At 38.7% G+C, this 243,793-nt stretch overlaps 9 protein-coding genes, 3 long non-coding RNA genes and 1 other non-coding gene across 24 annotated transcripts; 7 read left to right on the top strand and 6 right to left on the bottom strand.

The window, feature by feature from the left end:
• Positions 1-39,039: 39,039 nt before the first annotated feature.
• Positions 39,040-41,975, top strand: LOC134200292 (uncharacterized). 2 transcript variants are annotated; one of them, XR_009975121.1, is made up of 5 exons: positions 39,040-39,084; positions 39,204-39,525; positions 39,774-39,858; positions 40,344-40,618; positions 41,483-41,975. It is a non-coding gene; the product is annotated as an uncharacterized LOC134200292 (long non-coding RNA). The 2 variants fall into 2 exon arrangements; XR_009975120.1 differs by lacking the exon at positions 39,040-39,084 and having other exon boundaries at positions 39,193-39,525.
• A 31,546-nt stretch (positions 41,976-73,521) lies between these two features.
• On the top strand, positions 73,522-73,641 carry Mir3267b (microRNA mir-3267b). The gene has a single exon (NR_107566.1). It is a non-coding gene; the product is annotated as a microRNA mir-3267b (primary transcript).
• Positions 73,642-79,036: 5,395 nt separating this feature from the next.
• LOC101744352 (SWI/SNF-related matrix-associated actin-dependent regulator of chromatin subfamily B member 1-A) lies at positions 79,037-92,496 on the bottom strand. 2 transcript variants are annotated; one of them, XM_004922688.4, is made up of 8 exons: positions 92,241-92,496; positions 90,982-91,172; positions 90,364-90,526; positions 89,925-90,072; positions 88,996-89,207; positions 87,149-87,325; positions 86,577-86,715; positions 79,037-80,588 (listed from the first exon to the last, which is right to left on the bottom strand). In XM_004922688.4, exons 1-8 carry the CDS (start codon positions 92,319-92,321, stop codon positions 80,497-80,499), a joined length of 1,203 nt encoding a protein of 400 aa, XP_004922745.1. In that variant the 5' UTR covers positions 92,322-92,496; the 3' UTR covers positions 79,037-80,496. The 2 variants fall into 2 exon arrangements, with proteins under 2 accessions (XP_004922745.1, XP_021208461.1); XM_021352786.3 differs by lacking the exon at positions 79,037-80,588 and having other exon boundaries at positions 80,928-86,715; positions 92,241-92,490.
• Positions 92,497-93,742: 1,246 nt separating this feature from the next.
• LOC101744210 (putative tricarboxylate transport protein, mitochondrial) lies at positions 93,743-119,224 on the top strand. The gene is made up of 5 exons (XM_004922687.5): positions 93,743-94,045; positions 101,731-101,857; positions 108,936-109,159; positions 110,812-110,976; positions 112,318-119,224. The coding sequence occupies exons 1-5, from the start codon at positions 93,847-93,849 to the stop codon at positions 112,554-112,556; spliced, it is 954 nt and encodes a 317-aa protein (XP_004922744.1). The 5' UTR covers positions 93,743-93,846; the 3' UTR covers positions 112,557-119,224.
• LOC134200354 (zinc finger BED domain-containing protein 4-like) lies at positions 103,643-106,142 on the bottom strand. The gene is made up of 2 exons (XM_062673113.1): positions 105,574-106,142; positions 103,643-105,454 (listed from the first exon to the last, which is right to left on the bottom strand). The coding sequence occupies exons 1-2, from the start codon at positions 105,803-105,805 to the stop codon at positions 103,764-103,766; spliced, it is 1,923 nt and encodes a 640-aa protein (XP_062529097.1). The 5' UTR covers positions 105,806-106,142; the 3' UTR covers positions 103,643-103,763.
• A 1,507-nt stretch (positions 119,225-120,731) lies between the features above and the next one.
• LOC101744065 (aldo-keto reductase AKR2E4-like) lies at positions 120,732-148,176 on the bottom strand. Of its 2 annotated transcripts, XM_038016341.2 has the most exons (7): positions 147,757-148,158; positions 145,907-146,080; positions 126,358-126,474; positions 125,037-125,204; positions 122,048-122,082; positions 121,813-121,981; positions 120,732-120,968 (listed from the first exon to the last, which is right to left on the bottom strand). In XM_038016341.2, exons 1-7 carry the CDS (start codon positions 147,829-147,831, stop codon positions 120,789-120,791), a joined length of 918 nt encoding a protein of 305 aa, XP_037872269.1. In that variant the 5' UTR covers positions 147,832-148,158; the 3' UTR covers positions 120,732-120,788. The 2 variants fall into 2 exon arrangements, with proteins under 2 accessions (XP_037872269.1, XP_004922743.1); XM_004922686.5 differs by lacking the exon at positions 122,048-122,082 and having other exon boundaries at positions 121,813-122,016; positions 147,757-148,176.
• Positions 135,211-137,041, top strand: LOC134200356 (uncharacterized). Its single transcript, XR_009975241.1, has 2 exons — positions 135,211-135,843; positions 136,251-137,041. It is a non-coding gene; the product is annotated as an uncharacterized LOC134200356 (long non-coding RNA).
• LOC119629678 (uncharacterized) lies at positions 139,649-144,848 on the bottom strand. 3 transcript variants are annotated; one of them, XM_062673119.1, is made up of 2 exons: positions 143,696-144,848; positions 139,649-143,144 (listed from the first exon to the last, which is right to left on the bottom strand). In XM_062673119.1, exon 2 carries the CDS (start codon positions 142,997-142,999, stop codon positions 142,016-142,018), a length of 984 nt encoding a protein of 327 aa, XP_062529103.1. In that variant the 5' UTR covers positions 143,000-143,144; positions 143,696-144,848; the 3' UTR covers positions 139,649-142,015. The 3 variants fall into 3 exon arrangements, with proteins under 3 accessions (XP_062529103.1, XP_037872268.1, XP_037872267.1); XM_038016340.2 differs by having other exon boundaries at positions 139,649-143,191; positions 143,696-144,847; XM_038016339.2 differs by having other exon boundaries at positions 139,649-143,197; positions 143,696-144,846.
• Positions 148,177-152,194: 4,018 nt separating the features above from the next.
• On the top strand, positions 152,195-153,200 carry LOC101743768 (ribonuclease P protein subunit p29). Its single transcript, XM_004922684.5, has one exon. It carries the CDS (start codon positions 152,313-152,315, stop codon positions 152,946-152,948), a length of 636 nt encoding a protein of 211 aa, XP_004922741.1. The 5' UTR covers positions 152,195-152,312; the 3' UTR covers positions 152,949-153,200.
• Positions 153,196-155,182, bottom strand: LOC101743918 (uncharacterized). Its single transcript, XM_021352770.3, has 2 exons — positions 154,353-155,182; positions 153,196-154,263 (listed from the first exon to the last, which is right to left on the bottom strand). The coding sequence occupies exons 1-2, from the start codon at positions 155,035-155,037 to the stop codon at positions 154,226-154,228; spliced, it is 723 nt and encodes a 240-aa protein (XP_021208445.3). The 5' UTR covers positions 155,038-155,182; the 3' UTR covers positions 153,196-154,225.
• Positions 155,183-155,344: 162 nt separating this feature from the next.
• LOC134200359 (uncharacterized) lies at positions 155,345-156,989 on the top strand. The gene is made up of 2 exons (XR_009975244.1): positions 155,345-155,478; positions 156,778-156,989. It is a non-coding gene; the product is annotated as an uncharacterized LOC134200359 (long non-coding RNA).
• Positions 156,990-160,734: 3,745 nt separating this feature from the next.
• Positions 160,735-170,432, top strand: LOC101743625 (WSCD family member AAEL009094). Of its 2 annotated transcripts, none has more exons than XM_012696791.4 (5): positions 160,735-161,313; positions 161,435-161,622; positions 163,634-163,718; positions 164,328-164,497; positions 165,029-170,432. In XM_012696791.4, the coding sequence occupies exons 1-5, from the start codon at positions 161,028-161,030 to the stop codon at positions 165,209-165,211; spliced, it is 912 nt and encodes a 303-aa protein (XP_012552245.1). In that variant the 5' UTR covers positions 160,735-161,027; the 3' UTR covers positions 165,212-170,432. The 2 variants fall into 2 exon arrangements, with proteins under 2 accessions (XP_012552245.1, XP_004922740.1); XM_004922683.4 differs by having other exon boundaries at positions 160,739-161,313; positions 161,447-161,622.
• Positions 169,364-240,350, bottom strand: LOC101740354 (myotubularin-related protein 3). Of its 6 annotated transcripts, none has more exons than XM_038016495.2 (21): positions 240,052-240,350; positions 217,024-217,408; positions 194,417-194,578; positions 190,868-191,043; positions 187,657-187,855; positions 185,329-185,468; positions 184,113-184,343; positions 182,972-183,112; positions 181,580-181,781; positions 180,726-180,902; positions 179,971-180,229; positions 179,086-179,197; positions 178,528-178,624; positions 178,036-178,116; positions 177,501-177,611; positions 176,393-176,657; positions 175,604-175,708; positions 174,605-174,717; positions 173,689-173,802; positions 173,443-173,609; positions 169,364-171,941 (listed from the first exon to the last, which is right to left on the bottom strand). In XM_038016495.2, exons 2-21 carry the CDS (start codon positions 217,168-217,170, stop codon positions 171,845-171,847), a joined length of 3,096 nt encoding a protein of 1,031 aa, XP_037872423.1. In that variant the 5' UTR covers positions 217,171-217,408; positions 240,052-240,350; the 3' UTR covers positions 169,364-171,844. The 6 variants fall into 6 exon arrangements, with proteins under 6 accessions (XP_037872423.1, XP_062529095.1, XP_062529093.1 ...); XM_062673111.1 differs by having other exon boundaries at positions 169,364-171,952; XM_062673109.1 differs by having other exon boundaries at positions 217,024-217,336; positions 240,052-240,305.
• Between the last annotated feature and the right edge of the window lie 3,443 nt (positions 240,351-243,793).

Below are 243,793 nucleotides of genomic sequence, written 5' to 3' on the forward strand. Positions count from 1 at the left end.
TTTTGTGAGTCCGCACGGGTAGGTACCACCCTGCCTATTTCTGCCGTGAAGCCATAATGCGTTTCGGTTTGAAGGGTGGGGCAGCCGTTGTAACTATACTTGAGACCTTAGAACTTATATCTCAAGGTGGGAGGCGCATTTAAGTTGTAGATGTCTATGGGCTGCAGTAACCACTTAACACCAGGCGGGTTGTGAGCTCGTCCACCCATCTAAACAATAAAAAAAATATAGCCGTAATTGAGAACAATGTAACTCAACAAACAAAGGCTTTACGGATGAAACTGATTATTTGAGCATCCATTATCGTGGCTATATTAGTCGAAAAGTAGTCCTGCCTGAAAATTTTGTACTGATTTCTCAATTTGAGTCTCGCATTCACATTGTATTGTCGAAGAGCTGCGGTAGCTACTTTGAGTAAAACAAAAAGAAGCTTTGGGAATGATTATCGTAAATTTTTGCGTAGCTTGGGCAATTCGTTTCGGTCCTTCGCGGTAATGTTTGAATTTTATCGAACGGTAAAACCCTTAATATACATTTAACCTCTATACAATTAATCTTAAAAGAGGTTAATATGATATAAAGACGATATAAATAGAATTTCGAATATTGAAACATAAAAACATTAGAAAGAACATTAGACATATAAAAGGCAGCGGCTTGGCTCTGCCCCTGGCATTGCTGAAGTCCATGGGCGACGGTAACCACTCACCATCAGGTGGGCCGTATGCCCGTCTACCTACAAAGGCAATAAAAAAATAATAATATAAAAGCATTTTTGAAATATCTATACTAATATTATAAAGAGGAAAGATTTGTTTGTTTGTTTGTTTCGAATAGGCTCCGAAACTACTGGACCGATTTGAAAAATTCTTTTTCCTTTAGAAGCCGACATTGTCCCTGATGAACATAGGGTACTTTTTTTTTTTTTGGTTTCATGTGTGTTTTAATGTTTCCGAAGCGAAGCGAGGGCGGGTCGTTAAAATATAAAAAGATATAAAAATCGTGGTGAAGCAATAGGTTTAAATGTTGTTTCTCTTTATAAGAGCAACTCAATTTGTGCTACAGTTTTACTAAGCTAAACTGTATTTTGATATAAATAAAATAATAATAAAAACATTATATACATAATATGCTAATCCATTTCTATAAGCTACTATATTAATTGACCTGGAGTAAGATTACTGGGATACTTTTGATAGAATTACCTTTTTTACAATTCGTGTGCAACATTAATTTTTCCTTCTTTTGACATTTAAGACTAAAACTTTAAATGAACGAATGTAAGTAATTTCTAACCTATTTTTTTGCTGTAGATATGTGTATACGTAACTAGTATTAGTTATAACAATACCACCAACTGGAAATTGATGTCCGACATGACTAATATCGAGAGTTTCCGTTTCCTTCAACTTATGTTATATCCTGAAATATTCATCGTAACACTAATTTAATCCAGAAATATCATTCTAGTAACACTTATAGTTAACTAGCGACCCGCCCTCGCTTCGCTTCGGAAACTTTAATTTATTATTGATTTCTCCACTATTTAATGGATGTTATTATACATAAAACCCTCCAACAATAACAACTACAAAGACATGTAACGCCGCGTTCCGTTTCGCGGGGCAACAGTAGCCAAAGGGATTGTGACTCAGGTCCGTGCCGCGACGACCCACCCCGCGCTACCCGCGCCCGCGCATCTATTGCATCATTCGCACCCCCAATTAGTGCGCGCCAGACTTTGAAGCGGAATACACGCGTCCCCGGTCGATACCGGAACTGACAACCCGAGAGTCTCATGCCAGTCGGGCACCTAACATTAAAGACACAAAAATAAACGTCGCAGCCCTTAACGTACTCACGCTGAAGAATGAAGAAAATCTTATAGAATTAAATGACGACATAAGACAAGTGGCAGGCGTCACGTGGAACAGAGTGGCTCAATAAAGACATGAGTGGAAATGGTTGGAGGAGGCCTTTGTCGATTGGCAAACAGATCTGCAGAAAATAAGAAAAATTCAAATAATAGGCTAGATTAAGGTTTAAATAAAATTCAAGTTTTCTATATATTATATTTAGTCATATAGTTGTAATATGGATCTGAATAAAAGGCTATATTATTATTATTGTTATTATACATAAAAACCTTCCTTTTTTTTATGATTGAAGTATTACTGGTGGCCCGGAGGCCTTTCCAGTTTCACCAGGACAGGTGGGCGAGCAAAGGCTCAGCCAGGAGGGGTGGGATTTGCTAACAGCTACCCGAGCGCCTCCGAAGGAGACCTAACAACTCAAGAGTAGCTGCTTCGCGAATGAATCTACTACCGGATCGGAATCGCGACCCGCTGAGAAGATCCGGCGAGAAACTCAGCGAGCTGATTCATGGGTTAGGTTGCACGGCGAACTCTTTGTCGAGTTCGACGAGTACGGTTACCGAGGTCCCTAAGCCTGCTCCTAGAGCTGAAGGCGTCTAGTGCAAAGGTTATTGGATCTGATGGATCCGTAAGGACGTGTCTAGGGCGTCGACGGTGACTGGCTCCTGCATGATCAGGATTCGGGGAGTAGTCAGCGGCGGCTACGATAAGGCGATTATCATGACGCATAGCCTTATCGAAGTACCGTTCCGACGCTGACTTCATGTATTTCTGTATAGATTCGAGGCCCAGGTCGTCGTGTAGGTCAACGTTCCTCACGAACCACGGAGCTCCGACGGCTAACCTGCAAAAGCGGGATTGTAGAGATTGAAGGGTGTCTATGTGTGTGCGGGCCGCGTGAGCGAACACCACACTCGCGTAAGTCATGAGGGGCCTTATGCAAATTTTGTAAAGTGTCACCTTGTTCCGAAGGGACATTTTACTCCGCTTACAGATCATGGGGTAGAGTCTACCGAGAATAAACGCGGCACGGTCACGGACTGATTTTATATGCGGGCGGAATGTCATCGATGCATCCAGGGTAACGCCCAGGTACTTGACCTTCCCCACCCAGGGTATGGATTGACTACAGAGAGTAATCGGGGATGTGAGATTCCTCCTCCTAATACGCTTGCAGCTGAAAGTAAGTATTGTACTTTTTGACGAAGCATGTTGCTGATAACTCTATTTCTGTAATCTGACGAAGCATGTTGCTGATAACTCTGTTTCGATAATCTGACGAAGTGTTTTGCGTGTAATAATATGTTTAAAAAAAGTGTTATTTCATGATTGCGAAAAATAAAGAGAGAGAGAGAGAGAGGGAGAGAGTATTCTTTATTGTACACCAAAAAACAAATAAACAGTGCGATACATTAAAACAAAAAAGTACAATTGGTGGTCTTATCGCTAAGAGCGATCTCTTTTTTTTTTATTGCCCTTGTAGGCAGACGAGCATACGGCCCACCTGATGGTGAGTGGTTACCGTCGCCCATGGACTTCAGCAATGCCAGGGGCAGAGCCAAGCCGCTGCCTACCGTCTCTTCCAGACAACCATCAGGTGGACAAGAATCATTTGGAAACGAACTACGCTACTACTACTAAAGATCAATTAAAAGGCCAAATAAACATATCCCCAAACAATATACGATCATTCATTTAAAAAACGAGTCTGAGCGGAATCTCGGCGCCGATCGGGTTGAAAAAAGTGCAGATTCGCTGTAATCCTGTCAAGTCGGTCACAAAACATCGAGGGGTCTTTTTTAATCCGGGTACGATCGGGTGACTGATGTCCTCTGTCCCCCGGATTACCCGGGACCGCTGCGTTCGCAGGTTTCGTGTATATGTAACTAAATTGTTTGTAAATGAACTTTTTTTGAGTACATCTTTCAGATGTTTTTCTATTAGAGGGTAAAAGGGCTCACAGCCTGGTATTTGATTACCATTGTCCGTAGATCACCTCATGGATCTACCACTTTAAATATGAGTTTCAAATTGCATTGCATCAAGGTTATCCCATCCTTCAGACAGGAACGCATGAATCACTTCATTTCGGTAGCATTAAGTAGAAGGTTATTTGTTGCCCATTCAAGCTCATATCGCAACAGAATTTAGGCATTTTTTTCTGATTTTAATTTTTAATACATTTTATTCCTTTATCGAAAGGAAAAAAAAATTAAGTAAATACGTGTATTTTAAATAAATAAAAACTGGTACTTGACAGCGGGATTCGAAGACCGACACGGTCTATCGCACGAAATGAGTAAACCGGGCGCCTTATCCTTTAGGCCACAATGACTTCGACGTTTGCATTTACATGAACAACGCAATCCAGATGTTCGAAGATTTATTTGCATTGCAAATTGTAAATGGTAATGACTATAAAGATCTGACCAGCTGTTATCTTTATAAATAAACATTTTCTAAAGTTTTTCATACCCGATCCTGCGGACCGAATGGTAGGCAGTCGACGTCGCCCTAAACACGTCATTTCGAATCCTGTCGCTCAACTAACGGTGCTTTTATCTGATCTGAATCCCATGCGCGACGTTACGCGCATGGGATTCAGATCAAGGTCGCAACGCCGGGCGACCATAGGGCCCTCTCAGCATACCTCCGAAAGGAGAACATAGGTTTCCACACCTATGCTCTTCAGGAGGACCGCGAGCTCCGCGTAGTAATACGCGGAGTCCCTAAGGAGCTAGAAATAGACTACATTAAGGAGGATCTGACCGCTCAGGCCCTCCCGATAGTTAGTGTGCACCGGATGCACAGCGGGCGGGGCAAACAGCCCTATAATATGATACTCGTGGCGTTAGAACCCACCCCGGAGGCCAAAAAGAAGATCGCATGTCTCACGACAATTTGCGGCCTATCCGGGATATCGATCGAAGCCCCCCATAAGCGTGGCACTCCCGGGCAGTGCTACAGGTGCCAACTCTATGGCCACTCGGCGCGTAATTGCCACGCGCGCCCCCGCTGCGTGAAATGCCTCGGCGATCACGCTACGTTAGATTGCGTTAGAGATAGGGAAACCGCGACCGAACCTCCCAGCTGTGTCCTATGCCTTAAGCAAGGGCACCCCGCGAACTACCGTGGATGTCCCAGGGCTCCGCGAAAACGCCCAACCCACCCAGCTCCGCGAACCGTCGGCCCAAAGACTTCGGCACCCTCAGTGCCGAAACCTGCCTTCGTGCCGGCTGCAGTTCCCACGGTTTCAGCGTGGAAAAAGCCGCTGCCGTATACGAAGGCGGGAACGCAAACCGCACCCCCGCCCCCGCTCGCGACACGCCCCGCGCCTCAGCCCCTGCTCGCACCTCGCCCCGCGCCCGCGTTCCGTCCCCCGCAACCCTCTGCCGCCAACGACTTCGCGCTCGTGCGCGACTTCGTCACCGCGGTGAACTTCGACCGTCTGCGATCGTTCGCTGACGCTATCCGTAGGTCGACAACCCCCGAACAGCGGCTCGCGGCCGCGTTCGATCACATGGACGTTTATGAGTCCGTGTCGCGTACGTTATAAAATCTTTACCGGTAATCAATGGCGCAAAAAGGTAGAGAAAAACCGTATTCCCTTACGTTAGCATTCTACAATGCTAACGGACTCGCGCGGCAACGCGATCAAATTTTTGAATTCCTCCGCGACAATCTTGTAGATATTCTATTAGTGCAGGAAACCTGTCTAAAGCCCTCGCGTCGTGACCCGAAAGTCGCGAATTACGTCATGGTTAGGAATGACAGACTCACCGCCTCCAAAGGCGGGACTGCCATTTACTATAGGCGGGCCCTGCACGTTGTCCCTCTCGATACTCCCTCGCTCTCACATATCGAGGCGTCAGTGTGCCGTATCTCGCTGACGGGACACCAGCCGATCGTCATCGCATCCGTTTATCTCCCCCCGGACAAGCCCCTCCTGAGCAGTGACATCGAGTCACTGCTCGGCATGGGAGACTCTGTCATCCTGGCAGGCGATTTAAATTGCCACCACACTAGGTGGAACTGCCATAGTACAAACGTTAACGGTAGGCGTCTCGACGCGTTTATAGACGACCTCACCTTCGAAATAGTCGGTCCCCCAACTCCAACATGTTATCCGTATAACATCGCGCTCCGTCCGAGCACTATAGACCTGGCATTGCTTAGGAACGTAACTCTGCGCTTGCGTTCCATCGAAGCAATGTCAGAGCTCGACTCAGACCACCGACCTGTCGTTATGCAGCTCGGTCGCCCTCACAACCCAGTCACTGTTACGAGGACCATGGTGGATTGGAATAAGCTGGGCACGTGCCTAGCCGACGCCGCTCCGCCAATCCTCCCTTACGGCCCGGATTCGAATCCATCCCCCGAGGACACCGTCGAATCCATAAACATCATTACCGATCACATCTCTTCCGCGATCATTAGATCTTCTAAAGAAGTCGATGTGGAGGACAGCTTCCACCGCATCAGACTGTCCCCCGATCTTAGGAATCTCTTAAGAGTTAGGAACGCGGCAATCCGGGCCTACGATCGTCTTCCCACGCATTCAAACCGGATTCAGATGCGTCGTCTACAACGCGAAGTCCACTCCCGCTTAAGCGACGCGCGTAACGATAATTGGCATAGTTATTTAGAACAACTCGCGCCCTCCCACCAAGCATACTGGCGACTAGCTAGGACTCTCAAATCCGAAACTACCGCTACTATGCCTCCCCTCTTACGCCCTTCAGGCCAACCACCGGCATTCGACGACGATGACAAGGCTGAGCTGCTGGCCGATGCACTGCAAGAGCAATGCACCACCAGCACTCAACACGCGGACCCCGAACACACCGAGTTAGTCGACAGGGAGGTCGAGCGCAGAGCCTCCCTGCCGCCCTCGGACGCGTTACCCCCCATTACCACGGACGAAGTTAGAGACGCGATCCACAACCTCCAACCTAGGAAGGCACCAGGCTCCGACGGCATCCACAACCGCGCGCTAAAATTTTTGCCAGTCCAACTGATAGCAATGTTGGCTACAATTTTAAATGCCGCTATGACGCACTGCATCTTTCCCGCGGTGTGGAAAGAAGCGGACGTTATCGGTATACATAAGCCGGGCAAACCGACAAACGAAACTTCTAGTTACCGTCCGATTAGTCTCCTCTCGACGATAGGAAAAATCTACGAACGGCTCCTTAGGAAACGCCTCTGGGATTTTGTTACCGCGAACAAAATTCTCATAGACGAACAATTCGGATTCCGCTCTAAACACTCGTGCGTACAACAAGTGCACCGCCTCACGGAGCACATTCTGATAGGACTAAATAGGCGTAAACAAATCCCGACCGGCGCCCTCTTCTTCGACATCGCGAAGGCGTTCGACAAAGTCTGGCACAACGGTTTAATTTATAAACTGTACAACATGGGAGTGCCAGACAGACTCGTGCTCATCATACGAGACTTCTTGTCGAACCGTTCGTTTCGTTATCGAGTAGAGGGAACTCGTTCTCGTCCCCGTCAACTGACCGCCGGAGTCCCGCAAGGCTCCGCGCTCTCCCCGTTATTATTTAGTTTGTATATCAATGATATACCCCGGTCTCCGGAGACCCATCTAGCGCTCTTCGCCGATGACACGGCTATCTACTACTCGTGTAGGAAGATGTCGCTGCTTCATCGGCGACTCCAGATCGCAGTAGCCACCATGGGACAGTGGTTCCGGAAGTGGCGAATAGACATCAACCCCACGAAAAGCGCAGCGGTGCTCTTCAAAAGGGGTCGCCCTCCGAACATCACTCCGAGCATCCCACTCCGTAGTAGGCGCGCAAACACCTCCGCCGTTAGTCCCATCACTCTCTTTGGCCAGCCCATACCGTGGGTCTCGAAGGTCAAATATCTAGGCGTCACCCTCGACAGAGGGATGACATTCCGTCCCCATATAAAAACGGTACGCGACCGCGCCGCGTTTATTCTAGGACGACTCTATCCAATGCTTTGTTGTCGAAGCAAGCTGTCCCTCCGTAATAAGGTAACTCTCTACAAAACTTGTATACGCCCCGTCATGACGTATGCAAGCGTAGTGTTCGCTCACGCAGCCCGCACCAACTTGAAATCCCTTCAGGTTATTCAATCACGATTCTGCAGGATAGCCGTCGGAGCGCCTTGGTTCCTTAGGAATGTGGATCTCCACGACGACCTGGAGCTCGACTCTGTTAGTAAGTATCTACAGTCGGCATCGCTGCGCCATTTTGAGAAGGCGGCACGACATGAGAACCCTCTCATCGTAGCCGCTGGAAATTACATACCCGACCCAGTAGACCGAATGGTAAACCGTCGACGTCGCCCAAAGCACGTCATTACGGATCCTCCTGATCCATTAACGGTGCTTTTAGGCACCACAAGCACCGGTCACCGTCCTCGTCGAACCCGTCGCTTGCGACGAAGGGCTCGACGAGCGAACTAACCCATAGACACAGCCCACTGAGTTTCTCGCCGGATCTTCTCAGTGGGTCGCGTTTCCGATCCGGTGGTAGATTCTGCGAAGCACTGCTCTTGCTAGGGTCAGTGTTAGCAACTCTCCGGTTGAGCCCCGCGAGCTCACCTACTAACGTTAGGGTGAAGCTGAAATAGCCTCTCAAGGCTATCAGCATAGGTAGGGAAAAAAAAAAAAAAAAAAAAAAAAAAAAAAAAAACCTCTGAGTTTCTCGCCGGATCTACTCAGTGGGTCGCGTTTCCGATCCGGTGGTAGATTCTGCGAAGCACGGCTCTTGCTAGGTCTAGTGTTAGCATCGTCACCAAGTTAGAGCCCTGTGAGCTCACCCACTCATTCGGTAACGCTGACATAGCCCTCTAAGACTACCTGCATAGGTAGGATGAAAAAAAGAGTTTTCTTTCATTTATACTTGATGGATGAACCAGCTCGCGACCCGTCTATTACTAAATGGTTACCGAAGTAGTTCTTATTAGAAAAGACAACCGTTGAGACATCTATCTATGCTTACTAATATTATAAAGCTGAAGAGTTTGTTTGTTTGAACGCGCCAATCTCAGGAACTACTGGTCCGATTTAACAAAATTCTTTCAGTGTTGGATAGCCCATTTATCGAGGAAGGCTATAGGCTATATAACATCACGCTAAGACCAATTCAAGCGGAGCACTAATAAAGAGTGTTTTGAAATCGGGGATTTTTCCCTTTTCAGAGCTTTGAAAAAAGAATTATCAGAATCGTTTCAATTATTCTCAAGAAATCGGTGAACATACATAGATAAAAAATTATGGTCGAATTGATAACTTCCTCTTTAGAAGTCGGTTAGAAAGCGTGATTTTGGTACCTTAAATAGCTACTTAACATTCTATTATTCAAAAATATTTTCACTTTCTACATAAAATAAAGAGGCGGGTAAAATTTAGCGTTATGCCAAAGTAACTATTCCACGCGGACTAAGTCGCGGGCAAAAGCTAGTCATCTCATAAAGTAGATCTTGGCGTTCATCTTCCGATGTCTATGGATTGTGGCCACTAAACACCAGATGAACCGTAAACTAGTTTGCCTATCTACCTCATTAAAAAAAACCAAACATCCGAAATGAAAAGTAAACAAAACCAATACGTTTAATACAAATCTCGTATCAGAATTCGAAGCCCTCAATGAGTTTGAAATGAAACAAGAATCTTTCACGAGCTTCGTTTCCTCTCAAATTGTATCCAACACTTTAATTAACGCACAAGAACAGTGTGCGACCGAAACGGAAATACGTTTTCCAATAAGCACGAGGGAGACAGGAACTCGCCCGAAGGAGCGTTATTAAGGACGCCACAATGGTACTCAGAGAGACACTGAGGCGTCTGGATTGACAAATAAGTGTAATTGCAAGCGCTCCGAGCATGGGTTGAAATTATGCGGGCGTTTAACTAAATGGGACCATTCTTTTATTAATTGTCTGTTTTTTTTTTTTGTGCTCTAAACCTCGGCAAGGTCACTATTGAACTATACTCTGTATCAGTGGCGTCATCGTCACTGACTGCTAGGCCAGAGTCGTGAGTTCAAATCCTAGTTCGAGCAAACATTCTGGGATTGAGCAAGTTTTTTTCTGCTTTTTGTACGGATACTTCATATCTATAAATTACGATATTTAAATATATGTTAGGGTGCACTTTAAGCTCTTGTTTGCGTAGTAGAAGGAATCCTAGTTTGAGGACACACGGACCTGGTGATGATAGAACAAAAATGAGGTATCACGAGAAGGCTGTCTGATGTGAAACATTGATATTATTTTGTCCAGTTATAGATGCACTAGCCCGCGACTTCGTCCGCGTGGAATAGTTCACAAATAATGCTTTATTTTAGAACAAATTTGGTTAGCATAAAAAACGTTATAGTGAGCCAACCTTAACATATAAACATATGCTGTGGCGGACTTTTTTTTAGATATTTTAAAGGGGAACAATTCTGTCCTACATTATTTTAGCGAAACTTTAACCGTTTCTGCAGCGCACCGAGCGAAAGCTCTCAAAAGGAAAAAAAACTCCGATTTTGAAACATTCGTTATTGGTGCTCCGCTTGTATTAATTTAGCGTGATGTTATTTATACCTATAACCTATAGCCTTCCTCGATAAATGAGCAATCTAACACTAAAATAATTTTTCAAATCGGACCAGTAGTTCCTGAGATTAGCGCGTTCAAACAAACAAACTCGTCAGCTTTATAATATTACTAGCTGTCCCGGCAGACTTCGTAGTGCCTCAATCGATAGATAAAAGACCTAAACTTTTGTATAAAATAAACTTAAAACAAACAAAAGGAATCCGTCCGACGGATGACGCATCAAAGGAAAAGTATAGAAAGGAAAGTATAGATAAATGGATACTTTACGACAGGAAGTTCATGTGGTATAATACAAAATAAAATATTAATATTAAGGAAAAGTCGCAGGCGCATGGCGACGCGTCGCCACACCGTACACACTACTACATATAGACTGTATATCATTAAATATACTATCATACGGCGCGGTGACGCATCGCCACACCGGCAACCGGCTTTACGTGTGGCTCTAGATATAACACATCAAAATGTATTTTTGCTACGTGCGAATTTCTATAAGAAATTCCAAGATAATTTTTTTACATCCCATTTTGCTCCTACCCATTAATATCCGATTGAAATATTAAATTGTTCAGTTAGTATACGTAGTCGGGCACAGTAGAAGCCCGCGGCACTCGAGAACTCCCAAATGACGAGGAGATTGAAGAAATAGTAATACGACGATCGCAAAACGAATTTGCGGGGAAAGTGTTTTGAAGAAACGATACTTGTACTTAATATGATTTTTTTTATTGCTTAGATGGGTGAACGAGCTCACAGCCAACCTGGTGTTAAGTGGTTACCGGCCATAGACATCTACAGCAAAAATGCGCCACCTACCTTGAGATATAAGTTCTAAGGTCTCAAGTATAATTACAACGGCTGCCCCATCCTTCAAACCTAAGCGCATTACTTGCTTCGCGGCAGAAATAGGCAGGATGGTAGACCTACCCAACAGATCCTATCACGTAAAATATCAAATCAAATCACGTTCATTGGTAGTGCTACGTGTTACGTGTAGGTTCTGTTACACGTGCCCCTTAATACCAATACTACATAATATAAATTTTACAACGTATCCCAAAATTTAACGATAATGGTCACCCTGGAAAAAAATAAATAATTGAGATAATTTTTTTTTTTTTTTTGTCGAAAGCTCTGCTATGCAATAACTGCTTTTGCTATAAGAAGGTCGGCATTATCGCAATACAAAAAAGCTTTCAAACCATCTCTGGCGTAAATAGTATTGGCTTCATAAATGTTCACGCGCAGATATCAATTGAATATTTTTAAAAAAACTCCGGATTTACGTATGTATGCGTTTCGGTTTGAAGGGTGGGGCAGCCGTTGTAACTTTACTGACACCTTAGAACTTATATCTCAAGGTGGGTGGCGTATTTACGTTGTAAATGTCTATGGGCTCCAGTAACCACTTAACACCAGGTGGGCTGTGAAACCGTCCACACGTCTAAGCAATAAAAAATAAATAAATAAAAATTAGAGTTCTCGGAAAAGTTTTCATACGTAAATTCCGCATTTTTTACATATCGTCCTCACGAAATATCCTCAGGGGCTCATAAAGCTCTTAGTAAATTCAGTTTCCATCGAGCACAGTTCGGTCGTATCTGTCTCATCAATCTTCCAACAGATTTTTATGTGAATATATTCGCGTTTCTGGAGACATAATGTTGAAGTTTCAATTCTATTGTGACTCACGCACCCAAGGTTTTTTTTCGAGCGGGACTGTACCTCCTAGGTTTCCACGCCTAGGGGACACGCGGGAATGTGGTGGGACTTGACCAACTGCTGATGTTGGGATATCCTTTCAAAAGACATCCCCTGGCCTATTAATATTAATAATATGTATACAATAATATTTATCTTTAAAGTTAATCTAAAATATTTGTTTGTGTTGTTCTTAACATCAGAGATTCGCATTTAAACTGATCAAATTTATTTGAGTTTAGTTTTTTTTTCTCTATGCCCATTATGTTTTGACATTGGCAAAATCAATGCCTAAGACGATAGAGGCATTTAAAAAAAACGCCATATTAATCTAAACAATAACAAATATGTGCTTAACCCAAAAAATGAAAATATGATCACTGGTAATTCTGATCGAGGCCGTGAACACGTGAGTTCGGGGCGCAGCCGTCCGAATTAATTCAAGGACCTTTTGCACATCTCCCTGCAAATTGAACATCTCATAAATAACTTCTCTCCCTAAGCGTAGATTGCGAGACCCGGAATTACTGGCGCCCCAGTTTGAGACGCGGCTAATTCTTTTTTTTCTGACGTATACAACCATACGTCTCCAATGATACTGCAATGTATATATCATTACGTTGGAAAAACTGATCGTAACTTCAATTACATAAAATAATGATTACTAGCACGCTTCTTTTGTAATCAAAAATATCCTTCTACTTATATTTTATTACTAGTTGACTCGGCAGACTTCGTAGTGCCGATAAATAAAAAACCTAAACTTATAAATTAAACTTAAAACAAACAAAAGGAATCCGTCCGACGGAGGACACATCAATGCAAAAACAAAATTGTTATTTTTATTGAATTCAGAGCGTTTTCATATTTATCTACCTTTTAAACCTTCTCTCGACTTCCACGAATAATTCAAGACCAAAATTAGCCAAATCGGTCCAGCCGTTCTCGAGTTTTAGCGAGACTAACAGCAATTCATTTATATATACTTTAAGTATATAATATATAGATGTAATTTTTAATAGATTTTCAACAAGTTCAAGACAAACGATTATTTGGAAACGATCAAGGATCGAAAAATATACAAACAATTTACTACTTTGGCTTAATTTAAACTTAATTTGGCTTAAATAAAGCAGAATGAATGGAATAAAATGAATGCTTATTTCAAAGTTTAATTTGGTTTGCTATTAATGTGTTTCTTTTGTGTTTGTTCGATTTTGCGTAACTACATATAAAGATTAATTTTACTGCAATTCCAATTTGTATTGAAAAAGTAATAAAAATTTTGAGGCTTTTTGTTCCATTCGACTGATAAAGTATCATGTGTCTTCAATATTTATCTATTGTATAATAGCCTAAATTTTATGCTATAGAGGTCTATTAAGTATAGATACAAATAATACATTATTTCCTCGAATATTTCGAGGCTATTAGAAACATACTCACTCCGTTATATCGTGTCATAATGAAATAACTTGACGCATACCTGTAACAAAACAAAAGTATTATTTTTCAACTATAGCACATTAACTATATATTATGTCACCCTATTTTTGGGCCTATTTTATTTCACTGTTGATAAATAAGCATTAGGTAAGTTTAATTTATAAAAAAACAAACAGTAGTCTTTTTTTTTTTTACTATGGCCACATTGCCAGAAAGGATGACGGCAGCTTGGAGAAGCTAATGGTGACTGGCAAGGTGGACGTAAGAAGACCACGAGGTAGAGGTCCGACACGATAGACTGACTAGATCCGCACTATTCTCGACACCACAGTTCATGATGCTCTACACTCAGAGCAAATGGCGTGGAATGATCCGGAATAAGCTCTTGTTGCGAGTAGGTGGTCGCGACCCTCAGTATTGAGGAAACCGAAGCGATATGAGGAAGAAGTCATTAATCATCAATTACATGTTTCCACAAATATACAAAACGACGGTAAGATTAATGTACCAATTTCTTTTGGGATGAAAGGTTCGCGCCTGTATCATATACTCGGGCAAAAGGAGCAAGTTTGCTGCCAAGTATCCGGATGCCACTAGGGAAACTAGTTTACAAGTGCTTTTATAACCGGATCGGAACGCGACCCACTGAGAAGATCCCGCGGATATTTAGCGGGCTGCGGGTATGGTCCAAAAGCTGCGCCGAGTTTGACGAGTGAAAATAAAACAAATTTAAACTGTCAGTTCTAGTAATGCTAAACTTTAAACTCCTACTAAAAAGTATAAATTCTCTAAAAATGATAAACTGTTCAAAAAATTAAAACAACGAACACTTTAAATTTCTCAATTCACTATTTCCGCTTCGCTTCAGGTAATCCGTTCGCTGTTTCGCTTCGAGTAGTTCCGATTACTAACTGACTTCGTGCCATCTCTGCAACGTTTTTATAATCGATACGACATCCTTAGATTTATCGAGTACATTCTGGGTAAACCAAGTAGCTTCGATGTGTGTTTCCGTTATCTGACAATAGATGGCGTTGTACTTCTCTAGCGTTCTCGGCGTTACTAGTTCCTTTGATAATCGTTTCGGATATTCGACGATAACTGGCGTTACTCTTACCGGCGTAGCAGTAGTTCTATAGCTCCTTAGGCTACCAACGATTAGGTAGGGGAAAAAACTTTAATATTCTAATCTTCTCCATCACAAAATGATGTAGGCGGAGTCATAACTCAGGACAGATCCGCTCGTGAAGCGCGAGAACTTTAGCAATCATCGTTCGAGACGAGGCGAGACTTCCGACAATAAATCGTAATAACTTTTAACAAGTTATTCATTGTACAAATAACGACCGCGCCTCGGCCTGGGTAAGTACCGCGTGCTCATCACGCGAAAGGTACTTTTCTTTTATTGCTTGATTGGGTGGACGAGCTCGCAGCCCACCTGGTGTTAAGTGGTTACCGGAGCCCATAGACATCTAGAATATAAATGCTGCCACCTACCTTGAAATATAAGCTCTAAGGTTATAACGGCTGCCCCGCCCTTTAAACCGAAACGCATTACTGCTTCACGACAGAAATAAGCAGGGCGGCTGTACCTACCCGTGCGGACTCACAAGAACCACCAATAATTACGCAAATTATAATTTTGCGGGTCTGATTTTTATTACACGATGTTATTCCTTCACCGTAGATGTAAATCGTGAACGTTTGTTAAGTATGTATTTCATTACAAAAATTAGTACCTGCCGGCGGGATTCGAACACCGATGCATCGCTACATATGCACCGGACGTCTTATCCTTTAGGCCACGACGACACTTTACAGGCTTCATTTTGATTAGTCCACCTTGCTCCACCAAGCTCACGAATACGTTTTCAGTACGTGTTTCCTTATAATAAATAATAGTTTAAAAAAACTAAGAAATACGCTTTATATAAAATTCAACTAAAAAATAGAAAATAAATTTTAATAAATTTAAATTACGCTTGTATAATTAACGCTTTTTTACAATAAAATATATATATTTTTTACACTATTTTCAATTTTATTAAAATTTATTTTCTATCTTTTAGTTGAATTTTATATAAAGCGTGTTTTTTTTTGTTTTTTTAAACTATTATTTATTTTTCATTTTTTAGTTGAATTTCAATGTTTTCAAATATTTTTTTAAATTTTTTTTTAAATATTTAATTGTCATCGATCCTCGGATAAATCTACAAAGTTTGAATGAAATCTGGCCGTTTAAAGTGGGTCAAAATCGCGTCTAAAGGAGTCAGCTACAAACATACAAACACGTGAAGCTAATATAAAGCGTGTAAAAACATTGGCAGTTGATTACAGGATTTGAACGCCGGAAGAATCGCAAAACTCGAGAACACAAGGCATCTTATCATTAAAGCCACGACGACTTCGCAGGGTCACCCCGCGAATTACCGTGGTTGCCCCCGAGCCCCTAAAATAAATCGCCGCGTCGCCCGCCAAAACCGCCTCCGAGCTTCCGGCCCAGACATCAAAGCCTCGGCACCCTCTGCGTCGCAGGCTAAGCCAGCGTTCGTTCCGGCGGCGGTGCCCAGTGTCTCGGCCTGGGCAAAACCGCTGCCGTACACGAACACGGCTACAACTCCCTCCTCCGCGATTCGTCCCGCCCCCGCGACTTGCCCTCCGACCGCGTCCGACAATCTCGCTTTAGCGATCGACTTCTTTCAGTCGATCAACTTTGAGCGCGTTAACGCTTTGGGCGACGCCATTCGCGCTGCCTCCACTGCACAACACTTTATCGCCGTTGTGCAGGAATACGCCGACGTATACGCGTCATTAAATACGTACGTCCTCCCCTCACTCCGCCGGTAATCAATGGCGTATATAAGTAGAATAAAGCCCCTATCCGTAACGATAGGATTTTTTAACGCTTACGGTCTCGCAAATCAACGTGATCAGGTTTCTGACTTTTTGCGTGACCATCAAATTGATATATTTTTAGTGCAGGAGACCCTACTTAAGCCCGCGCGCCGTGACCCTAAAATCGCGAACTATAACATGGTCAGGAACGACAGGCTCTCTGCCCGTGGTGGTGGTACCGTCATTTACTATAGAAGAGCCCTGCATTGCGTCCCGCTCGATCCTCCCGCGCTCGCTAATATCGAAGCATCAGTGTGCCGAATCTCACTGACGGGACACGCGCCGATCGTTATCGCGTCCGTTTATCTTCCACCGGATAAGATCGTTCTAAGCAGTGATATCGAGGCGCTGCTCGGTATGGGGAGCTCTGTCATTCTGGCGGGCGACCTAAATTGTAAACACATCAGGTGGAACTCACACACCACAACCCCGAATGGCAGGCGGCTTGACGCGTTAGTCGATGATCTCGCCTTCGATATCGTCGCTCCGCTAACCCCGACTCACTACCCGCTAAATATCGCGCATCGCCCGGATATACTCGACATAGCGTTATTAAAAAACGTAACTCTGCGCTTACACTCGATCGAAGTAGTTTCAGAGTTAGATTCAGACCACCGTCCCGTCGTTATGAAGCTCGGTCGCGCTCCCGATTCCGTTCCCGTCACGAGGACTGTGGTGGATTGGCACACGCTGGGCATCAGCCTGGCTGAATCTGATCCACCATCGCTTCCGTTTAGTCCGGACTCTATCCCGTCTCCTCAGGATACCGCTGAAGCCATAGACATCGTAACGTCACACATCACCTCGACATTAGATAGGTCATCGAAGCAAGTTGTAGCGGAGGACTTCCTTCACCGCTTCAAATTGCCCGACGATATTAGGGAACTCCTTAGAGCTAAGAACGCCTCGATCCGTGCGTACGATAGGTATCCTACCGCGGAAAATCGTATTCGAATGCGTGCCCTACAACGCGACGTAAAGTCTCGCATCACCGAAGTCCGAGATGCCAGATGGTCTGATTTCTTAGAAGGACTCGCGCCCTCTCAAAGGTCTTACTACCGCTTAGCTCGTACTCTCAAATCGGATACGGTAGTAACTATGCCCCCCCTCGTAGGCCCCTCAGGCCGACTCGCGGCGTTCGATGATGACGAAAAAGCAGAGCTGCTGGCCGATACATTGCAAACCCAGTGCACGCCCAGCACTCAATCCGTGGACCCTGTTCATGTAGAATTAGTAGACAGTGAGGTAGAACGCAGAGCCTCCTTGCCACCCTCTGATGCGTTACCACCCGTCACCCCGATGGAAGTTAAAGACTTGATCAAAGACCTACGTCCTCGCAAGGCTCCCGGTTCCGACGGTATATCCAACCGCGTTATTAAACTTCTACCCGTCCAACTCATCGTGATGTTGGCATCTATTTTCAATGCCGCTATGGCGAACTGTATCTTTCCCGCGGTGTGGAAAGAAGCGGACGTTATCGGCATACATAAACCCGGTAAACCAAAAAATCATCCGACGAGCTACCGCCCGATTAGCCTCCTCATGTCTCTAGGCAAACTGTATGAGCGTCTGCTCTACAAACGCCTCAGAGACTTCGTCTCATCCAAGGGCATTCTTATCGATGAACAATTCGGATTCCGTACAAATCACTCATGCGTTCAACAGGTGCACCGCCTCACGGAGCACATTCTTGTGGGGCTTAATCGACCAAAACCGTTATACACGGGAGCTCTCTTCTTCGACGTCGCAAAAGCGTTCGACAAAGTCTGGCACAATGGTTTGATTTTCAAACTATTCAACATGGGCGTGCCGGATAGTCTCGTGCTCATCATACGGGACTTCTTGTCGAACCGCTCTTTTCGATATCGAGTTGAGGGAACCCGCTCCTCCCCACGACCTCTCACAGCTGGAGTCCCGCAAGGCTCTGTCCTCTCACCCCTCCTATTTAGCTTATTCGTCAACGATATTCCCCGGTCGCCGCCGACCCATTTAGCTTTATTCGCCGACGACACGACTGTTTACTATTCTAGTAGAAATAAGTCCCTAATCGCGAAGAAGCTTCAGAGCGCAGCCCTAGCCCTAGGACAGTGGTTCCGAAAATGGCGCATAGACATCAACCCAGCGAAAAGTACTGCGGTGCTATTTCAGAGGGGAAGCTCCACACGGATTTCCTCCCGGATTAGGAGGAGGAATCTCACACCCCCGATTACTCTCTTTAGACAACCCATACCCTGGGCCAGGAAGGTCAAGTACCTGGGCGTTACCCTGGATGCATCGATGACATTCCGCCCGCATATAAAATCAGTCCGTGACCGTGCCGCGTTTATTCTCGGTAGACTCTACCCCATGATCTGTAAGCGGAGTAAAATGTCCCTTCGGAACAAGGTGACACTTTACAAAACTTGCATAAGGCCCGTCATGACTTACGCGAGTGTGGTGTTCGCTCACGCGGCCCGCACACACATAGACACCCTCCAATCCCTACAATCCCGCTTTTGCAGGTTAGCTGTCGGGGCTCCGTGGTTCGTGAGGAACGTTGACCTACACGACGACCTGGGCCTCGAATCAATTCGGAAATACATTAAGTCAGCGTCGGAACGATACTTCGATAAGGCTATGCGTCATGATAATCGCCTTATCGTTGCCGCCGCTGACTACTCCCCGAATCCTGATCATGCAGGAGCCAGTCACCGTCGACGCCCTAGACACGTCCTTACGGATCCATCAGATCCAATAACCTTTGCATTAGATGCCTTCAGCTCTAATACTAGGGGCAGGCTTAGGGACCCCGGTAACCGTACTCGTCGAACTCGACAAAGAGGTCGACGTGCAACCTAACCCATGCATCAGCCCGCTGAGTTTCTCGCCGGATCTTCTCAGCGGGTCGCGATTCCGATCCGGTAGTAGATTCATTCGCGAAACAATTGCTCTTGAGTTGTTAGGTCTCCTTCGGAGGCGCTCGGGCAGTTGTTAGCAAATCCCACCCCTCTTGGCTGAGCCTTTGCTCGCCCACCTGTCCTGGTGAAACTGGAAAGGCCTTCGGGCCACCAGTAAACTTTCAACCATAAAAAAAAAAAAAAAAAAAAAAAAAAAAAAAAAAAAAAAAAAAAAAAAAAAAAAAAAAAAAAAAAAAAAAAAACGACGACTTCGTATCCCTTAATCTTGATTACTTTTAAATTGGTGTTCATGGACAGCATTGAAAGGGTTACGTGAGGGACGTGGAAAGCTTCGGAAAACTGATTTCCGGAACCTTCAAAATGGAATGCGTGGCTTATTGGCCTCAAATATCGATACGCAAATAAAAAACGCAATAGGCATGACGACAGTAGTCAAGTATCGCCAAAATATTTAATTGATCTAATGAAACAGGATTCAACGATTTTGAAAAATGTATTTATATGTATGTATGTATGTATATTTTCATATTAATGACGAGATTTATGATTTATTTGTTAAAATAAATCTATATTTGTTAAAATAAATCTAAAAAATAAAACAATCAGCCATGATAGCTTAAGCACCAATCAGAGCGAATTACGTCACGCCTTAGTAAACGTCATCTTGTTTCGTTTGAGCTTACGCGCGATCAATGCAATTTTAACAAAAAAACTATTGTTTGTTTTTTTTTTTTTTATTGCCTTTCTCGGCAGACGAGCATACGGCCCACCTGATGGTGAGTGGTTACCGTCGCCCATGGACTTCAGCAATGCCCGGGGCAGAGCCAAGCCGCTACCTACCGCTTAATACTCTCCACAAGCCTCGTTTGAAGAAGGACATGTCATAGCGCTCGGGAAACACCGTGGAGGGGAGCTCATTCCATAGCCGGATGGTACGTGGCAAAAAAGATCTCTGGAAACGCACTGTGGATGACCGCAGTGGCTCCAGGTAGTATGGATGAACTCTACTCCGGTGGCGGGCGGTGCGATGGTAAAAACGAGACGTTGGTATCATCTCGAACAATTCCTCCTTTTTTTTTTTACCTGTCGCTTTTCCTGTCGCTAAAATACATTTTATAATAGTAGTTTACCATTGAAGTCGTCGTGGCCTAAAGGATCCGGTCCATCGTGTAATAAAAATCAAACCCGCAAAATTATAATTTGCGTAATCACTGGTGGTAGGACCTCTTGGGAGTCCACACGGTGTAGGTACGACCACCCCGCCTATTTCCGCCGTGAAGCAGTAATGCGTTTCGGTTCGAAGGGTGGGGTAGCCGTTGTAACTATACTGAGACCTTAGAACTTATATCTCGAGGTGGGTGGCGCATTTACGTTGTAGATGTGTATTGGTTCCAGTATCCACTTAACATCAAGTGGGCTGTGAGCTCGTCCATCCACCTAAGAAAAAAAAAAAAAAATATTGACAACTGAAGTTCCACAAAAGCCATCAGCAAGCTCTCTAAATGGGTTATTTAATCTAATTTACTTTTGATAGATGAGTATCTTGTTAGCAGGAATATTAGTATGTTTTTCTATTAAATCAATTAAGTAATAACATTTTATTTAAGAAATTTTGCTACTGCATCACTGTATTCATTACGAATACATTTAAGAACACACACACACACACACACACACACACACACACACGCGCGCGCGCGCACACGCACACACACACACACGCACACACACATCTCAAAACGTGAACTTCTTTCGTGTTTTGTTTTTGCTGTCAATTAAAAATTTGTTCTGTGTCCTAAAATTGTCACCACGTGTCTAGCCTCTAGGGACGCGGAACTATCTATATATAAGTATATGAAAATGAATTGCTGTTCGTTAGTCTCGCTAAAACTCGAGAACGGCTGGACCGAATTGGCTAATTTTGATCTTGAATTATTCGTGGAAGTCCAGAGAAGGTTTAAAAGGTAGATAGATATGAAAATGCTCGGAATTAAAGAAAAATAACAATTTTGTTCTCCCTTTGATGTGTCCCCCGTCACGGATTCCTTTTGCTTGTTTTAAGTTTATTTTATACAAAAGCTTATGTCTTTTATTTATCGATTGAGGCACTGCGAAGTTTGCCGGGCTGCGAAGTCTGCCGGGCAGCTAGTGCGAAATAAAATATATTAATGATTTTTTTTATTGCTTAGTTGGGTGGACGAGCTCACAGCCCACCTGGTGTTAAGTGGTTACTGGAGCCCATAGACATCCACAACGTAAATGCGCCACCCACCTTGAGATACAGGTTCTAAGGTCTCAAGTATAGTTACATAAATTATATGATATGATAAAAACAAACATATTTTATTTTACACGTCCTCAAGCTACACCGTTCAAATGTAACAGCATCACTTTCCCCAAACGGTTTTCACATTATATAAAAACGGATCGCTTCAGAGTTTTCTCTGTACGCATTTGTCATCGCGTCTGCGAATTGTATTTACAAGAATTCGTGTACTCGCACGAGGGAGGCTAGATTAGGGTTAAGGTATTACCGAAATGCGAAGAGAAGTTTTGTCGGTGAAATATTCGTGGGGACTCTTGGAATGTTTTGATGAATATAATCAACGGGGAAAATGTAAGGTTTTTTTCTTTGCACAGTTTGGTGGACAATCTGAAGAAGTCGTGGCCTAAAGAATAAGACGTCCGGTGCATTCGTATCTAGCGATGCAGCAGTGTTCGAATCCCGCAGGCGGGTACCAATTTTTCTAAGGAAATACGTACTTGACAAAATGCTCACGATGGACTTCCACGGTGAAGGAATAACATCGTGTAATAAAAATCAAACCCACAAAATTATAATTTGCGTTATTACTGGTGGTAGGACCTCTTGTGAGTCCGCACGCCTATTTTTTTTATTGCTCGGAAAGGCAGACATGCATATGGCTCACCTGGTGGTGAGTGGCTACCGTTGCCCATGGACTTCAGCAATGCCAGGGGCAGTGCCAAGCCGCTGCCTACCGTAAACGAAACCCACCTTTGCCCCACCTTTGAAACCGAAACGCTTCTGCTTCACGGCAGAAATAGGCAGGGTAGTGCCTACCCGTGCGGGTTCACTAGACGCCAAATCACCAGTTTTCTTTGCTTCGAGTTTACATCATACTTGTTATAGTCTCCGAGTCATGTCGAGTACGTAAATTGTTGTGTTTGCTAGTGTATACGAACGCTCACGAATGCTCACGATAATGTCGGCTAATACGTGTAAATTTGCTACTTTAATTTAGTATTTAACTTAGTATATAAATTTTGTATATATCGTCTGTTTTGGTAGTCGATGCCTTACTCAAAGTTGTCCGAAAACAAAGTCCCCTAGAAACTAAGCTTTACTAATAATAAATAGAATCATGAATTTAATTTCTTTTTAATTAAAAAACCCTTCAAGGCCACATTACGTGTTAAGCCCCGGTAACTGTACTCGTCGAACTCGATAAAGAGGTCGACGTGTAACCTAACCCATGAATCAGCTCGCTGAGTTTCTCGCCGGATCTTCTCAGCGGGTCGCGATTCCAATAGTAGATTACCGGTAGTAGTAGTAGGTTCCGGTAGTAGATTTATTCGCGAAGCAGTTGCTCTTGAGTTGTTAGGTCTACTTCGCAGGCGCTCGGGCAGCTGTTAGCAAACTCACCCCTTGAATGGTCTATTTATAGAGTCAGTTTTCTTAATATGTTTAAGATGTCATCCGGAGCTTTTCAGGTTTAAATTTGTAATTCTCAGAAAGTTAAACACCCTGTATTTTTTTACGATAAACAGTTCATCTGTAGTCCTCAAAATATAATTATATTTAATTTTGTAGATCCGTTGGTATGTAGAATCACGAAATGGCGCACTGTCGTATGTATTATAAGAGTCACGCCCGGTATTTCCCGGGTCATTTACTATAATAGAAAATGATTTGTGTAAATCTATTTATATAGTAAGCAAAGAACATGAAAAATATTTAAAAAAAAGGCGGCCACAGATAATCGCCACTTGCTGGAGTAAAGAGAAGGGCACGAAATAATCGAAATACGTGACATTAATTCATTTATCAACGTATTACACATCAACACAATACAACATTATTAAATAACATCACAGAAATATAATATCAAATAAGGTTAAGGCTTTTTTTCAATTGCTTAGATGGGATGACGAGCTCACTGTCCACCTGGTGTTAAGTGGTTACTGGAGCCCATAGACATCTACAACGTAAATGCGCCACCCACCTTGAGATATAAGTTGTAAGGTCTCAGTATAGTTACGACGGCTACCCCACCCTTCAAACCGAAACGCATTACTGCTCACGGCAGAAATAGGCAGGGCGGTGGTACCTACCCGCGCGAACCCACAACAGGTCCTACCACCAGTAATTACGCAAATTATAATTTTGCGGGTTTCACTTTAATTACACGATGTTATTCCTTCACCGTGGAAGTCAATCGTGAACATTTGTTGAGTACGTATTTCATTAGAAAAATTGGTACCCGCCTGCGGGATTCGAACACCGGTGCATCGCTTCAACACGAATGCACCGGACGTCTTATCCTTTAGGCCACGACGACTTCAAGGCTGCAGACATTTCGTCTATAACTGTCAGTAGTGCCAGCAATAGCGTTCAAAGAATAACGCCATGCAACTTAATTAACTCCCCAATCAATCTGTCGAGAGGACCCAAAACTCCAAAGGTATCAAATAGTGAAAAATTAAGAACAAAAACTTAAACCATCAAACTTGTGTATAGCACTTGCTTAAACTTAAGAAAAACACTAAGAAAGACATTAATTTTTTTTTATGTCATCAAAGAGCCCATTATTTCCTTTCAAGCAAGAATGTTCTCGAAGTGTCCCCTTCTCGTTTACGAGTTTTGCAACAAGATCGTTACAATGTTAAACTTCCGATCAACCCTCCGAATTGTATATCGGTTTGTTGTTCCGTATCGAATGATAAAACTTCAAAGTGGAACATATTTTGGTTTTACTTTGCGTTGGAAGTAATAGATGATGGTTTGTTTTTGTCTTTTGTTTGCTCGTAGCGAAAGACATAGTTGTTTTTTTAGGAATAAAGGATTACTTTTCGCCCGTAGGCCTTTCCAGTTTCGTTAGAATAGGTGGGCGAGCAAAGGCTCAGCCAGGTGGGGTGGGATTTGCTAACAGCTGCCCGAGCACCTCCGAGGAGATCTAACACCATAAGGGAAGCTGCTTCACGAATGCATCTGGACATAGTTTAATTGAAGCGCTCATTGGCAAGACGCCCGGTGTAGTGTCTCAACGAACGAACTGTGTCACGTCTCTGAATCCTGGAACCTAACGTATATTCGAGAAAAAAATACTTAAAGAAAAACCATCGTGATTTTTTTTTTTATTGCCTAGATGTGTGGACGAGCTCACAGCCCACCTGGTGTTAAGTGGTTACTGGAACCCATAGACATCTACAACGTAAATGCGCCACACATCTTGAGATATAAGTTGCATCGCTATATATACGAATGCACTGAACGTCTTATCCTTTAAGCCACGACGACTTCAAGAATGAATGTGAGTTGAAGAGTGAATCTATAAAATACCATTTTTCTTAATGTATACTCGTAGTAGAAACTATTCAAAGCCCGCACGGGTAGGTGTTGCTTTTCATGATGCCTGTTTTGACTAGCACGAGAATTGATGGCACGTTGCTAACTCTACAGGCGTAGAGCATTCTACGGCGTTGCACCCGGTTTTATTTAATAGGTTTCTACGACTATTTTTAGATTTAATTTTAATGAGTTCCTATAATTAGGGGCCTGTTGTAAACGCCTCGATCACGGGTATACCGAAATTGCTGGTAGATTATTGGGAACAGACAAATCCAACTTCCTTCTAATTCGTTTACTTGTGCCACCACTGAAACTCGATGCCTCACTCCGACAATATACACCCTTCTTCTTCTTCTTATCAGCCCACAGTAGTCCACTGCTAGAGATAGGCCTGCTCCAAACCTTACCACAAAGACCGGTCCTGCGTTGTTTGCATCTAGCGGATCTCTGCGAACCCCAATAGGTCGTCGGCCCATCTTGTGGAAGGTCTATCCGCGCTACGTCTTCCTGTACGCGGTCGCCACTCGCGAACTTTCTGGCCCCAATGACCAGAATAGCGGAGCTGCCGACGACTGGGAGCCGGTTTTTATTTGTGTCAGATATGTTGCGGGGGCTGCCATAATCGCCACGCTTGGCATGCGGGTTGGCGATCGCAGTGTGCTGTTATGATACTCGGAGAACGCTGCTGCCCATCTCTGGATAATCCCTTAGTCGCCTCTTATGACACCCACAGGAGGAGAAGGGGAAGTGTTATTCTTTTTCGAGGCTGACACCACACTGCCAATATACACCCAACAGCATCCAAATATCAGGAACTCGTGAAAGGTTAACACCGTTGTTGGAAGCCTTTAATAAAAGTGTGCGTAATGTAATGAGCCGCGGCCTTTTTATCTCCACTGTCAGTTTAATTAATATATTGTAATATTGTTTAGATAGAATTAGAAATCTATGTCATATAAATTGAAAAGTTATTTGTATTGTGGAGTGAATAAATGTAATTATTATTACTATTATGTGGGTGACCGCGAAAAAAAAAACCACTTCTATATTTTCCGAACAAACATTTTGTTACAGCTATAAACAGTTTGAAAAATCCCAGCTGTCGGAGAGTCTGTTCACACGGCTAATCTTTGAACGACATCCGACGGGTCGGTTTGTGGGCGAAATGTAAAAATCGCCTGATGTATCTCCATCGGACCTGAATACAAAAAACGGCTGGACAGGGCTGGAAGATATTTCGGAATATTCGTAAACGCATATTATAGCTGGATAAAGGGATAGCAGGATATGAAATCCTCTTCAGCGGAAAAAGCACGTTTATCAGTTTTCACCATATCCTACTCCTACCGACCTTGAGAGAGATGGCGCGACATCGTGAGACGCATCAAGTCTGCCCCTTCCAACACTACATGACGATCACGACCACTCTGTCAAGAGTGACACGACTGAGAAGAAGAAGAAGAACCGACCTTCACTTTTCTTAAGGCTTTGGAATGAGCTCCCCTCCACGGTGTTTCTCGAGCGCTATGACTTGTCCTTCTTCGAACGAGGCTTGTGGAGAGTACTCAACGGTAGGCAGCGGCTTGGCTCTGCCTCTGGCATTGCTGAAGTCCATGGTCGTCGGTAACCACTCACCATCAGATGGGCCGTACGCTGGTCTGCTTAAAAGGGCTTTAAAAAACAATAAAAAAAGGTGACAAAGGTCGTCGTGATCAGAATAATTATGTAACTTGTATATTTATAGCTTAACTGATACCCCTAATGCTAAACGCTGCACGCCCCAATAGTACATACCCTTGCGGAATCAAATACTGCTGCAAAGACTCCCGTCACTGCTATAAAAATACGCATTAGGCACAACCCTAATATGAATAACAAACCGAGATCGCAGCTCAGGGTGACAGTCTGTCGTTTTTGCTGAATTTAACTCTTTTCCCATACTGTAGGAAATACTTTAACTGTTGGAAGTATTTATTTTAGTCTCGTTTGGAGGTGTTTGATGTAACTTCCGACACAAAAACTAATTGTCACCTACAATTTGGAGCATTATTAGTCTGGTTTGGAGATGTTCAACGTTATTTGCGGTACAAAAACTAACTGTCACCTACAATTTGAAGCATAATGTTAGTCGGGTTTGGATATTCTCGATGTCATTTCCAATACAAAAACTAACTGTCATCAACGTTTTGGAGTATTATTTTAATCTGCTTTAAAGGTGTTCGCACATACGAAATGGTTTCCGATTCAAAAACTAACAGTCTACAGTAGGTATAGCAGCGTGGGTATGTCGAGGATATACACATGAAAGACGCTAAAAGTATTATAGGATATGGATATGGATATGGTCGACAATCGTCCTTTTCGGGTGAATCTCGTTGATCCACCATCCGTATTTCGTAGGCACAAATGTTTCGAGAAGCCAAAACAATCAGTTATTTTGAGATAACCTATAAAAATGACGTAGTTCGTTTAATGATTTGAAGCTATATTTACTGAACATAATTACGTAGCTGTAGTTATGTGACAAAGGGAAGATCTTCCACGGAGCCGGTAATATTGCTCGGTAGACCGACGGTCCACGAATGTTGTTGTTCGGAATTTGTATATATGCGAGCTTATCTTGAAAATGTCGTAAGCGAGATTCAGGCATTTGTCAAATATTTTATGTTGTATGATGGCTACCGCCACAGTAGCTATTGATAAACAATCAGTTAGAATTGTATTTGCAATAATTTTGTACCAAGTAATGGCGTAAACGACATGGGACCCCACCATGTGTATTTTCCCAAAAAAACCTCATGAGGCCACAACTCTCACCATTGAGGATTATCGATGCAAAGAGGAACAGGAGAATGGCTTACGAAAATTTAATGTCCCAACTAACATTTGTATATTAATGAAATACTTATGAAATGGCTATTTTAGTTTTAAATAAAGATATCTGGGTTTCAGAAACTGCGTCATATAACTTTGTCATTGTAAATACAGATAGAACTGATGTCACGAAGGCCGAGAGAGAAGTGAGAGCGATGGACAAGGTTCCCGTCTGATGACAAACTGCAATTGACGCTAAGACTAACCGTGGGTACTTAGAAATTTAAAGGATACACAAGTACTAAAAATAGATTGCTATCTGCTCCTCCAATCCTAATAGATCAAGAAAGGGACATCTTAAGTATTTATTTATTTATTAAATTGCACCAACAAAGTGATCATCAATACAAAACATTGAACAATTGACAAAGGTTCATGGCAGATGTCACCTCAATTATAGGTGCAATCGACAGTGCATTAACATCAAAAATAAAAAATAAAATACGACCAAGATTTGATTACATTTCATTCATTGCTTAAGATTAATTTATATTTAATTGGGAGATGATCCGCGAAGTATTATATTAAGATTGAATAATTGAACTAACTTAAACATAAAATGGAAAAGCGTAATGAAAAAACCCAATCAGTTTAACATGGATAACGAATGGATACATGTGTAAAGTTGTAAACATACTCATGTAATTGGATAATTTCTCGACTCATCCCGACTGCTTAACTAACGAACTCATTCATACGAGTGCTACTCAATTAATTTCACAGCTAAACTTACCTCATTTACATCAAGCGTAGTCATTAGTGACATGACTTATTACGCACATTTACCCAGTTATATTTGTAGTAATATCACGTTTGTTTTCATAGCTGTTATTCGTAATTTATACTCAAGTAATTAGAGCCGATGTTTACCTACGAGCCCGTACACACATGGTCTCCGTGTATACGGTACCCGTTTTAACGGATACGACAATTATGCTTTGTCCACGCAGGTACCTACCTTATAACGTTCAACGTATCTGTCATTACTGGATACGATGTTCACAAGCAATTTTTTTTATTTTTTTGTTTCTTAGATGATTGGACGAGCTCACAGCCCACCTGGTGTTAAGTGGTTACTGGAGCCCATAGACATCTACAACGTAAATGCGCCACCCACCTTGAGATATAAATTCTAAGGTCTCGAGTATAGTTACAACGGCTGCCCCACCCTTCAATCCGAAACGCATTACTGCTTCACGGCAGAAATGGGCAGGGTAGTGGTACCCATCCGCGCGGACTCACAAGAGGTTCTACCACCAGTAATTACGCAAATTATGATTTTGCGGGTTTCATTTTTATTACACGATGTTATTCCTTCACCGTGGAAGTCAATCGTGAACGTTTGTTGAGTACGTATTTCATTAGAAAAATTGGTACCCGCCTGAGATTCGAACACCGGTACATCGCTCAACACGAATGCACCGGACGTCTTATCCGATAGGCCACGACGACTTCACAAGCAAATTCGTAGTATACCGCCGCTGTTCTACCAGGATGTAATTTGTTTGTCTAGCTACACCGCCCGCCGGTGCCCTCACCCCCGCACAGTTTCTATCCGGTAAAATTTTACGGAAATATGACGGATACGTATTCCGTCCATCCAGTATTCGATGACAAAACGGTATGTCATAATTTACCGGATCGTTTATTTTTTTACTGTACACTGAATTTACTGTACCATATGTGAAGTCGATCGAAATTGAAGGTCGGTAAGAGAGTGTTAACTACGAATGTGGAAGGATATAGAGGAAGAGGTAGACCTAAGAAGAAATGGATAGATTGCGTGAAAGAGACGTTATGGGTAAGAGGGGAGTGAGCGAAGAAATGGTATATGATAGAAGAGCATGGAAAGAGAAAACATGTTGCGCCGACCCCACGTGACTGAGAGAAGAGCAGGAGAATGATGATGATGTGAAGTCGCTCATACAACTCCGTGCTCCATCGATGTGAAAAAAAACGTATCCGACAAAATGGAGACCATGTGTGAACGGGCTCTACCGCATCGTCCACTAATTAAACCACGCAAAGTCTGCGAACAGGGCCCTAAGTGCGAGAGATTAACGAACTCTACGTGAACAAAGACGCCCGCATTCCGTCTTATCTCGTGCCCTTCATAAAACTTAACGCACGGTCAACAAACTTGTTCTAGATTAAGGTGAAAAGGGTTCGAAATGAAACTCAGACTTTACATATTTCGGAACTTGGGTCGTACTGCACAAGCGTTTGTATTTTCGTACGAGCTTAATCAATTTCATGGCCGTGGACGGCCAAGAAGACAAATAAATCTATTCTGGATCAGCTTCGCATCCTAGTCAGGCTCTCAAAAATCTATTACCAGAGGATCATCAGCTACTTTTATTTTATTTTACTGCTTAGATGGGTGGTCACTGGTGCCCCTAGACATCTATAACATAAATGCGCCACCCACCTTGAGATATAAGTTCTAAGGTCTCAAGTATAGTTAGAACGGCTGCCCCACCCTTCAAATCGAAACGCACGAACTCTCAAGAGGTCCTACCAAAAGTGCCTCTCAAGAGGTCCTACCACCAGTAACTCTCAAGAGGTCCTACCACGAAGTCCTACCACCAGTAACTCTCAAGAGGTCCTACCACGAAGTCCTACCACCAGTAACTCTCAAGAGGTCCTACCACATTGCCCGCCGACAGTCAGATAACTTGGACAAAGTGATTGTGACGGGCAAAGTAGAAGGAAAGAGACCCCGCGGCCGATCACCTAGCCGCTGGTGTGATCAAATAACCGCCCTAACTGGGCTACCAGTAGCAACCGCCATTCGAGAAGCTGAGGACCGGGAGAGGTGGAAACAGCTCACGAGACAGGCCACGGTCAAGTTTCAGGGACACGACCTTCAGTAACGAAGAAAGCGACGAAGAAGAAGAAATCAATTTTATAGGATACATTATTTACTATGAAAGATGGAGATGTTAAAAAAAAATAAGTATGCCCGTCTTTCACCGTAAATCCGATTCAAACTCAGCACAATGCTGGTTGCACATAAACAAACATGGCAACATCAAAAGTGACAACAACAATGAAAGAACAACTAATATTAGTTGCTTTATCTCTTTCAGTATTCGAGTGATCGAGCCAAATAACAGACATTGAAGAATAAACATCAAAATAGACTCGGCATATTTAGAGTGGTTCCCCAATACTATTTATATCAATCCTGGAAAACATCATTGGCAAGCTGGACTTTCACAAAATAGGACTTTGTATAAAAGGAGAATATTTAAGTCATCTTAGGTTCGCAGACGACCTAGCACTTCTGTCAGAGACGGCCGGCCAGATGCAATACATGATAGAGACTCTTCACCAAGCCAGTATCAAGGTGGGGCTCGAGATGAACCTTACTAAAACCAAAATAATGACCAACAACAGATGGAAAAATCCTATAAAAATCAATGTAGAGCCACTAGAATATGTAGAGAAATACATATACTTGGGAAAACTGCTAAGTTTTGCCAAAAACAGCGACATACTAGAAATAGAAAGAAGGGTTCAATCGACATGGAATAAATTTTGGAACCTAAAGGAAATTTTCAAAAGTAATATGCCCACAGACATCAAAACAAAAGTTATGAACTCAAGTCTCTTACCATGCCTGACGTATGGGTGCCAGACGTGGAAGTTCTCCTCTAAAGCCACAAATAAAATCAGGACCTGTCAAAGGGGGATGGAGAGGAGTATGCTCAAAATAAGGAAGATGGATAAGGTAACTAAGATAAGAAGAACCACTAACGCGACCGACGCCCTGACTTATGCACTAAAACTAAAATGGAAATGGGCTGGCCATGTCGCGAGATATACAGACCAGAGATGGACTGCGAAAGTTACATCTTGGAGCGGCCCAACGGGCAAGAGAAGTCGAGGGAGACCACTAACCAGATGGGAAGACGATCTTAGACGAACAGCTGGCGCAAACTGGATAGACGTAGCACAGGATAGAGACGCTTGGGCATCTTTGGAGGAGGCCTTTACCCGATCCGGGGTTCTTGCTAACTAAATTTTACTGATTTATTACAAAACTCTTTTACATCCTAAATACTTATACATACATTTATATTTATTATATATTTTTTTAAAACTTTGTAAAGCAAGAAATAAAGGACTTATTATTATTATTATTATTATTTAGAGTGGTGATCGAAAAAACAAACAAACAGAGAAACAGAACGGAAATTTTTTAGACAGTCGACGATTTTAATTTACATCATAGAATCTTGTATTAAAATGAGTGGTTGCCCAGCCGGAAATCTAATTCGATTCCCGGTCAAATTCAATATCTTTGTGATAGATATTTTAGTATTCAAAGTCTGGGTAAACTTCTTTAGGGATAAGACAGATAAACCAGCCTACGGCTCAGCCGTTGTTAAAGTGTGACCGGATTTTTGTTTTTCTTATTGCTTAGATGGGTGGACGAGCTCACAGCCTACTTGGTGTTAATTGGTTACTGGAGCCCATAGACATCTACAACGTAAATGGGCCACCCACTTTGAGATATAAGTTCTAAGGTCTCAAGTATTACAACGTAAGTAGTAGTAAGTAGTAAGTAGTTACAACGGCTGCCCCGCCCTTCAAACCGAAACGCATTACTGCTTCACGGCAGAAATATGCAGGGTGGTCGTACCTACCCGTGCGGACTCACAAAACATCCTACCACCAGTAAATGCGCAAATTAAAATTTTTTCGGGTTTGATTTTAATTACACGATGTTATTCCATCACCGTGGAAGTCAATCGTGAACATTTGTTGAGGACGTATTTCATTAGAAAAATCGGTACCCGCCTGCGGGATTCGAACATCGATGCATCGCTACATGTGCACCGGACGTCTTATCCTTTAGGCCACTACGACTTCAAAATCCGATTGTAATCCGAGACCTTCTTAAAAAATCAGATGAAATACTTTAGAACACTGTAGTTATACGAATCCAAATAATAAAAAAATACTTGCCATGTGAATAACGGAGCGTCGTTTGAGGGCGGCCCAACCGATTTGACTCATAAATTTTTCGTTGTATTGTAGAGAAGACTTTTTTTGGGAAAGCATACGAATTTTCTATCACACATTTAGTGACCGGGATTCAATCTATACTATAATAATCTAAAGCTGAACAGTTTGTTTGTTTGGTAGAACGCGCTAATCTCAGGAACTACTACTGGTTCGATTTGAAAAATTCTTTCAATGCTAAGTAGCCGATTTAAGGTTATTTATTATAAGGCTATATAACATCACAGTAAGGACTTTTTGGCGGGAACGTGAGGAGTGAAATTGTGTGATTAGTTTTATTTTGTCTATTTAGTGTTACTTCAGGTTTAAATGTGTAATAACGGTGGTTTATTAACTGTTTAATATCTGTGAAAGTGCACAAATGTGGGAAAATGAAACAAAGCGCTTTAAGTAATTTCTCGGGATCCTCCAAAAAGTTCAGTGAAAAAATCTCAGTAAATGATTCTGAATGATGATGACAGAAATTCTTCCTTAACATTCTATTATTGAAAAATATTTTCACTTTCTACGTAAATGAAGTCGCGGGTAAAGTTATCCCTAAATAACTGTTCCACGCGAACGAAGTCGCGGGCAAACGCTAGTAAATGATAAATAAATAACTGGGAACAAATCAGGCACGGTCATCCTACCCTAATTTAGGATTCCCTGTGCTATGGATGACATGGTCACTACACAAGGGGGTCGCGGGTTCGAATCCCGCCAAGGGAAGATATTTATATGATAAATATAAATGTCTTTTCCAGGGTTATGGATGTATATTAATTATATGTATGTGTATAATAAAAATCTTACATTTATTTCCGTTATCTGGTACCTGTAACACAAGTTCTTTACGAACTTACCACGGGACCAGTTAACGTGGCGTGATTGTTAGTAAATATTTATATTTATATTTATTTATATATTTATATTATATGGATACCAGAGACTGGCATAGAACCTTATATAAATTTTCTTCAATAAATACATAAATGGATAATAAGCACCCAGACAAAGAGCAAACAAATCTGTTCATCAAACGAATGTATGCCCGATGCGAGAACCGAGCCCACGACCCTCGACGCATCAGTCAAGGGCGCTAGCTACTGCACAACCGAGTCAATCAAATAACTATAAATTTAAATTAAAAAATCAATATAATATTCGCTAACTTTTCACAGAATATAAACTGGTCGACATAAAAAACAGAGTAAATAGTTAAAAAAAAAAAAACATAAAACAATTTGATGAAGTTTCAAAAAACTTTTAACAATTCAATGAATAACTTGTTCGAACGGTCGAGTTTCAACGTAGGACTTTGTTAGTGAAGTTTAATAGTGTTTTGTAGATTTAATTAGTGTTGTCTCTTGATTGGTGAATTAAATGTTCCCCTGAGCAGTGAAATAAACACCAATGTTTACAACAAATACGGCTAAAACCTTCGTAAGGAACAAGTCACGTCCTATCGATGTAGTCAATTCGAAAATAAATGCGAACAAGCCGACAGAAAGACGGAGATAAATTTGAAAACGTGTTTTTTTGATTTTGCTAAAAGCTAATGTTAATTTTTTTCTTTTTGTTGCTTAGATCGGTGGACGAGCTCACAGCCCACCTGGTGTTAAGTGGTTACTGGAGCCCATAGACATCTACAACGTAGACGCGCCACCCACCTTGAGATACAAGTTCTAAGGTCTCAGTATAGTCACAACGGCTGCCCCACCCTTCAAACCGAAACGCATTACTGCTTCACGGCAGAAATAGGCGGGGCGGTGGTCCCTACCCGTGCGGACTCACAAGAGGTCCTACCACCAGTAATTACGCAAATTATAATTTTGCGGGAATGATTTTTATTGCACGATGTTATTCTTTCACCGTGGAAGTCAATCGTGAACATTTGTTGAGTACGTATTTCATTAGAAAAATTGGTACCCGCCAGCGAGATTCGAACACCAGTGCATCGCTCGATACGAATGCACCGGACGTCTTATCCTTTAGGCCACGACGACTTGCTAAAAGCTAATGTATCTGTTAAATGACATGTACTAGGAAAAGTATTTTTTTAAATAACATTTTGATAGAGATAGAGAATGAGCTTACTTATTTAACGGTTATTGGTCACAAACAATTCTTTAAGCTCGAGTCAAATCTCGTTTGAAGAAGGACATGTCATAGCAATCAAGAAACGCTATGGTGGAGAGCTCATTTCGGTGTCGCTAACTCTACTCATAAATGTAGGCAGCGGCTTGGCTCTGCCCCTAGCATTGCTGACGTCCATGAGCGACGGTGACCACTTACCATCAGGTGGGCCGTATGCTCGTCTGCCTGCAACGGCAATAAAAAAATAAAAAAAGACATAATTTTTTTCTTCACTGGATATTGCAATAAAAATTGTTTCTTATAAATTACATATACTACAAAGCAGCATATTTAAATTATATAACACGATAAAAATAAATATAAAGATAAATTACATATCATACTTGAGTTTTATTTGTCGAAATCGATTCAGAAGTAGGACGTTTAAAAGTAATTGACATACTATACTTGCAAAAAAGGTTAAGTTACTATTATAAGCTCGGTAGCGGACCACTGACCACAGCTGCGAATCGCGAGCGTCATTTGGTTACTAGCCATTTCTATAATTGCCGGAATAACCGCTACAGCTGCCGCAATTAGAACAGAGTTCAGAGAACAGATTATATGCTACAGTTCTCGTAGGTCCTCTACGTACATCATGGGAAAGATCTACGATAACCGTAGCATGTCCACGTAATATTCTCGCCCGATTTTCGACAAAGCAGTGGCGTAAATCAGCGGTCTATTGATCCAAATAATCAGATTAGACGAAACCCTGAATGTGTCTCCGCTTCGGATGTCGGTAATATGTACGTATATTTGCGTGATTTTCAGTTATGTAACCATGGCAACACCGAGTTAATTAAATAAATGTGCCTTGAATTTTTATTTAATGAATTTTTATTTTTGTTTCTATAAGCATCTGGTGGATAGAGGCTATGGACATGGGTGATGCCAGCGTCATAGTCGAACCGCGTTATAGAGGGTTTGGTGTATGCCGTATATTTGTATAAAGTATATTATGATAACAAAAAGCCCATTCACGGAGAAAATCATATATTAGACCTTTTCTCTCTTCTTCTGTTTCTCCACCTTATCCCACTAGTTCGGGGCGGCACAGCTAATGTTTCTAATGTATTTAAACTGAAGCCGCGTCCTATCGATGCTTCGGCAAACGTCTAGACTAAACTCGATGAGCCGTAACGAGCAGAAAGTCCAAATTAAAAGTTAGCACCCATAAATCAAGTCAACGATGATCCCGGAAGGGTGCAAGTCACAGCCTCTCGCATAAGGTCCCGATTTATGGACCTTTTCCGAGGGCCGTTAGCAGCCCATTCGCCTGAATATTAAACTACTTTCTGCATCCGAGATGGCCATCAAAAAAGTTAATGGAGATTTTTTCAACTCCCTAATTTTATAATCAGAAGAACTTCTCTCGATTTTGCGCGCTTTAACGCGCTTTTTCTACTTGAGCCTACTGTCGACATAATTAATAACAAAACAAAATAAATCATTGGCTAAGTTCAATGAGCAATAACAAACACGAGTTTAATTTACTGGTTATAGGTTTTTATGGTACAGGAGAAAATCACCTGATCCCCACCCGCCCGGCGGATGGCGTATGTGGGAGTTGAACCTCACTAAAAATTTCTGCCACTCACAGCCGGCGCCTGAACCCCGACCGGGCCGGGCCCAGTTGGCCATTGAGACGGCGGGACAGTGTTAATGCAGAGCATATTGCATCCACCCCGCCGTCCCCCGGACGCCGAACCGGCGTCCGCCGGCGACACGACCACCGGCTCCCTCGGTCGGCGGGCCGAGAGTTCGCCTTGATGGCTCCGCGCTGCACCTTTCCCCAGAACGGTCGGGAGAACGCGGCCTACCATCACTGGTGGTAGGTACCCACATTCTGCCTATTTCTGCCGTAAAGCAGTAATGCATTTAGATTTGAAGGTTAGGGCAGCCATTTAAAAAAAACCTTAGAACTCATGCCTCAAGGTGGGTGGCGGCATTTACGTTGTCGATGTCCATGAGCTCCGGTAATCACTGAAAAACAGGTGGACTTTGAACTCGTCCACCCATATAATCCATAAAAAACCGTAAAAGTAGCTTACATTACGTTTACGAGTCGCGAAAGCCGATAAAAATACTAAAACATAAACTAGAAACAGCCTAGTGAATAGATGAATATGTACAGAATGGAACCACCACTATACCAGAGTTCAAATCTTATAGTAAATATGTTTTTCTTTCTAATTACTTCCATAGTGAAGGAATATACTCGTTCAAGGAAACAAAATTCTTAAAATCATGCCTCAAATTAATGCCTTAGCAACAATAATAGGAAAATAGCACAAGGACAAAATGGCTGATTCTAATGTACCTAAGGAAACAACTTTGAACTCAAACGTCAGTCAAAAGAAAATATTTTTCACTAGCTGACCCGGCAGACTTCGTAGTGCCTCAACCGATAAATAAAAGACCTAAGCTTTTGTATAAAATAAACATAAAACAAACAAAAGGAATCCGTCCGACGGGGGACACATCAAAGGAAAAACAAAATTATAATTTTTATATAATTCCGAGCATTTTCATATTTATCTACCTTTTAAACCTTCTCTGGACTTCCACAAATAATTTAAGACCAAAATTAGCCAAATCAGTCCAGCCGTTCTCGAGTTTTAGCGAGACTAACGAACGGCAATTCATTTTTATATATATAGATAGATTTCAAAGAATAAGTTACCAGAAAATAAAATGAGATAAAAATAACTGAGTCTGTGTCTACTTAGCAATATGATTTTCCATTTAAATAAAAAATGTAATTGAGAAACGGAACAAATCGAATCAACAAACTAAAGTACTAGGCGCTCATAAACGTGAGGCGGCCTCCGTTCAATAACAATTTTTCATTTTCCACAGTCACCCGAGATTGGATGGCAACTGCACTGAGGAAATAGATTATTTGCTATTGATTGAATTGACGGGCTCTTGACGTAAACAAACCACATTTAGAGCCCGACAAGGAATCGGAACTTTAAAAGGTATTGATTATTGAATTATTCAATCAGATTGCTGGCTCTGTGGCGAAGTGGTTACGAAAATAAATTCGCTCGATAGATAGCTTTAATAAGGTTCCGACGTAGATGAAGTTTGAAATTTAATTATTTTAGCATTTGTAGAATTCGATTGGGCTTTTAAGAGCTCGAATCCTCAAAAGTAAGATGTATAATTTTGCCATCGACATAGATATATTTAAATAAATCCAAAATCAGATTTAATTTTTTATGTAAACGACTCTGGAAACTCGAAAAAAATACCGAATGAACTTTAATTAAATAATTAATTAAATTTAAAACAACAAGTATAGTATTTCTATATATTAATATGTGAAGCAAAAACTTTGTATCCCTTTTTAGGAAAATTGCGCGGACGGAGGAGTATAAAATTTTCCACACTTATAGACAACATAGAGAAGAAGTGCACAATGCTAATATTTTTTTTAAATAATGCGTAAAAGATACATTAAATCCATAAAGAAAACATTACACACACTACATACCATGTATTTGACGCACACACGCATACATACTATTTATTGTCAAACTTTTGTTCTTGACGTCTGTTGTCAAATTGAGAATAGATTAAATATTGTTTGTCTTTGTTAATATTTTTTATAGTGTAGTCTTGGCGAAATTTGTGATTATAGAAGTATAAAATACAATCATAATAGTGTACAAACTTACAATTCCAATTAATTATAGTCGAATTTCGACTACTGCGGGACCACTAGTCTATGTAATTTCATATACAACTGTTATTATTAACGTGGCGTGATTGTTAGTAAATATTTATATCTATTATTTATATTATTATCTATTTATTATTTACTATTTACGAACGTTTTTTCCTTCATTGGTAGTTTTTAATTGTAAACTTTACTGTAAAAGTGTAGTAAGCAAACACCGCTACTTATCAATTCTATATTTTAACACCATACAGGTATATAAATTAATGACTGCACCAAATTTCATATAACGTTGGAACATTTTTTTTTTTTTTTTTTTTTTCTTTTTGGACCCAACACCAAGTGTTATTTGCCACTTTCAAAATAAAGGTTAGGAAGCAAAAATCAAATCAGAAAATATAAGTTAGATAAGGTTTAGGCAGGAAAATTGGATTAGGATTAATATAATTAGGAAGAATAAATAATATATATTATAATTATAATTTTAGGTTAAAACTGTTGAGGAATAAGATAATAATTTTATAAATAACTGGGTCTACTGTATGTAATAAATAAGGTACAGATATAGGAAAAGGAATACTAAGTGATGATAAAGAACTATAAAGAAGTGAATGATCAAAAAGGGGACATGAAAGAATAATGTGATTTAAATCGCCAATGTCCGCACCGCATTCACACTTACTGCTATCCAGCACTCCGGTCGTCGCTAGATGTGCCGGACTACACGTGTGGCCTAATCTCATCCGTATCAAACTGGAAGTCTCGTGGCGTTTAAAATTATATTTGTAGAACCATGGTTTGGAAGGAATGGTTGGTTGTACCCTTCGGTAATATTTTGCTTTAACGCCATTATACCACTGTGCACTCCAAGCATTATTCAAATATGTTTTAGGGAGGCTAACTAAATCATGACTATAATTTTTGAAATAATAAATATCACCACAATTGATAGTCTCGTTTGCAATTCTATCAACTATTTCATTTCCTTTAATTCCGCAATGGCTAGGTATCCATACAAATGATACTGTAAGATTTTGATCCATACATTTCATTAACAGGTTTCTACAGTCTAAGAGAATAGGGTAAATCGGTTGAGATTTAAAAGGAAATTTTGCAAGAGCCTGTAAAGCACTCTTTGAATCGGTTAGTATTAAAGTTTTCTTTAGTTTGAATATCAAAATGTATTCTATGGCCTTGTATATTCCAAAACATTCACCAGTGAACACTGATGTTTCAGATGGTAATTTTATCTTTTCAACTATTTTTGATTGCGAATGATAGACTCCTACACCAACACAACCTTGAGGGTGTTTGGAAGCATCTGTATATATATGGTTATAATCATTCCAATCTTGGTCTATTACAAAATTAAAGTTAGTATTTGGTTGGGGTTGATACTTAGAAACACCCATGTCAAGATGAATATCCGGTTTTAAAATCAATGCCATATAGTTTACACAAAATAGAGGGAAAATATGAGAGTGATGAGTTGGAGTTTGAATAGACAAATATTTTCTGTAGCTAATTATTAAACATGGTAACTGTTTATGTTTCCAAAATGAAGAGGATTCTATGAGTTCATTTAAAGTTTTAAGTTTGGTAATAATGTGATTATTTTGAATTTGTAGGGATTTGAAAACGAATTTATCAGATAAATATTGACGTCTCAAATGAAGAGGAGGATCAACACATTCTACCTGTAATGCTGTAACAGGACTAGATTTCATGGCTCCAGTGATAATTCTGAGTGATTTAGACTGTATAGAGTCTAGTTTTTTGAAAGCATTCACATCCCCTGGTTGAAGTAAAAAAGTACCATAATCTAAAACTGATCTTACTATGGCATTATATAAAAGTTTTAAATTGAATGGGTGGGCACCCCACCATACACCGGCAAGAGAACGTAAGATATTCATATTACTCAAACACTTGTTTGTAATGTAATTACAATGTTGAATTCCATTCAATTTTGAATCTAAAATTAAACCTAAAAATTTAACATGACTATTTACAGAAATTAATTCATTCTCATACAATATATTAATTGGAGGAAGAGAACGTTTTCTAGAGAATACAACAATAGAACTTTTGGAGGCAGAAAGGGAAAGTCCATTATTATCTAACCAAGATTTAAGAGTTAGAAATGAATTCCTAAGGGATAAGCAAGCCTTATGTATGTCTTTATTGCAAGTGTACATAAGGAGGTCATCAGCATATTGAAGAATTCTTACTTGATTTCCAAGGGTCTCTTCCAAATCACAAGTGTATATATTGTATAAAATTGGACTTAACACAGATCCTTGAGGGAGAGAGAGAGAGAGAGAGAGAGAGAGAGAGAGAATACACTTTATTGCACACCAAAACACAATATACATTCAAAAAAAAAATTCTCCTCCATAAATTCCTCTCCATAAAGTTCTAGATTGTTGTGAATCTGAGGAGGTAGAGTTTAAAATGATAGTTCGATTTGACATTATAGTAATAATCAAGTTAGCTAGTCTAACAGGAACCCTTATTTTCTGTAATTTGTAAAGGAGTGTAGGAATATGTACATTATCATATGCAGCGAAAATATCCAGAAATCCAGCTACAATAGATTCAGTGTTTGAGAAAGCTACCAAAATATCCACTATAAAGATAGCAAGATTGTCCATTGTGCTTTTACCCCTTCTAAATCCGTTTTGACTGTCACTGAGTAAACTGTTACTTTCCACAAACCATTCTAATCTAATTTTAATTAAATGTTCTAAAATTTTCAACATTACAGATGAGAGAGCTATGGGTCTGTATGACAATACATCTGATGAAGATTTACCCGGTTTGAGAATGGGTAAAATAATTTGTTTTTTCCATGACTCTGGGATAACACATGTAATGAACATAGAATTTATAAGGTTGAGGTAATATGTGAGACTAGAATCACTCAAATGGGCAAAGAAAGAATAAGGAATTTTATCATCACCTGGAGCAGAGTCCTTAAGATTCGAGATTACCCCCTTCAGTTCATTAAATGAGAAAGGTAAATCAAAATCTGAAACTGGATCTGAACATGAGAAAGGAAGGACAGACGGAATAAGAACTAAACATTCTTCTGGAACATAAGGGGGAGCTAATTTATCAAGAAACTTGTCAGCCAGATCATAAGGCAAGTCTTTGACTGTATTTTCTTTATATGCAGATCTAAATCTTCTTATTTGGTTCCATACTTCAGAAGGTGAGATATTAGGACAAATCGAAGCACAAAATTTTTTAAAACCTTCTCTTTTCTTTTTTAATAAGAAATTTCGAGTACTATTGATGCTTTCTGTTAGAATATCAAAATTTTCTGTAATAGTCTCTTCTAAATATAATAATTCGGCTGCCTTTCTCTCCTTTACCGCCTGAGTGCACTCCCGGTCCCACCAAGGAGGAGAAGGAATAAAAATACCAGAAGGGCTTTTAGAAGGGAAAACTTCATCAGCTGTTTCTATAAAAGCAGAAGCTAAAATTTTTGCTTGTGCATCGGAATCTAAGTTATTAATATTTTCACAATTGGCAAGTTTAATATCCAAACGCGATTGAAACGTTTTCCAATCCTCATCTGTTACTTGAGATAGATTGTACTTTATTGTAGACTTATGTTTAGAATGATCCTTAATTACTATGTTATTGTGTGAAAATGAAATAATAATAGGATAGTGGTCACTTCCATAACTTAATTTTAATGTTTCCCAGGTCAAAGACGGCACCAGAGATGGGGAGGAAATAGATATATCAGGAGCACTAACAATTTGATCAGGACCAGTTCTACGAGTTGGATTTCCGGAATTTAAAATACACAAATTCTGTTCATTAACAAAATCAAGAATTATATCTCCAAATTCATTAGATATTGAGCTTCCCCATGTTTGATGGTGAGCATTAAAATCACCCATTATTATGATTGGTCTAGGAAGATTCAAAATAATAGTTATAAACTCTTTGTAAATCTCTACAGAAGGGTGGGGAATATATACACTAACTATACATATATTATTTACAATGACCGCAATAATGGATAAACCAAAACTATGATCAGGTATATCTACAAGTTTAAAGCTAAGAACATTATTTACAAGAAGAGCAACACCACTGTACTCGTCAATACGATCTTCACGGATACAGGTATATCCTTTGATTTTGAAAGGATATATACTTTTCAACCATGTTTCCTGTAAAGAAACTATGATTGGAGAGTGTTTATTTATTAAGTGAATGAGATCAGACTTTTTACTTAGAATACTTCGACAGTTCCACTGAATCATCTTTTTTATTTGTGGAGCCATTGTATGTTTTGTTTAAAATTTGTCTTATGATATCAGCTGCGTTGGACGGTGTAGCGTTATTAGGAGCAAGTAAATTAATAAGAGCAATAATTATTTCAGCCACAGGAGATTCGGAATTTTCATTAAATTTTAAAGCACAGCCATTAGATGGAGATGGAGCATCGTAATCTCTTGTAAGATTTCTATGGGCCCTTTGATCAAAACCTTTATCACCTTTAAAGGGAGATCGAGGTTTCATAAAAACTGTTTTTTTATATGACGATGGACTTTTACTGGCAATTACTGGGCTGGGGGCAATAGATTCATGAAACGTTGAATGATTCTTACGATCCGATGGAATTGAAGAAAGAACATCAGCATACGATTTATACACTGGAGGATGAAGTTTACATGCTTCCAAGTATGACACACAACTGTTCGCCATTGTCTGCTTTATGGCCCTTTGTCTTTCAAATTCTGGACATTTCTTATTTATAGCAAAGTGTAAGCCGTTACAAAGACAACAGGAAACATTTTCCTCCTCTACATTACAAGAATCTCCTGTATGATCTTGACCACATTTAAAACAACGCGGTTTCGATCTACACTGAGCTCTAACATGACCGAATCTACAGCAATTAAAACATTGAACTGTAGGATAAATGTATAAATCAACTGGTAATGATGTAAAACACATATATACTCTTTTAGGTAAAACCTGTCCATCAAATGTTATTACCACGGATTCTGTGTCAATAAAAGTTTTATTATCATTTACAGTGATTTTTCTTCTTAATCTCCTAATTTTTAGGATTTTTCCGCAACCTAACGGAACACTGATATTATTAATTATTTCTTCTTCAGACCATTCTGTAGGAATATTTCTAACGATACCCATGCGAGTAACTTGAAAGGTAGGAATGAATGCTCTATATTTATTCTTCTCTAAAATATCTAAATCCATGAAATTGTTAGCCGCATTAAAATTTTCAAATGTTAGTGATAGCCTGTTTCTACCAATTCTCTTAAGACTGCCATTAACAATATTTTTAATAGAATAATTTTTCAAAAATTTGCCAAAAGAAATTGGGTGCAAAATGGTATTGTCATTAGATGCCTGTATTTGTTTTTGAATATGAATGACGTAAGGGGCAGCATCCGAGTCACAATATTTATGTCTTCCTATAAATCTAGGAGTGACATCATTACTTTCCATTTGAGTCGGATGATTAGGAAATATATTAGTAGACACTGGATCATGAACAGAGCTATTAATCTTTAAGGCTTTATTAGGACCACTTTCCTCACATTGGCACTGGCAGACGGTGTTGCCTTTCGAGTCACACTTGCTCCTTTTCCTATTGCAGTGTCTACAAATTCTGCGAGATGCACGTTTGCGATTTACAGATGTTTGATGTCCGGAGTAATCGGTATCTACAGTAGAATCGTCATGCTCGACAACAACATTATGCGCCACTGCGGGCACTGACGATAAGTCACATTCGTCATTTACTTGTAAAATATTAAAACTATTAGAAGCAAGAGTCTCCCCGGGATCTCCCGGGGGGTCCATTTTACGAAACAAGGTCAAAAATACTTACCCGACGACGAAATTAAATACACTAAATAAAGAAAAATTAAATATATATAAAAATATGTACAAACTTATCCTAATCCAACTATACGATAATTAAAAAAAATGTGTGCGTGTACTAGTGTACACACGTAAGAAGTGAAACTTATTTATGGCCTTATTTTTCGAAAAATGATCTACATGCAACTTTCTAGAAATTGGTTAAATAAAGTTAAATTAGATAAAGTTTAAACAAAAGGATTTTATTATCATAGACATGAATACAAAAAAGTTAAATTAGATAAAGTTTAAACAAAAGGATTTTATTATCATAGACATGAATACAAAACAGATGGCGCGTAACGGAAAAATGTGACGCGTAACCGAAAAATGTGACGGTAAATTTTTTTCCAACGCCGATAAGGAAGTTTCACTTCAAAAATTTTTTAAATAAAAAACACGACCGCCAAATTTTATGCTTCCCGCGCTTTTTTCGGAACATTTTTATGTGTTCTCGAAAAAGCGGCAAAAACAAGAAGAACGCTTCATGACAGGTGATCGTTTGACAGTTGACGTTAAGCTCTATTTCGGCGCGTTCGTTTTAACAGTTACAGCTCATCACAATGCCTTTTTTATATGCCTGGAGTTGAGGTATAGATTCACAGGAGAATGCGCGTCAGGGCTATCTAAGGATCATAACCAGCTCACTCCAACGCTTTCATGCTTAATGATAGTGGATCGTATAGTGGAGAGGGTAGGATGGAACAGACATCATATATTCTTACATTTCATCGCACATCCCACAGTATCTGAAAAAGAAAGTTTTTAACCAGTGCGTCCTACCGGTAATAACTTACAGACTGACGTAATATGTATACAAGGAATTAGATAAAAAAGCCACAATGCAAATGACCTGTACAAAGGGCGATCTTAACACAGATACGAGATGTATTCTAGAAAACAAAAAGTAATCATAGAAGTAGCAAAAGCATGCAGCGTACAAAAAATAAAATATCAAGAAAGACAGATAGACAGATAGAGAGATAGATGCCTTATTTTTAAGATAATATTCGAATAGTTTTTTCGTTTCGTAAATAGCTATCGTAAAACTTCAGCGGGCATTTCTTTCGAATAAAATGTCGCCCAGCCTCGAACGATTTCCGCTCCTCGTGTTTATTGATGTTCACATAAAGTTAGCTCACACGAAAAATCACTTTTTTCGCTTCGAAACAGATAGAATGACTTATTATTAATACTAGATGATGACAGAGCTTTGCTCGGTTTTTTTTTTTGATAACGCCATCTTGTTGTGTCTTTAAAGCGGTTAGTTGCCCTCAATTAAGAAAAATAGTATTATTATTCGCCAATAGATGTCGGGAAGAGTTGATTATTGAAAACACGAATAAAACAACATTTTCTGAAAATAAATCGTAGCTAGATCGATTTATCGCCCCCGAAATCCCCTGTATACTAAATTTTATGAAAATCGTTGGAGCCGTTTCCGAGATTCAGATTATATATTTATATACAAGAATTGCCCGTTTAAAGGTATAAGATCGATAGACGTAGGCCGCGATTCCATCCTTTTTGAAATTTTTTTATTCGGAAATAATGAAATACGATACATTTTCCTGGGACGATGAGATGCTTGTGTCATTGCTTGGTTCATATCATGCCCAATTTTAGAGAAATTCTAACAAAGCAACCGTTAGTTCTACTTTGAAAAGTGGAGCAGATGTAATTCAATACAGTCTTCGATCATCTAATACTATATTTGAAGGTGCCATTCTAGAATTTTGCATTATTTCCCAAGATACGTAGGAGGGAGGTAATACGTATGACATCTGCTGAGGGTGAGTGGGATGTCTACTTATTTCCCATTTCGCAGCGCGAGCACACAAACCTTCACGCCCAATTTAGCGCATTTGATTCTTAAAATGTTTACCGGATTACCCGGCTCGCGTATAATCTTTCATACGTATACTTAAGTGTTTCATCAGAGGATTAAAGGTCTCGGAGGTTACTTATCAGAGCTGAATCTCATTTAAAATAATTTGAAGATTATTCTGGTGGTAGGACCTCTTGTGAGTCCGCACGGGTAGGTACCACCACTCTACCTATTTCTACCGTGAAGAGGTAATGCGTTTCGGTTTGAAGGGTGGGGCAGCCGTTGTAACTATACTGAGACCTTAGAACTTATATCTCAAGGTGGGTGACGCATTCACGTTGTAGATGTCTATGGGCTCCAGTTAACACTTAACACCAGATGGGCTGTGAGCTCGTCCACTCATCTAAGCAATAAAAAAATATATAAGCAATAAACGTCCGGCGAAGAATCAAATCCGGAGCTCACGGTACAGTAGGTCACTAACCACTTGACCCACTCATCCACAAAGCAGTAGGTACATGAAAGTTTATTGTTACATAATTTAAGAACCCGATCTGATATTCAGTGGCTTACTGCGAAAGTAGATTCAAAATGTTCAACATTGGCAAATACTAAAAAATAAAATAAAACTATTAAGTAATTTAAATCAAAATCTCATTTAGTTGATCATGAAAGCTTTACACTTAAATGTTTGGATTTCTTCATTTATGAAATGTAAAAAATATATGTAGATAATATTAATATATGTATATGTTCCACTTTATCGAATAAAGAAATAATGTGTTAGTAAAATTACATACAAAAGACGATCTAGGTTATTAACAAAATAGTTCATTCGCCTATTGGAAGAACAACCAATAACCAAAAAAGGATGTAAACTTAATAATTGTATATATTGTAAATATTGTAATTTTAATAAATAAATAAATATTTACTAACAATCACGGCAAGTTAACTGGTCCCGTGATAAGTTCGTAAAGAACTTGTGTTACAGGTACCAGATAACAGAAATAAAAATAAGATTTTTATTATACATATATTTAATATTTAATATACATCCATAACCATGGAAAAGACATTTATATTTATCATACAAATATCTTCCCTTGGCGGGATTCGAACCCGCGACCCCCTTGTGTAGTGACCATGTCACTTACCACCACTACACCAGACGGCCCTTTTGAATGTATATTGCCTCTTAATTTCTCATCCCTAAAAAATGCCAAAGGAATAAAAGCAAAAAAAATTAAGCAATACCACAGAGCTAGTAATTACCTTGCACATAACACACCATTAGTAAAATATATCTTAGACAAAGACGATAACGTGGATATTCCACAGTGCTTATTAAATTCGACTGAAATACCGTGATCGATAAAATATCACGGGTTCCAAGAATAATCCCTGTTCGAAGCTAATAATCTGGGTTCTCTTTACCGAATTAAATTTCGTTTGAACCCCTACTAATGTACTTGAAGCGTTTCAAGGTTTTAAATTCACGTAAATGATACGGTTTTCGGTCTGACATTTTTCTTTTATTTTTCAGTCTTACAAATTGCTTTTAGGGTTTTATTTAAATAGTAAAGTAGATCCTTACTTTTTACATTTTAACCAGATAAATAATAGGATTTATCATATAGATTTTTTTTATTGCTTAAGTGGGTGGACGAGCTCACAGCCCACCTAGTGTTAAGTGGTTACTGGAGCCCATAGACATCCACAACGTAAATGCGCCACACACCTTGAGATAAAAGTTCTAAGGTCTCAAGTATAGTTACAACGGCTGCCCCACCCTTCAAACCGAAACGCATCACTGCTTCAAGGTAGAAATAGGCAGGGTGGTGGTACCCACCCGCGCGGACTCATAAGAGGTCCTACCACCTGTAAATCAATAGATGCTTCCTTGTACTCGCTGATATTGAAACTAATTTTCCTATAATATATGCTATATAATATTTGATACTCAAAATTCTTCAATACACTGAGTGGCAGCTTGTTAGCAGTCTCCGTCAGACGTTCCTAAGTGATGAAGTATGATGCAGTAGCGTAAGGTAAATTTCGTTTACAAATTATCGGGAAAAACACAGAGCGGTAACAGTTTCGAACTAACACGTTTAAGCACAAGATATTTTATTTCACAGAATAGAGATCACAATCTCATAAACATGTATTTCCTTACGTTTTATCTATTTCCTTGGGCTAGTGTTTGTTCAGAGATACGAATTGAACTATAAAATCCACTTTAGTGTATTTCAAGACGCTCAAACTATTGAATAATTTCTCTCTCTCTTCGATCGGTCCCTCACTGCTGAGGATCGTGACTCCGTCCGATTTCGTCAACCAACTGTCTCCATCGATCCCGCCCTGCAGCCCGGTGGAGTGCGTCGCTGATAGGTATCCCCAGTTCCTCCGCTATTTGGTCCGACCATCGTTTGGGACCTCTACCCCTAGGCCTTTTTCCCTCTATTTTACCGGTCACCACAAGGCGTTCCAAATTGCTGGTATCCCTACGTGCAACATGACCAAAATACCGCAATATTCTTTGTAGGCAGATTGTGGATAGACGTTGAATCTTTTCTATTTTTAACTGCCTGAGAATAGATATGTTGGTGCGGCGGGCCGTCCATGGTATTCGTAGCATACGTCGCCAGCACCACATCTCAAAAGCGTCGATTCTCTGTCTATCTGCGGCTTTGAGTGTCCACGTCTCTGCACTATATAGAGCTATGGAGAAGACAAGGGTGCGGACCAGATGTATTTTAGTTCGGTGGGTAATATTACGGTCTCTCCAGATTTTGCTCAGTTGGGCCAGTTGAATAATTACTTAACAAAAAAATGTGAAAATGCCATTCGTAAAATTTAAGAGATAAAAAAGCTAGAATATTTTCCTGTGCTATGGAAATCAGTAAATCTAGCCGCGAGATACTTTAACTTTAAAATGGGTCCAGATTGAAACTGGTAAGGAAATATCAGTACTTGGAGTTATTAACCAGCAGTGTCTAGACAAACAAAGCGATAATTTAGAAATTGGAGATTTCCAGGGTCCTACTCCAAAACACCTTTTTCCGTAATTTCTTCGCCTTAAACTAGTAAAAAATGTATGTGAAAAAAAAGCTTAATACGTTAAGAAAATTTTCCATCATCCAACCGATCCATAAGTCCCAAGGAAAGCTATAAAAGCTCGGGTTAATGACACGCTCGCGGCTTACGTCGTATTCGCGGTGAGATGGCAACAATTGCGCTACACAGTTTATTCAATCAACTAGCTATTCCAAAGTTAAACGAAACTTTGTTTATTTAGAATCTTTCAATGAAAAATCAACATCTGTTATTGTGATTTAATGTATTTTCTTCTCTATACCAATTAACAAGATATGGCTTCTCAAACACACTCAGCATTTTGAATCTCATAGTAATGTTACGCGTTGGGGTTCGGGATAAATAAAATTTCACCAAAGTACAACTTAAAAACTGTATTCAACACTTAAACACTTTAAAACACTCAACAAACACTTTGAAACTCTCAATTCGCTTGTTCCGCTTCGCTTCAGGTGATCCGTTCGCTGTTTCGCTTCGAGTAGTTCCGATTACTGACTGACTGCGCACCATCCCTACAACGCTTTTATAGCCGATGCCTCATCTCTAGAACCATCGAGAATATTCCACACATCTCTAGTCGTAGTTCCCGCTATCTGACAATAGATGGCATTGTAATTCTCGACCATTCTGGATCCTTCGATATTCGTCCGACTATTCGGCGATAGATGGCGTTACTCTTACTGGCGTAACACTAAAAAACACCCTATTATTTGCTTCTACAGATAACAGAGTCAAAAGAGACAAAGATCCTTAGAATATGCTCAAAACAATATAGAAATTGATGTTCATTGTTTCGCTTGGGATCGATTTGATTATTTGTAATGTTAAAATATTCGTAATGGTCCAAATGAATTTATTTTGGAAAAAAGAATGGAATTGGACTCGACAACATACCATTGTATCAACTAGTACATGCCAAAGTCAACCAACCAAGTCATCTGTTGAGCTACGAATTCAACCAGACGTGTAATTGTTGATTATAATTCTAGTATACAGGAATGAAACTCTCGAACTCAATATATAAGGCGAAATCATGAAAGTAGATCAAGTATTTTAATCGAGGGCCGTAAATTTTGTGACTTTTGCTAACTTCCCTCGCGTAGAACTCACCCTCCGTAATTATCTTGGTATTGTGCAAAATGTGACAATCCCTTATATGCAGCAAAAAGATGTACAACATACAGCTTTGAATAAAATCTTTTTAACTAGTGATTGACACTGTACCTATTTCTACCCCGGATAAGTATCCACCTAAAAACATAGGCATTGGACAATGACATTAAAACATTAATCTCATTAATTCAAGATCGCATTCAAAATGACACTGGTTAGACCAAAGGTCTGAATGCCATCTATAAGCAAGAAACATTTAAATCGACAAGTCTAACGGTACCTGACTTAATGCCGTTTTCGTGGCGAAGAATCGCGAAGGTTTAATTAACTCAATTTTATGACTGATCGTCTCGGGTGAGGTGCGTCGTTCTTTGTGAAAAATGGGAGAAACGTTTGTAGAAAATCAGATTAACCAGGAAATTTAGCTGTCATTAAATAAAGCCTATTACGACTGCTGGAGCGACCACAAAATTATTTGAATCGCACTAACAATATTTTCAAGATGAAAAGTCTTTGACCAGTGTGTGTGTGGCCAAGCATGAAAACTGAGACGTGAGGCGACAACGCGAGCTATGATTATTTTAGGAACTTTGAACCTCCGTTGAAAGGGCTATGTTTGGAATTTCCCTGCGAGGTTGGATCAGGAATAAGGGGACTCGCAGAAGAACCAAGATAACCGACACAGCCCGAAAGATTGCGACGCTGAACTGGCAGTAGGCAGGACATATTACTCGAAGAAAAGGCAACCGCTAAGTCCAAAAATTTCGCGAGTGGTGACAGCGCACCGGAAAACGAAACACGGGTTGGCCTCCCACCGGTGACCAGTGACCTGTTAATGGTAGAAGAAGTCCGGTGAAGACGAGCAGGTCGGGTCTGGTCAATACGGCGAATTTTTGGGAAACCTATGTCCAGCAGTGGACATCTGTTGGGTGACGATAGCAGTGAAACATGATTGAGGTTTACAAGATGAGTGGAGTCAACGCTCTCAAGAGAATCAGTCAATTTACCGTGGTATTGTCGGTACACGAAAAGTGTAGCTATGTGATATCATCCTAAATTAGCACCAGCCGATCTATGTCTTACAATCGACGTTGTTAAAGGCGACTGAAGGATTGAGTACCAGTGTACTACCAGTGTACTATGGTCGCCAACCCGCATTTAGTGTCAGGCGGGCGTATTGTAAGCCCACGTGGACAGTTACACTAGGTGCTTCTACCGCGAAGCCATCGATCGTTCCGATTAGAAGGGAAACTAATCGAAGCGAAGCCATCTAGTGGCCGACGCCCTTGAACATTTTTTGTTGAGTGCTCGAGTTGCATATCTATAACCAATTTATATGTATTATCTATAGACCAGACATCATTGACACGACATGAACTCCTCCCGAAATAAATGTACTAGAAAAAAAAACAGTAAAATAAATTGACTAAAGACGACTAAGAACTGAGGGTCTGTCTTGCTCCCTCAATCTGTTTGGATTAACTAACCCGGCCCGTAAGCCGCGGAGCTGATTGAGGGATTCTCGAAAGGAAAAAAGGATAGGATCTATTTTTGTCAAGTTAACTCTTGAGTCAATACCCGTATGAAGAGAATTAAGTGTTTGGATTAAGTGAAGGGTCATTAGGTTTTATTGCCCAACCCTGAGACCAGCGGTCTGGTACCTGCGTCTCAACACAGCTAAGTAAGCTTGTTCGTCTATTTATCCAGGACACGTTTAGTTATTTTACGTTATGGCATTTAAGTCGTTGGTCTCCAGTGGCCACGTAACACCAGGTGGGCCATAAGCACGTCCACGCACCACAAATAAAATAAAATGTTCTAACTTATATGAGCAGCAAACAAAAAATTAAACAGTACCTCAAATACAGTACCTCTAGAAGTCGTCGTGGCCTAAAGGATAAGACGTCCGGTGCATTCGTATATAGCGATGCAACGGTGTTCGAATCCCGCAGGCGGGTACCAATTTTTCTAATGAAATACGTACTTAACAATTGTTCACGATTGACTTCCACGGTGAAGGAATAACATCGTGTAATAAAAATCAAACCCGCAAATTTATAATTTGCGTAATTACTGGTGGTAGGACCTCTTGTGAGTCCGCACGGGTAGGTACCACCGCCCCGCCTATTTCTGCCATGAAGCAGTAATGCGTTTCGGTTTGAAGGGTGGGGCAGCCGTTGTAACTATACTGAGACCTTAGAACTTATATCTCAAGATGTGTGGCGCATTTACGTTGTAGATGTCTATGGGTTCCAATAACCACTTAACACCAGGTAGGCTGTGAGCTCGTCCACACATCTAGGCAATGAAAAAAAAAACTATTACTATATACTAATGCATTACCCCTAATAGGAAACAATTCCATAACAAAATCGTCCATAAAACATTGACTTTAGTTTTATTTGTATACCGGTTATCGAGTTCTCGGTCTGTCTAGTGTTACGTTCTTACCAGATTTTATAGATGCCGAAACGCTATTGTAGTCAGAAACCCCGAGTAATATGAAGTCGTGAGTGTAAAATATCACATGGATGGTCCTAACCCACAATTCGGACGCAATGAATTGCAAGGTCAAATCAGTAAAACAAAACTCAAAAATTTGTTCCACGGTAAGTATTGTAGATTATATGGAGGGGTGAAAGGCTATTTGTTTTAAGCGATATTTCGCTCAATACGCCACATTTATCATTGTAATGAAATGAATGAAAGGTCCGTTTTGTTTGATATTAACATCAAGAGTTCATTTACATTGTTGATGTCTACAGGCTCCGATAATCACTTAACACCAGGTGGACCGTGAACTCATCCACCTATCTAAGCAATAAAAATAAAAATCTGTAAGCAGTGCGTAGCAATCAATAAACAAAACTGTTAGAAAATAGTGTTACGCCGGTAAGAATAAACCCCATCTACCGCCGAATAGTCGAACGAATATCAAAGGATCTAGTATCATCTAGAACGCTCGAGAAGTACAAAGCCATCTATTGTCAGATATCGGAAACACACAATACTAGATCTTTGTGGAATATTCTCGACGATTCTAGAGATTTCGTCTCGACTAAAACGTTGTAGAGATGGTACGCAGGCAGTTAGTAATCGGAACTATAATACTCGAAGCAAAACAGCGAACGGATCCCCTGAAGCGAAGCGGAAGAAGCGAATTGAGAGTTTTAAAGTATTGATTATAAATTTGTTGATTGTTTTAAGTGTTCTAAGTGTTGAATACAGTTTTAATTTATACTTCGGTGGAATTTTATTTATCCCGAACCCCAGCGCGTAACAATAGTAACATATTTGCAAATACATATTTCTCTTTATAACATTCGCATCGAACGAAATTCTACAAATCAAAAATAAACCAGTCACAGCATCGTATCGAAAATATGTTGCAAAACTCCAACTATAAAGTATTTTTATCGGATAAATTTGATGATATAGCCAAAGGCGACAACTTTTCGCATATATGGTTTCCTGGTATTTCGATAGGGTTTTTTTTCCTACCTATGCTGAGATCCTTGAGATCCTTGAGAGGCTATTTCAGCGTAATCTTATCTAGTAGGTGAGCTCACGGGGCTCAAACCTGACGACGTTGCTAACAAGAACCCTAGCAAGAGCCGTGCTTCATAGAATCTGCCACCGGATCGGAAACGCGACCCACTGAGAACATCCGGCGAGAAACTCAGTGGGCTGCGTCTGTGGGTTAATTTACTCGTCGAGCCCTTCGTCGCAAGCAACGGGTTCGACGTTAACGATGATCGGTGCTTGAGGTACCTAAAAGCACCTTCAATAGGGCGAATACTTGTACATTTATAAGTCGGAGAAACCACAACTATTAACACCATCGTCAGACATCGTAGGGGCGAATAGGGTGATCAAGCTAAAAGAAATATTGAGTACACCAATAACGTTTAGAACAATTTAGAAATCTCCTCTTGACGTTAGCAAACAAAAACGATTGACAGTTCTTAGGACGGAAGCATCGCTATTCAAGAAGGCTGGTTGGTAAGTGTGATGGCGTCTACGCGCCTCCATCGGCTAGGCTTTGTCGTAGCACGAAGTTAGTCGAGTTCCGACGATACTGCAATCGTGCTGCCATCTTTCGCGAATCGTGCTGCGTTTCGTTTAGCTACTAAAATAATGACCGTCTCCGACATATATATTATTTTGTATATACATATATAGGCTGAAGTTACAGTGGGCAGGACACATTGCTCGTAGAACGGATGACCGTCGGGGCCAAAAAGTTCTTGAGTGGCGACCACGTACCGGAAGACGTAGCGTGGGTAGACCTCCCACAAGATAAACCGACGACCTATTGAGGTTCGAACCGGTGGATACAAGCAGTGCAGAGCCGATCTTTGTGGCGAGGCTTGGGGAGGCCTATGTCCAGCAGTGAACGTCTGTGGGGTGATAGAATAGAATAGAAGGTTTGAAGCGAATTTGGGATTGTTAACGTCCATGGAAGCAGGATGACCGCTGACTATAAGTTGGACCGTAGACTAGTCTGTAAAAGGAGTTATGATTATACATACATTAACTCTAAAACAATATTCGTCATCAGATAAAAAGCAACGAAGCTGAACATTAATCAAATATAAATACACAAAAACACAAGGAGTCTGGCAAAATTAACAACGAAACTAAGTAAATTTTCAAGTGATACTAAAATAATATTGACGTTAGCTAATTCGAAAGACATTAAACACAGTTGATCTTCAAATCCAGTTTCAATTTTAATAAATCGAAATTGTTTAAAATCGTCCCACCATTAAATATCGCGCTCGATTTGGCTGAATTTGCAAGCAGTCGCTTTAAAAGCTATTTTTTTAAACTATTGTGGTCACGACACAATCGAAATTCAAAGAATATCGAAACTTCATTTAACCGAATAATGAATACCATTCTTATTACTGAATCAAAGTTAAGAAAACTGGCTAAGCTGGTATCGTACTACGCACAACGTCGGGTTCCGTAGTTGACATTAACACTAACAATACACATTTGAAGTAATATAAAAAAGATGTGGTGTCGTGGGACACCGGATAGAAACGAAGTTCCTTCTTATAAAAATATTAATTTAAAGTTCTATTCGAGGTATAAAACTGGAGGTTTCGCAACAACCCACGGTCGTTCGGTAACGTGCGAACTTATTGTGGTACACTTCATTCACGGTTGTTTGTATAAGAGTCAGTGTATTGCGCAAACGAACGCTCGAGATTGTGGTCAATGAATGATAAAAAATATGTTATTTTTTGTACGTTATTACAAAGTTAAGTCGTACATGTGTGCATTACTAATAAAAATCTTACGTTACGGACATTTTTCCCGGTTAGGGTACCCCTTCACATCGTCCCACAAGGAACTTCGTTCCAAAAAAAAAAATTGGTGCTTTAATACTGACTGGTTATGACATGAAAAAAATCTCCTCTACCAATAACTAGCACTTTTTTTTCAAACTTAATTTTGTTCCCGATTCAAATACTATCTCAGAATTTTCTCCCAGCGACAAAAACTTATGACTTAACAAGTTTTTTAATTTAAAACTCAATTTCTCACAAATTCTAATCGAATAAGCCATTTTCACTATCTGAATCACATTTTTTAAACTTTAGTTTATTTTTGTGCGCGTGAAATTAAATTTTAATATATAGTTTTCATCAGATGACAAACAGCCAGAACTCTCGTATTTTCAATCTAACATTTTATATTGTACTATAGTATTAGAGATTATTAAATCTGAAGTCGTCGTGGCCTAAAGGATAAGATGTCCGTTGCGTTCGCATCTAGCGATGCACCGGTGTTCGAATTCCGCAGGTGGGTACCAATTTTTTAAATGAAATGCGTTCTAGACAAATGTTCACGATTGACTTCCACGGTGAACGAATAACGTCGTGTAATAAAAATCAAACCCGCAAAATTATAGTTTACGTAATTACTGGTGCTAGGATCTCTTGTGAGTCCGCACGGGTAGGTACCACCGCCCCGCCTATTTCTGCCGTGAAGCAGTAATGCGTTTCGGTTTGAAGGGTGGAGCAGCTGTTGTAAATATACTGAGACCTTAGAACTTATATCCCAAGGTGGGTGGCGCATTTAAGTTGTAGATGTCTATGGGCTCCAGTAACCACGTAAAACCAAGTGGGCTGTGAGTTCGTCCAACCATCTATGCAATAAAAAAAATATATAACGGAGTCATTCAAGGTAATTTTCAGTAACTTGAAGAAGTCCAAACAACTCGAAAATTTGCATACGTATCAAGTTCAATTACTTTATCATTTTGGCCTAATATCTTAACAAGGATTTCTATTCATATTGGAATTTAGAAATTGATTTTAAGATGGGGGCGATGAATATGAGTTATACTATAATCTAATTTTCGCTTCGTTTTGAAGCATGCTTTTCTTTCCTTTATTTGGTTCTATCATTTAGCTACGGAACTCCAAGAATCGATTCAACACTGACTTTGGGAGCTCAACTCAGTACTTACAAAACGAGGAGACTCGAAAGGAAATTTAAATTCTTAAAAAGCAAACGTAAAATACACTTTGAGTCTTTACAGTGTAAAACTATTTTCCTTCGCCAAACAATCCAGACGTATAACGACATATCCCCTTTTCTATCTGGACCAAATTAAGTCACTCAAGAACTTTCTGGATCAACCATCAATTATTCAACTTTCCCTCCTCGAGTAAATAAAGAAACGAACGATACAATACAGTTATTTAACTTGAAACTTGACGTAATTGTATCAGGTTTTTTTTTTCTTTTAGAATTCTTCATAAATATTTCTAGTTTGGTACTAATTAGAGTTGGTGCTATCGTCGTCCGGACAGGTCTTAAGAACGAGATATCGTTAGCATCTTTACATTGGATTGGTGAATGAGGTTCTTCTTGCATTAATTGGCTGCCAAAACTAATAGACATGGTAATGCCCACAGTAGTAGTAGACGCCTTTAGCTCTAACACTAGGAGCAAGCTTAGGGACCCCAGTAACCGTACTCATCGAACTCGACAAAGAGGTCGACGTGCAACCTAACCCATGCATCAGCCCGTTGAGTTTCTCGCCAGATCTTCTCAGCGGGTCGCGATTCCGATACGGTAGTAGATTCATTCGCGAAGCAGCTGCTTTTGAGCTGTTAGATCTCCTTCGGAGGCGCTCGGGTAGCTGTTAGCAAATCCCACACCTCCTGGCTGAGTCTTTGCTCGCCCACCTGTCCTGATGAAACTGGAAAGGCCTCCGGGCCACCAGTAATCCTTCAATCATAAAAAAAGTAGTAGTAGTTCTACTTTTCTAACTAGAAAGGCAAAGGTTTCATATCATGCAGCCTACTCGTTTACATTTTTTTTATGAAAAATGATAATATGATGTGAATAGAGTTGCAGTTGATTAATTTGGAACACAAACCAATTGGTATTTTTGGAGGATCCTGAGAAGCTACGTCCAGCGGCTTTGTTTCATTTTCCCGCAGGTAATGCCCTCATTTTGCGACGTTAAATGTCAAGTAAATACTTTTTTTGTGGCACTAGGATGCGACATTTACTTTGTCTACCAATGTGCTATAACTAACGTTCAACTTAAGATGGACGTTGAAACCGTGACAAGAAGCTCGCCAAGAAACAAAACGTATTTAAATTTAATTAAAACTACTTTTACTTTATTATTACTTTTGAAGTCGTCGTGGCCTAACGGATAAGACGTCCGGTTCATTCGTGTTGAGCGGTGCACCGGTGTTCGAATCTCAGGCGGGTACCAATTTTTCTAATGAAATACGTACTCAACAAAGGCTCTCACGGTTGACTTCCACGGTGAAGGAATAACATCGTGTAATAAAAATCAAACCCGCAAAATTATAATTTGCGTAGTTACTGGTGGTAGGACCTCTTGTGAGTCCGCACGGGTAGGTACCACCACCACGCCTATTTCTGCCGTGAAGCAGTAATGCGTTTCGGTTTGAAGGGTAGGGCAGCCGTTGTAACTAAACTTGAGACCTTAGAACTTATATCTCAAGGTGGGTGGCGCATTTACGTTGTGGATGTCTATGGGCTCCAGTAACCACTTAACACCAGGTGGGCTGTGAGCTCGTCCACCCATCTAAGCAATAAAAAAAACGGTTTTATCTTACATTTTTTACTATCATTAAATTATTTCAGACGCTTCAAATACTTTACAGTTTTCTTGGTCACGGACATCTCAAGCGTTATTCGTCGATATCTAAAAATTGTGTTCCAACTACCATAAAATTGTAAAGATAATAAAAAAAACTCAAGATTAAAACCGTTAAAATAATTTTAATTATGCTAAGAACTCGCAAGAACCCTGCACTTAAATTTAATTTCATTAAATCTCATATTAGGTAAGTTTTGCTGACGTCCATGGGCGACAGTAACCACTCCCCATCGGGTGGACCATGTGATCGTCTGCCTTGAAGGATAACAAAAAAATTACATAACTTGAAATATTATATTATTACGCCGGTAAGATTGACGAGCGTCCTAATAGAGATAACGCCCTTTCGATTCCCGTAACTGTTTGGTGAGTCGATCCTAGAGCAATTCTCCGAAGTAATTATGTAACTATAACAAACAATTATGTACTGAGCTCTCGACTCGAAGACTAAGAAATAAGGATAACTCCACATATAACAGTCCAAAGTATATATATATAGTATATAAACATTCGTTGTTTTTTTTTTTGTATCACGGAAAACTTTGCTTCAGCCCATTTGTTTTTGTTATGTCATTACAAATTTAAGCGTGCAGTTTTTGAATGGTCGTGTAGATAATATGCAATGTTGCCTATTGCAATATGACGGATAGGTATGTATATGCGATGTTGATAATAAGCAACATTGCATATTATCTACACTACAGTAGCTTCGTGGTAAATAAATTGATAATAAATAAACAAACTAATAATTAGTAATCTATATACTTATATATAAAAATGAATTGCTGTTCGTTAGTCTCGCTAAAACTCGAGAGCGGCTGGACCGATTTGGCTACTTTTGGTCTTGAATTATTCGTGGAAGTCCAGAGAAGGTTTAAAAGGTGAGAAAATATAGGTATAAAAAAAGCTCGGAATTATATAAAAACAAACAATTTTGTTTTTCCTTTGATATGTTCCCTTGATGTGTCTTTTATTTATCGATTGAGGCACTACAAAGTCTGCCGGGTCAGCTAGTTAATAATAATAAATAAATAATAATAATAAATTAATTAATATAATAATAAATTAATTAATATAATAATAAATAAATGTTTTTGGACGCGTACAAATGAAAACATATGCCGCATATACATGAGGTAAAAAAAATTGGAAAATTTATAGTCGCAATTTAAGTCGACATATTTTAAGCAATGGCTCAGTGTGCTTGTATTGAGCGATGCCATATCACATCTGCATGTAAATTGTAAGGTGGGGTTCAAATAACGCTGGCGGGTTCCACTTTTTCTAAGCAAATAACTTAACCTAGCCTATGTAACTATATCCACAAACAACTACCAAAATGAAGCAATAAAGTTTTTTGATAAATTTATATTCATAAACAAATTTTATTATATATCTAACACCTGGGATCCTCTCGCCGTGAAGATGGATAATCCAAGCAACACAAACAGACAGACCTTAAGATACTATTATTTCGTTCTAGAAAGATTTTTATACAATAGAAAAATACACCGTAATTAACAAAATATTCATATAAATCATATTCTGATATATTCCAATCAAATCTTTGTTCACTGTTACCACGAAAACTGTCAAGTATTTAAAATGTCGGATATACTATAGTGACGGTAAAAAAACGCGAAGTTAAACCGTAAAAGTATTTTTAATTATTACCAATTTAATAGTGTCGAGCGCAATATATTGACCCCTATATATACCACAGCACTAATTCTATCCCAGTGAATAAGACAACAATTATTCAATACATTTGAGACTACAACCTCAAATCTCATGGCGGTATTCGCATTGTAATATCCAAAGCCCCAGCAATTACTAACAACAGATGGTCCTAAAGTCTCTCGTCTCGAGACTCGTCATTAAATCAATTAAATTTGCGAAAGTTATTAGTACAAATTGCCTAAGCACTAGACCAATGATTGTCAATCACTATGCTGCGACACTTTGTGTGCTGCCAAATAATAATTCTGAAAGCTTGTAGTAAAATTTTACAATCGAATTCACAATTAATTTACACACTATTCTATATAGATGAGTGAACGATTTTTATTTCGGTAACTTATCTTTTTCTGTATCTAATTAAAAAAATGTTTAAACATCCACGACAATAAAGTTTGAGAATCACTGTTCAAGACAATAAACAATTACAACAGAGCATCAAAGAGTAAATAATACAATAACACAAAAACCTCATCAAATTTAGTATAACAAAGAATAACGAATTTCAATTGTAGATTCACAGACGGTAGAGCAATCCGTTGTTATAAAAACACTCAACTGTTGACTTGTTCTTTGTGTAAACATGGCGGCTTCTATGTTTGCCTGGTTTTCGAATTCTCAATGATTTCATGCAAAATATACACACATTTGTATGAATTCCTATTCACGTACTTTTCTTTTTCTTTGTAATATTGCTTTGTTACTAACATGTTGTCTCAATAAGATCTCTTTTTGTGATATCTTAATAATGAAATGATTTTCCTTTTTTTTATTCCAGCAGATCTTTCTGGACTATTTTCTTAATTTACAAGTTTTGAATAGGAACTCATGAACCTGTTCACGCAACAAATATTGTTCACTAGCTGACCCGGCAGACTTCGTAGTGCCTCAATCGATAAATAAAAGGTAAATAAAAGATTTATCTACCTTTTAAACCTTCTCTGGACTTCCACAAATAATTCAAGATCAAAATTAGCCAAATCGGTCCAACCGTTCTCGAGTTTTAGCGAGAATAACGAATAGCAATTCATTTTTATATATAACTAGTCAGGTCATAAGTATTGTCACACAGTAAAAACTTTTCTTTTAGAATGCTGGCCACAAAAAAGTTTATTGAATTCGAATTTCGAATTGTTCATGAAAATAAAAATGTATACTTTTAGAATTTTACTCATTTTTAAATATGGAGTGGACGCTTAAAGAAGACCGTGTTGCAGTTATTGCGTTGCAGCGTTGCGGTTACGCGCCAATTCAAATTTTTAACATACTGAAAAATTTTAATATAACCAAAAGACTCGTTTATCGTACCATCAAACGATACAATGAAGACTCTAGTGTAGATGACAGGTCAAGAAGTGGTCGCCCTCGGTCTGTTAGGACTCCAGCAGTGATAAAAACTGTGAAGGCGCGAATTCAAAGAAATCCCAAACGTAAGCAGAAACTGTTGGCCCTTCAGATGGGGTTAAGCAGAACCACGGTGAAAAGGGCGTTAAATGAAAACTTAGGGCTTCGGGCATATCGAAGAAAAACAGGACATCGTTTGAATGCTCGTCTAATGGACCTGATACTGAAGAGATGCCGCGCTTTGTTGAAGCGGTACGCGGGAAAAAAATATCGGGAAATTCTTTTTTCGGATGAAAAAATTTTTACCGTAGAAGAGAGCTACAACAAACAAAATGATAAGGTGTACGCACACAGCAGTGAAGAAGCGAGCAACCGTATTCCGCGTGTCCAACGAGGTCATTTTCCATCCTCGCTCATGGTATGGTTGGGAGTTTCTTATTGGGGCTTAACAGAGGTACATTTTTGTGAGAAAGGTGAAAAAACGAATGCAGTTGTGTATGAAAATACAGTCCTGACGAACCCTGTGGAACCTATTTCTCATACCATGTTCAATAACAGGCACTGGGTATTCCAACAAGATTCGGCGCCAGCTCATAGAGCGAAGAGCACACAAGACTGGCTGGCGGCGCGTGAAATCGACTTCATCCGGCACGAAGACTGGCCCTCCTCCAGTCCAGATTTGAATCCGTTAGATTACAAGATATGGCAACACTTGGAAGAAAAGGCGTGCTCAAAGCCTCATCCCAATTTGGAGTCACTCAAGACATCCTTGATTAAGGCAGCCGCCGATATTGACATGGACCTCGTTCGTGCTGCGATAGACGGCTGGCCGCGCAGATTGAAGGCCTGTATTCAAAATCACGGAGGTCATTTTGAATAAACTTTAGTGTCATAAGAATCTATGTTTTGTTAAGTTCGTTTTGGTATATGAATGGTTACATAATGAATAAACTTGTTTCAATTATTTTACATTAAACATGTGACAGAATTTATGACCTGACTAGGTATATAGATTAGCAAATCCTATCAGTTATCATGCGAAACATTCATATTCTCGTTTTCTTTAATTAAGCAAGCTTTAAGCACTAAAGTCATTTCATTTTTCATTAGCTTAGAAAAGTAGACAAACGTCACGCCATCTGATATTCAGCAGTAACTACCAGAGCCTTGAAACATCAAGATGTTAATTCGACTTCACACTTAAAACTGATTCCTAGCGGTTTTCAATACTTCAAACCACCAAGAATGAACTGGAAACAAAAGACGAATCTGAAATTCTGCAACCGCTGGTAGAGCCTTTTAACATCAAGATAATAATTCAACTTCACATTAAAAACGGTCTCGGAGGGCTCTCAATATTTCGAATGAATGTTAAGGAATGTTAAAGAACACTATTTATCCTTACCATATTAAATAAAAGTATACATATTTGTACAATGTATTATAATATAAAGTAAGTATATGTATGTGTGTGTGTGTGTGTGTATTTGTATGTAACTAGTCAGGTCATAAGTATTGTCACACAGTAAAAACTTTTCTTTTAGAATGCTGGCCACAAAAAAGTTTATTGAATTCGAATTTCGAATTGTTCATGAAAATAAAAATGTATACTTTTAGAATTTTACTCATTTTTAAATATGGAGTGGACGCTTAAAGAAGACCGTGTTGCAGTTATTGCGTTGCATCGTTGCGGTTACGCGCCAATTCAAATTTTTAACATACTGAAAAATTTGAATATAACCAAATGATTCGTTTATCGTACCATCAAACGATACAATGAAGACTCTAGTGTAGACGACAGGTCAAGAAGTGGTCGCCCTCGGTCTGTTAGGACTCCAGCAGTGATAAAAGCTGTGAAGGCGCGAATTCAAAGAAATCCCAAACGTAAGCAGAAACTGTTGGCCCTTCAGATGGGGTTAAGCAGAACCACGGTGAAAAGGGTGTTAAATGAAGACTTAGGGCTTCGGGCATATCGAAGAAAAACAGGACATCGTTTGAATGCTCGTCTAATGGACCTGAGACTGAAGAGATGCCGCGCTTTGTTGAAGCGGTACGCAGGAAAAAAATATCGGGAAATTCTTTTTTCGGATGAAAATTTTTTTACCGTAGAAGAGAGCTACAACAAACAAAATGATAAGGTGTACGCACACAGTAGTGAAGAAGCGAGCAACCGTATTCCGCGTGTCCAACGAGGTCATTTTCCATCCTCGCTCATGGTATGGTTGGGAGTTTCTTATTGGGGCTTAACAGAGGTACATTTTTGTGAGAAAGGTGTAAAAACGAATGCAGTTGTGTATCAAAATACAGTCGTGACGAACCTTGTGGAACCTGTTTCTCATACCATGTTCAATAACAGGCACTGGGTATTCCAATAAGATTCGGCGCCAGCTCATAGAGCGAAGAGCACACAAGACTGGCTGGCGGCGCGTGAAATCGACTTCATCCGGCACGAAGACTGGCCCTCCTCCAGTCCAGATTTGAATCCGTTAGATTACAAGATATGGAAGGACTTGGAGGAAAAGGCGTGCTCAAAGCCTCATCCCAATTTGGAGTCACTCAAGACATCTTTGATTAAGGCAGCCGCCGATATTGACATGGACCTCGTTCGTGCTGCGATAGACGACTGGCCGCGCAGATTGAAGGCCTGTATTCAAAATCACGGAGGTCATTTTGAATAAACTTTAGTGTCATAAGAATCTATGTTTTGTTAAGTTCATTTTGGTATATGAATGGTTACATAATGAATAAACTTGTTTCAATTATTTTACATTAAACATGTGACAGAATTTATGACCTGAATAGGTATATATTATATTGTTTTGTATCTTGTAATATGTATATATTATTATATGTAATGTTTACTGTATGCACTAGGCTTGTGTTCCTAATTCTTCTTTCCTTCTGCGGGCCTACTGGAAGAGATTTCATCATGAAATAAGTAGTGCCCTTGTACTCTGTATGTATCCTTATTGTCGTGTTTCTTCTAACAGCTGTGTGTACAAAATATATTAAATAAATAAATGAGATTGAAATGTAATGAATCTCAATGAACCAACAATGAATTGCACACGAAAGAGTCAGCAAGAGTAGAAATATTACAAATATATTTTCATGTTTAATTTGAAGTCGTCGTGACCGACTAAAATGCCCGATATACTGATATCGAGCAATGCGACTGTTTCCGTGTTCAAATCTCGCAGGTAAATACTAAATTTTTTCTTATTAAAATACGCACTTAACTCATCTTCACGAAAGATTTCCGAAATGAAAGAATAGTATAGACTATGACCGAGCTTTGGTCAGTTCTTTTTTTTGTTGATAAATTATGTTTTTTAGAAATTATATTTAAATACGAATTAATTAGATTATTGAAAACACGAATAAAACAACATTTTCTAAAAATAAATCGTAGCTAGATTTATTTATGGCCTCCGAAATCCCCTGTATACTAAATTTTATAAAAATCGTTGGAACCGTTTCCGAGATTCAGATTATATATATACAAGAATTGCTCGTCTAAAGGTATAAGATATAAGATAAGATAAGGATTAGATAATAAAATTAAACTCGCATTAATTTTAATTTACGTAATTACCATAAAACTAAGACAAACTTCAATTCAGAAGGTAGCTAGCGGCATTCACTTTGATGATGTTTACGAGTAACCACTTCAACTTAGGTGGGCTATAAGATCCTAGACCCGCTTAGGCAATAATAATAAAAAATAAATTAGTATTTTCGCACTTTAATACTACTACTAATTTACACTATAACATAAAATTAAAACCTATAATCTACCGGTCACACAACAGTTATTTCACTAAAGGATTTAAGTGAATTGCCTATTAAAGCCACAGAGTAAGCTCTCAGCATCCCCGAGAGACTCGTCAAAGGCGTTTGATGTCAGTCGATGGTAGAGGCGTGGTTTCATTGCAGCGAATAAAGACTTTAATAAATAAATAAAAATTGGTCTTTTAATTACTTTAAAATTCGTTCATTTTTTTTATTAGTTATAGATAGGCACTTGGTTTAATAGGAATGTTATTATAATAGGAATAGTTACCATACAACAAAAAAAATATAATAATAATAATAATAGGGGTCCAAAGACGTGCGTGACGCACCATCAACTTTTATATAAAGTCGAAATGACTATTAATTAACCTTTCAGTCCAAAGAGGTCCACTGATGAACATAGGCCTTCCCTAATCATCGCCACAACTATCGGTATTGCGCTACTTACATTCAGCGTATCCCCGTGAATCTCAATAGTTCGTCGGTTGATCTTCTGGGTGGTCTACCCACGCTACGTTTTCCGTACGCGGTCGCCACTCGAGAACTTTTCGCCCCAGCGTCTATCTGTTCTACGAGCAAAATGCTCTACCTACATATGACTATTATAACAATTATATTATATACAATGCCCCCCCCCCTTCAAACCGGAATGAGTGAGGGATTTGCGGCAGAATGAGGCAGGATGAGCCCACCGACCGTGATACAAGCTGACAACACCACCAATAACTTGACAAGGCATAACTATCAGAATAAAAACAAATCAGTAGTTTTTCGCGGATAAGCACCGCTGCTAAAAAACCCTAGACTTAAAATTAGCAGAGCGTGTTGCCCAATCAAAATTAATAATATCGCTTCACTGATAGATAGTTAAATTGATGTAATCAAAATTACTTGTACGGTTAAGTCTGGCGTTTATTATTTTCACGGTTTATTATTGTTACAGACATTTTGGATACTTCACAGTTTCGTGGTCTTGAGCGACCGCCTGTTAAAGCGAGATTAAGCCGTAAATTTAGTTTTAACTATACCTGCAAATTGCGAAGACCATAGCAGACCTTCTTTTTTAAAAAGGGGGTAAAAGACCGGGTTCTATCGGACTCCGGTGCCTTTTTATTTATTTATTCCTTAGATGGTCTGACGAGCTCACAACCCACCTGTTGTTAAGTGGTTACTGAAGCCCATAGACATTTACAACCTAAATGCGCCACCCACCTTGAGATATAAGTTGTAAGATCTCAGTATAGTTAAACGGCTGGCCTACCCTTCAAACCGAAACGCATTACTGCTTCACGGCAGAAATAGGCAGGGCGATGGTACCTACCCGTGCGGACTCACAAGAGGTCCTACCACCAGTAAAAAAGAGAAGAGGAAGACCAAGAACCTCCTCTTCTTCCTATTTCTCCTAGGAGACTACGCCTTCAGAAAGGCGCGCGAGAGGTCGCGCGGTGGAAGTCACGCAAGACCCGCCCTCAAGACCATAATTGCCCTTGTCGAAACGACTATAAGTGCTTGACACAGGCCAAACGAAGACACTTCTATACACGTCGTAATAATTGAATTGCGTTTTAATTAGCATTTCGTTGAAGAGTTTTTTATTTAACCTGCGCCCTAACCCCTAACAATATATTTCTACCCCCGCGCAAAACAATGTACTTGTCCATTATTCGGACCCCGTATCCACCTGTCAGATCATGCAAGCCGTAAATAACTTGACGTAAAAGCGTTACGACCCGATAACGCTCATCTCCCTCGCCTCCAATACGTGGAAGCGAGACAGAAAAAAAAACATTATTGTATCCGATTCGTGATTCCGAGACACGAATAAAGGGGAAAATATATTTGACGTGCGCGTCCTGGGAAATTAAGTATTACAAATGTTTATTTAAGGATTTAATATGATGTTGATATAGAATTCGTATCTTTTATTTTAATGAGAGAGATTTCTCGTTGGTCATGTTTCAAATTGACGAATAGCCTTATAGCTTTGTCTTTCTTCTAGCTGTGACAGCAGACACAATCTGACAAGACCTAAAGAGACAAAGAACGGAATGGCCAGGATCAGCCCCACTAACTTTTTTATTTTTTTATTTATGGTCCGCGTAGGCAATAACCATACTACCCACCTGATGGTGAGTAGTTACCGTCGCCCATGGACTTCAGCAATGTCAGGGGCAGAGCCAAATGCTGCCTACCGTTAATTTCATTAATGGCAGGTCTTAGTCCTTATCGGGAACTCATCCTAATTCCACAAGCGAAAAACGACGACGAGGTAGATCCATATGATGACGCTTCAAAACTATATACCCACAATGATATGGAAGGACTTTAAAACAACTGTTTAATTGTTATGAAGGTTTTAACAAAAAACCTGAAGCACATAAACACAGAACATGAATGTTTACTCATCATCAGCCCCGGAAGTCCACCGCTGTGACATAGGCCTCCCCCATGATTTACCACAAGACCCATTGCTGCCCGCCACTAGCGAATATCTACAACCTCCTGAAGTTTGTCGACCCATCTCGTCGGAGACCTAGCCAAGCCGCATTTTCCGGCGCGCGATCGCCACTAGACTACTTTTTGGACCTCACGGCAATCAGTTCACGAACAATATACCGGCCGACAGACACCATGATCCTCCTCCTCTCTCCAGAGAATCTCTTCATTCCTGATAGGATTTGACAGGAAATCACAGATGTTCACTTAAGATATGACGTCAAAGTCTTAGTCGTTTTGTATAATGACTGTACCACGCTTCAAACCGCAATTCGTGACTGCATCACGAAAGATAGGCTGGATGCACTTTCCCTTAAGATCCCACTATAGGCCCTGCCACCACTATTTTGGGCATGTATATATTATATTGTTTAAACACGAAGATATTTCTTCGCCATGATAATAGTCAGTGAACGTCGTATGTAATTTAATTTAGAATAAATAATAATATTAATTTAGAAATATTGGTAATGCTTTTTGGGGTATCAACCCACACTTGGGTCGCTCTATCCACAGAACACAGAGTCCCACACAGAACGTCTTAGCTTATTGGTCACGATGACTTCTTAAACTATTTATTGCACATCTTCGTTATTTGGCACGGCTTCCAAACACCCCGTATATATGGCATAAATTACAGCTATTTAACAATCACCATTTGATAGCTATAACAGTTAGCTACCGCTCAATGGCTCGGATATCAAAATAAATAGTCATTAATCCGAGTCAGGCTCTCAACAATCTGTTACCAGAGGATCCTCAGCTACTTCGGTCATATTGCCCGCCGACAGTCAAATAACTTGGACAAAGTGATTGTGACGGGCAAAGTAGAAGGAAAGAGACTCCGCGGCCGATTACCTAGCCGTTGGTGTGATCAAGTAACCGCTCTAACTGGGTAGCCAGTCGCAACCGCCATTCGAGCAGCTGAGGACCGGATGAGATGGAAACAGCTCACGAGACAGGCAACGGTCGAGTTTCAGGGACACGACCTTCAGCAATGAAGAAAGCGACGAAGAAGAAGAAGAATCCGTTGAACGGACGATTTTAAATAAAATTCAATTTATTGATTGACTTAATTTGTCACTTAAAAGAGAACAAATAAAATAACCAATATCAATTTCAAAACCATATTATATACAAAACATAATTTTCTAGTTCGGTATAACATCTGACATGAACTAATTAAGCTCGACTTTTGATAAAGAAAAATAATTTTCAATTTATTCCTCGTTTAATCAATTCCTCAATAATACTGTCGATATCCTCAACGGTTAATGGCAATAATAAATTATAATTTATTTAAGAGAAGCGCTTTCATCTTACAAAGTTCCACAAAATTTCATTATTAAATCGTCAATGAAGCCGACAAAATGTTCGCGATATGATTTCCTTAGATTTTCACGAGTCGTGGAGGGGGGCCTGGGAATCGCCCGTCCCGATTATACTCTTGTTACTTTCCACTTGTGTCTGACTCAGGTAAACCCTTAATATCGAGTGGCCGCAAGCTCCGTGGCCTATTTAAGTTAATTAAATTGTGTCCAGATAAAATACCTCTGAAATTACTGCGGCAGAGGCTCTGAACGAAACTAAAACAGATTCTTTTTTTTAAGCTATTGCATAGCTTTTATCGCGGGCCTTGAGCGCGGCGACCGAATCATGAAATTCCGTAACGAAAAAACCTAACACCCCTCACTCCGCCTACCATGTAGCTCGCGTTCAACACATTCACACGTTGCGCTTGTGTAATGTTTGTGAATAAGCGCGTGGCGTGACGTCACACTGCATGTGCATCATGAAAAGTCTGCCCATCTCTCTCTCTCGCGGTCTAGCTTATGAGTGTGAAGGGGACAGTTAAGGTTTTGCTTTTATTAATGTTTAATTTAGCGTGGTCTTGTTTTATTATTGTTTTAATATTAAATTATCATTGTCTAATTATAATTGCACAAGTTGATAAAAAATGCTATGCAATAGCTTTACCGCGGCAGTTCCCGAGTGCCACACTTTGTTTTTTTTCTCCATTTGACTACGGAAAGCTAATTCTGCAACTTGCAGCCCCTTATTTACAGAGCTTAACGTAAAAGCTCAGTGACCATCAAAGTCCGACTCCGGATGGAGTTGAATTTTGTTTTGATGTTGTTGCCGCGGAAAATTAATGAGATTCGATGTCAAAGGATTTGCTGCGAGTAAGAGTGTGGTTATATATACATACGTCCGAAGAATAAATACAGGATCTACATTTGCAATTACATATCTTTATTTATTTACGTACATTTTGTAATTGGTATTTTTCGATGTCCAATTATTTAAATCTTCGTTACGCAATTAAAGGTAACTAAAGAGATTCGTGTGTGTGTGATTCGTGTGCTTTCCATGGAAGCTCTAAACTTGTATTTAAGAATAATTATTTAAAATAATTGATTATCCTAAAAACGGTCACGTAATTTTCGAAGGATTACAAGATCGTGGTTCTGGCTTACAGTAAATACACAATTTTTTCCCTCACTGGGTATATCCACATCTATCATCATTCAAGCGTTCTCTATCCACACGCTTTAGCTCTTTTCCAACATCAAAATGTTTTGTAAATGTTAATATTTCGCTATATTTTCTCGTTTTGTCACAAAAACTCCACACAAATGAACTCCCTTGTATTTCAAGCTCTCTTCACAGCACATTGTCCGATATAGACAAAGCAGCTACGAAACATATTGCCGTGGAGCAATGATGCGTCCCAGTTTGAACGTTGAAAAAGCCACTCCACAATACAATTGAGCTTCGATCTTAACATACAGGTATATGACGTCATTGACTTTTATCGCGACCACTTGACTCGCCGGTCATGAAATCTATACTAATATATAAATCTACAGTGGTTTTTACGGATGTTCCGTTATAACTACTGAACCGCGCATCCGATTGACTTGAAACTTGGTATCCATATAGAAAATACATGTACTTAATGGATACGCTAATATTTATATGATTGTTGGACCAGTTGCGGGGGCGTTAATGATGAGAATCTTTGTGGGGGTGAGAAATAATAATGTTAATTTTAAATGCGCTGGGCAGCGAACGGGTACAGCTAGTCGTCTATATAAGTAGTGCAGAGTAAATAATGGTAGGTGCAAATTTACATTAAATTATAAATACATATATAATAACAGTTTATACAGTTTTCAATACATTCATTTATATAATAACTAGCGGACCCGGCCACACGTTGCTGTGGCTGTGGCTTAGGTTTTTGTTTCTAAATAACTCGCGGCCGCCTATGCTAATACCAAAAATTGACAACGTAAGAACAATTGGATTTCACTGTATTGCGTTTACTACGAAATAAATTTCACTTATACTTTAGCCTCAGAAACACGTGGTGCTTATGCCATTAAATTGTAGCTTATGTGAAACGTTGGTATTTTTAGCACAGCGCCATCTATGAGATATTAAAGTCACAGTATAACAATTGTCTGTAAAAACTGATTTAAGGCGCCATCTGTTTTAGACTTATGAAACTTACAATTAATAACAAAAATCAACATAAGAAATCATTTTATTGTTAATTAATAAATATTGCGACCATTCATCGAAATAAAAACCATCCTATCTCTCAAGTTGGATCGAACTGCACATGGTGTGCGAATTTTATTATAATCGGTTAAGTGGTTTAGGAATCCATTGAGGACAAACATTGTGACACGAGATTTATATATATTAAGATATGTATGTATATATAATATACGATTAGAAACCTTCAAATCACACGAATAAAAACGAAAAGTAATTTATATAGAATAGCAATCCCCATCTCGTCTCATGGATGTCGTAAAGGATTCACCGGAGAACACAGTTAGACATAATTAGAGTACGGTTGGCAAGGTACCTACCATCACTATTGAGGAAAAAAACTAGATTAACGAATTGTTATTTTAAAGGATCCCGGTGTGTCTCTTTTACAATCACTTCGTCAGGTATGAGCCCCGTGAGCTCACCTACTAGTTAAGGTTGCGCTGATATAGCCTCTCAAGGCTCTCAGCTAGGTAGGGAAAAAAATTACAATCACACCGCCCGCCACCGTAACAGAGCCCAACTTTATGTGAAACTATCGCGGCTTCCAACAACCGTGAGACTCTGGAATTAGGTGCATGATATTTTCGAGCACCTCTTCAGACCAGGTTTGAAGAGCCTTCAGCGGTTTCGCAGTTCCCCGACAGTGTTGAAGTCCAAGAGCGATGAATTATATTTACTGGGTTATTTCGGGTCTATATGAAAAGAAACTTGGGAGTCTACTCCGAAGTTAACTTGAAACACATTTTTAAAATTAACAATTTACATAACTGACTGGTGGTAGGACCTCTTGTGAGCCCGCACGGGTAGCTACCACCACCCTGCCTGTTTCTGCCGTGAAGCAGTAATGCGTTTCGGTTTGAAGGGCGGAGCAGCCGTTGTAACTATACTGAGACTTTAGAACTTATATCTCAAGGTGGGTGGCGCATTTACGTTGTAGATGTCTATGGGCTCCAGTAATCACTTAAAACCAGGTGTGTCGTGAGCTCGTCCACTCATCTAAGCAATAAATAAAAAATATAAACAATAAACGTCCGACGAAGAATCAAATCCGTAGCTCACGGTACAGTAGGTCACTAACCACTTGACCCACTCATCTACAAAGCAGTAGGTACATGAAAGTTTATTGTTACATAATTTAAGAACCCGATCTGATATTCAGTGGCTTACTGCGAAAGTAGATTCAAAATGTTCAACATTGGCAAATACATCGAAAAGTAAGAAGCTTCTAAGAATACATTGTTTAATAATAAATTCGGTATTGCAAATATGATGATGATATCATTAATGATATTATTTAAAAAAAATGTAGATATATTATAAACAATATTTTTTTCGTGCACTCTCGTCACCATTTTCTTAACTTTATTTTTAGAAACGAAAGATGTACATATATATCACATTTATTTGTTGTTTATTAAAGTGTTCCTATTAAAAATTTGTAAGAAACGGAATCCTTATAATTTCATCCAATCAGTCTGTCCATATGTCGTGGCCTAAAAGATAAGACGTCCGGTACATTCGTATCGAACGATGCGGCTGTGCCGGTGTTCAAATCCCGCAAGCGGGTACCAATTTTTCTAATGAAATACGAACTTAAAAAAATGTTCACGGTTGACTTCCACGGTGAAGGAATAACGTCATTTAATAATTACTGGTGGTAGGGCGTCTTGTGAGCCCGCACGGTTAGGTACCACCACCCTGTCTATTTCTGACATAAATAAGGTTATGGTTTGAAGGAGGCAGCAGTTCAACACATGTCTCAAGGTGGGTGGTGGATTATCGTTTTTAATGCTTATGGTCTACAGTGACCATTGAAAACCAGTTAAGCCATGAGCTCGTCTATTCATTTTGACAGTAAAAATAAAATATTTCACAGTAAATATTCCTGCTCCTTTCAGACTGTGACTGATTGGAGACAAATAGATTGAGGTGCACATGCGCGCTTACATAGAGCATTAAATACGGGCCCACAACGGCAATACGTAGACACCACATTGAGACATGACCTGATCATCCAACACAATAGTACAGCAGCACAGCTTTGTACAGCACAGCTATCCTACCCATCTGGTCTGACACACAAATCCTGCATTGAGATGGTAGAATAGTCCACCATTTCGGACTGGCAATACGCCTTACCCCTAAACCCAGGGAGGAAGGGAAGGCAGACATAATTTGGAAAGGAAAAAGTAATGAAGGATGGAAGGCTAAAATTGAATCAACTTTTGGCTACATGTAGCAAAGATCTCGTACCCATAAAGCCTGATGAAAAGCTCCATAGACTAATTTTAATAGCAATGTAAGCTCCTTTTCCTCGGACTCTGATTAATTGAGTCATCGGATACGTCATAAATATTATATAGAGAAATTTCTAAATAACTCCCATCTGTTCATCGTCCTTTAGATGTGCATTGTAACGCTTAAAGTAAGAAGTTTTAATTTTATTTTAATATATTGCAAATATTTCCATTCTTATATAATAAATATCAATACTTTTTTTTTCTTAAATTGACAACTTACCCTTAAATCGAAATCCGCATTAATGTACAGAATAAGCACATCATAATGTTAATTCGTTCTATTTTATTAACACAGAAAAACAATTACGAAACTCTAAAATAAACAAAATAAGGCATTCACATAAGTTCACATAAGTTTTTCACTGCAAAGTTTTCATGATATTTTTTTTTAAATTATTAGCGAAACACCATTTTTTTTAGCGCTATACGGTCACTATTGATATCGATAATTATGTTTTTTTAAGAATTACAACAACTAATTTGTGTTCAGTTTAAAATTGTTTAATTGAAAATTTGAAAATTCCGTTGGCGGGATCGAGCCTCGAAGCCGCGCGCTCTCCTCCGCTAGTCCCGTACATTTTATCAAACTGAGCGAGATGTGGTAATAGGGACGCGCCTATGCCGATTTTATTGTGCCTATAATGCTAATATCGAAGACAATAAACACTTTTTTCTCATCTACGAACCAACTAAATAGAAAATGTGTTTTATTTAGTCGCGTTTATTGTGTATTTGAAAATCAAATTCACTTTGATTTTCTGTATAAAAGCGGAGATAAATATGTTTTCTAAAATTCTTTTTTTAATTTGTCAAAGAGATTTTTAAACGCGTTTTCGGTCGAATGTCGAATACGAGCTAATAAAATAAAAAACGAAAACAAAATAACTAAATATATTATACATATTTATTATGCGCGCACCCTTTTTTTAAAAATTACGATACATTCAAAACTGAATTTAAAGATTAAACAAAAGAGTTTGATTAAAATTTGTCAAATTTTCAAGCAATCGCTTTTATCCCAAACAACATTATTAATAAGACCCAAAACTCGAACTACGAAATCAAAATAAAATCTACGATAAATTCCATCGATAGAATATTATCGACATTCATCCCATCCGTACAAGGTGGTGAGAGACAGCAGTCACGACAGAGCAACCATTGGCCGAACGCACGCATGCGTATATGATGTTTATCAAAACTTGGATTTTACTTCTGTCTGCGAACCGGCCATAAATCTTTGGTTAGGAGACGAAAAAGGCCCATTTGCTTGAACCAAAACGGTTTGTTAACGAAAACATCGACATAATAACGAACATTAAGCTATGTGCAGTGCAGCTATGAATACGGAATGAAGACTAAGCATCAGAGAGCCTTATTATAAATTGCATTTCCTAGACATGTCTTTTAATTTGTTTTCAACGTGAAGGGATTAATGGAGCCCATAGTCATCACAAATTGAATACTGCCTACGACATGAAACGTGAGGTCTAAATCACAAATTTTAATATATAGCGTAAAGGCTACTGTACCCTTCAAACCGAAACGCATTACTCCGCGGCAGAAATAGGCATGGTAGTGTCAGGCGGTGTCACAAGCCACCCCATTACCAGTAAAACAATTCTGCATCCATTTAAAATTACGATTGATTCGTCAATACAAAACTTCAACCGCTGGGACTACTCTAAAATTACACATTAGTTACTCCAAATAAGTCATTACGGTTCCTGCTGATCCACTCTCAGTGCTTTTAAGCTTTCCAAGCACCGGTCATCATTCTCACAGAGACACAACCTACTGAGTTTTTCGCCGGATCTTCTCAGTCGGTCTCGATTCCGATCCAGTGGTAGATTCAGCGTCTATATTAATATCTGCCCTATTCTATTCTATTCTATTCTCAGGCTAAGCCCTTGGAGCTCGCCTACTAGTTAAATGAAACCGGAATAGCCCCTTGAGGCTGTCGGCGATTGGCTACAATTAAAAGAAGATCATGCTACAAACTAGACATTTAGTTGTTGTTTGAACACCCCAGTTAATGTTTTGATATTATATTTTACTACTAACTATTTCAGCAAATTACATTCCAAATTTTTTTTATCCTTCTTCCTAATCTGAAATGCCTTTTTTTTTTTCAAAAAAATCCCATAATTGGGTGAATTAGCGATTGACCGTTCACATAGGAACTTCGTCACTTTCGGAGCATAAAAATCAATGTATAAAGCTGTTTTTTTTTTCATTTTTACATGAAAAAATACAGTAAGTTACTTCATATTTTGCTCCTGATTTCCTTAAAGCGAAGGCGAGCACTGTTAATTCAACAAAGTAACGCAGTTCAACACATCACATAATCTCGTAATGCTACGTCCAATTTAAACAATGTCAGAAGGTACACATGCGTAGCTTTCAAGGAAAAGCAAATTATTTTAGAGGTAAACGTACTCTTGTCCACTACGGGAGCAGTTTACGTAATCTGTAGCCGTACCTGAATCGCGCTAATGAAATTTACTAAATCAGCTTGTATGCAATACCGTCTTTACCATAAGGGCACACGGGGCCGTGCCCAGGGCCCCCATTCTCAGGGGCCCCCGAAAGACCGACAACTTCTCTCACACGTTTATTCTCAAAACATTTTTGTCGGGCACATTACACTTTTTTCACAAATCAGTAATCAGAAGGTATTTATTTACAAGGCATATACTATGACTATAATAAAAGATTTTGCACAACAGAAATCCCGAAAGAAACCGTTATCGAAATCGTAACCAAAAAAACCAGCAGCATTCTAATATCATTAATGACATATTATATCATACTGTATTTGATTACCTATAATAAATGGTCATACTCAGTGAAAATTTTTTATTATAATTCGCTTTTTTTACTTTCCAAAAGGGCCTCAAATTCTTGTGTGCCCAAGGGCCCCATCCTAGTTTAAGACGTCCCTGCTTGTATGTATTATTATTTATTTGTTTCATAATGGTTGTGTTTTTTTTAAACCTTAGTTTATCAGTCATGCTTTAATACCTTTTATATTGTACAATTTTCCCCTCTTATACATCGTATTACTGCTAATGGTTTGCTGGAAGAAAACTCATGAATGAGTTTAGCTCGCCTTTGTACATAGTATTTAGACATTCTTTTAAATCTGTTTTTATTGTATTTTCTTTTTTGTGTACAATAAGTATAAATAAAATAAATAAAAAGTTAATATAGAATTAATTTTCGACCGTTGTCAAGGATTGCTGCTGTTGAAATAGCTGTTGTTGTCGTCGTCGTTGCCTAAAGGATAAGACGTCCGGTGCATTCGTATATAGCGATGCATCGGTGTTCGAATCCCGCAGGCGGGCACAAATTTTTCTAATGAAATACCTACTTAACAAAATGTTCACGATTGACTTCCACGGTGAAGGAATAAAGTTGAATAAGTGGAATAAAGTTGAATCAAAAAATGAATAACATCGTGTAATAAAAATCAAAACCCGCAAAATTATAATTTGCGTAATTACTGGTGGTAGGACCTCTTGTGAGTCCGCATGGGTAGGTACCACCGCCCCGCCTATTTCTGCCGTGAAGCAATAATGCGTTTCGGTTTGAAGGGTGGGGCAGCCGTTGTAACTATACTGAGATCTTAGAACTTATATCTCAAGGTGGGTGGCGCATTTACGCTGTAGATGTCTACGGGCTCCAGTAACCACTTAACACCAGGTGGGCTGAGAGCTCGTCCACACATCTAAGCAAAAAAATAAAATAAAAAAGTGTCAGGCATCGATTTCTGGCAGGGAAACTGGCAGGAGAGGTCTCTCCATATCATATTAGGGTTCTTAGTGCGAGTTGTTTAACGTTCTCGACAGCGTAAAAGTTAACTCAAATTTGTATGGAGTTGGAACGTTTGCCGCTAGGAGCGCTGTTCCCACTGCATACAAATTTGAGTTAACTTTTACGCTATCGAGAACGTTAAAAACTCGCAGTACTGCGATGGCTCACCGGCAATTACTGGTGGCAGAGCGTATTGTAATACTACACTCTAATAACATACGAGTGCATGCTAAATTCAAACCGAAAAACAGTAGGTACTTCGAGTGTACCACATAAGCAATGTTTTTAAGCGGTTTTATATCCTGAAAATCTGATTTTTATTTCTGTGATCTATACTAATATTATAAAGAGGAAAGATTTGTTTGTTTGTTTGTTTCGAATAGGCTCCGAAACTACTGGACCGATTTGAAAAATTCTTTTTCCATTAGAAGCCGACATTGTCCCTGATGAACATAGGCTACTTTTTTTTTTTTTTTTGGTTTCATGTGTGTTTTAATGTTTCGAAGCGAGGGCGGGTCGCTAGTTATGTTATAAAAGTACTTTACGATTGAACAACAAGAACAATTAATTATTTAATTATAAGTTGAAACATAAAACGGTCCAAATGTTAGTGCAGCTCAAGGCTAGTAATAAGTTTGCCTCCTTGGATACCAACGTAATTCGATTCACCCTGGACCACGAATACAAGACGGCGGTGGTAAACCTTTAAAGAACTGACAACACAACCGGTTATTGTATTTTTTTTTTTTTTTTGAAATGCAGATAATTCTCCTTTAAACCAATAATTGGTTTCCAAAGATCATTATTGAAAATCTACAATACAGTAAATCCTAAAGCTCTTTTTTTAGTGTTTTTTATGTTTTAGCACGTATATGTAGATTTGTGTTACTTAATTGTGGATTGCTTTAATGAAATTTGTCTATTTCTACATCATTACTATAGCAGTACATTAATTGTTAAACATTAAATTCAAAATTCCAGTCGAGGTTTTTTAATTCAATTAATTCATTAAGCATTGACATTAAACACAAACATACATTCAACTCGCGTCACATAGGTACATACAAATCTTCATACAAAATAACCAACGTTGAATATGATTATACGAAATCAAAAATTGACTAGAGGTTGTGAATAAAACACAGATTCGAAGCATCTCTTTATTTAAAAAAAAAATATGTCCCTGTATTAATACAGGGCTACAACACACCACTCACTACTACTAAAATAAAAAGCTAGATTAGAAGCTTCGGATATCCGAAATCAGTATGCACCTAACTAATAAAGACGTTCGCTAAATGCGGACATCGGTGAAATTGAGTTCACAGCGGTAACCAGGTATTGCTTCCATTTCTATGGGGAGGCGCTGGGTGCGGTCGGCATGAGACCTTGGAGAGACCTGGGTTCAGCAGTAGTCCTCTTCCTACTATTTTTTTATTGCTTAGATGTGTGGACGAGCTCACAGTCCACCTAGTGTTAAGTGGTTACTGGAGCCCATAGACATCTACAACGTAAATGCGCCACACACCTTGAAATATAAGTTCTAAGGTCTCAGTGTAGTTACAACGGCTGCCCCACCCTTCAAACCGAAACGCGTTACTGCTTCACGGCAGAAATAGGCGGGGCGGTGGTACCTACCCGCACGGACTAACAAGAGGTCCTACCACCAGTAATAACTACTAACGCGATGATCGCCATTAGTTTTCGAAACAATGGCCTCAACTAGTAGCAGTGTTGAAATTTAACATCCAATCTCAATGTAATCTTGAATTAGCATAGAAACGTCGCCTTTTGAATATACTTCTTATAATGAAGTGAATGTTGTTCAAAACTCTTTTATACGCAGCTTTTTTTTAATTAAATTTATTAGAACAGCAAATAGTTTTGGAATCTGTGACTTGAAACGATGTCTTGAAATACAAGTCCAGAATCGCGATCATCTTCTATATCATTTTTTTATAAAACTACAACATACTACATACCGTGGCCGGCCACCTTCTTACGGTTGAAATCGAGTAAGAATGACAAAATTGGAATGTTTTTTTTTTTTTTTTCTAATTATTAAAGACATTATTTGTGATACAAAAGTTCCGGTAATAAAGCACATTTAGCTTTAGCAGAACTACGTTATTATTTTTCCACTTTAATTTCAATTTTATTTTTCACTTATTAGAAGTCGAAATAGCTTGTAGGACAATGAAATGGATTATTTAATATTTTTAAAGGACCTTACACTCAAAATTAAGGATTTTTTATATTTGTTTTATGAACTAATAACGATTCACTGCAAAAAAAAAACTTGTATTACTGATTGTTTTTTTTTTAATTAAATAAGTATCATTTTCTTCTATAGCTGTTCAATACGTTCCAACATGTTTTAAAAGTACCGAGCAACTAAGCGATCAGTGAGATTCAATTTTCATCGAATTTAAAAAGTAGTCTCTCCCTATGCTGTAATAAAAAATGTTTATCCCTAAATCAAAATTAATGATTAACCTAATAAAATGAATATAATCTTAAAATTTTAGACAAAAGTGAGTTGATTGATTTGACGAGGGGTTTTCATCAGATGGTTACTAGGCCATTTCCTCCATCAATCCTTGAGTTTATATCTTTTTTCTTCGCTTTTCCGGGGTGGACGGGAACAGTGCTTCGTCAGCTCTGATCAGCCGGTTGACTGCGCGACTCAAAGACACATCTGCACCCAAAAAATATTTTATAACTATCTTTATTATGATATAGTTAGATGACTTTCTTTTTTCTAGCATAGGAATACTGAATCTACTTGTAATTAAAGATAAACTTCTAAGTAGTTATTTACTATTAAATTACAATGAAAAGCAATAAGCACTAGTAAAGAAGCTTAAAACTATTTTTTTTTCGTATTAAATTGAACTTAAACTACGATAAAACAGTATTCCTACACTTAAAACTACATAATTGTTTGGTAAGCAGATTGTGTCAATTGAATCACCCAATATAAACCGAGAGTTAATGAGGTTAATACAAAATGAAACAATTTATCAAAAAATAATGATTTAACTTTTCCAAAATATCTTTTTTATTTAGTGATAAAATTAAAACAGTCCACTTACATTATAGATTAAGCATTTGATTGATTAATAAAAATATATAAAATTGCACAAAATTGTCTCTAATTAATATATACGTGAGGTATCAAGGTATAATCAGTCAATTATTTAATTATATCAATAACAATCTATAATAAATATTAACTATTTCATCTGTGTAATATAAATTAACTTAATACTAAAAAATATCTTTTAAACTCTACAATTTTAAATATAAACAAAACGTTTTATTAATAGAACAAAGATGGTTTCAAAAGAATATTACAATTTAATAGAGTCTCTTGACAAAAGTATGTTTGATTTTATGTAGGTTAGTACCAAAATTCAATGGTTTTAACATAAAAATACTACAAAACGATTTACAGACACTGAAACGCCATAAATTTAAAAGCTCATGATCGTGATGAAGACAGGACCTACGTCGCACTAGGGTCATCTTTGGACAGCGTACGGGTCTGTCTACTGTTGATTAAAATTAACACGAAAATAAATGGATTAAATGTGAACGACCCTGAAATTCAGTTCGGACCAAAAAAATATAAATATGATGTTGTCGTGATCTATGGATTTCTAGCTACGAATATATTACTATGTGCTATGAACACACGTTTTATTAAATGTGGTTTCCTTGAAATTCTCAACCTAAGTTATAAATACGAAAATTGTATTTGATAAGGCATACATTATTTTTACCATGTAATGATACATTATTTGAAAATTTCTTTAAAAATTTTAGAAAAATATTGCAGCACCTTGATACTTTTATTTGTATTGGATAGGCTTTGAATACATTTGCAAATACTGTTACACGTCGCATTCTGTGACGAAATGTAATTTTATATTAAGTACCTTTAAGTATGCACATAATAATATATATCTATAATATCTATTACGGCCAGACAAAAAACAAACGAATTCGTCCTGGCCTAGTAGTCAAGAGCCCAATTATTCTGCCATAACCTTACCCTACACACAAAGATAAATTATCCGTTTAGTCAAAAAACAATTAATTGTTCATTGAATTAACCATTAAACTTTTGAAATACTATAATAATAGATAATTATTTAAAAAAATATGTATAATAAGGATCCTTATTTTCAATACGTATTAGTTTATAATATGAACGAGCTGCTATATATTGTATTAAATATTAATATATCTGGGCAGGTAGGAAAGTGAGTTAGATCCCATGTGTATAATTACGTTTTAACGTATATATGCATATGTATTCTCATCGTTATGTTAACTCTGCCAATGCCGGTCTTAAGCCAGGATGAGAAAAGAGGTTTGAGTTGGAGTTCGACCTTTCCAACATAAACCAGTCAACGCCGAATGTCTGGCGGCGCATAATTAATCGGACCCAAATAAGGCTTCAGCGGCCTCCAAGCACTAAATCTCTTCCAAAAGCACTGCCGTGGAAGGATGCGGGACCCATGTGTATTTTCCCAAGAAAACCTCATGAGGCCACAACCCTCAGCATTGAAGATTATCGACGCAAGGAGGAGAATACAAATGTATCCACATACTAACTTAAATTTATAATTTTCTATTTTTCCTTTGTTCACTTTCTACTTTGTGATTTTGATGGTTTAAACTTGTTTAGTTTTTGTTTTAGCTATTTTTTTTAAATATAATTTGTTTGTTTTGCACTTTTGGTATTCCAAATAAATAAATACCCTAGCGCCCTCTAGTAAGCGCGCGATCAAAACGGAATAAGTACAAATGTAACAGGTTCATTCAGAATGCCAAGGCTAGCACCTCCTAACACCGCTGCGCCCACACCCTGTACCATATATCGAGCCGCCTCTAATAATCGATGCTTTCCGAAATAATAATTAAGTACTTTAATAAACAACAGCCTCGGACTTCAGAAGCATAACGTCGGTTGTGCTTCATCAAGACTCATCTTTATACAGATTCGTCGATATTACCTAACGCCCTGCTAGTACGACCATTCGCGTCACACGTAATATGACACTATAGAATTATACTTAGTCTTTTAAATTAATACATATTTATTTTCGGCTTATCTAAGGAGTAGTACTTGAATCCACTTTTTTTCGTCGGCCCCAAGACGTGCGATTTACTTGAAAAGTTTACACACGCGTCAAGGACCGATGACAAAACAATAATTTTATTATTTATATTTTATTATATTATTTTATTATAACTTTACTTTAATATCTTGACCGGTGCCAACAGGGTAAAAAAATGTGGTTTTAATTTGTTAATTCGGTTTGCTGTTTAAGCCGCATTTTTTTAGTCTTTAAACTACATACTTTATCATTGTTTAGTAGCTATTGACGAGCTTAAGTGCTATAAACAAAATTTCGAGGCGATCATAAGAAAATAATGACAATAAAAAAACTCAAAAAAAAATATGTAATAAATAAATGAGTTTGAATCTTAAGGTGTCAATGGTTATGGTCGAATTTCGATCAACGGACGAACGAAACGACTAGATTTTTTAATAAAAATTTTTATAATTACTAGCGCATTCCTCACATTAACATATAAAGTTTTATATAAATCGGTATAATCATATAAATTTATTTTGTGTCAATTGTAATTATTAATTGTGCAATTAATCTAATGGTGTTAATTTGGGCCCACAAATTTTTTATAACTAATATGAGGGTAGGTGGGATAAAAAATATTCATTTACAAATGTAATTGTGAATAAATAGGTTTTAGTTTTTTTTTTAAAACGTCGTTACATTACGTGTTAAGTTTACCTAAATTAAAAAAAATTGTTACTAATATCGTATTGTACTTAAAAATATTGAACAGTTATAATAAAATAAGTAATTTGTACTTAAGATTTAAACAAAGATAGATAAACTATATAAATTTGGGACAAAAAAAACAAAACATTCCCTTAATTTCTTTAGCATTATTTGAGCGAAATATTAATTTCAAAGGCAAGTATTTATTTCTCAATTAACTTTTAACTTTAACTCAATTAACTCCGTTTCTTTTAATCACTTCAATACTTATTCGAATGTTGCCATGATCAAATTTATTAAGTGTAAAATTAATAGCCACCTTCGAAATTTTACTGTTTTTTTTTTAACTTTAGATGGTGAATAAGCAGACTAAAAGAAGAACTAGGGGAAATAGCGGAAAATGCATTAAGATGTCTTGTTAGATATTCCGTTCGGTACTATTCTATCTATTAATAATCGTCAAAAAGTCATAGTCGAGAATCACACCCTGTATGCATATATAATTTTATTCATATTTAATATAATATCCATACTCTTTTCCAATTACGAAGTCCCATTTGACAGAAGTTATTTTTATGTCATTGTGTGCGTGATTTAATTGTATAATGATTTAGATTGATTGTGTATTTTTAAATAATGATTTACCATAATAATATGATCATGAAAAAAAATGATTATTATTTCAATATATGCGAAAGGTGAAGAGTTACGTTCTAAGAAGTGTCAAAAGGGTCACGTTATCTGGGATCCTCCCGATCCACTAATGATGCTTTTAGGTACCTCAAGCACCGGTCATCGTCCTCGTCGAACCCGTCGCTTGCGACGAAGGGCTCGACGAGTAAATTAATTAAATAGGCACAGCCCACTGAGTTTCTCGCCGAATCATCTCAGTGGGTCGCGTTTCCGATCCGGTGGTAAATTCTACGAAGCACGGCTCTTGCTAGGGCCAGTGTTAGCAACGTCGTCAGGTTTGAGCCCCGTGAGCTCATCTACTAGCCCGTCGTCGCTGACATGGTCTCTCTAGACCAGCGGTCGGGGAACCGGGGTAAATTACCCAAAACGGGGTAATATGAAATTATGGGGGGTAAAAATGAAACTTTTGTGAGTAAAAAGTATATTATATTGAAGTGAAACTTCTTTAGAATCGTTGTGATTTCAAATTATTATTCATGAGAGCTATAATATGAAAGATGCTAAAAAGAAGCGATTTCGTTTTTTTTGTTCTTCGCCATGGGGTAATATCAACATACACAAAAAAATTTTGGGGTAATAATTAAAAAAGTTCCCCGACCGCTGCTCTAGACACTCAGTTTAGGTAAGTCAAAAGGGACTTCGTAATTGGAATAGAGTATAAAAATGATGTTCATTTTGTTTGTTCATACTCGAGTCTCGCTGGTGACGTCACAACCTGCGCGTCATCAGCGAGGATCGAGGTAAATTGAGACCGACAGCGCAAAAGGGGCCTAACCCACAATTTGTCATATTCGCGCTTATATATTGTAATTTATTTAAAAGGTAATAAATTTTGATGCAAAACCGGCCTGTCCCTAGTCTCACCCATAGAGAACAGATGGCTTTGTAAACAACCTCATTATCTCCATACTAACTATGATAAGCTAAGGACTAGAGATGAAACGGATAGTGGTTTGGTCGGATACTGGATACCGAATATTCGGCCCTTTTTTTCAAATCAAATGAAATTAAAGCTACAAATCAACTTTCGGAAATATTCGTGCGCGTTCGGGTGTTGTCGCACGTGAGCGGAGATCGCGACGACTCGGTACGACGACGATTCGGTATTCATTCACCACAATTTACCACTTGTTAATTTTGAGTATTAAACAAACTAATTGATAAAACAATCACATTTGACGTGCGATTATAAAAATAAAAGTTGTCCAATAAACTATTTATTGTGGTATTAATTGCCTTTTGTATAGCCATGAGATTTTCTTAAATTTTACTATCCGAAATCCGGCCGGATAGTGATTTACTATCCGGTATCCGGCCATGTTTTCACTATCCGGCCGTTACCGGATATCCGTTTCATCTTTATTTTCCAGGTCTCACATCCAAACATTAAAGCACTTTTGGTAACAAAGCCAACTGGATCCGACGAGTTAGGTAACTTAACTCCCAGACTAGATTTAACTGCGCAAATGTAATGTAGACTAATTAATTTAAATAAACAGTATATCATTTCAGTTTAAACTAAGATATGAATGAGAAATTTAATGTATTTTGAAACAAAAGACAATTAAAAAGCCATGTCCCCTTTGCTTGCTCCCACAGACTACTCACCTCATACTGAGGCGGTGTCTTAAATAATAAAAATACTAGATGATGACAGAGCTTTGCTCGGTTTTTTTTTTTGACAACGCCATCTTAGTGTCTTTAAAGAGGTTAGTTGCCCTCAATTAAAAAAATAGGATTATTATTCGCCAATAGATGTCGGGAAGAGTTGATTATTGAAAACACGAATAAAACAACATTTTCTGAAAATAAATCGTAGCTAGATCGATTTATCGCCCCCGAAATCCCCTGTATACTAAATTTTATGAAAATCGTTGGAGCCGTTTCCGATATTCAGATTATATATATATTAATATACAAGAATTGCTCGTTTAAAGGTATAAGATTACTTAGCTAATGTATTATGTGAAAATCTTAACAACGGGACTTTTTGTGTGAAAAAATAGTGAAAACATGGCCGGATAGGCCGGATACCGGATAGTTACCGGATATCCGTTTCATCTCTACTTAGGATACTTTTGCGCTGACTGCCTCAATTACAAGTCACCGGGATTGCATTTTCCGCTCGTCCCTGGGGCCTGTGCGGCTCCGCGAGTGGTGGTGGCGTTACCAACCGGGCGCGGTGTTGGCGAGCCTCCGCATGCGCCTGGTGTTCCGGTCCTGGTCCCGGATCTTCTTCTCCATCTCCGCGTTGGTGAGGGTCTCGAGGTGCGGGGCCCACTGCTCGGCCTCCGACGGGACGCGGTACGGCGTCTGTGTGACAATTCGAGGATGTTCAAATGACAAATGGTAATCGAACTCCGGGGACTTAATAATAAAAGAGTTGGTTTTTTGGAGTTGGTAAATGCGCCACACACCTTGAGATATAAGTTCTTAGGTCTCTGTATAGGTACAACGGCTGCCCCATCCTTCAAACCGAAACGCATTACTGCTTCACAACAGAATTAGGCAGGGTGGTGGTGCCTACCCATGCGGACTCACAAGAGGTCCTACCACCGGTAAAAATTGTATCATCTCAAACAATTCCTCAGAGCACTCCTCACGGAACATACGGTACAAAATACAGAAGGAGCCGAAGTCCCTCTGCAGATCCAGAGGTTCCAAAGAGTTCCAAGAAGCTGAAGTAGCCTCTCAAGGCTATCAGCATGGGTAGGAAAAAAAAAAGTAGCATGTATGTGGTGCGCACCTCGACCACGGGTAGGGGCGCCTCGCTGAAGGCGTAGGTCCGCTGGTGCCAGCCGAGCTGCCCGCGCACGGAGTACGCGATGCCGGTCACGAACTCCCCGCCGAGGCCCAGCTCCGAGCACAGCTTCATCGCGAACTGCTCCGGGTTGTTCTCCTTCTCGGCCATGTCCCACTCCACCTGGTACACCAGACACACATTCAATACCAAATAGCAAATATCCAGCGTAATCTTTATATATAAAGTGTATATATATATATATATACTAGCTGTACCCGACCGCTTCGCTGGCTATTTAAAATTAACATTATTATTTCTCACCCCCCCAAAGATTCTCATCATTAACGCCCCCAACTGGTGTAGGGAGTCCAACACTCATATAAATATTAGCCTATCCATTAAGTACATGTATTTTCTACATGGATACCAAGTTTCAAGTCAATCGGATGTATGGTTCAGTAGTTATAACGGAACATCCGTAAAAACCACTGTAGATTTATATATTAGTATAGACTTATAGATTTCTTCTATGCGTGTGTATGTCACTGAGCTCCTCCTAAACGGCTGGACCGATTTGAATGTTTTTTTTGTATGCGTTTGGGTGGCACCCTGGATGGTTTAGATTCACAAATCAGCCCGGCAGATGGCGCTACAGGCGGTATCTAGGTTATTTATCTATACTACAACTAAACGGCTGGATCGACTTGAATGAATTTTGCAGGACGTCTGTCGAGTCCGCTAGTCCCTTTATTATATTGAATAATAATTTTTGTATAATATTTAGTGACGGTAAAACCTTTTGATTCCGCGCGGTTAGGTACCACCACCCCGCCTATTTCTGCCGTGAAGCAATAATGCGTTTCGGTTTGAAAAGTGGGATAGTCGTTGTGACTATACTGTGGCCTTAGAACTCATATCTCAAGGTGGGTGGCGACATCTACGTTGTAGATGTTTATGGGCTTCAGTAACCACTTAACACCAGGTGAACTATGAGCTCGTCCAACCATTTGTGCAATAAAAAATAACTTTAAATTTTAAAATTACTAAAAATATTCAAATGTCAAATTCTCATTCGCTTTTCCATGTGAGCAATGATTTATTGTGTTGTGAGTAAACATTCACACTCATTACCAGTGGTTGGAGTAGGTAGATTGATTTTATATACTTGTGTCAAGATATTACAATATGGACATGTCATTTTATCCATAATGGTTTTTTTTTTAATGGAAAAAAAAACATTTTTAAGCCTCATCGGATACAATTTCTTTATTTATGAGATAAAGTAACAAAAAGCCCTGTCTAAATTTTGTCTCATACTGACAAGCGTCATTTCTAAGTCAACAGAAAGGGACAAAATATATTCCAAGGTGTTTTTGTATAAAATAAAATACAGATTTCTTTCACCATTAGCTAAGACTGTGTAGGGATATATACGACAAAGGGAAGATCTTCCACCGAGCAGATGATATTGCTCGGTAGACCGACGGTCCAAATGTTGTTGTTCGGAACTTGTATATATGCGCTTTATCTTGAAAATGTCGTAAGCGAGATTCAGGCATCTGTCAATTATCTTGCGTTGTATGATGGCTACCCGCCACAACTGGTAGCGTAGATTAATATTATTAACGCGTTTTTCACCTCAAACACAGATTCCAGCTAATTTCAAAATTCCGGAACAAATATCACAATAAATATGAAGTTCCGGTATTTTGGAGGCGTATCCATATTATCTTCTACGTTTGACGTCAACGACCTTAAATCAATCTACCTACTCCGACCTCTACTTATTACACATGTCAATTACATCTTCTATATTAATTATTTGAGTTTTCTTTGTAACTTGAACCTACCTGATCTACCAACGAAGTGTTTCCAACGTGTATATTGAGTTTGACGAGGACCCTCTGGTCGGTATGCTCCTCCAGTATGGGGGGAGGCTCGCTCGGGAAGGCATCGATCTGTTGCCGGATCGAGGAGGCCACAGCAGGTATGAAGGTGCTCGTGTTCAACTCTAAATCATCGCACAGCACCTCGGCAAACTGTTCTGGTGTTATTATTGATTCTGGAAAACAATCCTCCAATTTTTTATTTATTCAAAAACTTGTTAATAGGCTGCCTGCAATCCTTGTGAGAAAAAGCCTCAGACACAGCCCACTGAGTTTCTCGCCGGATCTTCTCAGTGGGTCGCGTTTCCGATCTGGTGGTAGATTCTGCGAAGCACACGGCTCTTGCTAGCGTTCGTGTTAACAACGTCATCACGTTTGAGCCCCGTGAGCTCACCTACTAGTTAAGGCAACGCTGATATAGCCTCTCAAGGCTATCAGCTTAGGCAGGAAAAAAAAGTGGGAACATACACATTATGGATATAAAAATTAAGGAGCGTATTCCTAAATTTATGTAAGGGTTGTGCTAAAAGAACAATATAGAATGAAAACGATAAAACATTAAAAATATTTTAACCAAATTTGCAGGGCGCATTGGAACTGTTCTGTGATCCAAGACAGTTGGACAAGGTCCTCCTGATCTTCAACACTTACTGCAGACCAACAATTTTCATTAAGCATGATTAAAGAACTTTATAAAGAATAGTTATAGTTAAAGATATAAGAAAATGTTATTATATATTTTCAATTGACAGTCGATACAATTCACAGTAAATACAGCCAATCTATTTATAATTTGGTAGACAGCAATTACACATTCTATTATTCAAATACTTTCTGAAATCAAAAATTGAGAATAAACAACCAGAATTGGTAACAAATGCAGTTAAACATACCATTTTTATTCCATGTAAATGTATCCCTGAGTTTTTGACCCTCAATCTCCATGTCCAATCGAATCGGTACAAGCACCTGCTTTTGCGAAGCATTCTCCAGCATTGCAGTCATGTCTGTGTCATCGAAACACAGTGGGAATGTTCTCACCTGAAAAGTATTCATTTTATGCTAGTTTTAATAATGATACTTTAGAACTATAGTATATTACATTAATTCCAATGTTCCATTTCAAAATCTGTTATTTATCTTACGATGTGTCTCTGATTTTGAGATATTCTATCTATCTTATCTATCTATCCTGAATCAGAAGCTAAATTAAATGTGTTGTGTTGACCTTAGAGTGTGGCCCCATGTCAAACATGATTAACTAGATAAACCTAGGAGTCAGAACCTGAAGCCCAACTGGACTTTAAGTTTTGACTTTAACATCCATTTTACCTTCTTATTATGCACCCTACTCCTGCTGATTGGAGTAGCCTGGGGTACAGCATCCAAATGAGAAGAGTTTGGCATGACTGGCAGCCATGATGGAGTGTGTGGCTTCTTGCTTTTGCTCTCACGGGGTGTCGCCAACTCTTGGCTGACGGACACTGCTTTGTATCTATAAATTAATTTAAAGCTGTGTCATAGCTGTAAATAGTTTAATGGACAACTGCTGTTTCATATACAATTCATAGTATTTAAGATTTCCTTGATATGCACACAGCAACTGACCAGAACCGATGGAGACTGGCACAGCTGAAACAGAGTCACAATCCTCAGCAATGAGGGAGCGATGAAGAAGAAAGATATGCACACATTTTGTTTTTTTTTTTATTGTCCTTAAAATAAGACAAACATACAATTCTTCTGATGGTAAGTGGTTAATGTCGTTCGTGGACTTCAATAGTGCCAGGTGCTCACCAAAACTTAAAGGTCTAATATTTCGACTGACTACTTCAGGTAGCTTCACTTATCATCAGATGGATTATGAACTCGTTCACCTGTCTATGCTAACACAGCAATTGTCGGTTTTAACCGCTTTCAATAGTTCACAAAATGTTTATAATGACGTACTTATCATCATTCCCTTCAATAATGTCTTCAACTTCTGACGCCTTCAACAGTGAAACTGAACTGGACAGCACATGAGGACCAAGACCGTTGTCAATTAATCGCTTACGTTCTTCATTGGTGAGGGTACGCCGGCACATGCCAGGGTACTTCTTGTAGAGTGACCCACGGAACAAGCGCAGGTAATTCCCGACCTAAGGCAATAGTTAATTTTTTTGCATTTTTAAGCGGGCATAAGACTAATCAAAATACAAAATCTGGAAATCTCAAGTTAAAACTGCTGTTTTCGACACCACAATATAATTTTGCATTGCTTTTAATTAAAACCACTGTTATTGTTTAATCATTTAAATTTTTTGTCATAACAATTTACAGTAGTTAGAACAGTGTTAATATGCCATGAAAAATGATAATGAAATGAATATAATAAATATGAAATTAGACCTTTTTTTATACAATTCAGAAACACTGAAGAAAATACATCATTGCTCATCTAAAAAAATAAGAGCAGAAACAGCATTGGGTGCCACAACTTGTTTTAATTTGCACTGCAAGCAATCACTGTCGTTTACTTATTCAATATAATTCATAATGGCGCTTTAGAAAGTTCTACTGTAGAATAGAAGATTATAGTGAGAAACTTCACATGAACACTGAATTATGCAACTAGATACAGAAAAAAGATAAAAAGTACAGTATGGTATCTTAAGCCAGTAGTTAAAATGGACTGGTAAACTTTCATGATTTGTATCTCTTTAACTAAAATCTTAGGTTTCTTAGCTAATGATGTTATTGTACATGTATATGTATTTGGGATTTTGTTAAATATGGATCTGTTTACTGGATTACTTACTCGATTATTGCTAAGAAAATGAGTTTTAAAGAATTGTCATTAAAGGGCAACATAATTATTACAGCTCAGTTTTGCCTTCTACAGAAATTCCTTAGTTATTTTATCTCCAAAATTTGTATTCCATTTTCATAAGGGTGATATAGACCTATTGTTCTATTTTTTATCTTATACTTTGATGGACAATAAACTATAGTCTGCTTTACAGTAATGGAAACCAAGCCTCATCGAAATAAGAATAATTCTAAAAGGCAAGTTTGTATAATAGACCAGATTGAGGTTAGGAACGATGTTCTTCGACAAAAGAAAGACTAGCTCCGTTAGTGAATGAAATAATTTTTAATAACGTATCTTTAAAATTATGTTTCGAGTAGTTCGATGTATTTTTAATCAAGAAATGTATGGAACTTACCTCTGAGCCAACACAATAAAAGTCTCCTCCTTCTTCGATTTGAAAACTTATCGGCTTATCGCCGTACGTACGTAAGGCCATTTTTGTAGTTGTGTTGTTCCTTTGATAAAATAATTACATTTACTTCAAGAATTGTAATGTTAATTTGGTAAGGGTAAAATTTATAAATCGTTTCTGTGAATATGTATATATGTATCCAATTATTTTTTTAATTTTATGACCTGGTAACGTACACCTTTAAGTCATATATTATTTTGGAAAGCTACTGGACGTAACTTCTTGGGATTCACCCAAAAGTCCACTGAAAAAATCTCAGTGAATGACCATCATTTTACTGAGATTATATTTCATCCCGTCTCATCTTATTTCCTTTAATTTCATCCCAGTTGATCCCTTTAATATATGTCTCAAATATTAATTTAAATTAATTTGAGACATTCTTGACATCTTCATTTCATTTCATTTCATTTCACTCCATATTATCAGTTTTCATAAAAATAAGAATATAAATTATAATAAGATATAAATTAGAATAAGAAGATTAAAATAAGATAATGACTTAAAGGTCTAGGCTACCAAGTCATAAAATAAAAAAACATTTTATTTGATTTTTTTTAAGAGATTTTATGACCTGGTATCTAAGACCTTTAAGTCATGTCTTATTTTACTTTATATTCTTAATTTTATGAAAAATGATAATATGGAGTGAAATGAAATGAAGATGATTAATTTGAGACATTAATCAACTGGGATGAAATTTAATGAAATGAGATGATATGGGATGAAATACAATCGTAGTAAAATGGTGGTCATTTACTGAGATTTTTTCAATGGACTTTTTGGAGGGACCCGAGAAGTTACGTCCAGCAGCTTTGTTTCATTTTCCCACATTTGTGCACTTTCACAGATATTAAACAGTTAATAAACCACCGTTATTACACATTTAAACCTGAAGAAACACTAAATAGACAAAATAAAACAAATCACACAACTTCACTCCTCGCGTTCCCGCCAAAAAGTCCTATTTTAATTGATTTTTTTTTTTTTAAGAGATTTTATGACCTGGTAACTAAGACCTTTAAGTCATGTCTTATTTTACTTTATAGTCTTAATTTTATGAAAAATGATAATATGGAGTGAAATGAAATGAAGATGATTAATTTGAGACATTAATCAACTGGGATGAATTTAATGAAATGAGATGATATGGGATGAAATATAATCGCAGTAAAATGGTGGTCATTTACTGAGATTTTTTCAGTGGACTTTTTGGAGGAACCCGAGAAGTTACGTCCAGCAGCTTTGTTTCATTTTCCCACATTTGTGCACTTTCACAGATATTAAACAGTTAATAAACCACCGTTATTACACATTTAAACCTGAAGAAACACTAAATAGACAAAATAAAACAAATCACACAACTTCACTCCTCGCGTTCCCGCCAAAAAGTAATTTAGTTCATAGACTATACACAAACACATATTGTTAGCATAGAGTATGATTGTATATAACTAATATAACCTAAATTTTTAGTCTGAAATTAAATGTCGTAGGGGAGTGTCGTCGCAGTCGTTGCGAATTTCAAAAGTGCTCGAAAAAAGAGACCATGTCTTCACGGCAAGGAACATTCAAAAACCCATTCTCCAGACCGTGGATGTCGGAGACAGGTGCAGCGGCTGCGGCTGGTGGTTCGGGTTCAGTAGGCTTAAAGGGAGTTGTAGCCGGCGGAATTACAGGAGGCATTGAAATTTGTATTACATTCCCAACAGAATATGTAAAAACACAACTGCAATTGGATGAAAAAGGTAAATAAAGCACGCCACAATTATCCGAACTAAGTTAGTTAACTAATTGGTGTTTTTCAATTCATAAATTCATTCAAATTTTATTTTTGTCTTATGATTTTGTATATACGTCATACGTAATTTTCCTGCTGTAGCGTAAATCTGTAGTTGAATAATTATGAATAAAGGGTTCTTTAGCACAGGAATTCAAGTTGTAACTAATCAACGTCTTTTTTAACCTTAAAATTTAAAACCAAAGGTTTCCATTACAAGTACATTTTACTGTGTAAACAACTGGAAATGGACTTTGTTCTTTTTTCTAATATCTTCAAGGTTATTCTAAATTAGCATTGAATTTCTTCTGCCTTAACTACGATATAGGTATACTACTACTACTTAATCGATTATTATTTATTAGTTACTTAAATACTTAAATCATGTTTTGAAAGGAATATTTTACAAATGAGAAAATAATTGCTTAGATTGAAGTTGCAAAGTATTCAGTATCAAATTAACTAACAAGTTCTATTACCAAAAGTAAAAGTTTTTCCTAATTTTTTCTCTTTTTAAACCAACTTCAAAAAAAAAGAGGTTCTCAATTTGATTGTTTTATAAATGTTATGTCATAACTTTATTCCGAGTGAACCGATTGTCTTATTTGAAAGCTGTATTATGTGGTCACATTTAAATTTTCTCAAGATCTGATCAGCAGTTTTTAAGCTATCCCCAATAATGCATATTTAATTGATTTTGACTATATGAATTATTATTATATCATCATGATATTTTGTTAATGTAAAATGTACAAAAGAAAACTGTCACCATCTTTCAAAAACGAGCATCATATTTGATGATTTTATGGTGGTGCCCCCATTTAATTTGGTGATGTTTTAATGAAGATCTACAGTCAAATACAATCTCTATACTATCTACATACAATCTTTCTCAATATATATACAATCTCTATACAATCACAAATATCTATGGTGATATGATATCTATCTGGTGGATGGGCTATATATCTGCCTACAAAGCAAAAAATATGTTATCACTCTAGCAGAGTAGTTAGTAACTTTTTTACCCCCAAGAGGGTAATTATCATAGGCTCTACAATTAAACATGTTATCACTTTAAAAATTACATTAAAGACTATAATTAATTCTTAAGTAAATAATTCATAATGTGAACGATAATGTTATTATCTTGTATTTGTAAAGCAAGTCATATGTAATATTTGCATAGTAATAAAGTAATAATATACTGATATAAGTGATTGCATTATTTAGGTTGATTTGATTTTAATTGGTCTGATTTGGTTTTCAACTAAAATATGACTTGCTCACAGCAAAGAAACTTTATTTTTAGTTGATGCTGTATGTAGTTTCCAGTAAAATAAAATTATGAATTAAATGCCTTTTAAAATCTATTTTATTTAGTATTTGGTTCAAACATTGGGTTCACTGAATTATGAAATCATCATTTATGAACAAAAAATTCCCCATTCATGTAACATATTAAGCAACTTTATAGTTTTTATAACTCATTTCTAAACTATAAAAAGAGTATTATGGGACTCAAAAATCTCAGTATAAAAACTGTTTTAAGATATTTTAAATTTGAAGGCCAAGCAGCCTAGAACAATAATTGTAAATAAACATGCTTTAATAAAAACCAATTTCAAATAGAAAAAAAGATATTCCAAAACAAATTAATATACACTAAAAACAATAATCATTGAAATGAGTTGGTGTGATATTGAGTTATTCATCTATTTGTCGCGCACATACTTAATGCATATTTATGACTTATATGGTTTTTAAGACTTATATATCATAATCAGAACTGGACTAAATTGAAATGGGACCACACGGGAAGTGTCAGCTTTCTAATAAAAAAATAACTATCAAAATCGATTCACCCAGTCAAAAGTTAAGAGTTTACAAACATAAAAAAAACAGTCGAATTGAGAACCTCCTCCTTTTTTGAAGTCAGTTAAAAAGAATTTTTTTTTTTTAGGATTTTGTAACTCCAACCTAATTTATTATACGACCTAATTTATTATTATATACAATGCCAAAGCAAATGCCATTTGATATGATCAGATTATGGAGACTATAATGAAAATGTTGCTTACCACTTTGCAACCCTTGAACAAAGTCCCAATTTTATTATATAATGCGTGCTGCTTCCTTCAAGCTATCATTCAAGGTTACTTTGCGTTTAAAAAAAAGACAGAATCAAAAGCAAAAGTTCCTCACACTGAACTTGTCAAAGTCATTATATAGATCCTTCATAGTGCCTATTCAAGATGTTGAAAATGTCTATTATATCTTGCTCTCTATTGGATAGTATTAGTAGTGTTCTGTTTGAAGCATGAACAAACATATTTAGCAACATTGTTTGTTTAATGATTACAGTGCGTAAGGACATGATAATAATTTTGACAAGATAACTTCTAAAGATTCCACAGCTTTTAATAATAAAATAGAAAATATGTGCTGTGAATCATGAGGGATTTATTAACGAGAATTACGATCAGTAATTTAATAAAAAATGAAACTTATAATAACGTTGGTCTCTTCGTCGTTCGTAAAATAACTTGGTGGGTGGCGCATTTACGTCGCAGATATCTATGGGCTCCAGTAACTACTTAACACAAGGTGGGCTGTGAGCTCGTCCACTTATCTAAGCCATAAAAATCTTCTAGGGAGCTGAAAACTTGAAGGACGGCTTAAGTCTATTGTTCAAAAGGAGTACACTTTGCAAGTATTTCCTAGGTGAAAAAAAAGAAGAAAAAAGACAAAAACTTTATTTTCTTTAAAAAAAAATTTTTCTTCGTTTTTTTGCTAAATGAGGATGTTCATCTAATAATGTAGCCACATCCGAACAACTTTCATTTTGCATATTAAATTTGACTGTTAAGACGGCAAATAATGTTTTTACAGAACGTTGCGACTTCTCACTGCTCCAGTAATCATTCCCTAGTGAAAATACCCTTTCAATAGCACCATTAGTGCCTGGACAGGATAAGAAAATTTCTATTAAATCTTTTAAATTTTCATGTGGGATTATGTTCTAACTCTAAAATGCCGAAAGATTTCGAAAGATGAAATTATACAAATGAGTACTGTCGGAGTACATGATTTGAAAAGAGTACGGTTTGCAAAAAAAGAGTACAAAACTCAGTAATTGAGTATAGTTGGTCACCTTATTTAAGTTTTTTTTTATTATTGCTCTTGCAATGCCAGGAGCAGAGCCAAGCCGCTGCCTACCGTAAATATACATACGGTAGGCAGTAAGTAAACATACTAAACATTCCCTCCATACTGATAAATAAAAATAATCGACGTAGCTCGGAGATTCGGTTAGTAGAAATAGCAGAGGACTAAGAACCGACGATCGCCGGAGCACACATCCGTGAGTGTAGAATTTACACCGACAGTTCAGAGTTCAGTGGCGTAAATTGGAATAGGCCTATATCTAGCAATAGATGACTGAAATATCTTTTGATATTAGTAACTCACACACATTCTTTCACAGTTCCAAGGACGAAATATTTACTAAACGGACAACGGCCGTCTGGTGTAGTGACATGGTCACTATACAAGGGGGTCGCGGGTTCGAATCCTGCCAAGGGAGGATATTTGTGTGATAAATATAAAATTTCTTTTCCAGGGTTATGGATGTACATTAAATATATGTATGTGTATAATAAAAATCTTACATTTATTTCCGTTATCTGGTACCTCTAACACAAGCTCTTTACGAACTTAGCACGGGACCAGTTAACGTGGCATGATTGTCAGTAAATATTTATTTATTTAACTCCATAGAGCACGTAAACCACGTCCTTAGGATCCATCAGATCCAATAAGCTTTGCATTAGACGCCTTCAACTCTAACTCGACAAAGAGTTCGACGTGCAACCAAACCCATGCATCAGCCCGCTGAGTTTCTCGCCGGATCTTCTCAGCGGGTCGCGATTCCGATCCGGTAATAGATTCATTCGCGAAGCAGCTGCTCTTGAGTTGTTAGGTCTCCTTGAGGAGGCGCTCGGGCACCTGTTAGCAAATCCCACTCCTCCTGGCTGAGCCTATACTCGCCCACGTGTCCTGGCGAAACTGGAAAGGTCTCCGGGCCAGCAGTAATTCTTCGATCATTAAAAAGCACCTAAATATGTCCCGTTCTTTGGCATTAACCAATCTACTTTCAATCACGACACATTGGTTTGTATGAGGTCAAATGATTTGTTTGTCCACTTCTTAGCGTTTCATTTAAAATAAATATATGCTTTCAAGGTTGCGTTTAAATAATGTTAAGGAAACGATTTGTTATATTATATATATGTTATAACGTGACGTGTTAGAAATAAATAGGAAAATATAAAAAATAAACAACTATTATTTACTTTAGTTTGAATCTTACATCTGTTTTTTTATTTATTTTTTTATAGCTTAGATGGTTGGACGAGCTCACAGCCCACCTGGTGTTAAGTGGTTACTGGAGCCCATAGACATCTACGACGTAAATGCGTCACCCACCTTGAGATATAAGTTCTAAGGTCTCAGTATAGTTACAACGGCTGCCCCGCCCTTCAAACCGAAACGCATTACTGCTTCACGGCAGAAATAGGCAGGGTGGTGGTACCTACCCGTGCGAACTCACAAGGGGTCCTACCACCAGTATTATCGTCGGTTCTTGAAGCGCGTACCAATTTTCAAGTTAATCAGATGTCTCAAATTCATTGAGAATGACGTGCAAAGATTACGTTAAGTACAAACATAAATATAATAATATACCAAGCCAACAAAAACGCGTTGAAAATAAATAACCATGCAATGGATTCTCCATCGGCAAGCTTCGTGTTCTATCATCGGATCTCCAAGGTTGCTATTCTCAATTGAAGGAAACATTTCTGTGCGTGTGCAATAGAGAATCTATTTAAATAACTGGATTCTAATTTTGATGCTCTGCATGCTGGCTGTTTTGGCTAGCATTTGATTTCAATAATCATAAGAAGATGAATAGTATTTATTTGTATTTAATCGTATGTAAGTTTATCTTATATTGTATTTATTTTTCACATTTTTTTTTATTGCTTTGATGGGTGGACGAGCTCACAGCCCACCTGGTGTTAAGTGGTTACTGGAGCCCATAGATATCCACAACGTAAATGCGCCACCCACCTTGAGATATAAGTTCTAAGGTCTCAAGTAAGTTACACATGTGTATATAAGTATAATAGCCGGCAATCTTCTTGAGCATTTGTTGACGTAGTGGGGGTAAGTTTGCGCATGGTACACTCACGTGCAAAAACCTTATTTACTCTGCGTCATAATGCAATTTAATTATTAAAATCAACATATGTATTTATTTATATATTTATTAGAACATCAACAAAAAATATAGGTTAATAATTATAATAATTTAATCTTGGGGTAAAATAGATATTCCTTCTATTAAGTCAAAACTAGAGCTGTTGCCAGGTCTTCGTTCATTTGAAGCGAAGCTGGTATTTGTAATTTTTTTTCGTTATCATAATCTTGACCATTATCATCATCACTGTTTTCATCACCCGAGTCGCCATCATCGTGATAAGTCGACATAGGGCTCATCGGTGTAGTTTACGACTCGGTCAGTTCGATCTTCTTTTTTGTCTATAATTAATTATTTTTTGAAGATATTCGATTCGTAGTAATCGAATGTTACTTTTTTCAATTACCAGCTTCCGATTATTTTCTGTTTTTTTTTCCATCTGAAGCCTAGCTCTTTCATAATTCGTCGTAAACTTCATTCCGAGCCATTAAAATGTATATCTTCTTTAAAATTTTCGAAGCCTTTCTACGGTACGGAGTTTCGCTGCTTGTTATGTAGTTATTATGATTACATCTTTTTATTACAGATTGAACGAAACTATCCATTCCGGTAACTTTCTTCTTCCCTGATCTTTTCTTACCCGGAGTCCCAAGCACGATGAGCAAGCCAGAGCCTTTAGCTTCGTTAATAATGCACCTAACAGTACTCACTGATGTTTTTGTTGCTTCCGAAGTCTGTTTTACTTTTTCCATAATATCATTCTTCCCCTGTTTTATAATGAAGCAGTATACGTCGTACACAATTTTTCTACCCTTTCTTTTGAATACTACACCAGTTTGTCGCGGCATAGCGTATTTTTTATAAAAAATCAACAAACACTCAACAAATAGCAATGGCAACAAAGTCAACAAGCAATAATTATAACAAAATATAACTTAACGATTAGTAACGATAGACTTTTCACTGTACGCAAGCGTACTTTTGGGAGCAAGCGGAACGAAGGCGCGGTGCGGGACGCAAGGTTCGACTGATCTACCAATAACGCGCTCGATACGATTTCCCCTGCCGTCGCGCCTCACCCTCACCACCAAAGTGATCTAAAATTCGGTTCTGCGCAGTCAAGGTCATTTGCTCACGATGTTTGCCGGTTACTATATATATTTTTATGTAAGTTTATTCAGATATAGCACCGTCCATGCTAGTTTGCTTATTCCTCTCTGCAAGATTGTCTGGATGAGGCCGCCAATTTATATCACCGTCTATTATTTGTTTTATATGCTTACTCTGTACATGTGGTGTCAAATGAAGAGTTATTAGTATTAAGATGAACAATTACTATGGTTTTTTTCTTTCATTAGCTTACCCTGTAACAATATACATTACGGAATTTTCACTAACATCAAGGCGCGTCCGACTTACTTTAGAATTTGCATATGTACAAGATATGTGATACTTTTAAAATACATACGAGTGTATTCGGGAGTCTAGGGGGCGGGTGAAATTTTTTCAAAGAAATTCGTCCGTAAAAACCACTGTAGATTTTTATACTAGTATAGATAGATAGTAGTATAGTATACTACTATAAATTATTTCCTTATATTTTATGTTAGATCGATTCTCGTTATCGTTTTGTCTTGTTTGATCGTGCGCACATGGCTTATGTTACAAGTCAGATATTTGTTTTACTTGTTGTTACTTATGTGTATCTTTTTAGCTTGTAATGTGTATTGTGTGCCTAATAAATAAATGAATATATATCGCGCACTACCTCGAATGATACACATCTCCAGAGCTCTCATTAGTACTGTATAACCTACCCTTTAAGGTCGGTACCAAATCGGCGATCCCTACCGTGTGAACCCGCATTATATCCTATCGATAACAAATAAAAGTATGTTGTGTGAGTTTAAATGCTGTTTGATTTTCTTATAAGGAAAATACTGTTACTGTGTCAAGTACATTGCACAGAGGCCAAGAGCTTAGGTTTCATTACACCATTTACCAGATATTTTAAAGGGACTATATATACCTAATCGACAATCCCATTCTCACGGATCGTTTGGAACCTCTGGGTCTGTGGAGGAACTTGGGTTCCCTCTGTATTTTGTACCGTATGTTCCATGGGGAGTGCTCTTGAGGAATTGTTTGTGATGATACAATCATGTCGTTTTCACCATCGCACCGCCCGCCACCGGAGTAGAGTTCATCCATACAACCTGGAGCCACTGCGATCATCCACAGTGCGTCACCATCAGGTTTTACGCAAACATTAACTATATACAGTAATCTATACGAAGGCAAATGTTAACTGGGGGCAAGAAGTCCCTTTAGATCGAAAAGCCCGATATCAATTGGCCCTAAAACCTTCATTGTAACTTTAATTTTTTCAGGTGGTACCAGAAAGTATAACGGTATAGCGGACTGCGTCAAGAAGACAGTGAAAGGACATGGTTTCTTCGGGCTCTATAGAGGTCTCAGCGTGTTGCTATACGGATCGATACCAAAATCTGCCGTCAGGCACGTAACTATTTAAATAATAAATTCATTTATTTCATTCTTTACCTTTGCAATTAGGAGATAAGTGTACTAAAATTCCGTTTTGGTACTATGTTTCTTTTTTTGTTCTCCTACCTATGCTGATAGCCTTGAGAGTCTATTTCAGCTTCGCCCTAACGTGAAGATGAACTCACGGGGCTCAAACCGGGAGTGTTCCATCCCATCTTGAGATATAAGTTCTAAGGTCTTAGTATAGCTACAACGGCTGCCCCACCCTTCAAACCGAAACGCATTACTGCTTCTCGGCAGAAATAGGCAGGGTGGTGGCATCTACCCCTGCGGACTCACAACCGTCCCACCACCAGTAATTACGCAAATTATAATTTTGCGGGTTTGATTTTTATTACGCGATGTTATTCCTTCACCGTGTAAGTCAATCGTGAACATTTGTTAAGTAAGTAATTCATTACAAAAATTGGTACCCGCCTGCAGGATTCGAACACCGTTGCATCGCTAGATACGAATGCACCGGACGTCTTATCCTTTAGGCCAGGACGACTTAATATATATATGTATGTGTATTTTAATCATACATATATATGTGTATTTCAATCGATAGCTACACCGCGTGTAATTCGTTTCCAAATAATTGTTATCTACCTGATGGTTGTCTGCAAGAGATCCTTCTTAGCAATAAGATTGCCAATTGTACTTTTTTTTGTATTTAATGTTTCGCTTTGTTTTTTTTTGTGTGCTTTTATAAAGAGTACTCTCCTTTTCTCTCTCTCTTTCTCTCCCTCTCTCTCTCTCTCTCTCAAACCCACACTTTATACATTTATTCAAACAAAACCAGACCGTCAAACAGCTTGAATATAAAAATAAATAAAATACAAATATGAAGGTCGGTTCGGAGTTGTGTCAATGTCATCGCACTAGCTCGTAGTATCTTATCTCGGTGATTGTCGATCACGTATATGAAACGGGACCGCTGATGTAATAATGTAAATGTTTTATTTCGATTGGCCGATATTATTTACTGTGCTATAACTATCGCTTAGTGCGTGAAGAGATAGATCAATCACTCTATTACGCAAAGAACTCTGCTCTGTACAAGTTAGTTTTAAATTAGTTGTAGTTAGTTGTAGATAGTTATAAGGGAAAAAAAAAAAAAAAATTAGCATTAAGGAAGCAGAGGACAGCAGCCGGCGCCGGGGTGACTCCTCCACGGGCACCGAGCCGTCACCAGACCAGCCCATGTTTATGTATATATCATTTTGTCGATGTAGTGCAGCCGTGCACGCTGCGAACAGCGTACCTCCCCCAATTACTCCCTGCATTAGGAGTGGGTGATATAAATCGTATATAGATTCAATATCTATATATCGCAGCAATATCGTTGAATCCGATATCGCCCCGCACGAAATCTATATATCGATATCAGCCGATACACGATATTGCTCGATGTGATGCGCATCGCCATATCGGACCGATTCGTGAATCGAAATCTATATTTCGATATCAGCCGATACACGATATTGCTCGATGTGATGCGCATCGGCATATCGTACCGATTCGTAAATATCAGCAATATTCGTTTGGTTCGTATCAGGGTTGTTGCGGATGCAAAAATTTAGACATCCGCGGATGCAGATGCGGATGCGGATTATTAGAAGTACACATCTGCGGATGCGGATTCGATGCGGATGCGGATTTTGGGATTTTAAAAGGATAATTATTTATTTATTTTTGAAATATCCTTTTAAATTCCCTTATTTTAAACTTCCTATATTTTAAACTGAAAATCAATTTAATTTTAACTTATTATTTATTTAATCATATTATTAGAACAAAATTACACCAGTTTTTAGTTTTACTTATGACACAACAGAATTTTAAGCTTCTAGTTGCATAATAAAAAAATCTTTGTTTAATAATTAAAGTTAAAGATTGGTGAATTATATTTAATAAATAGCAATATTGCAGCCTTCTCAGCTTCCAACCTGTTTCTTAGTGGATTATATATTAACCCAGCTCCACTAAATAGTTGTTCGCTGGGAACACTGGCTGGTGGAGGTGATAAATATCTGCATGCTAATTTGGAGAGAATTTTAAATTCGCAACGGTTAACTTTCCACCAATTAAGTGGATTTTCATCTAAATCTAGTCTTTTTTTGTTACGATAAATAACTAATTCTTTGCGGAGAAGAGCATCGGGGCTACTGTTGTCCGGTTCTCCTTCACCTTCATCTTCGCTCGATGAACCTAACATCATGGCAAGATCGCTTTTTAAGCAAGTCTTCTTACTCATACTGGATGTTCCTGGTTCAGGATCGAGAGAATCTCCCATTCTCATTCTTTTTGTTTTTTCCGCCGGCGACTTAGGAGAATCAGGCACGACAGGATCATTCACCATCTTTATTATTTCATCTTTTATTTTTTCTTCGGTGACTGGTTTGAAAAATTTATGCTTATAGCGAGGATCTAAATATGTGGAAATTGCATATAAGTTGTTATCTTCCAAAGAAGAAAATTTCGCTGAAAATTGTGATTTCAGATTAGAAACTGCCAACCGAATACTATCACTTTCTCGTGGTTTTGTTAAATAGACGTCAAGTTTTTTCAAAAGCATTTGTATGATAGGAATCACAGATGATATGAGTGCTTGAGAGCTGCTCATTTCACGAGTGGCTTCTTCAAACGGTTTCAATACTTCAAGACAGCATTCTATTACTTTCCACTCTTCAGGCAAAATTGATTCAATATTATGATCATTGGCATAAAGACTTAATGCATCTTTTATCTTCATAAAACGCTCAAACATGTAGAACGTGCTGTTCCAGCGCGTCACACAATCCTGGAATACTTTAAGATGTGGTTGATTAAGTCTGTCTTGAATTTTTTCAAGTTGCTTTTGAGCAATGGTGGAATGGTTAAAATGAGAAGTAATTTTCTTACATTTTTGTTTGACGGCTTCTATGCATTCCTGCGATCGTAAACCATGCCGTATAACGATTTGTAACTTATGAACGGTACAATCTAAATCATTTAGCAATGCTAATCGCATCCCTCTTTTCATATTAGAGCCTTCATCTCGTATCATGCAATGCACTTTTTCATTTGAAATATTCCATTCAGCAAGCATTGTGTTAAATTTTTCTGCAATGATATCACCAGTATGACGGTCATCAAAAGTCTCGCATTTTAACACAATTGACGATCGTTCAAAGTTTTCTGATACTCCGTGGCAAGTTAGGCTAAGCAAAGAAACGCCTGAGCTGGGATCTGTCCAAATATCAGTAGTGAACGACTTATAATCATATTTTTCAATTAATTCTTTAACTTTTGCAGCAAGTTTTATGTATAGCTCATTGCACACGAAATCAGTAAAAAAATTTCGTCCCCTAAAATTATACTTCGGTGCTAACTCTTGTATGAGACGACGAAATCCAAGTCCTTCCACAAAGCTAAAAGGTAAATTTTGAAGCGCTATCATTTCGCCAATGAGTTTGTCAATCTTTTTTGAATTAGGGTTGTTAGTATCCCACTTCTTTTCTTTTTGTATTACTTCCTCTAACGAAAGTTGTTTTTTGGCTTGTTGCAACGGAGTCACAATTGTACCTGTAAAAGAATGCAACATAATTTACACAAACCAATTAAATCAATTTATCTAACCGTAACTAAATTTGTAAAACATGATTGTAAATCCGATATTTCGATATTTTCGATAAATTACATACCTGCTTCATCATTTTTTTTCTTCAATTCCTTTTCTTTATTCGCACTTTGGAATAAACAAAATTCCTCCGGGTGTATTGATTTCAAGTGATTTTTCAAAGAAGTAGTAGTGCGTCCCTTCCGCGAGTAACTTTTATTACATATCTTACACTCCGACCTCTCCGGATCATTTTTGTCTATTGTAAAATAAGTCCAGATATTGCTTTTTATTGGTGGCGACATTTCACTTAACATTTATGTCAAAATATTCATTAAACACGCAAAAAACTATGAAGTACACAGTAAAGTTTACTGAGTAAACACTCACTGTAACTATAATTTATTGACAATGAGAAAAAACAAAACAAACAAAACCTGTAGGATCTTGTTACCAATGTGCGCCTTCCTATTCGTCAGTTGCCACTCTGGCTCCGCCCACTTTCTTTACATGTAGTTACTTGTTAATGTGAATCTGCATCCGTAAAACTCCGCATTGATTGATGCGGATGCGAATGCGGATGCAGATGTCTGAATTAATGCGAATAGTCCGCATTTGCGGATGCGGATGCGAATATTCGTAACACCCCTGGTTCGTATCGAATCGGCCAGAGTGAGTGAGCGCACGATAGGGATATCATGTGATGAATGAAACAGAAACAGGTATTATCCATACAATTGTAAACCTTATATTTAAGTCCATATGTCTGTAGATTATTCTTAGCGTATCAGCAGGATACAATTAAGGAAAGAAGTTTCAACTTTCGACCCTAACTTGAATGCAGTATAGCCTATTTGCATCGTTGAATTTAATTTCACGCGGTTTGACCTTGAACTAGAATTTTTGGACAAGTGTTTATAAATACTTAAAAGTTTTTTGTGTTTGATTTTTAAAGTACACATTTTTCTATTTTTAGTTGAATCCAAATAATTGAGTTTATTTCTTGTTGTTTGTATTAAACTTTTGAAATCTACACTCTTTTGGTATATTTTGTAATTTTAAATAAAGACACAAAATACTAAAAACTGAAAATAATGTAGCCAGTCCTAAGCCTGGTAAAATCATGAAGGAAAGTTTTTTTGATATTTTTATTTTCATGTTCTTTTTATTACTTTAAAGATCATATTATAAATTGATATCAGAAAACCAACCGTATAACGTTGACTTAAATCTATATCTACTACGATATTATATCAGCGTATCGTTTCAAATCTCAAATATCATGAATCGAGAAAATCTACTAGCATCCATCAATATATAGATTCAGAAAATATATAGATTCAATATCCGATATTGATCCTCGATATATAGATACGATTCGATACGCAGCAAAACCGATATTACCCACTCCTACCCTGCATCAACTTCACCCCTGCCCTGAGATGGCAGGGAGCGTCTGCCCAGGCAATGGGGTTTGCCCCGAGGCCCGTTCCGTACCCCCGTCAGGGGGTACGACGACCCCTCTTGCTTGCTTGCTTGCTCTGTACAAATTTACGGAAATTCGATTAACGTTTACCCATTATTTTTTTTTGTAAATTATTTTGAAAACTGTAAAGCTTAAGTCTAAATTCTCGGTATGGTAACGAGTACACGATGCTTGCTTTTTAGATTAAACTCGTAAGTGGAATTTTTAAACAACACACTTTACTGATGGTAGGATGTGAGTCCGCACGGTTAGGTATCACAACCCTGTCTATTTCTGCCGTGAAACAGTAATGCATTTCGGTTTGAAGGGTGGGGCAGCCGTTGTACAGTAAAAACTGAGACCTAAGAACTCATATCTCAAAGTAGGTGGCGGCATTTCGTTGTAGACTTTAACCCTCAGACACAGCCCACTGAGTTTCTCGCCGGATCTTCTCAGTGGGTCGCGTTTCCGATCCGGTGGTAGATTCTGCGAAGCACGGCTCTTGCTAGGGTTCGTGTTAGCAACGTCATCAGGTTTGAGCCCCGTGAGCTCACCTACTAGTTAAGGCGACGCCGATATAGCCTATCAAGGCTATCAGCTTAGGTAGGAAAAAAAACAGTAGATATCTATCGGCACTTAACACCAGGTGGGCTGTGAAATCGTCCACTCATCTAAGCAAAAATAACAAAAAATAAGAAAAAAAAACTCAATTATAAGTGTCAAACGATATGTTCAATATGTTCAAACAATACGAATGCACTAAGTATATTATTCACGTAATCATGTCGGTTCTCGTGTCGCCGCTAAGTGGAGCTCTAAATGATAACGATGAGTTCACGTGTCAGGTTGTTGCTGTGCATTTAGATCGCATGTGTACTTATATAAATCACACAATGACGTTTTGAGAGTATTACCCACGTATATGAAAAAAATTGCGGAGATATAGGTGTTTATTTAAAAAAAAAAAAAATTCATTCAGCGTTCGAATATTTTTATTGCTTAGATGGGTGGACGAGCACACGTCCACCTGGTGTTAAGTGGTTATCGGAATCGATTCTCGGTTTCGGTTTGAAGGGTGGGGCAGTCGTTGTGACTATACTGAGACCTTAGAACTCATATCTCAAGTTGGGTGGCGGCATATACGTTGTAGATGTCTATGGGCTCCGGTAACCACTTAACATCAGGTGGGCTGTGAGCTCGTCCACTCATCTATGCAATGAAAAAAATGCAAGCGAGAGCGCGAGAAAAGCGATATAGAGGCACGACCAGCCCAAACGTTATCTTGTGACACGTTTATTTCTATTTTCAGATGACGTCAGAGCTAGCAGTTCAATAGTTCTGCTACTGATGTTATGACGTAAAACTATCGTCCGTAAACCGACTTTACAGACAACCAAAATTGATTAAATTCTTATCTGTTCGGTTTTCTTTTGTGTTCAAAACTGTGAAATAATATAATCACAATGTAAAACACGACATTAAACTGCAAAAATCTTCTCAGTGGGTCGCGTTTCCGACCCGGTGGTAGATTCTGCGAAGCACGGCTCTTGCTAGGGTTCGTGTTAGCAACGTCGTCAGGTTTGAGTCCCGTGAGCTCACCTACTAGTCAAGGTTACGCTGAAATAGCCTCTCAAGGCTATCAGCTTACGTGGGAATAAAAAAAACTGCAAAAGTAGTTTTAAGTATGCTTAGAGACGGCATTGCGTGGAATTCGAAATATTTTAAAGGCGAAAATTTGCAGCCAGAACGCAGAACATTTAGAAAAACGTTCTATAATAATGATGAATGGTTCGCTTAAGAAATCGTACATCCCAATTGTCACAACAATCACAACTGGCACAACAATCAGAACTGGCCGATTAGTATTATTTGCATATTTCAATGATAGACCCGGCTTACCGATTAAATTATTTTAAACATTATTTTACAAATGAAATAAAAAAATAAAAAATCCGGTGCTTATTAAAAATATCCCTTTCTAGATTCGGTGTGTTCGAACAAGCCAAACTGTACATGGTTACCGACAACGGTACCCTGACGACCACCGGTAAGCTGGCCTGCGGGCTGGCTGCCGGAGTGGCCGAGGCGATCTTCGCCGTCACGCCCATGGAGACTGTGAAGGTGAAGTTTATAAACGACATGCGCCTAGAGAAGCCCAGGTTCAAAGGTTTCTTCCACGGCGTCAGGACTATTGTTAGGGAGGAAGGTGAGTTTAATTTAGTTTTAAAGTTACTGATCACTAATAAAAACGATCCAGCGGCTCTCACACTTGGAGCTAAGAAACCTTTTTTTTTGTTTTGCATTGATGAATCTATTCACGGTTACCCGACCAGTGGTTCATTAGTTCGGATTATGTCGGACCCCGGTGCCATTGAAGATAGACTACGCGTTGTGTAATGCGGATTACCCGCAGAATGATTGCCGAATAAACCCCATCGCTGATTTTCTCCGCCGACCCAAAGACCGCCATTGTAGGCAGTCTGTCTGGTCGACGCCACAGATGTTTCTTTTCTTTTTTTTTACTTAGATGGGTGGACGAGCTCACAGCCCACCTGGCGTTAAGTGGTTACTGGAGCCCATAGACATCTACAACGCAAATGCGCCACCCACCTTGAGATATAAGTCCTAAGGTCTCAGTATAGTTACAACGGCTGCCCCACCCTTCAAATCGAAACACATTACTGCTTCACGGCAGAAATAGGCGGGGTGGTGGTACCTACCCGTGCGGACACACAAGAGGTCCTTTTTTTTTCCGTGCGGACACACAAGAAGTCCTAGCACTAGAGCCGGAACAGAACCAGCCTGCAGTTCAAGAACGCGATAAACCACCGCCAATTCACTCATCCACCTACTATTTCCTAGCAAATAAGTACATTGATAACGCAAAAGAATCTGTGGTATGTTTAGTAAAATAAATGGTGCGCATGCAAATTGGTACATGTGAAAGAAGTGAAGTGAAAGTGGAGTATTGTGGTTTTCTTCATTTTTCATCCTTAAATCAAATTTCCCTTGTACTCTGGAATGCTCGTATTTCATCGCTGTGAAGGTTTTGGAGGGAATGTATGGATCTGAATGTTGGGCGACGAAAGTAAAGCATAAAAGAGGAGTACATGCGGCAGAGATGCGAATGTTGAGATGGATGTGTGGAGTGACAAGAATGGACAAGATAAGGAATGAGTATATCAGAGGAAGTGTGAAAATAGACCAGATAATTAACAAATTAAAGATTGAACGGGTGTGACTAGGAGATCGGAGGCATGTGACTAGGAGATGTATGGAAATAGTAGTGCAAGGTAAAGGGGGAGGACGTCGACCGAAGAAGACATGAATAGAGTATGTGAATGACGATATGAGAGAGAGAAAGAAATGGGTGTTGAGACGGCTGATAGAAGAGAAGATAATGGAATAGAAAAATTCGCTTTGCCGACCTCACCTAGTGAGATAAGTTGGAGAAAAAAAAAGACTATAGAATGCTTGTATTATATAATAGAAACTGCAGAGGTATACGACTAAGGGAAGATCTTCCACCGAGCGGGTGATATTGCTCGGAAGACCGGCTGTCCAATTGTTGTTGTTCTGAACTTGTATATATGCGAGCTTATCTTGAAAATGTCGTAAGCGAGATTCAGGCATCTGTCAAATATCTTATGTTGTATAATGGCTACCCGCCACAGAAACGACCTAGCTCGCTTTGTCGTCACCACGGTCGAATGGTTCGCGAGACGCTCTGTCTACTTTCTCACTCTCGCTCTTCGTAAATAGTATCTTTTCTCTCTAGCCGTAACGAATCTGTCGCATACAAAAATACAGATTTTAATGTAACGTTTTAATGCCCAAACGATTCCACTAAAACTCCAGGTGTCGGAGGTGTATACAAGGGTGTCTCGGCGACGATCATGAAGCAGGGCAGCAACCAAGCCATCAGGTTCTTCGTTATGGAGTCTCTGAGGGACTGGTACAAGGGCGGAGACAGAGATAAGCACGTCCCTAAGTACATTGTTGGACTGTTCGGTGGTATAGCTGGTAAGTGGACTGTTGTGTTCGTGAAGTGTCATTCCTCTTAAGACCCCTTGGAATATAACGAGGAGTGAAAAGCTATTATTTTATATTAAGCGACAATATAACGAGCAGTGAAAGGCTATTTAGGATTTGATGACATTTTTGTAACTTTACAGGAGAGCCATTTAAAGTTTAAAATTTGGAAAAAATATCATTATAAAAAAACTGCTTCAGCTATTTGAATGGAGTAGAAAATATCGGATTATTGAGGCTAATACCAAATGAAACGGACCTTTAATTACAAAGATATCAAATAGTCTTTCACCGACTCGATATGTTCCGTTTCATTCAAATTATGAGGTCTCAGCCCAGCCTTTTTTTATTAAATCTGGTAACTACATACCTGATCCTGCGGACCGAATGGTAAACAATCGACGTCGCCCTAAACACGTCATTACGGATCCACCCGATCCATTAACGGTGCTTTTAGGTACCTCAAGCACCGGTCATCGTGCTCGTCGAACCCGTCGCCTACGACGAAGGGCTCGACGAGTAAATTAACCCACAGACACAGCCCACTGGGTTTCTCGCCGCGTTTCCGATCCTGTGGTAGATTTTGCGAAGCACTGCTCTTGCTAAGGCTAGTGTTAGCAATATCATCAGGTTTGAGCTCCGTGACCTCACCTACCCGTTCTGAGAATCTAGTATGAAAAAAATATATCAATAAATATTACTTTCAATTCTTGTTGAAATGTATTCACTGTTTCCTATTAATACCACCTAAAATGCCATAATCATTAAAATGTGCACCAGTTTTATTGTTCACGTCGACCTAAAGAAAATTCAATATGAGGGTAGAAATAAAAAATCTGTGCACATTTTCATCAGACTTTTTGGCGGGAACGCGAGAAGTGAAGTTGTTTTGTTTTGAAGTGTGATTTGTTTTGTTTTGTCTATTTAGTGTTTCTTCGGGTTTAAATGTGTAATAATGGTGGTTTATTAACCGTTTAATATCTGTGAAAGTGCACAAATGTGGGAAAATGAAAAAAAATCGCTGGACGTAACTTCTCGGGATCCACCAAAAAGTCCACTGAAAATATCTTAGTAAATGACCACCATTTTACTGAGATTATATTTCATCATATATCATCATCTCATTTCATTTCATCCCAGTTGATTAATGTCTCAAATTAATCATCTTCATTTCATTTCACTCCATAATATCATTTTTAATAAAAATATGAATATACATTAAAATAAGACATGACTTAAAGGTCTCAGTTATCAGGTCATAAAATCTCTTTAAAAAAATAAAACATTTTCATCACTTAACGAAACTTTGTGTTATTTTTCGATTAACCACAGGAGCTGCCTCGGTGTTCGGTAACACGCCCATAGATGTCGTTAAAACGCGCATGCAAGGCCTGGAGGCGGCCAAGTACAAGAACACCATTGACTGCTTCGTGAAGACCTGGAAGCACGAGGGTCCGCTCGCGTTCTACAAGGGCACCGTGCCGCGCCTCAGCAGGGTCGTGTTCGACGTGGCCATCACCTTCACCATCTACGACAGCATCATGGACGTCTTCAACTACGTGTGGAAGTAGACGTGGTGGTGGCTATCGCGAATTTAACGAGAAAACTGCCGAAATTAACACTAATCATACAGACAATTTTACTGGTGGTAGGACCGGTGAGTCCGCGCGGGTGGGTACCACCGCCCCGCCTGTTTCTGCCGTGAAGCAGTAATGCGTTTCGGTTTGAAGGGTGGGGCAGCCGTTGTAACTATACTGAGACCTTAGAACTTATATCTCAAGCTGTGTAGCGGCATTTACGTTGTAGATGTCTATGGGCATTACTGGTACCTATTTCTACCGCAGCGGGTAGATGACGGTATAATAACTGTAGATTAATTGCTTAAGAAAAAGTCATGAAGTAAAATTTGCAAAAGCAATAAGTTGATACGTGCATCTACAATGCAAAAGTTCAAAATGGGTCATTTGACCCCATTATGGTGTGTTTAGTGTTAATTTCGAATTGGTTCTCTAAATGACAAGCTTAAAGTTGATATTGACCGTGTATTTCGCGAAATAAAAAAAAATATGTAGTTGTAAAAAGTATATATTAGAAATATCATGTGCCCCGAAAAATACGCATAGTATATTTTGTAAACTATAACTTAAGGTATCACGTGTCCTCGTCTAACGCACGCGTCGGAGAGAGACGGAAGATTAATGTGATGACGCGTCTAACAACTTGTCATTGTGCATTGAAGTAAAGAAAGAAACGACTTGACTCGTAGAGCTGTCTCTGTCATCACCCAGTGTTACGTATTTAAAATGTGACGCGTGCGACAGAGACAACACTAGTAATCCGAATGAAAACTATTGGTTCTATTAAGTGCATTCGAATCATTTTTTTCTCAAGTTCTCATAATCTTGTTTTCTTGTGTGTTCGTTTGGGTAATTTTTTTTTGAATGAGCAAAGATATTTCAAAATTTTAACTTAGCTCAGAATCAAGAGACTATACAAGAGAGGTACCACCGTCCCGCCCATTTCTGCCGCGAAGCTGTCACGAAATCCGGCTTAAAATGCGAGACAGAATTTACACTATGAAATCGAGACTTGCTCACGGTGTGGTCTTTGTCATTGTTGTCCATGGGCCGGTACCCACGACAGACCAAACCGACTTTGAGCTCGTCCATTCTACTAGTGGAACAAAAAAAGTGGTTCCTTTTCAAAACATGATTATTTATAATTACATAATCAAAATCACTTTTACGCGTTTTAATCTCGCTTATATTAGCGTCACTACATCATTTCTGACGCTTAGAATACATAATACAGTTTACGTGGTCACTTCATTCACATATGTGACCACGAAAACTGTAAAACTTCCACGAAGAACACAATAAACTCGAAATTTAAACCGTAAAAGTGTTTTTAATTAAGCCTTAAACTATCGCGAGACTCAAAGAAAATCAATTTACTTTTTCATTGTACATTTGGAGAACTGCACTATGAATAACGGCGCTGTCGTCTCATTTAGCTAATTAGTCTTTAAATATTTCTGTGTTACAATGGGCACGTCTGACACCCCGAAACCCGAATGTGATATCGTTTTTAACATTACGATAAATTATTTTTACATAATTGAGTCGTCTATTATCAAAGGCGGCAATCTGTGCATTTGGACAAAAAAAAATTATTGATATGTCAATACAGATTGATTTGAATATAATCGTCTCCTTCAAAGAATACGGTTCAAAACCTGCATTAAATAAAGGTTAATAGTTAACCTGTTATTTATCTAAGATGTCGTTCCGAAGAGTTTTGTGACTGCCAATGGAATACAAAGTCAATAATTCGTTTTTCTGATTTACCAATCATTGTCCAAAAGTCAGATTGCCGGCTTTGATAATAGTCGACTCAATTACAATAACAATATTATTGACAGTCGAAAAAGATATCGAATGTCACTAATACTAATTTCGTAATTATAAAACTTTTGGTCTTATCTGTACATGTGTATAAGTCGGTTGCCGGACTATCGACTCTAAGGCGACGCGTTTAAGGCACATTCTAAAAAAAACAACCTGTAGATATGTGTGACGCGTTGATTCAATATTATTATGCTTCTGCGATTAAAATCTGAGACGATTTTAAGTGATGAATTATGTTAAGACTAAACCTTGCTACTATTGGCATAAGGTTGAAATTTATTTTCTCATTTTGGTGTCTTTACATACATTTTCGAATCAATTTTTCTAAAATAAATTCAATTGTTCTGTGTAACGCTATGAAATGAAATAGAAATGGAAATATTCAATTTTATGAATTGCAAGCGTACTTGCCCAACTTAATGTCTCTAATTTCATGAAATACTATTATTAAAATCACTAAAGTCACTTATGGACTTTACAAACATAAATTGTATATGAGTCGACTATTATCAAAGCCGGCAATCTGACTTTTGGACAATGATTGGTAAATCAGAAAAACGAATTATTGACTTTGTATTCCATTGGCAGTCACAAAACTCTTCGGAACGACATCTTAGATAAATAACAGGTTAACTATTAACCTTTATTTAATGCAGGTTTTGAACCGTATTCTTTTTTTTTTTTTTTTTTTTTTTTTTTTTTTTTTTTTTTTTTTTTTTTTTTTTTTTTTTATGATTGAAAGTTTACTGGTGGCCCGAAGGCCTTTCCAGTTTCACCAGGACAGGTGGGCGAGCAAAGGCTCAGCCAAGAGGGGTGGGATTTGCTAACAACTGCCCGAGCGCCTCCGAAGGAGACCTAACAACTCAAGAGCAATTGTTTCGCGAATGAATCTACTACCGGATCGGAATCGCGACCCGCTGAGAAGATCCGGCGAGAAACTCAGCGGGCTGATGCATGGGTTAGGTTGCACGTCGACCTCTTTGTCGAGTTCGACGAGTACGGTTACCGGGGTCCCTAAGCCTGCCCCTAGTATTAGAGCTGAAGGCATCTAATGCAAAGGTTATTGGATCTGATGGATCCGTAAGGACGTGTCTAGGGCGTCGACGGTGACTGGCTCTTGCATGATCAGGATTCGGGGAGTAGTCAGCGGCGGCAACGATAAGGCGATTATCATGACGCATAGCCTTATCGAAGTATCGTTCCGACGCTGACTTCATGTATTTCCGAATTGATTCGAGGCCCAGGTCGTCGTGTAGGTCAACGTTCCTCACGAACCACGGAGCCCCGACAGCTAACCTGCAAAAGCGGGATTGTAGGGATTGGAGGGTGTCTATGTGTGTGCGGGCCGCGTGAGCGAACACCACACTCGCGTAAGTCATGACGGGCCTTATGCAAGTTTTGTAAAGTGTCACCTTGTTCCGAAGGGACATTTTACTCCGCTTACAGATCATGGGGTAGAGTCTACCGAGAATAAACGCGGCACGGTCACGGACTGATTTTATATGCGGGCGGAATGTCATCGATGCATCCAGGGTAACGCCCAGGTACTTGACCTTCCTGGCCCAGGGTATGGGTTGTCTAAAGAGAGTAATCGGGGGTGTGAGATTCCTCCTCCTAATCCGGGAGGAAATCCGTGTGGAGCTTCCCCTCTGAAATAGCACCGCAGTACTTTTCGCTGGGTTGATGTCTATGCGCCATTTTCGGAACCACTGTCCTAGGGCTAGGGCTGCGCTCTGAAGCTTCTTCGCGATTAGGGACTTATTTCTACTAGAATAGTAAACAGTCGTGTCGTCGGCGAATAAAGCTAAATGGGTCGGCGGCGACCGGGGAATATCGTTGACGAATAAGCTAAATAGGAGGGGTGAGAGGACAGAGCCTTGCGGGACTCCAGCTGTGAGAGGTCGTGGGGAGGAGCGGGTTCCCTCGACTCGATATCGAAAAGAGCGGTTCGACAAGAAGTCCCGTATGATGAGCACGAGACTATCCGGCACGCCCATGTTGAATAGTTTGAAAATCAAACCATTGTGCCAGACTTTGTCGAACGCTTTTGCGACGTCGAAGAAGAGAGCTCCCGTGTATAACGGTTTTGGTCGATTAAGCCCCACAAGAATGTGCTCCGTGAGGCGGTGCACCTGTTGAACGCATGAGTGATTTGTACGGAATCCGAATTGTTCATCGATAAGAATGCCCTTGGATGAGACGAAGTCTCTGAGGCGTTTGTAGAGCAGACGCTCATACAGTTTGCCTAGAGACATGAGGAGGCTAATCGGGCGGTAGCTCGTCGGATGATCGAACCGTATTCTTTGAAGGCGACGATTATATTCAAATCAATCTGTATTGACATATCAATATTTTTTTTTTGTCCAAATGCACAGATTGCCACCTTTGATAATAGACGACTCATATATCTAAAGTGTTCTGATTTTAGAATTTAAAAACAAAAACTAGTCACTTGTGGAAACTTAATATCTAAAAGCTCTTAAAGTGAGAAATGTCAGTGAGAACACTATGTATGTAAAATGAAATTATTTAAATTAGTATTGAGCATTTGCTTGGTGAAAGGACGAAAATCTATATTTCTGTTAAAAATATTCAATCCCTTTGACAAACAGATGCAAAATGTGGAATTAGCGTTTCTATATACAGCGTGTTCTCTTTGGAACATCACTTTGAGTGCACAGAGCTTGCCGCTGTGACGTCACACATCACCAAACAACATTGAACTTATATCTCGAGGTGGGTGGCGCATTTACGTTGTAGATGTCTATGGGCTCCAGTAACCACTTAACACCAGGTGGGCTGTGAGCTCGTCCACCCATCTAAGCAAAAAAAAAAAACTCGTCGCCAAACTTACTACAAAGTAGGTTATGGTTATTTTTATCAATGAAACGTGAACGTTGGAAGCCATATAATTATTTTATTACCATTTATTATGACATGTGATTCGCGCAATCATACGCAAGTAATGAAAAGTGAAATATGAAATATATATTTTTTTTAATTAATTTATTTTTTTGCCGATTGTAAAACAAATCGTTTATTTTTTTTAAAGATATTTTTTAATTTAAATATTTCCGTATTCCGTTTTATATTTTTTAATGTTTTTTTTTTCTTTTTAATATGTGAAGAATTCCAACAGAGATGCTTTTGTTCGTTTTCGCATTTATTTTTTGTTTTTACATCTAATGTCACGCCCTTAAGGAATTGTCGAAAGAAAATGTACTTTAAGGAAACCCCATTTAAAGTCTTTATCGATTTAAAATGTCTATATACATATTTTTTTTACTACTTTTTTCAATAATATTATAGCTATTAATAAACCATAACTGAAGAGTTTTAGACAAAATCAACTACGGCTGTTTCGATTGCCTAAACCTAACTACCGGAAAGGCAATGAGATATATCAATAATACGTACAAAATATTTTTTAAGCTTGCAACATTTATTTTATCTTGCAATGACGTGCAGAACACGTTTTCTTCATAAAAAGCTTTTTTTTAATTAAAGATATTATAATGTCATGTTATGTTGTAAAATATCTTAGTACAGTAACATTTATTTATTTCTTTAACAAAATCAACATGAATTTTGCGAATTCTCTGTCCACCAAACATTAGATTAATTACTAAAGGCATTAAGTTTTCGTTCGTTATAGGTTTTATTTCGCTGTAACTAAATGACGTAGTGGAGAATGTTAATAAAAAAAAAAAACGTTTATGTATTAAAGATATTAATTAAAAACTGTAAAAATAAGGTACCGAAATTCAGAGGTAGGTAGCAAATTTGGCTGTGCCCATAACACCTATAATCAGCTTTGCCTATAAAGAGGCATACGCGTTTTACATTATTCGAGGTTGAGACGATGCTTTTTCACTTTCTTGCGCATTTGTATGACACACGTGAACTCTGACGTCATTGTTTTATATGAGTCATCTATTATCAAAGGTGGCAATCTGTGCATTTGGACAAAAAAATGTTATTGATATGTCAATACAGATTGATTTGAATGTAATCGTCTCCTTCAAAGAATACGGTTCAAAACCTGCATTAAATAAAGGTTAATACTTAACCTGTTATTTATCTAAGATGTCGTTCAGAAGAGTTTTGTGACTGCCAATGGAATACAAAGTCAATAATTCGTTTTTCTGATTTACCAATAATTGTCCAAAAGTCACATTGCCGACTTTGATAATAGTCGACTCATATATACATCGTGGTGTCTGTCGCATGAAATTAAAACACTCATTCGTTTTGTTTTTATTGTTAATTGTATCGTTATATTCTTGATGGGAATTATTAAAATAAGCACGTGTCGCATCACTATTGCATTATATACAATTTTCTCACAATAGAAATTCTGTTTTAGCTAAATTTTTTTCAAACTGTAAACCGTTGTACTATAGTTTGTTATAACACGTTAACTGCCGAAACACTAAAAGCAAAAATAACGTTCACAATTTGTAGTGAACATTACGTGTGACGTCATTTGTGTTCAAACGCTGACACAACCACTGATAGTACAAAAATACATGACGTATGTATTGCTAGCTTAATCTGTCTTATAAAAACTTTTTATCAAATTGTATTTAGTGATTTAAAATAAGAATTTTAATTCAATTAAGATTACTTAAAATGTACAAAGTCGCTTCGGCAGTCAACGTGTTAGTACTGATTATAAAGAAAATATCATTCCACACTCTACGCTTATCCTTTGACAAACAGTTTTATATTTTAACGAATACCTTTTGATGTAATGTTGACATGTTGAATTAATTATTTATTTAATGTTTTATTTTATTTTTTCTTGAATGAAAACAAATCGTTGTGGAAAATGTTTGTTTTATTCCTACCCTCCTCTGGTATTTATAAGTGTAATAATCAACACGTTGGACGCCACATGAAAAATCGAGTATTTTCATTCAGGCTAATGTAACCACGGGTGAGCCTATTTTTTTTATGGTTTTGATGGGTGGACGAAGTCACAGCCCACCTGGTGTTAAATGGTTACTGGAGCCCATAGACATCTACAACGTAAATGCGCCACCCAACTTGAGATATCTAAGATCTCAGTATAGTTACAACGGCTGCCCCACCCTTCAAACCGAAACGCATTACTGCTTCACTGCAGAAATAGGCGGGGTGGTGGTACCTACCCGCGCGGACTCACGTTTGTTGAGTACGTATTTCATTAGAAAAATTGGTACTCGCCTCGGATTCGAACACCGGTGCATCGCTTCAACACGAATGTACTGGACGTCTTATCCTTTAGGCCACGACGACTTCAAAATCTTATACTTATCTTACTGAACCGTTCGGACAATGAGGGTGACCCGTGAGCCGCGTAAGGGTTCCAACGTCAACGCTTCCTACAAGCCGCAGATTATAGCTTTTGAAGAAAACGCGTATAGAAGTGAGCAGCACGTCCTTACGGATTCATTAGATCCAATAACCTTTGCATTAGACGTCTTCAGCTCTAACACTGGGAGCAGACTTAGGAACCGTACTCGTCGAACTCGACAAAGAGGTCGACGTGCAACCCAACCCATGCATCAGCCCGCTGAGTTTCTCGCCGGATCTTCTCAATGGGCAGCAAATCCGATGCGAAGTAGATTCAACGAAGCACTGCTCTTGCTAGGGGGCCAGTATTAGCAATTCTCTCAGGTTGAGCCCATCAGCTCCAGTGTGGTCTAAATTATAACTGTATAAAACTCTAAACATCCCAGTACATTTTTGAAAATTTGATGTATGTTCGTAAACATATTGAGGAGTTTCCTAAAAAGTCGGACATACATAATAGAAATACTAGGAACAAACACAAGCTTGTTGTGCCGATGAGTAGGTTACATAAGATACGAAATTCATTCGGGTGTTTGTCTGTGCGCCTGTACAACAAAATCCCACAAGATGTTCAGAACCTACATATATATAGGTTTAAGAAAACTATTAAAGAACATCTGTGCAATAAAGCTTACTATAAAGTCAATGATTATCTAGAAGTTTGCACAAAGTGGGAATGAGTTGCTCGCTCCGGGCATTTCAATATTGTAGTAATTGTTACGTTATAATACTGATTGTAAAAAATTCATATTTAAAAAAAAATCTAATATTAAAAAATAAATAAATAATAATTTCATATTTAAAAAAAAAAAAAAATAGACATGCCCGCTGAGTTTCTTGCCAATTCTTCTCAGGACGGAGGCTACTTCTAGTGAATTGGCGGTAGTTCTTTTGACGTTCAACAAGTATGTACTTTCATTTATGTTGAATAAAATTTTTTTGATTTGATTTGATTTGATTTGATTTAATATGGGTATGGGGAAAAAAATGAAAACACGATTATTTATAACAACGATATTGTATTAAAACATTTAAATATTAAAATAATTGAATGTTGATTTAAAACGGATAATTCTTCAAATGGGCGAACGCCTTCGAGGGTACGCAGCGGTGGTCGATGTTGTAGCCGTCGACAAGCGCCATCTCGTCATCGGTCAACGTGAAGTCGAATATATCGATGTTCTGTTCGATCCGGGACTTCGTGAACGATTTCGGTAGAACGGGAATGTTGCGTTGGGTCTGGACAAAGGGATCGCGTTACGTTATGAACTATATGCTTAGTGCGAGTTTTTTAACGTTCTCGATAGCGTAAAAGTTAACTCAAGTTTGTATGCAGTTGGAACAGCGCCCCTAGCGGCAAACGTACGCAAACGATCTCATTCGATACAAATATGAGCTAACTTTTACACTATCGAGAACGTAAAAGTTAACTTAATGCAGTTGGAACAGCGCCCCTAGCGGCAAACGTACGCAAAAATCTCATTCCATACAAATATGAGCTAACTTTTACGCTATCGAGAACCTTAAAATACTTGCACTAAGCACACACATGAAGTACCGAATTGCCGCCGCTACCCTTGAAACGTGAGGTCGACTTCACACTCGGACAACGGTTAACCGTTTTGTGGCAGAGACAGATATGACTATGAATTGTAGGTCTGGTTTTATGTCATCATAGGGTTGTTTTATTGTTCCTAGAGTTTAGCCGGCAGTTTTGAACCTAGGCCTTTGCCTTACGCGTCGCTTTATACCATTAGACAGTACGTCTCATCCCATAGACCGTAACGACTTCGCTAGTAGTCCTATGTCAGACAAATGTAGACATCTTCAACGCAATCGCACAACATTCTAAAGTACATCAACGAACAAATTAACAAACCTATATTTTTAAAACCTAAGTAGATTCACGTAAATCGTATTTAATTTTAACAAACATATACATATACTACATGTAATGCAAGACGACCAGTTTGTTACCGGAATGACGATATACACAGAACAGCAGGCGACGGCTGGAGACGGGCCTTGAGAGAGACCTATGTCACACGGTCGACTAAAACAAATGACTATGTCATTCACTCACCAGATACCTAAGGGCGACTTGAGCCCTGGTCTTTCCGTACTTGTCGGCTAGTCCGCCCAGCTTCGGGTCGGTTTTGATGACGTCGAGGCCCGCGAACTCTGGCCGGGCGTCCGAGACCAGACCGAGCGGAGTATACGCTACCGGCACCACCGACCTCTCCTGGCAGAACCTCACCAGTTTGTGCTGAGTTAGTGTTGGGTTGATCTGAGAGAGAAGAGAAAATATACATAATAACCTCACCAGTTTGTGCTGAGTTAGTGTGGGATTTATCTAAAAAAAATTCTTTATTGAACACTAAAACACAATTAACATTAACTGTCAACAGCAACAGGCAGGTAGCAGCCGCTGCCTACTTACTATCTACAACGTAAATTCCACCACCCACCTTGAGATATAAGTTCTATTATCTCAGTATAGTAACTTTATTGATTATTAAAAAAAAAACATAATATTCCTAACCTAAAAGTACATGTTATTATCCATATAGTTACAACTAACTATAACTGAGACCTTTTTTTTTTTTCGTGCCGTTCATTTGCTGAACCTCCTACGAACTCCCGGCGCCTAGGGGGCGCGCGGGGTATGTGGGACTTGACTATCCGCAAGGTGTTAGGAGCAGACCGCGGGCTCAAGGAATTTTAGGCCCCACCCACTAAACGACTCCCCTGCACTCTTACACCCGACGTGCGATCTCCGTCCAGGGTCAGAACCCGGTCAGAGTAGGGGGGCTCCCGCGGTCAACACGCGGTACGGCGGCCCTGCCAGGCCGCCCGGGCGATGCCGCTGGTGTTCTGGGATACCCCGCTGGGCCAGAACCAGCCTGTCGGGTCGGAACGCGATACACCGCTGACCGGGTAGCTCTTCCACAGTATGTTCGGCGACGACAGCGACGACGAAAATGCGAACCGCACGGTAGCGTGCCGCGCAGCCTCGACACCCTCAGGTCGCCCCATGATCATCACCGGGAGGAGACTGCCTCCTCACAGGGGCCGGAGCTGGACGAACGTCCTCCTCCGGCCCCCGGCTCGGCGGCAGCGGCACGGCGCCGAGAGGGAAGAAGAGCTCTCCCTCTCTCGTTCCGCCGCCTCCTTCTGCGAGATGGTGGACTTGCAAAGTCAAGTATCGTCTGCCGTGCAGCGAATCCACGGCGATCGGAAGCGACAACTCCGATCTTATTTTCGCAACGAGGACGCGGCGCTGCAGTACGCGAGCGTGTGATCCGCTGTGTCCTCGTTGCAGCCACTGCAGTGGTGGCACTTCGGCGTCGGCACCCTCCGGGCGACGAGGTGCAGTTAGCGACCGAACAGCTGTGTCCGTGAGCACCTGCGTCGTTCGAAAGGTGAGACGTCCTCGGTCGCGATTCACCCAATCCGGGTGACGACCCGTAGGTGGGGTCCGCCAGGCGGCGAGACCACGCCTCGAGCACGGCACGCCGAGATTGAAGTTTCCGCGCTCGAACTTCCGCCGCGCCGGGACGCGACTCCCCCCTAGAGCGGAGATCGTATCGCCACGCGTAATCCGCAGCGAGCGCCTCCGCTTCCGGGTCCCAGGGAGGCGTCCCGGCGAGCACGCACGCCGCCTCGAACGAGACGATGCATTACCCGCGAACCGACCTGACCGCAATCGCGCGCTGCGGACGTCGCAACGCATACGCCTAACAACTGATACCTAACCTAACCATCAGCGCTATCACCAAATCAACGCAATAAATACCTACAAATTCCAACGACAACAATTACAACAGAATATTACTCTTCAGTTCCGCATAAGCCATATTGTTAGTTCACTAAACAAAACACGCTTTTAATACTTTAAGCGTGCGGTCTTATTTATTCAACGTCTTATAATTATTTCGTTAAAATATTCTCTCTATTGTTAAACTTATCAAACATGTCATTGATACGTGACTCTGACTACGTGTCCGCGAAGGCTTCTAAAGTAATTTAAATACATATGTACCTAATAAACGAAGATGTTTCATTGTTACATTGAATTTCTAACTCATTTGTTCTCCCTTAACAAACTAATAAATCATATGTGGCTTAAAGTAAATGTATAGGTAGATATTTTAATTTTTTTTCTACCTAAGCTGATAGATAGCCTTGAGAGGCTATGCCAGCGTAACCGGGCGAGTAGGTGAGCTCACGGGGCTCAAACCTGATGACGTTGCTAACACAAACCCTAACAAGAGCCGTGCTTCGCAGAATCTACCACCGGATCGGGAACGCGACCCACTGAGAAGATCCGGCGAGAAACTCAGTGGGCTGTGTCTGAGAGTTAATTTACTCGTCGAGCCCTTCGTCGCAAGCGACGGGTTCGATGAGAACGATGACCGGAGATTTTTTTTTTATTGCTTAGATGGGTGGACCAGCTCACAACCCACCTGGTGTTAAGTGGTTACTGGAGCCCATAGACATCTACAACGTAAATGCGCCACCCACCTTGAGATATAAGTTCTAAGGTCTCAATATAGTTACAAAGGCTGCCCCACCCTTCAAACCGAAACGCATTACTGCTTCACGGCAGAAATAGGCAGGGCGGTGGTACCCACCCGCGCGGACTCACAAGAGGTCCTACCACCAATACAGTACTGTGTAGTGTTGTAGCGGCAGGCGGCGGGTTGGGGGGAGTCCCTGGCTTTACTGACGTCCGTGACCCACGGTAACCACTCATTATCAGGCGAGCCGGATACTCAACCGTCCAAAAACACGTTAACTAGACCGTTGCGACTTAGAGCTCACGTTTTTAACATAGAGTGCGGAAATTCCCGTCTATTCTACTGCGATAACGAACTAGCACCACCGTGATCTATGCGATAAAAATACCAAAGCGTTAAGAAGGAAAGTTATATTAAATGAGAGTGACGCGGTGGATAAGTTAAAAAACAAAAAAAAATTTAGCGATATTAATCTATACACATATATAAAAATGAATTGCCGTTCGTTAGTCTCGCTAAAACTCGAGAACGGCTGGACCGATTTGGCTAATTTCGGTCTTGAATTATTTGTGGAAGTCCAGAGAAGGTTTAAAAAGTGAAAATAAATATGAAAATGCTCTGAATTAAATAAAAATAGCAATTTAGTTTTTCCTTTGATGTGTCCCCCGTCGAACGGATTCCTTTTGTTTGTTTTAAGTTTATTTTATACAAAAGTTTAGGTATTTTATTTATCGATTGAGGCACTACGAAGTCTGCCGGGTCGGCTAGTTAAAAATAAATAACTCACTTCGACTTGGTTGACGACTGGTTTAACAGTGGCTTCCTTGAGCAACCTCTCGAGCTGCTCCTCGTTGAAGTTGGAGACTCCTATGGCCTTCGTGAGGCCCAGTGCCAGGACTTCCTCCATGCCCTTCCACGTGTCGAGGTGATCGATCGCCAGATCCTCACCTTTGTCCTATAGTTGATTATTTAGTTTATTACTGTTATATATATATATATAGTTATTACTGGTGGTAGAACCTCTTGTGAGTCCGCACGGGTAGGTACCGCCCCGTCTATTTCTGCCGTGAAGCAGTAATGCGTTTCGGTTTGAAGGGTGGGGCAGCCGTTGTAATTATACTGAGACCTTAGAACTTATATCTCAAGGTGGGTGGTGCATTTACGTTGTAGTTGCCTATGGGCTCCAGTAATCATTTAATACCAGATGGGCTGTGAACTCGTCCACCCATCTAAGCAATAAAAAAGTTACAAAATTATATACATAGTTGTAGTTCGTTATTTATTCTCCTAATAACGGGAAATGTGCATTCAAAAATAAATAACTCAAATACACTGATTTTTATACACACTTATAATATTTTGGTAGTGTACAAGCATTATAATATTAACAGGAACTGAGAAAGAAAATGAATCCAGGCTACAGGCGATACTAATTATACATATTATCTATATATTAATGTGACTTTATGTCACATTGTGTGACTTAATGTGAATTAATGTGAACTAGTACTATATATATAAAACCCAGAACACAATGTGAATATAGCGACACACCTTGACACATGGGGTCGCAGTTTCAATTATGTTATATAAAGACTGACCCCAACCCTTCGAAACCAGAACGCATGAATGCTTCGCGGTAGAAATAGGCAAATTCGTGATATCAACCCGTGTGGTATGACAGTACCGATCCTAGTAAAAGTATGTGTAATACAAATTTCACAATACAATTGAGGCTTCGGACTCATGTGTAAAGGTGTCTATGGCAGCCGATAATCTTTAAGTTTGTCTGTCCATCAAGCATGAACACTTTTTATTTAATACATATCGACGCTTGAAGGCAAACGTGACTAAGCGACAATAACTGCTTTATACATAAATGATAGACAATAACCATATTCGATGCGCAAAAAAAATATATTTCTAGGTCTATTAAAATCATTTCAATCCTACAGCTAGATTCGTTAAAATAGATTTTATTTTCAGGTATTTCAACTTTAAATTAGTCTACTGTAAAGTTCACGCATTGTCGCTTAGTCACGTTTGCCTTTCAAGCGTCGATATATTTTACCAGCTCCCTTGAACCTGATGCTGCAGAGAATACTTACGTTGACAGACACAGGCCAGTGCACCAGATACAAATCGACGTAGTCCAAACGCAGTTTTGCTAAGGACTCCTTCAGTGTCGGCAGGACATCAGACCTCGCGTGCTTATCGTTCCATAACTGAGAAATAATTGTTCAATTAAACACAATACAACAACAAGTTACGCTGTTGTTTATAGGTAATAGCGATGACAATATTAATGTCAGGGCCAAACAGTTGCGTATCGACGCGATTTATTTAATAATAATTTTTAATAAATATGAATTGAAAATAGTCTAAGAATTAATGATTTTATTGTAAAAAAAAGCGTAGGGTGGATGGTATCAGTAGTTATAAATATTTTATGAACAGATATGAGTAGAAGGATTATTTTGATAATATCCTGAAAAGCACCCCACGCTTTTCTACAATAAAATGTTTTTTTTCTTACACTATTTTTAATTCAAATTTATTACAATTTATATTCTATTTTTTAGTTGGATTTTATATAAAAGCGTATTTTGTTAGTTTTTTTAAACTATTATTTATTTTTCATTTTTTAGTTGAATTTAAAAGTTTTTCAATATTGGAACGAAGTTCCTTACGGCAGGCTTGGAGGGGATAGGGATTTTGCTGCGCGACCGAACTGAAAAAAATGTGATAGTAAAACCAAGCGAGTAGTGTATAATACCTTTCTCTTTCTTTTCGTTCTCTCATCCCTTCTCTCTCTATTTTGTAATTATTTCTATTTCTATGTAATTTTATGTTGTCAAACAAAAATAAAGAGACATATTTTGTTATTTTAATTGATAATTTGAATTACGATTTTATTTTTATTTTACGTAATTTATTATTTCCTAAAATACTGAATTTCCTAAATACTTTCCTGTACTTAAATAAAAACTAATCAGCAAAATTTAAGAGAAAAATCAAGAAAACCAACATAAAATTGAGCATGATTTTTTTTTTGCAAATTGTGTCGGTTCTACATTAGCCGAAGGAACTTCGTTCCTACCTGGTGTCCCACGACACCATATCTTTTTTTTTAATACTGAATTGTCATCGGTCCTTAATGAGTATACCTAATTTCGAGTTAATCGGACATTTTGAAGGGGGTCAAAATCACGTTCAAAGATTCCGTTACAAACATATTATATCCGTCTGAAGCTAATAAAAGCGTATTAAAAATATGTTTGATTAAGGGAACAGTGGTAACGCGTTGTAGAAGACAGTCCCTTCCAGAGTCGGATCTCGTCTGAGAATGCTATAGAACTTTGGGGCTTCGAAGGAATCAGGACTTGAATGTTTTAATAGCAATTGCGTTATTGTTCAGCCGCGCATTGCACTCGTATACTTGTATCGAATCACGCGAGTATGCTGGTTTCATATTTTTTATTTTTTTATTGCATAAATGGGTGGACGAGCTCACAGTCCACCTGGTGTTAAGTGGTTACTGGAGCCCATAGACATCTACAACGTAAATGCGCCACCCACCTTGAGATATAAGTTCAAAGGTCTCAGTATGCCGGCTGCCCCACCCTTCAAACCGAAACGCATTACTGCTTCACGGCAGAAATAGGCGGGGAGGTGGTACCTACACGTGCGGACTCACGAGAGGTCCTACCACTAGTAAATATGCCACCAAGATTAATTTTTTTAATTAAATAACTACCTAACATGCTCACGGACGACTTTCACGATCAAAGAATAACCTGGTGTAAGATAAAACGAAACCAGCTGAATTAATATTTGTAAATACCGATTGCGGATTGGATTGTTAATACACCTACTACATAATAATATGTGCCGCCATGTTTTTGCAACGAAGCAACCTTCCTTCCGGTTTGGAGGATCGCAAAATAATCTATATATGTATATAAAAATCAATTGCTGTTCGTTAGTCTCGCTAAAACTCGAGAACGGCTGGACCGATTTGGCTGATTTTGGTCTTGAATTATTTGTGGAAGTCCAGAGAAGGTTTAAAAGGTAGATAAATATGAAAATTTTGTTTTTCCTTTGATGTCCCTCCCGTCATCAGACGGATTCCTTTTGTTTTAAGTTTTTTTTATATAAAAGTTTAGGTCTTTTATTTATCGATTGAGGCACTATGAAGTCTGCCGGGTCAACTAGTTATACTAATGTAAAACTTTGAACTCTTAATACTAACGAAGCAAAGTTTACGTAAAGATGTTTATAGACACCGAAGAGTCACGGAGACACGCCCGGCAACATTGCGTATTTTAATACCTAACCTAAATATTATTAATACGCTTTACGCGCCATTACTGACGTAATCGAGCTGTCAAAATAGCATTAACCTCAAACCTTAACCTTGGAGAAAAATGTTACCGATGACACGAATGATTTAAATTTCACTTTTGTTCAATAGCTTTTTTTATTTTTTTATTTTATTTATGTTACTGTTTTCATAGTAATGTTATAATAGATCATTTAAATATAATGTCCACTCCATATCCTCTTCAAAAACTTCTAATTAATTCCTAAATAAATATTTCTATCTAATTGTATGTTACCATCAAAGTTAACGTCGAACGGTGGTTAGGGAAATTTCTCTGGCTTTAGTAGTTTTAGATCTTAGTTATTTCTCTAACCATATCTTAATAATAGTAATACCAAAAAGTAGTACATCCCTATTAACATTTAGATGTGTCAAATATTTTATTATTGCTTAGTATTCGAATATATTAAGTGTATAATCTATGCTTAGTATCGTATAGGCTTAGTTAAGTGAAAAAAGACAGTTGCTACAATATTAAAATACACGGATATTCGTTTTTTTGCCTATATGATTGGACAAGCTCACGACTCTCCTGGTGTTAAGTGATTTCCGTAGCCCATAGACATCGACAACGTAAATCCCACCACCTTGAGACATGAGTTCTGTCTCAGTTCTATAGTACAACGGCTACCGTTACCTTCAAACCGAAACGCAATGCTGTTTCGCGCTAGAATCAGGCAGATGCTCACAATTCGCCCGGCCACCATCAAAGCGCTTATTCCAACTCAAGCGAACACTGCGCTTGAATTTATTTAAAGATATAATAAACATTACCTACATGAGCTTAGTGCTCTCTATAAATGCGAAACCCAAAGCACGAAATTAAGTGATAATAAAACTTAACCCTGGCTAGGTGGGGCAATGACCTCCGAACGGTGGATGAGGAGAACCGCAGACCGAGCTCAGTAGTGTGGATTGGGAGAAGCCTATGTCCAGCAGTGGACGACAGTGCGCTGATGATGATGATGATGAAAACTTGAAGGAACGGTTTTTCACGGACGGACACTTATGAAAATGTTTGTGATGATTACTGAAATTTTCCATATTCCCGCAAGTAGAACAAACCTCTTTAGATATTCGCCTTTATCAAAGATATGTAGTGAATTTAACCAAATATGTGCATTAATTGACGGCATTGACATTTTTAACGACACGTGTCCTGGTCTCAAAAACAAACTAGTATCCAAGTTCCTTTGCTTATAATTGATGAGAGAATGTCATTCTGATTACATTGCGCAGTCTGTTCTATGTATTTATATTTTTTGCATTGCCGCGCTCGACTTTTTTAATTTTTTTATAGTTTTATAATTTTTATATATAATTTTTTACTATATAAATATGTGCATTATTTCTTATTTAGTAATCTGTGAAGTTAGTAGTGTGTGTAGTTAGCTCTTGTTTTCATGTTGTTTTCAAATATATATATTGCTGTAACATGTCATAGTGTGTTATAAGAGATTGCTGTACATGCCTGTAACTGGCTTACATACCAGTATTTAATTTTATACATGTTAATTTTAAGCTTGAATGTTTTGTGTGTATTGCTGTTGGTGTGTCTAAATAAATAAATAAATAAATGATGCCCGATAAACGATTTTTAAACATTATTTTTTTTTTAATAAGAATACCACATTCTTCTTTTTGTACTAGACCTCAACCAAAATGATGTGGGCTCGTCGAAGCATGTTCTCTTACCCTGCGGATTTGGCATGAGTTATCCGAGCGACCGCTTATCTGACGTCAACGTTGCTAAATAAAAAACATTAAAAGTGGCCATAGACAGATAATAAAAACGATCGTTAAATAAAAAAAAATAAAAAAAAGACACTTAAATAATTTCGTGACCGAGATTAGGTTTAAGTGCCTACATTTATTTCGAAACACAATAAATAATGCAGTTAAATTTGATGAAAACGTTATGTTTTACTTTGGTCGTCAATTTAAGGAAAATTTAATTATTGGCAATATTAATAGTATAGAGCAGCCTTTCTCAAAGTGGGCGATAACGCCCCCTTGTGGGCGCTGCAAGCATAAAGGGGGGCGGTAAGAGACCCAGAAAAAAAATGGAGGTGTTGTGTAGAGGCTTGGCAGACGATTTGTAATTTCATTTAGCAGGACTCTTAGACACCGACTGAGTTCTCGCTATAGTGGTTTTTAAGTAGGTAAAAAAATGGGGGGCGCTAAATAATAATTTATTCTCAAAGTGGGTAGTAGATAAAATAAGTTTGGGAGCCCCTGGTATAGAGTATAATAATAGAGTAGACTGGATGAAAGGCGATTGCATGCAGCAGAGATGCGATAACGAGAATGGATAGAATACGGAATGAATATGTTATAGGAAGTCTGAAAGTGGCACCTGTGACAGAGAAGCTGAGAAGTGCGCGTTTGGGATGGTATGGACATGTGATGAGACGAAATGAAAATGAGGTTGGTAAGAGAGTGTTAACTATGAATGTGGAAGGATATAGAGGAAGAGGTAGACCTAAGAAGAAATGGATGGATCGCGTGAAAGACGATATGTGTAAGAGGGAAGTGAATGGTATATGATAGAAGAGTATGGAAGGAGAAAACATGTCGCGCCCACCCCAGGTGACTGGGAGAAGGGCAAGAGAATGATGATGATGAATAATAGAATAGAGTATGAAACAGATAGAGTATTCTTTATTGTACACAAAATAAATAAACAATGCGAAACATTAAATACAAAAAAATACAATTGACGGTCTTATCGCTAAGAGCGTTTTTTTCCAGACAACCATCAGGTGGGCAAGAATCATTTGGAAACAAATTACACGCGGTGCACCTATCGCATTTCTATATATATGTCGGAGAAGCCACAATTATCAACACTATCGTCAGACATCGTAGGGGCGAATAGGGTGATCGAGCTAAGAGAAATATTGAGTACACCAGTCACGTTTGTTGTCTTAGAACAATTTAGAAATGTTCTCTTGACGTTAGCAAACGAAAACGAATGACAGTTCTTAGGACGATGGCACCGCTCTTCAAGAAGGCGGTTGGTATAAGTGTGATGGCGTCTACGCGCCTCCATCGGCTAGGCTCTGTTGTAGTACGAAGTTCGCAGGGTTCCAACGATACTGCAATCGTGCTGCCATCTCTCGGGAATCGTGCTGCGTTTCGTTTAGCTACCAAACTAATGACTGTCTCCGACAAATATATATATATGAACAATGTGATAATAATTTTGCTTCTTATATCTTATGAATAAACTTAATTGTACATCTTTTATAAAATAACGCACAAATGCAAAACACTAAATACGAAAGTTACAACGGGCGGTCTTATCTCTAAAAACGATATCTTCCAGACAACCTTCATATCCACAAGAATCGCCTAAGGAAATTAATTTAGCGCAGTGTACTGATCGATTGTAAAAAGAATATAAATATGAATATATTTATAATTAATTTTTTGCTTAGATGGGTGGACGAGCTCACGGCCCATCTAATATTAAGCGTTAACCGGAGTCCATGGTAGGGCGTGGTAGGGAGTCTTATGAGCTCACACGGGTTACGACCGCTCTGCCTATATTTGTCGTGTACCAGTAATGCGTGTGATTTGAAGGGTGGGGGCAGCCCTTGTAACTATACTGAGACCTTTAAAATTATATTTCAAGGTGGGTGGCGCATTTACGTTGTAGATGTCTATGGGCCCCAGTAACCACTTCACACCAGGTGGGCTGTGAGCTCTTCCACCTTTCTAAGCAATAAAAAATAAATAAATAAAAACGTATTTCATTACAAAAATTAGTACTTGCCAGCGGGATTTGAACACCGATGCATCGCTTGATACGATTGCACCGGACGTCTTATCCTTTAGGCCACGATGACTGCAAAATATTTACAGGATCCGTTGACCAACTGGGTAGACAGAGACCTAATGACTCCAGCTACAGTAGTAATAAAAGACACGCTCGCAACGATCGCGTGTATTAGGAGCGTTCGCCATTAGGAGCGTTCGCCAGCTAGCTTCGTTTTGATCCGATGACTCACTGAATAACAACTTGTCAAAACCCATAAATGCGGCTTAGCAACCGAATATTATTTTCAACTGTATCAAGGAATCCAGACTGTTTATTCAAGATAATGGTTTCATTCATAACGATTGAATATTTCGGACATAAAAAAATTATAAGAATCAATACACGCGTCCACGAGACTTCGGAAACAAGGCCGCTTTTTGATGGAGCACGCGCTTCGATCATTGTATTTTTGATGGAATAAGACAGGCATTAAACGCCTTCAAGATAATTATACAAACGTTTTATTGGCAGCCAGATCTCATCGAAACACCGCGTTCCAGATTACGAACCACTCGAAATCATTATGTACTTATAACGTCCGAACGTTTTTTTTTTATTGCTATATGGGTCGACGAGCTCACAGCCCACCTGGTGTTAAGTGGTTACTGGAGCCCATAGACATTTACGACGTAAATGCGCCACCCACCTCGAGATATAAGTTCTAAGGTCTCAAGTATAGTTACAACGGCTGCCCCACCCTTCAAACCGAAACGCATTACTGCTTCACGGCAGAAATAGGCAGGGTGGTGGTACCCACTTGCGCGGAATCACAAGAGGTCCTACCACCAGTAACGTAACGCGTCATTGTCTACTTTTCTAGTCAAGTTCATAAATCATGAAGATTTTCATCGATCATTTTACATGTTGTCGCGGCCTAAAGGTTAAGACGTCCAGTGCATTCGTATCTAGCGATGCACCGGTGTTCGAATCCCGCAGGCAGGTACCATTTTTTCTAATGAAATACGCACTTAGCAATTCTTCACAATTGACTTCCACGGTGAAGGAATAGCATCGTGTAATAAAAATCAAAACCCGCAAAATTATACTTTGCGTAATTACTGGTGGTAGGACGTCTTGTGAGTCCGCGCGGGTAGGTACCACCACCCTACCTATTTATGCCGTGAAGCAGTAATGCGTGTCAGCTTGAAGCATCCGGCAGCCGTTAAACTGTAAAAACTGAGACTTTGGAACTCATGTCTCCATGTGTAGGGCGGCATATACGTCGTTAATATCTATGGGCTCCGATACACACTTAACACCAGGTAGGCCGCGAGCTCGTCCAACCATATAAGCAAAAAAAAGATCTATGTACTTGAATATTGTGGCTATTTTCTTTCTTCCCTTAAATGAGTCGTCTATTATCAAAGGTGGCAATCTGTGCATTTGGACAAAAAAAAAATATTGATATTTCAATACAGATTGATTTGAATATAATCGTCTCCTTCAAAGAATACGGTTCAAAACCTGCATTAAATAAAGGTTAATACTTAACCTGTTATTTATCTAAGATGTCGTTCCGAAGAGTTTTGTGACTGCCAATAGAATACAAAGTCAATAATTCGTTTTTCTGATTTACCAATAATTATCCACAAGTCACATTGCCGGCTTTGATACTAGTCGACTCAAATATGCCATTGAAACATTTATAGGTCCTATAAAATGCTACGTTTTGTTCATTTTCTGATTAGATCAGTGTTTCCCGACTTTTTTTTTATCATGCCAAGCTGTAGTATTTCACAAATTTATATGTCCCCCATACATAATTTTTTAACATAAAAAAATTTATTTGCTCACTTAACAAACATAAATGATAGGTTTTAGGAAGAAATCACTATGAAATTATTATCAAAACACGGTAAGTAATATTTCAAAACATATAATAACAAAAACTGAAATTCAAATTCGAAATAATTTTAATACAAATGTTCTAGTGTGATTGCCCCCCTTAATTATCCAATGGCCCCCTTGCGAAGCACGGGATTAGATACCGAGTCAAGAATTCACCCCACCGTCGCCCTGTATACTATAACCGTACGCAGATCCGGGCCTCTTAAACACAAACACCACGCACGTAAAAATAAAAACGATTTTGTTTCAAATCATTTAACTCGATCGCTAATCATCGGATCAATATGAGGGTGTTATGCAAAAACGTGCCATTCAAAAATCAAATCGTTAAATCTCCATATTATAATTTGCGTAATTACCCACTGGTGGTAGGACCTCTTGTGAGTCCGCGCGGGTCGGTACCACCACCCTGTCTATTTCTGCCGTGAAGCAGTAATGCGTTTCGGTTTGAAGGGCGGGGCAGCCGTTGTAACTATACGTGAGACCTTAGAACTTATATCTCAAGGTAGGTGGCGAATCTACGTTGTGGATGTCTATGGGCTTAGCACCAGGTGGGCTGTGAGCTCGTCTACCCATCTAAGCAATAAAAAAAATTGTTTAGAATCGAGAAGGGATCAGTAGACGCATTTTTCAGGGCCGTCATTTCGGTGTGTAGGTACACGCACGATCTAGCGGTAGTAGTTAGTTGTGTAAATCCCAAAATAAAACTTCATATAAAACTCGTAACCAGGAAGTCTCGAATTGATACAAGAAAACGAAAACAACTCAAGACACGTGTTGTACGATGGAAAACTTTACAATTTATTAATGAAAAAAAAAAAATTGTCATTGGAATTTCCTAATATATTTAGCTATTTATTTATATACGCACTAGCGAATCGTGGCCGCCTCTCTGTGGCTTTGAGTTTTATTAAATCGATTTGCTGAGAATACGCACGCATTATTGAGCTAAAAACTTTCCATGAACTTTCAATAACAATTCGTAAAAAGTTTCTAGTCAATTGGATACATTAATTAAACCTACAATATTAGAATTATATACAATATTAGACTACCGAAGTTCTGATTTGAAATTAACCTTTCGTTTGTTTTCTTGTTTCCTTTCTCTTTTTTTTTTTCTTTTTTGTTATTGCCCTAGTAGGCAGACGAGCACACAGCCCTGAAGGTAAGTAGTTAACGTCACCCATGGACTTCACCAATGCCAGGGGAAGAGCCTAGCCGCTGTCTACCGTATCGACGTCTACAAATCGACGAGCTGATCGTGATTAGGGTGATTAGGGTAATGCTAGTAGTACGCGAGTACTAGTAGGGGAGACCAGGGCAAGATGAAGTTCGGGGCAGGACGGGAAATAAGCTTTTGTTCATGAATGGTAATCGTGTTCGGACCGGTAACGGTGCCATTTGCACGAAATTCAGACTGCGCAAATGCGTCCGAGCAGAGCGAACGTATTGGATCTCGTTTTTGCGTTGTATAGGAAAAAAACTGATTTTGCAAGTGTTTTTATCCGGTTTTTGGTTAAGAAACTGATATGCAGACATGTAAGTACTTGAATTAATATAATGTTTTAATCCTCAGGGTGTTCTAGTACTATAACACTTTAAATTCAGATTAGATTTTTGCGCCGGTAAGATTTAAGATTAGAATTGCTTCAACTTATTTGAATACATGTGGGTCGGGGCACAATGATCGGGGCATAACGGAATACTATCCCGTTTTGCCCCTTCCTTGTGGTTTAAATTATTTCTTCTGTGTACCCACTTACCTATCGATAGTATTGCAACCTGGTTAAGCAAGCGCCCATAGGCTACGGTAACCGCTTTCCATCAGGCGAACTGTAAGCTTCTTTGCTGACTTAGTGGTATAAAAAGGAGTATAAGTACATATTGTTGTAACTTCTACATAAGCAAGATATATAGTTGCTTTTCTCACAAAGTTTTTTTCTCAGATACAGTGGTTCGGAACTATAAACGAAAAACAGATCGTGGCAAATGGGACCCTGAAGTTCCGGGTCTTATGGGTTCTTAATAACAGGACGGGGCTTCCTCGAGCCTCTGCTACATATGATGTTCCGCCGCCGTGTAAGAAAAGCTCGTGATACTGTGGATGACGACATTGATTCCGGTAACTACTAAGTATGCAGGAAGCACGGTTAACCGGAAAATAACTTCGTGTAATAGCTTATCAGTTGACTCAGCGAAATCATATAGATAGCCCACTTAATGAAGAAACCGACATGGCAGGAGAAGATTGGCGTAAAAAACGAATACACAAAGTTGGAAATAAGAAGATAAAAATAACTGAAAACAAGCATCAAGCTAAAAGACTCGCCCAAGAAATCGAATCGGAATATAGTTCATCTTAAGAGGAGGACGGTGACTGGGCCTGCATCTATTGTGGTTACTAATACTAAGAGTCAACCGAGGGTTGGGCTATCTGCAGTATTTGTCATGGTTGGGCACACGATTCCTGTGCCGAAGTAGATGAAGAAGACGACGAGGCACACATTTGTGAACGCTGTCTGCCCGATTAAAATACGTACTCCTTTTGCCCCGTAGCATTTCCCATCTTACCCCGTCCATGGGGCAAGACGGGAAATTCGCCACATTATCGTTAATCATTATTTGTCAAAAAACTTCTGTGATTTTGCTTGATAAAATTATTAATTTTAAGAAACAAATGTATAAGTGTTACTTATTTTCTTAAAGAATTTAATTAAACAGTATAATTGTCTTTGTACAGCGAGTTTTGTCTTAGCTATCTCATCTTGCCCCGGTCTCCCCTACTAGTTGAAGAATGTATCACAAATATGTTTCACACATTCCGCGTTAGTCACAGCGCAATTCGATAAATATTAATTAAGTTTAAATGTGTAATTAGACTTGGCGTCACTCGGTGGAGCAGGAGCTAGGGGTCTTGGACACGACGTGGGAGGAGCTAGAACAGACTGCCCAAGACCGATGTAAATGGAAGGATTTGATTCGAGCCCTACACCCCAGCAGAGGGTAATAGGAAAGTAAGAAGAAGAAGGGTAATTAGAAAACATTTCAAGTCGAAACCTTAAGATTAGAACGCCCGGTACTGTCGTGTCATTCGAAGCCAATGCTACTTTTCCTAATGAAATACGAACCTAATAACTTTTCTTCAACGACTTCCATCATAACGGAATAACACTGTAATAATACAAAAACAAAAAAAAAACACCGGTCATCGTCCTCATCAATCACGAAGAAGAGTTCGCCGAGCGAACTAGCCAATAGATACAGTCCACTGAGTTTCTCGCCGGATCTTCGCAGAGGGTCGCGATTCCGATCCGGTGACAAATTCCGCAGAACACTACTCTTGCTAGGGTCAGTGTTAAACTCCCTCAGGTTGAGCCCCGTGAGCTTACCAGCCAATGCATAGCTGGAATAGCCCTTTAGGCTACCGAATAGGAATAGGTAGGAAAGAAAAGGATTCGTAGAAGAATTAATCTTCCGTTCTATGAATATTTTACCAGTGTGCTGTCATAGTCAATTGACATTTACTGGTGATAGGACGTATAGTAAATCGACACGGGTAGGTACCGCAAACCCGCCCTTTTCGACTGCGAAGCACGAATGTATTGAGTGTACAATTTGATCTATTCTATTGATTTAAAATGCAAGAACCTTCAGTGATTGTAATAAAATATTCTTTCAAAATATAATCATGTTACACATTGGGTCTGAAAAAAAAAAAAAAGTTCACATTCTTTTTTTGCCAACCGTAGCAGGCGTTTTAAAAGTATTCAAAGAAAATAACATGAGTAGAATATTTAAAAAGCTGATAAAACACATAATAATTAAATTCATATTGTTTACGCAGTTTGGTAGCGTTTTCGGAATTAACATTGATTTGAACAACAAAAGCCAATCATAAATAATTTATCTAAATGACAGATTTCGTTACACGTTCTTGAAGGCAATAGAGACACCAGTGCATAGTGCAGCAACATCGACTAATAAATAATATCAATAAAGACTAAAGCTCAACAATAACACTCTTTGAAGTTTTAAATTCCTCGTGCCCTGCGGGATAAAACGCCCGGTGTACGACAGAGCAATGGGACTGAGCCGGTGTTCAAATCCCGCAGGCAGATACAGTTATAATTATACAGTTTATTATTATACATGTATCTTTCTTTTTCTTTTTATTGCCCTTGCAGGCAGACGGGCATACGGCCCACCTGATGGTGAGTGATTACCGTCGCCCATGGACTTCAGCAATTCCAGGGGCAGAGCCAAGCCGCTGCCTATCGCTTAATACCCTCCACAAGCCTCTTTTAAAGAAGAACATGTCATAGCGCTCGGGAAACACCGTGGAGGGGAGCTCATTCCATAGCTGGATTGTACGTGGCAAAAAAGACCTCTGGAAACGCACTGTCGATGAACGCAGCGGATCCAGATGATATGGATGAAATCTGCTCCGATGGCGGGAGGTGCGATGATAAAAAGGAGATGAGGGAATCATCTCAAACAATTCCTCAGAGCACCCCCCGTGGAACATACGGTACAAAATACAGAGGGAACCAAAGTCCCTCCGCAGACCCAGATACATTTAAACCTATATAAGTGTGTTTGTCTCTAGTAGTCTCTGGTAACCATAACAAAGGGAATCCTAATTTGAGGCCAATTATAAATATAGATCGCGAGCCGAAAAAAAGGGCCTAGGAATAGAGAACTTCTTAGTAGGTAAATTACCTTCTTACAGTAAAAATAATTTAATCAACATGGCTTCCGTGCGCTTCATTATCTTTTTCTAATTGTTCTTCGGTTGTCTATCGCGCGGTCGCCGTTCTCGTCGAACCCGTCGCTTACGACGAAGGGCTCGACGAGTAAATTAACTCTCAGACACAGCCCACTGAGTTTCTCGCCGGATCTTCTCAGTGGGTCGCGTTTCCGATCCGGTGGTAGATTCTGCGAAGCACGGCTCTTGCTAGGGTTCTTGTTAGCAACGTCGTCAGGTTTGAGCCCCGTGAGCTCACCTACTAGTTAAGGTTACGCTGGAATAGGTAGGAAAAAAAAAATGTCTATCGCAAGTATCATATGCGTAGTGCGCCAATAAAGTACTTTAGCTAATCAAATGTAAAGTTCGACTCAATTTACATTGGCACTAATGTGTTATTTTTGACTATTCCCTTGAGGCTGGCGTTGGCCGAAAGCTCGGTTCTAGTTAGTTCTATATAAAATTGGAACAAGAATGTTATTAGCCTTGCGATTGTTTCGCTCGTAGATAGGTATGTTTAGGTTTTATGAGTTCGATGTATTTTTAGAGATCCAAGTGTAAGACTCCACTTCCAACAGTCAGGAAATAATACACAGATTGCAGTAGTTTACTTAATTCTGTATTGCTTTATTTGAAACTCCACTTTTACAATCTTTAGACATCTGCTCACTACCGAATACACTGATTTCTCTTCCCGTTTCTCAGACTACCGCCTTTTTTATTATCTCACAACCCCACCACTGGCATTGCTACCACCAACAGTGTTGCTATTTGGCAATACAAAAATTGCCTTAACTTTAACATGACCAATTTTATTTTAATTATTTTACAACAAACCTTACATTCGACCGTCCTGACACCATGTATGTCCCCATACATGACCCAGGTGGTAACCTTACATTAGGCCAATATTAGTCGTCAGCGTAACAGCGTTAACAGTAAATTACAACAAAAAAAAAAAGAGGCACTTAACATTTTTTCATTTAAGTGAAACAAAATACTCCTTAAAAGTTATACATATCAAAATTTCTTCGAAACAGACAGTAAATTCTCAGTTGTAAACTGCCATAACAAGCCAATTTTTAGTTGTGTTACTGCCATGACAAGTCAATTCTCAATTATGAAACTGCCATGACAAGTCAATTCTCAATTATGAAACTGCCATGACAAGTCAATTCTCAGTTATGAAAATGCCATGACAAGTCAATTCTTAATTATGAAACTGCCATGCCAAGTCAATTCTCAGTTATGAAACTGCCATGACAAGTCAATTCTCAATTATGAAACTGCCATGCCAAGTCAATTCTCAGTTATGAAACTGCCATGACAAGTCAATTCTCAATTATGAAACTGCCATGCCAAGTCAATTCTCAGTTATGAAAATGCCATGACAAGTCAATTCTCAGTTATGAAACTGCCATGACAAGTCAATTCTCAATTATGAAACTGCCATGCCAAGTCAATTCTCAGTTATGAAACTGCCATGACAAGTCAATTCTCAATTATGAAACTGCCATGCCAAGTCAATTCTCAGTTATGAAACTGCCATGACAAGTCAATTCTCAATTATGAAACTGCCATGCCAAGTCAATTCTCAGTTATGAAAATGCCATGACAAGTCAATTCTCAATTATGAAACTGCCATGCCAAGTCAATTCTCAGTTATGAAACTGCCATGACAAGTCAATTCTCAATTATGAAACTGCCATGTCAAGTCAATTCTCAGTTATGAAACTGCCATGACAAGTCAATTCTCAGTTATGAAAATGCCATGACAAGTCAATTCTCAATTATGAAACTGCCATGCCAAGTCAATTCTCAGTTATGAAAATGCCATGACAAGTCAATTCTCAATTATGAAACTGCCATGCCAAGTCAATTCTCAGTTATGAAACTGCCATGACAAGTCAATTCTCAGTTAATGTGTGCCTTGAACCAATCAATTCTCAAGGACTTTATGAAATACACAAGCTGAACCAATCAATTCTCAGCTGTAGTATTTCCTGTCTCGCCTTGAACCAATCAATTCTCAAGGACTTTATGAAATACACAAGCTGAACCAATCAATTCTCAGCTGTAGTATTTCCTGTCTCGCCCTGAACATCAATTCTCAGCTATAGTATTTTCTGTCTTGCCTTGAACCAATCAATTCTCAAGGACTTTCTGGTCGAGGTGCGAACCGATCAATTCTCGCTCCTGACCTGTAAACAAAGAAAGAATAATTCGGTAGCGTAAGTGCTTCATCAATTCAGTTATATATGTGTATCATTTAATCATCCATTTATTGTTATTAAATTGACAAAGTAATTGACAATAATATTACATAATTGACATTAAATAATGTAATTGACAAAAATTATTAAACACTTAGAATTATTCACGGTCAGTAGTAAAGATTTACTTCCCACTGATCCACCAAGTTTAAGTGACGTGACATGTATCCAGGGCTTTATTAAATCGAATATAGCATTTTATGCTTCATTCCCATTCCCTCAAACCCAGGGAGACGGACTGACTGACTGAACGAACCTGATTTATAATTAGATAACTCAAAATATTCTTTAGATAATCTACTTAAGATCTTAACTATGTCAGCTGCTCAAGACTTGCTACATATTTTCTCTCAAGGGATTTATCATATTCCTTATATAAATCTGAGTGGGACAGTTCAGAATTCATGCTTAAAAACCGTTAAGTAGTTGAATTTTTCATAATAATGATATGCGATTGTTCTGTAATGTTTGATTGATTAACGAAGAATTACATCAGATTGTCACCTAGCCTACAGAACACTAGCACGTACGTCATCAAATTTCGAGATGAAAAGGTATACTCTCCGAGGACTATATTAACTTATAACCAGAGCCTTTCATGGGGAATATTGTCTTGAATGTTCTCTATTTTATGTGTGATACGACTCGAAGAAAATGTCGTTAAGATAAGTTTTCGGTTAATTTTGCACTAGAGCTAGTTATTTTTAGAGACCACCAAACCGATTGAGGAACCCTCTTCCTGATTAAAACAGGTTTCCGTTTTATGTCCTATCTTACCACATTTGTTACATTTATCTAGCGGCTTTGGGCACTGTAAATACGGATGCCCCTGCTGTTTGCAGTTAAAACAATAAATACCTTGACCGGAATTCTTTTTAGAATTTGATTCAGTGTCAGAGGCATTTTTATTTCTCAAATGCGATTGATCATTAATCAATTGATCTGTGTCCCAACTCATTAAAAATTGTAAAAGATTTTCTGGAAGAGAACAGCGCAAAGCTAAGGCACTAGACTTCATAGTCCTGTCACTAATTCCGTGAATTATGCAGTCGACAGCGCGCTTACCAGAAATACCACATAGGTTTAACAGAGACAGTTTTTCATAATAATATTGCTCTATAGGTTCATTAAGCTTGCTTTTTCGTCTCAACATGTCTTCTAAGCACTGGCCATAATTTAGTTCGTGAGGAAACGCGTTTATTAATTTATCTTGCCACTCTTGCCACGTATACAAGATCGTATCTAGACTCTCGAACCACAACTTGGCCAATCCTTGAAGTTTTTGTAGTGAAAAGTGTATAGTAGTCCTATCGTCCCAACCATAAACCGACGCGCATTCATTAACCTTTTTCAGCCACACGTCTATTCGCTGATTTTTAACAGAAGGGTCAAAATTTGGAAGAATATTCTTGTGATCTATATTTTTATTAATCATCGGTGTGTTCTGCGGTAACGGTTGAGATTCGGGACCGTGCTTAATAGACTGTATTATTTTGACAACATCATTAGTAGAAAAGGAAGGACTACGTGACCTGATATGTGTGGCACGACGTTCATGGTTGACTTTTGCATGCCGCGCATCGTCACTCCGGCGCACCTCTGTAGCTGCACGAAGAGAGGTCGCAAGTGGCCTCTCGGCTGAAGGGCGCCGTGTACTTCTCTCGCGTCGCCGTACCATCTCCCGCTCTTGCTGCAGTTCCTGTTCTAGTCGCTGGATACGTTCTTGGTACAGTTCCAGCTCCCGGGCCCGGCTGCACGTGCGAGAGCTACGGCTGCGAGTACGAGATCGGTTGGGACCCGCTTCGCCTCGGCTTCCTTTACGGCTGCGCGAGGGTGTCATCAAATGATGTGTGCCTTCTCTATTCATGTTCTGGAACTTGCAGACGTTGCAAAATGTTATTCTAAATTGAACGTGAATTGAACCTATAATAATATAATATGAGAGATCAATTGTTTGTCTATAAATTCTTAGTCATCGCACCCATATCAAAATTATTTCACCTACCCCAAACGAAAATATCAATGAAAAGCATAGGCAGCGTTTTATCGACGGATCCACCATGCGAGTGGAACAGCGAGCAAAAATTAGTGGAATGATAACTATATAAAGTTCGTAACCAGTTATTAAATTCGTGGTTGAAGCTCAACAAACATTTGAACGTTAAGTTAAATTGAAACACGTGACATAACCATAACATTAGATACACTTTAGTTCTCAGTTATTCTGAATTAAAATAGTGGCTAGATACAGCAGAAGATGCTATCCCGTGCTAAGCTTTGAAGCTACCTCCGTACTCAGCGCGGTTCTAATTCATTTTTTTTTTCGAATCAAATAATTACGTCAAATTAACAAGAAACTCAAAAATGTACTTACGTGAGGCGACCGCACTTCTGAGATGTAAGACTCCACTTCCAACAGTCAGGAAATAATACACAGATTGCAGTAGTTTACTTAATTCTGTATTGCTTTATTTGAAACTCCACTTTTACAATCTTTAGACATCTGCTCACTACCGAATACACTGATTTCTCTTCCCGTTTCTCAGACTACCGCCTTTTTTATTATCTCACAACCCCACCACTGGCATTGCTACCACCAACAGTGTTGCTATTTGGCAATACAAAAATTGCCTTAACTTTAACATGACCAATTTTATTTTAATTATTTTACAACAAACCTTACACAAGTAATGAGTTCAAATGTTATTTTTGAAGTAGCAACAGATTTTGTTTTTATTGCCCCCTTTCGAAGGGATCTGGACTTGGTATTATCATTTTATGGAAAATGTTGGATTGATTTAATATTGGAAGTAAGTACCAGACACGATTTTAAAAGAATTTGTAATTTATTTTTTGTCGGTTTCTTTCCTTTTGCTGAAGATCGTAATTTGTGCCATAAGACGAAGCGCCTTTCTTAGAGATGGCGCCTTGGTTTCTTTATGTAGTTCTCAAGCGAGTGTTTAAGTTGAACATAAAAATAAATAAAAAATACAGAGAAGACAATTCTCAGTGGAGACTGAATAATATTTTCAATATATACATTTTTTTTAATAGAGAGATGGGTGGACAGCCCACCTAGTGTTAAGTGGTTACTGGAGCCCATAGACATCTACAGCGCAAATGCCACCCACCTTGAGATATAAGTTCTAAAGTCTCAGTATAGTTACGATGGCTACCCTGCCCTTCAAACCGACACGCATTACTGCTTCACGGCAGAAATAGGCAGGGCGGTGGTTCCTAGCCGCGCGGACTCACAAGAGGTCCTACCACCAGTTAATATGTAGATACAGCTTCATAGTTTACTCGAAACAAAAATGATAAAAGTATTTTTAAGGTTTTTAATCCATCTAATAGGTACTTCTGAAGCAACGGTTTTACTGAAAAAGGCTATGAACATAATGAAGGTAGTTTGTAACTGAATACATTTTACGGAATTGTTTTTTGTTACATGAAGTTAATTCTTGATGGCGGAAGTCGCTCGTTACCTGCGTTTTAGCTTAAAAAAAAAAGGTTCCTGCAGCAGGATTTGAACCTAGGCACAGTCGCCTTCTTCACCACTAATACACCGAGTTTTATCTTATATTTAATATATAAATCTACAGTGGTTTTTACGGATGTTCCTTTATCTGAACCATGCATCCGATTGACTTGAATCTTGATATCCATGTAGACAATACATGTGTTTAATGGATAGGCTAATATTTATGAGTGTTGGACTCCCTAATAATAATGACAATAAATAATAATGTTACTTCAAATTCCCAGCGAAGCGGGCGAGTACAGCTAGTATTAGATACCTAAAGCTAACTAGCGACCCGCCCTCATTTCGATTGTGGAACTTTCATTTATTATTGATCTTATTGAATGTTCTTTTAAACAAATCTAGCCTTGACATGACAATACCAAACAAAATATCTCTAATCTTTCTTCTTCTTACATTCATGGTTCACTATTTTGGCCATAACGGCTTACAAATAAAAGATAAATATATGCTGTCACGGGCTTTTTTGTAGGACTATTTGAGATAAACATTTCCAATTTATGTGATATACGTGTAACTCCAACGGTTTTTACGGCGCACGCAAAAATAGTTCACAGATGGCAGATTTTTTTCTTTGACACTTTACTTGACACTTTTCGTTATATTTTGAGTAATTCACGCTATATCTATATAAATCATAGCCTATGTGTTATTCAGATGTATAAGCTACTAGCCGTACTCGCCCGCTTCGCTGGGCATTTAAAATTAACATTATATTTATTGTCATTATTAGGGAGTCCAACACTCATATAAATATTAGCGTATCCATTCAGTACATGTATTTTCTACATGGATACCAAGTTTCAAGTCAATCGGATGCACGGCTCAGTGGTTATAACGGAACATCCGTAAAAACCACTGTAGATTTATATATTAGTATAGATAGTCTATGTGTTATTCTGATGTTTAAGCTATATTATTGTAAAGTTTTATCAAAATCCATTCAGTAGTTTTTGCGTGAAAGAGTAACAAACATACCTACATCCATACATTCTTACAAACTTTCGCATTTATAATATTAGTAGGATAAATAAAATGACTGACTTTGGTGGTGACGAAAAGCTGTTCCCGCTTGACGACACCCTGGTCGATCTTCTCGCTGATGGCCTCACCAACTTCAGCCTCGTTCTTGTAGACGGTCGCGGTGTCTATGTGCCTGTAGCCAGCGTCGATGGCCCATCTCACCGAGTTCAAAACTTGACCAGGCTCTGGTTTCCTCTGAAAGTTTGGCATTTGGGTAAAATTTTCGTCATTCTTTATCGCTTCGTTAGTCTACACTTCTACAGGGTCAGGGAGTGTGGTTCGCGATCTTAGTCCATTTCATTATTGGAAATGCGTCGCTTGCGACGAAGGACTCGACGAGTAAATTAACCCTCAGACACAGCCCACCGAGTTTCTCGCCAGATCTTCTCAGTGGGTCGCGTTCCCGATCCGGTGGTACATTCTGCGAAGCACGGCTCTTACTAGGGTTCGTGTTAGCAACGTCGTCAGGTTTGAGCCCCGTGAGCTCACCTACTAGTTAAGGTTACGCTGATATAGCCTCTCAAGGCTCTCAGCTTAGGTAGGAAAAAACAAAAATAATAATAATAATTGGAAATGTTTAGTTTTCGGGGCCAAGGTTCTTGTCACCTAGGTATGCGACTTTCCGGTGTTCGAGAAAATTCTAATACGTTTGCCGCTAGGGGCGCTGTTCCAACTGCATTAAAAATTTAGGTTAACTTTTACGCTATCGAGAACTTTAAAAAACTCGCACTAAGCACACAGGCGCCTAGGCGGTTAAATTTTATTGCGTTTGTTATTTACTGGTTCGATCTCTGTCACTAAGTATTCGCGCGTTCCGTTTTGAAGGATAGGAGACCAGTTCTACCACTTTACCCTAGACGGACCGCTAGCTCATTTATTAATCTATGTAATAAAAAATGGCGGCATACAATATCGATGTTGTTTACAGCGAATTTTAAAATATTTATACATCATTCAGGAAGAAAAATCATCAAAAAATTAGAATTCAAAAACATTAAAATAATGTCGAACTGAGTTGTACAATGCTGATAATCGTTAAAAGCTAGGCGTTCTAACTGTTGAGAGTCTAAGAGTTAAAAACCGTTTTAACCCACTTGGCGCCCTCACGGGTCATTGAAAAAAATTAATGTATAATCTATACCAAAAAAATAATTTAATATCTTTGTGGCTTATAATTAAAAAAGCAGATTAATTCATTAAAGTTACTACTAAAAAAAAAAAATTTAGTAATGCTTTAACGACAAAAATATTTGAGTGATATTTCTTTACGAAAAGTTTGGTATCTTAGTTTTATTCTGTTCAGATTGTTGTTTAAAAAAATATTCCATAGCTCTTATTGACTGGACTTTTGTCGTATAGATTTTCAATATCACTACAATTTACTATTTTGTAATTTATTTCACGTCTTAGCCGATTTTTTATGGAAATATGACATTCAATATGTTTTAAAAAAAAAATACGTTTCTTAGCACTCACTAGCCAACATGGTTCTGAAATAAGTTACATTTTTTTGTTTGGACCATTTAAAAAGAAATTGGGAAGTATGAAACTGAAGTTAAACAACTTGAAAATTTTATGTATTAAATATTTTAACACATTGGCAACATTTATAGATAATTGTTCCATTTCGGCGAATGCATAAGTATCCTACTAATTTTGGAAATAAATATAAAAATATTTCATATTGTGAACCTTTTATTTTTAAATTGGTATTCTTTTGTAATTAAAAATAGAAATAATGTAGGTACCAAAATTATGTAGGTAGCACTTGTAACACTGATAATTTTATATCTTGTATATAGATCAAGGTCAATAATTTTGAACAAAAACTTGGGTTAAGTATTGTGAATTAACTACAAATTTAAACTCACCGCATAAGTTCCGAGCCCTAAAATTGGCATGTCTTGCCCATTTGACAGTTTAATACTGGGTACATCTACAACCATTTTAAAAGTTTATTACTAATTGTTAAAAAAATATATTATCTCGTCGATGTCCGAACGGTAAGGCAAACTAAATAGGATTATTTAATTTTTTAAATTGTTAGAGCCAGTCTTTATTGCAAGGACCGCACGGCAAGATTTATCAGTCATCCTATCAGCGCTGGAGTTTTCTTTGAGTTTTGAACTTTTGCAAGTGCTGTCGGTAATAAATGTTACCAGCTGTAATTAATTCCTGAGATTTACAGCCATTAAAAAAAAAGAAACTCAAGTAGAACATATTATTAAACTTCGTATTTATGTATGAGTACAATTTAAATGATTGAAAATGCAACTGCAAAGTAATGATACCAGCTTCAAAATCATAGCGATGTAAATAGTTAATCAATTTAAATCTGGTTGTTTAAAAGCTCAGAAAAATTATAATAATAATTGTTCGAAACCAATCCGTTAGTTTTTGAATTTTTACCACGGCAACACGGGTCGCGATTTGACGGTGCCGTCGCGATTTGACATCTTCACTTTGTCTTGCTTCTCGAACGGGACGGTACCTGTATATTGACGGTCTACGCTAAAGTTGTGTATCATCGCTAATCCTTATCCATTCCTGCCCCATACCCTTCTCCCTAAGTGATACGGCGTGAGAAGACGAAGGCATCGGTTCCGGTGAGTGATTGCATGATATTTTGTTAAAATAGTACACACGGCGCCGCGAATCGCGGCACATGTTCGACGCGCACCTCGTGCTGGTTTCCGTAGCCCTAGGCTGCCACGAGGTCGCTGGGTTCGAATCGAACAATTTCTGAGGTATGGTCTAAGCGAACGGTGCTTTCCACAATTGCTCGAACCTTCGATCCAAACGGTTGGATCGCTCCTGTCACTTTTCTCTTAAAGTGCTTCATGCAGCGACTGTGGTCTGCTAACCTGTCATGGGACGAGGGGATTGCTGGTGACCTATTGAAGGATTGGTTGAACTTTTTCTCGTCTCTTCCTGATATTAACCACGTGTCAATACCTCGGAAGCTGGTTCCTGCGGGCAAATACAAGGCGTCTCTCCACGGGTTTTCGGATGCCTCGGAACGTGGATTCGCAGCTGCGGTATACTTGCGAACGGTTTCTTCAACTGGAAGGGTTGATATACGGTTGGTGTTAGCGAAGAGTAAGGTCGCTCCGCTTCGGACACGCATGACGATTCCGAAGCTCGAGTTGTCTGGTGCCGCTCTGTTGACTAGGTTGTTAAACCATACAGCTACTAGTTTACGGTCGGTTATTGATTTAGAAAACACTGTCTATGCTTGGACAGACAGCCAGATAGTGTTATGCTGGTTGAAGGCTTCGGTTCATACACTTGAAGTTTTCGTGGCCAACCGTGTCTCCCAGATTCAAGGTTCTGAGGTCCCTCTAACATGGAGACACGTGCCTGGTGAGCTCAATCCGGCGGACTGCGCTTCTCGGGGATGCTTAGCATCGGAAATAGTTGATCATCAGTTATGGTGGGGTCCCCAGTGGCTCACCATGAAGGCTTCTCAGTGGCCTCCCTCTCGCACAGGAGTTCCTCCAGGTCTCGTGGCTGCACCGGCGCAGTTCGAGGATCGAGGAGTGATTCAGGGGTTGGATTTGGATCTGCTCATCAACCGTTATAGCTCCTTGGACAAGCTGGTTAAGGTTACCGCCTGGATTTTGAGGTTTATTCGGAATTGTCGTTTGTCGGTGTCTCAACGCAATATGACACCTGTTGTGTGTCCCATCGAGCGGAAGAAGGCACTGCTGAAATTAATTGAAGTTGTGCAAGCCACCAGCTTTCATTCAGAATTGAAGGCGCTAAGGACTGAGCGCCCTAAGCTTCGTGGAGCTATCGCTCGTCTTAGCCCCTTTGTAGACGGCCAGGGGTTGATTCGAGTGGGAGGTAGATTAAGTAACTCCAATTTACCTTATTCGGCGCGCCATCCTCTTTTACTTCCCAAGAAGAGCCAGTTAGTTGACCTGTTGGTGATGGATCGCCACATCGCAAATTCGCATTCCGGTTGCAATGCGCTGCTGGCATCCCTCCAGAGGGAGTTTTGGATTCTGTCAGGGCGTCGTACGGTTCGGAGCGTCCTTTTCCGGTGTTTACCCTGTTATCGGCTTAAGGCGTCTACGATGCAGCCTCAGATGGGAGATCTGCCTCCAGACAGAGTGAAGAAGATGAGGCCGTTTTCTGGAGTTGGTACGGACTTCGCTGGGCCCTTCATGATCAAGGCTTCACGTTTGCGGAATGTTAGGTTAATTAAGGCTTATCTGTGCGTCTTTGTCTGTCTTTCAACCAAAGCTGTACATCTTGAAGTTGTTGCCGACCTTACAACTGAAGCCTTTATTGCGAGCTTGGATAGATTTGTGTCCCGTCGAGGTTTACCCGAATTGATACGCTCCGATAACGGAACGAATTTTGTAGGTGCGGACCGTTACTTGCGGGATGTAGTAAATTTCTTGAACAATAACCAGGTGGATATTGAAACGGCCCTCTCTCGTCGCGGTATTCGGTGGACCTTCAGTCCTCCAGGATGCCCCCACTGGGGTGGAATTTTCGAGGCAGTAGTAAAATCGGCTAAGACTCACTTGATGCGCGTGATAGGGCAAACCTCGCTCACCTTTGAGGAGTTAACTACGGTATTTTGTAAAATTGAAGCGGTACTTAATTCACGGCCGTTGTGCCCGCTCAGTTCAGACCCGAATGACTTGGAGTCGTTAACTCCAGGCCATTTCTTGATAGGACAGCCACTCAATGCGTTGCCGGAGTATCCCCTCTCGGATATCAAGCCTGGACGGTTGAGGCGATACCAGATGTTGCAGCAGATGTCCCAAGATTTTTGGAAACGTTGGTCCCTTGAGTATTTACATCTGCTCCAGCAGCGCTTTAAGTGGACGGATAGAACCAGTCCCCCTCACGTCGGTGACCTTGTGTTGGTTAAGGATGCTAACCTGCCGCCACTGCGTTGGCGTAGGGGGCGCATTGTTAATCTGTTTCCCGGTAAGGATGGGACCCCTCGGTCTGCAGAGGTTCTGGTCGGGGACTCGGTTCTCAAACGAGCGGTCACAACGTTGTCCCGGCTGCCAGTTGATTAGGGACAGGTAGGGGACCTGTCCGGGCGGGTGACTGTTCGAAACCAATCCGTTAGTTTTTGAATTTTTACCACGGCAACACGGGTCGCGATTTGACGGTGCCGTCGCGATTTGACATCTTCACTTTGTCTTGCTTCTCGAACGGGACGGTACCTGTATATTGACGGTCTACGCTAAAGTTGTGTATCATCGCTAATCCTTATCCATTCCTGCCCCATACCCTTCTCCCTAAGTGATACGGCGTGAGAAGACGAAGGCATCGGTTCCGGTGAGTGATTGCATGATATTTTGTTAAAATAGTACACACGGCGCCGCGAATCGCGGCACATGTTCGACGCGCACCTCGTGCTGGTTTCCGTAGCCCTAGGCTGCCACGAGGTCGCTGGGTTCGAATCGAACAATAATAAAGGATCGATTTTGGAATAAAGGAAGAATAACATAAATTATTAAAAAAGGCTATAGTTCATCCTTACTTCCTGAAACTACAGCACTCACCCACAATAGGTTTCATCGGATCATCTTTTCAACTTCAATAACAATATCTGGCTCTAAAACTCGTCTTTGCGGTAGTTCCTGAGCACTATAATGCTCTATGTTCTTCTTCAAATGACTTCTCTGACTCCATGGTGCAGCAATTAGCGCCCCGAACTGTTGGGCCGACAGTCATGGATTCAATTCTTCCATCGGACATAGCAATCGGGGGACGAACAGGTTTGTTCGCCCTTTAAACTATATAAATACAGTTTAAAGTTTATATATATAATACATATATGTATGTAAACCAGTATCGGGTTCCCAAAGTATAGGGAATTCTAGCTTGAGGCCAAATGATCGTTAATTAATGATCGTTTGTCTTATAATCGATAGCAATTTAGAAAAAAACCCGCCCGTGAAGAGTTCTCAGCAGCAGATAGTGATTTCGCCGAGCCTCTGGCACTTCTGATATCCAGAATCGACTGTGACCTCATGAGGTCATAAGCAATTTTTACGAAGGCGGTATAAAACAAATTCTAAGCTTTCCGATCTTTCTCTATGTATGTACCTTCAAAATAATATTGAGGAAACACGCTCATCGTATTCTACATTGGGTACATTGGAGTTTATTTTTTAATGTATTGGGAAGAATTTTAAAGTGTCTTGCGATGTGTTGATGTGTGTCCTGCCTATTTTTCCACAGTATGAGTACCAATAAAATTAATTTGTATAGTTTGCTTCGGTGAGTCTCGAAAAATTTATTTTCTAATTGGCAACTTAGACTGATGTCGTTCATTTTGACATTTGATATATGAACATTTTGACAGCAAATTCAAAACAAAAGTCCCTTGATCGAAAAAGTTATTTTGATTTTAATAATTTGAAATAAAACGAGTCTTACATTTCGTAGCAAAATGGAGGAAACGACAGATTCATTCAATCAACAGGCTGCAAATTCAATCATTAATTTCCTCAAAACAAATGTTCCTAAAAACGAGGTCCAAAAAATTGATTCGGAATTAAAAACCGAACTCGTTTTTGCGAAAAAGCGCAGCAAGCAACAAAAACGTAAACCAATCAAGAAAAAAACCAGATGTTTGACTCGTAAAGAGAAAAAAACACTTGGATTTTACAATATTCCACGACACAGCGTGAAGTACGAGGACGTAGTACAGATGAACAAAATTTGGTTAGAATATATTACTGAAGTCCTAGCGATGGACGAGGGTGTACCAGAGCCAAATAGTAAAAATTGGGAAACGTTAACCTTAAGTTTGTATAAAGCGGACTATCATGGATCCATGTTAACGGTAGTCCGTTCCAAATGTCCAAGCTTTATCAATAAAACCGGAATATGCATTATGGATACAAAGAACACTTTTAAAATTGTCTCCAAAGATAATATTGTGACAACTATACCTAAAAAAGAATGTGTATTCGAATTGTATTTGAAAAAATTCAAAGTTACATTATTTGGGAAGCTGCTGTGTGCAAAACCAGCTGAACGCTCTACAAAGAAAGTCAAAGGACACTTGCATCCTGATTTATGAAGAAAATACGATAATTTATATATCAATCCATTATCCTATTTTTTTCCACCGTATCAGCAAAATATTTTTGCTTGTTAATAGAGAATAAATAATAAAATATACACATTTTGGTAATTAGTTCTTTGAAATTTGTCGATAATATTTTAATTAGGTATATAGCATAGTTTTAAAAGAGCTTTAACATATTATTTAAATGAAAGTAAGGATGTAAGTAGGACTAGGGTTTCTGAATAAAGAATATTCTAAATTTAACTGAAGTTTTTTAATTAAAATATCTTTCAATATTTAGTTACAAAAGTTAACATTTCTATAATAGGAAATATTTTAAATAAATAGAAAATTTGCTACACCGCTTTCAAAAGACAAAAGCCAATAATTAATTTTATTGAATGGAGGGATTTGTGTATCTAATCTTTCTCAATATTGTGTGACAATTGTCTATATTACCTGTGCAAATCTCTAAATACATCTGTAGAGGTAGAACTTTTGGTGAATTTATTTGTAAAAGTATCTTTTTTGCTGTTACTAGATCCCCTCTTAAAATATGACACACTGCAGCTTTAGCCCACACAGATACAGCAATCATATCCCTCATTTGATACGGCAGTACTGAAACTAAGTCATGAATTGTTGGTGGATGTAGATGCTCCACAGCATCAGCTATTCGATCAAGATTTATGAGAGCTTCAGCTGCATATATGTGAGCCCATGCTTTATGACTACTAGATGCGTCTGGTTGAGCTAGTAACTCATTGGCACTGACAAGAGCCGCTAATGGATCTTGCAAGTGCAGTAATACATAACTTTGTAAAACGAGGGCAGAGTTCTTGAGTTCGCTACGTTGTTTCCAGGTTATTGGGATACCTGGTGGTACTTGTATAAGTGATGCAGTTACATCCGCTGGAGGTTCTTGGTTGGGAAGTAGAGTCATAGCATTCCGTAGACATAGTGCAGCAAATTCCAGTGATAATGATGGTATTGCAAAAGATTCCCCAGATGTGGAATATCTTGCTTTTATTTCTTTTGAGAGTAAGACTCGTGTGTGGGGACCACTGCCCAATTTCTTTACTGTGTATTGCTGAGCTTCTTCACTGCAACATTTCTTTACACAGCATTCAGCTAAATGAAGCCAAATTCGTGGGTTATTAGGAAAATGTCTAGCAGCTTCAACTAGGCACTCAAAAGCACCTTCTGAATTATTTGTACCTAAAAGTGCTAACCCCAAATTGTACACATAAAGTGATCTATCTTTACAAGATATTAATTTTTCACTGTCCTCACACTCCATAGCTTTCAAATGTTCTTTTATGGCATGCTGAAAATATTTTGAGGCTAAATAAGGTTTTTTAATTGATAAATATATGACACCCAAATTATTATTTACGGCAGACCATATTTCTTCACCTTGAGTTTTCATATCATAATTGTACTTTAAGGTTTTGTAATATCCCAATATATTAGCTGCTTCCTTTACATTACCATTGATGTAATGTTGCTGTGCTATAACAAATATGTTCTCTATGGAATCAGGCTTAAGGTTTAATTTTACTTTTTGGCCAACTAATAATTGAGCACGTGATATAATCCTTTCAAATAACTCACTAACTTCATTATTAATTTTTAATGGCTCGCCGTGGTTCTTGGCGATTTCTATAGTCTTATCATAAGTACGTCGACATATTGTTGCTTCTAACATAAGTAAGATAATTTGCTGTAGTAATCTCGCATCTTTTATGCTCTTAGAACTTAATAATTTCTCTAATATGACAACACATTGATAATAATAACGTGAATGGAACAGAATAACCGCGTAATTATACAACAAACAGGGTGAAGTCATATCCTTGACTTCGACGTCCAAATAATTTAACCCTGATAACTGTGTAATGGCATTTTTGAATTTTTCCACATTCTTCATCTCTCCAGCCATAAACTCTACAACGGCTTTGTTGTGTTGAACCCTTTTATTCGAAGTTCCCACAAGGTTTTCCAAGTCGCTAAGATGTTGTAATGCCGCTGTGTAGTCCTTTTTTAAGAAACATTGGTGAGCTAAAAAAGCAGGTTCATCGCGATCTTTGTTGTTTGACATTTTTTTATTTGTTGATTGTGTCTGATTTTAAATGTAGAAAAGTAGTTTTCACTTAGTTTTCAAGAATATTTTGTTTTCTCCTAATTTACTTATAGAACGATGACGTCAATGTCAATGATGACATTGCTATTGTCACATTTAAACCCAACCGAAAGGAAGGTATCAAAAATGCACAAGGACAACAAAAAATGTGAATCTTATGAATTGCATTTGCAAGTTAAATGAAAATTTTCGATTCTGGGTGTTTTATTTTGTTTTATTTATTTACATATTAGTCCATTATTAGATGAAGAGTTTACAGCCCATCTGATATTAAACAGACACCAGAGCTCTTAGTTATTAAAACATGATTACGTTACCCACTTTGAGACATGATGTCAAAGACACAATTGGATTCGCATTCTTCAAAGCGAAACGGTTACGGGCGTTGGGCCGTGTAGGGTAAGTGCTCACATTACGCTAGACCGTTCCATTTTTCTAACTGTTCGAGCTTTTATTAGAGTGAAAACAATACCGACAAAAGAACCAATAATTCGCGTCACTTAAGTCTAATCAGGATACAAATTGAGGGAGTCCATATAGAGTCCCTTCTTTATTTCACCGTAAAATCGTGTTTTATGTAATTAACACCACAGTTGAAACAATAGGAGTTTTATTGTTGTAGCGGCGCAATTCTAAGTTATTATATTATATTAGTTACCTACCTATTATACACATTATATTTTATTTTTCGTTTTTAAATTTTCGGCGGTAAAAAGGTCCCGAGTCACAGACTAAAGCGCCTTATTCACGATCCATCTTGCTGTACGTCCCGCCAAGGCCATGCACGATGCACGATGCAAAAGGATCATGAATAGGCTTGACGTACGTCGATAATTATTAATAATTGTTTGCTGGATTTGCACGACCGATTTTGCGTCCAGCGAGTGCCCCCACCACCGCGAGCGTCGTGCAGATAGACAGTGAATAACGCAGACGTACGTCAGAGCGGTCCTGCGTCGTGCGTGCTTGATCGTGTATAGATTTGCTGTACAGCAGATTTAACATTAAGAGCTTGTTTCGAGAGGAGACTGCACGTCAAAATGGATCGTGAAACACTTTCAGGATTTATTGAAAGATATAAGTTCCCAAATTTTGTTCCCAAAATTCGCTTCCTAAAGAAATCAGGATGATCAGCAATCGCTTTACTTTTAAACTCAAAGTTCGCGAATACATCCACAATAAACTGGAAGAATCATCTCCAAACTAATTTATTTCATCTTTCAATTATTATTATTATATTATATATATATATATATATATTTACTTTTAGCCATTCTTAACTATAATACTAAATTGTGTATTTTCATGTGTATATTATTGTGTGTAATTATGTGTATGTATGTATTTTACTATTTTATACATAGGTATATTGAATTGTAGTATGTGTATTCTATAATACTGAGATGTTATTTTAAGGAAGATTTTTGTTTTGAGTTTGTTCTTTTTTTTTTGTTTTGTTGTTATTGTTTTTTATTCTTTTGTCAATGCACCTACCATGCATTATCTCTGCACCATCCTATGGTCGACTGGAAGAGAATGCCCATGGCATTAAGTCCGCCTGTGTACAAGTTTTGTTTTGTGCATAAAGTATAAATAAATAAATAAATAAAAAATAAATAAGTTCCACATGTTTGTGGAATATCTCAAGCGCAGACTATATGAATAAACCAAAAATAATAAACGTATTACAATTTTTAGGCCCATTTTAGGGGAAGCTGCAAGGATTGATAGCATGCGTAAAAAATGATATTAATTATTTGAGTATACTCTGCACGTTTAAAAAAATCATCCAAAACCTCTTGCTCTTTTTTGCCTCTCTTCTGCTGCTGCTGACAACATCAGAAGATCTCCCATTTTTGGCGTTTTGATAAAACAGTTGGCATTTTAAATAAATTAAAACCCTCATTTAATTCGTTCGATTTATTCTGTTCGCGCTTGATACATCCAGCACCGCGGCCTTGAGCTGACGTACAGCCGTGATGGATCGTGAATAAAGCGCTAAATGCATCGTGCATCGAGCATGGCCTTGGCGGGACGTACAGCAAGATGGATCGTGAATAAGGCGCTTTAGGCGCTTATCTTCTTTTTTCCATCTCGTACGTTCCGGCTTACGCATCATAAAAATGTGCGTTCTTAAACGCCACAAAATCATTCATCGTCACACATATTACATCCATACTAATATTAAAAACACGAAAGTATATTTTTATGTTTGTTTGTCCTTCTTTCAAATCGAAACGATGCAATGGATTGGCATAATTTTTGAAAAGTGGCGGGGTGCCAACAGCGTGATATAGGTTTATTATTTGAAAAAAACATTTCATTCCTACGGTAAAGTACATTGAGACTTTTCATTGACCATGCAGGAGAAACCGCCGATAACAACTAATTTAACATAGAACAATAACGCTTTTATTATTTAGTCATTTGATATAAATGAAAGGAAATAAGTAGTAAATAAAGATGTCTATCGAATTTCTCATTACTTAGGATTGTCTCTCAGGTATTTCAGTGCGCTTATCATTCTTATCTCTTACTTATATCTTACTCATTATCAGTATTAATCATTTTAAAGAAATTATTAATTAAAAGGACTCAAACATTTAAAAAGTATTTAAAATTACTTTTAATGCAACAAAAAAAAGTTGAATTGGATTGGATTAGATTCAATCTAGGATTGTTGCGTTATGTTTGTGTATGGGGCTTTTTCAGAGATGGATGGGATCAGATGTCACTGTGGCCTAAGGATAAGACGTCCTTAGGACGTTTTGTGAGCCTACACGGCATATCACCAGCCTGCCTATTTCTGCCATTGTACTATAAAAAAGCTGAGACTTAGAATTCATATCTCAAGGTGGATGGCGACATTTACGTTGTTGATATCTACGGGCTCCGGTAACCGCCTAACATAAGTTGGGCCTAGGTGAGCTCGTCCAAAATAAAAATAAAACGAGGAACGAACTAAGTGAATTGTTTCATTTAGGGTTCATTCAGGTTTAAATTTGTAATCACGGTGGTTTATTCACTGTTTAGGATTTCGAGGGTTCTTTGAAAAATAACACTGAAAAAGGCTATAAATAACCACCATTTTAAAGATTCAAATTGATATCAATCGACTTAAGTCTTACATTAATCAACTTCATCTGATTTCGCTTCTATCATTTTTAATAATAAAATTATATAATATTATGTAAAAAGATAATTTAAGACTTCGCTTCAAAATCTCGGTACCAGATCTTATAATCTTAAAAAAAAAGTATGTGTCAAAAAATAAACCTAAATTAACCTAATGTGTGTACATCATGGAGTTAATAAGTAATAGTAACTCTATGGTGTACATAGACCAATGAAGTACCGTAAAATGGGGCGATTAGGGACAAATTCCAACTTTATGAGCAATTTTAAGGTAGTTGTTGATGTATATAATGCTATATCAGGATCAAAATGATTGAGTCTTGGGGGCATCTTTGTTGTCTAATTTAAAATTATGCAAGTAGCATTCCAGTTTAAGCAAAAAATGCAAAAATAGGTGTAATCCCTATTTACCTGAAAATTGCGGTTAATTGGGACGAAATGAGAAATTTGCTAGGGTTGGCACTACTTTTATTTTTATATATAGTTTTAATTTATTTATTTATTTAGTTGCACCAACAAAGTGATCATCAATAAAAAAAATTGAAAAACTGACAAAAGTACATGGCAGACATCACCTCAATTATAGGTGCAATCGACAGTGCAGTAACAACAAAATATATATATATATATATATATATACATATATAGTGGGCTTTCTTAGAAACGGTTTATATTTCTCCGTTCTTGGTAAGTACTTAGGGGCTGATATTTCTATCTGGGTTAAGAGATTAGGTGTGTCGGTTATTCCATGGATTAATCAGATGAATACCCCCACTCTGAACAAATATTAAATATTTTATTATGTATTACTTTTTTTTTTTTTTTTGGTGAGGAGGAAATCGCCGGACTTCCGCCCTCCACTGGGGATAGAGGGCGGAGCATGTCAGAGTCGAACTGACTAAAACCTCCTGTCGCTCAACAACCAACGTCCAAACCTCGCATGAGACAGAACTCATGAAGAGGCAAAGGGGGGAAAGTGAAGCGTTTAGTGCGGAGCACATCTCTCCCATCACCCTCCCCCTCGGGACGCCGGACTGGCGGTCGTCGGCGCCACGACCACCAGCCCTCTCGGTCGGCAGGCTATCCGAAGCCCGCCTAGATGGCGCCGGTTAGAGTGAGCTATCCTACGGAATACCCCGCTGGACCAGAACCAGCGTGGGTCGAGGATAGCCGGCCTTCCATCACCCGGATGCTCTTGCGTAAAACGCGTGCAGAGCAGCTTGCACGTCGTCTTCTTAGGCCCCCCTCGCCGGTCCCCAGACCGACATGTGAGGGGGGACCCGAAACACTTAGAGGGCCAGGGCTTGGGCGAGATCCGCCTCCCTGGCCCCCGCTCGACGGCGGCGGGATTGTGCGTCTCTCACGCGCCCCGCTGCCTCCTTCTGCGAGATGGTGCACTCGCAGAAGTCGAGCATCGCCTTCCACGACTCGTCGTCGCCGAGCATCGATGCCACAACACTCGGCAACGACAAGTCGTTTCCTACTTTTGCGACGAGGACACGGCGCCACCCCTCCCATGCGGGGCAGGCGACGAGCGTATGCTCTGCCGTGTCCAAGTCGCAATCACAATGGTGGCACTCTGCCGTCGGCTCGGCTCCGATCCGGTGCAGGAACTCACCGAAGCAACCATGCCCAGTGAGCACCTGCGTGAGCCGGAAAGTGAGGCGTCCTCTGTCACGATTCACCCAATCCACAAGGACCGGGCGAATCGCCTCGACGGTCCTACGACCGGCCGAAAGATCAGCCAGCCGCCTGGACCATGACTCCAGCATGTATTACTTAGACATTTTTGTCCACCTTGAGATTTCATTGATCTTGTTACATGTCTCTGCAAAATCGACTTACTTATATTAAATTGCTTATCTATTTCAACTAAAGACTTATTCCCAATTTCGCTTCGATAAACCAGATTTTTACCAACAAATTTAAAAAATATTGTTATAACTACATAGACAACCCTACAAACCTGTACCTATTTATACTTAGGTTATTTCCATTTCACGTATTCTCATCCCAATTGACCCCTTTTTCGTTGTTATTTGTACCTAAGGCGTCCCCAATATCCCCAAAAACAACAGATTTTTACATGTATTTTTATTTAATCAAATACATTAAAACCAATAACAACTGAGACTTACCTTTAATATATATGCTGGTTCAAACACTAAATAACGTTTATAAATCATAGTCGTCTTCTATTATTATCAAATAAATAAAAGAGAGCAAAGTTTCTAGCACTAAAATAATTACCACCACAGGAAGTTAATTTGAAACGCGATTTTTTGTAAGTTAGCAGCTATGATCATGCATATTCAGAGTTGTTTTGTGAACTTTCAACATTCTACTATTAAACTACAAAAAATGGAAGATTTTGCAACGAATATAAAACTTATATTGAGCGTCGAAAGATTTTCCCGGTTTTTTCCCGATTCGCCTTTCAATCCCTAATCGCCCCATTTTACCGGTAGGAAACCTATGGAAATGAAACGTCAACCAAAATTTCGTGCAATGAAGTAGGAAACCTACCTATATAGTATTTGTGTACAATGTTGGTACAATGTATGACAATTATTGACAATTGACAATTGACAATTGAATTCAATTGATTTACTAATATAAATGTAATTATTAAAGTTATTTAGTACGTACGTACCTATGTACATATTTATACCTCGAATAAAAGCCAGTGCTTTTAATAAAGCAAACAAACCTTGTTAAAAAAACAACAAAATAATAAATTAAGTTAAAAACATGGCAATGTTATCGTTATAGTTTATTGTTATTATGAAAAAATATAAGAAAATCAAAGTCTGATGCGCTACATTATAATGTCTCGTCGTACGATATTCTTGTTCGCGGCGGCTGTCGTCATGCTGTATTTTTCAATAATCTTGTTTATGTTGAGTCCTCTACACGGTACGAAAAGTGCCTATTACGGCAACAACTATATGAATCATTTCGGCTTTCGACAAATACCCAGCGTTAACTGGTGTCATGAGTTGCGTTGGCAGTCGCCGCCTTCACCGCACGTTGTTGCCCTGGCCTCCTACCCTGGAAGCGGCAATACATGGTTCAGATATCTTCTACAGCAGGCCACAGGTAAGATCAGTCAGAACTGGCTTATCATTGGCATATAAAAAGACAAGGTACTCACTTTGTCAAAAATATACTGTTCTAAGTTAGACTCACATGCTGCTGGCTTGGTTAATATGGAAATTAGTGATTATTTTAGGTATAGTCACGGGCTCTGTGTACATGGATTATGGACTTCGAGTCCATGGGTTCCCAGCTGAGAATGTGACAGATGGTTCAGTGCTGGTAGTTAAAACTCATGAAGCTCCACCTGCTCATTCTGACAAGTTTAAATCTGCAATATTACTGATAAGAAACCCAAGAGATGCGATATTGGTAAGATGCAATATACATTACTTATTACTTCACATATGATGTATATATGCAACTGTTTCAGTTGACTTATTAATGCAAAACTTAGATATCGACGCTTGAAAGGCAAACATGACTAAGCGACAATAACTGCTTTGTACATAAATGATAGCCAATAACCATATTCAATGCGCAAAAAATATATATTTCTTGGTCTATTAAAATCATTTCAATTCTACAGCTACTAGCTAGATTCTACTACAGCTAGATTCGTTAAAATAAATTTTGTTTTCAGGTATTTCAACTTTAAATTAATCTACTGTAAAGTTCACGCATTGTCGCTTAGTCACTTTGCCTTTCAAGTGTCGATATGTTTATAATCAAAATCAATAACAGATGGAATATGTAGTTTTCATTCTCAATTAATTATTAAAGATATCATCAGTATCATATTTATTTGTTGTTGTTCAATAATTATCAGTACATTATAGTGTAGGAAAAAATATTAAATATTTTCATTACGCCTCAATTTTTTGATTCTATGAATTGATAAATAATGGGAAATGCTAAAAAGACTACTTACACAAATCAACATCATATAATCATGACAGAAAAAAAGCTATATGTAGGTACTTTACAATTATAATGAAAGTGTAACAAATGATTTGCAGTTGTTTCTCAGCAGCACTGTCCCTTGACTATGCAAAGACTTGTGGTTAAACTTTTTGGATATGATAAATAGTTTATGAACCATATACTCTGGTTTTTTTATTATTTCAAATGAATCGGTATGGTTTGTGTATATTAAATTTAGGTCACCCACTAAATTCTTTAAAATGCATACGAGTATTATTGTAATTTCTACAATTAAAAATCAGTCTTCAGTCTATAAGCAACTCGTATACAGCAGTGAATCTATAGGCTGATCATGACGATCATGATGTTGAAGTAACTCACATAAAATAATAAAACATCTGTAAATGAATTAATTCTGAAATTAATAAATAAAGCTTTATTTTGTTGTTTTTTATGTTTCCAGTTTGTGCCGCAGTGTGTACGCATTTAAGGCATTTGAGAATGTTTCATGTGCACTCACCAAGACTCGTACATTATGCTTTGGCATGTTTTAAAGTAATTATTTTATTTTGCAAATATATTTTCATTTCATAGCTTAATTTTTATCTTAATGTGTGCTATTTTTTAAATGTAAATATTAGAAAAGTGAGTTAAAGTTATTGTTTCATAGAATTCTTAGTCTATAGAAAAATTCAATTAAACCCTTGGTGCCGATGTCCGGTCTATTTCTGCCACAAGCACTAGCTATAACAAATTTTAGTTTATGGGATGTGTTTGCTAGCCACCTTTTTTATTCTATTGTGATCCAAAGCCCATAGACATGACATTGAGACATAGATTGAAGTCACAAATCACCCAGAAGAAACAGATAGTATGAGCTCCACGTGCTGCCTTCCGCTCCTCCTTACCACTGATGATTTAGCGACTCCAATGACCGGAACTCATATACCAAGGTTAACCTGGTAACCGCAAACCTGAGGGCCACAAGCTTCGCTATGCATCCACCAATAAACATTTTATTCCCAAGCGTATGTTACGTCTAGTATTGTTGATATTTATTTTACCGGTGGTAGGACCTCTTGAGTCCGCCCGGGTAGGTACCACCACCCTGCCTATTTCTGCCGTGAAGCAGTAATGCGTTTCGGTTTGATGGGTGGGGCAGCCGTTGTACTGTTAAAACTGAGAGCTCTCATATCTCAAGGTAGGTGGCGTCATTACGTTGTAGATGCCTATGGACTCCAATAACTTAACATCAGGTGGACTGTAAGCTCGTCCACCCGCCCAAGCAATAAAAAAAAATTGGATCTGCATAATAATTTAAGTATTATCTGATCTATTCGTTTTTTCTCTTCCATACCATTTTTAAGATAAGTTATTACCCAGAATTAACTTCTCTACTCTGGGCTAGCATCTTTATGTGTACCGTAACAAAATTAGCAATATATTTGAATGTCAACAGGCGGATTTTAACAGACTTCACAAGGGTCACATCGGCACTGCTCCTAAGTCGGCATTCAAACGAATATCGCACGACAAAAAAACCGGTACGTTGATGATTGAATGACATGAGGTGATGAAGGGGATATGATACAATTTGTTGATTTTGAGAAAACGGGCAACAAACTTTTGGTACTTGTACTTTTTGTTCGTACGTAACTCCTTTGTCACATGCAATTTCTAAAAATAGCCTTTAAACCTGGAGTTTTAAGGTCTAATATGGTTTATAGGCATGTCAATGTAAAAACTCAAAAATCTTAAATATGGTACTTAACCTTTTCATCCACTCATGGCTTCAATTGACATGATTAATGTCATTTGAGATCCTCTCCTGCCGATCCATTAACGGTGCTTTTAGGTACCTCAAGCACCGGTCACCGTCCTCGTCGATCCCATCGCTTGCGACGAAGGGCTCGACGAGTAAATTAACCCACAGACACAGCCCACTGAGTTTCTCGCCGGATCTTCTCAATGGGTCGCGTTTCCGATCCGGTAGTAGATTCTACTCTCAAGGCTATCAGCATAGGTAGGATTAGAGGTAGGTAGGCCGGTGACCGGTGCTGGAGGTGTTTAGGCTATGACGACTTCAAACCCTCAACAATTCGGTTGCTTTTATAACAGCAGAAGTGTTGTAGTTGAATGTGTACTCTTTGAAGAGTGGTGGTGGCACGTGCGCCGCGAGGTGGTGTCGTGGGAGGCGCTGCACAGGGCCTGGCTGGCGGGGTTCCGCGGCGCGCTGCTGGTGCTGCGCTACGAGCAGCTGGCGGAGGACCCCGGGCCGCCGCTGCAGGCCGCGCTGGCCTTCCTCAACCGCACCGTCCCGCAGGTGGGCACCGCGCGGAACACTTGCGTCTCATGAGGTTCTTTGAACGGGTCTGGACATAATGTGGTGTCTTCAAATCTAGCGCACATTTTGCATTTTGTTTTGATCGATAATAAATTTAATTGCTTATACATCACAGCTATACAGCATGTTTCAAACACGTCGTTTTTGAGATCGATATCGTAATGTTTATTTCTTGTGTTGATAGGATGTAGGTAACTCGCGTATGTATCCGGTAATTATTAACTTTAATTAGTAATCATATTATATTTATTAATTTTCCTTGAAAACTACAAGTACTAAAGCAGTAAGCTAATTAATCACCATCGAATTAAAATACTTTTAATATTGTTCAATCAGAAAGATCCGTCATATTTTTATATGCTATGCCTCGCATCTAAAACTCATTTAACTAGGAGTTTCTCTTCTCCCCCCCCCCCCCCCCCCACCTATTCATACGACGGGTGCGACGGGTAGATGAGCTCACGGGCTCAACCTGATAGAATTTGCTAACAATTGTTTCTCTCCCACCAGGAAAGCTTGGAGTGCGCGCTGGCGAACAAGGAGGGCATTTACCGACGCCGAAACAAGCATCAGAACTTCGATCCCTTCACTCCGCAGATGTACGAGCTGCTGGACGCGGCGCAGGCCAGGGTCGCGGGGCTGGTGGCGCGCCGCACGCGTGACGTCACCACGCGCCCACCCACCCGGGCTTAACGCCCCGCCACCCCCGGCGACCCCCCGCCACCCCCCGCACTACGGCACTCGCGGTGTAAGAGTAATCAGGTTGTGTCGTCCCAAGGAAAAATATCATTAGTACAAAAAAAGAATTTTCTAATTATCACTTTAGGATTCGTTAATGACTAGATTTTTATATGACGTTTTTAGAAATAGCCTGCATTTGTAGTACTTTCAACTTAAAACCCCGTACTTAAGATTTTGTATTGCCAACTGAAAGAAATCTGGGATTGCCAATGTAAAGAAATCTTTTGACGACTTAATGTCGATCTCTTTTGGATCTGAAGTACTTAATTCGTTCTTAACTTTGTTGTAGTGTGCTGTAAGTTTAATTGCCACAACCGATCAATGGCCTAAATAATATAAAAAATACAAATGAGTTTAGATGAATTGTTTATTTAGTAAATACAAATATCCAATGGCGACACTTCATCAAACATCATCCCTGTCTTGTTGTATTTAAGTTTAGTGTATTTTAATGTAATAATTAATATATTTTATTTAGCAAGCATTCCGAAGAGAAACAGTATTATTAAAACATATATCGAGAGGTGAAAGGCTATTAAGGTTTAATAGGTTTAAGCAACATTACAGGACAATATGTTTTTTTCTTTATTGATGCACCTAACAAATAACAACCATAGAAATTATAAGTTTCAATATTTAATATAACAATCTGGATTGCAATTCAAAACAGGTGCTCACAGAAAAAATATAATAACTGAACAGATGCCTAAATACCTTGTGTATATATAATAATATACATGTTTATACATACACACATATACTAACACAAACACACACAACCGCACGCACACACACTCACACACATAGTTACTATCTAATCAAATTAATTCTAATGTATCATTAACTGGACAATATTAATTATTTGAGAATATGTTTAACATTATTTATTATTTATTTTAACATTTAAAGTTTAAAATTTAAAAGAGAAAAAATATCATAACAATAAGACTTCCTCAACTATTTCAATAGAGTAAACTTAATTGGAGTTCAATTAAAAACATCGAACTGTTGATGCTAATATTATAGAAAACGGTGTGGATTACAAAATATAGTGAAATGTCTTTTAAACGAAAATACCCATTCACTTCTCAATATATACTATATAATAATATCATTTTGTTTATTAAATAAAAATATATGTACCATTTACATTAAGCGCCATACAGAATTTCTATTGTAAATTTTCTTTTTATACATTCTGTTATTATTGTGCTGTAACTAAATGCATTTTTATTTGTTTAGCTGTAAGTAGGGAAATGTGTTTTTGTTTTTGATGTCTAAATTGTTGATTGTTAGAGACTTTTGTTATTAGATGTTTATAAAATAAATAATAAATATTCAATGAATCATCGAAATAAAACCCTAAAGTTCAAATAATGGCCTACTTAGATGAAAAAAGCATTAAAAGCGTATTTAATATAAAACATGTGTAGTTCGTTAGAATTGAAGAGTGCGGAGTCTTTATCAAATAAAACGTGGTAATGGAGATTGTAATAAAGTGTAGTATGCGCGTGTATTGAAGAAATATTTTAAATTTACTTTTAAAAAATCTAATTTTACTGGTGGTAGGACCTCTTGTGAGTCCGCACGGGTAGGTACCACCGCCCTGCCTGTTTCTGCCGTGAAGCAGTAATGCGTTTCGGTTTGAAGGGTGGGGTAGCCGTTGTAACTATACTGAGACCATAGAACTTATATCTCAAGGTGGGTGGCGCATTTACGTTGTAGTTGTCTATGGGCTCCAGTAACCACTTAACACCAGGTGGGCCGTGAGCTCGTGCACCCATCTAAGCAATAAAAATAGATAATGTTAAGTTTAAAGATAGGAGATAAGACATGTTCAAATTTGTCGTTGGAGGTTGAGAGTATGACGTTGATGGGCGAAGCTAGTGTTTTAATAGTATTTGTGTGAAGCCTGTGAACATTGTTCCGTCTACCATTAAAAAAAAACTGGTGCGCGTGTACTTGATAGAAGTGAAACTTCAACGTACCTCGACAAATAACATTAGCTCAGAAAGAAGTTGTTAAGGGTCCGTTCACAAAGACCGGCTCGGAGAGGAGAGCAATTTGAGGAATTTTATGACGTTGGAAACAGAGTTTTGAGTAATTGCATTAAAGTTTATTTTTGAATGTGCACTTTTTTGTCATTAAGAATGCTCGAACGCGCTGCGTGTTAAATAATAAGAGATGCCGACCGACTCCGACTGCGCGCTCTTTGAATAATTGGTGGTCAATTCCAAACGTACACGATCCGGTATGTGTGAAAAAAGCGGGACGATGATATCTGAGCCGGCCTGTGTGAACGGACCCTAATGATCTTGCAATGTAGTAGTTTATATGAAAACCAATAGATGTCGCTTATCTATATAACGACCTAGCTTGCTTTGCCTTTCCTCTGTCTACAATCGAGTGGTTCGCGACGTCTCGCGAAAGAAAAGGAGAAAATAGACTGTTTTCTCACTCTCGCTCACCCTAAATTGTATCTTTTCTCTGTAGCCGTAACGAATCAGTCGCGAGTTAAATTTTACTCTCAATGCGCCTAAAGAAGTTTCACTTCAATAAAATATCTTATATCTACCGTATTCCCAACCAGGTTTTGTTGTTTTAATCATACATAATTGTTTATTATTAAAGCTATAGCCGTACCTAGAACCATATTCTTAACTCGTAGACTAGAGATTCATAGTCATATTCTTTAGATCGAAATGTAATAAATATTAAATTTCAACAAAATTACAATTATTTAGCAGTGGAATTGCCGGGTGAAACCAGTCTGGAAACATCCCCGACCCCCAACCCTCCTCCCCCCGCGCTGTGTTCACGGAAACCTTGAAGCTACTATCACGCCCTACGATGTTACCTACTATAGATTTTGTGAAAGTTTTACACCTAGTGTAAATATTTGTTTGTAATATATGTGCTTCAGGAGACTAAACCGAATAATTATATTTCTTTGAATAATGAATGAAGTTTTATTTTATTACTTGCGGTTTGAAAACTGAAACTAAGTTTTGAGATTCGTGCTTCTGCATAAAGAACTGGCATTATTTAAGTGTCTCTAACAGTGGAATTCTGGAATCGAGGGGAATTCATATCGTATTTATTTTATTTAAAAACCTCAGGGCTCTTATTATGATATTGTCATACGCAATTAAGAACTTAGTATTTATAATCGTTTTTTTGGTATAAGTAAACGAAACTTTCCGTGATTTTAAATAGTCGAGGTTGTGTGCTCTATTACAAAAGACCTCTCATAAATAAATTATCGACATCTGCATAATTCGAACTTAACCAAGCAACGTTATTTAACTGTATCTGTGTAAAGAGTTGATGTCCTGACGGCTGTTACTTGAAGTTGGTTAGCTACTGCATGATGCCCTCCACGCTGATACTTAGGGGGTCTTACGCTTCGATCAACAATAGTAACTAGATTTCGGGTCGGTGCAGAAAATCCGTCTCGTCAAATAACAGCTCACTTGAAATGTGAGTTCTTATTTTGTTGATTTTAAACCACCGCTACAAATGTTGGCCAAAAGTAAACAACTAAACTTTTACTTTAATTCATTAATACATTATTTTAGTGTTCAACGCGACTCCCTTACCTCCTGTAGTAAATAGAAATCGGCATTTTAAGAAGCAAAAATAAATAAAACAAAACGATGTTAGTTCTCAGAGCAATTAAGGGAAAAGTTACTTTATTTGTTGCAGTTTAAGATTGATTTAACATTAAAAGTTATTTAACATAATATATGTCTTTTTATTGGTAAGAGACAGGAGTAATTTATTGCTTTGCTAATTTTATGCGACGAATGATCGTAAGTATAAGATAATGTTTTGGAGATTTGTGACTTTATTAGTAGGTGCCATAGTTGTAATAAGTTTGAACTTAAAAGTGTTTCAAAACTTTTTGTCCGTTTGTTAGTAAATGAATGTAGCAGCTATTTATGTGTATATTCACGCGGACAGCTTTTGCTTTAATTTTGTACGTGTCCCTTTATATAGTTACTATTGTTGATCGAAGGTCTTACGTGTAGGTGTAGAACAGGATCGAGCCGGTGCAAGTCCAGCAGAAACGTCAGTGGGAATCAAAATGAAACATAATGCAAGTTAAAACTAAATATGCTTTATTTCACATCGTGTCATCGGTTGGTCGCCCGGACTCGCTCGGTCGCGGCGCTCCAACGTATAAAATATACACATAACAATATCCGTCTGACAAACAGTTCGTTGGTTTATAACATCTTAAAAGCGATTGGCGCGTTACCGATTTACGGCCCCACATTTTGTTGTAAGCATACTGAGACGAAGGCAAGTGTTTGCGATTAGAAATATCGCTCACGTATCGACTTATATTGACGCGTGACGTAAACCAGTTTGACTATGAGCACTCGTGAGCGCTCGTGAGTTATAGCGAGTCTAAAAGCAAACACGGCCAGTCTCGAACCCCGGTTTCGCATAGCATGTGACAATGGCGGCCAACATGGCGCCCGACCGTCGACAACAAACACAGAGCACATAATGCATAGAAGCGCTACGTTGCGTATTGTAGTTCAGATTTATAAAATATATATACGCAATATGATTTGAAACATCCGAAGTGGATATATCAGCGGGACGCGCTTAACCAATTACAATCATCGTAAAATTTGACTTCTAAACAACGACGTTTTAAACTCTTAATACATTATACATAAAATAATTATTTTTATTATCACAAATTAAACGTAAATACATTGTATGAATTAAAGAAAAGTCGTTCAGACCTTTTATTTCGCACACATTAGTCTATAGTTGTATACCGAATGGCTTAATGACAACTAATAAAAATGTAATGTAAGAAAAAAATTATTAAAATTCTCAGCAATTGAAATATTAATAATAAATTAACGAGTTTTCTTTGTAATGAAGTCACTACATACACACATCAGTCATTTTACTCATTTATAATATTATTATCGAAAACGTGTCGCGTGCGTTAATTAGTCTATGACACGACAATCGAATTTAAAAAAATGGACGCGCTATCGATATCTCGCTCGCGCACGTTGCCGCGCGCATACCTCCGTCCTTGTCTCGAGTGTCGCCCGACGTGGAGTGAAACAAAACAACTGTACAAAACTAGTTTAATAGAAACAAAAATAATAATTAAAAACTTTATTTTACAAAAAAAAAAAAACGAAGTGAAAAGTTTTATTATACAAAATGTCAGTTTGTATTCTTTGGCCCCGACGCGTAGGGACCTTCGTTTGACCACAGAGTTCGTTAAAATCATTCAATTATTATAAATACGGTTACTGTACGTGTTGGGCGGGCCGTGCCGCGCGGGCACTCGCGATAAATAAAACATTTAAACATTTTACAATTAAAACATTTCTTTTTTAAATATATATATATCTTAATAACGAGTGCCATTTAAATTACTTCATATTAGGTAACACGAATTTCCTTTATATTTTTATATATAAGATATATATATATTTATTAATTATAATTTAATTAATTCAGCCTTCGCGTACATTTACTAAAATCATTTGTCCTTGTCTCGCCGCGGCCGCGCTCACCCGAGCGCTTTATAGGTTCTTCTTGAATTCGTTACGTTAAGTGATGTGTATGACCAAAAATTTTGGTATCGATATTTTTTTCTTTTTTTATTTATTGCGTAGTTGGGTGGACGAGTTCGCAGCCCACCTGGTGTTAAGTGGTTACCGGAGCCCTTAGACATTTACAACGTAAATGCCGCCACCCACTTTTTTTTTTTTTTTTAATTTTTTTTTTATTGCCCTTGTAGGCAGACGAGCATACGGCCCACCTGATGGTGAGTGGTTACCGTTGCCCATGGACTTCAGCAATGCCAGGGGCAGAACCAAGCCGCTGCCTACCGCTACTTTGAGATGAGTTCTAAGGTCTCAGTATAGTTGCAAGTTCTGAAGTCCATAAGCGCTCTGGCGGTGAGGGCGGCTGCGGAAACGATTCCCTAATTTAAACTCTCGCTTTAAAACAACGCCTTGAATATTTCTTAAACGATAAATGCTTCGCGTCCCCCGGCGCGGTGCGGTCCGCGGACATCGACAACGGACGCGCCTCGCCTTCATAAAATTAAACAATTGTTATGATAATTCATAAGGTCAGGTGCAGTTTGTTTAGCGCGTGGGGTCAGAGCTGCAGTTTAACCACACTTGAGGTTCTTATGTTTTACCTGTCATCATCCCCGGCGGCGACCCCGCGGCGGGACCGATGGATACAAACACGTTTTCGTGTTTTAACACGTCTCAACGATAGTGGTGACCACACGACGGTCACCGTTCGCTTGAGATACGATAGAACACACACGACTTGTTCGCTAGGCACCCGCGTGGTCGCCTGTGTCGCAAACTTAGAATGTCCGTTAGAAAAGTTTGAGTCAAATGAGGTCTTTATATTACTGTGAGGGTCTTCATCGTTTTCTAACGCAGCACATTGTAAGTCCTCAGTACGATTTGATTTATGAATTATTCATAATAATAATAATGAGGTATTTCGTTCGTATAGCAGTACGGGCGTCGCGAGGGGGCGCGCGGGGCTGCGGGCGGCGGGGCGGGGGCGGGGCGGTCACCGGGCGCGGCAGGGGGCGCACATGCGCACGTGCCCCCGCGACCCCCACGGGCTCAGCTCGGCACACGACCCGCAGAATATCCCACCGCACCGTCTGCGAGACAACTTTATAGTTGTACTGGTCAGAATGTGTTCCACTAGAGACGACTGGCAAATATTAAGTGTACTTTATGAACCATAGTCCAGTCATTTAAGCTTAAATTAGGTAAGAATCTCGGAATTCGAGATACCCAACTGTAAGTCTGTAAATACTTGTATATTGACACCCTTAAAGTTGTCTCAAAACCTACATATTATGGTCATGTCATTAGTGTAAATGGCAATATAATTATATTATGATTTAAGTTTTTCCTTTAATTATTTTTTAATTTTAGGAAACGGTTATCAGTATTATTGAATATATACAGATTTAATGCATGAAGAAAATGATAAAATATAATATACTAGTTAATAAAAATTGACAAATATTTATAATCATTGATTTATCAATAGTTCATCAACAATATATGGCGCGTTTTCGACTGGAGGCACCGGTCGACCTGAAGTGATGCTGTGACCGCGCGCTCTCCGCCCTATATCTCGAAAACGGTTCATCGTATAAAAAATTTCATTAAACAAAATTTGTAGAGGTTTTTGTATTCTACAATATTGGTAATAAATACAAATAGCAAAAAACTCATAAGAAACGAGATATTTACAAAAAAAGCGCAAAAAAAACCCCGATTTTTGTGACCTTTGACCTTGAAATTGAATAGTTGCGTACACCCTACCATATGTAGGTTTTGAGATAATTTTTAGGGTGTCAATATAAAAGTATTTACAGACTTGCAGCTGGGTATCTCGAATTCCGAGGTTGAACTTACTACATATAATGACTGGACTACCATCCAAAACTACAGTATGCGCGCGAGTTCATGTCCATCGGGGCCAGAGGAGACGCGCGGGGGACAGCTCGCCCCGCCTTCCCCCACCTCCCCGCAATTGTCTGACGTCGAGTGTTGTCCTTGACGGTTGCGACGCGCGTTTATCGATATCGAAATTTTACGCTAACGCTATTGTGTTATTTAACCATGACTACTCCGCTCCCAACAAGTTCAAGTAAAAAAAAAAAAAAACTGAAAAAAGATATATACTGTTTCCGACTCTGATCTGTCGGTTGTCTTTTTATTTGATAGTGATTGAATTGGAATTTAAAAAATATTTTTCTCTATTAGAAATAAACAAGTACATAATTACTTATCACATTTATTTTATTTCATAAATTGCAAAATTACCCTTAAGTTACATAAACCAAATTGACAGCTGTTGACTAAATCGGTAGTTATTATCGACATTACCATAATTAATTAGGTCACAGCACTAGCGCGTTCCTCAGGATGGACTTGAACTCGCGCGCCTACTGTACGTGTTTGTGATACTTCTGCAATAATGTTTTTTTTTTGCCCTTGTAGGCAGACGAGCATACGGCCCATCTGATGGTGAGTGGTTACCGTCGCCCATGGACTTCAGCAACGCCAGGGGCAGAGCCAAGCCGCTGCCTACTGCTTAATATTCTCCACAAGCCTCGTTTGAAGAGGGGGGGCGGCGACAGTTACCTGCAGTGGTGGCGCCTCCTAGCGAGCCAGAAGTGGTGGTGGCAGTGCTGGCAGCGCGGCGCCGCACTGTCGGGCAGCCACGTGACGCCGCGCGCTTCCTCACCCACCTCCACCTCGGACGCCGACCCGCTGCCGCTGCTCCGGCTGCTGCGGCTGCTGCTCGACGACTGCTCACACAAAGCGAACTGTCAGCCTCGGCTGTGCACCGCGGGGCGGGGGCAGGGGCGGGGCGGGGGCAGTACATACCGGCGGCGCGACGGGCGGTGGGGGGCGTGGCGCGGGGGGCGCGGGCGGCGGGGAGGCGCGGCGCAGCGCCTCGCGACACTCGCGGAGCTGCCCCGTCAAGTCCTCAACCACTTTCTGTAAGAGGAAACATCACTTGTGAGTTGGCTGCAGGCTGGAGTGCATCTTGCTTAGTGTGACAGTATTGTTTCAATCAAAAACTCAATTTATAATAGAATTAATATAGTATTTAGAGTACATATATACGTCTCCTCAGAATTCCGTGGACCGCGCACCGTACCAACGTTTCGATCCTGAAAGAGCTCAAAATCAAGAAGAGACTATAATCAATAGTCCAAATACGAATACTCAAGTTCTTCGGGCACATTACTTGTAATGAGGACTCCATTGAGCTGTTGGTGGTGCAAGGGAAAGTCGAGGGCAAAAGATCTCGCGGACAATCTCTAACACGATGGACCGACCTCATAAAATCTGTGACTCACTCCAACATAAATGTTTGCTCTCACTCTGCGAAACATCGTGCCAAATGGCGTCGCATCGCGAGAGCAGCGGTATCGCAGGATCCGACTGATGCATGACCACGACCACTCTGCCAAGAGTGTACGAATAGGAAGAGTCTCGCTAAAACTCGAGAACGGCTGGACCGATTTGGCTAATTTTGGTCTTGAATCATTTGTGAAAGTCCAGAGAAGGTTTAAAAGCTAGATAAATATGAAAATACTCGGAGTTAAATAAAAAGATCAATTTTGTTTTTCCGTTGATGTGTTCCCCGTCGGACGGATTCCTTTTGTTTGTTTTAAGTTTATTTTATACAAAAGTTTAGGTCTTTTATTTATCGATCGAGGCACTACGAAGTCTGCCGGGTCAGCTAGTTTTTTTATAATTTCTTTTAGGATATAATAAGTCGTTGACGTCGTACCTTTTGATGTGTAATGATCTGGTGCAGCCGCTCCTGCAGCGGGTCGAGCGCGAGGGGCAGCCCGTCCGGGGGCTCCGCCGCGTCCCACCAGGACGTCGACGCGCCTGAACAATCTAATTAACAACAGGAAATAATTACGAATTACAAAATTAACAGGAACATTAAATAGGGTCATCAACTTTGTTTCATCATAGCCGGTTACCCTTGGAAGAACAATTTTTTTTAAATGTTTTTTATTGCTTAGATGGGTGGACGAGCTCACAGCCCACCTGGTGTTAAGTGGTTACTGGAGCCCATAGACATCTACGACGTAAATGCGCCACCCACCTTAAGTTCTATGGTCTCAGTATAGTTACAACGGCTGACTCACCCCTCAAACCGAAACGCATTACTGCTTCACGGCAGAAATACGCAGGGTGGTGGTACCCACCCGCGCGGACTCACAGGAGTCCTACCACCAATTGTGATCATGATTATTTTAGCTTTGACAGTTGTTCTCCATAATTCGCGAACTGAGGCATAGCGCACGCACTCGTTAGGTGGGGTTTTAGTAAAGTTTTTCACTTGATCAATCCAGCACTTAGAACTTACATCTAAAGGCGGGTGGTGCATTTACGTCATAGATGTCTATGGGCTCCAGTAACCACTTCACACCAGGTGGGCTGTGAGCTCGTCCACCAATCTAAGCAATAAAAAAAAAGTCTGATTAGATATATGTTTTAGCTTTTTTTTTTTTTTTCCTGCCTAAGCTGATAGCCCTAGGGGCTATGTCAGCGTAACCCTAACTTTCGGGAGGATCCGATCGGGAGGATCCGAGATGACGTGTTTTGGGCGACGTCGACTGCTTTCCATTCTGTCCGCAGGATCGGGAATGTAGTTACCGGCGGCCACGATGAGAGGGTTCTCGTGTCGTGCCGCTTTATCGAAGTGGATGTTTTAGCATTTAAGACAGAGTCAATATGAAAATGTGTAGAGTGGCTTATATATAGGCTAGTGTACCGGTGGGGGGCCGGCGCGGGCGGGGACACAGCGTGGCCTGCGAGGCGCCGCGCCTCTCCCCCTCGCACGAGCTGGACGAGCTGCCGCTGCTCCACGCCGCGCCGCCTGCACGAGCACTGGGTTAGGTTTATGCAGATCCTTCTGTGCGTTACACTAAAGCTCAAATCTAATTCGACGACTGCTACTTTCCATAGAAATACTAATAAATACAGTATGTGCGCGAGTTCATGTCCATCGGGGCCAAAAGCGACGCGCGAAGGACAGCTCGCCCCGCCTTCGTCTGCTCCCCCGCATTTATCTGACGTCGAGTGTTGTCCTTGACGATTGTGACGCGCGCTTATCGATATCGAAAATTTACACTAACGCTATTGTGTTATTTCATTATGAATAAACCATGACTACTCCGCTTCCAACAAGTTCAGGTAGAAAAAAACCTACTGAAAAAATGTACTGATTTCGACTCTGATCTGTCAGTTGCTTTTCATTTGAGAAGTGATTGATTTGGAATAAAAAAACATTTTTCTCTACTACAAATAAATAAGTAATTACTTATCTTTATTTCATAATTTGTAAAATTACCTTAAGTTACATCAAACCAAATTGACAGCTGTTGACTAAATCGGCAGTTATTATCGACATTACCGTAATTAACTAGGTCACAGCACTACCGCATTCCTTAGGATGGACATGAACTCGCGCGCCTACTGTAAATAGGTAATTATTATTCTTAATGCGAACATTCACGAGTTTTCTTCAGAGGCAAATATTTAGATGTCCCTAAACACCTACCGTTAAGTTCGACTTCGAGAAATTTGGCGGTGACTTCCTGTACATTGTGAGCAGGATCGACATCAGCGTTGAGGTCTACATTGAGATCGCTGTTGATGTCTGCATTGAGGTCGACATTGAGGTCTGCATTGAGGTCGACGTTGAGGTCAGCCGGTAGCGCGGCAGAGGGCGCGGTGTCGGTGGGGCTGGAGGAGTGCGTGCTGGACTCGGACACGGAGCGCCACGTGATGCTGATGTGGCGGGTGCGGCCCCCCTCGCGGCTCGCCTGGGGACGGGGGCGGGGGCGGGGTGAGCCACTTATTTATTCTAATTAATCATAACAAGTCGCCATTACTGGTGGTAGGACCTCTTATGAGTCCGCACGGGTAGGTACCACCGCCCTGCCTATTTCTGTCGTGAAGCAATAATGCGTTTCGGTTTGAAGGGTGGAGCAACCGTTGTAACTATACTGAGATCTTAGAACTTATATCTCAAGGTGGGTGGCGTATTTACGTTATAAATGTTTATGGGTTGCAGTAACCACTTAACACCAGGTGGGCTGTGAGCTCGTCCACCCATCTAAGCAATAAAAAATTAAAAAAACACTGACACTGTATGAGAAAGTGTGCTTGTTTGTTACGCCTTCACGTTTTAACCATACTGGTCACATGAAAACTGCACAGAACAAGACATAGAGTATCTTCCATTCTGAAAATAATTATTATTCCTACGGGACAAATTTTTTTATACATCAATTTATGTGATGCCACTATTAAAGAGCAATAAAAACATATTCCGGTGTGTCAGCATGGAGGATATATTATCAGTGGTTTTGCGTTAAAATGAAAACTAGAAATTTTCGGATTTTTCAATGCGCGTTCATTTATGGTCAGCGACGAGCTAGTGTTTTGTATTCAAGTGTGTCTAATGGTAGGCAGCGGCTTGGCTCTGCCCCTGGCGTTGCTGACGTCCATGAGCGACGGTGACCACTTACCATCAGGTGGGCCGTATGCTCGTCTGCCTACAAAGGCAATAAAAAAAGTGTACCCCTTGGACACGCTCGCACAGATCATCGTCCGTCTGTTTCGAAGTAATATATAAAAAGTATAGCAATGTGTGTGTGACGTACGTCTCCGAGCGCCAGCACGTCGCTGTAGTTGTCGCACAGGAACACCGGCGCCTCCTCCGGGGAGCCCGCCGCCGCCTCCGCCTCCGCCTCCGCGCCCGCGCACGCCGTCACCTGCACCACCACCTCCGTCAACTCACGAGCATGCGCCTGCGCGTGCGACCCCCCCCACGCGCCCCCCCGCGATGGTCCCCCTCATCCGTCCTTCGCAGCACATTTGTAATCTTGGTGTCTCGCTATACATTTTGACAGATGTGTGATGCTACGTATGATGACTGCGTATTTGAGTGAACAAGCTCACCACTTATCTGGTGCGGAGGAGTTAGCAGAAGTCTTGGTGATTGTACCATGAGCACCCACCTTAAGTCTTGAGATCGAGCTTTCATCTGTATCAGCCATAACGACTATAACGGTTGTCCCACCCTTCAAACCGGAACGCATGACTGCTTTGCGGCAGAAATAAGCAGGGGGTGGTACCTCCCACCTCCCACCCGTAGCACAGATGAACATTGGGCTGGATTGTACTAAGTGACGTTACCGTGCCGACCGCGAGCCCGGCGCCGTCCCCTCGCCCGGCGCCAATCCCCCGCGCCGGCTCTTCGTCTGGCGCGCCGTCCACCTGCTCGACGGACACCCACGATTAACAGATAAATTTAGGGGACACTAATATGTTTAGTGGCAAGAGCAAAGATAAAATCTTCCACCGAGCGGGTGACATTGCTCGGTGGACCGGCGGTCCTAATGTTGTTGTTCGGAGCTTGTACACATGCTAGCTTATCTTAAAACTTCGTTAGAGAAATTCCGACGTCTCAAGTATCTTGCATTCTATTATGACTACTGCCACGTAAGTATGATGTATCGGGCATTTATTGCATCGGACAGGGACCAAAATCTGGCACGGCGACGCTTCTGGTTACGGATGTCGGTCCGAAAGGCAGGACAGTCAATAAGACAATGGTATCTTTGACAATAAAATGCCGTCCTAATCGCTCCCCCCCCCAACCCCCCCGTAGAGTACAGCCGCTCCTACCTGGTCGTGCTGCTGGGCGGCGTCGTCCAGGTCAGCCAGTCTCTCCACACAGCTGTCGGTCAGGGCGCTGTTCTCTTTGACGACCCGAGATAGTTTCCTGTCGATAAATAATCCGACATCAATAAAACATCAAAGCAATCTACCTACAACGAGGCTTTTTATATTCTGAAAAAATAAATCAAGAGCAGAGACATAGCAGCACTACTTCCTTATCCAGTGTTTGTCAAACTTTTACTATTATTTTTAGTAAAAAACCAGCGATATTTAGTGATTTGAAAAAAAAAAAACTTTTCCTTCTGTGGAGCATGAATCTAATCTATGAATCTAAATCTTGAGGCATCAGTGCTTATGGTCGAATTTCGACTGAACACTAGCAGTCAATTAAAAGAAATATTAAATACGATAGTTAAGGAATTGCTACTCTGCTCTGCAGACGAGCCCAGAGGTCACCTAAGGGTGAGCGGTGACCGTCACCCGTAGACGAGGCAGGTCTGTGGCGCGGGGGGCGGTGCGGAGGACAGTGCGGGGGGGGACACAATACACAGCGGCGGGTCTCACATGAGGTCGGGCGCGAGGCTGGGGTCGCTGCAGCGGCGCTGCGCCGTCCGCTTCTCGCACTCGCCCAGCAGGTCGTCGCACGAGCGGGTCTTCGTCATGGTGGCCGGCACCACTGCACAAACACACGGCTGCGGGTTATTTCTCTATATATTTTGGCAAAAATCGAAGCTCCAGTGTATAGTCGTGGCACATGAGTAAATAAACGTACAGAGACAAAGCTTCTAAAGAGCGAGTAAAATTGGTACTTAATATGATAGGGTTGGCACAGGAGGATTAAATTAAATACATAAAACGTTGTCAACTTTTTTATGTATGTATATTTTTTTACAAATTGCTTACTCTGAATTTTGTTTTTTGTAATTTTAACCGTTTACTGAAATTATATTTTATCCCATATCATCTCATCTCGTTTCATTTCATTTCATGACACGTTGCATATTAATCATTTCATAACATCAATTTTCAAATAAAAAAGTTTCATTAAAATTAAAATAAGACTTGACCTAAAGGTCTTAGCTACCAAGTCATAAAATAACTTTACAAAAAAAAATACATGTGGGCAATTCACACGTGGTAAAAGTGAAACCTTCAAAAATTAAAATACAATTATCCTAAATGTCAATTATATGTAAAATTTTGTCATTAATAAATAATTGTAAATCATATTTTATAGGAGAGGTAGCGCCCTCTGTGATATTTCAACTTCTCGTATTTTCTACGTTTTATGTATACGTTAGTATTAAAAATCTCATAGATGGCGCTGTATTACAAAAAACATTATGGACTTATTTTTTCGTTTCATCGAGTTTGAAATCACGATTCTAAATAGGTTTCACTTCAAAAATGTCTCTGTACGTTTATAATGTAGTGAGGCGGTGTGGTCACCATGGGGCGCGGCGGGCGGCGCGGGGGGCGGCGGGGCGGGCGCGCCGAACACGCCCTCCCACAGGCGCAGCGAGCGCACGGTGTAGTCGGGCCACAGGTCGGGGCGCGGCGCGGGCGCGTACAGCGGGTTGCAGTAGGCGGGCGCGCGCAGCAGGCTCCACACGCACGCCGCGCCCCGCCCCGCCGCGCGCCGCTCCCGCGCGCTGGCGCACAGGAACGTGCCGAACATGCACGAGTGCACGTGCGTCGCCAGCTTTATCTGTCCGGGGAACGCACCACTCAATGTACTGTCAGCTCAAGGGTCAAGTATGTTTCCTTAGTAGTAATAGTAGGTAGTTTCCTTAACGATAGGCAGTTACTTGGCTCTGCACCTTGCATTGCTGAGGTCCACGGGCGACGGTAACCACTCACCATTAGGTGGACCGTACGCTAGTCTGCCTACAAGGGCACTACAAAAAAAAATTACAAAGAAAAAATGAACCAAAAAAGGTCATTATGAAAATCGTTTCAAAGTGAACGTGGTCACTAATAATGATGTCCCCATGATTAGTGACCAGCACTGCTCTTGCTAAGGGTAATTTTAGCAAATTCTCTTAGGTTAGGCCCACAAGCTCCCCTACCCGTCAGGGTGTAGCTGGTATAACCTCATAGTATACCAGGGGATAAGTAAGACAAACGGTTTAAAACTGAACAAAATAGCCTGCTGAGTGATGTTGAATCGTAACTGTGGAGTCGTTATGAAAGGGCACGCTCACCAGGAAGGCTTCGTTGAACTGGAAGCTGCAGGGGAACTGCCGCTGCAGCTGGTGCACGAGGTCGAGCCACTGCAGGAACACCGGCGAGCGCTCGTTGGGGTCCTCGGGTCCGAACTGGTGGCCGCAGCGCTCAGAGAACTTGTGCCCGAAGTCCAGCCACTCGCGCTCCACCAGAACCTGGCCCACCATGTCAGTGTCGCTAAGTTAAACTCAACCGCCATGATCATAAGAGGGGTCGAACATCACACTTAAGGGGAGGGGGGTCGAAAATTGCAAAATATGCTTAATGTAATTAATAGACGCCCTCAAACTAATAATAAAGAATATTTTAGCTCTATTTAATTTTGGTTTCACTAATTAAAATAAACTTGATTAACTAAAGATAACTTTACTCTTCTACTCACTTATGTAAAGCTCTTTAAGAACGGTTAGCTAGTAAATAACTCAATTGTTGAGTTAAGCTCAAGCAATTTTATAAGTTTTCGCAATTATTGTATTTTATTAACTGTATGTACAATAAAGAATAAAGAAAGAAAGAAAGAACTTTTTAAATAATTTATCAATAGGCCAATTTTAAGCAATTAACTTAAAAAAATGTAAAAACTAGTAAACACTTAATTGAAACCTCAGGGAGATACAGACATTTTGACTTCTTTAGTTTGGTACAGTACTATAAAAAGCGAGATATTATTAAAGATAATTATCATTATTTTGTTCTCGCAACCCTGCCATCAGAAGCAATCTAAGTTAAAGTCAATCCTGCAAACTGGGACCTACACGTTATCGATGGTGACCTCGTGAGCCTAATCACTCTAGTCACGCACAGCCTGTAATGACGTAGAGTTGAGTGTTACCCGGAAGCCGTCGATGGTGCGGTAGAAGGGGTCCAGCATGATCTGCGCGGTGGCGACGATCTGCGGCGTGCGGTCCCAGCCGTCCGAGCAGTGCACCAGCACGGGCCGGCCCGCCGCCACCGCGCGGCACACGCCCGCCGCCGCGCGCCCCAGCCCCGCCAGGTACTGCAGCCACAGCGTGCGCTCCACGCCGCTGTGCCAGCTGCAGACATAAGCAGGTTTTTACCGGGGGTAGGACCTCTTGTGAGTCTGCACGGGTAGGTACCACCACCCTGCCTATTTCTGCCGTGAAGCAGTAACGCGTTTCGGTTTGAAGGGTGGGGCAGCCGTTGTAACTATACTTGAGACCTTAGAACTTATATCTCAAGGTAGGTGACGCATTTACAAAAATTTGTAAATGTCTATGGGCTCTAGTAACCACGTGGGCTGAGCTCAACGGCTCAAACGGAGAGAATTGCTAACACTAGCCCTAGCAAGAGCTGTGCTTCGCAGAATCTACCACAGGATCGGAATTGCAACCCACTCAGAAGAGCCGTCGAGAAACTCAGTGGGTTGTGTCTATGGGCTAATACACATGTCGAACTCTTCGTCGACAACGGTGACCGATGCTTGAAGAGCTTAAAAGCCCCGAGAGTAGATCCGGGGGATCCGACAAGACATGTTTCGGGTCACGGCAGCTTTACTTCGCCAGGTCCCCTGGGTCGGATATGTAGTTAGCGGTGGTCACGATAAGAGGGTTAAATTCCTTTATTTTGTGACGGGTACCATCATACAACGCAAGATAATTGACAGATGCCTGAATCTCGCTTACGACATTTTCAAGATAAAGCGCATATATTATTATACAAGTTCCGAACAAAAACATTCGGACCGTCGGTCTACCGAGCAATATCACCCGCTCGGTGGAAGATTCCTTTCGTCGTATTTTCCTTCCGTCGTTAAGCATCCCCAAAATTTATTTTTGCATAAGCCACAATGTAATGAAATCAGTTGAGGTCAACGCTTCCGCGACCTCGCGAGACGCGAGTAACGTTGTTGTCGCTTTAGATTGGTGGTTCGTGAAATTTGACCTTACTCTTATGAACTCAACAAATTAACTCTATGATTTTATTATTATTGCAAAAGTTTGATAATAGTTCCTCTGCACTTTGTGTACAATGTACAAACAACAACGTCACGTCACCCAGTGTCAATCCTTAGCCGCTAGATGTCATGAATACACAAAATTTAAAACCCAATTTTATTACGAATTAAATTTTGTATTCGTTTCCTGAAAAACTGTTCTCAAGTGAACCTTGTTTTCTCTCCCACCGGTACACCCACGTGATATCCGCGTTTGAATGTAAAGTACTGTCCTGAAACGAAGACGGGTTTTAACATTTCGCTACGTACTTGGCCGGGTCCGCGGGCTCGGCGGCCAGCGCCCGAAGCTGTTGGAAGCTCCTCCGCACGTGGTGTATGTTGGGCAGGCACATGAACTGTATGTCCGCCAGCGGGTAGTACTGGGCGCACTCGCAGCCGCCGCCGCGCGCTCTGCGGAGTTCACACGTCTAACATGAGGCACTCGCGAAGTTTCGATGCGGTGCCGGTATAATTTAAGGGTTCTGTTCTCTAAAAGTACTGAACTGAACTGAGTTCATTATTTTCCATGAAAGCCCTAAAATGGTGTATGTATTCAAAATATTTGAAATGATAAGAAATTTTACAGCAAGCAATTTAAACAATTTAATTGTCAAGTAGAAAGAGAAAGAAAACATTGACCAATGAAGAATATATCAATCACTTCCGTATACAGATTAGCGAAAATAAAGGGCATTGCTTTTTTTTATAAATTCCGTTTTCAACCGTCGAAACTAGATGTCGCCAGTTGTCGGGGGAAGAGTGAGAAGAAGAGAAAGAAGAATGAGAATTGAGGTGACTAAATAGAGAAACAATTTGGATATAGAGATACCGAATATTGTTTTATGCAGCACCATCAGGGCAACGTTTATCTATAAAGTCACTGAGAATCTTTAATGATAAAAATTAAGCATTTCGATATTAAAATGAGTCTCGACATCAAGTGAATCTTGCTTATATCATTCACAAGGATAACTCAAGGTTCTCTTAGGTTTAAGTGGTTATAAGAAACAATTGACAAGAAAACTACTCTACAGACGTCTGAATATTTATAAATTCGTTTTCAACTGTCGAAACTAGATGTCACCAGTTGTCGGGGAAAGAATGAGAAGAATAGAAAGAAGAATGAGAATTGAGGTGACTAAATCGAGAAACCAGTCCAATATTTAGTCATCGAAAATTCCCTTATGCAGTACCGTCAGGGTAACGTTTATTCTTAAAGTCACTGAGAATCTTCAATGATTAGAATTAAGCATTTCAATATTGAAATGAATCTCGACGTCAAGTGAATTTTGCTTAAATTATACACAAGGATTTCTCCTGGGTTTAAGTAGTTATAAGAAGCAATTGACAAGAAAACTACTCTACAGACGTTTGACCTGTATTAATGTCGGTTCCACCCTGCAAGCTGTACCTGTTGGTGACGGCGGAGGCGTAGGACCTGGCGTCGACGATGAGCAGGTTGTTGAGCTTGGTGGCGCCGCGGTCGGCCGCGCACGAGGACACGAAGGCCGCCAGCAGCCGCTCGTCCTCCGCCGAGCGCCAGCCCAGCCAGCCCACCTCGGGCTGCGACGAGCGCGCGATCACCGCGCCCGTGCCCGCGTGCCGCCACACCACGGCCGGGATGCGACGCATCGCACGGAACCTATTTTTTATTTTTATTGCTTAAATAGGTGGACGAGCTCACAGCCCACCTGGTGTTAAGTGGTTCTAAATGTTTGTCGTTGAAAAAATGCTCTACCTAAAATTTAAAAAGTTTTAATTTATTTAAAATCCGAATGGGGTCGAATGGGCTCTTCAGAAATTACCCCAGCGTGCGCTATAAACCGCCTAAGCAAGGACAATACAGATTTGAAACGACATTCATTTAAACACGAATCTATTATTTTAATTTTGAAAGTCTATATTGTTTTTTTTTTTATGTTTGGATGGGTAGACGAGCTCACAGCACACCTGGTGTTAATTGGTTATTGGAGCCCATAGACATTTACAACGTAAATGCGCCACCCACCTTGAGATATAAGTTCTAAGGTCTCAGTATAGTTACAACGGCTGCCCCACTCTTCAAGCCGAAACGCAATACTGCTTCACGGCAGAAATAAGCGGGGTGGTGGTACCTACCCGTGCGGACTCATATGAGGTCCTACCACCTGCCACACCCACGCCCTAATCACGAGCTCAGCCCATCCAAATATACATTGAATGAACTCCGCAGCATGATGAGTCTCGCATACATGTACACATAGGAAACATGCAACTTTCACGATGATACCCCAACTAGGAATAAAGCCTGGACTGCCTGATACAGTCATCAAGGCCACTGATCATCTAACAAAATAAATTATTAACCTAAAGCTCCGCTACGTCCCACATGGCGTTTGATGAGATTGTTTATGCGTCATTAAGCTCTGGAATGAACATTATGACATGTACTTTTCGGAACGACCGACTGTCAGCAGGCCAAAGCTCCCCATTGCCAATATTCATGAGCGACCAGACACCAGTTAAAAATTTCAGGAAAACCAGAAAATTCCGTAAGATTCTATCTAGAGGGTCTTTGAAGTCCTTTTCTGGAAATTTCTTGCAATAGGGTAATCGTGTCTGTGTATAGCAAACTCTCGGTGACTGACCTAGCGACAGAGTCCAAATCTTCATCACCGATGGACGCAGGCACCACGAGTAAAGGCGGATACGAGGGGCAGAGCTTGAACTCGGAGTTGACAGATGTTACGCGCCAAGCACCCTTTTCTGTGAAGCCTAAACGTTCCATCTGAAAAGAAAACCAAGCCAATTTCTATTATGATATTATTGAATTAGTTGAAGATTTTCGAATCAAGGAAGTGGTCTCACGAAGAACCTATACAATATTTTATTAACATAGCACAAGGGTCCGACCTTCATACGAGTCACCAATTCATTTTTTCTTGTTTTATTCATTCCGAAACTTCAAACAGTTTTGAATAACTTTCCACGTCATTACGGATCCTCCCGATCCATTAACGGTGCTTTAAGTACCACAAGCACCGGTCACCGTCCTCGTCGAACCCGTCGCTTGCGACGAAGGGCTCGACGAGTAAATTAACCCATAGACGCATCCCACTGAGTTTCTCGTCAGATCTTCTCAGTAGGTCTCGTTTCCGATCCGGTGGTAGATTCTACGAAGCACTGCTCTTGCTATGGCCAGTGTTAGCAACACGTCAAGGAGAAGCTGAAATAGTCTCTCAAGGCTATCAACATAGATAGAGGAAAAAAAAACAAAAAACACCTTTCTTTGACAATCATCATTACAACTACCTCAAGTTGTATTTTATCAAATTTAAATACTTCAACTATCCTTTTAGATTTCAAATACTATATATTTTTTTCTTTTTTATAATACATGCAATAAATGCATTCTTTTGCAATTACAATTCATATCAAAGAAGAAAGAAATATTAGACACAAGAAAAAGTGAAATGAAACATTAAGCTGTAATGTATCTCGTTCTCTCGCAGGCCTTTTTAAAGGATAAGACGTCCGGTGTATTCGTGTTGAAGCGATGCACCGGTGTTCGAATCTCAGGCGGATACCAATTTTTCTAATGAAATACGTACTCAACAAATGTTCACGATTGACATCCACGGTGAAGGAATAACATCGTGTAATAAAAATCAAACCCGCAAAATTATAATTTGCGTAATTACTGGTGGTAGGACCACTTGTGAGTCCGCGCGGGTGGGTACCACCACCCTGCCTATTTCTGCCGTGAAGCAGTAATGCGTTTCGGTTTGAAGGGCGGGGTAGCCGTTGTAACTATAGTGAGACCTTAGAACTGATATCTCAAGGTCGGTGGCGCATTTACGTCGTTGATGTCTATGGGCTCCAGTAACCACTTAACACTAGGTGGACTGTGAGTTCGTCCACCTATCTAAGCAATAAAAAAAAGTAATAATTGTCTTAAACGTCGTTAAGTGAAATAGGTACCAGGAGAACATAGAATGTAACAATTGCACTAAAACTACGTGACAACAACTTACAGATAGATAGGTGTTCACATTGCGATCGTTTCGAGGTCGTGACTGATAACGTTATCACGTGCCGCGAACTAATTGCATAATTCCACTAAATTATGCAAACTACTTGTTTGTTATTTGTACCGATAATTGACTGTTTATTTTTAACAGTTCGTATTAATTGATCTAATTTTACATAACGAATATTAAAATAGATATATATATATATATATATATATATATATATATATATATATATATATATATATATATATATATATATATATATTTTTATATAGTTACAAACAATAGTTACAAATTCTTTTTTTTTAATGAGAGTTGTCAAATTTGTTGCCCAGTGACCTTTCCAGTTTCACCAGGCACAAACGCGGGCTAAGCCAAGAGGGGGGAAATTTTTATTTTTTTGGTCTTCAGAATGTCAATAACAAATCAAAAGTGAAAATGTGAAATTAATCAAGTAATGCATAAATGCGCCACCCACCTTGAGATATAAGTTCTAAGCTGAGAGCCTTGAGAGGCTATATCAGCGTAACCTTAACTAGTAGGTGAGCTCACGGGGCTCAAACCTAACGACGTTGTTAACATGAACCCTAGTAAGAGCCGTGCTTCGCAGAATCTACCACCGGATCGGAAACGCGACTCACTGAGGAGATCCGGCGAAAAACTCAGTGGGCTGTGTCTGAGGGTTAATTTACTCGTCGAGTCCTTCGTCGCAAGCGACGGGTTCGACGAAAACGATGACCGGTGTTTGAGGTACCTAAAAGCATCGTTAGTGGATCGGGAGGAACCGAAATGACGTGTTTGGGGCGACGTCGACTGCTTTCCATTCTGTCCGCAGGATCGGGAATGCTAAGGTCTCAGTATAATTTCAAGAGCAGCAGAACTAAAATGTGATTGTTACGTAATTAATTGTGATTGTTATTTTACTTTTTTACACATACTCACTTCGATCGTGAACCAGTGTCGCTGGGTTGCCATGGAATCGTCGATCAAAGCTCGGTGCACGGACGACTTGGGCTGCTCCTTAGCCCAGGCGGCGTAAGCAGCAGCGAAAGTGTCCTGGATGGAAGTCAGGGGCGAGAGTGCGGCTGTTGACAGCCGGCGCCACCACTCCAGACACTGATCACCGGTGTTGAACGTACATCTGTCATTCGCAACAACATCTTTATATCGACGCTTGAAAGGCAAACGTGACTAAGCGACTACGCGTGAACTTTACAGTAGACTAATTTAAAGTTGAAATACCTGAAAAAATTTTATTTTAACGAATCTAGCTGTAGCATTGAAATGATTTTAATAGACCTAGAAATATATATTTTTTGCGCATCGAATATGGTTATTGCCTATCATTTATGTACAAAGCAGTTATTGTCGCTTAGTCACGTTTGCCTTTCAAGCGTCGATATATCGACTCGCCCGCTTCGCTGGGCATTTAAAATTAACGTTATTATTTATTGTCATTATTATTCAACACTCATATAAATATTAACCTATCCATTAAATACATGTATTTACTACATGGATACCAAGTTTCAAGTAAATCGGATGCATGGTTCAGTAGTTATAACGGAACATCCGTAAAAACCACTGTAGATTTATATATTAGTAGTTACAGATATCGATTTATAACATTTTTTTAAATTATTATTATTATTAGGTTCACACAAGGGTCGTTTTCAAATTTGGAGCCAAAAGCGAGTTATTTGATTTAATTCTCATAACCTTAATGTTACCGTCATTATAAGTACAGTAAATTTGTTGTCATGACAACAGGCACGTGGTCCTATAACTATATATTCGTAAACACGGTTAAATTAGGAATTATATACATTAAAAACTTCCCCAAATTTCATTCGTATCACTGGTTTGAAATTCAAATTCTAATTTGTTTGCTATTTTAACAGTAATGCGTGTTGGAATTCGGCAATTTTATTTAATCAGTATATAAAACAATAATAAAGGAAAAACTAACTGGATATTAGAACATTGTTAAAAACAAAAGAAGTACGATTTCTAAGCTTTCTAAAAAAAGTTCCTATTTAAATTGTCATCCGTGTTGGCGTTATCAAATGCGTAAAATGAAAAATATAAATGGATATTATATTATAATACTAGTGATCCCGCAGTAGTCGAAATTCGACTATATTTAATTGAAATTGTAAGCTTGTACAATATTATGATTCTATTTCATTAATCACAAATTTCGCCAAGACTACACTGTAGAAAAATATTAATAAAGAAAAACAATATTTAATCTATTCTCAATTTGACCCTAACGTCAAGAACAAAAGTTTGACAATAAATAAATAGTATGCATGCGTGTGTGCGTCAAATACATGGTAGTGTGTGTAATGTTTCCTTTATTGATTTATTGTACCTGTTAAGCATTATTTAAAAAAAAATTAGCATTGTGCACTTCTTCTCTATATTCTCTATAAGTGTGGAAAATTTCATACCCGTCCGTCCGCGCAATATTCGTAAAAAGGGATACAAAGTTTTTACTTCACGTATTAATATATAGATTATCAATAAATGAGAGATTGACTTGATTGTGATGAAGAATTTTTTACTCTGAACACGCCTAAATACCAAAAAATATATGAACAATTAAAGAAAGTTTAAATTCATGAAATCGTTATTTTTTTGGCGCCAAAATTGAAAAGGACCCACAACTGGATAAAATCTGCACACATAAACATTGAACTTATTTAGAAAAAAAAAAAAACATTACAGAATTCACCCTTTTGGGTGTGAGCGCATAGCTACCAGATAACGATTTCGGGATACAACAAAATAATAATTTAAAAATCATTTAGGCAACGGTTATCTTATTGTTTTTAAGGAAAATTTTACATATCACTTTCTTTGGGCTGTTGCCAATGTTTTTATCTGTCGGTAACCTCAATTCGGCGTAATGACAACAACGCTATCACCAACGTTGGCCCGCGCTTGACCAACGGTTGACCGAATCGGACCTAAATGATAGGAGCTGTACCAATGAAAATATGTAGACTTGTTTGAAGGTAAAAAAAGGTTAAAATATTCCGTCACACTTGATGCAAGATAAAGATAAAGAAGCCTTTATTAACAACCTTAATTCATATTTAGGTAATTTTTTTTTTCATTTGATATCGGCTAAGATTGTTTTGCTTTCGCATAGGCCTCCCCCAAATCCTGACATAAGTTCCGGTCGTGGCATTTCCTCTTCCACGTAGAGCCTGCAACGGCCTTTATATCGTCTACCCACCTTTGGAACGGTCGTCCTTTTAATCTTTTCCCCTCTCGAGGGTACCATTCAGTTACTTGATGTAAGTAATCTATAATTGCCATAGAGGAATTGGTAGACAAAACTAGAACGTAGTTTGGTAAAAAAGTCATAGGTGCGACACATGTGAACTAATTGGAGTGAAGACTTTCATACTCCGAAAGTGTTTAGGGATATTGGAGTATTTTCTTCGATTCTCGCGACTTGTAGACGTAAAACAACTTCTACCTTTCAATACGTATAATAAAATAAATAAAATGAGAATAACAATAACAATGACAATAAAATAAAACGTGAGATCATGGATTGTCATCGTATTACTTCTGACTTTCACGGGACAGTCGTCCGTGACCAAGAAAAATGTAAAGTATTGGAAAAGTCCGAGATAATAATATTATTATAATATTAATTATAATTTTAGAGGATATTGCGTGGAGTTCGAAACTTTAAAAAGGCGATACTTTAGAAACCAGAACACTGTGAGACACGCGGAAATACTATGTACAATAATAATGAATCTTCGCAAAAAAATCTTACATGTCAATCACAACTGGTCATCTACCTATACTAATATATAAATCTACAGTTTTTACGGATGTTCCGTTATAACTACTGAACCATGCATCCGATTGACTTGAAATTTGGTATCCATGTGGAAAATACATGTACTTAATCGATAGGCTAATATTTATGAGTGTTGGACTCCCTACACCAGTTGCGGGGGCGTTAATGATGAGAATATTTGTGGGGGTGAGAAATAATAATGTTAATTTTAAATGCCCAGCAAAGCGGACGGGTACAACTAGTTTTCTTATATAAGCTAATTCGTTTAGATTATCTATTACTGTTATTACCAGGGTATCATATCCACTAGCAGATGATGGTACTTACTTCAATTGGCCACCATTCTTGCAAAGAATGATCAGATGCTGTATATCCCGAATCTCCAAAGCATCGATGAGACGCAAGGGAACGGACGAGCCGGGTCCGTGTCGGCGTCTCGGCTGAGCGTGTAATCTGTAGTTCGACATGGCGATAGTGCCGCCATCTGCCGTTCTACTGACCCACTGCGAACAAACAACATCTATTTCGTTTATGCATTCCTAGTACATCTAACCTTGTTTTTTCTATACAAATGTTAGGAAGCGTCAATTGGCCGATCCTGTAGACCGAATGGTAAACAGTCGACGTCGCCCAAAGCACGTCATTACGGATTCTCTCGATCCATTAACGGTGCTTTTAGGCACCACAAGCACCGGTCACCGTCCTCGTCGAACCCGTCGCTTGCGACTAAGGGCTCGACGAGCGAATTAACCCATAGACACAGCCCACTGAGTTTTTCGCAGGATCTTCTCAGTGGGTCGCGTTTCCGATCCGGTGGTGGGGAGTTCATAGACACGACGACGCTACCAGCTAAATGCTACCAGTTATCAGCCAAATTACTAAAGTGGAAATTTTAATTGTATCGGAATGGTATTGCTTTTCGGAGCCAGAAGCAAAATAGTTTTTTTTTTAATTATAAGTACGTTGTTTTCTTGTCTGAAATAATATTAGCACAGTGACTCTCAAAGTTGTCGGACTGTGCCTCAGAATTTAGGTATCTATGTAATTCATGTTTACAAAACCTTTTTTTAGGATTGAAGGATTACTGGTGGCCCGGAGGCCTTTCCATTTTCACTTGGACAGGTGGGCGAGCAACAGCACTTGGACAGGTGGCTCAGCCAGGAGGGGTGGGATTTGCTAACAGTTGCTCGAGCGCCTCCGAAGGAGACCTAACAACTCAAGAGCAGCTGCTTCGCGAATGAATCTGCTACCGGATCGAAATGCATGGGTTAATTTTTACAAAACTGTCGATTTATAAGATCTACGAGGGAGTTAATTAAAAGTTAAGCGATGAAAAACATACCCTTCAAAATGTCTGTGATGAGTAACCCAAAATTAGAATCATTTACATATCGAAATATTGGTTATCTAACCTAATTTCTCTAATAACAAGAAACTTGTTTTATTCATCTGTATAAATTAAAAATATAATCTACGAGTATTTTGTATTTCATTCTTTTGCTTTACATTATTTTTTGTGCAACCTATAACTACATTATCCATCGATATAAATCATATGTAGCATTCATTCCCGTGTTTTCTAAGCTTCTGAGCAATATTTAACGTGATAATCGTTATGTGGAAAATGAAATTAAAAATTATTACAAACAAAATGATTCTATTAAGATACCTGACACGTGCGATAATGTTTTAGATAGGGGACTGTTTATCAACAACACCAATAAAGACTACAACAATTTTTTTTTTTTTTATGTAAATTATTAACTCTTTTTTTATTGCTTAGATGGGTGGACGAGCTCACAGCCCACCTGGTGTTTAGTGGTTACTGGAGCCCATAGACATCTACGACGTAAATGCGCCACCCACCTTGAGATATAAGTTCTAAGGTCTCAAATATAGTTACAACGGCTGCCCCACCCTTCAAACCGAAACGCATTACTGTTTCACGGCAGAAATAGGCAGGGTTGTGGTACCTGTGAGTGGCTCACAACCCTGGTGGTGGGCTGTGAGCTCATCCAACCATCTAAGCAATAAAAAAAAAGAATAATAACTTTAAAAAAGTACTTTTTTTTCATTATGTACCTGTCAATTCTGCCAAATAAACCAACGTCCCGTTTTGAGTAAAACTAAAAATGGTCACGTTACGTATACACATAATAATATGTGAACTTCGAACCCGACGCACGCGCACGCATTCCGATAAGGCGGTGCATCGCACTCTCGGGAATGCGAACTAGTCCTATGCTAAATGCTATAGAATTGTGATCTCGGTCGATGAACCTCGTGCAATCGACCCGATGACCTTAAAGGCCGACGCGCGTACTATTAATCGATTCTCGTATTATTGGAGACATTAATTTCCGCGACGTAGGTACCAGAATTTGGAGGACGCATGAAGTAGTCGTTAGCATCATTTTAGGTAATCATTTTCTGTGTCAAGAATATTGACGGCCCGTTTGAAAGGATGTGATTAACGTTGGTGACGTATGTCAAAAATGCCGGGCTATTCTCCTTGAGCCTGTTTTGAAGAAGGACATGCCAGAGCACCTAAGAAACGCCCAAGTTTATTTTAAAGTAAGCCTAAGTGATAAGTGGCCGAAAATATTACTGGAAACGAACGAAGAGCGAACGTAGTGATATGTTTTAGTAGGCAGTTCGGATAAACTTTGCTATAGTGGCGGAAGACGTTAAAAAGGAGATAACAGAATCATCTCGAACAATTGCTCATAGCACTAACCGTGGAAGCTACGGTACAAAGTACAGAGACAGCCGAAGTCCCTCTGTAGACCGAGAGCTAATGAACCATTTGTATCCATACCGTGAATCTGGCGCAATTAATACAATTTTCCGATTTTGTGGGTAGTTTGTCCGATAATTCAATGTAATCAACACACCGATTTTAGGCCTTGAAATGACCACCTCTAGAGCTCAGAGACTGTTAAAGTGGTGATTCCAGTACTAAGGCTTATTACCGGGTGGGGTATTATTTAGTCTGTTTAAATATGCCAACAGAAGTTCTGATGCACAGTAGTGTGATTTGTTGTCAAGTCGACTTTACGCTTCTAAAGCACCCGGTTTATCGGATCCTCTGGATCCATTCTCGGTACCTTTAGGGTCTCCAAGATCCGGTCACCAACCTAGTCGATTACAACGAATAGTTCGACGTGCGAATTAGTCCATAGGCGCAGCCTACTGAGTTTCTCGCCGGATCTTCTCAGTGGGTCGCGATTCCGATCCGGTGATAGATTCAGCGAAGCACTTCTCTATGGTCTCTCTAGGTCAGTAAAGTCACCTATCGGTCCGCGTGTAGCAGCTAATTAGGTTGTCAACTTTTTTTTCCTACCTAATCTGGTAGCCTTGAGAGTCTATGCCAGCGTAACAGTAGGTGAGCTCACGTGTCTCCCGACTGTCTGTCTGTCAACCTGGTGATGATTATCAACGAATAGGTAGCGGTAGTATAAGAACTTAGGTGGACGATCTCACAGTCTACTTGGTGTTAAGTGGTTACCGGAGCCCATACACATCTACAAAGTAAATACCGCCACCTTGAGATATGAGTTCTAAGGTCTCAGTATAGTTACAACGGCTGCCCCACTCTTTAAGCCAAAACGCATTTTTTTTATTTTTTATTTATTGCTTAGATGGGTGGACGAGCTCACAGCCCACCTGGTGTTATGTGGTTACTGGAGCCCATAGACATCTACAACGTAAATGCGCCACCCACCTCGCATTACTGCTTCATGGCAGAAATAGGCATGGTGGTGGTACCTACCCGTGCGGTCTCACAAGAGGCCCTACCACCAGTTTACCACTCTAATAAAAGCGTCGCGCTCGTTCTATTTTCGCCTGCTCCGGTTACGTTAGGACGTGTGTTACCTGCACGAACTCGCCGGGGATGGGCGAGAAGCCGGCGTCGAGGTCGGGCTCGTCGTAGTGCGTGCGGTGCCGCGGGAAGAGGTCGGCGGCTCGTCGCGGCGGAGGCTCCGGCGGGGCGCGGTAACGCTCCCGCTCACCCATCTCGCTCGACGACGCTGTCACCTGTCGACACACAAACAAACGTCTCATTAGTCTTATTACACACTATACTTTAAATCGTTTAGATATTAATCAGAACAAGTGGTCGCCGGGTCTTTTTTTTTCCACCGAAGAAAATGAGAAAGACGTGCGAGTTGAACCTCACTAAAAACTCCTGCCGCTCACAGCCGGCGCCTTACCCCGGACCGGGCGGGAACCCAGTCGGAGCTATTGAGACGACGGAACAGGGTTTACACAGGGCATATGACATCTAGTCGAAATTCGACTTTAATTAATTGAAATTATAAGTTTGTACACTATTAAGATTCTATTGTCACAGTGTACAAGAAGGGCCGCGGTACGCGAAGAATGGCGACGTCTGGTCAAGCGCACCACCAACCGAAGTGATGACCACGACCACTCTGCCAAGAGTGCATACGACTGAGAAAAATTGTCAAAGACTATTTATACTTCTATAATCACAGATTTCGCCAAGACTACACTTTAGACAAATAATATTTAATCTATTCTCAATTTGGCCACGAGTTCGTCTACTCTCCGAGAATTAAGGTGTTATTCGTCGATATTTGAATTTTGCGCTGACAATATTTAAAAAAAAACTAAGCGAAACTAAACGGTAAAAGTCGTTTTAATCATGTTTACGACCCGCGAATACCGAATAAAATACCAATTTATTGTTGTTCAATAAATATGCGAAGAAAAGTTCATTGACGTCTCAACTCAACTGTGTTTATTTTACTAATAGCTTTTACTATACCGGCTTTTTGGGTGGGCCATCTGTTCTATGAGGCATACAAATAGGGTTGCCACCCGTACTTTATTTAATAAAATATTGTACGTTATTTCAAGTAATTATAATCTATACTTAATGTGGAAAAAAAAGTACATGAAAATAATTTTTTGGCATGATTGGGTTTCTTTGCGATTCGGAAAAGTTTAATCATATGTATTTTATTCGTTAACGCCACATCACCTAGGCACTCCTTTTTTCAACAAATATTTCATAACGGAACTTGTCAACAATGTCACTGTCTTGTTTAATTTGTTCAATTGTTATAAAAAAATATGTATTTAAACATAATAATAATAATAATAAAAAGATTTACTACTTTATATTAATACTGTGTACTTTTTTTCTATCTATAATAACCAGTGTACTTTATATGCAAAAATAAAGGTGGCAACCCTATATACAAACTACAAGTAAGCTTTTCAAGAATTGGAACATGATTAATCTTTATTATTAATGTATTTAAATAATCATCAATGTAAGCCTGGGCACGCCTGATAACAAAATAAAGTCGAGTGATAGATAACTAATATAATATCATAAATGAGAAAGTTTATGTTTGTTGTTTATCACGCATAAATGAGTATGTATTTATAACGTATTTATTAACATGAAATTGTTTTTAATTTAGATTAATGGATACGTTACTTTTTATCATGGCCAATGAGAAAACCGGGTGGGTATACATGTTGTATACATGTTGTTGAAAATTCCTAACTATTCAATTACGGTTTAACGCTAGACTATCCGTAATCTCTTCTGCCTGTCTGCACGAGTTATAAACAAAGCGATAATTTCCGCATTCCCGATCCTGTGGACCGAATGGAAAGCAGTCGACGTCGCCCAAAACACGTCATTTCGGATCCTACCGATACACTAACGGTGCTTTTAGGTACCTCAAGCACCGATCACCGTTCTCGTCGAACCCGGCGGTTGCGACGAAGGGCTCGACAAGTTAAGCCACAGACACAGCCCACTGAGTTTCTCGCCGGATCTTCTCAGTGGGTCGCGTTTCCGATCCGGTGGTAGATTCTGCGAAGCACGGCTCTTGCTAGGGTTCGTGTTAGCAGTGTCGTCATCGTGAGCTTACCTACTAGTACGGTGAATCTAGGTTACTAGAATAAGTAGGGGAAAAAAATCCGTCCATTATTTTGCTGCTTAGACGGATGAACTAGAGCACGGTCCATCCGATTTTAAGCGGTTACCCGGCTTCACAGACATCAAAAAGCGAATGTGGTCTATATCGCAACTGTACAATAGTTCAATTCCTTCATCGTGGATGTCAATCGTGAACGTTTGGTAAGTAGGTACGTATTTCATTAGAAAAATTGGTACCCGCCTGTGGGATTTGAACAACCGTATCGCTCGATACTAGTATATAAGTTTCTTATTCATTTTGGCCAAGACGACTTGTATCCAATATATCTAGAAATAATATATTAAGAATAAATGGTTTTTTTTTTTAAGTAATAAAATAGCATCAAAATATTTACACCACACCCGCACAATACCTCGATCAGTCTCATCATTTTGAGGTAAGAGGAACACATTGGAATCACCAAAACTAACATGTCGTTGACTAGTCAATGACACGTCTCGCGAAAGGACTCGCGACCGACTGAGGTCTTTCCGTTTGAAATTTCATAACGAGAACTTTTATACCGATAATAATTTGTATTCGATTTTGTTTAAACAATTGTTTACGATAAAAATATATTTGTTTTATTGACATTGATATTGTTAAGTTGGGAGTGAGTATTAAAATATGTTTGTTCATTGAATATTGTGTATTGTTTCTAGTTTATGGCCCGTCGTTGGTCAGTCGGTCGTAGGAAGCCTATGAGATAACAACCCCCCTCTAAACACTTTAAAATACTTTAGCAGTGACCAGAGATTAGAAAAAATCCGTCAAAAATCTAAATAGTGCTTGTAATCTTCTATATAACTATATAAAAATGAATTGCTGTTCGTTAGTCTCGCTAAAACTCGAGAACGGCTGGACCGATTTGGCTAATTTTGGTCTTGAATTATTTGTGGAAGTCCAGAGAAGGTTTAAAAGGTAGATAAATATGAAAATGATCGGAATTAAATAAAAATAACAATTTTGTTTTCCCTTTGATGTGTCCCCGGACGGACGGATTCCTTTTGTTTGTTTTAAGTTTATTTTATACAAAAGTTTAGGTATTATATTTATCGATTCAGGCACAACGAAGTCTGTCGGGTCGGCTAGTTTCAATTATATATATTGCCCTGGTAGGCAGACGAGCATACGGCCCACTTGATGGTGAGTGGTTACCGTCACCCATGGACTTCAGCAATGCCAGGGGCAGAGCCAAGTCCCTGCCTACCGTCAAGTACTCTCCACAAGCCTCGTTCGAAGAAGGATATGTGATAGCATGTTTGTTATTAAATCAATTATCCGAAGCAAAACAAGTGCTATTAGAGTTTTTGCATTAAAATTATGACGATAGCTTTGTATACGAAGCAAGAAACGTGACGATAATTAAATAACACAATTTTAATCAATATTACACGGGTCCGTGAAATTACGAAACAACATTACAAAAAAACAACTTGCAACAGGTGTCCGTGTGATTGTCTAACTCGTATTAATTTTTTTTTATTGCTTGGACGGGTAGATGAGCTCACAGCCCACCCGGTGTTAAGTGGTTACTGGAGCCCATAGAAATCTACAGCGTAAATGCGCCACCCACATTGAGATATAAGTTCTAAGGCCTCAAGTATAGTTACAACGGCTGCCCCACCCTTCAAACCGAAACGCATTACTGCTTCACGGCAGAAATAGGCGGGGCGGTGGTACCTACCCGCGCGGACACACAAAAGGTCCAACCACCAGTACTAATACATAGTTTACGAAAGATAGGCCGTCACTACTCTTTTTGTTTATCCTACCTATTCTAGTAACCTCGAAGGTTTCTTTCTAGGTTCACCGAAATAGTAGGTGAGATCACAGGGCTCAAATCAGGAGGTGTCCGAAACGCGACAACTGAGAAGATCCGGCGAGAAACTCAGTGGGCTGTGTCTATGGGTTAACTCACTCGTCGAACCCTTCGCTACAATAGGACTTGTGGTCCTAGTGGGACTAGGTATTAGAGTCGGACGGGTTGCTATCGTCATTCTACCCATATTTGCCGCGAATCAGCCATTTGTTTCGATTTGAAGGACAACTGTTCTGTGCAAGTTCATTACGTCTCGAGGTCGGTAACGGGACTTATATGTGTCTATAAGCTCCAGAAACAACTTACTACCAGATGAGCAGTGAGCTTGTACGCTCTTTTATGAGATAAATAAACAAAAACCAGGAAATAAAGCGTGGAAACTAATAATAATTCTCAAGATATCTGCGTGTACATCACAATAGTGATGTTAAGAAGACTGTTCCAAAAATATATTAGGTAGTACTCGTATTATCGCAGCCTACAAACAAAGCAATACTTATACCTATACTATACTAGCAGACCCGGCAGACTTCGTAGTGCCTCAATCTATAAATAAAAGACCTAAACTTTTGTATAAAATAAACTTAAAACAAACAAAATGAATCCGTCCGACGGGGGACACAACAAAGCAAAAACAAAATTGTTATTTTTATTTAATTCAGAGTATTTTCATATTTATCTACCTTTTAAACCTTCTCTGGACTTTCACAAATAATTTAAGACCAAAATTAGCCAAATCGGTCCAGCCGTTCTCGAGTTATAGCGAGACTAACGAACAGCAATTCATTTTTATATATGGAGATAGTATAAGTATATATTATAGTTACCAGTAACGTCAGACTGGTAGCACGAACCACGTGAGATTTGTGTTCAGAGATATCTATTAATAGTTTCATCAGAAATAGAACCGCAGTATCACATATATAAATGTATGACTATTATTACTACTATGTTAAGAGAACAATCTCACATAAATTCCATTCAATATTTATTGACTTTATGTACTCATTTTAAAACGTTTAAACCTCAAATGTTGTCATGTGTTACTACCTACTTCTATTGGCTATTTTAAAAGTTGCGCAGTCGCAAAAGCTTTGAGTTACTTTATAAAGCACACGTCCGGCCTCGCGTGGAGTACTGCTCCCATCTCTGGGCCGGGGCTCCCAAATACCAGCTTCTTCCATTTGATTCCCTACAGAAGATGGCCGTTCGGATTGTCGATAATCCCATTCTCTCGGATCGTTTGGAACCTCTGGGTCTGCGGAGGGACTTCGGTTCCCTCTGTATTTTGTACCGTATGTTCCATGGGGAGTGCTCTGAGGAATTATTCGAGATGATACCGGCATCTCGTTTTTACCACCGCACCGCCCGCCACCGGAGTAGAGTTCATCCATACTACCTGGAGCCACTGCGGTCATCCACAGTGCGCTTCCAGAGATCTTTTTTGCCACGCACCATCCGTCTATGGAATGAGCTCCCCTCCACGGTGTTTTCCGAGCGCTATGACATGTCCTTCTTCAAACGAGGCTTGTGGAGAGTATTAAACGGTAGGCAGCGGCTTGGCTCTGCCCCTGGCATTGCTGAAGTCCATAGGCGACGGTAACTACTCACGATCAGGTGGGCCATATGCTCGACTGCCTAGAAGGGCAATAAAAAAAAAAAAAGAGTTCCTCAATAAAACCATTTGCATCAGTGCCAGTCTTCAAGGAGACAAAATAATTATGTAGATGATTTTTCCTATAATGTAGTTATAACATTGCTTAAGTTTTGCCTTTTCTAACAGACAAAACACACTCCGCTTTTCTTAAGCAATGTATTAATAAAAATAGTGGGTGTGTTCGTATTAGCTAATATAAAATCGATGTTTGACTAGTTGGTCTTGAATATCTGACACGTTATTAGAGTATTAGAAAGCGACCTTGCCGTTACACAACACTGTCATACTTTGTTCTTAAGGTGTGATTCCGAACTCGGAAACAAGCAGCAGTGCTGTTGCCGCAGAGCTGACATTAAAGTGCTGCCCAGCAGTGACGCGTCTGCCGCCGCAGCAAAATTGCTGCCTTTTTTTTTCTAATTATGCTGATAGCTTTGAGAGGCTAATTCAGCTTCGCCCTAACATGTAGGTGAGCTCACGGCGCTCAAACCTGACGACGTTGCGAACACGAACCCTAGCAAGAGCCATGCTTCGCAGAATCTACCACCGGATCGGAAACGCAAGAAGAGAACGCGCTGACAAGATCCGGCGAGAAACTCAGTGGGCTGTGTCTGTGGGTTAATTCGCTCGTCGAGCCCTTCGTCGCAAGCGACAGGTTCGGCGAGGACGGTGACCGGTGCTTGTGGTACCTAAAAGCACCGTTAATGGATTGGGAGGATTCGTAATGACGTGTTTTGGGCGACGTCGACTGTTTACCATTCGGTCCCCAGGATCGGGTATGTAGTTTCCAGCGGCCACGACAAGAATGTTCTCATGTCGCGCCGTCTTCTCAAAATGGCGCAATGATGCCGACTGTAAATACTTACTGACTGAGTCAAGCTCCAGGTCATCATAGATTGCTGCCTAGCTCGGAATGTAATCTCATATAAGCTTATAGAGATCGTATGGCGACAAGTAGTGCCGCGACAACACTGCTGCACGCAGCGTAGTTCGGAATCATACCTTTAATAACACAAAGTGTCTGCAAACAATTAGTACTGTGTAAATTCAAATAACACAATTTAATGCGGCCGGAAGTTTGTTTAGGCTAATTGTAAAGAAAACGTTGTAAATAATAATAAACTTCTAGTAATTCATTTTAAGGTTTAATCTCGCTTTTATTATTTTCATATTATAATTGTAATGTCTCTGAACATTTACGATTCTTTGCACAGAACTAACAGTATCTTGAGGTCGGGCAGTTTGTCTTAGTTATGTTTACGACTAGCAATAGCCGATGAAAATACTAGAGTTGTTAATGTTTATCTACTGTCATGAGAAACCGTGTACTCCCAGAGCGATTTCTCTATAAAGTGGTGAGAACACCTAGTTATTATATAAGCGCCATCCATTTTCTAAGTAGGTATCGCCATTACAAAAAACTTTCGTAATAGTCATGTAATAGTTAATGGCTTGAAGTGTGCGTAATACAGACATCATTACACGAATGCACAAGGAAAACGGCTGTCGGAGAGGAGTGGCGGCGTGTTGTGAAACTTGCCACTGACACCTAAAGTGATGACCACGAGCACTGTGTCAAGAACGAAATCGACAAAGAAGAAGAATTCCGAACTGCGAAAGTATCAAAACAATAGGGATCCGGCCTATTTCTGTGTGAGTTAATGTCGGCTTCCACTTTTTTTATTGCTTAGAAGGGCGGACGTGCTCACAGCCCATCTGGTGTTAAGTGGTTACTGGAGCCCATAGACATCTGCAACGTAAATGCGCCACTCACTTTGAGATATAAGTTTTAAGGCCACGGTATAGCGGTGGCGGTATCTACCCGTGCGGACTCACACAAGAGGTCCTACCACCAGTGATTACGCAAATTATAATTTTGCGGGTTTGATTTTTATTACACGATGTTATTCCTTAACCCTAGAAGTCAATCGTGAACATTTATTGAGTGTGTATTTCATTAGAAAAACGTAATGTATCCACGTAATCTATCTATGGCTGACCATGGGCTCCATTTAACTACAAATCGATTGTGGATTTGTAAAACCTCTCTCCCTCTCTCTCTCTCTCTCTCTCTCTCTTCGAAGCTATTCATCCCACATGGTGGTGGGGTCAACTTTTTTCTCCACCACTTCGTTCTGCTTTCGAAATCATCGTCACTAACATTACATTGCCTCTTATCCTTCAACAATAAATCTTTTCACCTTAAGTTTTCTCGTCTAGATGAATTCATATAAACATCGCGTGCAATAAAAACAAAATATAAACAATGATTGAAGTAAGAAGTACCAGAGCAGCATAACGGGCGCAGAACTTTGCGTAAACTTCTTCGCTTCACTGGGCAGGTGTGATCGGAAAATAATGTTGCATAACATTTAACTTCAAACGATTTAAATGAAAGTGTTTTATCAATATCCGCGTTCTATTCACGTACATAATGATTTGTTGATTCTATTTAATAATATAATAATGTGGTAGACTGCATTATGTCTGTACAATAAATAAATAAGATAACGAAAACAGAAAGAGGATATCTATACGATAGTAATAGAGCAAAACAGATTTTTTTGTATTATTTTCTGTCACACTAAGGTCGAGAGATTAATTAAAATGTAATATAGACTTTGGTTTCATTAAAATCCGAAGTTGCATGTTTTGAATGCTGAGATATTTGAATTTTCCCGAAATTAATATCTATTTTTGAAATCTGACTTTGATTTCAATATTTGATCCCAATCACCCAATGTGAGTATATCGGATTTCTTCAATTACATATGGTCATAGCAAGGACGATTCAATACATAGTAACTTACTTTAAAAGTATTTTGTTAATAATATGAATTTCACATCTAAAATCTATCTATGGATAAAAAAAATGTTTGTATGTTTGTATTCTATGCGTTCCTATGTCTTTCGTCCCATTGCGATGAAACCTGGTACAGTTGCTGCTGTTAGCAGGCCGGTGAGGGTTTTCGTCATAATACCATTACCGCACTACAGGTGGCGCGATAGTAGTTCTTTTTTTTTTCCAGTTTTACCAGGACAGGTGGGCGAGCAAAGGCTCAGCCAAGAGGGGTGGGATTTGCTAACAACTGCCCGAGCGCCTCCGAAGGAGACCTAACAACTCAAGAGCAGCTGCTTCGCGGATGAATCTACTACCGGATCGGAATCGCGACCCGCTGAGAAGATCTGGCGAGAAACTCAGCGGGCTGATGCATGGGTTAGGTTGCACGTCGACCTCTTTGTCGAGTTCGACGAGTACGGTTACCGGGGTCCCTAAGCCTGCTTCTAGTATTAGAGCTGAAGGCGTCTAATGCAAAGGATATTGGATCTGATGGATCCGTAAGGACGTGTCTAGGGCGTCGACGGTGACTGGCTCCTGCATGATTAGGATTCGGGGAGTAGTCAGCGGCGGCAACGATAAGGCGATTATCATGACGACGCTATCATGACGGCACAATAAACTATACTACGAAGCGTTACCGGATTTTACTAGTTAATAATAAATAATACGATTCAACCTTGAAAATCTGACTAATTAGATAAAAGGTCACTAAAACAATGTATAAAATAATTTCCGCGGTATGTACCAGGAAAACATAAACACAAAGAGTTAACGATAGCCGCGGGAACAAGATTCATTTCACCGAACGTTAATGAGACTCGTTGAAGCGTGCCTAATATTCTAAGTTTATGGCCACTGTAACATTCCGAGCAATGAGCCCCGCTTTCCGATTTTAATTGGCGTTACATTCCGACGCTCTGACGATATCATTTTATTGTAACTACAGTATTTTCTTGATTTTTCGCGAGGTTATAGACATTTGAGGTTTGTTGTCAATTCTTCTAGATAATTTTATTATAGTAGAATACAATAAGAGAAGAGTTTTAAGCTCTATATTTGGTATTCAAACATTAACTTATCCGACATTGGAAAATAACCACAGTATAAAATTTAATATGTTGAAATTAATACCAATTTCGGATTCAATTGTGGCTACACTGTTGGTGAGTGATGGCTGTAGTGGGGGTTGGACACGTAAGGGCGGGCGGAGAAAATGGGATCAGTGGAAATATGAGAACGGTGGAAAACGAAGACAAGAAAATCGAATGGGTACTTTCTAATGAGTACCTACCTCTTGTAAAAGTAGAATTATGGATAAAGAACTAACGAAAAAAACGAATAAAGGAACGAATTAAGTCTGCGTTTTATTTCCCGTTTGGTGGAAGCTAACAGAAATTTTTAAAAATACTTTTACGGTTCAAATCTCGCTATCTCGCTCGTCAATCGACTGCACGGGAAAAATAGTTTTAATTATGATTGATTACAAATTGAAAAACTATTTTTAAACATTTTAAAGTTTTTACAAAAAATTACAGTGGACAGGTCAATAATATTGTCAACGGCGACTCAGACTTTAAGCGTTTCGCTGCGTAATTTACAAATTAGCGAAATAAAAATGAGTAACAATTTTCTTTGTTGTTTATAAATTATCAAACAATAAAGTCGGGGTACCAGTAGCGCATAAACGCAAGGCAGTGTTCGCACAAAGCATGCGATATCAACAATGGAAGCGTGGGAGAGAGCCGGCCGCCGGACAAAGCCGCGCATTAACCTGGAGCGGTTCATTGAACACACCAAAAAAGGTGCCCAGCCAAAATCTAGCATTAGTCTTCAAAATGCTTTTTTTATCTATGTTAATTATATTGTTTTTTTTTGTTGATCGATGGACGAGTTCACGACGTTAGCAGCAACGACAAAAATTGAGATTAACATAAACATATAAAGAGAGAGAGAGAGAGAGAGAGAGAGAGAATACACTTTATTGCACACCAAAACAAACTTTTCAAGAACAGTCAACTAGCAAATACATTTGTACAATAGGCCATCTTCTATTATAGAAATTCTGGAAATGAAAGATATAGCAGATATGTTGCGGTGTACTATTGGCAATACATTATTATAGAAAATATATGGGAACTTAATATTATAGCATCTGATCTGAAGGATTTTGGGGTTCCAGGGAGCACACATCTACCGGACACTAACATCTGTTCTCTGTAATACGACCGAACATGTTAGCAAGCAATAACGCATACAGCGCGTTTATTTAAAACTGAACTTAAACAGTAACAAAAGTCCTGCAACAAACTGTTTCCGCGGAAATCAAGTACAGTCCTCGTGACCGTAAACATTTAGTAATTAACATTCAAGATTAAACTTTTATAACATAGAAAATTTGTACGGATTGGGTGTATTAATGTCAGTTAGAGAAATTCAGACTTATTTTAACAGCATTCGCGAAGCAGCTGCCCTTCAGCTATTATGTCTCTTGCCGCGCGGGCAGCTGGTAACAAATTCCATCGTCCATCTGTCCTGGTGAAACTGGAAAGGCCACCGGACCACCAGTAATCCTACCTTCATAAAAAAAAAACTTCTTATCAATAAACATCGCTTCAACTATCCATAGGTATCTTCTGACCAACAAATCGCTCAAACTGCTTTTACCTTTTAGCCTCAAGATTAAAAATTTTAAGTATAACAACATGGCATAGAAATGAAAATGATGTTGGTAAGAGAGCTTTTTGAATATATTTTTTATTGCCCTAGTAGGCAGACGAGCATACGACCCACCTGATGGTGAGTGGTTACCGTCGCCCATGTACATCAGCAATGCCAGGGGCAGAGACAAGCCGCTGCCTACCAAACTAACTATGAATGTGGAAGGATATAGAGGAAGAGGTAGACCTAAGAAGAAATGGTATATGATGGAAGAGTATGGAATGTGAAAACATGTTGCGCCGACCCCAAGTGACTGGGAGAAGGACAGAAGAATGATGAACAACACAACATTGTCTTATAAGTATTTATGTACCACAACAATAAATGAGATGTCTTGCGATTCGTCTCAATTGAGGGAATGACAGCTGTATATTGTTTTCATACGGATTCCACTGAAAACCGAGAACAATAATAAATTATTCATCGGATTCTATGGAATATCTGCAATTATCATCCAGTAACCAGTAATCTGTATATAAATTTATTTCGTCTCTTATCCGGTAACCAAAAAAATTGACTTAAAAATATAAAATATATCTTTGTCTTTAATTTAAAAGCTCCCTCTGCGATACACTTACTGCTATTTAAGTTACACGATAGAACATTAGAGAGATTCTGATAATAGCAGAGTTTATTTTTCAATGCAGTCGGGTTATGTGACTTACTTTTTATTTATTATTTATTCTGTAATGAATATTGTTTTATTTTCATTAGTTTACGTAAACGGAAAGCTGTATCAAGAAAGACCGTTTTGTCAGAGAACAATTTGACAAAGACGAAGAGAAAGATCTGACAAAGACGGAGAGAAAGATCTGACGAAGCTCTTGAAGGTAACGGGAGATTTGAGTTCTTGTTTGTGATGGGCAGTCGCCAAAATCTGATGATAAATAAATAGGCAAAAAAAAAACGATTTGAATTAACAAAGCTGTATTTTATTTTTTTATGTAAGGTCTGGTTTATTTATACAGGTGGAATATAATGTATGAGCAGACAACATTTCCTCGAACCAATATCCATGTGGATATGAATGTAGCCATATTAAATCTTCTCTATTGTCCTCCAATTAGTAGACAGAAACCATAACTACCTTGATATGTATGTAGTAAAAAAATATTTATTCTTTTAACTACATACGTGTCAATAGTTACGAAATTTACAACTCTCCTAGTGTAAATAAACTCTTACTATTAGATAAATTTATTTTTTTAGCTTAATACATGTATAATCTGTAAACTGTACTTAAAACAACAATATCAATGATAATAAAAAAAAGGTTATCACAAAAACTGGCGGGCGGTCGATATTAAGCAACCAAGTTGAAAGGTACCCAAGGATTAGTAAATCACATTGAATGTATATTCAATTTAAACTCGCAAGGTAACAGTCGAATTTCATGTGCGGGTCGTTGACCTCGCTGTTGTGGGAGGTAGGTATTTTATAAATGTTTAAAAGTCATGAGTATGGCTTGAAGATCGTCAGCTGTGAAGTGTTTATATCTACTTACCTTTAGTGTAAATATGAATGAATTATTCCTACATTTTATTTCTTTCTCTTAAATACCAAATAATTTCTAAATAGAAGTAAAGTAAATTTTGGATTATTAATATTGCTGCTACGTATTAATTTGTGAATATAATCATTTTTATAATGTAGTGTTTACATGATACGTATGCAATGGAAAAATCTTATTAGATATACTTATTATTTAATACGTAAGTACTACCTATTTAGGAAGTTTTTTTTAAGAAAACAACATATGTTACCTGGTCTACTACAAAATTAGCCGTAGGTACTATAGCAAAACTGAGAGTTACAACTCATGTCTCAAGGTGGGTGGCAGCATATACATATATTGTTGATGTCTATGGGCTCTGGTAACCACTTAATACCAGGTGGGCCGTAAGCTAGTTCAAGCATTTAAGCAATAATAAACACAAAACGTTATCGACCGGACCAGGGTGTCATAACATAGGGAATCTGTTTACAAAACGAAATGAAAACATACGATGGCGCGCGTGCTCACGCCGCCGTGTCGGTACCAGGAACGCATAAGTACGAAGAATTCCGAGAAACTGTACAGTGTATGAATGAAGAGTTACTACTACAATACTACGAATACGCAATATAATGTGATCTTGAAACTTGAATAAAACAAAATAATATTATTGGGAAATGTAGTAAGTAATCAAATAGTAATAATTAAAATGTTCGCATTAAGCTTGTCGTAAATTTTCTATTGGAAAGTCTTCGAAAATAATAAATAATAGTTTAAAAAAACTAACAAAATACGCTTATATAGAAAATCCAACTAAAAAATAGAAAATATATTTTATTAATTTTGAATTAAAAATAATGTAAGAAAAAATGATAAAAAAGCGTGGGGTGCTTAGTATTAGTAGTAATAAATATTTTATGAACAGATATGAGTAGAAGGGTTATTTTGATAATATCCTGAAAAGCACCCCACGCTTTTTTAAACTATTATGTATTTTTCATTTTTTAGTTAAATTTCAATTTTTTAAATATACGTTTTTATATATTGAATTGTCATCGGTCCTTAATAAGTATACAAAATTTCGAGTTTATCCGACGTTTTGAAAGGGGTCAAAATCATGTTCAAAGATTCCGTTACAAACATACATACGTCTGTTAGCTAATAAAAGCGTATTAAAAATTAAATGAAATCGTTCTTATTAAAACAAAAAACAGACCACCCGTAGATCGTTCCTGAACACCGGAATCCTCAATTAACTATCACGTCATTAGAACGTAATTCTCGAGACCGTAAACAGAACAATAGTATGCAGTATGCTCGGCGATGGCGATCATCATTATCTCAGTTTAGTTGTTTATACGCGCGTGTGCATTACGTCATACGGGGTGGCCCCGTTAGACAAAATGACATCAACCAAGAAACAATAAGCAAACTAGACTATACGGACCGATTTGAGACGTGATTTTTCTGTTCGCAAATGGAATATTATCTATATACGTGAAGCAAAAACTTTGTATCCCTTTTTAAGAAAATTGCGCGGACGGAGGAGTATGAAATTTTCCACACTTATAGAGAATATAGAGAAGAAGTGCATAATGCTAATATTTTTTTTAAATAATCTATAAAAGATACATTAAATCAATAAAGAACACAACACACACTACATTCCATGTATTTGACGCATACACGCATGCATACTATTTATTGTCAAACTTTTGTTCTTGACGTCTGTTGTCAAGTTAAGTATAGATTAAATATTGTTTGTCTTTATTAATATTTTTTTATAGAGTAGCCTTGGCGAAATTTGTGATTATAGATGTATAAAATACAATCATAATAGTGTACAAACTTAAAATTCCAATTAATTATAGTCGAATTTCGACTACTGCAGGACCTCTAGTGATGGTAAAACAGCTCAACGAGATTCTAGGAGTTTCTCGGTGAATTGCGATTCCGATCCGGTGGTAAATTTATTGATTTATTAAGTTGCACCAACAAAGTGATAATCAATACAAAACATTGAACAACTGACAAAAGTTCATGGCAGATGTCACCTCAATTATAGGTGCAATCGACAGTGCATTAATAACAAAAATAAAAATAAAAAATAACTAAGATTTGATTACATTTGATTGATTACTTAAGGTTCATTTATTTAATTGGGAAATGATCCGCGACAGATTTTTCCTGTAAGTTGTGAGACAATTAGAAAAAACATTTATTTCACTTAAAATTAGTTCAGCGCAATCGGACAACTTTACTCCAAAGGAACATTGACGGAGACCGCGCTACCGTGGACATTATTGTAGTCCCAAAGGATTCCGTTTAAGGGAGAGTAAGAACCTAAATTCAACGAAGCACTGCCTTAGTCTGCCTTTGCTAGGGCTGGTGTTCGCAAATTCTCTCAGGCTGAGTTCTATGAGCTCGCCTATATTCCGTGAACCCCTAAAGATTAAGGACGGTAGTTAGGCAAAAAAACATCTCAGCGATCTGTTGCCAGCCCTGTGTTAACAACAGCCGTTTTAGGGTCATAAAAGTACTTTCGAAAATTTTTTAAATTTTACTTTAATGATTGCTCAATAAAACAACGATTTTGATTTTTACAATCCGGAAACGATAAGACTTTTAAAGTGGTATATTCATCGTGGTTAGAAGTATTTAAATTCATTTGATATTTGTTTTTACATTCATTTTACTATAGTTAACTTTTTCGATATACAACTATTACAACTAACAGCACGTACATTTTACCAGGAGTTTTCATTCATCCAACTAGAAATAAAATTTTTGTTATTTTGCAATATACGACATTAATACTAATACATCAATGTAACAATCAAAAGTTATAGCAATTTTATCAACCTGTGAAATGTCCTAAAAAAAAAACAGAATCGCCCGACACAAATTGGGCAACTCCGGAATAACCCCAACTGATCGACACGTGTCCACACACACAAACGAACAGACACATACGCACACACGCATACAATAATAAAACGAAGGTCATCATCATTATTGAATAAGTGAATCTTCATACATAAGTACTACAACCAAATACTATCTAACACTTGACCCGAATCGTTGTGCTAAAAAAAACATAACCAAGCAAGGTCGCTGGTCCCATGGTGAGTACACTGAGTACTGAGTGTGTGTTAAGCAATGCCGGATGATACGGGGCCCTCTCTCGCAGCGCGCGTGCGTGACTCACAAAGATTTGAGGTCGTTGGAGGCCGACGTGTGGTCGGCAAAGCGTATGGACAAACTAGTTTTGGATTGCGCATTCACATTACGAACATGTCTCCTACGGTTAGATTATTATTATGGAAGCATAAAACTTATTTTGTGTTCGTTTTAGTAGAATATTTTAACTTTTAGTCACTTAATATTATATTTTGGAGTTCGGTTTGTTTGTTTTAATATACGGGGCGAAATATTTTTAAGTACATCATTGTGCTAAGTGCGAGTTTTTTAACTTCTCGATCGCGTTAACTCAAATTTATATGGAGTTGTAACAGCGCTCCTAACGGCAAACGTATTTTATATAAGTCTACAAATTTGAGTTAGCTCTTACGCGATCGAAAAGTAAAAAAACTCGCACTAAGCACACAGCATTAGAGATAACTCAACAGAAATACTAAATTTGAATATGAGACTATTGGTAGGACCTCTTGTGAGTCCGCACGGGTAGGTACCACCGCCCCGCCTATTTCTGCCGTGAAGCAATAATGCGTTTCGGCTTGAAAGGTGGGGCAGCCGTTGTAACTATACTGAGACCTTAGAACTTATATCTCAAGGTGTGTGGCGCATTTACGTTGTAGATTGTCTATGGGTTCCAGTAACCACTTAACACCAGGTGGGCTGTGAGCTCGTCCACACATCTAGGCAATAAAAAAATAATAATGAGATTTATAAATCAACAATAGTCCGAGCATAAAAACAGAGTTGTTAATTTTCATTCGTTTTCAAGAGAAACAAGTGTATCAGAGCGATTTCTATAGACCCACACTTATAAGTGGGAGTGGAATATTAATTATCCATTCTACCCACGCAAGAGTTACTTCTCGTTACGGACCTTACCGAATGCGATATTGTCCGGCGACGTAACACAAGTAAAAGCGTGGAACACTTTGATTTACCTCGAATTCCATTTAGAATTTAGTATGTTTGAAAGTTTAGAAACTTAAAGCTTCAGTGCTATCTTCAAAGCATTGAATTTAACTTTCTAAGTTAACGAACAAAACTTTAGCTCTAGTGCATATTTCAAACTTTGATTTCGAAAAGTTTTCACTCAAAGACTCACGTATCGCGTAGGTACTACGACTTAGGAACTGATATTTAAAGTTTAAAAACAGCTGCGTTGCTAAATTTGAAGACTTAGAAAGTATATATTTATTCATTAAACTTTATACATACATAACAGTGCCATACTTATACGAAATATATTACACCAATTATTCATGATTGACTTTACGCTGTAAACAGATGAGTATGAAGTAGAATACATGTATGCTTCGTGGCCCTACCTCGAAAAAAACCTTTTAGCTTGCTAAATTTTTATTTACGAAGAAGCCAACGACTGGTCAAGCGAGTAATCTGAGTCGATAGTATCAGAGGACGAATGTTTTTTTTTTGCCCTTGTAGGCAGACGACTTGATGGTGAGCGGTTGCCGTCGCCCACGGACTTGAGTAATGCCAGGAACAGAGCCAAGCCGCTGCCTACCGTTGAGTACTCTCCACAAGCCTCGTTCGAAAGAGGACAAGTCATAGCGCTCGGGAAACACCGTGGAGGGGAGCTCATTCCAAAGCCGGATGGTACGTGGCAAAAAAGATCTCTGGAAACGCACTGATCGCGTTGAAACGCGTTGATCGATATCAAAATCTTATTACGACAGTCTCTAAAACACCAAAACAAGTTAATTCAGAAACAAATACCAGTTATTTTACTTCACTGCAACCGTTTTGAAAACTGAATTCAAATTCACTTTTATCTGCCATCGATGGCGGCAACAATGCTGCGATCAACATATCCACGTGTGAATTTATGTTCTATTGTGTTGTTTCTAACACTTTAGTGTGTGCATTTTACACATGATAATAATATAATACAACAATGATCAACCTATTTTAATGATAATTCCACCATTTTCAACGATTTGACTAAATGTTTCAGTTCTCAATATTAACTTGATATTTTTTTTGGCTCATATTCAACTTGATTTATACAGAGTTGTCTATTGCTTGTGTGTCAAACAATTTATCTATATATTAATACGTGAAGCAAAAACGTTGTATCCCTTTTTAAGAAAATCGCGCGAACGGAGGAGTATGAATTTTTCCACACTTATAAAGAATATAGAGAAGAAGTGCACAATGCTAATATTTTTTTTAAATAATGCATATAAGATACATAAAATCAATAAAGAAAACATTACACACACTACATACCATGTATTTGACGCACACACGCATGCATACTATTTATTGTCAAACTTTCGTTCTTGACGTCTGTTGTCAAATTGAGATTAAATATTGTTTGTCTTTGTTAATATTTTTTATAGTGTAGTCTTGGCGAAATTTGTGATTATAGAAGTATAAAATACAATCATAATAGTGTACAAACTTACAATACCAATTAATTATAGTCGATTTTCGCGTGATTACAATCGTCGAACAATCGAGAAACCCACTCGATTTCGTTCGAAGAGCGAGTCGATTTTGAAATCGATTTTATTTGCTTGACATATATCCATTTTTGTTTGCATGTAACTTCGTAATTTTTGAACGTCATTTTCAACGAATTCAAGTATTTTTTTATTTTTTTTATTCTTTATTAGAGCCATAAATTCAAGGATTAAATTGATAATTTTCACACGCATCAAGCAATGATTACAATTGAAATAATTTTATAGCTTCGCGCTAATATCCTAACGTAGCTATCAAAAAAAAAAAAAAAATAGATGAAATTATTTGTTACTTCGCTTTGTAATTGAAGCGTTTATTTCTTTGATATATAATCAAAATTCAGTTTCATGAAAACGTTTGAAGAAAACATTTTCCTGACTTCATCACCTATATGTTATGGTGAAGAATGGCGGAAGGGCGGCTGAAATGGATTCTGCCATCAGATAATTCACCGTGTATATGAAAATTACGATTACCACGTTTTTCTCCGATAACAATTAATCCAAAATAAAACAGTCCGTGTAAGCTGATACTAAAAATGTAATGTGAGCCCCGGTGAAGGTCGCATTTTAATGTTAAAATACATAATTATTACGGTGTCATTAAGGACGTTCATTACAGAAGTTATTCGTGATTTGCATGATAATTAAAGGAAATTCGATAAGATAATGTGGAATGAACTGAGATTATAATATTAAATATATCTGTTTTTGTTTATTATAACTCATAACATAAATCATATTTTCCACGAAGCTAAAATGTGATAAAAAAGATTTTATTTATTAACGGCCGTCTGGTGTAGTGGTAAGTGACATGGTCACTACACAAGGGGGTCGCGGGTTCGAATTCCGCCAAGGGAAGATATTTGTATGGTAAATATAAATGTCTTTTCCAGGGTTATGGATGTATATTAAAAAATATATGTATGTGTATAATAAAAAATCTTACATTTATTTCCGTTATCTGGTACCTGTAACACAAGTTCTTTACGAACTTATCACGGGACCAGTTAACGTGGCGTGATTGTTAGTAAATATTTATTTATTATTTATTTGAATTGATTATTTATTTAAGTAGGAAATCCCTGTGCCCCATTCTTTTTCATTTTAACAAAAAAGCTGTGACGATAAGTACGAATGACTTAAACGAAGACTGCAATGTGTTTTGTGCGAGTTTCTTAACTTCTCGATTGCGTAAAAGGGAACGCAAACGAAGGGAAGCTGTTCCAACTCCATACAAAATTGAGTTAACTTTTACGCGATCGAAAAGTTAAAAAAAAACACAGAATGACGATTTTATTAAAGTCACAACATCTTGAATCTCGTAAACACAAATTAACACACATATTAAACAGTTACAATATCGCGTTTATTTTATCATTTAACATTTATATTTTTTTCTTTACTGGTGGTAGGACCTCTTGTGCGTCCGCGCGGGTAGGTACCACCGCCCTGCCTATTTCTGCCGTGAAGCAGTAATACGTTTCGGTTTGAAGGGCATGGCAGCCGTTGTAGCTATACTGAGATCTTAGAACTTATATCTCAAGATGGGTGGCGTATTTACGTTGTAGATGTCCATGGGCTCCAGTAACCACTTAAAACCAGGTGGGCTGTGAGCTCGTACACCCATCTAAGCAATGAAAATAAAAAATAAAACACTTTTTTTCTCAAAATTCCTTGAGGACGGACCATGGTCGCTTACGTTATTAAAACTTCAAGATCGATTGTCAGAAAACAATGAAGAGTGATTTTACAAAGGAAATCATGCGACACAAGACATATTTGCAAATCGTGAACGTTTCAAGCGATGATACCACCGGCTCCGCTTCTGTATACAATCCGTAGGTACAACTTCCAACGTAAAACAGCTGTGTACAACTGAATAACAATAGATCGAGGCAGTATTAACGTTTTAATGTATCTCAGAACAAACATACATGTTTTTTTCTTTTTAATTCTGTGAAAATACATATTTGTATTTTAATTTTGACGTGACAACGTCTTATAATTCGATGGAGCCGGCTGCGCGCACGAAAAAACATGACTCAATGAGGCGTTCCATTTAAGGCTTGAAGTGCAAGCGAGAACGCGCAACGAGCGACAAAGAGGCACAATCGGCCTCCGCGTTCGGTAGCGTTCGACATCTGTCTCTCTCCTACTCGAGTGAGCGATGCATCCGCGTGGACAGCTGCTATACAATAATACATTTACGTGTTTTCGTCAAGTATGAAGTTCAGTGAAAAGTGAATGTGGTGTCAATTGTCCATGCAAATCTATCAAACAAATAAAATTAAAATTTTCTTTTGAAAAATGAAACCATTCCATCAGTATTTTCTTATGACGTTGTCACGTTCAACTATCGTCAGTAAACCGACTTTACAGACAACCGATTTTTTTTTCATTATTATAGTTTCCTCCAAGTTTAAGCTAGTGGAATTGTTACAGCAATACAAATAAAAAATGCACAATGGTTTAATTTGAAAGGAAATAATGTCGTGCGGAGGCCGTCTTTCTTCACTTAGGTTTATTGTAAAAAAATATGAATAATCTTAGATGTCAATTTTTTCATTACCTATTCGTTGGTAACCTAAGGGGATATTCCAGCTACGTTATGGCTGGTAGATGAGCTCACGAGGCTCAACCTGAGAGAGTTGGCTTACACTGACCTTAGCAAGAGCAGTTTTTTTTTCCACCCTATGCTGATTGCCTTGAGAGGCTATATCAGCTTCTCCTTGACGTGTAGATGAGCTCACGGGGCTCAAGCCGGGTGTGTTGTTAACACTAGCCCTAGAAAGAGCAGTGCTTCGCAGAATATACCACCGGATCGGAAACGCGACCCACTGAGAAGATCCGGCGAGAAACTCAGTGGGCTGTGTCTATGGGTTAATTCACTCGTCGAGCCCTTCGTCGCAAGCGACGGGTTCGACGAGGACGGTGACCGCTGCTTGTGGTACCTAAAAGCACCGTTAATGGATCGGGAGGATCCGTAATAACGTGTTTAGGGCGACGTCGACTGTTTATCATTCGGTCTACAGGATCAGGTATGTCAAGAGCAATGCTTCGCAGAATCTATCATCAGATCGGAATCGCGTCCCACTGAAAATATTCAGCGAGAAACTCAGTAGGGGAGATGTCGTAAATACAATATGCCAGCTGTGAATGTTCGAGCGATAAGGCAGGAAAAATGAAATATCTAGACTGAGTTTAGAATTAGATAAGATTCTCCAGAGTATTGTGACGAAACAATTTTAAATTTATCGACACAAACTGCGTTCATTCAGGCGACGGAACTGTAAACGGGGATACTCAATGGATAGTAGGGCTGTCCAATTTAGATAATATGTGATGCTATACAATTTATCATAAAGCTTTTACATTTTTAAGGAGGCCCTAAAATTTTACCACAAAAAAATATAATACGCAGAATTCTGTCATATTTTCATTGCAAAGGCAGACTAGCCGACTTTATGATAAACAGACTAGACTACAATAATAATTTTATATATCGTTAGTTGAAACTGTTCTAGAATATTCATGTTTTCGATTTAAAAAACCTTTGATCGTCTCTTAGCGCAGACTAGTTTAATAATACCGGAAATACATTTCTGATTATGAATACCGTCGCCAGCCCTACCATTTCTCATTGTATACGACAGTGAATGAACACGAGTACTATTACAACGAAAGGAATCCGTGATGTTTCATTTATTCTCAAAGCAATCTTTCTTTATCTGAATTATTGTCCTTGTGCTTGGATATCGACATTCAAGCTACGTACAAGTTATAGCTCTACGTTATTCGTAGTACAAACTACAAAGAACACGCACACGCACACACGCAAGCAAAGAAAGATTTATTTACAAGTTCGCGTACGGACCTGTAACACCTAAGCATTATCATATAAAATAATCACAATCTTATCGCACCTCCGAAGGTCGGTAATACTATCAAGTAGGATTTTATCAGGTAGTATTTATTCCAAGGGAGATACAGTTGTCTTGGTTTAAAATAAAAGAAGATGACAAAACGACAGTGTTTCGATATAGTAATGTAATTACGTCGGACGTGAGTTTTATCATTCGTTTATTTGATTTTGATTGATTTTGCAGATTCGCAAATAACGTATGAAAGAACCGATCCGAATTTGAGAAGTTAAATTCATGGACATCTACGACCTTATGCCTTTAATTTTAGGGATTATGTGAATCAATCACAACTTTTTTTTAATAACGAATAAATACAATGAAACCTAATAAAAACTACATGCAAACGATTTCTTTTCGAGTCTAAGGGTGTTATAAAACAAACCTGTGAATATTCTGGAGAAGGCGGCCTGGCTGCAGGGTACTTGGAGGCCATACGCGCCCCGGCCCCGCACCCCTGCGCTGTACCCTCATCCTCGGCGTAATACAGGTGCACGAAATCCTCCGTGTCCAAAAACGTATTGATCAGCATAATCCTTAGCACAATTATAACTTACACCTAATAAACAGTCTATTATATCAGACTTTCGAGGCACTTTGACACTAGATCACCACTTTAGGAAGCACAACACCATCGATTTATAGATTTTGAAACGTTCCATTTTTCGTCTTTTTGCAATTTTTTTTTTCGTCTTCTTCTTTATTTATTAAATAAATAAATAAGTTAAACTATATTCGTATAAAATTACATTTGAATCAGCCACATCGCCCTGCAAACGAATGAATTTCGTTATGAGATCTCGACTGTGCGTGCGGGCGTTTCGATGGAAAGACTCATTAATCGTTAACGATTGTTCTGTGCTGAGGCCATCATCCGTCGGCTCAGGCGTGTCGATCACGCCTTTTATTGATAACGCGAATTCACACGCGGCTGTGTTTACTTTCATTTATGTGTTTCATGGTCGAGCATCTTCTGATAACAGCACTGATCGTGCTAGAGAACTAAAAGGACAATACAAAATCAATTCAACCAAAGTTGATAGAATATTAATGTGGGATTGGTGAGAACGGAACGTATTAGAGAGTGCGGAACGGAGCGTTAAGATGTGTGTGAGAGAAATCGGTAAGAAAAGGAAAAGAGAAAGAAAGACAGAATGAAGACAGATGACAGAAGAAAAGGAAGATGGCGAAGACGGTTAAGGCGTATTGAAAGTGTTAATTAATTTTTAATTATTTTTATAACGGAAGATTTTGGAACAGTGGAAGTTTTATTTTGTGCGGTGCGGTCCCTATTCTAAATTAATATGGGTGATTTTCCGTGATCTCTTCCAAGTAAATTCGGAAAAAAATATATTCTCGAAAGTTTTTATTACAAATAGTGTCGAAAGGTTAGAGATGGAGGCAATTTGTACCAACAATGAAGATTTACAAGTTGATTGCAATAGATCAGATGATTGCACAAAGTCCAACTTCTAATAGTGTCGTAAGGCTCAATAACAAAGTCATTCGATGTACCATTGGGCTTAGAAATTGTTATTTTTAACAGACTTGGAAAAAATGGATGGTCGAATTGAGATTTTATAGATTGAGACTGTACTGCTACTTGCTAACTGCTACTTGTGCGGTCCCATTTAAATTTTAACTAGATCTCACCAGTCTTTTTCAGTAATTCTTAATAGTGAGAATATTTAACGGACTTGGAATACCTTGATCATTGTTAAAAATTCGTTTCATTATTTTTAACTTTTTTTTATTGCCCTTTTAGACAGACGAGCATACGGCCCATACCTTATGGTGAATGATTACTGTCGCCCATGGACTTCAGCAATGCCAGGTCTAAGTCGTTGCTTTCAATGAGGATGCTTTCCATTCGGAACGTATTTTATCTTATTACTTTTTATCGTACTATTTGTTTGTTTTCTAAAAAGTTCTAAATGGAACATTTCTGAGTTCGCTTGCATTGTTTATTCGATCGTCTTGAACAGTTTGTGCAGTTGTTGTCGATAACACAGATGGTACTCTCAGTGTGAAATTGTTTGACTAAAATAATTCTATAATTGGCTCTACAGTCCCAATTAAATTTGTAGCGCTATTAAGTAAACACAGCCTCGCGTTTCTACAATTGAGAATCAACTGAAGACAATTTAAGACAGTATACCAAGAAGTTTGAATACGAAAAGCCAAAACAGTGTATATTTCACGACATATAATAATTTGGTGCTTGGTGTGGAGAAAATTTAAAACATCATCTATATTACTAAATTTTTGTTATAGCGTCGCCTCTGTTGACGACACATTACATTGCGCGGTCGGGTACCCGTGTTTAATTTTGCGACGAAAAATACCCTATATTCTTTCCTATGGTTCAAACTATTTCTAAGCAGAATTTCTTCGAAATCGGTTCAGTCGTTCTTCGGGCGTGAAGGCGCAACAGACAGACAAAGAGTTTCTTTCGTAATAATAATAATATTTGCTATGTAGCTTCTAATGTCAAACAGTATAACAAATAAACAAACATTCGATTTTAATTTTACTATATTCTGATCTAAGCGAATAATTATTTAGATATGAAATTTCGTTTATTACTTCTTGAAACATATGCGAACAAACAAAAAGACTGGTTTAAAAAAAGGTTTATGTTCTATCTACTTTTCTTCAATATACATACACATTGTACTATTTTTTGATACGTATAAAGGTTTGGAAATGCAAAAACGGCTTTTTAGAACCAGTGGCGGTAACCATCACAGATCAGAAGGTTGCGTGTTCAGATCACGACGGGGTCACCACTGTAGGAGCAGTAGTACTAGTGCTGCTTCACTAACTGTATTGGGTAGGCACTGACATAAAGGATGGATAACACAGTGAGTACATATTCATACTCCTACAAATCATTCTCTTATTTCTCTGTAAAATCTGTTGGCGAAATGTGACGTGTGACGACAGAAATTGCAAAAATAACCGACATAATTGTTTACGCAGTCTTCTAGCAAATGCTATTCATAGTTCAGGGCCGTTGCAACGACTACGCATAGCTGTTGCTATTATTTCGCTGTTGTTTCGTTGTGTCGTGCGATAAGTTCGTTCAATGTTAGGTTGGTTCGTTGTTATCAAAGCCCTAAACACGTCATTACGGATCCTCCCGATCCATTAACGGTGCTATTAGGCACCACAAGCATCGGTCACCGTCCTCGCCGAACCCGTCTGTGAATTAACACAGCCCTCTGAGGTTCTCGCCGGATTTTCTCAGTGGGTCGCGATTCCGATCTAGTGGTAGATTCTGCGAAGCACTGCTCTTGCATAGTCGAGTAAAAACATAAGCGTCATTTCATAAGGTTGAAATATAAAAATGAACCAATCATGTTATTCGTTCAATTTGCTAACAACGCTTTATCATGTTTCTCAACAATAATTAAGCAATAGTGATTTGATAATGCTGTATATGCTGTATAAACATTATTTATAACGTAACTCTGGGTTAATCAAATATTATTATTATAGGGGCGTTTTTTTCTCTTATCTTCTTGAATGACGTTTTTATATAACCTTTACTATCTCAATTAAAGAACCTATCTCGGGTGTTTTTTTTTAGAACGAAGTTCCTTATCGCGCGTTGTGAAAGGGGGCTAGACGGAAAAAATTCTTACGAAAAGTTGTCACAACACTTTTTGCTATAAATTCTTACGAAAAGTTGTCACGACACTTTTTGCTATAGTAAGCTATTGTAAGCTGTGCGGCGTCGCATGTTTCTCTGTCTGTCTGTCTGTCTCTCTCTCTGTCTCTCTCTCTCTTTCTTCATACCTCAAATAGAACTTTAAATTAATATTTTTATAATTGGGAATTTCGTTCCTATCCCGGTGTCCCACGACACCACACATCTTATTTAATTAAAAATCGGAACTATATAAATAGGCACAGACAAAAAGGTCGTACCTTTATCTCATGTGTTTGTCAGCCAATTTCCTTTTTGTTTGCGTTTGAAAGTTAATACGTGTTGCAATCAATGTAGATTTTTTTCCTTTCAAAACATCTATAATATCAAATAAATAAAGAAATAAAGAAATGTGATATATAACATACAAACAAAGCAAACCGAACAGACAATTAACTTCATAATATATTTTTATCCTACTGATATTGTTACAAGATATAGTTGCGTAGTATGTATATATTGTTTTCAGGAAGTCCCAATAGAGTCCCTTCTTTATTTCGCGTGAAAATCGTGTGACAGTATTTATAAAGCCATTCTTTCAAAGCTTCATCCTTTATTTTACCTTGATGGTGAAATTTCAGAATCCTTTCTTGATATAAGATTAAATAAAAAAGGCATAAAGTTAATAATAGTTAATTTAAATAATTTAGTTAATTTAATTAATTCAATTAAATCATTTATTTAATTTTAAAGTTTAAAAGGATTGGCAAAAATCGTTAAATTTATTTGACGGTTTATAATAAAATTTAAGAATATTCACTTATACTGTATTCATTCGCGACACAGTACTCATCAGGATCACTGAGTACTGTTTGATTGATTTTAATTAGAAATTTTTGGATTTGTTCACGCACACACACGCGCGCGCATGCTGTGTGTGGGGAGTTCATTAAACTGCAACGGATGTGGAGATAATCCATTCATTGTTATGCCATTGTTGTTTGTCTCGACTCGAAGCAGATATTCGAGAATTTTGATTGATTTAAGACGAGTCCGTCTCAAATGAAGACAATTATTATTGGTTCGGCCGCTTACCCTTGAGATATCGCGATGGAAGTATGGGAGAAGCCATCGTAGCCCTTAAACAACTAAATGATACAACGAACACACTGTGAGCGGGTATGTGTTAAAACACACCAAGTTGTCTTGTTCAACTTCTTCTTTCTTCTTTTTCTCTACCTTATCCCACTAGATGGGGTCGGCACAGCGAGTCACTTTTTTTTTTATTGCCCTTGTACGGCAGACGAGCATACGGCCCACCTGATGGTGAGTGGTTACCGTCACCCATGGACTTCAGCAATGCCAGGGGCAGAGCCAAGCCGCTGCTTACTGCAAACACTTACTACACTCACTACTCTCTCTCTCTCATATCGTCATTCACACACTCAATTCATGTCTTCTTTGGTCGACCTCTTCCCCCTCTACCTCGTTCTCTCTCTCTATCTTGTTCAACAATTCATAAAATTGAAACATTTTTAATTTTTTTTTTCAACCGGTGCTACGGGTCTTCTGAGCTCGGACCGGTCGGTACCACCACCCTACCTATTCCTGCCATAAAGCACTAATGCGTGACAGCCGTCGTTTCTGTAAAACCGAGAACTAAAACTCACATATCCAGCTAGGTGGCGGAATTTAAGTGGTCTATGTCTATAGGCACCGGTAACCGCTAAACACCAGATGGACCGCCGTCCACGCAACTAAGCAATAACGAAATACAATAAAATTTAAACTTTTAAGCAGTTGAAGGATGATGGTGAGCTAAAAATCTTTTTAGCTCAACTTTGTACAACAAAATAACTGGTGCAGTATTGTAGCCGCCTAAAATATCATCGTCCCGACAACCACAAATGATAGAACGAACAATAAAACACTAGCACTTTTGCCTTTGGCATAACGCTAAATTTTACCCCCACTTCATTTACGTAGAAAGAAAAAATATTTTTGAATTATAGAATGTTAAGGAGCTATTTTAACCTCTATTTTGAAACATTTCTTATTCGTTCTCTACTTGTATTGACCTTACCGTGATGTTATTATAGCCTTCCTCAATAAATGAGCTAACACAAATATTTTTTCAAATTGGACTAGTAGTTCCTGAGATTAGCGCGTTCAAACAAACAAACTCTTCAGCTTTATAATATTAGTATAGATAACAGTCGTTTATTGAATGATTTCCCGTCCACCGTTCTCCGACAGCCGATAGATACCTCTTAATGACCCCGCTTATTAATGTTTCCGTTATTTACACTCCTGAAACGAAATATCTAAATTTGCGTCCGACTTCAAAATGCATGAATGAGCATCGAATTATCTATATATTAATACGTGAAGCAAAAACTTTGTATCCCTTTTTATGAAAATTGCGCGGACGGAGGAGTATGAAATTTTCCACACTTATAGAGAATACAGAGAAGAAGTGTACAATGCTAATATTTTTTTTAAATAATGCATAAAAGATACATTAAATCAATAAATAAAACATTACACACACTACATGCCATGTATTTGACGCACACACGCATGCATACTATTTATTGTCAAACTTTTGCTTTTGACGTCTGTTGTCAAATTGAGATTAAATATTGTTTGTCTTTGTTAATATTTTTTATAGTGTAGTCTTGGCGAAATTTGTGATTATAGAAGTATAAAATACAATCATAATAGTGTACAAACTTACAATTCCAATTAATTATAGTCGAATTTCGCCTACTGCGGGACCTCTAATTACGTTTACGAAATGATTATAGATCAGCTATAATTTTCTAAAGGTATGATAGTCAAACTATATCACTACATAGTATAAAACAAAGTCGCTTTCTCTGTCCCTATATCCCTATGTATGCTTAAATCTTTAAAACTACGCAACGGATTTCAATGCGGTTTTTTTTTAATAGATAGAGTGTTTGAAGAGGAAGGTTTATATGTATAATAACATCCACTAAATAGTGGAGAAATCAATAATAAATTACAGTTTCCGAAGCGAAGCGAGGGCGGGTCGCTAGTATAATATATATGCACCAATCGCTAGGGGTCATCAGGAGTCCGATGCCACATCATGAATACGCATAAACGACTCCAACAAAGATATTCCCATTACATTAACATACTTCATTCCATTGTAATCGTCGTGGAAGTAATCAACATTTAAAACGAAAATTCAAATGTCTTGGATGCGCGTAGATTCCAGAGCGGTATCTAGTTGCGAATCTTGTATGAGAACGCTCACGCCAATTCCAGCGGTGCGCGTCGATGCTAAGAATGCGGTCACCGGCGTCCGCTGGCTGTTACATCCACTAATATTATGCCAGCCTGGTACTTTGCGCGGTTTTTTTTTTCCTACCTAAGCTGATAACCTTGAGAGGCTATTTCAGCGTAACCTTAATTAATAGGTGAGCTCACGGGGCTCAAGCCGGAGTGATGCTAACACTGACCCTAGCAAGAGCAGTGCTTCGCAGAATCTACCGCCAGATCGGAAACGTGACCTACTGAGAAGATCCGGCGAGAAACTCAGTGGGATGTGTCTATGGGTTAATTCGCTCGTCGAGCCCTTCGTCGCAAGCTACGGGTTCGACGAGGACGGTGACCGGTGCTTGTGGGTACCTAAAAGCACCGTTAATGGATCGGGAAAATCCGTAATGACGTGTTTTGGGCGACGTCGACTGTTTACCATTTGTTTTGGGCGACGTCGACTGTTTACTATTCGGACTACAGGATCGGGTATGAGCGCGGATAACAAAAACATAACAATCTCATTTTTCAGGTAAACGGAAAAGGAAATGACATCTGAAATTGTAATGATAAAAAAAAACTGCCATTATACATCGTACAACACTAGTTCAAGTTAATTGATAGTTTAAGGTTTAATTAAAAACGCTTCGACGACAAGGTTAAAGGAACCATAGAACGTTAACAATAGTTTTTGCGTTGGAAACAATAGTTAGGAAATTACAAAATAATGTTGCGTGTTTAGTGATTTAAAAAAAAAAACCCCGATTTAGTTGATCTTGTGATTGCACAACATAAAGTGAGGCCATTTGAAGCTGTATCGTATCCCGTGGTAGCGGATTGTTCTATGTAAAACAATATTAATATTACAATAGTATTGCAAAAAAAAAAAAATATGTGTCCGACAAACGGATATCTATCGAGTAACAATCAGAACTAATTGGTGTTTTGTACTACGGATGGCGAACAATAGCTCAAAATTAGCTTTAGAGTTTTCATTGAATTGCAAAATTTCATTAACCATTCAAATGATTATTTTATTTGTGTGAGAGTTATATTTGGTTTACTGAAAACGAGGTATAGTATACCTAATTATAAAGTATATGAATATATATGAATAATTAATGATTTATACAAACAAAAATAGTTGAAGTTGATTATATATTTGTACTAAAATCCCATGAAACAAGTACCGAAAGGAGCGAACAACAAAAATATTGAAACGTTTGTCTGACTTTTTGTTTCATCTAATCTACCAAAACGTCTGGGCCGGTGTTAATAAGACTTCCTCTAGAAGATAGCCGATATTACAGGGAGTTGCTTAGGGTTCCGCGCAGAAATAAAATCCCATTAAATTGTAAACCATATCAGATAGTAATGTCCGACAAAGCCAGACCAAAGCGTGACCCGGTATACGACTATGATATTCAGAAAAAATAACTGATACATAAACTGGCCTTTTAATTTTGACTAGATACAGGGAGCGGTACATATGGCGCAGAACCGAACCGAGTGGAGAAGATTGACATACAGTCACGATCCTCAGCATTGAGGGAACGACCAGAAAGAGAAAGAGAGATCGGCAAATGTTTCCACATCTCAAACAATTGTCCCGTTCAAATCGCAAATTTTCAACGGCGCGAAATAAAACCTACTCGTAACGTTATTCAGGTTAAATCTGAATACGAATAAAACAGAATAGTATCATGTGACGGACACATTCTACAACCACAACAAACTTAGAGCTGGCTTCTCGCGTTACAAAGGCGACACGTTTTTGCGTCTAAAGATACAATATTTTTGTTTCGTATCGCGTGAATATTGAATTACGAGCTAGGAAATCTATATATTAACACGTGAAGCAAAAACTTTGTATCCCTTTTTACGAAAATTGCACGGACGGAGGAGTATGAAATTTTTCACACTTATAGAGAATATAGAGAAGGAGTGCAGAATGCTAATAAATTTTTTAAATTATGCATAAAATATAGATTAAATCAATAAAAAAAAAACATTACACGCACTACCATGTATTTGACACAGCACACATATATAAATACGATAAATACCTACCCTTGGTTTATTGTCAAACTTTTGTTATTGTTTAAAGTCTGTGGTCAAATTGAAAATAGGTTAATATTGTTTATCTTTAATATTATTTGTCTATAGTGTAGTTTTGGCGAAATCTGTAATTATAGAAGTATCTATCTTTGACAATAGAACCATGATAATGTTCAAACTTATAAGTAATTTCAATTCATTATAGTCGAATTTCGACTAGTGCAGGACCACTAGTTGTAATAAAACGAACAGCGTTAAATGATATTCGTTGTAATTGCAACGTTGGATATGTTCGCCTCTCACCGCGATGTCAGAAGGAAATATACAAACAGTCGATATCCAATGTCCGTTTCGTAAGAATGAGGAAACGACTTGGGCGTTTCACAAGAAACAGGTCGCTTTGATATTATGTGCAGTCGTTTTAATAACACAAATAAAGCAGATAATAAAGATACTGTTAAAATGAATGAATGAATGAATGAATGTTAGAGGAAGTCTGAAAGTGGCACCTGTGACAGAGAAGCTGAGAAGTGCGCGTTTGGGATGGTATGGACATGTGATTAGACGAAATGAAAATGAGGTTGGTAAGAAAATGCTAACTATGAATGTGGAAGGATATAGAGGAAGAGGTAGACCTAAGAAGAAATGGGTGGATTGCGTGAAAGACGATATGGGTAAGAGGGGAGTGAGCGAAGGAATGGTATATGATAGAAGAGTATGGAAGGAGAAAACATGTTGCGCCGACCCCAGGTGACTGGGAGAAGGGCAGGATAATTATGAAAGATACTGTTAAAAACGCAGTCGTATCGAATAGTACTCAATGAAACAAATCTAATGAGACCACAATCGATGAGTTGGATAATAAAATCAAAAATCCTAACAAGGTTCATTACTAGAACGATGGTGTCATATTTTAATGGTACGTCAAAATTTAAGCTAACGGTTCCAATAAAATCACTCCTACGTATAAGAGTGAAGTTAATAGAAAGTGCGTGATTGATGACGATGCTTTAGTAGAGAGGTTCAACACAGAGCATGTCTTACATGTACAGGTAGGTACATTGATAAAGTATTTTTTGAGCCACATCCACGTATTGCAATTAGTCGGCAATCTACACGGTTAACGATTGGCGAGCGGTTGTATTTAAACTGTCCGCAATTAAGTTCTAAAAGATAATAGTTCAGTACGATTACTTAATTGTGTATTATATCGTAAAACTTTCTTTTACTACCATTAAGTAGAGTATCATCTAACAGTAAATAGCAGTATTTACTTTAAATATTCAGCAGAGCTTATTGGAACATAAGGCATTAACCCTGAGGTATAACTTATAAGAACGCGAAAATTACTAATAAGAAAAAATTATCTAAAATGCCCATTTCAGGAAATCGACTTGTTTGTTGACAGACTCACAAAAATCTGTTTCATATATTTGTGATAAATAATAATGGAGGATATTTAAATTTAAGACTAATAAAAGATTAATAATGGAAGGTAACTATTGATCCCTTAATTATTACAAAACTCTATGCAAAAGTTTCTAAGATATCATTCAGTTGTTTTCCTCCCACACACGTTCGATACACAAGCGGAAATTTTCTTTTATTTATTCATCTAATACCCAAATTCAAAATGGTGTTAAGTGGTTACTGGAGCCCATAGACATCTACAACGTAAATGCGCCACACACCTTGAGATAAAGTTCTAAGGTCTCAGTATAGTCACAACGGCTGCCCCACCCTTCAAACCGAAACGCATTACTGCTTCACGGCAGAAATAGGCGGGGCAGTGGTACCTACCCGTGCGGACTCACAAGAGGTTCCTACCACCAGTAAGAAGTTAGAAGTAAGAAGAACCAGTAAGAATATTCCTAACTCATATTAGAAGGTTCATGATGACGTTTATGTTGCCAATTTGTTTAGGACGTGACAAACAGCACGATCGCAGTACAGACTAGGCCAAGGTTTATTTCCCACGAATTCGTTATTCCCCACGTCCGTGATCTCTTGTTTTCCTAATCATCGAGGAAGATGTTTTCATGGCCACATTAGTTTTGAGTCACATTATAGTAAGAATCTCAGATTTTTGTATTCAATTGATTATTAATAAATCTTATTATATACATTACACAGTTATTGTCAAGAGACACAAACCAGATAAAACAGTCATATTGTTAACACTTAAATCTCGGAATTTAGTTACGCGATTTTAGTTTTTTATTCAGCAGATTTACATACGTATTAACATTTCTATGTTAAATCTATTTTAATAAAGCCGTAACAAGTCAAGTACCCACATCTCCTGATAGACAGACAAAAATTAATAGGTACTCCCTTTTTATAATAATTTAAAACTGTTATAGTTTCGTGGTATTCGCAAAGGTCATCTGGAATGGTTTTAATCACTTCACACTAATCCTTTGTAACGTGTTTCTTGTTTTATACAAGTTTTATAACAAAAAAAGTACGCTCTGTGTATTAGTGTAGATATATTCACGTATTTAGATACGTATACGTAGATATATTCACGTATTTAGACACGTATACGTAGATATATTCATATTTTACGTAAGCTTACATAACGTAACGACGATGATCCGTTGTTTAATAGTATTGCAGACGTCAGGCCCATGTTACGAGGCATCTTAATTATGTGTTAAGACTACCTTTAAAGTTTCCTGTTCTAAGCTCATAATAAATATAGTTTATCGCGCTAGCTAAACTCTGCTTCTACAGCATTTATTTTTTATATATATAGATATCTATTTACAAACAATATTTAGTAATAATTAAGTCTATTAAAGTACAAATAATTTTATGTAGTTAGATAAACGGCTATTTGAATCATTTTTTTATCATTATTATACATACATATATTTTATAATCAGTTGTCTTTTGAAACAGCATAATAAATATGTTCACGAAAATCGCAAATAAGATACCAGATGACCTCGACCGATGTTTCGATTTAAACAAGAACATGTTTTAGATATTCAATACTTATATATATTATAAACACAGCATTAATCACGTTATTATCATACGAGTTTGAGATCATAATATTGAAACAATGTAACCGCCATATTTTGGGTTTTTCCCGAACAAAAAGCAAAATAAGAAACAAAGTTTGCATAATACAAACAGTACCGGAGACAACACGGAATCATAATGATGTATGTCGGATTCGGCACTTAATCGTAGTCATCATCAGCCTGCGGCAGTCCACTGCTGGACATAGGCCTCCCCCAAAGCTCGTCGCTGAGCCTGATCTTAATCGTAAGACATCTCGGAATGCATGTGATGCACTAAGTGTTATCACTGCCATAATTTTTATAGTATAGTACTTATATTATCATACTTAACAAATAATCTCATAGTTTTTAACCTCGATTCTTCCTCTTCGCTCCTCAAGGTTATTTCGATGTGACGGACAAAACTACAATAAAGAACTCTGTAAACAACTCCATAGTCACGGTGATCAAATAAATAAAAAACAGCTGTTAAATTGAAAAGGAAACTGAAATTAAATCAGTTACAAAATTAATTGCGAATCCCGAAGATTCACGAAGCGATTCCGCTGAGTGACGTCACGCACCGTCTAACATCAATTTTTTTTTGCTATCCGAATCGTAAACAACTTACTGTTATGTAATTATCGTAATCAAAATCGTTTCCTGGTTAATGATAAGAGTTCAAACATTTACAAGCATTATAACACGACAAAAATAAAGAGGGATTTAGACAAAAAATGTACTAGAATGACTTGCACGATATTAAAAAAAAAAAGGCCAAGATGATCAAGTAATGGAACGATGATATAACAAACGTTAGCAAACATCAGGACAAGATGGAGATAGTTTTATTAGGAGCTCTAAGAAACACATTTATTTTGTCGAGGGATAAATCGATGTCCCTAACTAAGGCGATTAAAATTATTTGATAGTGATAACGGTCAAGATATATGCATCTTTTAGAGATAGCAATCAAGACTTTGCATAATAATCCCTTGTTGTTTGGCAATGTAACTCACTATAAAGCATTGGATATTACATAACCAAGCGGTGGATACATACATAGGTATAGAAGTTCCTACTTCTTTTGTATTTTATCTTGTATATTTTTAGTATTTATTTGTATTTAATCGTATGTAAGTTTATCTTATATGGTATTTATTTTTCACATGTGTATATAAGTATATATTTTTATGTAAGTTTATTAAGATATAGCACCGTCCAGTTCACTTATTCCTCTCCTTGCAAGGTTGCCTGAAAGAGATCGCTTTTAGCGATAAGGCCGCCAATTTATATCACCGACTTTTATTTGTTTTATTAGTTTACTCTGTACATAATATGGTGTTAAATAAAGAGTTATATTATTATAGAAGATACAGGGAAAATACTAACGTAGATGGATTTACAGGCATTATATTATACCTATATTAGGCATTATAGCCCTTAATAGTGAATGCCGAATTTACTTACACTAGAGCACGAAGCGGCACTGTGAATCGAAATTATATATTCGATAGTATTAAATCACGCCCCTTCCTTTACTTTGGACCAGGAGTACAACGTCGAATCGCAGGCGGGAGGAAAGATGGACCAACTTACACGTATAGATTGTTAGATCTCTTTATATGGCATGTAGGTGTTGATTCGAAGACCTCTTCCTAGTGAGCCAGGTTTGACCCACCGTTTAGTTTAATGGTAGGCAGCGGCTTGGCTCTGCCCCTGGCATTGCTGAAGTCCATGAGCGACGGTGACCACTTACCATCAGGTGGGCCGTATGCTCGTCTGCCTACAAAGGCATAAAAACAAGTCTTGTGATATCAAAAGGCAATATCACTGTCTCCAAATCATTGTTATTTATAAAACATTTTACCCATTGAAGTCGAATGAAAGCTTATTTAAAAAAAATATCTATTGTTTAATTTGGCGCCGCGTACGGTTTAGCCGCCTATACATCTGCCAGCATATAAGCCAACAAAATTATATGTGCACAAAAAGTTATTTTTCAAAGCGTTGGCTTATGATCACCATAGAAGTACCTACCTTGAGATTTGTGAAAAATAACAAACTTCAAAACACAAAAAGTTTACGATCGTAACCAGTATGTATAGTGGTTTTTGCTTAAGAGCCGTAGCTAAAAAAAATATGTTACTTAGTAGAGTAAATAAACTTTTATATGCAACCAAAATAAAAGACAAGCAAAATAAAATTACAATTTAATGCAATGTGAATTATAAATTGCAAATATTTACACGAAGTCAATGCTTTGAATAAAGGATTTTAGACTTCAAACAATCAGACGACCAATATTAAAGGAAAAAGATACAAGTAAAATAAATTAATCACTCGAACATATGATATTTCATAATAACGTTGCGGTAACTTACAATATTAAAGTTGCATTTATTTATATTTTAATATTTAATTAATTTAAGATAGGTTTGTTACTTTAAGTTTTTGTTGTTTTTCTTGATAAACCTGGACGAATGTAATAATTGCAAAACAATTTAACTAATCAGTAAATTTGAAGACCAGCAAAAATTAAATATACTATTCGACTTGAACTATTTTCTGTGTAAATTTAGATTTTTCTCACAATAAGATGGCTAATAAAACAAAGAATAGTAATTTTAATAACTTTAGAATCTATATGTGAGCAAGGAAAAATATAGAAGATTCATAATTGCAGTCCAAGCAGTTTAAGGAATGTTAGTTATGACGACGCTTGCAGCTGAAAGTAAGTATTGTACTTTTTGACGAAGCATGTTGCCGATAACTCTATTTCTCTAATCTGACGAAGCATGTTGCGGATAATAACATGTACTTTTAGGTTAGGAATATTGTGTTCTTTTTTTATAATAAATACATACATAATCATCAAAATCGTTTAAGGAACAACATCTTCAGTCTCCTTATCGAAACTTCAACGAAAGAACCGAGAACGCGAGTCAATAGAACAAGGTCTTCTCCAGATTTAAAAGACGACCTCATTGACAAAAGTACTCCTTGAATAACGCGCTAACAGACACTTCGGTCAGAAAACAATTACATTTATTTGCATAACAAGCCGTTCGTAATTGTTTTAAGGTCACTAGAAATGCAGTTAAACCATACAATTTTAGTCGTCGTGGAATAACATCGTGTAATAAAAATCAAACCCGCAAAATTATAATTTGCGTAATTACTACTGGTAGGACCTCTTGTGAGTCCGCGCGGGTAGGTACCACCACCCCGCCTATTTATGCCGTGGAGCAGTAATGCGTTTCGGTTTGAAACTGGTGGGGCAGCCGTTGTAACTATACACTGATACCTTAGAACTTATATCTCAAGTTGGGTGGCGTATTTACTTTGTAGATGTGTATGGGCTCCGGTAACCACTTAAGACCATATGGGCTGTGAGCTCGTCCACCCATCAAAGCAATAAAAAAAAAAAATGAAAATTACAAAGGACCGAGCGTCTTCTTAAAGCAATCGATATGCAAACTTGTTAGTAAGCGTTCCCAAAATAACTAAAGTCAAAGGCGAACAAACAAATGCCGAAATGGCTTCGTGTTTTGATCGCATCGAAGCGAGATCAATGTCCAATGCCACGTTCGAGCTCTTTTTCATTTAAGTTTTGTTTTCGTTGAGGAATTAAAATTCGTTCGTAGGTACACTTGGCACTTGCACGGAGTTACGGAGATGGTACGTGAGAGACGTAGGACCGACCAATGGCGAGCGCACACGTCCCTGCGTGGCGGTATGTACTCTCGGACTAAGTCATGTGAGCTCCTGGCGCCGCGGGCGGCCCTGACCTTCACCTGTGCACGGCGCATTCAACGAATCACTCTCTACACTCACTATTTACGGAGCGCCGTAACCGGCAACGCAACAGATACATCATTGAGTTCGAACGGGAAACTAAGCTAGGGAACACCTACCTCCGTTAGAACACAATGCGCTGCGAACAAAGCGTCGAAAGGAATTCTAAATCCATAACAATGAGACGAATGACCGACGTATTTTGATTCACAAATGAATTAAAAAAGAAATTTGTTCTGAGATGGGTGAACGATCTCACAGCCCGCCTGGTGTTAAGTGGTTACTTAAGCCCATAGACATGTACAACGTAAATGCGCCACCCACCTCGAGATATAAGTTCTAAGGTCTTAAGTATAGTCATAACGGCTTTTTTTTTTTTTTTTTTTTCTCGGGCCGGGGGCCGAACCTCCTACGAGGTCCCCGCGCCTAGGGGGCGCGCGGGGTATGTGAGACTCAACGATCTGCAGGTGTTGAGAGCAGATCGCGGGCCCAAGGATTTTAGGGCCCACCCACTAAACGACTCCCCTGCACTCTTACACCCGACGTCCGATCTCCGTCCGGGGTCAGAACCCGTTCAGAGTAGGGGGGTTCCCGCGGTCAACACTACAACCAGACACGCGGCGCCACCCCGAGGACGCCCGACCGACGGGTCGTCGAGGCGATAGTCGACGACCAACGACGTCAGTCTCCGCGGTACGGCGGCCGGTAGTAGATTCATTCGCGAAACAATTGCTCTTGAGTTGATAGGTCTCCTTCGGAGGCGCTCGGGCAGTTGTTAGCAAATCCCGCCCCTCTTGGCTGAGCCTTTGCTCGCCCACCTGTCCTGGTGAAACTGGAAAGGCCTTCGGGCCACCAGTAAATAAATAAATAAAAAAAAAAACGGCTGCCCCGGCCCCGGCTGCGGCTAAAGATCAAGTACGTCATCCAACCTAAAACGTATTTTTGTTAAAACCCAAAGATATTTACTGACCGACGTATGATAAAAAGCAAGGCCATAAAAGCTATGACGGCAGCGATGAGATGAAACGAATAGTTATGATTAAAGTTGCGAGCGCAGGCAATTATGCATGTTGAATACCGTCGGATACTTCCGCGCTTCGTTAGCGGGCTTCTAACGAACATTAGCGGCCGAGAAAGTAGTCTCGCACATGTTATAAATGTCAGCGAGCTGGTTTGCGGCGCGGCTGCAGTAATCAAAGCGGACGTGGATCTGACAGTCTCCGTTGGCAAGGCCGACTGGACTTGACCGATCAAGGTCACAAGCGTAAAACATAACAGACACTTTTATTTATAAAACTAATGTCATCAAATCAAACTGATACGATATTAAGACTTGCGAATCCTATAGTGTAACAACCGGATAGTAATTTCATTATTAATTTTATTTCTATTTTTAAAAAGCAGAAAATTGAGCAGTCATGATTTGAGGCCGTCAGCGCAAAAGTAGCCTAAGTTTATCATAGTTAGTATGCGAATAATGAGGTTTGAATTTACTTTTAGACTGCTTCGTTGGCAAATTATTGCATATAAATTGCATTATCTAAGGACGAATATGAAAATTTGTGAGTTAGGTCACGTTGGTGCTGACGGCCTCAATTGAGATATTACTTCCAATTTAAATCTAACAAGAGCCCTTCGTATCTGGTACAACATGCTTCAAATCAATCGGGCCTAGTTTTCCTTTTAAAGTGATCTAAACTATATAAGTCTCTTTGCCAAGTATAAACATCATACCGACCCTTCGTATTGAAACGGATATCAAAAGAGAAAGCAGTATTGGCATTTCAAAGGAAATGCATTTATCCATTGTACTTGAAACGCCATATACACATTATGCACCGTGAAGTCACGTGAATTGTAAGATCAATCGTGAATATCTTGGCAATGTTCCCCCGTCTTAATATAGTCATAAAGACTTTGTGTAGTAAGTATTGTACTACGCATAATAAAATCCACAACACCGCAACGAAAGCGACTCGTCTGACTGAGCAGACTAATGACGATTACCTTTAAACAAACGTAAAAAAAAAAGAATAGAAACTCCATAACTCGAGTTTCGTGCACGAGAAACATTCACTATGACCGCGACCCAAAAACTTTGCGATAAAAACGTTGAAGTTTCCGATCCAAAGCACAGTTTAGTTACTCTGTCGTGTTCAATTAATTATTATAATTTATATTTTTAATTCCCATAGAATATTCTTCTTTTATTAATTCGAGTTCGCGACAATCCGTCCGTAGATAAGAGAATGCAACTGTGACCGTCACGACACCCAACTATTTTGCTTAGTCAAACCTCCCACCAATTCCTATACCTTTTTTTTCATTGCCAGGACTACTGTTCTCGTGGAACGTTTGACGTCAGGCAGACAGCTAATCTATTAACTGCCGTCCATCATGACATCCTCACTGACACAGACAACAGATCCACGGGTGTTAGATCCCGCTAAGTAGACCTGGCTCAAAAGGCCAAAAAGACCCTAAAGTTAAACAAGGTCTTACGACTTAAGATTTATGTTGCAATTTTTAGGACAGGGATAAGAAAGTAAACTTAATGAACTATATTAACCCTAAAACTATGTGCAAGAATAGCCATGTCAATAGCATGGTCAGCTATAGACTAAATTATTGGAAACCTAAAACAAATTGTGTATTGTTTAATTTATAGTCTACTTACGAAGTAAGTGTGGCATCATAGATCTTTGACGAATTAACTTAGTTCAACGAAGTTTCAAATATAAATGGAAGTAGTTTTACAGCCCTCGTAGTCCAAAGATATTTAGCTGCCTCTCTCTTGTCAAGAGTTCACCAATATTCACAGTCGGTAACTTGTAGGCTATACGTAAAATGACATTATCAGTGGCCTGTTATCGACATAGGCGGCAGTTTATTTTAGGTTATTTTTTCCAGTACTGTGTAAAAATTATAAGCAGATTTAAACTGAAATTTGTATGTTCAAGGTGTGTAAAAATGGACCGTGAAACATTTCCACTTGTATCTACATTCGTTCTGTGAGGAGCTTTATATCGTTTTTATATCAATTGTTTAAGTGTTATCTCTCGAAGTGGGGCACAACTGGGCTTGTGTAGATAATGATTAGACACGCGGCATACACGTTTTAAATTACTTTTATATTTTTATTAATAATATGTCATCAATTTTAATGATAATGGAAATGGTAAAAACATAGACAGGCGCAAGTGACAAGAGGAGAATTGGTAAACTAACGCAAGATGGTCAAATCCTCCTTTGTACCATAACCACCAACTGGCTTGATGTGGCAAAAACAGAGAGTTATGGTAAGATCTAGAAGAGACCTTTACCCAAAAGGGGCTTGACAAAATAAATTTTTGAGTGACTAAAAAATAAAAGGGTTCTCTGTTCAACTGTTTCTTTTTGTATGTGTTAACTCTGAGCTGATTTCTAGATAAACCGATTCTGAAAGCTGGTGCTCCTCAGGTAATCAATCACATTTAAATTTGATTAAGATCTGATCAGTAGATTATTTTCGGGTTATCCTTAATAATGCATATTTAATTGTAACATCTGGCTTTGGAATGAGCTCCCCACTACGATGTTTCCCAAGCGCAAAGATATGTCCTTATTCAAACGAGGCTTGTGGAGAGTACTTAACGGTAGGCAGCGGCTTGGCTCTGCCCCTGCTGCTCTGCTGACGTCTATGAACGACAGTAACCACTCATTGTCAGGTGCGCCGTATGCACGTCGGTCCTCAAGGACAAAAAAATTATTTCGAGTACATTTATTATATATTCATACTGTTTAAGTTTGTTTCCTTTTTATTTATTTTGTATCATTACTTAGTATGTAATCTTAATATTACATATTACATATATCTTTATTGTATTTCTTTTAGGTACAGAATAAATGCGTGTATTTATGTCATTTATTTATTTATATTATTGCTTATCAGTCAGTTTGAAAAGAACGCTACTGAAATTATTTACATTAGGTATTTTACATGGAATTGATTGTATTCATAAATTTTACATAATACAAGAATATGTCAACTTTGTAAATTAAACATATAATGTAATTTTACTTGAACTTGTTCTCAATACAAAGTAGATTCTGTGTCATTACTCTGTTTTTAATTTTTAGAGACTACAGTATCTGATTTTTTCAATGTTTTTTATTGCTTATTTGGGTGGACGAGCTCACAGCCCACCTGGTGTTTACTGAAGTGATTACTGAAGCCCATAGACATCTACAACGTAAATGCGCCACCTACCTTGAGAGTACACTCAAGTGTAGTTACAACGGCTGACCCACCCTTAAAACCGAAACGCATTACTGCTTCACGGCAGAAATGGGCAGGGTGGTGGTACCTACCCGCACGGACTCACAATACGTCCTACCACCAGTAATAGATTGATAGACATGTGTACAATATTTCGTATCAGAGTTAACGTTGCAAATTGCGAACTCTTTAATAAGATAGGCAAATAAGTTCACGGCCTAAGTGATGTTAAGCGATGACCGGAACCTATAAAGTTGTCAGCTTACTCTTGTTGTCCCTTTCCAGTGTCATGTAAGATATCTTCGTAATTGGACCGGGAAACTTATTATTGGATTGTTATTCTCATTCCAATGTATTCTCGATTTGGCAATAATTTCACTATAAAAAATGCATTTCGATCATTGTACCTAATAGTGAAATTAAGCAAAAAGGAAAAACTCAAAAACATTCTCATATCATCATCTACAAACAGATAAGAATAAAATGTGATGTTCTTTTTTTAAATACATAAACGCGTATTTAAAAAAAAACGCAATATCCTGGTTGTTTCTGCAAAGAAGTATTTAATAATAAGTTCCTGTTTGAAGAACAAGGCATCCGTTAATACAACAACGCAATTTGAATCTTCAATATCGCGTCACAAGTTGAGTTGGGGAAGGCAGCGGTTTGGCTCTGTCCCTAACATTGCTGAAGTCCATGGGCGACGGTAACCACTCACTATTAGGTGGGCCGTATGCTCGTCAGCATACACGGGCAATAAACAAAAAAAAATTGAAGTTGTGAATGTCTACGGGCTCCCGTGCTTATCTTGTTTTCCATTTCATTGGACAGTGAAAGTTTCCTCTGATAATCAAATCGGCGGTATTAGGCCACGTGTCGTGGATGCGGCGTACGATAACGATTTTCCAAGAAGACAGCTGGGACTTGCGGACCTGCGCACTAAATGCGAGCCACGTGTTTAATTACGTCTACGGTGAAAGTGAAATTTTACTACGTCCTAACCTATATACCCTATTAAAACCATTAAAAAAATAATATACACCTCGCCAAATTTTACGGTTGTCTGCTTAAGTCTCATTGCAATTGGAAATGGATCTTATAAGAGTTATTTGCGTATAAGCGTAATAAAATTTTATCGAATAACCTAAGAACAATGTCGAATAGAACGCATTAAAATCGATCCATTATCCACCCACTCGTTTGGGAGACATAGCTACAGAGACAAAAGCCCAGTTAAACCTTTCATTTAAATGTCAATCACATTCCAACCGCGGGCTTTAATCGGAAATATCATATCCAATTTTTGACTTGAAGAAAAAAATATCTATATATTAATACGTGAAGCAAAAACTTCATACCCCTTTTTACGAAAATTGCGCGGACAGAGGAGTATGATATTTCCTACAGTTACAGAGAATATAGAGAAGGAGTGCAGAATGTTAATATTTTTTTTAAATTATGCCTAAATAATACATTAAATCAGTAAAAAAACATTATACACACTACCCTGTCTTTGACAAATACAACACACGCATGCATACTATTTGACTATTGTCAAACTTTTCTTATTACTTAAAGTCTGTGGTCAAATTGGGAATAGATTAAATAATGTTTGTCTTTATTATAATAATATTTGTCTTGGCGAAATCTGTGATCTTTCTTTGACAATAGCATCATAATGGTATACAAACTTACAATTTCAATTAATTATAGTCGAATTTCGACTACTGTGGGACCACTAGTATTATTTAAAACGACAAAAATCTAATCATAGTTTCTTTAACAACTCATAATCTAAACTATATTTGTAAAAGAGCATCTGTCTGTCAACGAAGCATTAAATATGCACAAATATTAGCTACGACAGAAAAATAAAACTGTATAATATCTTTCCATTGATAGAATCTACTACTACAATGAGTTTCCGTTCGGATCGTGAGAGAGAAAGTCGTAGTGTCGGCGTGAGTAGGACCCGGTGTTCCCAGAGTGCAATGTCATGATCTGAGCGAGACATGCGCAGACGGTGGGATAGCGCCACGTGGCAACTATCCATTGCATAACCTCCTGCCCGGTGCGGTCCTAACCTTCTAAGCATCATCGGCCGTTCGAGAAAGTTACGATACCAATGGAATCCTTTTAAAATACTATTATTTAGTTCATAAATTATTAGAGCAGGTAAGGTAAATACTACAAAGTTTTACTTGCTTGGGTTCCATAAAGGATTTGAGTAGTAAAGTAATGTCTGTGACATACTATATTTTAATTAGATTAATTGAGATTCCTTGCGTGTTTGCCAACAATTAGCATGTTGTTGTCATTATTATTGCACAGGTAAACGAACCATGTTCATCGAGATCAGACGTAAATGTACGAGGTAAATGGAGTATGTGTATATTAAAAACCACATTTTTACACACACACGTTCAAAAAAAGTTTGAGAATCATCTAAATATTTAAAACTAGTTTGAAATGGTTTGTTTTGTATCAATTTGGCTAATTTCGTTTCTCTATCTTACGGTATTGAGTACTAGGCGCACATAAATTTCAGAAGATGTTATATGTGAATTCCGCAGACAGATTGAACTAATATACCGTGGTAGGCCATGCGGCCATGTTGCAATGACGCTGCGCACACATTAGAATTCTTGGACGGATACGACCCGACTTGTGTAAATTAACGTGGAATGACCAAGGATTTTTACTCTAGTACAATACGAAATACAAAAATACAATCAGTCTTAAAAACTCAATCCCGTTTTCGTAACAACTATTTAGATAAACTTAGAATGAAGTGTTGATTCAAATAATCCATTGGTGGTACCAAACCAATTAGCCAACGATTTCTTAAGCTCGTGACCTCGGACGAAATCGTACATTGAATTTGAACAAAGCGATATCTACATTCGATGCGGTTTAAGAATTTGAATTATTCCATATTATATACTTAAACTAAGAAAATATTGTTTATATATTTCGGATCAAACTATACTTATCCGCGTCTGTTCGCAATTTATTTTAAAATGCTACATCAATTACTGAAACCGAAATGTATTTAAAGTTATTCCGATAAACAACTACAGAAAATGACTCGTTGAAATGGATGCGACTATAAGCCCGCCATAGTGTAACGTGGACGCCACGAGTGCGCCATCAACTATCTGCCTCTATTTCATTAGATTTTTTTTAGTTATAAAGTTAACTTAAACAGAACACTGTTTACACTCTCGCAATACTATAACACTGTAGTAGATCGTGACGTAATTTCCTCAAGCACCATATTATTATGAAGCCATGTGCCGAACACGTCGGCGCGCCAACGATTGCCATATTAGAAATTCCAGAGCAGACCTTATAAAACTTTTGTTTCCCGTTTTCACTCTACAAAATAATCCATTTACGTTTGTCGGAAACTTCGCGTAGCCACAAATATGCGAAATGGATTTCGATAAGAGCGCGGGTGTAGTATATATCCATATTACGGTGGATGGGTAGCAAAGTCGCACGAGACACGCGACCGACGCGCGCGACAGCTGCGGAGCAACTGGAGGCGCGGTAGTACCGCGGGGGGCAGGGGCGTCGAATCGCGAGGGGACACCGGCGGCGTCTCAACCGCGTCTCCAAGCTACTATAATGCAGGCGAACCGAGAATTGTGCAACGTCATCAAACACGCGCGTATACAATATCTGCAAAAAACATCCACACTTTTCGAACACAGTTCGTAGGAATTACTAGTATTTAAAAGAATGTCACAAGCGTCTGGCAATTTAATACTTGAAAATAGTTCTAGGCAATTAAAAATCCAATTGAATCAATTTAATAAAAAATAAACAAATCATTGAAAACAAACACGCGCTTCTATCTAGTGAATCAGTGTATTCAATCTGTCATTGTTTATGAGATAAGATTACTCGTATACTCTACATGTCATCTAAGCAGGAAGGATTAATCGAAAAATGAGTCACGCGGACCGGCATGAAAAAATTATGGGTCATGACCATTGTTCATAATGCATCCTTACATTGTAAAAGGTACTGCAAGCGCTTAAGATTTAAATTCAGGCGGATACAAAGTTTATACCTACTTCCTTTCGGTCCCAAATCGCATGAGGGCTCAGTGCCCAGGACAAAATTACATGAGAAACGAAATGAAGGCAAGGTTCACATGCTTGAATACAGATGTCCTTTTCTGACCATCAATACTTTTTATCTGTCTGCCTGTCGATTTTAATACAACTAAATATGATTTATTAAAATGGTATGTGAAGATAGCGCTCGATCGTAAAGAGGTCAAACGATTCCGAGAGCTTCATATAGTTTTATTTAATACAAACCAGATTAAAAGATCCCACACTACTGACTAAATATTTAGAGCACGTGATTTACTGGTGGTAGGACCTCTTGTGAGTTCGCACGGGTAGGTACCACCGCCACGCCTATTTCTGCCGTGAAGCAGTAATGCGTTTCAGTTTGAAGAGTGGGGCAGCCGTTGTAACTATACTGAGACCTTAGAACTTATATCTCAAGGTGTGTGGCGCGTTTACGTTGTAGATGTCTATGGGTTCGAGTAACCACTTAACACCAGGTGGGCTGTGAGCTCGTCCACAAATCTAAGCAATAAAAAAAAATCCCACAGTGACTGACTAAATATTTAGAGCACGTGATTCTGCTATAGACGTGTTATTGGAAAAGACAGATGGTGCAATTGCCTTAATATCGGATTATAGGATGCTTCAAGGTTATCTTTCCGTATAAGAACATATCTAAGGGTGATGGCAGATAGCAATTCTAAACGCTATATTTTTATACCAACAAACAAAAGCTAAACGAGAATATGTACAATTTATATCAAACGCAAAGATGGAACGAATAGGTTTTGTACCATTGCTTTTATCGCAGAATACCAGATTGCAGTGGCGTGCACGGTTTTAATCACCATAGCGACAAAAGTAACAATGAAAGCGATAACAAAAATATTTACTTTGAAATCGAATGTAAAGGTTTGTATTCACATACACCTACACCAGTTGTTCGAATGAAACATTGACGTCATGTAACACAATCAGTAGCGCTATTGTGAAAGTATAATAATGGAATGTAATTAATAAATCAAACAGATATATCTCGTATTTCTATATTTCAAATATTTTTAAATATCAGAGTCGAAGTTGCCAGTGTTACAAAAGAGAACGAATGTAGAATTGAGATCGTAACTAGGAAGCGAAATAACACCAAATTAAGGTGGGCATTGATAACTGACAAAAATGTTAATCTTTCCAATACAACGCTGAAAACTAAACGATTGCATACGATCACATCCATTACTGGCGAAATCGGAAGTTGATCAGATCAAGGTTGTCACGAAAGAAGCAATGGAAGAGTTCAAATAAATGTAATCGTTCATGAAAGATTCCTCGCGAGTGAAGTGGGCAGTGGCACAGTTAGCCGCCCACGTTCCCGGACCGTTGTCAACAAACAAGCACTACTGAAATACATTTTGAAATGTATTTGTATTTTTTCTTATTGAAATGAGGATATAATCAGACTGGACATTTAAATATAACTACGCAGAGCCGTGGTCGTGAAATGGGTAAATATATAAGAACGGTAACTAAATTTCGGTGTTATTTGATGAACATGTAACTTTATTGTAAAAAAAAGAGTATAGCCCATTACTAGCCACAAATTTTTCCTTTTAGTTCAAATACCATGATAGTAATGTTTTTGTCTTTTGAGGCTATGCACGAACCAAATGGAAGCGCTTGGGTGGTACAAAATTAGATATTTTCGCACAACCAAAAGTATAGCAACAACGAATTCACTAATACGTCTAAGCGATTTGTTTTTATTTTACTAATATCTAAGATTGGTTCAGAATATTTTAGATCAGTCAAAATCGATCAGCACTTATGCAGTCATCTACCTATTGACAGACAACGAGAACTTACTTGCAAATCTTAGAGTTCAGAAGATCTTAACGCCCGATTAGTATTTAAAAAGATACCTCCGCGTCTATTAGCAGTGAGTATACCGTCCATAATCCTATTAACTAACTACTTCATTCATATCTTATGCAGTATTTTTCCCTGGAATTTACACAGAAATGTTATAGATGTAACACATGATATTAATTTACTTTGTGGGTCCGTTATCAAACGAGGGCTATCGGTAGGAAAGGAAACATCACCATTATTCCTTCTCGCTGCTAACCTGAGGGGCTATTCCAGCTACAAACTAGCTGATAGGTGAGCGGCATAAGACTAAATAAAAATGGAATAAAAGCCATAGGCGAACGTAATTCTGTAAAGAAGACTTCATAACGAAACAAGCTTTCTGGGTTATTTGGATCCTTTCTAATAAAATATATGATAAAAATACAATATTCAAAGGTAAATTCGTATCTGCAATCATGAAAAGGGTAGGGCGAGTCGTAACTACAATTTTTATAATTAAATTAAATCAATTTTCTACTTCGATTTCATCGTGTGCATATATATCAGTGTTGAGCCTAAGATTAAGATTAGTTTTATATATTACTCTTTTGTTTTGTTATTCACATTTTACAGAAAAAACTGCCTAATTCAATTTTTTTAAATCGATAACACCAAAATAAAACTAAGGCTCCCAAATAGCTAATAAAGAAAAATACTTGGTTGACAGAGTATAATAAGGTACTTAATTTACTTGTTGTCTTTGTCTACGGTACTTGAGGCTGAATAAACCAAATCTCCTGACACTCAAAATCGTGAATAAATCATCGAAGGTTACCGGCATGCCTTCGCAGAATTGTCAGGGTCAAATTCGATTAATCGGATAGACCGTGAGACTGATCTACAAAATATTCAAAAACACGCATTAAAATTCCAGGATGACGTCTGACTGCTAAAATTCAATTCGAAGACCAAGAATAAGGTGATGCTAATGCGATTCAAAGAGGATCGGCGATCTCTTTTTCAACCCGTGTGCACCCAATGCTGGGTGTAAGTTTATTTATTTATTTATTTATTGCATAGATGGGTCGACGAGCTCACGGCCCACCTGGTGTTACCCAAGTGGTAACCGGAGCCCATAGACCTCTACAACGTAAATGCCA

This window comes from Bombyx mori, chromosome 16 (assembly GCF_030269925.1).
Source record: "Bombyx mori chromosome 16, ASM3026992v2".
NCBI lineage: Eukaryota > Metazoa > Arthropoda > Insecta > Lepidoptera > Bombycidae > Bombyx > Bombyx mori.

Excerpts from the sequence above, each read along its gene's own strand:
- LOC101744352 (XM_004922688.4), bottom strand. The coding sequence starts at position 92,321 with ATGGCCTTACGTACGTACGGCGATAAGCCGATAAGTTTTCAAATCGAA. Across the intron at positions 90,073-90,363 it reads GTAGGGTGCATAATAAGAAG|GTGAGAACATTCCCACTGTG; the intron begins GTAAAATGGATG and ends AATACTTTTCAG. Across the intron at positions 89,208-89,924 it reads ATTTACATGGAATAAAAATG|AATCAATAATAACACCAGAA; the intron begins GTATGTTTAACT and ends ATTGTTTTCCAG.
- LOC101744210 (XM_004922687.5), top strand. The coding sequence starts at position 93,847 with ATGTCTTCACGGCAAGGAACATTCAAAAACCCATTCTCCAGACCGTGG. Across the intron at positions 101,858-108,935 it reads ATACCAAAATCTGCCGTCAG|ATTCGGTGTGTTCGAACAAG; the intron begins GCACGTAACTAT and ends ATCCCTTTCTAG. Across the intron at positions 109,160-110,811 it reads GACTATTGTTAGGGAGGAAG|GTGTCGGAGGTGTATACAAG; the intron begins GTGAGTTTAATT and ends CTAAAACTCCAG.
- LOC134200354 (XM_062673113.1), bottom strand. The coding sequence starts at position 105,805 with ATGTTAAGTGAAATGTCGCCACCAATAAAAAGCAATATCTGGACTTAT. Across the intron at positions 105,455-105,573 it reads GAAAAAAAATGATGAAGCAG|GTACAATTGTGACTCCGTTG; the intron begins GTATGTAATTTA and ends ATTCTTTTACAG.
- LOC119629678 (XM_038016340.2), bottom strand. The coding sequence starts at position 143,188 with ATGAATAGAGAAGGCACACATCATTTGATGACACCCTCGCGCAGCCGT.
- LOC101744065 (XM_004922686.5), bottom strand. The coding sequence starts at position 147,831 with ATGGTTGTAGATGTACCCAGTATTAAACTGTCAAATGGGCAAGACATG. Across the intron at positions 126,475-145,906 it reads AGCTTTTCGTCACCACCAAA|TTATGGAACGATAAGCACGC; the intron begins GTCAGTCATTTT and ends ATTATTTCTCAG. Across the intron at positions 125,205-126,357 it reads ACTGGCCTGTGTCTGTCAAC|GACAAAGGTGAGGATCTGGC; the intron begins GTAAGTATTCTC and ends AATCAACTATAG.
- LOC101743768 (XM_004922684.5), top strand. The coding sequence starts at position 152,313 with ATGGAGGAAACGACAGATTCATTCAATCAACAGGCTGCAAATTCAATC.
- LOC101743918 (XM_021352770.3), bottom strand. The coding sequence starts at position 155,037 with ATGTCAAACAACAAAGATCGCGATGAACCTGCTTTTTTAGCTCACCAA. Across the intron at positions 154,264-154,352 it reads TTATGATATGAAAACTCAAG|CATGCCATAAAAGAACATTT; the intron begins GTGAAGAAATAT and ends AAATATTTTCAG.
- LOC101743625 (XM_012696791.4), top strand. The coding sequence starts at position 161,028 with ATGCGCTACATTATAATGTCTCGTCGTACGATATTCTTGTTCGCGGCG. Across the intron at positions 161,314-161,434 it reads TCTTCTACAGCAGGCCACAG|TGATTATTTTAGGTATAGTC; the intron begins GTAAGATCAGTC and ends TATGGAAATTAG. Across the intron at positions 164,498-165,028 it reads TCAACCGCACCGTCCCGCAG|GAAAGCTTGGAGTGCGCGCT; the intron begins GTGGGCACCGCG and ends CTCTCCCACCAG.
- LOC101740354 (XM_038016495.2), bottom strand. The coding sequence starts at position 217,170 with ATGCTGATCAATACGTTTTTGGACACGGAGGATTTCGTGCACCTGTAT. Across the intron at positions 191,044-194,416 it reads TCCCCGGCGAGTTCGTGCAG|TGGGTCAGTAGAACGGCAGA; the intron begins GTAACACACGTC and ends GTTTGTTCGCAG. Across the intron at positions 180,230-180,725 it reads AGTTCAACGAAGCCTTCCTG|ATAAAGCTGGCGACGCACGT; the intron begins GTGAGCGTGCCC and ends TTCCCCGGACAG.